At 41.5% G+C, this 260,940-nt stretch overlaps 3 protein-coding genes across 13 annotated transcripts; 2 read left to right on the top strand and 1 right to left on the bottom strand.

The window, feature by feature from the left end:
- The first annotated feature begins 7,807 nt into the window (after positions 1-7,807).
- Positions 7,808-20,558, top strand: LOC139542112 (large neutral amino acids transporter small subunit 1-like). Its single transcript, XM_071347163.1, has 12 exons — positions 7,808-8,224; positions 9,034-9,431; positions 9,575-9,746; positions 10,121-10,246; positions 12,627-12,732; positions 14,778-14,822; positions 15,204-15,327; positions 15,511-15,614; positions 15,773-15,869; positions 16,273-16,422; positions 17,800-17,974; positions 18,374-20,558. The coding sequence occupies exons 1-12, from the start codon at positions 8,146-8,148 to the stop codon at positions 18,481-18,483; spliced, it is 1,686 nt and encodes a 561-aa protein (XP_071203264.1). The 5' UTR covers positions 7,808-8,145; the 3' UTR covers positions 18,484-20,558.
- Positions 20,559-34,606: 14,048 nt separating this feature from the next.
- On the bottom strand, positions 34,607-158,706 carry LOC139542111 (TOX high mobility group box family member 2-like). 3 transcript variants are annotated; one of them, XM_071347160.1, is made up of 9 exons: positions 158,089-158,705; positions 105,814-105,909; positions 90,447-90,506; positions 76,289-76,549; positions 53,794-54,021; positions 46,527-46,607; positions 40,137-40,508; positions 39,808-39,944; positions 34,607-36,104 (listed from the first exon to the last, which is right to left on the bottom strand). In XM_071347160.1, exons 1-9 carry the CDS (start codon positions 158,176-158,178, stop codon positions 36,062-36,064), a joined length of 1,368 nt encoding a protein of 455 aa, XP_071203261.1. In that variant the 5' UTR covers positions 158,179-158,705; the 3' UTR covers positions 34,607-36,061. The 3 variants fall into 3 exon arrangements, with proteins under 3 accessions (XP_071203261.1, XP_071203262.1, XP_071203263.1); XM_071347161.1 differs by lacking the exon at positions 90,447-90,506 and having other exon boundaries at positions 158,089-158,706; XM_071347162.1 differs by lacking the exon at positions 105,814-105,909 and having other exon boundaries at positions 158,089-158,706.
- A 91,273-nt stretch (positions 158,707-249,979) lies between these two features.
- LOC139542109 (putative nuclease HARBI1) lies at positions 249,980-253,695 on the top strand. 9 transcript variants are annotated; one of them, XM_071347159.1, is made up of 11 exons: positions 249,980-250,362; positions 250,662-250,732; positions 250,820-250,996; positions 251,087-251,148; positions 251,231-251,317; positions 251,405-251,446; positions 251,515-251,688; positions 251,768-251,803; positions 251,909-252,456; positions 252,738-252,849; positions 252,944-253,695. In XM_071347159.1, exons 1-8 carry the CDS (start codon positions 250,205-250,207, stop codon positions 251,801-251,803), a joined length of 807 nt encoding a protein of 268 aa, XP_071203260.1. In that variant the 5' UTR covers positions 249,980-250,204; the 3' UTR covers positions 251,909-252,456; positions 252,738-252,849; positions 252,944-253,695. The 9 variants fall into 9 exon arrangements, with proteins under 9 accessions (XP_071203260.1, XP_071203259.1, XP_071203257.1 ...); XM_071347158.1 differs by having other exon boundaries at positions 251,902-252,456; XM_071347156.1 differs by having other exon boundaries at positions 251,515-251,803.
- The last annotated feature ends 7,245 nt before the right edge of the window (positions 253,696-260,940 follow it).

Here is a 260,940-nt window from a genome sequence, read left to right as displayed (position 1 = left end):
CAAATTATTAACTCTTTAGTCATATCCCAGTTTACCTATTTGCTTATGGCCTTGTCTACACCTAGTGACTTATTGTTTTTAATTATATGATCAAAAAATATTAAATTCTATTTGGAAGCATTAGTCCTCTCACTAAAGGCTTCAGTCATACAAAAGTTATACTTAAATCTGAACTGGTTCTCCAGCAGATTGGTAAGAATGTCTTACCCCATGTTCAAGAATGGCCTTTTCCCCCTTTATTCAGATTACAACCTCTCACTTTCGGTTATTTGAAAATGAAATAATCTCCAAAATATTGCTATTTTTAAAACAAGCAATAGAAAGTTGATGGCTAACTTAAATATACTAATATACTAAACGATATAATCTTTGTAAATGATATCATAAATAGGACTGGTGGAGTTATGTCACACATGCAGCCCACAAACATGTATGGAATTGTCTGTTTTACTCATAATTACAACCAACTAATTGCAGCATTATCGCAAAAATGGAAGAGGCAAGTGCAAGGGGAAGAAAGTAAGGAACTTGTATGTCGGTCCTGCATTAAAGACCAACAATTCAACTGGCAGCTTCAGTAAATAGTACCCGCAAAACACCAGTCTCAACGTCAACAGTGAAGAGGCGACTCCAGGATGCTGGCCTTCTCGGCAGAGTTCCTCTGTCCAGTGTCTGTGTTCTTTTGCACATCTTAATCTTTTCTTTTTATTGGCCAGTCTGAGATATGCCTTTTGCTTTGCAACTCTGCCTAGAAGGCCAGCATCCCGGAGTCGCCTCTTCACTGTTGACGTTGAGACTAGTGTTTTGCGGGTACTATTTAATGAAGCTGCCAGTTGAGGACTTGAGGCGTCGGTTTCTCAAACTAGACACTCTAATGTACTTGTCCTCTTGCTCAGTTGTGCACCGGGGCCCCCCACTCCTCTTTCTATTCTGTTTAGAGACAGTTTGCGCTGTTCTGTTAGAGCCAGTTTGAGCTGTTGTACGAGAGTTGGCTCAGGTCTGAACCCTGACTCTGCCAATCTCCCCCAAACAATTTTTTGGGGCTGCCTCTTGTTCCTGGCTCACTGCTCCAACTCCTCGTAACGTCGCCGTTCCGCCTTTGCTGCTTCAATCTCCTCCTTCGGACGGCGATACTCCCCGACCTGCGTCCAGGGTCCTTTTCCGTCCAGGATCTCCTCCCATGTCCACTCGTCCCCTTTTCCACGCTGCTTGGTCCTTTGGTAGTGGGTAGTTCTGTCACGGCTCTTGTCGGAATGAGTGGACCAAAACGCAGCGAGGTAAGTGTTCATGATAAATGTATTACTCAAAACACTCGAACAAAATAACAAAGAAGGAAAACCGAAACAGTCCTGTCAGGTGCAGACACTAAACAGAAAACAACTACCCACAAAACCCAAATGAAAAAGGACAACTTACATTTGATCCCCAATCAGAGAAAACGATTACACTTGCTCATTCTTGAATAAGGCTTTGGCTTTGATTACATTTCCAGTATCCTCGCCAATTTGGAAATTCTGTAAAAGTAATGTATATGCCAATTATTTGATGGTGCGACCGTATTCTGTCCCCTATCAACACTTTTTAAACTTTTGGTGCCAGCTAGAATGACAAAAGAAAGTAGTCAAGACAGCTAGCTTGACTGAGTCTCACTAAGTCAGGACAATTAAGCCTTCACGTCCACACTAGTTCCAATAGAGTCTTGTATTTCTTGTATGATTGATCAATTATTATATACATTTTCAAAGAAGTGAATCATTATTTTAGACCGTATAGATTCATGAGCCAAATCTGTTTATGGTCCAATAACATATTTAAAATAATCCATCAACATTGACTTCAATGAGTGCTGCTGATTTGTCATCCAACTTTGTCATTGTGTTCCATAACTCTTTGGTTTTCAGCATTTGGACTAGAACATTATTGATTTGAGTAACGTTCATCAAAACTGCTTGCATGTTATTAAATTGCGCCCTCTTGTTTGTAGATAACTTGACAGATTTATCTAGTTTGGAGTGGACTGCATCGTATTTAGTTTTGGCTAAATCGGGTTGATCCTGTAGAAAACGATTTTGTTGAAGAGTTTTGTTCATCGTCATAAGTATTTGCAATTACTTTTAATTGTTCCGTTTTCAAACGCAGTTCCTCGGCTAGCAGAATAGCTTTTGTCAATAGTTGCTCGGTTCTCTCCACCTGTCCCTTTATATCAGCCATGTCTTGCACGTGCTTCTGCTGAGCACTGTGGTACTGGACCGATGCCAATCTTTGATGGCGATACATAAGGCCTAAAGTGGAGAGAACAGTTACAAAGCCTGCGCCCGATGGTTGATGTTGGAGAGCGTTGTTCGCAATTTCTGCAGTTTTTCCGCCAATGGCATAATTAGGGTTTGTTTCGCTGCTGAGGTCAGTGATCAATCCTTTACCGGGTGATTAGTGAGGGACTGGGAACCACCCCTCTGATAGTTTGCACGTTATAATTGTATTAATTTTTTTCTCCAAAGTTTGGGTTTTGAGTCGGTGGAAGCCACAAAGACAATGTTAATCTATCTAAACACGTTAATGAACCACCAAGACTGGATCAGTAATGTGGGAGCTAGACGTGAATGAATTTGCAAAAGCAAATTTAATTGATTAATCAATGTCAATGATTAATCATACCTGTATGATTACCATTTGGTAATTCAACTTTAATTAACCTGAAAGCAATGCTGTAACTAGGTTTATGTGGAGCAGTTTAAATAGTCTCTTTGGTAGAAAGAAATGTGTTTGGACCTTATCCAAATGATCCACCTGAAAAGGTAAGTCTGAGAAGTTTAGCTTCTTAGTTAAATTGTAAATTGTATAACATAATCTGGGTGCATAATGTAATCTGCTTTTCAATTTTATTTAGGCTGAATTAAAAAATAAATGCCTCATTCTATCTTAGATTCCTCACACGAAAGCATCATATGTCGTAAAGTGACCATTCATTAATGTGAAGACTGTTGTATGATCAAATCAATTCTCTAGGTTTAATTATTACGTAAATTACGTAAACAGTAACTAGAAAGTCGGGGCACCACGGGAAAATATTGTTTAAAGAGTTACTATTTCCCAAATTTCCCTAACTCTTCAGATATTTTCATATCTTATCGATTACAGTCACTTACTAATGTATTATTACCTCATCAGTCATATTCTGAATGTCGCAAACCCTTGGATATCAGCACGAACCCTAGCATAAATGATGAATCAGCAATATACAAATTGGCTTAATTATTTATTTACTAACTAACTAAATAATCACACAGAATTACACAAACACACACACAGGATGGGTTATACATTGGTTACTACATAATGCAATGGAAAGTCCCTAGTGGAATAAGCCCGATATGACGGCTTGGTAGACAATGGAAAGGGGTAGGGGCAGATAATGAGCGGGAAATACAGAATGGATCCACTACACACAGTTGATAACTATACTCATGGAAATGCTAATTGTCACGATCGTCAAAGGGAGAGAGAGAGGACCAAGGTGCAGCGCGTGAAAAATACATCTTCTTTAATGAAGGAAAAAACAACCACTTACAAAATGAACAAAACAAACGATCGTGAAGCTAAACTGAACTAAGTGCACACATGCAACATAGAACATACATAGACAACTACCCACACAAGCCTACTGCCTATGGCTGCCTTAAATATGGCTCCCAATCAGAGACAATGAATGACAGCTGTCTCTGATTGAGAACCAATCCAGGCAGCCATAGACATAACTAGACAACTATACTCTACTCTACCCCATACACATACAACATCCCATAGACTAGACAAAACACACAAAAACAACCCACCCCAACTCACGCCCTGACCAACTAAATAAATAAAAGAAAAAGGAACAATAGGTCAGGAACGTGACACTAATACTTTACACATTTGCAGCCGCTCATTCGAAAATAAATTGCAATTTACATATTTACGAGTGTATGCCTTTGTTGTCCCTCTCTGTGATTGCCGTCTGCTGGAGAGTCAGTCGACAGAAAGTCTCTGGTTTGTCCACCAGAGATCAAAAGGTATTTTGTGGTTGTATCTTGTTCAGCGGACTCTGGATAGTGTCCAGAGTAGTTCGATCGGTAGTTCGATCGGTCGCGTTTACCAGACTAAAGTACTTAAACAGCTGCAGACTGAATGTGGAGTCTTTAGTTTTGTAGAGATTTTCTTCTTCTCTGTTGAAAGTAGAATTCTTAACCATTTGTAACGTATTCAGCTGGGGCTAAACTTTACTGGTCTAATTTAAATTTCCAACGATTTCAACATGTAGCTTCTGATCCATGCTCTCTGGTCTAATGTACATTTTGCTGGAGTTTTTTTTTATAGTGCAGTAGAAAAAGGGGTGTTTCATCATTCCCACCCAATGTGGTGGTCTGTGTACACTTGGGGCAGGGCCACTGACTGATCATAAGTTACTATGAAAACAATTCTCATTTAGAAGACTAAAATCACATTGTTAACTTTCCAGAAGTATTCGTATACTTAATCATTTATTTTATACAAAATTCCGATGCAAGCCCCATAATTGAGAAGTGTAAACAATCAAAGATACAGTAATGTGGTTCTACTATCTTTCATGATGTCACAAAATTAAACAAATTCGACATGGTCGTTCTTTAAATACCCACGGACCATTCCAAATGTTTGGAATACAGAAATACTGTTTAATTATTCAACCTTTTGATGTTAACGTTTGGCCAAGTGTTTCTCTGTGTCCCACAGTCACACATTCCAATCTCAATACTACAGACCCAAAAGGAGAGTATTTACGACCGTCATAAAACTGTGGAGGTGGAGAGAGGGGGGGGCACCTATGATCCCCCCCCTCAAGGGCACGTCATGACCCCCCCTTTTTGCTCTTGTGCTGTGGGGAGACCAATCTAAGTCTCTCCGAGTGCTCATTGACTCTGGGGCTGATTAATGTCTTATGGATGCCACGATAGCTTTGGAGCTTGGTATTCCCACTCAGCCTCTCTCTGTGCCCATTGAACGGGCACTGGACGGCCGCTCTTTAGGGGAAGTCACTCATAGTACCTTGCCCGTTCAATTACGGGTTTCTGGTAACCACAGTGAGACCATACAGTTCCTTCTCATTGCATCTCCCCAAGTTCCAGTTGTGTTGGGATTTTCCTGGCTACAAAAACACAATCCTGTGATTGACTGAACCACAAGCTCCATCCTGGGTTGTTGTCCTTTTTGCCATTCCCACTGCCTTCAAGCAGCACAGCCTTCCCCAAGTCATCCTCCTTAGGATGTAAGCAAGACGGTGGATGTCTCTGCTATTCCTACTGAATACCATGACCTCCTGGAAGTGTTCAGTAAGGCACGTGCTACTTCCCTTCCCCTGTACCGTCCTATGATTGTGCCATTGACCTTCTCCCAAGCACTACACCACCTCGGGGTTGGTTGTATTCTCTGTCCGGACCTGAAACCAAAGCTATGGAGGAGTAAATGGAGGAGTCTCTGGCCACTGGGGCCGTCCGTCATTCTGCATCTCCTGCCGGCGCAGGACCTCCTGGAGAACCAATTGTTTGTGAAAGCCGAGAAGTGTGAGTTCCACCGCTTGCTGAGGGGAATATTCAGATGGATCCTGGAAAGGTGAAAGCAGTGGTGGATTGGCCTCAACCAACGTCCAGGGTGCAGTTGCAAAGGTTTCTTGGGTTTGCAAACTTCTACCGCTGTTTCATTCGGGATTACAGCACCCTGGCGGCCCCCCTCTCGGCACTCACCTCCCCCAATGTACCGCTCAAATGGTCTCCAGCTGTCGACAAAGCCTTTGTGGACCTGAAGCATCGGTTCACAACAGCACCCATCCTCATCCACCCGGACCCGTCGCGTCAATTTGTGGTGGAAGTGGATGCTTCGGATGTTGGAGGGGGCCATCCTTTCCCAGCGATCTGCCCAGGACCAGAAGCTTCATCCCTGTGCCATCCTGCTGAGAGGAACTACAATGTTGGCAACCAAGAACTCCTGGCAGTGAAGATGGCATTGGAGGAGTGGAGGCACTGGCTAGAAGGAGCAGAACAGCCATTCCTGGTCTGGACCGACCATACTTACTTGGAATATCTCCATTCAGCCAAGCGCCTCAACTCAAGGCAGGCCCGGTGGGCCCTCCTGTTTACCAGATTCAACTTTACCATCTTCTACCATCCTGGGTCTAAAAATGTGAAGCGTGATGCACTCCCCCACCTATACAGTTCCTCTGCCACACCCTCTACTTCCTAACCCATTCTCCCTGCCTCATGCCTTGCTGCCACTGTGGATAGGGGTATTGAGAATCTCGTTCGTGAGGCGCAACGCTCCCAACCTGGACCTGAAGGGGGCCCGGCTAACCGGCTGTTTGTCCCTAACCCTGTCCGGTCCCGTGTCCTGGAATGGGCTCATTCCTACAGGCTGACCTGTCATCCAAGGTCCCGCCGTACACTAGCCTTCCTTCGACAACGTTTCTGGTGCCCCACAATGGTCCCTGACGTCTTTGCCTTTGTCACCGCATGCACTATGTGTGCTCAAAACAAGACTCCATGGCAAGCTCCTTCTGGCCTCCTGCTGCCACTACTGGTTCCTCATCGTCCCTGGTTTCATATCTCTGGACTTTGTCACTGGGCTCCCTCCGTCTGATGGCAACACTGTCATTCTAACGGTAGTCGACCGGTTCTCCAAGACTGCCCATTTCATCCCTCTCCCCAAACTACCTTCTGCCAAGGAGACGGCCTAGCTTATGGTGCAGCATGTCTTCCGGATCCATGGACTCCCGGTAGACATGGTCTCTGATCGGTATTCCCGTCTCAGTTCTGGAAGGCATTTTGCATCCTTATTGGGTCGTCGGCCAGCCTGTCATCCGGATTCCATCCCCAAACTAAAGGTCAGTCGGAGCAAGCAACCCAAGAGCTGGATACCACCTTGTGTCATCTACAGTAATTTCCTTATTTGAAATATATTGGTGTAATAGATTCATCCTTATCACCTTTTATATTATGCAACCTGTCCATGCATTACCATCTGTAGATGAGATGTTTCGTCATGGATCGGAGCTTGGTACTCACAAGTCACCTTTGGCAGTGTGAGAGGTATGCAAGTAATACTAGCGCATTAAAAGAACATGGCTCATTCTCCAATGCACTTTTATGAAAATGCACTACTGGTTTGTAAGAACACTTGTGCAGTCAGCTTAGAACAAATGTTCTGTATGTAGCTAACAGGAATGGGCAGCAAGAAATCCCAAGCCATAACCACTTTATCTCTCCCATATGCATATGTAAGACTGCCATCTAGTGGAGTTACGTCAGATACATCAGTTGATGACTTAGAATGACAGCCATGCAGGGTTTCAACTTCATATTCAATCACACATATCCAGATATGAGGGCTAAAAAGTTGTAGTTACTTCCATAGAATCGTTATTGGATAGTACGACTTGCAGTTGTTAATTAGGCCTACTGGTGGTCAAAGGGTATCCTCCTGGAAGGATTGTATCCCAAGGGAAATGCGGTACTCTCTGTATACATTTGGAGAGTGACATCCAAGATGGCTTTTTGGGGCTTTAGACTTCATCAAATTAGATTTGATGCGTTCTATATGACCCATTCTATTCCCCCAGTCATCTTTCAGCATGGGAGAGAGAACAAAGACAATGGACTTCCCTGTCATGGCCACTAGGTGGAGTGCAGGAGCTTTTTGCATTCTTTGTCCGTGTGTCACGCTCGCATCAAAGCACACAGCCACACACACATCGTTGCCTCACACACGGCACAAAAATATTTGTCACGTGGCTGCAGTCCCTCCAAAAGCTGACAATGACCTAGTTCCCCCCTCTCTTGCTGAGCTCTCCATCTCTCCCATCATTCACCAGAGGTAGGCTAGGTGGCAGCATCACCATCACCACATCAGGCACCACACTAGGTCTGCTGCTACCTCTCCTGCACTCACTATCACACTGGAGAGAGGGAGACAAGCGGGACGAGAGATAGAGAGAGTGTGCAGGAGAAAAAGAGGGAGGAGGAGAGAAACAGAGGGAGGGTGTGTGTGAGAAAGAGAGACAGTAAGGGAATCCTAGCTAGGAGGAAGAGAGCAAAAAAGGAAGGGTAAAAGAGATAAGGGGGCTAAACGAACAACAGGATGGCAGAGCCGGAGCTGAAACCATGGAGCAGCCAGGAGAGCTTGAAGACGGGAACCGAGGGCCAGGAGAAGATGGAGGGTAGGTACACCGCTCCAGCACAACACACACATAAACACACACACACATAATGTAGCCTAGCCTAGATACCACATGGTGCAGAGTTGCATCAGATGCTCAGGCTACTGCATAATCTGGTGCAGCAATGCATGCATTTATGCATGGATGTTCATGTACTATATATGTATTTGGTCATGCACAGCTTTCAGGCACAGCTATCTTTAGGTGGTATGGGGGTTAGCTAGGGTTTTCTAATGATGTGATTTGCTGCAGAGCTACTGAGAGGTTAAGAGTGGGGATATGTTTTGACTTGTGAAATTGATCTGTCTGAAAGGCCTATGACAGCGCTTATACACACACACACACACACACACATATATATATATATACATACATACATACACAGACACAGACACACACCCACACACATATACACACACAGACAAACACTCAACATTTCTGCGTTAATGCGTTAATGAGATCTATTCTGTCTTGGTAAACAGGTTCGAAGATGCACTGTAGTGGTATTAGTCAACTTGGCATTCATCTGATGGCATCTGTGTTATAAACCACAGATTTTCATTAGCATCCAATAGAAGTCATGGTGCTTGCATCACCCTACTTTCCCTTCATGGCGTAGCTTATCAATTCCTTCCCTGTCTGTTCAGTCTATTTACAATACAGGGCAATGTAAAGTCAATGTGCTGCTCAACTCCTGAACTATCATCGAGAGGAGAGTGCCAGCAATCCCTTTTCATGAACTCTACCCTGTCCCCCTCTTTCCCACCCTGTCACCCCCTCCTCCCTCAACCTTTCCCCTCCTCCTGCAGCTGAGGCGGCTCCGGACAACCCTGACCAGCCTCCGTCGCTAGACAAGCCTCCATTCAAGCCTGCCTCCCCATCCACCCCTACCCCTACGGCTGCCGACGCCATGGAAGCCACCACCCCTACTGCAGAGGCCTCCTCCCCAGCCAAGGCGGCAGGCAGCAAGATTGAACTGAAGCGCAGCATCACGCTCTTTAACGGTGTGGGCATGATCATTGGCACCATCATCGGCTCGGGCATCTTCATCACACCCACCGGGGTGGTTAAGGAGGCGGGCTCGGCCGGTCTTTCGCTAGTGGTGTGGGCCGTGTGTGGCGTGGTGTCCACCATGGGCGCCCTATGCTATGCCGAGCTGGGTACAACCATTACCAAGTCGGGCGGAGACTACACTTACATCCTGGAGGTGTGTGTGGGGGTGGGGTGGTTGTGTTGGGGGTTGTGTTTGTGTGTGTCTGTGTGTGTCTGTGTTCTATCTGCGGGGCTTGAGAAACAAGCAGAAGACAAAACTCTGTTGTTTGCAGCTGGACAAATAAAGTTGTATTGTAGGTGTACGGTGAGCTTGCCGCCTTCCTCAAGCTGTGGGTGGAGATGCTGATCATCAGGCCATCCTCCCAGTACGTGGTGTCGCTGGTGTTCGCCACCTACCTGCTCAAACCCCTCTACCCAAACTGCAGTGTGCCCGATAGTGCCGCCAAGCTCATCGCTTGTCTCTGCCTCAGTGAGTATAACCGTCTCTACCTCCAGAATCGGGGTGGCCTGTACATTGCAGAAATAATACTTTAAAAAATATTATTAGTGAACTATACAAATACTGACACGTACTGCAACACACATCAACCAAACAGGTGTTTCTTAGCCAGCTGCATGATTTAATATTTGTTTACCGCTACTACTTTTGTATTCACTCAATTACTATTTTGCTGGCCTCCCTTATGCCTTTTTTTAAAGGACTGTTTTCCCCCACTGATGTTCTCTCACTTCTGCTGTATATGTATTTTTAAATAACAAATTACCTTCATAAAATAATCAAAAACATAAACATATGCAATTTACATTCGAGGGTCAATCAAACCCTGTGTTTCCCTCGGTCAGCATCGTTGACCTTTGTGAACTGCATCAGCGTGCGAGCTGCCACCAAGGTCCAGGACTTGTTCACTGTGTCCAAGCTCCTGGCCCTGATCATCATCATCGTCTTCGGCTTCATTCAGATCGGAACCGGTAAGTTCACACACCCAGTGCACACATGTACCGGTGTCCGTGGGTATGTCAGACACACGTCTGACATGTCCTCTCATCCTGTCTATAGGTTCGTGCTTGTTATACATAATTCACCATGGCTTAGCTAGTCGTGTGTATTATCCAGTGTTTTTGCAACCATCTCTTTATAAAATACTAAAGTGAAGCTGAAAATTATTTTGAAATTTCATAGCCTACTGTCTGCGAAATAGCTAAACCATCTGCACTCTCATGAATTCCTAGCAAAATAGCTTTGTATTTAAAGACAACCCACCCATCGATGATACATTGTGCAGCCACCCTTTTCTCCCTACTACATCTGGTCCCGCTGCCACAAGACCACACCGGCTACCTTGGTGCTGCGCATAGGGTTGCCATGGAAACTAAAACAAATCAATCAAATCAAATCTTATTTGTCACATGCTTTGTAAACAACAGGTGTAGACTAACAGTGAAATGCTGTTCCCAAATCCATTCCCAACAATGCAGAGAAGAAAAAAAAATTATATCAAAAAACATAACTAGCCAATGAGCTTGTTCCTTGTGCTGTGCTCTTAAGATTCTTAAGACTAGAGTGGAGGACGGGGAAATATGAACGCTCTGCCATCTGAAAAGAAGGGGTGTGTAACGGCAGCCTTCCTCCTCTTCACGAGAAGAGAGCGTAGCCAGCCAGTGCTCAACATGTTTAATAAAACGAAACAGTGAACACTTACAACGATACAAAATAACAAATGTGGCAAACCGATACAGCCCTATCTAGTGCAGAGAAAACACAAAGACAGGAAACAACCACCCACAAACCCCAACACAAAACAAGCCACCTATATATGATTCCCAATCAGAGACAACACAAAACACCTGCCTCTGATTGAGAACCATATTAGGCCAAACATAGAAACAGACAAACTAGACACACAACATAGAATGCCCACCCAGCTCACGTCCTGACCAACACTAAAACAAGCAAAACACACAAGAACTATGGTCAGAACGTGACAGGGTGTCTGTTTCAGTTTTCTCTCTCTAGCATCTTCTACCTCTCATGTAGATTCTAGAGTAGGAGAGACTGGACAAGGTGAAGGCCAGACTCATAGCTTTACATTGTACAGATATATTGTGCACACAAGAGAGCAGTGATAGAGAGATCAGCAATCACCACTGCATACTACTCTAAAATGGGGTCCAGCTCCCCTCTTCACTTTTAATATGTCAATGTGTCATTGTACCCACATTTATCCTTTTAGGAGTCAAGGACATGTGGTTTCTGTTACAAAGCAAGTTAGTATATTTTACCCCACTTTTCTCCCAATATATGCTTGAAAATAAGCAAAGTAAATATTTGCCAAAGATAAATGATTTTACCGCATGGACAGATAATTTGGTATGTAGATTATCTTGTTGAGTTCAAAATCAACACAACTATTTAAAAAAAATCTTGATGAAATTGCCGTTTTGCAGTGTTGTAAAACCCTCTTTTCATCTTATCGCCACTGCACCTTTGATGTAGGCCTGGATGAGCACAAATAGCCACAACTCATAGGAGTCTCATTGTTTTCCTCTAGAGATTGCGTTCATTTATTCCAACATGGTCAATAAGGACTAAACTCTTCCAAGGTATGCACCCTTCTGCTTGTTCAGGGATGAGAGAGAGCGAGAAAGACAGAGGGGCAGAGAGAGAGAGAGAGGTACAGTATACTAAGCAGTGCTTCTATGGCAATCGTAGCAATGGAAGCGCTGTCATTTACAACTGAAATGGAAGCGCTGTCATTTACAACTAAAATGAACAGGTAGACAAGACAATGGATTAGAAAACAAACATTTTCCATTTTCCAATCCTGACAGCATGTTCCCTTTCTGATGTAGGCCTCTATGGTAGGCTTCTCACTGGCCTGGATATTATGTGAATAATTGAGTGGATAGACGTTTGTTATCATCAAAAAGGTCTCCCTCCGCATTTTCAAATGTCAACTCCCAGACATTATTATATTCTCAGCGCATCAATGGCAGATGGACTAACCCAGGGTTAGGTGTTTGGAGGGTGCAGCCTATGTCGAAAAAAGCTATTTTCTTTCATTTCTTTTTCATAATGTCATCTCTATCAGTCAAATGTAGTCATACATAACAAGTGTGCAAAGGCAAAACATATTGGGCCAAATCATCACAACAATTGTGACTTTATATGGCTTCATATTAAAACGCTCACTTGTGTGTGTGTGTGTGTACACGTGTGTCTACCATATTCCATGCAGCAAACATCCATGCATTTAATATACTGTTTATATTCTCAGTTCGTTGTTCGTTGGAGTCAGTTCCTTTTGCCAAGTAGTGACGTCTAATGCTGCTTTCTTGTCTGTCTAAACAGGTGATGTGCCATACCTGACACCAGAATTAGCATTTGAAGGCAGCAAATGGGGAGTCGACAACATTGTGTTGGCTCTATACAGTGGACTCTTTGCTTTTGGTGGCTGGTAAGGCCTTTGCAACACCACATAGGGCACATTTACACCTGAGTCGTATTAGGTTCCAGCATAACAAAATGTTTCAAAGCCATATGCAATGGAAAGTGTAAACAAGCACTTCTTATTGGACAATTTCAAATAGTTTGCTTCCATTTGCTTCTATTTTGTGCGTAGTGAATACGACCCTGGTATTATCATATGACTTTCGTTAATCAAGATGATCTGATCACAATTGATCCATGGTTCAATGCATCTACATATGGTATTAAAAACATGTCTATTACATTGTGACAACAGTGACAGCATGTGCTTTGACTGTCTACCTACACAATCAGAATGTGGACACAAACTGATCACAGGATGCTTGTTATATACTCTGGATTTAATTCCAGAAGAAGGTTGATTCTACTAATCTAAACGGATCTAATATTAGATGCTGTAATGTACCGTTGACGTCGGAAGTTTACATACACTTAGATTGGAGTCATTAAAACTAGTTTTTCAACCACCACAAATTTCTTGTTAACAAACTATAGCTTTGGCAAGTCGGTTAGGTTATCTACTTTGTGCATGACTGTATCACATTTCCAGTTGGTCAGAAGTTTACATACAATAAGTTGACTGTGCCTTTACAGCTTGGAAAATTCCAGAAAATGATGTCATGGCTTTAGAAGCTTCTGATAGGCTAATTGACATCATTTGAGTCAATTGGAGGTGTACCTGTGGATGTATTTCAAGGCCTACCTTCAAACTTGACATCATGGGAAAATCAAAAGAAATCAGCCAAGACCTCAGAAAAGAAATTGTAGACCTCCACAAGTCTGGTTCATCATTGGGAGCAATTTCCAAATGCCTGAAGGTACCACATTCATCTGTACAAACAATAGTACGCAAGTATAAACACCATGAGACCACGCAGCCGTCATACCGCTCAGGAAGGAGACGTCTCCTGCCCCATAGAGATTAACGTCCTTTGGTGCGAAAAGTGCAAATGAATCCCAGAACAACAGCAAAGGACCTTGTGAAGATGCTGGAGGAAGCAGGTACAAACGTATCTATATCCACAGTTAAACAAGTCCTATATCGACATAACCTGAAAGGCTGCTCAGCAAGGAAGAAGCCACTGCTCCAAAACCACCATAAAAAAGCCAAACTACGGTTTGCAACTGCACATGTGGACAAAGATCGTACTTTTTGGAGAAATGTCCTCTGGTCTGATGAAATAAAAATATAATTGTTTGGCCATAATGATCATCGTTATGTTTTGAGGAAAAAGGGGGAGGCTTGCAAGCTGAAGAACACCATCCCAACAGTGAAGCACAGGGGTGGCAGCATCATGTTGTGGGGGTGCTTTGCTGAAGGAGGGACTGGTGCACTTCACAAAATAGATGGCATCATGAGGTAGGACAATTGTGGATATATTGAAACAACGTCTCAAGACCTCAGTCAGGAAGTTAAAGCTTGGTCGCAAATGGGTCTTCCAAATGGACAATGACCCCAAGCATACTTCCAAAGTCGTGGCAAAATGGCTTAAGTACAACGAAGTCAAGGTACTGGAGTGGCCATCACAAAGCCTTGACCTCAATCCTATAGAAAATGTGTGGGCAGAACTGAAGAAGCATGTGCGAGCAAGGAGGCCTACAAACCTGCCTCAGTTTCACCAGCTCTGTCAGGAGGAATGGGCCAAAATTCACCCAACTTATTGTGGGAAGCTTTTGGAAGACTACCCAAAATGTTTGACCAAAGTTAAACAATTTAAAGGCAATGCTACCAAATACTAACTGAGTGTATGTAAACTTCTGACACACTGGGAATGTGATGAAAGAAATGAAAGCTGAAATAAATCATTCTCTCTACTATTATTCTGACATTTCATATTCTTAATATAAATTGGTGATCCTAACTGACTTAAGACAGGACATTTTTACTTTGATTAAATGTCAGGAATTGTGAAAAACTGAGTTTAAATGTATTTGGCTGAGGTGTATGTAAACTTCTGACTTCAACTGTATATGTTGGAATATAATGCATCATGTTCTGTTCCTCTCCTTTAGGAATTACCTGAATTACGTGACAGAGGAAATGATCAATCCAGAGAGGTGACTTATGTGTGATTAAGGTTTTGTTGAGGATTGTACAGAGTTAATAACTACCCTGTCAATATGTGTATGATTATCCTATTACATTTTGATTGGGTTTAATTGCACTTGATTGACTGTATGGAGGTGATGAATCATGGGATGAACCATGGGACATTTTAGATAGTAAGACACATCACAGTACTACTTATCTAATATACAGTATTTATCAAATATCACACTCATAATGTAATCACATTGAATACAGTCATAAAATTGCATGAATTTAAACACAAATATTAGATCACATCACACTGTTGACTCTGAACCTCAAATGTGATTGGCTGACACATTATGAGTGCCCCCAATGACATGATCTTTAATTGATGACTTTGTTTCCAGAAACCTGCCCCTGTCCATCATTATCTCCATGCCCATTGTGACCGTGGTGTACGTACTGACCAACCTGGCCTACTTCACCACTATCCCCCCGAGTGTGATGGTTGAGTCCGAGGCAGTAGCTGTGGTAAGGATGGCTTTATTAAAGATCACGTTTTGGAGCAGGAAAACAGTGAGCTCATAGTACCTTAGTTCCTGCTATTTATTTTGCTAACAAAAAGGTAACAGACAGCATAATAATGGTAAAGATAATACATTGAGATGTTGAATTGGAATGAGAGTATTCAATGGTAGTGCTTTCCCATTGCAGATCTTTGGGGAATACCATCTTGGTGTGATGTCCTGGCTCATCCCTGTCTTCGTGGGCCTGTCCTGCTTCGGAGCTGTCAACGGAAGCCTGTTCACCTCGGCACGGTCTGTATCTGATCAACACACAGATATCTTGACAAAGGGTGTTTGTATCTGTGTGTTTTTAATTCAGTCCTTTGATACTTTAATTAAAGAGATTTGATCAAAATGCTGCACAACTGCAGAACACTCAATCATCAGGGTTCGTCTGCCTCTTCTAATAGGCTGTTTTATGCTGGCGCTCGAGAGGGTCAGCTCCCTGCTGCACTGGGATTGGTCCACACTGACCTCTTCACCCCAGTGCCCTCCCTAATTTTCACAGTGAGTACTGCCATTGGTCCCTGAATTGATCTCAAATGTAATGCCATCCTTGGTTAGACAGAATTTTACATTTCAGAACCCAGAATTGGGCAACTACTCAAGTCAATCTGGCACAGATTATTAGTTTGTAGATACAGTACATCTAAACATCTTACATAGTAACTGAATAGTAGTTATTCCCATTGCAATAAAAAAATATCAATAAAGTGGTACATTTACTGCATTTTAATGGTAACCTTTCACTGAAAAAAAGTTGGGTGTGGAGTAAACGTGTAAAGTAAAGGCAAATGTATAGTCTACGTACTTATGCAGCTGGAGGACGCAATTAGCTATGACAAAATGAAATGAGGAATTCGGGTTAATACATGAGCCCAATGTCTATATATGATTCCTCTCCCTGCAGTGTTTCCTGTCCATGCTTTACGCCCTGTCCAAGGACATCTTCTCAGTCATCAACCTGTTCAGCTTCTTTACCTGGCTGTGTGTGGGCATGGCAATCGCCGGCTTGCTGTGGCTCCGCTGGACCAAGCCAGAGCTCAGGAGGCCCATCAAGGTACTGTTACTGTACACAGCTCTATGACCACAAGAAGTTGAAAATACATTTAAAAAACTTTGAAAATTCATAATTCAACCAATTTTGCTCATTGGGAGGCTCAGGTTATGGTTTGAATACTCTTCAAATGCATCCTTCCTTCATCCCTACCTTGAAGTAATCACTGATCTGACATGGCTGGATTGGTGTACACCAGATTTTCTATACATTTCTTTCACCAGTTATGTCATGTCAGATAAGTGCATTTCAAAAGTATTGAACAGAGCATATGTCTTATGGCCCTACTCATGGCCGGCCCCGTCATTAGGCAGGATTAGGCTGATCGACAGCTAAACTGAAGAAGATGCACCTCCAACCACAACACATAAAACCTCACATAATTCTGGCCAAAAACAATTACAATTTCTCTCAACCAGTGGCATATGGGCTTTTTGGGTAAACGCTGATGCCGCCCTTTGATAAGCAGTACCCACTTTGTCAAAGGAAGGGGCACAATATATTTTGCTTGTCCATTCCCAGCGTGCCTCTCCAGCGTGCTGTTGGAGAGACACATCTCTGCAGCGCTAACCAACGTTCCATCAAAAAAATGGATCTAACATAAGTCATGTAGCAGATATAGGATATAGTAGAAAGAGTATGTGGCCTTTTCTGCAGCAGGAGATCAAATGTATGACAATGTAATGAGATGGACACTTTTTACATCATGCAGGTTTCTCCGATCAAATAGCCTAACCTAAATTGCGCTCTATCAAATAAAAAATGTGCTGTCATGTTATCAAACAAAATATCATAAAAACAGGACAGGTCAAAGAGAAATTGACAATATATAATGGACAATCACAACTGTTGTCCAGGAGTTTCAACCCATTGTCAGTGGTTTCAAGTTTGAATCTGTCCGTTTTTGACAAGCTGATCATAGTGAAAAAGAAAATACTTCTGCATTTCACGCTGTGTAACCACATTGCAAATAGGCTCGCGATAACTCTTGATATAGTTGGGTAGCTGATACTTAAATAGCCAAATTGATTAGTCACAGGCATCAGGAATGCCAATACCTTTTGGACTTCTTTTTTTTGGTGTAGTTCTGGACTGGCCTTGGCCCACATCCACGGACATTGGTTTTTGTTCCAGTCCGGACCAAGTCTGAACCAATTATAAACGTCTTGATGTGGTCCAAACATAGACGTCTACAAATTCATGATTTTCAACTTTCATTCAGAACCAACAATTATCTTGATTTCAACGTCCAGGAAATACATATTTTCAATATTTTCAAACGATAGAACGTTTGAAGTGATATGAAGCTGAGCTCATTTTTGCTTCATCCAGTAACCATTGGGTTTCTGTACATGAATCTTATCTTATTTTCCCTGGCAGATTTGGTTGGTGGTCCCTGTGGTGTTTGTGCTGGGCTGTGTCTTCATGATCGTGGTGTCCTTCTGGGCAGCTCCCTTCGAATGCCTGATAGGCAGTGGGATCATCCTCACTGGTATCCCCGCCTATCTTCTGGGGTACAAGTGGAAGAAGCCCCACATTGTAAAGAAGATCTTAGGTGAGCTGGATATACATTTAACTCTTCTGTCTGTATGTACAGTACTGCAAAGTCAAGGCCGGAGACTTTGTTCCTGTTTTTTTGTTTTGTTTTGCAAATGGCGTTTTTGCACGTATAGTAACAAGCTGTTTTGTGTCTAAGGTTAATATCCAGTCAAATATATTTGTATGAAGTTTTTACTCAAATGCAAAGTTTGCATGTTTAAACCCAAATGAAATTGAACATACAAAGTAAATAAGGGTTTGAATGAAAAACAATCATACACATTAAGGTAATTTAAAATAGTCACATTTACACGTTTCTACATGCAATCTTTCCATTCCTGCAAATTAAATGTGGCCTTCAGTTTAAGACTACCAGAAAATAACTCATGTGAAATGTGTGTTTTTCTATTTTCAGAGATCTTTACTCTGTTCTGCCAGAAGATTTTTATGTCCGTTCCAGAAGAACGTGAAGAGAAGGAGTCAGCTGAAGTAGCTGAAGAAGTCGAAACAACAAAGGATGACTGAGTCAATCTTTTAGTTGGAACATTACATGTTTACACTCATTGTTGCTTTTGTTACAGAGTTCCATGACTCTTGGAAAAGTAGGGGTTTATGCGAATTGCTTCAGTGTACATATTTTGTATTTTACATGCATTTTCTTACTGTATTGTCTCTTTGTACTCTCTCCAGCAATTCAATTCCACTTTTCAGTCATATAGTTTACTTTCAAATTTTTCCTAAACTAACCTTTTTTACGTTTCATATGTTTTAACCTATTTTGCACAGTATTCAATAGGCCTGAATTAAGCTAAAAAGGAAAATGTATTTCTATTAACAAGAGTCATATGTGTTGGTATGTCCTCTAGACAATCATCCAGGCATCTTGAATGCGTACAATACCCTGCTTTGTCTTAAAACGGTCTTCATCTAACTAAAGATAATTACATATTTGACTTTTGAATTATATAACTATTAACCCCCACTTTAACTGACGGTATGTCTGTAACTCAGTGTAGTTGAAGGAACTAGCTACTGGTTACCTAAGTTGATTGAGCAATGGCCATCAATCTATGATAAACCCATGAATTTATTCAGGTAACTCATACCACACATTCTGTAAACTACCTTAATTTCCCTTTGACATGATTGCACTCATGATAAAAATGTACAATTAAAATTTTAACATCTATTTGTGCACTGTATTGCTACATTTTCAAATCATTAACTCATTTGTTCGACAGATTACTATTTGAAGCACCTTTGTGCAAAGTGGATTTCTGATATGATATCTGTTCTGATATGTTGCCTTACGATTGTAGTCACACAAGTCAGTTGCTTGTATTGATACCCAATGCCCTGTACACATAAAGGCATGTCGAACCATGGCTTTATGAAATCTTCGTAAATATTGTTTTATGTCATGGTTTTAAGCCAGCAGTTATGAATATGGCATTAAGTCTGTCAATTTTCTTTGTCTCAACTTGCTACCGGTTTCCATACATTTAAACCATTATATTCGGCGATTACATTTGATAAATGTTTTTTTTTATTGTTTGTACAGATACCATGCCAGAAATGTGATTATCAACATTCAGCTAACATGACAATTTTGCTACTGACGTATACTTTTGTCATGTTGTGAGCATCATTAGTAGATATTGAAGGGTCTTTTCTCTTTCGAATGAGCGATTACTGCACGTACAGATCTAAGATCAGCTTTCCCTACCCCAGTCCAAACCTTTTCTGACCCCAAGCCAGACCAGTTCAAGCCAAAAAACAAACAAAAAACAAAACACCTAAGGGCACTATACAATCCGTATCGCCGAAGCATTACAGATTTAGCATTAGAAATGTGAAGGTCATTTCTGATTGAGCCGACATATCCAGAGTTTACCATGAATGCCATCTCTGCCAACACGGGAACATTGCCTATACATTTTTGTTGGGCTTTAGCACTACATTTTCGCGATATGGGTGGAATAGAGCCTTAATGAAATTCTGGAGGCACAAAATATTAGCACAAACATGTACATGTTACTGAATTAGGAACACAATGCAGTATAGAATGTTAACTGCTCCTATTATTATTTTATTTTTTAAATCCTCATTGAATTCTTGAATCGCTAGGAAAGTAGGGGCAATACCACAATAGGTCACTGCACTTACAGAAAGCACAAACTGTGAAGTAACTTGACAGACACAGAGTTTACAGATAGAGTAAACAAGGAAGTATAGGGAATAGGGAGACGTTTAAAAAGATTACTGATATCTTTGTCTTGTAAGAGTATATTCATGACTGCCAGCGTGAAGGAGAAACCGTCGGGGTACCTTCATATTTTCGTGGCCCAAAATGCACCGCACAACATAGTTCAGGTGTGTACAAAGTCTTGCGTATCATGTACAGTAAAGTCTTTGAATGTATTGAATGTTATGGTAAAACACTTTTTATTATTTGAATCGGAAGAAACAATTGTACCTCTGTCAGCTATTGTGACTTAAATGTCAGTGACCATGGTGGGTATGTACATGTACCATTCAACTATTTTTGTTCAAAAGGTCTGTGTCTTTGTTGTGAAATTAATAAACACATTTTTCTTTCACATATTTCACACATTTTATTGTATTATCGTTCTAATTTTAAAACCCATCTTTGGAGTGATGCTGGAAATAATTGCAAGCTAACGCATGATGATGCAATGCTTTGAATGTGTCAACATCTTTATTGCATCTGTCTGTTTAAAATAACTAAGGATTTGTATTATTATGCACTTTCATGGGAAACAAATTGCAAAGCTCAGCAGACACTGGCTGAATACAGACAACAACCTATTCCCTGAGCGTAAGGGACCACACTAAAATCATTTTAAAAAGCATGGCACAACAAGATAACACATCTCCAAAGAACAAAATTGGCTATATGAGGGTCTCGGAATACAACCACTATACCCAGTACTCCATGATCATCATCTGATATGAAGTGTTTGGATAATATTAGTCTTGACTCTATGTAATACGCTCTCTTTTGCGATTGTTTCTGTGTTGATTTCCAAAGCTAGTATCTAAGGCATGGATTAATGAACTCTGTGTTCATTGATTCGCAAACTGTAATAAGATTGAGGCATGCTCTGGGAAAGGAGTTCATATCCGCTAGGAAAGGAAATGAGGATGCTGCCTCTGTGATTTGAAGCCAGTCGCGGATCCACTGGGGATCATATTAAAGATGGTAGATTGTCTTGGTTCATAGATTTAGATAGTGGGCCCACTTGTTATGAAGCCTGTTTTAGCATGGCCTGAGCCATTGAGGACTTTTACAATTTTGAATTAGTCAAATGGGTGGGACTTCCTATGGGCTAAGGAAGGATACCATAATTCCAACACTCCTGAGCAAACATTTGATAACTGCAGGTGGCAGTAAATCACCATAGCTTGGCTTCATGCCTGTTCAGACAACACACTCCAGGTGGTGGTATGCACCCTTGATTACTGACTGTCGATAAACATGTAGAAGTAGAAGAGGAAGAAATATACTGCTTTAAAATGGAGATTGCCCTCAGTGGCACTGCTCATGATGTCATGGATGCCATTATGGCAAAGATGCAAAGGTGTGGCCTCTATCCAACTCTATGGCCTAGAAATACAGCTATGCATGGCGTGATGCCTTTTGACTAAAAGTCTTCATCAGGCACCATTGAGATTGAAGGTTAATGTGTCACTAAAATCGAGGTGGAGCTCAGGTGGAATGTGAACATTAGATGATAGCAATAACAATATCTACACAATGTGTAATAAAGAGCAAAGAAAATAATGACAGGGTTGTCGAAATTGAGAGTGAATTTGTTCCATCAGTCATCATTACAGAGGGACTGTTTGTAACTTTCACTCTTAAAACCTCTCTAGGCTACGTGGGACGCTAACGTCCCACCTGACCAACATCCAGTGAAAGTGCAGGGCGCCAAATTCAAACAACAGAAATCTCATAATTAAAATTCCTTAAACATACATGTGTTATACACCATTTTAAAGATAAACTTGTTGTTAATCCCACCACAGTTTCCGATTTCAAAAAGGCTTTACGACAAAAGCATACCATGCGATTATGTTAGGTCAGTACCTAGTCACAAAAAAACACCGCCATTTTTCCAGCCAAAGAGAGGAGTCACAAAAAGCAGAAATAGAGATATAATTAATCACTAACCTTTGATGATCTTCATCAGATGGCACTCTTTGGAGTTCATGTTACACAATACATGTATGTTTTGTTCGATAAAGTTCATATTTATATCCAAAAATATCAGTTTACATTGGCGCGTTGTTATGTTTTGCCTCCAAAACATCCAGTGAAAGTGCAGAGAGCCACGTCAATTTACAGAAATACTCATCATAAATGTTGATGAAAATACAACTGTTATGAACTGTTATGCATGAAATTAAAGATATACTTCTCCTTAATGCAACCGCTGTGTCAGATTTCAAAAAAGCTTTACAGCGAAAGCACACCATGGAATAATCTGAGTACAGCGCTCAGAGACCAAAACAAGCCATACAGATACCCGCCATGTTGTGGAGTCAACAGAAGTCAGAAATAGCATTATAAATATTCACTTACCTTTGATGATCTTCATCAGAATGCACTCCCAGGATTCCCAGTTACACAATAAATGTTAATTTTGTTCGATAAAGTCCATCATTTATGTCCAAATACCTCCTTTTTGTTTGCTCGTTTAGTACAGTAATCCAAATGCGCAGGCACTAGGTCCAGACAAAGTCAAAAAAGTTATATTACAGTTCGTAGAAACATGTCAAACGATGTATTTAATCAATCTTTAGGATGTTTTAATCATAAATCTTCAATAATGTTTCAACCGGAGAATTCCTTTGTCTTTAGAAATTAAAGGGAACGCAGCTAACTCTCACGGGCGCGCGCCTGACTGAGCACATGGCCTATCTGGCAGACCCCTTACTCAATCAGCTCTCATTCTCTCCCCCTTCACAGTACAAGCCTCAAACAAGGTTCTAAAGACTGTTGACATCTAGTGGAAGCCTTAGGAAGTGCAATCGGACCAAATTTCCACTGTATCTTGGATAGGCAAAGAGTTGAAAAACTACAAACCTCAGATTTCCTACTTCCTGGTTGGATTTTTTCTCAGGTTCTTGCCAGCCATATGAGTTATGTTATACTCACAGACATCATTCAACCAGTTTTAGAAATTTCAGAGTGTTTTCTTTCCAAATATACTAATAATATGCATATCCTAGCATCTGGGCCTGAGTAGCAGGCAGTTTACTCTGGGCATGCTTTTCATCCGAACGTGAAAATACTGCCCCCTACCCCAAAGAAGTTTTAACATGATACACAACTGGAATTTGTCTCCTGACAAATATCAATAGACCAAACAATTACCAAGACATACTGTACCATCCAAACAGTAAATTCTAAGGGCAGCTGTTAAAAGTGAAAGTTCAAAGTTTACTGCCTGTAGTCTAGTTTCTGAGTGGTCTACGATGGCGACACCTGCTTCTGTCCCTGAGCTGTTGCTGGCCACTCTGGAAGGCTTGGTCTCAGATTACCTGAAGAGATTTCAGTGGCACCTGACTATGAACGTGTTAGATGGCTTGTCTCCCATTCCTAAGGGCTGTCTGGAGAATGCTGGCAGGCAAGATACTGTGGAGAAGATGATGAAGGAGCTGTGAAGATCTCACTGGAAATCCTGAGGAAGATCAACCAGAATGATCTCGCTATAAAGTTAGAGAGAGACACTCTAGGAGAGGTTCTGGCAATAAAAAAGACTGCATTTGATCAAAAAGAAGAACTGAAATCCAACAGAGAGTCTTTGAAAGAATCAAGAAAACGACTAAAGCATGGAGGTCCACATTAAGAAGCAATGTGCAGACATAGCGAGGCAGATGAGGGAGTAGTTTGAGAAGTTTCACCAGTTCCTTAGAGAGAAAGAGGAGGCCAGACTGGCTGGGCTGAGGCAGGAAGAACAGCAGAGGAGCAGAATATTGCCAGAGAGATGGAGAGAATTCAGGAGCAGATTTCTCTGAAACAAGACCTGTAGAAAGATGACCGTACATTCCTCATGAGCTACAAACACACCCAGAACAAAAAAATAGAAGGTGCAATGAAATCAACTGGAAGGTCAAATCAGTGAACCTTGGGAAATAGTACAGTAAGCACCATTGTGCCTTTTGGTTGTCTTCTATCACCTTTATATTAGCCAAAGAGTCAGAAATTCACAGATTCATTTGCATAATTTTTTGCCAATGCCTTACTTTATTATTTATTGGCATTATGGCATAATGTTATTGATTATAATGTGCTTGTGCACAACAAACAATGGTATTTTGAATTTCTGATCATTATTGTCTTCTTCATCTTGTTCCTTCTTGTTCTTCTTCTTCATCTTGTTCTTCAAATGTCAATCAAATGTATTCATAAAGCCCTTTTTACATCAGCAGTTGTCACAAAGTGCTTATACAGAAACCCAACTTAAAACCCCAAAGACCCCAAAGAGCAAGCAATGCAGATCTAGAAGCACGGTGGCTAGGAAAAACTCCCTAGAAAGGCAGGAACCTAGGAAGAAACCTAGAGAGGAACCAGGCTCTGAGGGGTGGACAGTCCTCTTCTGGCTGTGCCGCGTGGAGATTGTGTACATGTCTATTAAGGTCAGATCATAGATGACCAGCAGGGTCAAATAATAATCACAGTGGTTATAGAGGGTGCAACAGGTCAGAACCTCAGGAGTAAATAGCCGAGCATTCAGAGGTCGAGACGGCAGGTGCGGTAGAGAGACAGAGGATGACACAGGACACCACATAAGACAGGATAATTATACCAGATATAACAGACTGACCCTAGCCCCCTGGCACATAGACTATTGAAGCATAGACACTGGGGACTGAGAAAGTGGGAGTTAGGGGACACTTCTTCTTCTTCTTTACCACCATGATCATCATCATTATGAACATCATGTGAAGAAACACATAAGTTCATCAGAGGTGGTTCCCTGCTGATCATGGCACGTGTAACGTTTTCAAATGTGTTTTTCTTCCTGTAATGTAATAAATCAACCAATCACCTGAACTAGTTCCTCGACTCACCGCTTCTGTCAGACCCAACAACAACCTTGTAATGACTCGGTTTATCAGCCAGGTAACTAACTGATTGAGTATAAAAAGAAGAAATGTGTTCGCGGGCGCGTGTTTATTTATTTATTTATTTTATTTAACCTTTATTTAACCAGGTAGGCAAATTGAGAACACGTTCTCATTTACAATTGCGACCTGGCCAAGATAAAGCAAAGCAGTTCGACACATACAACAACACATAGTTACACATGGAGTAAAACAAACATATAGTCAATGATACAGTGAAAAAAAATAAGTCTATATACAATGTGAGCAAGTGAGGTGAGATAAGGGAGGTGAAGGCAAACAAATATATGTATAAATAAATAAAAATATAAAAAGGCCATGGTGGCGAAGTAAATACAACACAGCAAGTAAAATAAAAACTAAAAACACTGGAATGGTTGGTTTGCAGTGGAAGAAAGCGCAAAGTAGAGACAGAAATAATGGGGTGCAAAGGAGCAAAATAAATAAATAAATACAGTAGGTAAAGAGGTAGTTGTTTGGGCTAAATTATAGATGGGCTATGTACAGGTGCAGTAATCTATGAGCTGCTCTGACAGCTGGTGCTTAAAGCTAGTGAGGGAGATAAGTGTTTCCAGTTTCAGAGATTTTTGTAGTTCGTTCCAGTCATTGGCAGCAGAGAACTGGAAGGAGAGGCGGCCAAAGGAAGAATTGGTTTTGGGGGTGACCAGAGAGATAAACCTGCTGGAGCGCGTGCTACAGGTAGGTGTTGCTATGGTGACCAGCGAACTGAGATAAGGGGGGACTTTACCTAGCAGGGTCTTGTAGATGACCTGGAACCAGTGGGTTTGGCGACGAGTATGAAGCGAGGGCCAGCCAACGAGAGTGTACAGGTCGCAGTGGTGGGTAGTATATGGGGCTTTGGTGACAAAACGGATGGCACTGTGATAGACTGCATCCAATTTATTGAGTAGGGTTTTGGAGGCTATTTTGTAAATGACATCACCGAAGTCGAGGATTGGTAGGATGGTCAGTTTTACAAGGGTATGTTTGGCAGCATGAGTGAAGGATGCTTTGTTGCGGAATAGGAAGCCAATTCTAGATTTAACTTTGGATTGGAGATGTTTGATGTGAGTCTGGAAGGAGAGTTTACAGTCTAACCAGACACCTAGGTATTTGTAGTTGTCCACATATTCTAAGTCAGAGCCGTCCAGAGTAGTGATGTTGGACAGGCGGGCAGGTGCAGGCAGCGATCGGTTGAAGAGCATGCATTTAGTTTTACTTGTATTTAAGAGCAATTGGAGGCCACGGAAGGAGAGTTGTATGGCATTGAAGCTCGCCTGGAGGGTTGTTAACACAGTGTCAAAAGAAGGGCCAGAAGTATACAGAATAGTGTCGTCTGCGTAGAGGTGGATCAGAGAATCACCAGCAGCAAGAGCGACATCATTGATGTATACAGAGAAGAGAGTCGGTCCAAGAATTGAACCCTGTGGCACCCCCATGGAGACTGCCAGAGGCCCGGACAACAGACCCTCCGATTTGACACACTGAACTCGATCAGAGAAGTAGTTGGTGAACCAGGCGAGGCAATCATTAGAGAAACCAAGGCTGTCGAGTCTGCCGATGAGGATGTGGTGATTGACAGAGTCAAAAGCCTTGGCCAGGTCAATGAATACGGCTGCACAGTATTGTTTCCTATCGATGGCGGTTAAGATATCGTTTATGACCTTGAGCGTGGCTGAGGTGCACCCATGACCAGCTCTGAAACCAGATTGCATAGCGGAGAAGGTATGGTGGGATTCGAAATGGTCGGTAATCTGTTTGTTGACTTGGCTTTCGAAGACCTTAGAAAGGCAGGGTAGGATAGATATAGGTCTGTAGCTGTTAGGGTCAAGAGTGTCCCCCCCTTTGAAGAGGGGGATAACCCCAGCTGCTTTCCAATCTTTGGGAATCTCAGACGACACGAAAGAGAGGTTGAAAAGGCTAGTAATAGGGGTGGCAACAATTTCAGCAGATAGTTTTAGAAAGAAAGGGTCCAGATTATCTAGCCCGGCTGATTTGTAAGGGTCCAGATTTTGCAGCTCTTTTAGAACATCAGCTGACTGTATTTGGGAGAAAGAGAAATGGGGAAGGCTTGGGCGAGTAGCAGAGGGGAGGGCAGTGCTGTTGTCCGGGGTAGGGGTAGCCAGGTGGAAAGCATGGCCAGCCGTAGAAAAATGCTTATTGAAATTCTCAATTATAGTGGATTTGTCGGTGGTGACAGTGTTTCCTATCTTCAGAGCAGTTGGAAGCTGGGAGGAGGTGTTCTTATTCTCCATGGACTTTACAGTGTCCCAGAACTTTTTTGAATTTGTGTTGCAGGAAGCAAATTTCTGCTTGAAAAAGCTAGCCTTGGCTTTTCTAACTGCCTGTGTATACTGGTTTCTAGCTTCCCTGAAAAGTTGCATATCACGGGGGCTGTTCGATGCTAATGCAGAACGCCATAGGATGTTTTTCTGTTGGTTAAGGGCAGTCAGGTCAGGAGAGAACCAAGGGCTATATCTGTTCCTGGTTCTAAATTTCTTGAATGGGGCATGCTTATTCAAGATGGTGAGGAAGGCATTTTAAAAAAATGTCCAGGCATCCTCTACTGACGGGATGAGATCAATATCCTTCCAGGATACCTCGGCCAGGTCGATTAGAAAGGCCTGCTCGCTGAAGTGTTTCAGGGAGCGTTTGACAGTGATGAGTGGAGGTCGTTTGACCGCTGACCCATTACGGATGCAGGCAATGAGGCAGTGATCGCTGAGATCTTGGTTGAAAACAGCAGAGGTGTATTTGGAGGGCAAGTTTGTTAGGATGATATCTATGAGGGTACCCGTGTTTACGGAATTGGGGTGGTACCTGGTAGGTTCATTGATAATTTGTGTGAGATTGAGGGCATCAAGCTTAGATTGTAGGGTGGCTGGGGTGTTAAGCATGTTACAATTTAGGTCGCCTAGCAGCACGAGCTCTGAAGATAGATGGGGGGCAATCAGTTCACATATAGTGTCCAGAGCACAGCTGGGGGCAGAGGGTGGTCTATAGCAGGCGGCAACGGTGAGAGACTTGTTTTTAGAGAGGTGGATTTTTAAAAGTAGAAGTTCAAATTGTTTGGGAACAGACCTGGATAGTAAAACAGAACTCTGCAGGCAATCTTTGCAATAGATTGCAACACCGCCCCCTTTGGCCGTTCTATCTTGTCTGAAAATCTTGTAGTTGGGGATGAAAATGTCAGAATTTTTGGTGGTCTTCCTAAGCCAGGATTCAGACACGGCTAAAACATCCGGGTTGGCAGAGTGTGCTAAAGCAGTGAACAAAACAAACTTAGGGAGGAGGCTTCTAATGTTAACATGCATGAAGCCAAGGCTATTACGGTTACAGAAGTCATCAAAAGAGAGCGCCTGGGGAATAGGAGTGGAGCTAGGTACTGCAGGGCCTGGATTCACCTCTACATCACCAGAGGAACAGAGGAGGAGTAGGATAAGGGTACGGCTAAAAGCTATGAGAATTGGTCGTCTAGAACTTCTAGAGCAGAGAGTAAAAGGAAGTTTCTGGGGGCGATAAAATAGCTTAAAGGAATAATGTACAGACAAAGGTATGGTAGGATGTGAATACAGTGGAGGTAAACCTAGGTATTGAGTGATGATGAGAGAGATATTGTCTCTAGAAACATCATTGAAACCAGGTGATGTCATCGCATATGTGGGTGGTGGAACTGTGAGGTTGGATATGTGTGTGTGTGCGTGTGTTACGGGAATAGCTACCCAATAAACAAATCAGCATTAGTTAACTATTGTCAGAAGATTATTGTTGCTTCCTTGTGGCCAGGTGTATAAAAGATATCCTCTTTCTCCAGCTTAACAGAACATATAGCTGATTACCTGAAGATAACCTAGAAACTACCTGTGATTCACTCTGAAAGGTATATTATTCAACTACAGCTACACGTCTGAACTACTCACTGAATTTGTCTTTGCCCCCTGTCTCTGTTTCACTCGCTCTCTCTCTCTCTCTCTCTCTCTCTCTCTCTCTCTCTCTCTCTCTCTCTCTCTCTCTCTCTCTCTCTCTCTCTCTCTCTCTCTCTCTCAGGTGACTATTACCATGGCGATGCTGTTGACCATCCTTCTGCTTCACTTTACATGATTGATTCATTGTGTGTGCGTCAACATTTGTATTTGGGAAATGCTATCATTATTCTGATAAGACCTGTTGCTATTTCAGATCCCTTACTGGAGGCCAATGATGGGGAACAACTCCTTCATTTTGATACGTGGTATATCACCCCCTGCTGTAACAAGTCTGAATTGACCTCTTCACTGAATTCGCTAACACTCCATCATCATCATAATTGATCACATATGATATATCCCTGTTACAGAGCCCTTACTGCAGAGTAACCTTAAACAGATTCCTCCTATGGGTGAGTGTTTCATCTAACAGTAAGGCTGGGATTCAATCCAAGGCGTGTTATGGAGATTCGCACTGGACAACCGTCAACACGCCTTTTCAAAGTAATTTACGCTTGAACTGACATTCGCAGCATTTACAATGAATGCGATCTCTGTGAAGGTCGGCAGTCAGTGCGCTTCTCTGTAGTGGGCCTTGGATTGAATCCGAGCCTAAGAAGAAGTCTGTCCCAGCCAGGCTATGTAACCTATGATGAGGTGTGGTGTTTATAGACTGAGGAGGTGAAGACACAGAGCAGGTTATGTCCTTCCAGCTGGGCCAGATATGGATCCCGCTGCTTTATGTTTGTCAGTACGCAGAGGACATGGCTTGAGGCAGAGGTACACCGACATTTTAAAACACGTCTTCCATTCGGAAAGATTCCATTGTCTACTCTATATTGACTCTAAAGAATATACAGTTTTGTAACAAACTCACTTGTCGGTGCTGCCTCTCTCTCTCAGCCCTCCTATAGCGATACTGCGTGCACTTTGGGGCAAACCTTGCGTCTGTACACAGTTCAGCAGAGCATCACTTTGTGCAAGAGTTGGTGAGACGACATACGAATGGTTTAACCTATGCTTGGATCGTAGGATTTGACCATGTTCAGGTACAGTGCCCATGAATTACGCCACACATAACTATACAGTAGGTTTGGGAATACTTAGCACAGAGACACACACACGCAGGTTGTACAAATGATGTACAACACATTTGACACATTGGTTGTGATACAACATATGTACAGAAATTATTACACAACCATTATCTGGTGTCTTCACAAAGCTTGTGTAGTTTCCAAAAAACTATGAATTGTATCACAGCCATTGCCAAATGCATTGTACATCAGTTGTACAACTTGAGTGTGTACGGAGCCTAATTTTGTGGCTTTAAAGAGATTCCCATCTGCTCTGGTTGAATAAATTAAATGTTTCCTACAGAACTGGGTGTGGCTTTGCAGTGACGGGTCAAGATTGGATTACACTAGCTGGCACACAGGAGAACCCAACAATTACAATGGCAAGAGAGAGCCTTGCATGATGATGAACTCTGGAGGTACAGTAAACCTACTGTCATTTGATCCTAATCACTCACCTCACCTTAAAAATCAATCAATTTCAATTGGAGATGTGATATTTTTTATCCTTGTTTCCCCTATAGGTGAGAAACGTTGGAACAATGAAATATGTAGAAACAAATATTATGTTGTGTGTGTTAAAATAATCTGTTAATAAATCTGAGAAACTTCAACGGGAACGACAAATGAAACTTTATGCAGTCCATATACCTGATACTGTATAGTAAACATGTTTTCAGTAAACATGTTTTCATTCAGTGCTATTCAGAATCTTTGTACAGCATCACTGCTGTCGTCTGAACTACGTGATGATTCATGACTGAAATGAAATGTAAATATATATTTTTTCATTTTAATTTCCCTAATGCTGCCTTTAATGCTAAATGTTTTTTGATGTAGCTGCTAAGAAATGTATGATATTTCCTGCTTTCTATTTTATACAGACATTTTGTCAGACACGATTAAATGGATAGTTCAGCGATTTTCCATATTTAGATATTTGTTTCTTTACCTTGAAAGCAGTCTATAGACAAGGAGTGACTGCAATCCACACTTTAGTCTCTGAAAACAATTAACAACATTAGCATTTTGGGATCAATTCCTAGTGAAATCGAATTGTCCCTGTTAAGGATTCAGAAACATTCGTTTTACAGCAGTTATTGTTTAAAAACATGTTTCACGCTAACACTAGAGGGCACTATATTGTCATGTTTTGCAGTTACAAGCCATGTGAGTGAGTGAGAGAGTGAGAGAGAGAGAGAGAGAGAGAGAGAGAGAGAGAGAGAGAGAGAGAGAGAGAGAGAGAGAGAGAGAGAGAGAGAGAGAGAGAGAGAGAGAGAGAGAGAGAGAGAGAGAGAGAGAGAGAAAGAGAGAGAGAGAGAGAGAGAGAGAGAGAGAGAGAGAGCGAGAAGAGAAGAGGGATGATAGATTCAAAAAAGATTCTACCTCTAATCCAACTGTGAAATTCAGAAGTGTTTTTTTTCCTTCATTTTCAGGTAGGCCTAGCAGTACAGCGCACACTGCATTAACTCTCATAGTCTTCTTATCTTCATAGTCTAACCTGATGAAAATGAAAACATGCTGTGTGAACATTTCATTTCATTACAGTACAACAGTTTGATTTGTTTGATCTTAGCTGGCTACATAGCCGTCTTTGTATCCAAGATAATTGTGTAGTCTAGAGTAATTGTCGAGGTTACCTAGCCAGTTAGAGGTTACCTAGCCAGTTACACTTTCAAACAAAGTCAACAACGCAGCCACTGCTAGCTAGCCTATTTCACCAGCCAGCAGTACTATATCATTTTAGTCAATAAGATTTTTTGCAACGTAAGCTTAACTTTCTGAACATTCGAGACGTGTAGTCCACTTGTCATTCCAATCTCCTTTGCATTAGCGTAGCCTCTTCTGTAGCCTGTCAACTATGTGTCTGTCTATCCCTGTTCTCTCCTCTCTGCACAGACCATACAAACGCTTCACACCGCGTGGCCGCTGCTACTCTAACCTGGTGGTCCCAGCGCGCACGACCCACGTGGAGTTCCAGGTCTCAGGCAGCCTCTGGAACTGCCGATCTGCGGCCAACAAGGCAGAGTTCATCTCAGCCTATGCTTCCCTCCAGTCCCTCGACTTCTTGGCACTGACGGAAACATGGATTACCACTGATAACACTGCTACTCCTACTGCTCTCTCCTCGTCTGCCCACGTGTTCTCGCACACGTGTTCTTCACTCCCTCCTCTCTACATTCTCCTCTTCTGTCTCTGCTGCTAAAGCCAATTTCTACCACTCTAAATTCCAAGCATCTGCCTCTAACCCTAGGAAGCTCTTTGCCACCTTCTCCTCCCTCCTGAATCCTCCTCCCCCTCCTCCCCCCTCCTCCCTCTCTGCTGATGACTTCGTCAACCATTTTGAAAAGAAGGTCGACGACATCCGATCCTCGTTTGCTAAGTCAAACGACACCGCTGGTTCTGCTCACACTGCCCTACCCTGTGCTTTGACCTCTTTCTCCCCTCTCTCTCCAGATGAAATCTCGCGTCTTGTGATGGCCGGCCGCCCAACAACCTGCCCGCTTGACCCTATCCCCTCCTCTCTTCTCCAGACCATTTCCGGAGACCTTCTCCCTTACCTCACCTCGCTCATCAACTCATCCTTGACCGCTGGCTACGTCCCTTCCGTCTTCAAGAGAGCGAGAGTTGCACCCCTTCTGAAAAAACCTACACTCGATCCCTCCGATGTCAACAACTACAGACCAGTATCCCTTCTTTCTTTTCTCTCCAAAACTCTTGAACGTGCCGTCCTTGGCCAGCTCTCCTGCTATCTCTCTCAGAATGACCTTCTTGATCCAAATCAGTCAGGTTTCAAGACTAGTCATTCAACTGAGACTGCTCTTCTCTGTGTCACGGAGGCGCTCCGCACTGCTAAAGCTAACTCTCTCTCCTCTGCTCTCATCCTTCTAGACCTATCGGCTGCCTTTGATACTGTGAACCATCAGATCCTCCTCTCCACCCTCTCCGAGCTGGGCATCTCCGGCGCGGCCCACGCTTGGATTGCGTCCTACCTGACAGGTCGCTCCTACCAGGTGGCGTGGCGAGAATCTGTCTCCGCACCACGTGCTCTCACCACTGGTGTCCCCCAGGGCTCTGTTCTAGGCCCTCTCCTATTCTCGCTATACACCAAGTCACTTGGCTCTGTCATATCCTCACATGGTCTCTCCTATCATTGCTATGCAGACGACACACAATTAATCTTCTCCTTTCCCCCCTCTGATAACCAGGTGGTGAATCGCATCTCTGCATGTCTGGCAGACATATCAGTGTGGATGACGGATCACCACCTCAAGCTGAACCTCGGCAAGACGGAGCTGCTTTTCCTCCCGGGGAAGGACTGCCCGTTCCATGATCTCGCCATCACGGTTGACAACTCCATTGTGTCCTCCTCCCAGAGTGCTAAGAACCTTGGCGTGATCCTGGACAACACCCTGTCGTTCTCAACTAACATCAAGGCGGTGACCCGTTCCTGTAGGTTCATGCTCTACAACATTCGCAGAGTACGACCCTGCCTCACGCAGGAAGCGGCGCAGGTCCTAATCCAGGCACTTGTCATCTCCCGTCTGGATTACTGCAACTCGCTGTTGGCTGGGCTCCCTGCCTGTGCCATTAAACCCCTACAACTCATCCAGAACGCCGCAGCCCGTCTGGTGTTCAACTTTCCCAAGTTCTCTCACGTCACCCCGCTCCTCCGCTCTCTCCACTGGCTTCCAGTTGAAGCTCGCATCCGCTACAAGACCATGGTGCTTGCCTACGGAGCTGTGAGGGGAACGGCACCTCCGTACCTTCAGGCTCTGATCAGGCCCTACACCCAAACAAGGGCACTGCGTTCATCCACCTCTGGCCTGCTCGCCTCCCTACCTCTGAGGAAGTACAGTTCCCGCTCAGCCCAGTCAAAACTGTTCGCTGCTCTGGCACCCCAATGGTGGAACAAACTCCCTCACGACGCCAGGTCAGCGGAGTCAATCACCACCTTCCGGAGATACCTGAAACCCCACCTCTTTAAGGAATACCTAGGATAGGATAAAGTAATCCTTCTAACCCCCCCCCCCCCTTAAAAGAGTTAGATGCACTATTGTAAAGTGGTTGTTCCACTGGATATCATAAGGTGAATGCACCAATTTGTAAGTCGCTCTGGATAAGAGCGTCTGCTAAATGACTTAAATGTAAATGTAAACATATATGTCTACATTGGTTCAGCCAACTAGCAGCTAAATAACTGATATACAGTTTGCACATAAAACTGTACATGATTGGTATACTTTAAGAATTGGTTGTAAGAAGTTTCCACCATTGTAAAAATCTTGAGAGAAAGTGTGTAAATGGAGTTTTCAAGCAGGGTGAAGAATTTGGCTCAGCCTATTACGTGAGGCAGCCAAGCCTTGAGAGGAAGTAGCCGTCCACTCGCTAGCCTCACCATATAAACGTGATAAACCCCCTAAGAACAAGTCAAAATAAACAGAGACAGAGTTTATTTTCCACTTACATTTTATTACTGACAAAAGAAAACAAAAGAAGCATCGCCACACAAAATGAACCAAATGCTGGCAAAAAGCCAATGCACCAGCAACAAGTGATGTACAAATAATAATAATTCAAATTACCATGGAATAATAATAATAATAATAATTATGCACCCTGATGAAAACAAGCCAAAACGTTACTTCATATCATTCATAAATATGTGAAACCAGTCAATCGATTGAAATAGAATGACCATATTGCGTCCATAAACATGTTATTCAATAAAACTAAATGGGTTCTTTCATCGCTGGCTTTACAATTAAAAGTACATTTCGCAGGTTTGTACACAAATAAAATATCTACCAGTGACCATTCCTTATAAACTTAAATTGTGCTACAGTGAAAAACGTTTTTTTTTTTTAAATGACATTTTTTCACAAAAAAGTGTAAAGATGAATTCAACACAATTTCTAAAACACCTAATAAAACTAGTCAAAAACTTTAAAACCCACTGTTATGCTTTTATCTTTAGTAACATTTCACATTTAGCAACATTTTTTTTATTTCACCTATACAAGTGGTGCTGGGGTGTGTGGGGGGGGGGGGTGGTCCGCTGGACCAGGAGAGGTTTAAACTAAGGAAGAGGTTTCACCTTTGACCTCTTCAGTCCAGTCACATCCTGAGGACAGGCTAGAAAGTAGCAAGACCAGTGAACAGAGCTTTAACACAAGATTTAGTGTGTGTATTCCCTCACTGAATCCAGCTCGCACAAAAATCACATAACCAAACAAAATAATGTAAAAAAAATATAAGAAAAAAGCAAGGGACTGTGGCTAGATACACACATCTAGGCTTTGGGGGGCAGGTTCCATCTTGGTAGATATTTACAATCACTTTGAAAAAAAGGGGAAAGCTCTTAATTAGAGCTGGGTTGACGTAAGGATGTTGTCTTTTTCTAATTTCACTTTGTGTTTTTGCTTTATTTTAGGGGGTGTCTGTCTTTGCTGAAATAGATCCTCCCTTCGTGAGGTGACTAGGTTCTAGGGTCCTGTATGAGAATCTTAACATAGACCCCTACAATGAATATGCTTACAGCATTGTTTCTCCCAAAAGTGGGCAGTACATGGCAAAACTGAGTAAGACCAAAGGAAAAGCAAAAGAGGAGAAAAATTAAACACTTTGAAAATGTCAAAACAAAGCCAGAAGACATTTTTTAGTCTTCGTGTACAGTATGTTGACGTGCGCTTGAAGCATAACCACCCACAAAATGGAACATTCATGGCAAAAAGAAGCAAGGCTCCTGTCCAGTCTAAGTGCTTGGCAAATATGTGAAGTAGTAGCAGTCTTTGGGATTTTAAAAATCCTTCAGAAAAAAACAAGGAGGAGAAAGATACATTGACGTTGTTGTTAATGAACATTGGTAAACTCCCTGGAGTCTTGACTTTTGGAGGTCCTTAAGCTTCAAGTGAGGTAGAGAGGCTTGTCCCGAGCTCCCATGCCACTGCTGATGAAAAGAACACGGAGAAGATGGCGTCAAAATCCAATGAATTGAATGCCACTCAAAAAACATATATTTATTCTATTCAGTACTATTTATTTGGCAGAGAAGGAGAGCTGTGCATAGCAGTGGAAGCATAGCATAGCAGTTGAAGTGAATGAACATAGTGATGTTGCATGATCTTGTCCAAGGGAGGGAGGTAAATTGTGAAGAGGAGTGGAATCAATATTGACCCCTGAAGGACACCTTTTGTGACAGCCACACACCCAGTGGTTTTCAGTAGGACAAACTGTTGCCGGTCAGTGATGCAATTATTATATCAAATACGGAGCTACTTTTTTTTCAAAAGTATGTTGTGAATTTTCAAAGTAGTACAAAACTCCAAACTGGTAACACTTGTAACGCAGTCAGTCTTACATTTAAACCTTTCATTGTGCATTCATTTGTCTGTAGACATCTTTCACCACACAACCATTGATCCAAAATATGTTTACTATGAAATATAATGAATACATTGGTTTAATCACCAAAACACAACATAATGATATCTTCTCAATTGAGTTATTTTAACAACCAGTTAATCCAATAGCAAAAAATGTAATATGCATGATTCAAAATTGCCCTTTGAATGTGGTATGCTACAGTACCATAAACTACAGTACATTAAACTGTTTTCACATTAGGCAATACACTTGCACTCCCTATTTAAAAATGATTGAACATCACATTTTCATAATTTCTATCCCATGTGTGATCAAAGGTGTGATCATCGAAGACATCTTTCACAATATAATTAAATGAAAGAAATTAAAGGCACTAGCTTGCATCAAGCCTGTCTTTAGCATTTGGTCATAGGTTCTCATCAAAATCGCAGTAAATATCCTCATTGTTCACGCACCTGGGGAAAACCCTTTTTGCATGGTGAATCCAAGTCTGACATACACTACTGTTCAAAAGTTTGGGTCACTTAGAAATGTCCTTGTTTTTGAAAGAAAAGCACATTTTGTTGTCCATTAAAATAACATCAAATTGATCAGAAATACAGTGTAGACATTGTTAATGTTGTAAATGACTATAATAGCTGGAATATCTACATAGGTGTACAGAGGCCCATTATCGGAAACTATCACTCCTGTGTTCCAATGGCACATTGTGTTAGCTAATCCAAGTTTATCATTTTAAAAGGCTAATTAATCATTAAAAAACACTTCTGCAATTATGTTAGCACAGCTGAAAACTGTTGGTCTGAATAAAGAAGCAATACAACTGGCCTTCTTTAGACTAGTTGAGTATCTGGAGCATCAGCATTTGTGGGTTCGATTACAGGCTAAAAATGGCCAGAAACAAATACCTTTCTTCTGAAACTCGTCAGTCTATTCTTGTTCTGAGAAATGAAGGCTATTCCATGCGGGAAACTACCAAGAAACTGAAGATCTCGTACAACAGCGCAAACTGGCTCTAACAGAACAGCGCAAAGTGGCTCTAACCAGAAAAGAAAGTGGAGTGGGAGGCCCCGGTGCACAACTGAGCAAGAGGACAAGAACATTAGAGTGTCTAGTTTGAGAAACAGACGCCTCACTGTTACATTCCCCAGTTTCTGTGTTGTGGTTTGTGTATTTGCATGTATGTATTTCAGGAAATGGTTTCCTGAAATTCTCCCCAAGCAGCTGATTGGTTGGCCCCCATTGATAATTGGAGAGCTGACCCCGCCCCCTCGTCAGGACGCAGCTGTCTTCAATTACCAACTCCTTCTGAAGCTATATAAACCAGTGTTCTGTTGTGCAGAAGGGAGATGATTGCTGAGAGAGGAGGCTGATGGCTGAGGGTCATATCATGTTGGTTGTTGCTAACAGATTTGGTATGTACTTTGTGAGATGATTGCTGATGGTTATATCATATGTTGGTTGTTGCTGAGAGTGAGACAGTACATACCAAAACTGCCTATGTTAGTTGTTGCTCAGTCAGAGCTTATTTGATGTCCTGTTCTCAGTTTGTTTGTGAAATTGTTTTTAATATTCTGTTTCATTTGTTCCCAGGGGGGAAGGGGAAGGCACCTAGGGAGTGCTTAGGCAAGAGGCCCGCGGGCATACATATGCCCGTAGTATTCACTGTCTAGGCACACTAGGTAAGACCTGGGCGGACCACCCCCTGTATATTGGTTATTGCACCAGGTGGTGCTAGTTAGGTAAGTAGTGGGTAGGCAGGTTAGGTAGGAGAGGGGGCTTTGATATTTACTTTCTTTGCTTTGGTTCTGTCTAGCCCCTTTTCCCCCAAATTACGTGTGATGGAATAAATTCCTTGTAAACGGTACCACTCTCTGCCTTTGTCATCCTTACTCGCACCCACAGTCCCATACCTCTTTCACTTCATGGGGAGTTGAGTTGTAGCAGGGTGTTGCGTTCCCTCTTCCTAGAGGCGTACGTAACACTCACAAGTCCTCAACTGGCAGCTTCATTAAATAGTACCCGCAAAACACCAGTCTCAACGTCAACAGTGAAGAGGCGACTCCGGGATGCTGGCCTTCTAAAACAGTGTGAACCCCCCAACCCTCAAACTTCATTTTCAATTCATGTTTACTGTTTTGGACTTTATGGATTATTTGCATATTGTATTACTGCACTGTAGGAGCTAAAAATGAATTATTGCATGCCTCATCCATGGCCTGAAGGAGGGTGTTACGCTCATGGGGATGGCAATAATACATCTTCCATGTATTGTATTCTACATAAATATTGTAGTAGTACTGTACATGGCTCAGTTTATAAGCACATGGCACTAGCAACACCAGAGATTTGGGTTCGATTTCCACTGGGGTCACATTGGACAAGTGTCTGCTACGCAAATGGTGTATATTATGGTATTACAGTACTGTATTGGCCAATGCAATTTTAGTAAAGCAGTGTGAACCCCCCCAACCCATCAAGCAACTTCATTTTGGATTCATGTTTACTGTTTTGAACTTTATGGGTTATTTGCATATTGTATTACTGCACTGTAAAAGCTAAAATCACAAGCATTTAGCTGCACCTGTTAACATCTGCTAATATGTATACACAACCAATAAACTTTGAATTGATTTGTTACATACAATACATCTCTGATTTTGTAAAAATGTACTGAAGTAAAATCATAAGTCATCATCATAGTAGTACATAACTTTCTATGTTTCTACTTTACAGACAAATGTTCATTATGTAGTCCTCAAAAATCTGTAGTAGACAAACCAGTTTACATGTAAAATCTCTAGGTTTACCAAATGTTTAAGTGATCAATTAAGAGCAGTCAGATTTAGTATTAGTAAAATAACTTTTAACAAAAGATGAGAGAATCATAAGTACTGTGAGCATTGCATTGTGAAAGGCAATTACTTTATATATAAAAATGTATTGCAATGTGAAACACTTTGGTGAAAAAGTGGGTTTATGATGTTTTGGTGCTTAGAGTTTTGAAACAAATGCCTTTTTGATATGTTTTGTACTAAGAGTTACCATAAACTTGTGAAAATTGCACCAACGCGGTAAATCATACTGTTGATTTCATCAGAATAGCAACTGTGAGTCACACTTTCCCAGTGTAGGGAAAAGTGTTATTTCACTACTATGGCTTTTGAATAAACAGTGTCCAATTTAGGACACCCTCAGCTTCACTCTGGCAAAGGACTGTTGATAAGACTGTTACTCATTCCAGTAGGGTATCAGGGCATGCTCACCTGCAATGGTTGGGCCCACAGTCCCGGTTGCAGTACTCGCCGTCCCAGTCTGGGTTCTGTCCATGCCCTGGGTTGGGTGCCCCCGGGGACTGGGACCCCCCCACACTGTTCTGGTAATCCTGAATGTGAGAGAACCCCTGGAGCAGAAGAGAAAACAAAGGAGTGCTCTGTTAAAAAACGCTACCACTTCAAATGCTCGAATTTGGTTGGTGGGCTTCCCAGTAGCATGACGTTCACATCTACTGCATGGGGGCAATGCTCAACTTCTTTCCCCACAACTCTGAATGGCCAAGCAGGGCTGAATGCTGGAGAACAGAGATTGGACTAACCTGTTGGCTGAGAGGAGGTGAGTGCAGAGACCCCTGGAGCCCCATTGAGTGCGACTGGACCTGCTGCATGCGCAGGGAACTCTGGTGCAGGGCGAGCTGGGAGGGGTGGAGGGGCGGGCTGATCTGGAAGGGGGAGGGGGGTGAGGCACTCATGCTGGGCGACAGCATCTGGGATTGGCTGAGGGTCCGGGCCAGGGCGTGGTGGGGCGGCCCGGCGAAGCTCTGCAGGTCCGACAGGGGGAAGGAGCCCGGGCCCAGACCGTAGGGGGAGGAGGCCTGCGGGGGCACGCTGTACAGGGGCTGCTTGGGGGGCAGCATGTGGGAGGGCTGGCTGCTTTGGGAGCTTTTTGGTTCGACAGGGTCATTGTAGGGCTGGAGGGGAGAAACACAAAACAAAGAGGATGTAGGAAGTAGGAAGGTTAGGATATTTTGTAAAAGCTGTAAAGGTATAAAAACTCTCACATTTTTGTTGTGATTTCATATACTGTTGACCCCCCCCCCCCCCCAAAAAAAAAACGAATCTCTGATACATGAAAAAGGCCCTATAGCACCATTCAGTGTTATTCAGGGTCCTTTTCAGGGTCCAGGCGGTGTCAGAGGAAGGCACTAAAAATGGTCAAAGACCCCAGCCACCCCAGTCATAGACTGTTCTCTCTACTACCGCATGGCAAGCGGTACCGGAGTGCCAAGTCTAGGACAAAAAGGCTTCTCAACAGTGTTTACCCCCAAGCCATAACACTCCTGAACAGGTAATCAAATGGCTACCCGGACTATTTGCATTGTGTGCCCCCCCCAACCCTCTCCCCAACCCCTCTTTTACGCTACTGTTACTCTCTGTTCATCATATATCCATAGTCACTTTAACCATACTACCTCAATCAGCCTGACTAACCGGTGTCTGTATGTGGCCTCACTACTTTTATAGCCTCGCTACTGTATATAGCCTGTCTTTTTACTGTTGTTTTATTTCTTTACTTACCTATTGTTCACCTAATACCTTTTTTGCACTATTGGTTAGAGTCTGTAAGTAAGCATTTCACTGTAAGGTCTACACCTGTTGTATTCGGCGCACGTGACAAATAAACTTTGATTTGATTTATTCATAAGGACACACCATAGCAAATGTTTCAAAAGGTTGAACAAAAACAAATGTTTCTTTTTGGACAAGTTCAGATAGTCTCTCCCTATTATGACCCGTTTCCGTGTCGTGCCAAATGAATGCGACCAAGTAGTGCATGTGTGATGCACAGGGTTGCAAAGCTAAAGGTTTCCCATAGTTAAAGGAATCTTCAGTAATTTTAGTAATTAACAGAAAATCTATGGCAATCTATCGGAACTTTCATAATTTATGCTTGAATAACTTCATAAAAAGTAATTATATATATAGTATACATTTGTTATATCTGTGTCTATATTGTCCATTCATTTCTAGTAGATAGACCATATGGTTCAAGAGAAAATAGCCTAATTAATGAAAAGAGCATCTAATCAACAATGGCATTATTTTCAATTAACTCTGCAACTCTTCCAACTATTGACTTTTTTCACAACGGCTATCAGTTTAACGCCAAAACTTTGACAACAAATACATACTGACATAGTAAAATAAATGTGTCATTTTTATTTTATTTTTTAATTTCATGCTTACCTCCTCAGTAACACTTTACTTTACGGTCATAACCATGTCATAATATGTCATTACAGCTGGTATAACTTGTCATATCCTGTGATAATATGGTCATAACACTGTCATGACACATAGATTTGGACCTGTTGTGACATATATTGCATTATTTTATGGCTGGTTATGACACCTACAGTACATACAGTAAGAGTGTCAAAACCCACAAAACCTACCACACAAGGCAAAATATTCAATTAATCCATAGCCTACTATCAATAGTATGTGTATGTTATATAACATTTTCTGAAACTGACCATATTGAACATATGAAATGATCATTGTAATTGCACAGATATTGAATTCAGACATGCACCTACCCCAATGCTCTGTTGCTGATGACTGAGATGAACGCAGGAGCAGATGTCAGGAGCAGGACAAGACACCCTATTGACTGATGACTGACATAAGGCTATGTAAGTAATTGGCCTATCTGGTTTATATGATTATGGTGGTCATAATGCTTCTTGACAGTGTCATAAAGTGTATTTTCTGTAAGTTATTTAAAATATTACAAAAAAAACATGACTATAAAAATAATTTATTTGAGCTGTTCTTGCTATAATACGGAATTGGTATTTTACCAAATGGGGTTATCTTCTGTATACCACCCCTACCTTGTCACAACACAACTGTTTGGCTCAAATGCATTAAGAAGGAATGAAATTCCACAAAATGACTTTTAACAAGGCACACCTGTTAATTGATAGGATTAATGTTAATTAATAGGATAGGATAAAGTAATCCTTCTAACCCCCCCCCCCCTTAAAAGAGTTAGATGCACTATTGTAAAGTGGTTGTTCCACTGGATTACATAAGGTGAATGCACCAATTTGTAAGTCGCTCTGGATAAGAGCGTCTGCTAAATGACTTAAATGTAAATGTTAAATGTAAATTGAAATGCATTCAAGGTGACTACCTCATAAAGCTGGTTGAGAGAATGCCAAGAGTGTGCAAAGCTGTCATCAAGGCAAAGGGCGGCTACTTTGAAGAATCTCAAATCTAAAATATATTTTGATTTGTTTAACAGTTTTTTTGTTACTACATGATCCCATACGTGTTATTTCATAGTTTTGATGGCTTCACTACAATTGCTGGAATGAGTTGGTGTGTCCAAACTTTTGACTTGTACTGTGTGTGTGTGTGTGTGTGTGTGTGTGTGTGTGATATATATATATATATATATATATATATATATATATATATATATATATATATATATATATATATATATATATATATATATACACAGTTGAAGTCAGAAGTTTACATACACTTATGTTGGAGTTATTAAAACTCGTTTTTCAACCACTCCACAAAATTCTTGTTAACAAACTATAGTTTTGGCAAGTCGGTTAGGACATCCACTTTGGGCATGACACAAGTAATTTTTCCAACAATTGTTTACAGACAGATTATTTCACTTATAATTCACTGTATCACAATTCCAGAGGGTCAGAAGTTTACATACGCTAAGTTAACTGTGCCTTTAAACAGCTTGGAAAATTCCAGAAAAGGATGTCATGGCTTTAGAAGCTTCTGATAGGCTAACTGACAAAATTTGAGTAAATTGGAGGTGTACCTGTGGATGTATTTCAAGGCCTACCTTCAAACTCAGTGCCTCTTTGCTTGACATCATGGGAAAATCAAAAGAAATCACCCAAGACCTCAGAAAAGAAATTGTAGACCTCCACAAGTCTGGTTCATCCTTGGTAGCAATTTCCAAACGCCTGAAGGTACCACGTTCATCTGTACAAACAATAGTACGCAAGTATAAACACCATGGGACCACCCAGCTGTCATACCGCTCAGGAAGGAGACGCGTTCTGTCTCCTAGAGATGAACGTACTTTGGTGCGAAAAGTGCAAATCAATCCCAGAACAACAGCAAAGTACCTTGTGAAGATGCTGGAGGAAACAGGTACAAAAGTATCTATATCCACAGTAAAACAAGTCCTATATCAACATAATCTGAAAGGTTGCTCAGCAAGGAAGAAGCCACTGCTCCAAAATCGCCATAAAAAAGCCAGACTACGGTTTGCAACTGCACATGGGGACAAAGATTGTACTTTTTGGAGAAATGTCCTCTGATCTGATGAAACAAAAATAGAACTGTTTGGCCATAATGACCATTGTTATGTTTCGAGGAAAAAGGGGGAGGCTTGCCAGCCAAAGAACACCATCCCAACCGTGAAGCACGGGGGTGGCAGCATCATGTTGTGGGGTTGCTTTGCTGCAGGAGGGAATGGTGCACTTCACAAAATAGATGGCATCATGAGGAGGACAATTATGTGGATATATTGAAGTAACATCTCAAGACATCAGTCAGGAAGTTAAAGCTTGGGCACAAATGGGTCTTCCAAATAGACAACAACCCTAACCATACATCCAAAGTTGTGGCAAAATGGCTTAAGGACAACAAATGCAAGGTATTGGAGTGGCCATCACAAAGCCCTAACCTCAACCCTATAGAAAATTTGTGGGCAGACATTTCACATTCTTAAAATAAAGTAGTGATCCTAACTGACCTAAGACAGGGGATTTTTACTAGGATTAAATGTCTGGAATTGTGAAAAACTGAGTTGAAATGTATTTGGCTAAGGTGTATCTAAACTTCCGACTTCAACTGTACATATATATACTTAAGTATCAAAAGTAAATGTAAATGCTAAAATATACGTAAGTATCAAAAGTAAAAGTATAAATAATTTCAAATTCGTTATATTAAGCAAACCAGACAGCATTTTCTTGTTTTTTATTTATTTGCGGATAGCCAGGGGCACACACCAACGCACAGACATAATTTACAAACGAAGCATATGTGTTTAGTGAGTCCGCCAGTTCAGAGGCAGTAGGGATGACCAGGGATGTTCTCTTGATAAGTGTGTGCATTTGACAATTTTCCTTTCCTGCTAAGCATTCAAATTGTAACGAGTGCTTTTGGGTGTCAGGGAAAATGTATGGAGTAAAAATTACATTATTTTCATTTGGAATATAGTGAAGTAAAAGTAAAAGTTGGCAAAAATAAGAATAGTAAAGTGAAGTAGAGATAACCAAATAAAACTACTTAAGTAGTACTTTAAAGTATTTTTACTTAAGTACTTTACACCACTGAATATATGCCACGACAGGTGTAACGTGTTACGACCATATTATGACAGGTTATGACAAGTTATGTCATCTGTTTTGACATATTATGACATGGTTATGACCATGCCATAACATGTTATGATGCTTGGTGTCAAGTAAAATGTTACCAAACCCTCATATTAAACACCAAAAGGTATTCACTTAGTCAATGGTTTATTTTTAGGTTTTGTCAACAACAACAAAAATGTAATCATCTTATTTAATAATTTCATATATTTTGATAATAAGGCCACACAGAGGACCAGAGATAATTACAAACACCCAGAAGGGCCAAGTACTCAGAAGGGCCAATAGATGTCTTGTGACAGATTACATAAAATCCTTGAAAGATATCAAAAGACTTATTGACTCTTCATGTATATCATGGGTGCATCATTCAGAGCAGGTGCAGCCCTCGCCTTGCTCCCCCCTCCCCCCTCCCCCACCCAACCCCTATGATGAGCTGTCAGATTGCTTATCTGAACCTATCAGTGTTGATTACAGGGGCAACGGTGCCCATTTGTATGAATTGTTGCCGGGCCACCGGATAATGATCAATGGACACCTTGACAGATGGATGGGAATGGAGAGGGCACACACACACACGTACACACACACGTACACACACACACACACACACACACACACACACACACACACACACACACACACACACACACACACACACACACACACACACACACACACACACACACACACACACACACACACACACACACACACACACACACACACAGGGAAATGAGACTGTTTGCCAGAAGAACAAATGGAATGACAAAAGGAATCTCCCCGACGCTACATTGTGGGCTGTTAACGCGACCCGGCACTAAACAACACAATTCCACCATTTCTTCCTTCCTCTCCATGTTGCTGAGTAAGAAATAGGGTGCCATCACTCATAGGGAAAAAAGAGAATGCCATACATCTAAATTAGCAGCAAGGTGTCACACTGAGAAAATGCTACAAAACCCCAATTATGTGTAGCGTTGAATTGGATGTGCATTCCCAAGCAAATGCAACAGAAGACACAATGGTTGCATCAATAACAACAACAAACCAAGAGTTCCATGCACGTGTCTTGTATGAATAGCCATAGACAAGATATATCCTATGAAGACAGTTACAGATAATGTCCCAATGAAATATATATAAATAAAATAAAATAAAGTAGTATTTGTGACATGCCGCCGAATACAACAGGTGTTGACTTCACAGAGAAATCCTTAATATATTGTATGCAAATAGAGGGCATACATACAGGCCCTACAGCCAATAACATCCAAATATGCCCTTTCTAACCAAGCTTCTTTACTGAATAGCTCTTTTGGCATACAGGAGGGAATAGTATGACATTCCCTCTATCAGAACAACTGTCCCAACACCGACCCCAACCCCAACTCCAACTCCAACCCCCAACCTATGGAAATAAGGTATTGTATGCTATAGTCTTGTTGCATCACCCTACCTCCACTCTCCGTTAGCCCCTCCCCCACCATTAGCTGCGATTTTTCATCCAATCCATCATCACTTTAAGCAAGCCTGGCGTGTCATAAGCGTTACCTTGGAAACGAGACTGGCTCTGTACGTGGCAAGGGCTTTCAGGTACTCTTTCTTGGCCGCCTCGGTTTTCCTCTTGTACGCCTGGAAATCAAAGGAAAAAGAGAGTGAGATGAGGTCTACCCACATACAAACATAGAAATGTGCACATAAACACACTCTCAAAAAAGGTTCACTTTCCATTGGAGCCAATGGAACAGAACCCTTCCATTTCCACATCATACTACTTCCTTATTTCAAGAGGACTTCCTCCATTGTAGAAATACATAATTTCTATACTAGAGAAATTAACTGGCACTCAACATTTTAACACTGCAACATCCATTGCATCATACACTCATAAACTGACAAGGTAAAGGTCTGTCGTTCTGCCCCTGAACAAGGTAGTTAACCCACTGTTCCCCTGTAGGCCGTCATTGAAAATAAGAATTTGTTCTTAACTGACTTGCCTAGTTAAATAAAGGTAAAATAAAAAACTCAAAATGTTGGTGCAATTCTATAAAAATATATAAATGGTTTGTGAATGAGCGTGTGTTGTGTGTGTGCGCGCATGTTGGCATGTGTGTATGTCGAGGGGGGTTGTAAATAACAAGCACAGTAAGCCCCAAGAGACCAGGGTTGTGGGGTAAATAACACTTAAGCCCTGATGCACCATTGGTTGCTTCCAGTGAATACATCATAATGGCTTAAAATTCCAGAAGGACAGCATTGCAGCATTTTAATTGACAGTTGATTCTAAAATGGATATAAATACAAACAGTATTCAGACCCCTTGACTTTTCCACATTTTGTTACGTTACAGCTAGGAATGCATGATATATCGATGAACATATTGGAATCGGCCGATATTAGCTAAAAATGCCAACATCGGTATCGGCCCGACGTCTAGTTTAACGCCGATGTTAAAAACCGATATCAAAGCACCCGTGCATACATATATAACGTAGGTACATGACGTAATGACGCCACGTAAAATGTTGCGCTACACGCGCAACACAGCATTCCTAACCTAGCCCACAATGTCTGCTGTGTGGATGGAGCAGTCAACAAGTCGAGCAGTCATTTAAAAGAGTAAGAACATTTCAGCCAGACAACTCAAAGGTGAAATCCATTAAAGCCAAGATAATGGAATTCATTCCCCTTGACAATCAACCATTCTCTGTCGTGGGTGATGTTGGCTTTCGCCGACTGGTCGAGCACCGGTACACACTACCAAGTGCGCTATTTTTCAGATGTTGCCCTACCAGATTTACACAGTATTAGCGTCACTGCTATTAGCTTCACGACATACATACTATGGAACGCCGTTTGGGTCTTGGCGTGTCTAAAAAGATACAGTAGCACTGTCAAAGCTGTACAAAAGTCTGCAAACAAGCAAACACCGGCCACGAACGATGTGTTTACAATACCGCGTTGGTAATAAAGCATAATTTGTTTGACCGCAACTTCTGGGATAGCTAGCTTTAGCTTGGTACCTAGCTAGCACTAATACAACCAGCCAATGACCAGTAGAAACTGCCAACTAGAAAGTTTGGTGGAGGAGGAATAATGGTCTGGGGCTGATTTTATGGTTTGGGCTAGTCCCCTTAGTTCCAATGAAGGGAAATCTTAACGCTACAGCATACAATGACATTCTAGACAATTCTGTGCTTCCAACTTTGTGGCAACAGTCTGTGGAAGGCCATTTCCTGTTTCCGCATAACAATGCCCCGTGCACAAAGCGAGGTCCATACAGATGGTTTGTCGATGTGGAAGAACTTGACTGGCCTGCACAGAGCCCTGACCTCAACCCCATAGAACACCTGGGGGATGAAATGGAACACCGACTGCGAGCCAGGCCTAATCGCCCAACATCAGTGCCCAACCACACTAATGCTCTTGTGGCTGAATGGAAGCAAGTCCACGCAGCAATTTTCCAACATCTAGTAGAAAGCCTTCTCAGAAGAGTGGAGTCTGTTACAGCAGCATAGGGGAGATCAATCCATATTAATGCCCATAAAGCAAAGATGGCACCGGAAGAAATGGCAGCCGTTTTACGGGCGCCTAACCAATTGTGCTATTATGTGGGGGGTTTTCGGTTATTTGTAACTTATTTTGTACATAATGTTTCTGCCATCGTATCTTACGGCAAAAAAGAGCTTCTGGATATCAGGATAGCGATCACTCACCTCGGATTAGACAAAGCTTTTTTCTTCAACAAGCAGGATGTACTTCAGACACCCAACAAGGCCAAAATCCCCGTCATTGGCAAGAGAAAGCGACGCAGGCATAAAGGAAACAGGGTGGGGTGCCTTGTAAGGTTCCGCCAATGGCGAGTGGGAAATCTGCACTTACCATCAGTATTAATTACCAACGTACAATCATTGGACTGTAAATTAGACGAGGTATGACCACGAATATCCTACCAATGGGACATCAAAAACTGTAATATCTTATGTTTCACCGAATCGTGGCTGAATGACGACATGGTTAACATTCAGCTGGCGGGATATACGCTGCACCGGCTAGATAGAACAGCACACTCCGGTAAGACGAGGGGGGGCGGTCTGTGTATATTTGTAAACAACAGCTGGTGCACGAAATCGAAGGAAGTCTCTAGATTTTGCTCACCTGAAGTAGAGTATCTCATGATAAGCTGTAGACCACACTATTTGCCAAGAGAGGTTTCATCTATATTTTTCGTGGCTGTTTATTTATCACCACAGACGGATGCTGGCACTAAGACCGCACTCAGTCAGCTGTATAAGTAAATAAGCAAACAGGAAACCACTCACCCAGAGGAGGCCCTCCTAGTGGCCGGGGACTTTAATGCAGGGAAACTTAAATCAGTTTTACCTCATTTCTATCAGCATGTTAAATGTGCAACCAGAGGGAAAACAATTCTAGATCACCTTTACTCCACACACAGAGACCTCCCTCACCCTCCATTTGGCAAATCTGACCAAGTGCATCGAGGGCGTCGTCCCCACAGTGACTGTACATACCCCAACTAGAAGCCATGGATTACAGGCAACATTCGCACTGAGCTAAAGGTTAGAGCTGCCGCCTTCAAGGTGCGGGACCCGGAAGCTTACAAGAAATCCTGCTATGCCCTCCGACGAACCATCAAACAGGCAAAGTGCCAATACAGGACTAAGATTGAATCATACTACACCGGCTCCGATGCTCGTCAGATGTGGCAGGGCTTGCAAATCATTACAGACTACAAAGAGAAGCACAGCCGCAAGCTGCCCAGTGACACGAGCCTGCCAGATGGGATAAATCACTTCTATGCTCGCTTCGAGGCAAGCAATACTGAGTCATGTACGAGATCATCAGCTGTTCGGACGACTGTGCGATTATGCTCTCCGTAGCCAAAGTGAGTAAGACCTTTAAACAGGTCAACATTCACAAGGCCGCTGGGCCAGACGGATTAGCAGGACGTCGCACACACGTCCGTAGCCATGAAGTGCTTTGAAAGTCTGGTCATGGCTCACATTAACACCATTATCCCAGAAACCCTAGACCCACTCCAATTTACATACCACTCAAACAGATTCACAGATGATGCAATCTCTATTGCACTCCACACTGCCCTTTCCCACCTGGACAAAAGGAACACCTACGTGAGAATGCTATTCATTGACATCAACACCATAGTAACCTCAAAGCTCATCAATAAGCGAAGGATCCTGGGACTAAACACCTGTCTCTGCAACTAGATCCTGGACTTACTGATGGGCTGCCCCCAGGTGGTGAGGGTAGGTTAGCCACACATCTGCCACGCTGATCCTCAGGGGTGCATGCTCAGTCCCCTCCTGTACTCCCTGTTCACCCACGACTGCATGACCAGGCACGATTCCAACACCATCATTAAGTTTGCAGAGGACACAGTGGTAGGCCTGATCACCGACAACGACGAGACAGCCTATAGGGAGGAGGTCAGAGACCTGGTCGGGTGGTGCCAGAATAACAACCTCTCCCTCAACGTAATCAAGACAAAGGAGATGATTGTGGACTACAGGAAAAGGAGGACTGAGCACACCCCCATTCTCATCGACGGGGCTGTAGTGGAGCAGGTTGAAAGCTTCAAGTTCCTTGGTGTCCACATCACCAACAAACTAGAATGGTCCAAACACACCAAGACAGTCATGAAGAGGGCACAACAAAACCTATTCCCCCTCAGGAGACAGAAAATAATTGGTATGGGTCCTCAGTTCCTCAAAAGGTTCTACAGATGCAACATCGAGAGCATCCTGAATGGTTGCATCACTTCCTGGTACAGCAACTGCTCGGCCTCCGACCGCAGGGCACTACAGAGGGTAGTGTGTACGGCCCAGTACATCACTGGGGCTAAGCTGCCTGCCATCCAGGACCTCTACACCAGACGGTGTCAGAGGAAGGTTTTAAAAATGGTCAAAGACTGCTACCGCATGGCAAGGGGTACCAAGTCTAGGACCAAAAGCTTCTCAACGGCTTTTACCCCCGAGCCATAAGACTACTGAACAGATAATCAAATGGCTACCCGGAGTATTTGCATTGTGTGCCTCTTTGACGCTGGTGCTACTCTCTGTTTATCATCGATGCATAGTCACTTTTACGATACATTCATGTACATATTACCACAATTAGCCTGACTAACCGGTGCCCCAGCACATTGGCTACCCGGACTATTTGCGTTGTGTCCCGCCACCTCTCACCCGCCAACCCCTCTTTTACGCTGCTGCTACTCTCTGTTTATCATCTATGCATAGTCACTTTTACGATACATTCATGTACATATTACCACAATTAGCCCGACTGACCGGTGCCCCCGCACATTGACTCTATACCCGTACCACCTGTATATAGCCTCGCTACTGTTATTTTCACTGTCATTTTACAGTTAAAAAAAAAATAATCTTGACTTATCTATTGTTTACCTAATACCTATTTTTTACTTAAAAATTGCACTGTTGGTTAGGGCTTGTAAGTAAGCATTTCACTGTAAGGTCTACTACACCTGTTGTATTCGGCGCACGTGACAAATAAACTTTGATTTTATTTTATTTGATAATTTTGGAATGAGATGTTCATTGTAATGTATTTTAGATGGGTCTGATTGCAATGTGTTACTTAAAGGTATTCCAATTTGTGGCCTTTACATTCAAACTTGTAAGTAGCAATACATATGCAATGTTGTAGTGCGCAACTATTAAAAATACAATACAAACTTATTGTGCATGTTACAGCACACAACAGAAATGTCTTCTGCTTTACTGAGACAAGCACAGGGTTAAGCTACAGTGCAGCGCCCCTGGATGAAGAGCATGTTAAAGGCTTTGCTCAAGGGCCCAACGGTAAGGGAATGTCTTCAGGATGTGAACCTAGTAGCCCTCCAGTTGCCACATCAATTCCCGCCTTTTTTCCAGAGTCCGTCCTGGGATTCAAACCAGCCCCCTTTCGGTTACAGGTCCAACTCCTTAGCCGCTGGGCTACATACGGCCCGTAACCCTTCACTTGAGTATACGTAAATCATTCATGACACCATTCAGGACATGAGTGTTGCAGTTTCATCCATAACAATATTCATAACAACTGGTGCTCTGAAGATCTAGGATGGATACTTATGGATGGGATTACAATGGGCAATGGATAGCATCACTGGACGTTTATGGAAATTACTTTTGGTCAGAAATGTGGTCTTCAGTTCTACCTAGAATATTTGGCTATTGGTTAATTCGTCATACCTCCCTGATAGCTAGAATTATTTTTGTATTTTTACAAAATAACTATAATATTAAAGACAGACGAGACCAAATGCATGGTGAAAGGTCAAATCTTAATTTTGCAATTTGCTATTGAGACTGTTGGGTGGAGATGAAGATGAACAATACAGCTTATTGTCCTACAGAGACAGAGACAGAGACAGATAGATGTTGAGGCAAATCCAAGGACATATTTTTTATCATTCTGTATTCTGGGCAGTTTCAAAATGCCAGGCAACAGAAATAAATAAAAATGTCCGGAAATGAGAACGTCACATTCTCGGCTGTCAAAAGTGCAATTCATCACAGAAGAAGAGCTGAGAACATAGCGGCTCCAGTACAGTACAACAGACTGCCTGTGCTCATATACCTCATATATACTGTACTGTACACTGTAGACAAGACCAACATAATGTCTTATTCCTTACACTGTACTGTACACTGTAAACAAGAACACTGTACTGTCCTATACTTTACACAGTACTGTACACTGACTGAACACAAAACACTGTACGGCTGCCCTATACCTTAAACCGCAGGATTGGTGACAGGAGGAAGGGAATGCTTCCTTTCTTCCTCCTTTCCTTGGAGTAATCGTTGATCTAACGTGACTGGATTGGTGAAAACAAAGGTTCCACTATTTACCTTTCATCATCCAGACAGATCCCTGATCCATGTCAGATCAGTGATTACTTCAAGAAAGGGAGGGAAGAAGGAAGGATGCATTAAAGCAGTGGCCAAGATTTCACTTTCCCCTGCCTTTATCCAACCCCTCCCCCCATCCCTCTTTCTCTGATCTTTGTATCCTACTAAATCAAATTGAGCTCCAACTGCTTTCAATTGAAAATCCAGGTGACAACAACAGCTGTGGATGCCACTTCAGGTATTTTAGCGCCCTGCCCTAAAATACAGTACAATATAGGGGAAACATAATATTCCATTCTAGATTATAACAAGATTGACTCTGCTCTGTATCAGCTGTTATCAGGACTGTTTGAAGGGGGTACTCCATTGCTAAATAAACAGTGGGTGTTTATCGACATTGGCCAGGTTTTTCTGTCAAATGACTTTTCTACAGTTGCTGCTACACATGGAGGCTCTTCTCTTTGGCTCTAATTAAATGTAGAAAATAAAATAATTTTAATGAGAGCCAAGGGACTCTGGGGATGAACGGATAGATTATCTTTAGAAAGAGTAGAACTAGCTCATTAAGGTGAGTTCTATCTCTGTGCACTGTGCTCTGTGCTCTGGTAATTACTACGTATAATGGCTTGGAATGTCTGCTAGTGCACTTGCTCCATCTACTGGTAACTCAGCAATGTGTGTGTGTGTGTGTGTGTGTGTGTGTGTGTGTGTGTGTGTGTGTGTGTGTGTGTGTGTGTGTGTGTGTGTGTGTGTGTGTGTGTGTGTGTGTGTGTGTGTGTGTGTGTGTGTGTGTGTGTGTGTGTGTGTGTGTGTGTGTGTGTGTGTGTGTGTGTGATCGTGCGCGCGCATTTGTGCAGACACACCTGTGTATGAGTGTGTGTGTGTTTGTGTGTGTGCACCTGTTTTGCCTCCTCCCCCAGGCTGTCCCACATGGAGGCCACTAGCTTGGACACATCCCCGAACGTGGCGTTGGGGTTTGAGCCCTTGATGGCCGCCTGGGTGTCCCTGAAGAAGAGGGCGTAGGCCGACACGGGCTTCGACGGCTCGTTGGGGTCCTTTTTCTTCTTCTTCTTCTGCGGTTTGGGCTTGGGCTTCATCATCTCCGAGGATGGCCGCTTCTCCCCTATCTGGAAGGGAGAGAGAAAAGGAGTGATGGAGGGAAAGAAGGAGAGGAGGAAGGAAAGAGGGAGAAAGGGAGAGGGAGGATTGTAAGCAACAATGGACATATCATTTTCCCAACAAATAAGGATCTCAATGAAATCGGTTGTTGGTTCCACCTATTGTAATTCTATGGTTAGTCTGTGGAAGCTCGATTTATGTTGTTGTTGTCTATGTAGAAAGGGGGGGTGCTGTAAATGTGAAAGGTCAACACTACTGGAAGAAACTGAACTATAGAACCGACGTCCTCACAATGGTATCACCATCGAGACAGTGGAGAGACAGGTAAGATCACCTCTTGTAGGGAAAACCCTCGACAAGGAAAGAGAGCAACACTGTTTTATTATTGACAAATACGACATGGATGGAACAGGACTACTCGATTTCCTCCACAAACAAAAACACACGAGCGGACCAGAAAAGGAGGGTTCTGAGAAAAGCAACAGCCCCTTCTTCTGAGAAGAGAAAGAAAACAAATCAATTTGGCTGAGGATGAGGGAGAATGGAGGCTGACAGAAAGCTGCCGCCCGTACGGAGCACATTTTAGGACACGCTCACCCCAGCCCAGTATCTCTACCTCCCTAAAGTATGGTGAACATTTTAGGACACCCTCTGAGGGAGAGAAACTTGGCAGAGTACCGTGGTCTGGAGGAGGACACTAGGCAGTACCTTATCACAATGAAATGTTGTTTTATAATACTCATTCGCTCTACATGCTGTTTTATACTCGACTTTGTGTGTGTTTGTTGTTTTTAATGTATTTAATTTTTGGGAGAGGAGAGAGGATGAGCAAGGCAATTGAACGTTTGGGATGATTAGGTGGCTATGATACTATGTGGGCCAGATTGAGAATTGAATCAATAAAAATATATTCCCGGGATGAGATTATCTAAAGGATTTGAGTAGACACATTCCAAACTGCAGCTCTAAATAGTAATTTGTTGGATAAATAAAAGCACATCACAATTTATTTCAAGGACTATGTGCTGGGTTATTTAAGAATGATGATAAATGGCCATCATACTATATTTTCCACAGTAAAGTACAGCTTTTGTGCATATATTTGACATTGACGTGAATCAAATGCATATGAAAACATCTGTCATTTGGCACATAAAGCTTCGAAGAAGTCAAATCCAGGTCAACGTAGCCTCGGTGTGATTGTTTATGGAAATTGCATTCCTCCTGAAGTGAGTAGAGCCCATCAACCATTTGAGGAGAGGGAAGCAATTCAAACATTTAGTGGAAAGAGGCTGTAGCTAATGGAGGATGGAAGGGAGAAGTGACTGCGACTTGATGTGCCATTAAGATCACCGCAACCTGAGTCCTGGGGAACATAAAGAAAAATAATCACATTTGATAGCCTACATAATGACTGAATATATAATGATTAATTACAGTAGATGATTGAAAGACGGAATGAGGCCTCCCGAGTGGCGCAGTGGTCTAAGGCACTGCATCGTGGTACTAGAGGTGTCACTACAGACCTGGGTTGTATCATAACCGGAAGTGATCGGGATTCCCATAGGGCAGCGAACAACTGGCCATGTGTTGTCCGGGTTTGGCCGGGGAGGCTTTACTTGGCTCATCGCACTCTAGCAACACCTTGTGGTGGGCCGGGCGCTTGCAGGCTGACTTCGGTCGTCAGGTGAACGGTGTTTCCTCCGACACATTGGTGCGGCTGGCTTCCAGGTTAAGCTGGCGGGTGTTAAGAAGTGCGGTTTGGTGGGTCATATTTCGGAGGACGCATGACTCGACCTTTGCCTACTGAACCCATTGGGGAATTGCAGCCATGAGAAAAGATTGAAATTGGGGAGAAAAGACAAAGATGGAATGGAAGATGCATTCAGAATGTCTCATGACTCAATTGGGACCATTTTCAGGGCTTTTTTCAGGTGGCATGGTCACCGTCACATGATTAGTCTATACAATCCATTTATCTCCAAATGCCATGTTAATGTTAGATTTGACTAAATAAAAGTACTTTGAAAATGCTCCGTAAAAAAAAAACATTAATCCATACTGCTCTCATTTTAACAGGCAATCAGGGACACAAACCATGTGAAAGAGTTCTGAATGATCACTTGACTAGCAACGATCAAACGGCAACTCCAGGATGTTTAAAAGCATTCCAATTTCATACAATCATCATGCATACTTATCATGGGATTAAGAGCTGGGGTTGTCTTGCTTTTAACTTTGCTTTCTAAACAGAAATGATTGCCTTTGAAATGTCATTGTTTAAGAAACCATTTGAAGCCAAAACAACATCTTCCAAACAGCATGAAATTAGCTCATCAGAATCGGAGGCTCCCGAATGTTTGGGTATAAGAAAAGGGGTCACTTGAATATAACTTTGGATGTGATGTGGAATTGAAATGAAAGAAGATTCCCCTATTCAAAGTGAAAATGCACCCATTCTCTCTCTCTCTCTCTCTCTCTCTCTCTCTCTCTCTCTCTCTCTCTCTCTCTCTCTCTCTCTCTCTCTCTCTCTCTCTCTCTCTCTCTCTCTCTCTCTCTCTCTCTCTCTCTCTCTCTCTCTCTCTCTCTCTCTCTCTCACAGACTGGTTTGGATAGTTTAAAAAAACTCTCCATGAGTGTGTGGTTTCATAAAAAAACAATCATCTCTCACATTTATGCAATGAGGCAAAAAAAAGCGTTTGAAATGACATCTGTTCCCCTCTGCCTTTGATGTGAAGTGTGAATAAATTGGAGGAGAGCTAATGGAATGACAAACTGAAAAGCAAAATAATCTCCAGGAAAAATCATTTATATTTATAAATTGAAAGCGCGGCAAAACAAGCGAACTGCTAGAGAAAAAAAGGAAATTCTCTCATTTTACCTCTGTATTCAGAATGATAGTTGGCTACACTAGATAGACAAGAAATTACACTTCATTGGAACGTTGACTGAGATGGAATAGAATACTGATGAATTGGAACGGAGGAGTAGCATTTGTTAAGCTGGGTAGTCTATACATTCAAGTGTCAGTAGAGTAAAAGATGCTTACTGAAGGCATAAAGCAAGATGGTCTTTCAAATTAACTGAACCTGAAGATATATCCAGTCTTGTTTACAGATCTAAATAGTAATGGCCACACTCCAACCACTACACTGCACGGTCACCAATTGCTTATTGCACTTTACTATAAACATATAACAAAATGGTACATAGGCGGTAATAGATTTTCAGTTTGCAAGTCAAGAACTGGATTTGAAAGTGTCAGGCCCAGGCCCATACAATCAGCATGGCTGTTGTCAGAAATTTGAAGAGGGAGAGAGGAGAAGAGGGAGAGGGGGGTGGGGAAGAGGGGGGAGTGGTTGCAGTAATTCTGAATGGACAGCACTGCACAGAGAAGATGAGATTAGATTTGACAGCCTGATACCTGCATCACTATCAAAACAGGAGAGAGAGGGGTAAGAGAGAGGGGGGAGGGAGAGAGACAGATAGATAGAGCAAGTGAGAGAGAGAGAGCTGGGGAGGAAGGGAGGGGTTGTTTAATCAGAGGCTCCAGCACATACCTATATTTACACATAAAATGAAAAGCAAAATGAAACCCAAAAGGGTAAGGTTATCCCTGAAACAATTCCCAAGTGCTGCGTATCGATTTCAAATGGGTGGGAATGTATACACGCCACGGGCAGCGTACAGAGCTGACGAATAAGATCTATTGCTTTTTGGAGTGAGTGGAGTCAGTGAGGTACTTGATGCAAGTGGGAGCTATACGATGCAGCCGGCAAGACTGGTTGAGCGGTACAAGCATAGCGCAGCAAATTAAATACAAATCCTCGAACATCAACTAAAGATTGGGGAGGGGAAAACTAAAATCTGTGACCTGTTCTAGCAAGAAAAGTAAGAGCAGTAACCAAAGCCTTCAAGTCTATGGAAAATAGACCCGAACATAAGAGGAGTGCTTAATGCAGCTGTTGACCAAGCCTTTGTTGGTCCATGAATAGCCAAATGGGCATTGCTTTTCTGTGGTGACGGATCGCAATGTGTTTAAATTTACAGAGGAATATACACATCAAATCCAGATGCTCCCAAGGTGCGTTCTACAACTCTACATTATCTAGTTATTGCTGGTTATAGATAAGGTCCGGAGTTTTTCCTAGTCAAGTCACATGGTCACAAGGAAAACCTCCCAGCCCTACCTATACCAACAAGAGACTGACGTTTATGCTTAAACTATAAACCACACACATCTGGAAACCATTTCAACTCTTGTCACACTGTCCATCTGTAAGTAATACGTCTGACTGAGCATCATAACCCTGAGTATATCCAGGCATATGTCCAGAGAACCACACAAATCAAATGGAAATACTGTTCAGCCCACACAATTATGAAGAGGAAGTGTAAATGCACATGTTATGGTATTGGCTCAGGAAATTGCAACCAAGGCAGACATCCCGCAATTGAAAACCTCAGAACTCTTGATGATTTATGAAAAAATATTTACATTGTTTTTCCTCAAACATACAGTATACAGACTTAACTTGCAAACCGGACATAACATCGACCAGCAACCTCCCATGAAGATGATAATTGAACAGGTAAAAATGAACCAAATCTCAATTGATGAGTGATTGGTCCTGTGTGGCTCAGTTGGTAGGAGCATAGCACTAGCAAGGTGAACATTGTGGGTTCAATTCCCAATGGGGCCACCAATATGAAAATATATGCTGTCAATATAAGTCGCTATGGATAAAAGCATCTTCTAAATTTTTTAATTTTTTTATTTATTTCACCTTTATTTAACCAGGTAGGCTAGTTGAGAACAAGTTCTCATTTGCAACTGCGACCTGGCCAAGATAAAGCATAGCAGTGTGAACAGACAACACAGAGTTACACATGGAGTAAACAATAAACAAGTCAATAACATGGTAGAGAAAAAAAAGAGAATCTATATACAATGTGTGCAAAAGGCATGAGGTAGGCAATAAATCGAATAATTACAATTTAGCAGATTAACACTGGAGTGATAAATCATCAGATGATCATGTGCAAGAAGAGATACTGGTGTGCAAAAGAGCAGAAAAGTAAATAAATAAAAGCAGTATGGGGGGTGAGGTAGGTAAATTGGGTGGGTAGTTTACAGATGGACTATGTACAGCTGCAGCGATCGGTTAGCTGCTCGGATAGCAGATTTTTAAAGTTGTTGAGGGAGATAAAAGTCTCCAACTTCAGAGATTTTTGCAATTCGTTCCAGTCGCAGGCAGCAGAGAACTGGAAGGAAAGGCGTCCAAATGAGGTTTTAGCTTTAGGGATGATCAGTGAGATACACCTGCTGGAGCGCGTGTTGCGGGTGGGTGTAGCCATCGTGACCAGTGAACTGAGATAAGGCGGCACTTTACCTAGCATAGCCTTGTAAATGGCGTGCATATTATTATAGTATGCACAATGGCACTACTGTCAATATTAAGGAGACATGTGACCCGTTCCAGGAAGCTGGGCGTATGTCGCACTTCACAGGGGAGGCATTTGAACGTCTTAAAAAAAAAGATCTAAATGCATTTTTGGGCAGAAATGCCTTCTGGAACATGTGAACTCTCATGTGCCTCAATAACAAAAGTGTATTCCATCTGCAAATACGAATAAAATGTGCAAATTACGAGCCTAGTTGGATTAGCCACGGAAAAAGCCAGGAACCTTCCTGCTAGCCATGATTGTCTGACATAATGGATAGGCTGGACATAAGTATGGATTGGTCTACCATGTAGCGTGCTTCTGTCTATAACTTGAGCTGCTAAGTTTGTGTTAATAGTCCTTTCTACCGAAGTGTTTTTGAAAGATATAATGTTAGCCATCGAGAACTACAAAAGTTTGCTACTTTTCTCAACAACATTGATACCCTGAATTTAGCAGGCGCAATCGACACATTTGTTGGAATGAGTTGTGATGGGCTACTTTCTGCACACGCCACGGTCAGTGTGAACCGGAGTGACCTGACACAATGCTGGCCAAACATGTAGCTACAAACAAAACAGAGTTAAATGGATCCAGTCTGCCGTGAAGCGTTCATCCATGTACACGGGTAAGAGTCTAGCTATATTTTCAGATATTATACATTTCTAATTTTATCAGAAAGTCATTTTCATTGCAAGTTAAAGTGCACTGTTAGCTAGCAAGCGAACGTTAGCTTGCTGGCTCGCTAGCTAACATTACATGTACTATATGTGAAGTAATATTATTCTAATCAGAAATCAATTTGCCAGGATAATTGCTAGTTATAGCCTAATGTTAGCTAGATAACATTGAACCTAGTTGGTTAGCTTTAGCAACCGGCAGATTCATGCTGCAGCTATGACAATGTTTGTATTGGTAGTAGTATGAGTTGGGATTATCCTGGTTCATTGTTTAGCTAGCTAGCTACACACTTCGCCAGATGATTACATGACCTATCAAGTTACCCAGTTGTGTCTGGGGGTGGATCATAGCATTTCTTTCACATTGCCCATCAATTTAGACAAGTGTGTCTTGGTAAATATTTATTAAATATTTTTACCTGGAGACTTCCTGGTTTTGATATTGCTACTATGCAATTAACCATTTCACTGTACACATTCTGTATCCTGTGGATGTGACAAATACACTTTGATTGTATTTTATATAGTGTGTGTTTACCAGAGACGGTAATGTGAATAACAACATGACCTGCACCAAAGATTAGGATATAGGCCAAGGACTAGATAAAGTGTATTTTTACCTGGAGTTTTTCCATATTGTAGGCTACTACTTTTGTCACTCTTAGTCTTAAAATCTTTGGTTGTTTACTACACTACTCATTCTGTTTAGCACATGGCCTCACATATGAATCCTTAAAGAGATGGGTGGGGCTAAGACTTATGAGGGTGTGAACAATGCTGAATGGGTGCAGACAAAGAAGAGCTCTCCAGTAGGTGGACCAAAACATTCAAGGGATATTTTCTCAAAGTGGGGTTACAAGTTTATTAACTTTCAAACCAGAATTATTTTCCCATTGTTCCTCAGCTGCAGTGTACGACATACCGTTTTCTATCTCTGAGTCTCCACTTCTATCCAATGTAAAAAACACGATTTCAAATTTTGCTACATAGGACTGAATCCAGGTGGTGGGTCTCATATTTATAATGCCTCGCCCAGCGGTGGACCTAACTAATCAGCACAAATTGCTAAAGTTGAGGACTCGTATTTGGTAATGTGGCGAAAACAGTCCTAAGTGAAAACTAATTACGTTAACACTTCGCTAACGAGATGTTGGAGAGGCCCCTGCAGGTCGGCTCTTTATAAAGAGTGGCAAAGCATCTGCCACACACTTCCTGGCTTCGCTAGCGTTCTAATTGGCCCCAGTGGGTTGCTGTAGACGCAACCGTGCAATTTGAAGGGGGTGGGGGGAATAATTCTTGTTTTCAACTCAAAATGGTATTCAGTCCCCCCAACAACAAAAACAACCTGAGAAAAATATTATATTTATCTTTTCTTTGTTTTATCTGACATGGTCCTCTGAATGGGGCTTTGCAGACTGAGTGGCAATACAAGAAGAGAAAAACAATTAGTCAAACATGAATGGTCTACCACGGCTGGGTTATTTCCATAGCAACAGCCTGAGGGAACAATTCAAACCCTTTATTTGCCGTTTGCTATGTTTCTCTGTAAACATCAGACCAGCAGGAGAGATGGCCGGCAACGGAAAGTCAGGCAACAGAGTCATCACAGGGCCACAACCTGTTCATATATCAATCAACCCTTACAAAAAAAGATTGCCGTAAAAGTACAGTGACTGCAGTCAACTGTGGTATTTTGGATGCAGTAATTGCAGAATAACTGCAGTTATACTGCACTGTAACTGCAGTTATACTGCACTCTAACTGCAGTTATACTCGTAGGGGAACTTTTATGTTCTATTGGAGAGAGAAAAAGGAAAGTACTCCGCAGAGCATTCTACTGCATTTTGAGATTACATATCCGGAGAGTGCCTTACCACTTTAAAGGCACAATATGTAATTTCAACAGGCTAAACCTGCCACTTTGCTAAATGGGGATGGGTAACTACACTTACAGTACATACAGTGCATTCGGAAAGTATTCAGATCCCTTGACTTTTCCCACATTTTGTTACGTTACAGCCTTATTCTGAAACTGATTAAATTATATATTTTTCTCACAATACCCCATAATGACAAAGCTAAAACGGAATTTTTGAAATATTTGCAACTGTATTAAAAGGTTAAAAACAGAAATACTGTATTTACATAAGTATTCAGACCCTTTGCTATGAGACTTCGAAATTGAGCTGAGGTGCATACTGTTTCCATTGATCATCCTTGAGATGTTTCTACAACTTGGTTGGAGTCCACCTGTGGTAAATTAAATTGATTGGACATGATTTGGAAAGGCACACACCTGTCTATATAAAGTCCAACAGTTGACAGTGCATGTCAGAGCAAAAACCAAGTCATGAGGTCGAAGAATTGTCCATAGAGCTCCGAGACAGGATTGTGTTGAGGCACAGACTCTTCCTAGAGCTGGCTGCCCGGCCAAACTGAGCAATCGGGGGAGAAAGGCCTTTGTCAGGGAGATGACCAAGAACCCAATGGTCACTCTGACAGAGTTCCAGAGTTCCTCTGTGGAGATGGGAGAACCTTCCAGAAGGACAACCATCTCTGCAGCATGCCAGCAATCAGGCCTTTATCGAGTGGCCAGATGGAAGCCACTCCTCAGTAAAACACACATGACAGCTTGCTTGGAGTTTTCCAAACGGCACCTAAAGGACTCTCAGACCATGAGAAACTAAATGTTTTGGTCTGATGAAACCAAGATTGAACTATTTGGCCTGAATGCCAAGCGTCATGTCTGGAGTAAACCTGGCACCATCCCTACGGTGAAGCATGGTGGTGGCAGCATCATGCTGTGGGGATGTTTTTCAGCGGCAGCGGACTGGGAGACTAGTCACGATCGAGGGGAAGATGAACGGAGCAAAGTACAGAAAGATCCTTGATGAAAACCTGCTCCAGAGCACTCAGGACCTCAGACTGGGGCAAAGGTTCACCTTCCAATGACCCTTAACACACAGCCAAGACAACGCAGGAGTGGCTTCGGGACAAGTCTCTGAATGCCCTTGAGTGGCACAGCAAGACCCTGGTTGAACATCTCTGGAGGGACCTGAAAATAGCTGTGCAGCCACGCTCCCCATCCAACCTGACAGAGCTTGAGAGGATCTGCAGAGAACAATGGGGGAAACTCCCCAAATACAGGTGTACCAAGCTTGTAGCGTCATACGCAAGAAGACTCAAGACAAAAATCGCTGCCAAAGATGCTTCAACAAAGTATTGTGTAAATGGTCTGAATACTTAATTAAGTAAATGTGTTATTTCAGTTTTTTTTATTTTATACATTTGCAAAAATGTCTAAAAAAAACGTTTTTGCTTCATCATTATGGGGTATTGTGTGTAGATTGATGAGATTTTTTAAAATCCATTTTTTAACAAGACTGTAAAAATAAAAGACTGAAAAAGTCAAGGGGTCTGAATACTTTCCGAATGCACTGTACTGTAACTAGCCTTCAGTTAAAATGTAACTACTTTTAAATTGATAGACAATATATGTAAAGACTGAAGCTATGCATTGTGGTTTAGAAAGACTCAGGAGGTAATCAGGAGGTCCTTAGAAATCAGCAATGGTTTCCCTACTAAACAAGGCTTGACATATACCCATGTACAGTAGGAGCTAACTGCTTGCTACTCCCTGCTGATGCAGAAAGCCAAGCTGATTTGAGCTTCTGCCGTAACCCATTAATTCAAGTCAAGGGTTATGTTCAACAAAAAAAGCAGTATTTTCCTGAGAAGAGCATCAGTGAGCTTAGTCACAACCATAATCTCCTCCATGTGCACACCTTATGCAACATGCTCAGCCAGTAAGACCTAGCCTCTTTCGCTCTGCGTTTCCTGCTGAGCCATGAGATGGTACAGCGATGGTGCCCAAACATAACGAGACAGGCTATTATGATGGCAGCTGGTTGCCATAGGTACTATATGCTAATTGTGAGGAGGGGGTGGGGTATTGTCAGAGCAACAGGCTTTGTTTGGCCGCTGACGTGCATTGTCTCATACGAAAAGACTAGATGATAAAGGGGTGTCAAAGTCACTTCACTAGTGTAGCACCACACCAAACATTTGGATCCCTTTCAAACACGATTTCACAAAAGAAAGAGAAACACATAGCGAGATATAAATCAAATTATAATAAAAAAATATATTGTAAGACAGTGTATCTAAGAATAACATTTCAGTCTGTCTCAGTGTTCTTTGGTTAAAACAGGAAAATGAGCAACCGGTTCTGTGGCTCAGAGTTCAGGCCTGTTATTCTCTCTCGTTATTCTAGCTCTATAATCTTCACTTCTTCGCCCCAAAGGATGTGCAGGACAAGTGACGTTACTGAGACATAAGGTAAATATTAACTTGCGGTTGTTGGGATAAAGAAATGCTCATGTACTGCTAATGATAATGTTATGTATGGGTTATGAATGTGTTATGAAGTCCCTTCAAATAAAGTGTCACTGGTTGTATTGTAGGCATATGTGTGCTACACCCTCTCTTGCTTGCAGGCCTAAAGCAGCTGTGTTAAGCGAACGCTACTGCTGGTGAAAGTAGGTAGTAAGGGCCTAATCCTGAGAACTGACTCTTAGCCCGAACCACAGTCGCTCCCTGGGTGAGAGTAATGGCTTCCTCGTGCACGGGGCCGCGGCTGCTATTGTAGAATCACAAAGCATTTAATTGAAACAAACGACTCTGATAATGGGACATTATCCCCCACAGGTTCGCTGTGTGCTAGGTTTAATTTGCGTCGCCCTAGCGATCGAGGACGAGCTCGCCATGCTGATCCTTCAAAGGAAATAGCGAGCCCCTTTTAAGTGGGCAAATGGGCCATTTGTCCCACTGTCGATGTGTACTGTAAGCAGGTTCCCCTCTTCAGACTAGCGTAGAAAAGCAACATGTTTTGTCTGTCTGGAGTGTGTCCCAATCTGGTAAATCGATGCTTTCCCTCTGCCCTAGATTTCTGGATATTGGTATTAGAAACGTATGAGGTTTATGTTAGTTATACTAAATAGTAAGTACTCTTTTCCTTGTTGTGCGTCTTCTCTCCATGATAAAATATTAGTACTTTACTGTACTGGAACTATTATGCACTGCAACATGAAACAGCAGAACTTTTTTCATCATGATTAAAAGCAGTTCTCCAGATTAAATTGTTTACTCTTGTACATCTTAGAAAGTCAGCTAATGCAATGTTCAAAAACTCTATGACCATGCTGTTTTAAATATTCATTAGTCTTAACAGTTGCCTAAGGTTATTTGAATTAGCAGCATGGATATTCATGAGCTGCAATAATTGCTCATTTGTTTTTTATGTTCAACCCTTTAATACACTTCTTCATTACTTCACTCTCATCCATGAATAATAAGCCTCTCAAAGCAAAGATTTACTTTTATGAAACACTTTCTTTAATCAGATGTTTGTTTTTATTCAAAGCGAATCATAGTGCCCTGACATTTATTATTTTCAGGAAGACATATTGTCTAGAGAATACCATTGATGGACATCCATCTTTTTGTCAAATGAAACATCCACAACAAAAAACATTCCACCTGCAGCTAAGAAAGTGATTTATATAGAAAGCCAAACAAGATGTCACGTCTATTCCAGTTGAAGGCAACAGTGCAGGCAGATCGTATGAGATGTGTCTCAGGCCTGCACAGACTGTATGGTAGAGAGTTCATTGCTTACTTAACTTCAAACAGCAGAATTCATCAATTTTAGCCACAAATGTATTCAGTATATTCTTGAGGTTATGCTCTTTGAATATGACCATTCATGTTTTTATAATCACATACTGATTTGAAAAATATGTTGATTGGCTAATTCTGACCGTAAACATTTGATTCACCTTCCATATACTCACTATGATTCTGTCAATAATGGCAGCCAACAATAGGCTTTTTATGTTGCTGCTTTTAAAATGGTGGTGCTGTTTTATCCTGTCTGTCTGAAATGCCAAGTGACGCAAAATACATGTCTTTTTACATATTAAATGAAATAAAATTAAGTCAAGCTCCCAAAACGTTGTAACAGTCAGTGAGTCTGAAAAAAATGTATCCTGAAAACACAAACAAACAACCACAGACACTTTCAAAACGAACACTTCGTGTAGATCTAAAACGGGCTATAAAGAAAGCAATGAACTCTCTACCATACAATCTGTGCAGGCCTGAGACACATCTCATACAATCTGCCTGCACTGTTGCCTTCAACTGGAATAGACGTGACATCTTGTTTGGCTTTCTATATAAATCACTTTCTTAGCTGCAGGTGGAATGTTTTTTGTTGTGGATGTTTCATTTGACAAAAATATGGATGTCCATCAATGGTATTCTCTACTGTATAACATCCAACAGTAATAAAGTGATATTTCATCCAAATGTAAGAATTGCTTACCTGTTTTCTGACCCTGAAAGCAGTCTATAGAGAAGTAGAGACAGTTATCCATTACTTGGGCATGTGATTTGATACATTCTGAACATTGACTTCCATTGATATTTGCTAAGAAAAAGCTTATGTTAACTATTGGTTACAGTGGCTAGGTAAACACACCCAAAGCGTGGATTGCTGTTTCTCCTTGTCTCCTAGACTGCTTTCAGGGTTATGAGTCATTTTGTAATAAGAGTGAACTATACCTTTAATATGTTATTATTGCATAGGAGCATAGTCAACAGTTGTTTATATTGATTAAGCAAGTATGGCCTTCAACAGTCTGAAGATAACATTAGCTTTGCATCACAACAGTAATGCCAACTGGACACTATTCATATTCTTTATTTATTTGATTTATTTCGTATTTATTTATTTTCCCCATTTCGCTCCTCAATTTCAAGATATTCAATTGGTAGTTACGATCTTGTCTAATCGCTGCAACTCCCCAACAGGCTCGGGAGAGGTGACGGTCGGGACAATACTGCCTGGCCCGCCACAAGGAGACGCTAGAGCGTGATGAGCCAAGGAAAGCCCCTGGCCTATGGGGCACCCGGTCACGGGCCGGCTATAGTGACGTCTCAGCACTATGATGCAGTGCCTTAGACCGCTGCGGCACTCGGAAGCAAACTGGACACTATTCATACTGTATTCTAACAATAACCCACATTGACAGTATCTAGACAACAGGGAGAGTCTTGAATATGGCCAGCCTGTGGTCTAGTAACAGATGCACCCTGCCAAAAAAGAACTATGTAGCGCCACATGTTTAACAAGATTGAACAAATCTTGCTACATGAACTTGCAGATTTGGCTGAGCTTTTTTGGCGGTGGGCTTTTCCCCAAACCACCCTCATTACGCTTATAATGAGATATCGGCAGGCGTTCAGTTTCCAAATTTAAATGTGCCGGCGTTCTCCTCGGCAACGTGCTCGTGCCCCTCCTCGACCCTCATTACCACCTGCCAGGGAATTCCCTCCTCTTTTTCAAAGAGACAATTCTCACTCCCAACTCCCCTCTCGCAAAAATGAGCCAGACCAGCCAGGCTCGGGGATCTGGGGGCCTGTCAAACATGAAGCCCCCCCGCAGTAGCACACTGGGGGGAGCAGGCAACATTGACAGTGATGGCTAGCTGTGATAGGGTTTTTAAATGCAGGCATAATGAGCGCTCCATCCAACTTGGAGAAATTATGCATTGTTCAATGTCCCATCCAAACGATGTGTCTGTCTGGCCTTAGACAACAGAGGGCATGGGAGGGGGGGGGGGTATCACACTTGGCTAAACACCTAACCATCTTATAAAACATTATCTAGCCAGCAAGCACCTATTGGACCAATGATGTCTATGAGGCTATGAGCACACCACTATAAGCTGATATTGGACCCATGTCGATAGCCTATACTCTATAAGTAGTGTTGGCTACCGCCGTCTGAACCTCTGGAAAACCCATCAGCCAAATGAGTGGTGGGCCGCTGACTTTACCAATGGCAAGCCACTGTACGTTTCTAATCAAGGATAACATATCCAAACCATTCCCTCGTGTTATGGGAACTTATCTTGCTAGCTGTTTAACCACATTTATGATATGTCATTATTGTAATGAGCAATAAAGGCAGTTTGGTGTTAGCTACTACATGCAAATGCATTGTAGAAAGGCAGGCTTAGATTACAAGTCTCTCGATGAATTAAATATTCTGAATGAACATACAGTATCTTGAAGTAATATGAATTCCTTTGAACCATCATAAAACATACCACTACTTTTATATCTAAGTCCAAGCTACATATCATATGAACAATCACATCAACATAGCTTTTAAATACCTAAATATAAACTATTTCTCATCATTGCTTCAAGCCCATTTTTCCATCTACTGCACATGTCATCCTGTGATTTAGCAGCTAATACTTCTGCCTTCAGAGCAGTCAGAATGAACTGAGAGGGAGGAGGCTGTCAAAAATGAGATGAATTCTGAGGGAAAAAGAAGAGGGTTCTGATGGAGAGGGCAAGGTTATTACTATGATCATGTGCTCCACCAGTGATCAGAGATCTAAGATATTTGTGACATACTTGACTCTCGGTAAAAACAAGATGTGCTATTTGAGACAACTACAACAAAAACTGAACAAGTGGGCTAATATAGCAACCTGCATTTCTAAAAATGCTATTGATGGTCACGGTCAGATCTACTGCTCACAATACTGTAATGCCTTAAAGGGATAGATCAGGAAAAAACGACATATGTAGATATTTACAGTATATATACAGTATAGTGGCTAGTTAAACAAAAGAAAGGGGATTGCAGATCACTCCTTGTCCAAAAGAATGCTTTCAAGGTAAGACAACAAACATTAAGAGAATGTAATTTCTCTGAACAATCCCTTTAACCGTTTGCTGTATGATTGGATGCCATGAGATGCATGGTGGATAAGAGGATCCCTAAGCAGAAAGAAGTTTACTGAGCTTTAGCCTTAGGCTAAATGTTGTACTAAAACAAGTAACATCATCCCCGGAGATGAGCAATATCTATTGCTCCAGCTGAGCTTGTATTTGTAAGGGAGTTTACATACAGTGTAAGATAGTTATCATTACTGATATGAAATGTATCCTTGAGGCATTGTTGTTGAATAAAAAAGTACAGCTACAATGGAAGAAAACAATTGACACAAAATGATGTTCAGGATCATATTATGATCAGTGTATGCCTTCATACTAAGGGAACCTTAATTTTTTTACATTTCCCCACTTTGCAAAAACCTAACATTCTGCCTTATTTATACAGTACGTTCCTAAAACACAAATACTGTGCAGAGCCTATGACAGAAATATGAATTTAATCTGTCCATTATGCTTTTATTGGCATGAAATTAAGGTTAATTGACATCATAGGAAAAACGTCAAATGAAACATCCTTTCTTAATGGAATGAAATTGAAAATAACCTCATCTTCAATTCCTTTAAGATATTTCAGCTTACTTTTCTATGCCTCAGCCTGAGAAATAAGCTCCCCTTGTCCCCAAAGATAATAAATGAATTGAATTTTTTCCCTTATCGGTCATCTATTTTTCCAGCGTAAGCTATTACTTGCTCAGGTTGCTAGGCAACAGGAAATATTAATAGTCACTATTATTAGCCAGGCTCCAGTAGAGTAGTACTAAAATGAGGAAGTGGAAAACATGAATGTGTTACATAAATCTTTGGACCTTTCACGGTGTGTGCAAGTCTCTGTTTGCAGTGATTTATGGCAATGACGGTTCATTTATGAGAAAAGGGGGTGTGAAATAAGAAAATGGAACATTACCCTGAAGGACTATTTGAAAATAAATAATTGCAAAGGTGAATCGAAAGCTGTTTAATAACCAGGACTGTCTTTCTTACGGAAATGTTATTGGCATATTAAACCAAGAAGAAAAGGGAGCTGTTTTCTCCCATACATGTTTGTGCTCATAAGCACGTACGTATGGCATAAACATGAACACGCCCAAATGCACGCACACACACGCCTCCGTCACCAGCCTCACACCAATTGTATCAATTAAAGCTGTATTTTCTATGAAAAATAGTAGCCAGATAATTTTCTGAACACTGCCAAATGTATAACGAAATAAATAAACACATAAATACTCTTGCACATGATGTACTACATTACTGTACATCTCCATGGCACCAGCTATATTCAGCTCACTAGTATGTTCAACACAGTGACTTAATAATCTTTTCATATGTACCAACAAATGGGAGTGATCATTCTACAGTGGTCCCTGCAGCGTACGCTCAAACCCGTGTGATTAGAACGCTTATTTCGAACGTCCACACTGTTTTCTCACAGAAACATTTTGCACAAACACAGTCCTTACAAAGTAATGTCCTGAATGTGACCAGTTTATTTTGGGATGTGTGAGGAACGACGCTGGAGACGAGAAGCAAGTACAGGGAGTGAACATTTAATGAAACACAGACAGGAACAGAATACAAGACAGCGTCTGGACAGGGGAAAACAAAACAACAAAAATGCTGACACGGGGAACAAACTGAGGAACAGACAGATATAGAGGGTCAATCAACAAAGTAAAGGAGTCCAGGTGTGTCCAATGAGCACTGATGTGCATAATGAATGGTGACAAGTGTGCGTAACGAAGGGCAGCCTGGCGCCCTTGAGCTCCAGAGAAGGGAGGCGGGAGCAGGCGTGACAGGTTGCAATGTTCAGACATTCACAGAAGTAGAGACAGCATACACTATCATCCAAACCGGAAAATGTAGGCTACATTAGTCCTAGGGTCATATTTAGATAACTCCCGGCTGTCAGGAACCACAATATGAATTAGCTAATAGCAATTACTATTTATAATTCATCACATCACGGGTGAGCTCAGCATTGATCGAAATAATTGAGTAAAACACTTCCTAGAAATCGAAAGTAATCCGACGATGCTAGTTTGTGCGTGCTGCCATGTTTATTTTTTCACGTCAACCAAAGAGGAGACGAGGAGTTTGGTCTGTTTACAGTATGCATGTTGAAGGGGGTGTGTCGTCTACGATCATCCTCTTCCCTTCATTCACCTCTGGACATTTAACTGCATGTTGAAGAGGGTGTGTCATCTACGATCATTCACTTCCCTTCATTCACCTCTGGACGTTTAACTTTCTCCTCATTATAACATATTTTGTCTGACAGACATTTACGTGACAACCAGAATGCATTGTGTAATGTCAACAAACATGGCACCACACATTGCTGGCAAATAGCTTAGCATAAGCTCATTATAATCAGTGGAACATTCAAAAAAATTATAAGTGTCCATTATAACCTTTGCAACAATCAGATTGCATTATTTGTCACCAGGACTTGAAAACGTGAATAAAACTGTAAATACACTGTGCTCCATACATAGAGTACCAGTCAAAAGTTTGGACACACCTACTCATTCAAGGGTGAAAATAACATATATGGAATCACGTAGTAACCAAAAAAGTGTTAACTTCTCATGGCTTCAGGGGCAGTATTGAGTAGCTTGGCTGAAAGGTACACAGAGGTGCCCATAGTAAACTGCCTGCTCCTCAGTCCCAGTTGCTAATATATGCATATTATTATTCGTATTGGATAGAAAGCACTCTGAAGTTTCTAAAACTGTTTGAATTATGTCTGTGAGTATAACAGAACTCATATAGCAGGCAAAAACCTGAGAAGTTCCACTTCCTGTTTGGATATTTTCTGGGGGTGCCAGATTTTCAACCAAGCTCTCATTGAAAATACAGAGAGATATGGATGGGTTTTCACTTCCTACGGCTTCCACTAGATGTCAACAGTCAATAGAACTTTGTCTGATGACTCTAATGAGAAGGGGGGCCGAAGGAGACAGGAATTAGTCACCACTGCCACGAGCTGACCATGCTTTCACCATGCACGTTCACATGAGGAGGACCTCCGTTCCACCGCTCATCTGAAGTCAATCTAATTCTCCGGTTGGAACGTTATTCAAGATGTATGTTAACAACATTCTAAAGATTGATTCAGTACATCGTTTGACATGTTTCTACTGACTGTTACGGAACTTTTGGACATTTCGTCACGTTATAGTGTACGCGCTTTGTGACTTTGGAATTGTTTACCAAACGCGCTAACCAAAGTAGATAATTGGACATAAATAACGGACATTATCGAACAAATCAAGCATTTATTGTGGACCTGGGATTCCTAGGACTGCATTCTGATGAAGTTCATCAAAGGTAAGGAAACATTTATCATGTATTTTCTGGTTTCTGTTGACTCCAAAATGGCGGCTAATTTTATTATATTTCTGAGCGTCGTCTCAGATTATTGCATGGGTTGCTTTTTCCGTAAAGTTTTTTTGAAATCTGACACAGTGGTTGCATTAAGGAGAGGTATATCTATAATTCCATGTGTATAACTTGTATTATCATCTACATTTATGATGAGTATTTCTGTTGAAACGATGTGGCTATGCAAAATCACTTGATGTTTTTGGAACTAGTGAATGTAACGCGCCAATGTAAACTCAGATTTTTTTATATAAATATGAACTTTATCAAACAAAACATACATGTATTGTGTAACATGAAGTCCTATGAGTGTCATCTGATGAAGATAATCAAAGGTTAGTGATTCATTTTATCTCTATTTCTGCTTTTTGTGACTGCTATATTTCGCTGGAAAAATGGCTGTGCTTATTGTGGTTTGGTGGTGACCTAACATAATCGTTTGTAGTGCTTTCGCTGAAAAGCATATTTGAAATCGGACACTTTGGTGGGATTAACAACAAGATTACCTTTAAAATGATATAAGACACATGTATGTTTGAGGAATTTTAATTATGAGATTTCTGTTGTTTGAATTTGGCGCCCTGCACTTTCACTGGCTGTTGTCATATCGATCCCGGTAGCTGGATGCAGCCATAAGAAGTTAAACAAATCAAAATATATTTTAGATTTTAGATTCTTCAAAGTAGCTACCCTTTGCCTTGATGACAGCTTTGCACACTCTTGGCATTCTCTCAACCAGCTTCACCTGGAATGCTTTTCCAACAGTCTTGAAGGAGTTCCCACATATGCTGAGCACTTGTTGGTTGCTTTTCCTTTACTCTGCGGTACAACTCATCCCAAACCATCTCAATTGGGTTGAGGTTGGGTGATTGTGGAGGCCAGGTGATCTGATGAGGCGCTTCATCACTCTCCTTCTAGGTCAAATAGCCCTTACACATCCTGGAGGTGTGTTGGGTCATTGTCCTGTTGAAAAACAAATGATAGTCCCACTAAGCACATTCCAGGTGACAACCTCATGAAGCAGGTTGAGAGAATGCTAAGAGTGTGCAAAGCTGTCATCAAGGCAAAGGGTGGCTACTTTGAAGAATCTCAAATATAAAATACATTTTAATTTGTTTCACACTTTTTTGGTTACTACATGATTCCATATGTGTTATTTTATAGTTTTGATGTCTTCACTATTATTCTACAATGTAGAAAATAGTAAAAAAATTAAGAAAAACCCTGGAATGAGTAGGTGTGTCCAAACCTTAGACTGGTACTGTACATACATACATTTTTATTTTTTTAAAAATTTTATTTCACCTTTATTTAACCAGGTAGGCTAGTTGAGAACAAGTTCTCATTTGCAACTGCGACCTGGCCAAGATAAAGCATAGCAGTGTGAACAGACAACACAGAGTTACACATGGAGTAAACAATAAACAAGTCAATAACATGGTAGAAAAAAAGAGAATCTATATACAATGTGTGCAAAAGGCATGAGGTAGGCAATAAATCGAATAATTACAATTTAGCAGATTAACACTGGAGTGATAAATCATCAGATGATCATGTGCAAGAAGAGATACTGGTGTGCAAAAGAGCAGAAAAGTAAATAAATAAAAGCAGTATGGGGGGTGAGGTAGGTAAATTGGGTGGGTAGTTTACAGATGGACTATGTACAGCTGCAGCGATCGGTTAGCTGCTCGGATAGCAGATTTTTAAAGTTGTTGAGGGAGATAAAAGTCTCCAACTTCAGAGATTTTTGCAATTCGTTCCAGTCGCAGGCAGCAGAGAACTGGAAGGAAAGGCGTCCAAATGAGGTTTTAGCTTTAGGGATGATCAGTGAGATACACCTGCTGGAGCGCGTGCTGCGGGTGGGTGTAGCCATCGTGACCAGTGAACTGAGATAAGGCGGCACTTTACCTAGCATAGCCTTGTAGATGACCTGGAGTCAGTGGGTCTGACGACGAACATGTAGCGAGGGCCAGCCGACTAGGGCATACAGGTCGCAGTGGTGGGTCGTATAAGGTGCTTTAGTAACAAAACGAATGGCACTGTGATAAACTGCATCCAGTTTGCTGAGTAGAGTGTTGGAAGCTATTTTGTAGATGACATCGCCGAAGTCGAGGATCGGTAGGATAGTCAGTTTTACTAGGGTAAGTTTGGCGGCGTGAGTGAAGGAGGCTTTGTTGCGGAATAGAAAGCCGATTCTTGATTTGATTTTGGATTGGAGATGTTTGATATGAGTCTGGAAGGAGAGTTTGCAGTCTAGCCAGACACCTAGGTACTTATAGATGTCCACATATTCTAGGTCGGAACCGTCCAGGGTGGTGATGCTAGTCGGGCGTGCGGGTGCAGGCAGCGAACGGTTGAAAAGCATGCATTTGGTTTTACTAGCGTTTAAGAGCAGTTGGAGGCCACGGAAGGAGTGTTGTATGGCATTGAAGCTCGTTTGGAGGTTAGATAGCACAGTGTCCAAGGAAGGGCCGGAAGTATATAGAATGGTGTCGTCTGCGTAGAGGTGGATCAGGGAATCGCCCGCAGCAAGAGCAACATCATTGATGTATACAGAGAAAAGAGTCGGCCCGAGAATTGAACCCTGTGGTACCCCCATAGAGACTGCCAGAGGACCGGACAACATGCCCTCCGATTTGACACGCTGAACTCTGTCTGCAAAGTAGTTGGTGAACCAGGCAAGGCAGTCATACATACTGTATGTTACAGTGGAAACGACAACACGATATCACGAAAACAAGGCACTTACTTTGATATGAATGCACACATGTCCAAAGTAATTATTTGTAAGGAAACAACAAGGAAGGTAATGCGAGCGCCTGCCAGAAAATATGCCAATTTGTGCAAGACTGCGCTAATGTCTGCATACTTGATCTGCGGAAACATTGGTGGAAGTGCTTGAGCTCTCCTCGAAGAGAGAAGTTTGTCCGGCTCAGTAAAGCCTCAAACATAAATTGTCCGCAACACTGAAATGGGATACTTCTATGTGAATTCATGAGGAGGCGGAACACACCTCAATTCAAACTGTTAAATAAATAAAACTTGTTAGAAAATAATTAGAAATTGACAGGTTGAAACATAGCCTATAGATAATTAGCAGGCAGCGCGTGTTAACTGTCCTATTGCGTAATAATCACATTTTAGAACAGTGAGTGCATTCTGACATCACGTGCATAAAACAACTCACGTTGGGGGCGACCGTTAGAGATATTTGGAACTCACATGTGAAAAGGTTAAGCCCAAGTCTGACTTTAAATGGCACACTCTCTGCCACACACATAAAATGTACTTTGATTCCGAAATCACACAAGACCTGATTAACCAAGGATAAATGCCACGGATACTCACATTAAAGCATGAATATTTATGACCCAGAAGTTATATTTGTGTCAGATGAAAGTATATAACGCTGAATTATTCACACGCGGGCCATTTATAATTCATCTCGTTCGATTCTATGATTAAAGGACTTGAATGTGTACGCCAGGGGTGTTTGCTCAGTGTGAACCATGTTTAACACATGAAATAGTCGCTTACTGGGGTTGGAATGGAGGTCCTCTGCATCATTTTGAAAGATAAAAGTAGCTGATAAGGGAGAACCCTTCTCTTTTCTCCTCCAAGACCCCCTTTTTTGTTTTACCAATCAGAGAGCAAATTAAACGTGTACTGCACAGCTCCTTGCTCTCTCTCTGTGCACTTTGATGGAGTCAAATATGTTTGAGTGTGGTGATTGAATAGCTATGAAGGAGTCTGTCACAAAAAGCAGAAGGTGTAAAAGCATAAACGGTGCATGTGTCTGCTGGGGTCTCCTTAGCTTTTGTTCCACACTCCTGCTAATTAAAACAAGTGTGTATCCCTGTTCTAAGACAATAACATGTAAAGCCACGCTGAAAATAACAAAAACATTGAATTGAATCCTAGGAGAAGTACTGTAACTGGTGAATCTTACCGAGTGCATATTATGCCCCGAGAGAAGATGGCTATCCTGGCCCAGCATATTGGACATCATGAGGGCAGCAGGCAGCTCTGGGTAGGAATAGGGGTTGAGCAGGCCATTGTGGGGCAGTGAGTGGAAGGTGTAGCCCGACTCGGGGTCCATGAGGTGAAGCAGAGAGGGGTCAGCGTGGTTGGGGGGTGTGATGGGGGGGATCTCGTAGTCTTCATCCCCTCCTCCTCCGCTGTTGTTTCCTCGGCCTTGACTGGAGTAGTTCTGAGAATGGGGACAAGATGACAGGACAGGTTTCAAGTTCAAGATTCACATTTTTTCGTTTATTTACCATTTGTGACGAACACATTGGAAATCTTGCTCACTGAAGATAAAAAGGAGTGAGATGGTAAGTGTGTAGACCATAGGAGTTGAGATATTGAAATCAAACATATCAGCAAATGCCATCAGACATGAAGCCACTAATTATGGTCATCTATTAGGAGATTAAACTATAATGAATTAACCTGAAAAGCAAACTGCATATGCTTAACTATGTAGCTAAACAGTAATATAGTGATCCTGGTTTAATCACCAACCCTGATGTGCTCAATTAGCTTTTAAAATCAATCCGATAGCATGTTGTAATGCAGAATGTAAAACTCTCGCTGCCTTGGGTGCCTCCGTGTCAGTCCAGAAAGCGAGATCATGTACACAGAAAGAAATGTGTTTGTGATGAAGAAACTCATTTCTGTTAATGGCTTATTAATGAAGAACCCAAACAAAGCTTTATTCATAGAACACTGAAAAAGGTCTATTCCTTTTAACTCATTGAATTTTAAATAGAAAATCCTCACAACATTCCTAAATGTTATGATTCATATTGGGATTTCAATCATATTCCTGAACTGAATTGGGTTGAGATGGAATTGACCAAATCCCCCTGACATAGTCTCTATGTTATGAGCTGTATCTAAGGTCAATAAATGACCTCTTCTCTCCCGACATCAGAACAAGGTGAAATACTTTCCTATGATTCTGAAAATGCAAATCAGGTGGTACAGGAGGAAGCCTCACTGTGGTATCTCCAAGGGCTATCTTGACATAATATTGTGCTGAGAAATATGGTTTTGCACTCTCAAAAGCACACCGAGGGTATTCACCAGGGAATGAAAAGCAATTTTGTCAGAGGCAATCTGATGCTGACTCCCTTTATAATGACTGGGGAAAATTAATCATCACAAGTAATATTCCAGTGTCAGCCATTCAAGAGCTTTTTAATAGAATTTGTATGATTCATGTCTCACGGTACACATCAAGCAGTCCGTTCTGCAACATTTCAGAAATCAATTCAATATCATCTTCGTGTAGGCTGTCATCTCGCCTGTCAGAGCAGCCATTTATCTTGCAAACAAATACTTTTAGCAAACAAATGGCAAGAAATACTGAGGAAAATCAGGCATGCTCCAACCGGCTATGTTGGTGCATGGAACCAAGATAAAACTCTCATAAAATAGAACATTGTAAGCAAAGAAAAAGAGACATAAACCTATGTTTTCGTTTTCCTTTCAATGGGAAATTGAGTTAAAAATACTGTGGGGGGGGGGGGGGTTCTTTCTGTTTTCATAATAACATACACTTTACATGAAGATTATCTTGGTGTGGATGTTCTTACAACACTATCGCCACTATTACTATATCCAACGTCAGGGAGAGCTTGTTTTCGCACATAACAGGTTATTATTAACCTACATTTATTTTCTACTTAGTCCATTGGAGCTGCACTTCTCATAAAACTATCAAGGGCAGCTGTGGCTATGTCTAATAAGTGAGATAAATATTGTATGTTCTTTTAATATACATCTTAGGATTTCTTGACAAGAGACAAATATGTAACTTGGCAAGCATTTTCAAGGAAGTCATTTGGGCAGACCATACCCTCAAATAACTGTCTACAGAACACCCTATACTCTATTCAGTTCTATTGGCCTCTGATTGTGTCTTCCAGTAGGCCTAGTTGGTATTGGAGGAATAATGTATGGTTTGTCAAAGCTTACTGTATATTTATTAAGACATTTTTATGACCATTTTCTATTTTCCTCATAGCCTATAGCACCAATGAGATATTTGTGCTGTTGTGTTGGTAAGACACTATGAAAAATTATTCTTACATGGAGTCACCACTTTCAAATGCTCAACAAAACTAGCTTTCCATGCATTTCATCTAGCTTTGATCCGAACAACATCATGTATTTCAGACAATTCCTTCTCCAAGATAAAACGTAACTAATGTAGGATGCATGTTCGAACGATTTGAATGCTGCGCGAGGTCCTTTCATGCCCTTGGGGATAAAATCTGGAACAAGGACATAACAAGTTTAATATTTTCAAACGCAGATAAATAATTCATACATCTACTGTCTTTCAGGTCATGGCGGCATGTGGATAAAACAAAAGGGTCAAAACTAAAAGTCAAATGTTGATTCAGCCTCACTCCACCACCTTCGCCCTCCCATGAAATTTAAGCAAATCTTTCCTATTTATGGAAAGAAAATGCTTGTAAAGCTCCGAGGACACTACATATCGCCCTCCTCTCTACAGTTCCATTGTACATGGTGGCTGTCCACATGAGATAATCTAATACGAGTGCTTATATGGATTAATGTCTATGTTGAATACTATCGGATAAACACACTAACGATAGTATTTGACAGCATACATTTACAGTAAACGCTCTGATTTGATATACTTGAATACTGCATTCCATTTGCTTAATCAAGCACCCTCTATCTTTACTAAAAATAGCATCTATTGAAGGCAGGTCCAGTAGCCATATGCCATGTCGAGAAAACAACAGATCGGCCTTGTTCTGGCGATGTGCAGCAGCTTGTGATGCATAAACAGAGATGTCAGCCATCTCTAGATAAGAGATAGATATAGGAAGAAGACACTTGGGTTAGGATAGGTTACTCAAACACAACACAACATTCTAGAAGTGCCAAATGCCAAAAAGAGCCTCTTGAGCAGAGAGAGGACAAATAAGACACCCATCAACTAATGGCGAGGACAAATGGCTGAAGGGTATTTCAGAACGATCGTCAAATAGATGAAGGACAGTGTGTTGAAGCACTTGACCTATCCACCATGCTCTGAAATGACAAGAAACTCCATTGGGGTGATGCATCAGTAGAACTAGCCAGTGGAGTACAATAGATGGCGATGAATAGCCCTCGATTGAAAAAGAGCAGAAGATAGATTTCAGAGCTGGCTGACTGACAGCCAGGTAGAACTGGGATAAGTGGATTGAAAAAGGGGCGGTTTTCTCCGTCCAATCCCGTCAGGACAGGTGGACTTGGGGGGGATGGGGACTGAGCTATCCTCCATCCTGCTCCCCCCACTGGCAATTCCCTCAAATATCACATCAAATAGATCTAATTTAGTTGGGTAAAAGACCCACTCCATTACAGCTGTGTGTGGCCTATTTGAGTTGAGCTTGAAATCAGACCAAAAACAACCCCAAAAATGAAATGTGAGGAAGCTGAAAAAGAAGCACACCATTAACTCTTTGTTAGTTCAGTTACAAATCTGGACATATTTGTGGGGTTAGTATTGTGGTGCACCACACTTCCCTATTTCATCCAATCATTATTGCTGAAATCACATGAATAAATAAAAGATGTCAGCCTGTAGTCACTCATCCCCCCAAGGGAATGTGGAAGCCCCGGTAATCACATATGGCACAATAGCCTAGCCATAATCCCCCTTTATTTTTATTTTTGTGATGTCATTCTCTTTAAGCCATGGCAAACGGGGGGAGGGGGGAGGAGGGAGGAGAGAAAAACAAATGGTGTGGATCCCTCATTGTTCTCTCTCTATGCCCTCATTCCAGTCAGGGTAATAAGAGAACATTGTGATTTACTGTCACTGAACCGCGAGGAGTGCATCAGAGAGAATCCACTGTGGCAGGGCCATTAAAATAGATTTAACTTCCCACAGTATTAGACCAGATGTCTACACTTCTATTATATTTCAATCAGGCATGACCTTGGTCTCCATATGATGAGAAAGATCACTGGGGAGGAGAGAGAGAGAGAGAGAGAGAGAGAGAGAGAGAGAGAGAGAGAGAGAGAGAGAGAGAGAGAGAGAGAGAGAGAGAGAGAGAGAGAGAGAGAGAGAGAGAGAGAGAGAGAGAGAGAGAGAGAGAGAGAGAGAGAGAGAGAGAGAGAGAGAGAGAGAGAGAGAGAGAGAGAGAGAGAGAGAGAGAGAGAGAGAGAGAGAGAGAATAAATCCATGGAAAACCAATAGAAATATCAAACTACTTAGTCCTCTCTAAATCCCTCTGCAGCAGTAGTGCATATAAAGCGGAGCCCAAAATAGATCCATGGTTTCAAGTTCTCTTAAAAGAGCGCATGAATCATTCAGTGTACTCTCACTGCTGATAAGTTCTGTTTTGGGGTGGTTTTAAGGTTTCAGCATTATGTACATTAAGTTGAGGAGCACCAAGTGGCTCACAGCCATAAGAGGGCCTTCTCTGAATAATCTTCATGCACTGTTCTCCAGACCTGGGTTCAAAATGTACTATTTTAAATAGTTTGCTTTAGCCTGCCTGGATTGCCTGATATTTTGCAACTAAGCTATTGGTTCCTTTGTGCCCGGTAAGCTCAATCAAGCCCAGCAAAAATGTTTTAAAAAGTATTTCTTAACCAAGGTCTACTGTACCGATGACTATTTTGTGGTAGGCCGTTATTGTAAATACGAATTTGTTCTTAATTTACTTGTCTAAATAAATAAAGGTAAAAAAAACAATTGGGATAGTCTCGTATCGGTCATGTTGTTTAGTCTAGTAGAACCTGAAATATGAAGAGACATCGTGAATAAAACTGGAACTTACTCATAGAGGTAATGGAGACCCTAAGCTTTTTTATTCTTGTATTTCTTCTCTTTCAGAAGCTGATGATAATTGGATTTAGTGGCTGACATAGACTGACCAAGATAGGACGTCCATAACAAATCCTCTCAGCATGGGTGTGGGCATCCTATTCCCTCAATGTTGTTTCAATGTTGTCTCAATGTTGTTTCAATGTCGAAGAATAATGTTTCACTAAGAAACACCGTCAGAATGTATACAGTTAATTTTCAACCAATATAACTAGATGATTAGGTTTTAATCTCAAAACTGAAGAAGGCACTGTGTGCCAAAACGTTGGTTAGGTTTACCCATTCAATTGTTGGGAGCATGCAGTGCATTCGGAAAGGATTGAGACCCCTTGACTTTTTACACATTTTGTTACGTTACAGCCTTATTCTAAAATGGAATAAGTTGTTTCCCCCCCAATCAATCTACACACAATACCCCATAATGACAAAGTATAATACATGTTTTTAGAAATGCTTTACATAAGTATTCAGACCTTTTACTCAGTACTTTACTTTGTTGAAGCACCTTTGGCAGCAATTCCTTTGGCAGCCTCGAGTCTTCTTGGGTATGACGCTACAAGCTTGGCACACATGTATTTGGGGAGTTTTCCCATTCTTCTCTACAAATCCCCTCAAGCTCTGTCAGGTTGGATGGGGAGCGTTGCTGCACAGCTATTTTCAGGTATCTCCAGAGATGTTCGATGGAGTTCAAGTCCAGGCTCTGGCTGGGCCACTCAAGGACATTCAGAGACTTGTCCCGAAGCCCCTGCTGCATTGTCTTGGTTGTGTGCTTAGGGTCGTTGTCCTGTTAGAAGGTGAACCTTTGCCCCAGTCTGAGCTCCTGAGATTTTCATCAAGGATCTCTCTGTACTTTGCTCCGTTCATCTTTCCCTTGATACTGACTACTCTCCCAGTCCTTGCCGCTGAAAAACATCCCCACAGCATGATGCTGCCACCATGCTTTACTGTAGGGATGGTGCCAGGTTTCCTCCAGATGTGACGCTTGGCATTCAGGCCAAATAGTTCAATCTTGGTTTCATCAGCAGAGAATCTTGTTTCTCATGGTCTGTGAGTCCTTTAGGTGCCTTTTGGCAAACTCCAAGCGGGCTGCCGTGTGCCTTTTACTGAGGAGTGGCTTCTGTCTGGCTACTCCACCATAAAGGCCTGATTGGTGGAGTGATGCAGAGATGGCTGTCCTTCTGGAAGGTTCTCCCATCTCCACAGAGGAACTCTGGAGCTCTGTCAGAGTGATCATTGGGTTCTGGGTCACCTCCCTGACCAAGGCCCTTCTTCCCCGTTTGGCCAGGCAGCCAGCTCTAGGAAGAGTCTTGGTGGTTCCAAACTTCATCAGTCTTAAATAGAAGGAGGCCACTGTGTACTTAGGGACCTTCAATGCTGCAGAAATGTTTTGGTACCCTTCCCCAGATCTGTGCCCCGACATAATCCTGTCTCAGAGCTCTACGGACAATTCTTCGACCTCATGGCTTGGTTTTTGCTCTGACATGCACTGTCAACTGTGGGACCTTATATAGACAGAGATGTGCCTTTCCAATCAATTTAATTTACCACAGGTGGACTCCAATCAAGTTGTAGAAACATCTCAAGGATGATCAATGGAAACAGGATACACCTCAGCTCAATTTTAGCAAAAATTTAGAAAAACCTGTTTTCGCTTTGACAATATGGGGTATTGTGTGTAGATTAATGAGGAAAAAAGCCCTTTAATCAGTTTTAGAATAAGGCTGTAACATAACAAAATGTGGAGAAAGGGAAGGGGTCTGAATAATTTCCGAATGCACTGTACATAGAGTGTTCGATTTTCCATAGAGTGTTCGATTTTCTTTCGCAACTATAACACATTTTTCTATGCATCGCACAGAGTTTTCTAGTTGGGCTTGAGAAAGAGATGTGCATCATGCTTTCCATGTAGAGTACATGGTTAGTAATCTACTCTGGCAACTTTTCGCATGACCAAAAAGGAATAATGATGAGAAGAGAACTATCCACTGAAAATGGAAGGGGAGTGTGTGTGTGTGCACTCGTGCATGTGCGTGTGTAAGTATCCCTGCGCACATACGGTATGTGTTTCTGTCTGTTGTACTCAGAGTATAATGGTACACCATTAAGTAACTTTGCCATCGCCCACATGTGTTGAGTGTGGTACCAGTGTGTTCTGAGGTGTCTTAGCTCTCTGATATCATTTTTAAAATATTATTCTAATGAAATGGCAGAGAGCAGGCCTCGAACCTTCGACCATCTAGCCCAAAGTCCAGTGCACTATCGACTGTGCCCGAAAAGCATGCTCGAGCTATTCCAGAGTCAATATCCATGCTTACAAACCCAGGGTCATTACATAATATCTTGTTATGGATAGGGGGCAGCATTTTCACATTTGGATGAAAAGCGTGCCCAGAGTAAACTGCCTGTTACTCAGTCCCAGTTGCGAATATATGCATATTATTTAGATTTGGATGGAAAACACTCTGACGTTTCTAAAACTCTTTGAATGATGCCTGTGAGTATAACAGAACTCATATGGCAGGCAAAAACCTGAGAAAAAATCCAACCAGGAAGTGGGAAATTTGAGGTTGGTAGTTTTTCAACTTATTCCCTATTGAAGATACAGTGGGATATGGGTCATGTTGCACTTCCTAAGGCTTCCACTAGATGTCAACAGTCTATTGAACCTTGTTTGATGCTTCTACTGTGAAGTGGGGCCGAATGAGAGGGGAATGAGTCAGAGGTCTGGCAGAATGCGTCAGAGGTCTGGCAGAATGCTTTGAGCTTGTGACGCTCGTTCATGTGAGAGCGAGCTCTGTTCCATTGCTTTTCTGAAGACAAAGGAATTCTCCGGTTGGAACATTATTGAAGATTTATGTTAAAAACATCCTAAAGATTGATTCTATACTTCGTTTGACATGTTTCTACGGACTGTAATATGACTTTTCGTCTGAACTTTCGCCTGGACCTGCCCGCGCGTCGTGAGTTTAGATTGTGTACTAAACGCGTGAACCAAAAGGAGTAATTTGGACATAAATTATGGACTTTATGGAACAAATCAAACATTTATTGTGGAACTGGGATTCCTGGGAGTGCATTCTGACGAAGATCATCAAAGGTAAGTGAATACTTATAATGCTATTTCTGACTTATGTTGACTCCAACATGCCGGATATCTTCTTGGGTTGTGTTGGTCTCTGAGCGCCGTACTCAGATTATTGCATGGTTTGCTTTTTCCGTAAAGTTTTTTTGAAATCTGACACAACGGTTGCATTAAGAAGAAATATATCTTTAAATCTGTGAATAACACTTGTATCTTTTATCAATGTCTATTATGAGTATTTCTGTGATTTGATGTGGCTCTGCGCAAATTCACGGGATGTTTTGGAGGCAAAGCCAAATGTAAACTGAGGATTTTTGATATAAATATGAACTTGATCGAACAAAACATACATGTATTGTGTAACATGTTGTCCCGGGAGTGTCATCTGATGAAGAATATCAAAGGTTAGTGATTCATTTTATCAATATTTCTGCTTTTTGTGACTCCTCTCTTTGGTTGGAAAATCGCTGTATGCTTTCTGTGACTAGTTGCTGACCTAACATAATGATATGTTCTGCTTTCGCCTAAAAGCTTTTTTTGAAATCGGACACTATGGTTGGATTAACGATAACTTTATCTTTAAAATGGTGTCTAATACTTGTTTGAGAAAATTGAATTATGAGATTTCTGTTGATTGAATTTGGCACCCTGCAATTTCATTGGCGAGGGGTTCCGCCAGTCCTAGACAGGATATATGAATTCATTTAAAAAAAAGTTATTCAAGTATAAATTACCAGTTACCATAGATTGCCATAGCTGACCTGTTAATTACCAAAATGACTGAAGATTCTAGCAACTTGTATGGGTCTACCTGGAGTGTAATGTGTGTGTGTTAGTATGAGAGAGAGAGAGAGAGAGAGAGAGAGAGAGAGAGAGAGAGAGAGAGAGAGAGAGAGAGAGAGAGAGAGAGAGAGAGAGAGAGAGACTTTAACCAACAGGTGAAGTTTCTATTCTAATCTAGACCATCAGCAACTGCTCCCCTGTGGTTGTGACTAAATCAATAGAGGCCCACGTTGTCTCCTCACATTCTCAACAACAAAAGAACCAAAGGCAGAAACACAAAGAAGCTAAAACTATCTAGTTCTTGAAGACCCTGGGTTTATTTCTACAGCAAGGCAGGGTCGGAACAAAAGTAAAAAAAACACGAGGTAACAGAGAGAAAAGTATTTCACTCTTGTTCTTTCTCTCCTTCTGCCTCTGGCTCTGCACACCAGACCTGGGTTCCAATACTATTTTAAATCATTTCAAATACTCATCTCTAAATACTCTAAAGTATAAAGGCTAAAGCAAATGTTCAAAGTATTTGAATGATTTCAAATAGTATTTGAACCCAGGTCTGCTCTCTGTTCAGTGACTGATAACAACATAGGGAGGAAGTTGTAAATCTCATCAGTTAAAACTCTATTGTAAATTAAACCCCAGTGGGATAAGGACTGTAAAAACAGAGAGGAGGGCGATGGCCACATAAACACACACCGGCTCCAGTCTGTAATGAACCAAACATATCACCCTCACTGCTGATTGACAGACCAATCCCAATCAAAGCATTTCCTGTCCGTCAAATTGGCCTGATCCCCAATCAGCCTGGTTATTTGGGGCACCACTAGACACTCAATGCGCTGAGCTTGAAAGAGGAAACTACACTACCCACAATCCCACAAGATAATTTCCTTTCCGTCACACTTGCCTGATGCCCAATCAGCCTGATTATTCGGGGTACCACCGGACTCATAACGCGCTGGATGGACGCAGGCTAGATAAAGACTTGAATGGGACACTACACTACTACACTACCCATGATGCCACACAGAATATGGTGGCCATGTTTGTTGATGTTAACACACAATGCATACTAAATTTTCTTTACATGTATGTATAGCAATGAACATTCTTGCACTTGGAGATGAGTGCTTGTGAACAATGTGCATTCAATGACAGATTGAAAACATCAAATGATAGATGTTATGCTTTGTGGTAAGGAATATATAAATCAGCATAATTGAAAGAGCTTATAAAACTCTTATAAAGGCTATATTTCAGATAAATCCCAGATTCAAATGAAACGCGGGACACAAATCAAAGTCCATAGGGTGAATTATTGATATTATTAGTTATATTTGTATGCAGTAGAAAAACACATTCAACACTGATCAAAGTAGGTCACCCACAAGAATTTCAGACAAACAAAATATTTCCTTTCCGTGTACTGTTACAACAAACAAATGAATACCTTTTGGAAGAAGCCACTGAGTGACTAGACCTGTTTGCTAGCTTAGAATCAATGAAAGCTGTTTCTATTTCGTCTTTTTCTCTTGAAAGGGCCTGAGATTACATGTGTAATGTAATCTCCTGACTATGTGCTGAAGTGTGCTAGCTAGACACAAGAAGCTCTGGACACTCACAAAGGCAACTCTATAATATACTTTACATTTTTTTCCACAGACATACAACATTGATGGGCCGGTGGGACATCAAAAGTATATTGGCATGAGTGCAATTGAAGTTATACATTTTGCAACCCACAGATGTCATGTTACGACAAAAAAAACATGACATCATCCCCAAGACATCACCTAGAGATCGCACCTAGAGATCTAATCAACAACAAAGGGGGTGGGGGAGTCTTCCTGGGGTCTTCCTGCATGGGGGGCGTTGGATGGTGTCTTCCTGGGGCATGCGTACAGTGCCTTCAGAAAGTATTCACACCACTTGACTTTTTCCACATTTTGTTGTACTACAAGGTGGGATTAAAATGGATTTAATTGTCATTTTTTCCCCCCAACGATCTACACAAAATACTCTGTAATGTCAAAGTGGAAGAACAATTATAGCATTTGTAAAAAAATATACAGGATATAAAAAAATAACACTATCTTGATTAAATAAATATTCAACCCCCTCAGTCAATACATGTTAGAATCACCTTTGGCAACAAATACAGCTGTGACTCTTTCTGGGTAAATCTCTAAGAGTTTTGCACACCTGGATTGGACAATATTTGCACATTATTATTTAAAAATTCTTCAAGCTCTGTCAAGTTGGTTGTTGATCATTGCTAGACAGCCATTTTCAAGTCTTGCGATTTAAGTCAAAACTTTAACTAGGTCACTCAGGAATATTCAATGTCATCTTGGTAAGTGACTCAAGTGTATATTTGGCCTTGTGTTTTAGGTTATTGTTCTGCTGAAAGGGGAATTTGTCTCCCAGTGTCTGCTGGAAAGCAGACTGCACCAGATTTTCTTCTAGGATTTTGTCTTTGCTTTGCTCTATTCAGTTTCTTTTTATCCTAAAACTCCCTAGTCCTTACCGATGACTAGCATACCCAGCACATGATGCAGCCACCACCATGCTTGAAAATATGAAGAGTGCTGCTCAGTTATGTATTGTGCTGGATTTGCCCCAAACATAACACTTTGTATTCAGGACATGAAGTTAATTTCTTTGCCACATTTGTTGCAGTTTTACTTTAGTGCCCTATTGCAAACAGGATGCATGTTCTGGAATATTTTTATTCTGTACATGCTTCCTTCTTTTCACGCTGTTATTTAGGTTAGTATTATGGAGGTGTCACGTTCGTTGACGGAAGAATCAGACCAAGGTGCAGCGTGGTAAGCGTACTACATTTTATTTGATGAACACGAAAAAAACTATAAACCACAACCGAACGTGAAGCTACATGCAGTGCAGAACGCAGCTACACACAAACAAAATCCCACAAACTAAAGGTGAAAAAAAGGCTGCCTAAGTATGATCCCCAATCAGAGACAGCGATAGACAGCTGCATCTGATTGGGAACCATACCCGGCCAACAAAGAAATAGAAAAACTAGAATGCCCACCCTAATCACACCCCGACCTAACCAAATAAAGAAATTAAAAGGCTCTCTAAGGTCAGGGCGTGACAGGAGTAACTACAATGTTGTTGATCTATCCTCAGTTTTCTCCGATCGCAGCCATTAAACTCTGTAAATGTGTTAAAGTCACCATTGGCCTCATGGTGAAATCCCTGAGCGGTTTCCTTCCTTTCCGGCAACTGAGTTAAGAAGGACGCCTGTATCTTTGTAGTGACTGGGTGTATTGACCATCCAAAGTGTAATTAATAACTTCACCATGCTCAAAGGGATATTCAATATCTGTTTTTTATTTTTTTATTACCAATCTACCTATACTTCTTTGCGAGGCACTGGAAAAACTCTCTGGTCTTTGTGGTTGAATCTGTGTTTGTAATTCACTGCTTGACTTAGAGACTTACAGATAATTGTATGTTTGGGGTACAGAGATGAGGTAGTCATTAATAAATAATGTGAAACACTATTATTGCATACAGAGTAAGCCCATGCAACATATTACTTGACTTGTTAAGCACATTTTAGCTCCTTAACTTATTTAGACTTACCATAACTAAGTGGTTGAATGCTTGTTGACTCAAGACCTTTCAGCTTTTAATTTTGTATTAATTTGTAAAAATGTCTAAAAACATAATTCCACTTTGACATTATGGGGTATTGTTTGTAGGCCAGTGACACAAAATCTCAATTTTATCAATTTTAAATGCAGGCGGTAACACAACAAAATGTGAAAAAATTCAAGATGTGTGAATACATTCTGAAGGCACTGTACATCTATACATCTACATTATATTAAAACAAAATATAGAAAAACAATTGGGCGGTGCACCGCTGCTAAATGCATATAGGGGAAACACTAACATCAATGGCTATTCACCATCACAGAAATGAACGCAGCGAAGATCCAGTACAAGAAGCCCCAGTTTGTCTCATTCATCTTCAAAGGCCATGATTATATACAGCAAGTAAATGCACATCTAATGTACGTAATTAGATGTCAATTACGCAATAATTGCCTCATCTTCCAAGCACATGCATTTAGTATCTGTAATGATTTCTGTGTGGAACGGAGGGAAAATACAGATGTCATAAGCATGTGGAATCTTTGAATTATTTTCAGATGAGAGGTAGGCTAGGCCTCGAGGCAGTATGCTCTGAAGAGTATTGGGAATGGGCAACTTTCATAAACTCAGCTCTAGATTCCATGTTTGGGAAAGCCACGAAGTCTTAAGTTCAAAGAGATGTCAGTTGAGACCTTTGATCACGTAAAGTAGGTGTTGATTGACATATCACCAGCCTGATGGACGACAGTGCTTGACAGTTTGCCCAATTAAAGCAACCAATGTGTGTCCAGTGATGTCGTCAGAGAAGCCAACACGGTAGACCTTGTGATTCTGCAATGAGCCATGAGCAGCCAATAAACTGCTAAATCTATCGCTCGACCCCTCATTATATGGAGTCAATCCAGACATCAAAGACAATACAATCTTATTAGGAAAGGTTTAGGGGAGCTCTACTCAGCCTTTTGACTTCTGCACTTTGCACTCATGCTCCCTCGTTCTCTCTCCCTCTTCCTCTCCCTGCCTCCCTCCCTCCCCCTTCTCTCTCCCCCTCCCTCTCTGTTGGCAAGTGCTAATTGATGAGGAGCTGTAACCTTGTCATGTTTTGTTAAAGCATCAAGGTTTGCCGCTGTATCAACAAATCCTCCCATGTGTTCCAACTCTAGCAGTGAGTACTCTGCTCCCCTCCCTCCAGTCCACTGGAGTGAGTGCCGGGTCAGCTCCTATCTTAGCTACACTCCGAAGCTCCCAACAGGCTAGTTAGACACAAATCAAACAACACCTTATAACACCTTTTAACACTGTAAAACCTCAAAACACCAAGTCTGGAGGAAGTTTGTGGATGGCCTATGCTCTCAATGGAACAAAAGGGTTTGAGACAAGTAAGTCAGTGAAAACTGTTTTGGTAAAAACAAATCCACACCTTACCTTGCCTGGACTAGGTAACACAGCTGTGGGTTTTGGGAACTCCATAATAACTAGTCAATAAATAAGCATGGGAAGTTACTCTCCATGTTAGGAATAGTTTACTGTCAAACGTATAGAAGAAGAGAAAACTACAACATGTGGATGGCCAGAAGGGTCGTAGCTCTGAAGCAACATTGTTCAATTGTTTTTGCTTTTCATTCTTTGCTATTAGACATTGAAATACTTCAGTTTATCTGATGCAGCCGCCACAGATAGAATGGCATTTGACCATAAGGTAGAACCTGTTTGTTCAAACTTCAATATTAGTTGGTGAACCGGCCTACTCACCTGGCTTGGTGACCGAAACTCCTGGTTATTGTCATTCATGTACATGTTGTCACCATCAAACTGTAAACAGAAATAGAAAGAAAACAAATATTATGTGAATAAGAGTTCTAAATACAGAGAGGGAGAGGGAGAGAGAGTGAGTGAGAAAGAGAGAGAGAGAGAGAGAGAGAGAGAAAGAGAGAGAGAGAGAGAGACAGACAGACAGAGAGAGACAGAGAGAGAGAGAGAGACAGAGACAGAGACAGAGACAGAGACAGAGACAGAGACAGAGAGAGAGAGAGAGAGAGAGAGAGAGAGAGAGAGAGAGAGAAGGAAAGCCAGAGAAAGAACGAGAGAAGTAGTGATGGCTCTACGGGTGGCCTGAAGCGTGAGTCTAATTACTTTGTCACATTCTCTAAACCTCGTTGTGGCAGTGTCGGTAATTACAGTTCATCAGTGGGCGGTAATTAGGCTAGTTGAGCCAAGTGACGAGCGATGGGCTTTCCCCTGTGGGGTCGAGAATACCCTGTGTGTGTGTGTGTGTGTGTGTGTGTGTGTGTGTGTGTGTGTGTGTGTGTGTGTGTGTGTGTGTGTGTGTGTGTGTGTGTGTGTGTGTGTGTGTGTGTGTGTGTGTGTGTGTGTGTGTGTGTGTGTGTGTGTGTGTGTGAGTATTTGGCTGTTGAAGGGAAGGGATGCCATGTCTCTCACATGAGGTATAAGCAATGAGGAGTATGCTAAGAGAAGAGAAGACTTGATGCTAACCCTAATGCTAAACACGAATAAATGAGGGGGCGTGCCTTTACTGTGGTTTTAGCATGGCTGTGCTCCAATCAGATTGTTTGGCTGAACTGTTTTATGACATGGCCCTGAAACTAGACAAACTACAGTGCTATGCTGTTTTAGCTACATTGCTATGGTTAGCTTGACTTACAGATGGGCCACTATTTAGGAAAGATTCCTACTCAGACAGAGGCCCCTTTGAGGACTCAGGGGCCATATCAAGTGTCCCAGTACTGATTTAAGACCAGTTAAAAAGGTTACATGGACTGGTGGGACCTGATCCTAGATCAGCAATCCTACTCTTAAATGCTTTATGAATCAGGCCCAGATTTGAAGCAACACAGAAATTCATGAGGAGTACCACTTTTCAGTTGGAATCTTCTTGCCTGATAGTCATCTAACATCTTAAAACTAATTTCTTAAGAATGAGGAAAATTCACAAAGCCCAAACTGAAGATACTACAAGAGAATTTCATGAAGCCATTGTGATGGAGAAAAAAATGTTATGGCCCAACAGAAAGCAATATATTGCCATACAACCTTGGACTCTCCGTAGCACTCAGATCTGTCATGAAGCAGTTTATACGGCAAATGGGATTAACCTTGACAGTGCCCTCACCGTGCATCGGGTAATACAGAACATTCATTGACATATATCAATACCAGCTCTCAAACCGCTATGGAATTATTTAAAGGCATGAAGGAGAGACAATGTTTTCTTGTTTGTTGACAAAAGTAATTATCTGCATAGCGTGGGCCACATCACCTAGCTCTGTGGGTTTAGGAAGGGGAACAGACAGACGGCAATGAAAACATGATCAAACAGCATTCTATTTCAAATTCCACAGATGGGGAGATACAGGGGGATTTAATGGGTGGTCTTTTCCGATCCAGAAGAAATGGATTGAAGGTTTTTTATCTAGATAAACACAGGTAGAATATCAGTGAACACAGATGGGCCACTGTGATTGGCTAAGAAATTATAACCCGAGAGGTCTAATGGATACAATCCCTGAGGGTGAAAGAAAATATCCACAATGGAAGACATTAAAAAGAGGGAGAGAGAGAGAGAGAGAGATATAAAGAGAGATAAAGAGAGGCAGAGAAAGAGAGAGATTCACAAATTACCCCAGATTATTAGTATTAGCTAGTAATGACTGGGGAATGAGCAGTGACCCGAGGCAATGGTTGGTTAATGATGCATTCAAAGGAAACCTTGTGAGGATCTACTTGCTTATTCTAACGAATGCTTTACTATTCCTAACTATAGATTCACCACCCAGACACATAAATAAGCCGTCTCAATGACACCTCAGTTTCAGAGGGGTTGGGTTAAATGCAGAAGACACATTTCAGTTGGAGGCATTCAGTTGTACAACTGTCTCCAAGAATATATTCAACACGTTTTACCACCGCAAAACACACTTACAATATTTTTTTGGGGGGGACAACTATGCTACTTAAAGATAACTATTCTGAACAAAAATATAAATGCAACATGCAACAATTTCAAAGATTTTAATGAGTTACAGTTCATATAAGGGAATCAGTCAATTTAAATATATTCATTAGGCCCTAATCTATGGATTTCACATGAATGGGAATACAGATATGCATATTTTGGTCACAGATACCTTAAAAAAATGTCCCTCACGATCTTGTCAATGTACTTCTGTGCATTCAAATTGCCGTCGATAAAATGCAATTGTGTTCATTGTCCATAGCTTATGCCTGCCCATAACATAACATAACCCCACTACCACCACGGGGCACTTGGTTCACAACGTTGACATCAGCAAACCCCTTACCCACACAATGCCATACACTTGGTCTACGGTTGTAAAGCCGGTTGGATGCATTGCCCAATTCTCTAAAATGACGTTGGAGGCGGCTTATGGTAGAGAAATTAACATTAAATTCTCTGGTAAAAGCTCTGGTGGACATTCCTAGAGTCACCATGCCAATTGCACGCTCCCTCAAAACTTGAGACATCTGTGGCATTTTGTTGTGTGACAAAACTGCATATTTTAGAGTAGCACAAGGTGCACCTGGGTAATGATCATGCTGTTTAATCAGCTTCTTAATATGCTTTACCTGTCAGGTGGATGGCTTATCTTGGAAAATGAGACATGCTCACAAACAGGGATGTAAACAAAATTGTGCACAAAATTTGAGAGAAATAAGATTTTTGTGTATATGGAATATTTCAGAGATTTCGTTTATTTCAGCTCATGAAACATGGGACCAACACTTTACATGTTGCGTTTATGTTTTTGTTCAGTTTATATACGCATAGTTTAAATGCTGAGCATCAACATTCTGTTTGCTTTGAATTAGTAATATATTGTCAGACATTTAGCTTTGTGAGATCATAGGCATATCACCACATTTGTGAACAACAACTTGATCAATGAGTGGTACAGGGTGATATAATTGTTTCATATGAAAGCCTCTACAGCACGTCCACATTCTGTATTTGGACTACTGTATTTAATTTAATGTATCAAAAACCACTGTCATGTCAGCATTTAGATAAAGTAAGATAAAGAGGTAAGGTTGGAACAGACTCTCTTCTGGGTCTCATTGTACAGTCAACAAATACACAATTTTTTTTATATTATATCCTCTTGTTTTAAAGCTATGCCATTAAACAAAATGGATAAAGAATTAAAGTGTTTATTTCATGTCACAGTCTTGTCTTTTCAACACTGAGGTGGGATGAAAATCTGACGTTCAAATTGAAACCATCCAAATACCAATCAACCCCCAAGACAACAGATAAAGGTCAGACATTTTGTAATTCAACATGGCTGCTCATATATTCCAATGTAAGCCTTTTCCTATGCTCTGCTATAGCTCTCCTTGCACTGGCTCTCCCATTTAAAATGCCAATTTATCCTCGGCTGAATGCTATCAGTGCAGCCATTACTCCACATTCACTGCAGAAACCATCCTCTTTGCCTCTCCCTCCATTCTCTCTCTCTCTCTCTTTGCCTGTCTCTCTCCCTGCCTCTCTCTACCTACCTCGGTCTCTGCCTCTCTCTATCTTTCTCTCTGTCTCTCTCTCTCCAGTGGGCACTGGCAGTGCTTCCCCATTGCCGGTCTAATTGTGCATTCTGACTAGACAAGGGAGTCATTAAGCAGTAATTACACACATGTTGTTTTCGGCAAACATCTCTATTTGGATTGCTTTGCATGGTAATTGTTCAGCAGGGACCACCTCTCGCAATGTTTCACAGTGTGAAACGCGGTGGAGAGAAAGAGAGACAGGGAGAAAGAGGGAGAGTGTGAGAGACAGAGAGAGAGAGAGAGTGTGTGAGGGAGAGGGGGGGGGGGGGGTGATGGCCCAGAACTAGGTCAGGCCTTGCCATCATCGACGAACATGGCTCTTCAAAAATAATGAACCCACAAGGTGGAAGTAATGCTAACTAGCGTATCTAGGGAATACATGTAATATTTACAGAGTGCTAATGGTAGAATACAATGTTGCTGTCTTTTCATCTTGGCTTGCCGGATTGTTCAATGCTGGATTTGAAAATTACAGGCTGCATTGAAGAAACCCTTTGATGGATGGGGTAATATGACTACCATAATGCTACCATGCTACTATGGAACATCTGGGGAGCTGTATGTCCTTATTTCCTCTTGCACATCAATACAACTATCCCACACACCTGGGTTCAAATACTATTTTAAATTATTTCAAATACTTTATAAGGGTTTGATTGAGCTGGCCTGGCGCAATGGAACCAAACGTGTAGCTGTAAAAGTACTAACAAAGATCGTGGATAAATTAAGATATCCCACTATGTTTAAAAAGCTTTTAACCATTTAAAAAAATGGTCAGTTCCGGTCTGCTTAATGGGGTGGTTCTCCCATAGGCAACAATGCATTAGCAGTTGGGTCTGGTCTGCTTAGTTCATTGACTGTAACGTAACCAGAACCTGAGGGTAACCTGAGGGTAGGTAACAACATCTCCACCCCGCTGATCCTCAACACTGGGGCCCCACAAGGGTGCGTTCTGAGCCCTCTCCTGTACTCCCTGTTCACCCACGACTGCGTGGCCATGCACGCCTCCAACTCAATCATCAAGTTTGTGGACGACACTACAGTGGTAGGCTTGATTACCAACAACGACGAGACGGCCTACAGGGAGGAGGTGAGGGCCCTCGGAGTGTGGTGTCAGGAAAATAACCTCACACTCAACGTCAACAAAACAAAGGAGATGATTGTGGACTTCAGGAAACAGCAGAGGGAGCACCCCCCTATCCACATCGACGGGACAGTAGTGGAGATAGTAGTAAGTTTTAAGTTCCTCGGTGTACACATCACGGACAAACTGAATTGGTCCACCCACACAGACAGCGTTGTGAAGAAGGCGCAGCAGCGCCTCTTCAACCTCAGGAGGCTGAAGAAATTCGGCTTGTCACCAAAAGCACTCACAAACTTCTACAGATGCACAATCAAGAGCATCCTGTCGGGCTGTATCACCGCCTGGTACGGCAACTGCTCCGCCCACAACCGTAAGGCTCTCCAGAGGGTAGTGAGGTCTGCACAACACATCACCGGGGGCAAACTACCTGCCCTCCAGGACACCTACACCACCCGATGTCACAGGAAGGCCATAAAGATCATCAATTACAATAACCACCCGAGCCACTGTCTGTTCACCCCGCTATCATCCAGAAGGCGAGGTCAGTACAGGTGCATCAAAGCAGGGACCGAGAGACTGAAAAACAGCTTCTATCTCAAGGCCATCAGACTGTTAAACAGCCACCACTAACATTTAGTGGCCGCTGCCAACATACTGACTCAACTCCAGCCACTTTAATAATGGGAATTGATGGAAATGTATGTATAAATGTACCACTAGCCACTTTAAACAATGCCACTTAATATAATGTTTACCCATACCCTACATTACTCATCTCATATGTATATACTGTACTCTATATCATCTACTGCATCTTGCCATCTTTATGTAATACATCTATCACTAGCCACTTTAAACTATGCCACTTTATGTTTATATACCCAACATTACTCATCTCATATGTATATACTGTACTCTATACCATCTACTGCATCTTGCCTATGCCGTTCTGTACCATCACTCATTCATATATCTTTATGTACATATTCTTTATCCCTTTACACTTGTGTGTATAAGGTAGTAGTTGTTATGTTAGATTACTCGTTGGTTATTACTGCATTGTCGGAACTAGAAGCACAAGCATTTCGCTACACTCGCATTAACATCTGCTAACCATGTGTATGTGACAAATAACATTTGATTTGATTTGAAATAAATTAGGGAGTGGGATGTCTCGCTTCCTCTTCCATCTCTGGTGCTAACCTTGGTACTCTGGTACCCCTGGTAGGTTACAGCAAACACTCAAAGTATTTGAAGATTTCAAATGTGTACCCATGTCTGCTATCCCACCATTATACTAAAGAATCCATTCCCCTTGGTGGGCTAGCCAAAGTTAAAACACTTCAAACACCTTACATAGGCCTGACTTCACATTTTAGCTTGCAGCATAGGCCTACTGCTGGACGGCAGTAAGAAAACAAACAGGCTGATCAATTAGACCACTCCATTGGGTTCTATTCACTAGGCACCAAATGGGACTGAAGAACTGAAGGAAAAAATGTGAAGGTCCAATGCAGCTGTTTTTATCTCAATATCAAATCATTTCTGGGTAACAATTAAGTACCTTACTGTGATTGTGTTTCAATTAAAATGGTCAAAAAGAAACAACAATAGCTTCTTAGCAAAGAGCAAGAGTATTTCTAACAGTTTTTTAATTAAATGTTTTATGTTGACGCAGAAAGTAAGCAACATACTGGCTCAATAGAGTAACTGTGTGAGAGCGAAGTCTTGCATCTCGCTCATTTCAATATCCTAGCCTATTCATTGATGATACTGTAGGCCCTGCTTTACTGAAGTCGCAAGACATTGCAAGCCAAGAAATTGTGAAATACAGCATTCCATTTGCGTGATACAGCTTTTGATTGCCGATAGATAGGCCTAGTGCACGGTTCTGACTGTCTGCCTGGTGGCCGACCTGCCTATACTGCGCCTATACTGAAAGATGCAAGTGTTTGTGTTCTAGGAAGTACAGCAACTAATCAGTCTCCTCCATTCCAAAAATACTGAATCTTTGGAGTCTTGACACTCACAAATGGGAGTCGACACCGGGAGTCGACATGCAAGGAGTCGAGGAATCAATAATTTTGGAGTCGACTCTCCACCAATACGTCATCGTTGTTAACAATTGGAAAAATGGCAGAGAAAGGCAAGCGACAGCAGCTGTCCTGTATGGTAATACTTTGAAAAGTTAAATGAATCAAAAATGCTAACTTTGCGAGGTGGAATTGAGTGTGCAAAGCTGTCATTAACGCAAAGGGTGGCTTCTTTGAAGAATCTAAAATATAAATATATTTTGATTTGTTTAACACTTTTTTGGTTACTACATGATTCCATTTGCGTTATTTCATAGTGTTGATATCTTCACTATTATTATACAATGTAGAATATAGTCAAAATAAAGATAAACCCTTGAATGAGTAGGTGTATCCAAACTCTTGACTATATACTTGACGAATATTTGACTAGTACTGTATGTTAAAATAAATAATTTAGATACAGTAGTAAAACCAGATAAACAGTTCTACAACTGAACATCAAGATTCAACAAAGTGCTTGCCTTGCCATAAAAGGCTTAGTGATATGGCGTATCTATTATTATAAACTGGGTGGTTTGAGCCCTGAATGCTGATTGGCTGAAAGCCGTGATATATCAGACCGTATGCAACGGATATGGCAAAAAAGTACTTTTTACTCTTCTAATTATGTTGGTAACCAGTTTAACATAGCAATAACGCACCTCTGGGGTGTGTGGTATATGGCCAATATGCTTTACCACGGCAAAGGGCTGTATCTCCAGCACTCTGCATTGCGTCGTGCAGAGAACAGCTCTTAGCTGTATATTAGCTTATATTGGCCGTATACCATGGTACCATGGTAGAAAGAAAAACTTTTGACAGCGATTTATTTTTTGTCAATTTATAAGAGAATCTATGAAGAGAAAGTGTATGATACTTGTGACTTTAAAAGCTTTCGCCAGTACAGTACACTAACTCTCACTAAAAATAATTATCTCACCAAGCGGAATTAACAAGCACTGCTCAGACATTCTGTGAAGAAAGGGGTGCAGTAGAGGGACTCATGCAATATGCATGTCTGTTTGAGCACCCTACTTCTCCATCTCCCCGTTCTCCCTTTTTCTTTCTGTGCAATTAACTGAACAAGGTCCTCGCCAACCTCAACCTCAACAATTCCTGAAACAATGTGTGACTGAATTTTGTGAGGGCCCAACCTGTCACAAAGAAAGAAAGAAATAATTTAATTTAGAAAGAAAGAAAGAAAATGGAGAAAGAAGAGAATGAGAACAAGAAAAATGTATCTCAGAGTTATAATGGCGACAAGGAGAGAAAAGTGTGTCTACTACAGTGACAATCCTGATGTTTTAACACACCCGGAGCAAACAATGGACATGGAACACACACACACACACACACACACACACACACACACACACACACACACACACACACACACACACACACACACACACACACACACACACACACACACACACACACACACACACACACACACACACACACACACACACAAGCCCATAAAGAGAGCAGCCTGTGGCCATGGCAACATGTGCTCTGTTGTCGTTAGATAAGGGGAAACAGGGCCTCTTCCTGGTTCTGACTGCTTGATCCCAACTACACAGACAGAGCTGCTGCAGCAGTGCTAGTTAACATCCACCACTAGTGCCTCACATCCACCTTTTGTTTTCTCCCTCTCTACCACATAATTCATCTGCAGATGCAAATATGTCTTTATCTATACATAGTACACAGCTCTATATTACAGATATGATCATCTCTACAGCTAGCAGTCCACACGAGCTAGACGGGTGAGTGTCAAACTCTGTGGCATTACACCTGAATGAATCCCACTATAAATGTTCATGAAATACTCCCTGTTTGCCAGTCTCATTAGCTTACCTTAGGGCCTAACTTCTACCATTAAGCAAGGTAGGCCTAATGCTACAAAACACTTAAAGACAACAAGATTCAACTCTATAACAATAAATACAGCGAGTCAGAGAGAATATGTTCCATTGGTATTGTTATTTGGTTCAGGAATCAATGTAGTCCTAATTCATAGTAGAGTGCTATTATTATAATATATAGATATATATATATATTCTAATATGAAGAGCAAAAGAAGGATGGATTCAACTTTGACAATCTATGGAGGCCTGTTTTCACTGCAAATATGTATGGGTGGTAAAAAAAAGAAAATGGCAGCCAGCTGAGATGATTTTCATCCCTCCACTTTCTGTTGCAGTCAAACCACTAGAACACAGCCGAATTTGAACAACAGAGATATTGAAAGAGAGATTGAAGACAAAGGCACTGTGGAATGAGGTTAGGTGGGGTGGTGCTTAATAAGGTCTTGTTTTCACTGCGAGAGCGTACAATAGAATAAAAATCTGGACGTCGATGCGATGCACAATCTCCCAATCAAGCAATGCTAACAGGTCAATAGTTGAAAGAAAGGTTGAATCAGTTTTTAGCAGGGTCGTCATGCACCCCAAAAATCAGATGCGGCACAAAGTACGTGAGGATGACTGGGGGGTGGTCCGAAGTGGGGCTCAGCCCCCCGTCCAGAGAATTTATCATTTTTCAAACACCTGAAACAGCTTTTTACTGCAATCTAGAGTCATAATCATGATGATTAATTTGGTGTAAAGAAATATGTCTATTTTCCTCCATATCTAAGCATACTTCTTGAGCTGTCCTCCTGACTTGTGGTTCTTTTTTAAAATAAAATATATACGCTTCTCTGCATCGCTGCTAAAATCTGGGTAAATTGAAAGGAATGTGATTCTTATTCAGTACATTTAATTATTGCTTGCTTTTCTAAAGTCTACCAAACTTGCCAGCAGGCATGCCAGCTTAGATAGTTAGACAAGCTACCTACTATAATTTGATTGATAGCCTGAAATGGCTTCTTGGTACATGTAGCTAGTTATGAGGATGGGAGATTGGGAACCTACAGTGCATTCAGAAAGTATTCAGACCCCTTGAGTTTTTACAAATTTTGTTACGTTACAGCCTTATTTTAAAATGGAATAAATATTTTTTTCCCTCATCAATCTACACACAACATCCCATAATGACAAAGCACATTTATCGAAAAAAAAGTATTCTGACTTTTTACTCAGTGCTTTGTTGAAGCAACTTTGGCAGCAATTACAGCCTCAAGTTTTCTTGGATATGGCGCTAAAAGCTTGGCACACTTGTATTTGGGGAGTTTCTCCCACTCTTCTCTGCAGATCCTCTCAGATCCTCTGTCAGGTTTCTAGACTGGGCTCTGGCTGGGCCACTCAAGGATATTCAGAGACTTGTCCCAAAGTCACTCCTGCGTTATCTTGGGTGTGTGCTTAGGGTCGTTGTCCTGTTGTAAGGTGAACCTTCGCCCCAGTCTGAGCTCCTGAGAGCTCTGGAGTAGGTTTTCATCAAGGATCTCTCTGTACTTTGCTCCATTCATCTTTCCCTCAATCCTGACTAGTCTCCCAGTAAAACATCCCCACAGCATGATGCTGCCACCACCATGCTTCACAGTAGGGATGGTGCCAGGTTTCCTCCAGACGTGACGCTTGGCATTCAGGCTAAAGAGTTGAATCTTGGTTTCATCAGACCAGAGAATCTTGTTTCTCATGGTGTGAGAGTCTTCAGGTGCCTTTTGGCAAACTCCAAGTGGGCTGTCATGTTCCTTTTACTGAGGAGTGGCTTCCGTCTGCCCACTCTACCATAAAGGCCTGATTGGTGGAGTGCTGCAGAGATGGTTGTCCTTCTGGAAGATTCTCCCATCTCCACAGAAGAACTCTGGAGCTCTGTCAGTGACCATCAGGTTCTTGGTCACCTCCCTGACCAAGTCCATTCTCTCCCGATTGCTCAGTGTGGCCCGGCAGCCAGCTCTAGGAAGAGTCTTGGTGGTTCCAAACTACTTCCATTTAAGAATGATGGAGGCCACTGTGTTCTTGGGCTACTTCAATCCTGCAGAAATATTTTGGTATCCTTCCCCAGATCTGTGCCTCGACACAATCCTGTCTCGGAGCTCTACAGACAATTCCTTCGACCTCATGGCTTGGTTTTTGCTCTGACACGCACAGTCAACTGTGGAACCTTATATAGACAGGCGTGCGCCTTTCCAAATCATGTCCAATCAATTGAATTTACCACAGGTGGACTCCAATCAAGTTGTAGAAACATCTCAAGGATGATCAATGGAAACAGGATGGACCTGAGCTCAATTTTGAGTCTTGTAGCAAAGGGGCTGAATACTTATGTAAATAAGATATTTCTGTTTTTTATAACATTTATCAATGCGTGTTTTGCTTTGTCATTATGGGGTATCATGTGTAGATTGATGAGTAAATCCATTTTAGAATAAGGCTGTAATGTAATTTTTTTGTGAAAAAGTTAAGGGGTCTGAATACTTTCCGAATGCACTGTTTCTGGGCAAGCATGTCTTTATTTTTAACAGGACTAATCTGAGAGGGCACGTGCCCCTGTTCCCCCTATAGGCATGACGCCTTTTTAGACATTAGTCGCAATTTGATTTGGCCACTATGACCAATCTTAACCTTAACTTTCAACTCACTTGCAATGTAAAAATAATAATTTCACAATACTTACAGATAGAGTTTGGAGTTAACTCAACATGGCCTTTATTTTACAACCAATGCCAAGACGATAGTAGAGCAACATACAGTATGCTCTAGAAAAGATTGAGGCATATATAGGAATCAAATTTTAAAATACTGCCATAGTATAACAAAAGTGTCATTGACCTGGTCTTTTGTATAACATGGTCTAGTCAGCCCACAATAGGGGATAGGAAATGTAAAATAGCGTCATAATAAATACTGTTTATACGCAGTGAGTCTTGGCCTATATGTTTATGTTTGCAAGTATCTTACGTGTGTGAGGGTGCATGCATCTGTGTGTGTGCCTCTTCATGAACTTGAGTATCTGTTGGTTTGACAGTGTGACGAAGATGTGTGTGTACATCAGAGAAAGTGTGTGAGCATGTGAGTAAAAGAGCCCACATGTGTGTGTGCATGGGTACATGTATATAAAACTTGCTCACACCCCTGGAAAATGTGTACCACCCACACCGTCTTCCCTCATCCTCTCACTGTGGCCTCTGACAGCCCACCTATTAACCCGTGTCTGAGGAAACACTTCCTTAGAAATGAACAGCATCGTATCAAATTAATGAGCAAACTACAATTAGCCAGTCACTTTAGAGGGGATATTAGGTGAAACTGTAAGCTCATATGATTTGGTTAAAACGATTTCAAGTGGGCTTCTTTTTTTAGAAACAGGTCTTGCCTCTCCCTAAATAGCAGGAAACAGCAGATTGTACAGTCAAATTTCCTGCCAGTTCTTGACATTTGTAACACCACTTATCGGAATACAGCAGCCACTACTCTTAAACCTTTGGATGCGGTCTACCATAGAGCCCTTCGCTTTATCACTGGTGACAGTTTAAATACACATCACTGCATCCTGTATCAAAAGGTTAGTCCTGTTGGTAACTTCATTACTTCCTCTTTGTTTACAACTTCTGCACAAGCTTCCAACATACCTCACGTCGTTGTTGAAGTATAAAGACACGAGTCACAAAACACTTTCGCAGGGTTGTTTAACTCTTGAGGTTCATCAGGACTTCCCCGAATTGGGTAGATGCGCTTTAAGTTTTGATGTGCCCCACTGCTGGAACAATCTGTACAACTCGTTGAAATGGGATGTTCTGGTGCCGTTTAGGCAGTTTAGGGTATTGACTGAAGACCTGGTAGCTGAGATATGTTGATGTTTTCCTTGATTTCATTTTTTTATTTATTTTTATTTTTGTGTATTTTAACTGTTGCTTGTATTCTAAAAATGTTTAAAGTGTAAAATGCAGGGCTCCCTTGTAAAAGCGACTGCGGTCTCAATGGGACTTCCTGTTGAAATAAAGGTAAAATAAAAATGCTATATATTGTAGTGTAGGCTAACCTGTGCACTGGCAGAAACCTAAACATGAGCATACATAGGGTAACAAGTGGAGAGGTAGACAAGAACAGAACACAGGCACAGAGACACGCGCACATACTTGCGCACGCACAGACACACGTGTGTGCGCACACACACACACACAAACACACGAACAAACAAAAGTTACACTACATGACCAAAAGTCTGTGGACACTTGCACGTCGAACATCTCATTCCAAAATCATGGAAATTAATATGGAGTTGGTCCCTCCTTTGCTGGTATAACAGACTCCACTCTTCTGAAGTGTCTTTCCACTAGATGTTGTAACATTTCTGCGGGGACATGCTTCCATTCAGCCACAAGAGCATTAGTGAGGTCGGGCACTGATGTTGGACGATTAGTCCTGGCTCGCAGTCGGCGTTCCAATTCATCCCAAAGGTGTTCGTTGGGGTTGAGGTCAGGGCTCTGATCAGGCCAATCAAGTTCTTCCACAATGATTTCGACAAACCATTTCTGTATGGACCTCGCTTTGTGCACAGGGGCATTGTCATGCTGAAACAAGAAAGGGCCTTCCCCAAACTGTTGCCACAAAGTTGGAAGCACAGAATCGTCTAGAATGTCATTGTATACTGTAGCATTAAGGTTTCCCTTCACTAGTACTAAGGGGCCTAGCCTGAACCATGAAAAACAGCCCCAGACCCTTTTTCCTCCTCCACCAAACTTTACAGTTGGAACTATTCATTGGAGCAGGTAGTGTTCTCCAGGCATCCTCCAAACTCAGATTCATCCGTCAGATTGACAGCTGGTGAAGCGTGATTCATCAGTCCAGAGAACGCATTTCCACTGCTTCAGAGCCCAAGGGCGGTGAGCTTTACACAACTCCAGCCGATGCTTGGCATTGTGCTTTGTGATCTTAGGGTGCTCGGCCATAGAAACCCATATCATATCCAGATGAACAGTTCTTGTGCTGACGTTGCTTCCAGAGTCAGTTTGGAACTCGGTAGTGAGTGTTGAAACCAAGGACAGATGATTTTTACGCACTACGCTCTTCAGCACACAGCAGTCCCGTTCTGTGAGCTTGTGTGGCCTACCACTTAACGGTTGAGCCGCTGTTGGTCCTAGACATTTCCACTTCACAATAACAGCACTTACAGTTGACCGGGGCAGCTCTAGCAGTGCAGAAATGTGACGAACTGACTTGTTGGAAAGGTGGCATCCTATGATGGTGCTACGTTGAAAGTCACAGAGCTCTTCAGTAAGGCCCTTCTACTGCCAATGTCTGTCTATGGAGATTTCATGGCTGTGTGCTCGATTTTATACACCTGTCAGCAATGGGTGTGGCTGAAATAGCCAAATCCACTAATTTGAAGGGATGTCCACATACTTTTGTATATATAGTTTATGTCTACCTCACCCATCCACCCACAAACTACACCAAAGAGTATACTGTACTGTAGACACACACAAAGCCACACACACATTAAAATGTAATGGCAAGGTGCAGCCGTGGAGCGGGGAGGGGAAGGAGTTTGTGTGTGTGTGTGTCTGTGTGTGCGTGAGTGTGTGTGTGCGCGTGCGTCTGCACGTGTGTGTGGGTGTGTATGTGGGGTTTCTCTGGCGGGGGAGAGGATGCAGAGCAGAACCCACTTTTAACTGAATCTGGTAAACAGCGATGGGGAGATAAAGGGCAGAGTGAATGTCACATTACCCCAGCCCTTTGCCTCTGCTCACCACAACATCAGATAACGGCAGTGGAAGAAAAAAAAGTCTGGTTTCCTCTAGCATATAATTGGTTATCTTAATGCAATCTACTGCTCTCTTGCCTCCCTGCACCATATGAATGTATAAAAGAGAAAAGGAAAATAAAAAAATGTTTTCAAAAAGTGCGGCTGAAGTTTTGACTGTTCTGGCAGTGACAAAAATAAATCATTACAAGCAAAGGAAACGTATCAGTCTATTTACATCTCTGGCTGTTTTTTCCCCCCCTGCATGGTTCCGTGTCAAAAGGTAGACTGTTGTGTTGCTGCCTTGTGTGACTTATTGAAGAGAGCAGTGTTGTTGATGTGTATTATGTGGGATTGGACGTTTGGAGAGACAGACAACCATGGAGGAAACACAAGGGATGGTTTCATTAACTACTAGACTATAGTCGCGCCTATTTAGAGACTCGTCGATGTGTGTGTGTGTGTGTGTGTGTGTGTGTGTGTGTGTGTGTGTGTGTGTGTGTGTGTGTGTGTGTGTGTGTGTGTGTGTGTGTGTGTGTTTGTGTGTGTGTGTGTACCTTCCCTTCATACAAGTGCCTCTGGGTTTTCTTGTTGGCATGTCGGAGGACCACTAATGCGCTAATTCTAGACTCTAGAGAGCGTTAATTCGTGGATCACAACCTTCAAGGGGCTCAGCACCGACCCATGGGGAACACCCTCTGGGGCTTTAGTATAGAGGAAGGTTAGGGGGGCCTTAGCCATATCTCACCCCAGCAGTGGGCAATCTTTTCCCAGCTGGGTTGGAGCCTGGGGGTGGGGTACCGTGGAGGAGCCGAATTCCTCGTTCACCCACACCGTACCGGGCCTGTGGTGAGAGAGACAGGGGGGAGAGAGAAAGAAAGAGTGAGAGAGACAGGAGAGAGAGAAGAGCAGAAGGGGAGAAAAGAAGAGGGAGGCCCTTTAGGAGTTACAAGCAGGGCATTTTCAAAAGGAACATATCAATCCGTGTAATACCCTCCCCTCTCCACCCTTCCCTCCACATGCGTGCAGGGGGAGGGGTAATGACATGGGTCTCAAACAGTGGTTCCATACAGTGCAACGCTGCACGAGGAAGAATGGAGGTTAATGAGCTGACATTACCGGCCACTCCCCATGCCCCTCAACCCCCAACAGAGAGTGGGGCTGAACACTGGCACAGAGCCAAGGCTCTGGAGACTAGTGGAGAACCATAGAGCTCTCAAGCCTCATAGTAGTGGCTGGCTGGCCTAAACTAGAGCAATCTATACGGCGCTGGAGGCTGCTGAGGGGAGAACGGCTCATAATAATGGCCGGAACGGAACAAATGGAATGGCATCAAACACCTGGTAACCATGTGTTTGATGTATTTGATACAATTCCACCTATTCCACTCCAGTCATTAACACAAGCCCATTCTCCCCAATTAAGGTGTCACCAACCTCCTGTGCTATTCGGGCTAGGATGTATAACAGGAAAGAGAGGTCACTGTGAATTGTAACCATTGAGGATTCAAAATCAAATGTATACACACACACACAAAAACACATACATAAGAACACACACTACACACTCACAGATGCACACAAAGTATTCAGACTCCTTGACTTTTTCCACATTTTGTTACATTACAGCCTTATTCTAAAATGGATTACATAAAAAAAAAAAAATCCTCAGTAATCTACACACAATACCCCATAATGACAAAGCAAAAACATTTTGCAAATGCATTAAAAATGAAAAACAGAAATACCTTATTTATACAAGTATTCAGATCCTTTAATATGAGACTCGAAATTGAGTTCAGGTGCATCCTGTTTCCATTGATCGTTCTTGATATGTTTCGACAACCTGATTGGAGTCCACCTGTGATAAATTCAATAGATTGGACATGATTTGGAAAGGCACACACCTGTTTATATAAGGTCCCACTATATATGAACCCAATGGTCACTCTGACTAAGCTCCAGAGTTCCTCTATGGAGATGGGAGAACCTTCCAGAAGCACAACCATCCCTGTAGCACTCCACTGATCAGGCATTTATGGTGGAGTGGCCAGACAGAAGACACTCCTCAGCAAAAGGCACGACAGCCCGCTTGGAGTTTGCCAAAATGCACCTAAAGTCTCTTAGACCATGAGAAACAAGATTCTCTGGTCTGATGAAACCAAGATTCAACTCTTTGGCCTGAATGCCAAGCGTCACATCTGGAGGAAACCTGGTACCATCCCTACAGTGAAGCATGGTGGTAGCATCATGCTGTGGGGGTGTTTTTCAGTGGCAAGGACTGGGGGACTAGTCAGGCTTGAGGGAAAGATAAACGGAGCAAAGTATCCTTGAGATCCTTGATGAAAACCTGCTCCAGAGCACTCAGGACCTGGAGTGAAGGTTCACCTTCCAACATTACAACAACCTTAAGCACACAGCCAAGAAAATGTAGGAGTGGCTTCGGGACATGTCCTTGAGTGGCCCAACCAGAGCCCGGACTTGAACTCAATCGAACATCTCTGGAGAGACCTAAAATTAGCTTTGCATCAACACTCCCCATCCAACCTGACAGAGCTTGAGAGGATCTGAAGAGAAGAATGGGACAAACTCCCCAAATACAGGTGTGCCATGCTTGTAGCATCATACCCGAAAAGAGTTGAGGCTGTAATTGCTGCCAAAGGTGCTTCAACAAAGTATTGAGTAAAGTGTATTTTTTTTTATTGTTAATAAATAAGCAAAAATTACTAAAAAACTATTTTTGCTTTGTCATTGTGGTGTATTGTGTATAGATTGATGAGGGGAAAAAACAATTTTAGAATAAGGCTGTAACCTAACAAAATGTCAAGGGATCTGAATACTTTCCGAAGGCACTGTACAAGCACCACATTCACACATGCACACGTTTCAGAATGTATGCACACCTCTGAGCACCACGCTTAAAAACATCTACCAAGCCACACTGCCTTGCTGTACAGCAGTTAGGAACACAGCATGTGCAGCCAAGGTACACACACCGAAACCAGGGCCTCAAAGCGTTGTGGTGTGGCTGTGGCCTATCACCTTAAAGGACATGACGAAATAACCAATCAGGCCATTGACAGCTCCCCTATTTCTCGTTTGTCACATGGTTTGTGGGTGAATAAAAAGTTAAATAAAGCCTCAGCAGCCTTTTATGTTGCATCACCAGAAGCCAGTATGAAGATGCCTCCCACACATGGGTAGCGGAGAGTTGCAAAAGGTGTAAGTTGATCAAGCCTTGTTTCTAGGAAACCATACACAAAATGTCAAATTTGACCAAATATTTAGGAAGAGGACATTATTTCATGGAGTCTGTGAAGGAATAAACCACATAGAAAAAGTGGTAAGCAAGTCAGCGGCAAAAAACGTAGTCGAATTTATCCAGGGGTACGTGCAATGCCGTCAGGGGTACGCAAAATAAAAATGTGATTCACATTTAGATTTTCCAATGGGCTATACATTTGGGTGATGTTTTTTCTCTCGCCTCAGTAGCCTCGTTTCACTGCCAAAAATAAAATTAAACCATCTAGTGTTCAGCGAAACAACAACACAATGTCAAATACAGGTAGCCTAGTCAAATAATTAACATCCAATCACATTAACCGTTACTCTCTCGCGGAAATTCCACAAACGGTCCATATGTAGCCAGACGTAGCTGCTGCTCATTCTGTTTGCTTGAAAATTGATATATGGTTAAAAAATGTAAAGCCCGCATCCATAGAGACACATACCAGCTCCAGCTCCACATACCAGCCTACACCTGCACCTGTCGATGACACAAGTTGCTCTGCTTCCACGAGCACATCCAATGCTAGCAGCCGAAGAACTACTGCCCCATTACCTGGGAAAGCACCGAACAACAGACAGGGACGTTGGACCATCGAAGAGGCGCAAATATGATGAGAACTACATTGATTTGGGGTTCAATTATATTGAGAGTAGTGCCTTTCCTCAGCCACAGTATGTTATACGTGCAAAAGTATGATCTCACAACTCGATAAAACCTTCACTCTTGCGCAGACATTTAGAAACGAAACATGCCAATTTGAAAAATAAGCCACAGGAGTTTTTTGAGCGAGAATTAAGACGACTTACGAGTAGTAAGTCGCAAATTCTATGCGTTACAGCAATTTGAGTGGCACAGCTCCTGGAAAATGTCCATTACGTTTATGGGGGGTCAATTAAGGAAGACATCCTCTTCTGAAAACCATTGGAAACCAGGACAACAGGAGATGATATCAAATGGACTTTGGTGGTCAAGATGTGTTGGTATCTGTACTGATGGCGCAAAAGCCATCAATCTCTTGTGTATTTTCTGCATTATGCAATGATATGGGCAGTGACCATGTAACGCTTTTACAACATACAGAAGTGTGCTGGTTTTCAAGGGGCAAAGTATTGACACATTTTTTTGAATTGAGAGACAAGCTTAAAGTTTTCTTTACTGACCATACTTTTCACTTGTCTGACCACTTGCATGACGACGAGTTTCTCACACGACTGGCCTATCTGGGTGATGTTTTTTCTCGCCTGAAAGATCTGAATCTAGGATTACAGGGACTCTCCGCAACTATATTCAATCTGCGGGACAAAATTGAGGCTATGATTAAGAAGTTGGAGCTCTTCTCTGTCTGCATTTCCATCATTGTCTGATTTTTTTGTGTGCAAATGAACTCAAGCTTACGGACAATGTCAAATGTGATATAGCGAAGCACCTGAGTGAGCTGGGTGCGCAATTACGCATGTACACACACAACTGGATTCGTTATCCCTTTCATGCCCTGCCTCCAGTCCACTTACCAATATCTGAACAAGAGAGCCTCATCGAAATTGCAACGAGCGGTTCTGTGAAATTTGAATTTAATCAGAAGCCACTGCCAGATTTCTGGATAGGGCTGCGAGTATCCTGCCTTGGCAAATCGCACTGTTAAGACATTCATGCCCTTTGCAACCACGTACCTATGTGAGAGTGGATTCTCAGCCCTCACTAGCATGAAAACTAAATACAGGCGCAGACTGTGTGTGGAAAATTATTTAAGACTGAGACTCTCTCCAATACAACCCAACATTGCAGAGTTATGTGCATCCTTTCAAGCACACCCTTCTCATTAACCTGTGGGGAGTTATTCACCATTTTTGATGAACAAATAATGTTTTATATGTAAGATGGCTAAACAAAGAGCAAAATTATTGATTATTATTTGTGCACTGGACCTATAAGAGCTTTTTGTCTCTTCCCACGAGCTGGGTTGTGACAAAAACTCACACTCATTCCTTTGTTTAATCAATTTTGCGTAGAGTGTGTGTGTGTGGCAGGCTTACAATGATGACAAAAAACAACATTTGAGAGTGCGCTGACCCTGGTGCTAGAGGGGGTTGAATGTTTGAAGGGGTACGGGACTATAAAAAGTTTGGGAACCACTGTTAGAGGTTTCATGATGCTTGTATCTAAACCAAAGTAGATCATTTTAAGATTGTTCTATACATCAGTTGGGGTTTCAATAAGCTTCGATATGAAGTCCTAAAACTAGCATGAAAGTTCATCCTTGTAGATGTGTGGGCTAATATAATAAAAATGTTAGCCTTGGTGTAAGTTGAGCAAATGGCTGAGCCAATGACAAGTTGAGCAAATTGTTGAGTATTCTTCCCAGACATTGGGTAACAACAGAGCATATGTGATTATTTTTTTTTTAAGTGCAAAGTGTTTGTTAGGTTTTAAGCCATGCTTTTAAAACATGCTTAAAATAATTAAAATACAAAAAAGCTCAAGTGATTGTATTCAATTGTGTTTTGGATATAAAGATATACATGGATTGAAAAAGGTAGCAGTAATATTTAAATCAGTACAGAAATGTGTAGGTGGCTTAACATACCCTGTCCCAAGGCTCAACGTACCCCATACCCGGGGTAAGTTGTGCCAAGAGACCACTATTATCGGACAAGCTATGTTTTCAAAACTGTAATGTTAACATGAATTCTGATTATTTCCAGGGATGCACAACATCCTGTAATATATAGAAAGAATACTATTGTTGTAAAGAATACTATTGTTGTAAAGAATACTATTGAAAGAATACAATTGTTGTAAAGAATACTATTGAAAGAATACTATTGTTGTAAAGAATACTATTGAAATAAAAATATGGTTCCCTTGATGGAGTGATGCTGAATGTAAAAATGTCTCAACTTACCCCTCTCCCCAAAGTACAGTGGTGAGAGAAAGAGAGAATGAGAGTGAATGAGAGAGAAAGACAGAAAAAGAACAAGAGGTAAAGCCCGGTTAAACCATCATAAAACTTAAATGGGTTCGCAAAGAGATGAGAAATGAGCCTAGTGCTAGCTACTGTAAGCAAACTACATTTCAAGACCCTACCTACGTTAAAAAAAGAACAGAAAAAAGACCCTGCTTCCCTCAGCGTTGGCACAGGGCAGATGTGTTTGTTTGCCAGTGAGACTTCCCCTAGGAGAGCTGGCGCATGTAAGCCCTGGCTACTCATCTACCAGCCTGTCGCCAGTCTGGCTCAATGAGGAGCTCCATTACCCCCCTATTGGGAGAACAAGTGGATCCATCCAACCCCACTGATATGGAGATATGTTTAAGGCTCGGTGGTCACAACCACAAGATGCTACTCACTTGGGGATGTGCGGTGGGCATGGTTCTGTATTTCCTCATGATTGTTTCTCAATCTAATGCTACTGTGTGTGTTTGTTGGTCGACAGGCAGCTTTTATTTTGACCTGTAGGTAATGTCAACTTCATGGCAGACATGTTGATGATTCAAAACTAGAAAGAATGGAAAAGTTAAGAAATTGAGGACAAAGGATTAGGTAGGTAGTTCACAAAGCGTTCTCGTGCACAAATAACAAGACAGTTGTGCTCAATGTGTTTTCCTTCAGACATTCTCCTCGCCACAGCCTATGGCCTCAAATGGAAATGACATTTTTAAGAACCTCTGCAAATACAATTCTTTGAACATTTGAAGAAGGTTTTACTTGCAACGTTTGTGTCATACGGTTATTTGAAAATGATTCTGTGTAATTAGAAATGTAAAAAGCAGAGAAGATAAAGGATATACCAAGCTATCTGCCGTACGGGAAAACACGTGACAGAGGGAAACATCTAATTTGATCAATTTGAAACAATGTGGAGCTGAATGGTTAGTTATTAAGGCCAATAGCAAATCTGTCAAGTGAATAATTTGTCAGAGGGTTGTACATTTTTAATAGTCCTAACTGGAAAGCCCTAGGAACACTAACTCTATAAAATAATAAAAGGCTAATTTCACCTTGGTGCTACACTATCCAAGCAGTTATATTATTTACAGGTAAGGAATATTGCCTCGGGCCACATTTGTTTTTTAAATATCAAAGATCCCAATGAGACAGTGAATTATCTCTGTAAAATACCCGCTGTAGCAAATATAACTAACATGAGGAGATGTTCGATTTCCTCTCATTTCTTTTCTATACCAGACCTGGCTACATATACTATTGGAAATCGTTTAAAATATGTTATCTGTGTGTGATTGAGCTTGCCTGGCTTAATTGACCAACAGAACAATCCCAATGACCATAACAACTTGAACTAGAGAGGAATCCAGCTCATGGACCAATGAAGTGAATGTCTTACAGGATACTTGCCTTTGGGGACTCTGCTGCTCTCTTCACCAACATTTTTGTAATATGTCTGCAATGTGACATACTGTATATTTAACATGGCATAATAGTGAGTGACAAAGTTTGTTGGGGCATGGACTCTACAAGGTGTCGAAAGCGTTTCACATGGATGCTGGCCCATGTTGACTCCAATGCTTCCCACAGTTGTGTGAAGTCGGCTGGATGTCCTTTGGGTGGTGGACCATTCTTGATACACACGGTAAACTGTTGAGTGTAAACGCTCAGGCAGGACAGAATTATAGTCCAATTCACACACCTACCAATATAACGCCTTGTCATACCTACTGCCTCTGATCTGGTGGACTCACTACACACAAATAATGTCTGTAAATTATTTCTCAGTGTTGGAGTGTGCCCCCGTCTGTCCGTAAATACAAAAATATCTTAAAAATAGTGCCGTCTGGTTTGCTTAATATAAGGAATTTGATGTATAGCATTTACTTTAACTTTGTACTTTTTCAACCACTTAAGTACATTTAAAACCAGATACTTTTACTATTTTACTGGCTGACTTTTACTTTTACTTGAGTAATTTTCTATTAAGGTATGACAAGTATGACAATTCCGTACTTATTCCAACACTGGTTTTCTTTGCTCTATGTCATTCTAAATCACATATAATTAATAATTAGATTGTACTTGACAGTGTTGATGAAATAAAAACATTAATTTGTTGTGACCATTACTTGTTTAGACTGCACTGCTCTTGGTTGTATCTCTTCCATATTTGGTGTTGGGAGGTGGTACCATCTGAAGATGTTTCCATGGATTGGACCAATAAAAATCAACTTGATACCATCTTCATTTTCATCTCCAGATCCTTGGCTTTCATTGGCTATATTGGCAATCAATCTACGTTGTTAAGAGCCGTTTCTGGTGATTTAAAGGGAAAGAATCAAAAAGAAACAATGAAAACAGGAATATATTCTCTTCGTGGAGGGTGGGATATTGAAATTCAGTCTGTTAGCTTGTAAATAGTTCCCATTTTTTGTTGTTGTATTTAGCGGATTTCATTTCGAAAAAGCCCATGTTTTCACTCACGAACCTGCAGCCACTGGTTAGCTTGTCAGTTGACGTTCAAAGCTGCTTATTTATAAAACCCTCTTAGGCCTCACTCCCCCCTATCTGAGATATCTACTGCAGCCCTCATCCTCCACCTGTTCTGCCAGTCACATTCTGTTCAAGGTCCCCAAAGCACACACATCCCTGGGTCGCTCCTCTTTTCAGTTCGCTGCAGCTAGCGACTGGAACGAGCTGCAACAAACACTCAAACTGGACAGTTTTATCTCAATCTCTTCATTCAAAGACTCAATCATGGACACTCTTACTGACAGTTGTGGCTGCTTTGTGTGATGTATTGTTGTCTCTACCTTCTTGACCTTTGTGCTGTTGACTGTGCCCAATAATGTTTGTACCATGTTTTGTGCTGCTACCATGTTGTGTTGCTACCATGTTGTTGTTATGTTGTCTTGCTACCATGCTGTGTTGTCATGTGTTGCTGCCTTGCTATGTTGTTGTCTTAGGTCTCTCTTTTTATAGTGTGTGTTTTGTCCTATATTTATATTGTATATATTTTTTTTTTTATGTATCCCAGGCACCCGTCCCCGCAGGAGGCCTTTTGCCTTTTGGTAGGCCGTCATTGTAAATAAGAATTTGTTCTTAACTGACTTGCTTAATTAAATAAAGGTTAAATACAAAAAAAATACAAAAAAATTGCGTTATGCCGTTCTGCCACGGTGAGCACTTTTTGATAATGTCTGTGATGAGACATACGTTTTGGACTATTTTTCTGACTCAATTCTCTATTGAACGGACCTATAAACCTTGAATCAATTACTAATTGTATCGGTGAACATCCTATATCGTATTGTGAGGTCCCTGGCAATACCCACCCTACAATAATCCCTTATAACTGTATCAAATGTCCGTGGGGCTATATCCTGATAAGTCGCATACAATATTACAAACACAAACACATTGAATGCAACGGACCAGTAAGGCCTTGTTCATTGAAAAACAGGGATAGTGTTTAAGTGCAGGTCCATGTCGTGTCCACTTATGTACTATATAAGACTACAGAATGATACTATATCCAGTATATAATTTGAGTAAGTGCAAAGAGCTTTTCCCATATGTTGCCTTGGAGTCTATAGGGGATAACTGACACAAGTGACTGACGGCACGTGTGGGCATCCTTTTTTACATTTAGAATTAAAAGATATTAAATACAGATACATAGATGCAGAAAATGTTCTACAATTATCATCATCACTGTCAAATAACATTTAAAAAGGAGCATTCATTTGTCTAGGATATGTGGGTATCCTTTTTATACCCTGTTTGAATTAAAAGTAGTAACATTTAATGTAGCTACGAAAGTTCAATCATTAAGGCCGGACTGAATGGATCGTCACTTAATTTATCTAGTAAATTCTGTAATTCACACTGCTTCCTATCTCACTCATCAGCATAGCAGGTATTTATAAGGTAGTGTCTATAATGTTACCTCATTAGCCAAGCAGATATCCGTGGTAGAGGTTATAATGGGACCTCATAAGCATAGCAGGTATTGATATGGGAGTGGCCACGTTACACCATCAGCATAGCAGGTATTTACACTGAGTATACAAAACATTAAGAACACCTGCTCTTTCCATGACATAGACTGACCAGCTGAATCCAGTTGAAAGCTGTGATTCCTTATTGACGGCACTTGTTAAATTCACTTCAATTAGTGTAGATGAAGGGGAGGAGACAGGTTAAAGAAGGATTTCTAAGCCTTGAGACAATTGAGACATTGATTGTGTATGTGTGCCATTCAGAGGGTGAATGGGCAAGTGCCTTTGAACGGGGTATGGTAGTAAAGAATTGCAATGATGCTGGGTTTTTCACACTCAACAGTTTCCCGTGTGTATCAAGAATGGTCCACCACCCAAAGGACATACAGCTAACTTAACACAACCGTGGGAAGCATTAGAGTCAACATGGGTCAGCATCCCTGCTTTCGAAAACTTGTAGAGTCCATGCCGCGACGAATTTAGTCTGTTCTGACGGCAAAATGGTGGGGTGCAACTCAATATTTGGAAGGTGTTCCTTATGTTTGGTATATTCAGTGTACTGTATATGGTAGTGTTAATAAGGGTACTTCATCAGCATAGCGTCACATCTCGCCTCCTCTTTACCGTTAACAAGTGTGCGGAATGTCATTCACCTCTTAACTTCAGCCAATGAGCACGGCACACTAAGGCAATTCCGCCACGCTTGCTGATTAACCTATTGGCTCACTCGTGCAATAATCACTTCCCCTTCTGTTAACCAATGGGCATCAATCTATGGGAGTATTTATGTCAACTCACCCCTTGTCTCTGACTTAATGTTTTTCCACCTCCCCACCAGCATAATAACCTAAATGCCCATCATTAGAACTCTGTTCTCCAAGCGATACCAGCTGCTCAGCATAGGGCAACCTGTCATCAGCATCTGGCTCTGAGGAGCATTCCTCAGAGACGAGGCCTACCTCAAACTATTCAATTAAATTCTCTGTTGTCATTCAGTTAAGCCTGTACTCGATTGAACTATACATTGATTCCACAGTGTTATCACGATCATCATTATCATCACTGTCAAATAACATTTGAAAAGGAGTATTAATTTATCCATACATAACATGTATGGTTTTGAAAAACACCCTCAGACCATTATTCCTCCTCCACCAAAATGTACAGTTGGCACTATGCATTCGGGCAGGTAGCGTTCTCCAGGCATCCACCAAACCCAAATTCGTCCATCGGACTGCCAGCTGGTGAAGCGTGATTCACCACTCCAGCCCACGCTTGGCATTGTACATGGTGATCTAAGGCTTGTGTGCGGCTGCTCGGCCATGGAAGCCCATTTCATGAAGCTCCCAATGAACAGTTCTTGTGCTGACGTTGCTTCCAGAGGCAGTTTGGAACTTGGAAGTGAGTGTTGCAACTGAGGACAGACGATGTTTACGTGTACGCGCTTCATCACTCGGTTGTCTCATTCTGTGAGTTTGTGTGACCTACCACTTCGCAGCTGAGCCGCTGTTGCTCCTAGACATTTCCACTTCACAATAACAGCCCTTACAGTTGACCGGGGCAGCTCTAGCAGTGCAGAAATGTGACGAACTGACTTGTTGGAAAGGTGGCATCCGAAGACGGTGCCACGTTGAAAGTCCCTGAGCTCTTCAGTAAGGCCCTTCTACTGCCAATGTTTGTCTATGGAGAATGCATGGCTGTGTGCTCAATTTTATACACCTGTCAGCAACGGATGTGGCTGAAATAGCCGAATCCACTAATTTGAAGGGGTGTCCACATACTTTTGTATATATAGTGTATGTCCATTCCATGTTACTTTGCAGTATAACTGCGCCACAGTGGAATTAAAGTGCATAGGATCACATTCCTAGACAGCTGGTAGTTGTAAATTCCTATCAGGAAAAAGGGGGGAGGGGGTTACTTTGAAACCTTTCAAACTGCTTTAGGGATTAGAGATTCAGCACTAGAAAAAAATTCATTAAAATAATCCACAATTTGCATGTTTTATCTTCACACAAAGGGAGCCCAAAACGCTAAGTCCCACACCCTCCCTCCTCCTCCGCTCACCCCCTCCCCCAATAACACACAGACATGCATGTTCCATCCTCAAACACATACACACACACACACGCACACGCTGTGTAAAATCCTAGCAGAATACATTATTCACCACAATACTGTACATCACTTCACAGAGATGCAGTCTCTCTGTATAGTGGGAGAGAAGATTAAAGCTTGTTTGATTTGGTTTTGGGTGAAACCATTTCGTCAGAGAGGGGTCCACCTGTTATAGCTAGTGGGCAAGATGGAAAAAACAAGAAATGAACAATGGATGACAATGGGTAATGACAATATGTAACAATGGCTCAAAAATGTTTACCTGGAGCAGGAGTGTGTTTGTGTGTGTGTGTGTGTGTGTGCATGCATTTTAATTTGTTTGTGGTAGTGTAGCAAGGGGACGAAAAGCTGCCTCACCCATACTTTACATTATTGACCTGTTTTGTATCCATCCACCTGTTAGTGAGCTGATCCAAATATTTTCCACTGGTTGCGTGTAGCGCTCCTGCCCTCCAATTAACCTCAGAGCAAGGCAAGCATTTGTAAATCTGGTGTGTCAGGTACAACATTCAAACCCTCAGTCGTCCTCTGCACTGAACCACACTGTACCCTTTCACCAAAGGGTTCCCAAAGGTTTCTTTCAGGATTCTTCATTGGGTGAAAAGGTTCTATCTGGAACCAGAAACAGCCCAAGAACCTGTACTTGGTGCAGTGAATTTCTATCCAAAGTAATATGATCAACCAATCGTAAACATGTTATTCTGCCGCCCCACATCGAAATCCACTGCACTGGTATGAGATTGATTTATAAAAGCTTCACGTAGGACATACAGTACTTGTCAAAAGTTTGGACATACCTACTCATTCAAGGGTTTTTCTTAATTTTTTATATTTTCTACATGTAGAATAATATTGAAAACATCATAACTATGAAATAACACATATGGAATCATGTAGTAACCAAAGAAGTGTTAAACAAATCAAAATACATTTTATATTTGAGATTCTTCAAAGTAGCCACCCTTTGCCTCGATGACAGCTTTGCACACTCTTGGTATTCTCTCAATCAGCTTCATGAGGTAGTCACCTGGAACGCATTTCAATTAACAGGTGTGCCTTGTTAAAAGTTAATTTGTGGAATTTATTTCCCTCATAATGCGTTTGAGCCAATCAGTTGTGTTGTGACAAGGTAGGGGTGGTATACAGAAGATAGCCCTATTTGGTAAAAGACCAAGTCCATATTATGACAAGGATAGCTCAAATAAGCAAAGAGAAACGACAATCCATCATTACTTTAAGACATGAAGGTCAGTCAATGCGGAGAATTTCAAGAACTTTGAAAGTTTCTTCAAGTGCAGTTGAAAAAACCAGCACTATGATGAAACTGGCTCTCATGAGGACTAACACAGGAAAGGAGGGGTTGCTTTGCTGGTGACACTGTCAGTGATGTATTTAGAATTCAAGGCACACTTAACCAGCATGGCTACCACAGCATTATGTTTTTCAACAGGACAATGACCCAACACACCTCCAGGCTGTGTAAGGGCTATTTGACCAAGAAAATCAGCCAACAAGTGCTCAGCATATGTGGGAACTCCTTCAAGACTGTTGGAAAAGCATTTCAGCTGATGTTGGTTGAGAGAATGCCAAGAGTGTACAAAGCTGTCATCAAGGCAAAGTGTGGCTATTCGAATAATCTCAAATCTAAAATATATTGTGATTTGTTTAACCCTTTTTTGGTTACTACCAGATTCCATATGTGTGATTTCATAGTTTTGATATATTCACTATTATTCTACAATTCTACAACAAAAAAGAAAGAAAAACCCTTGAATTAGTGGTTGTGTCCAAACTTTTGACTTGTACTGTATATGGCATTCTTTGCATAGTAGGTAATAAGCCACAGGAGTCCATTGAAGGAGTCATTTGACTGTCTAAATAACTATTTGAATTGGAGAGTTGCTGCGTCAGGATGTTCGCTTACTTGGTCCTCCCCGCCCTCCTCTCCTTTCCTCTCTTCTTTCCTGCCTATCATTTTTTCCCACCCTGCCTCCTTTTTTCCCAGATGCTCTCCCAGCACTGGCTCGTGTTTGGGTTGTGACTGTGAGGGGTCACCGGCTAACTTGTTCTCACACGTGGAGCGTGTGTGTGTGTGTCTGTGCATGTGTGTGACTGTGTCTGTCGGGGAGTCTGCTAGCTCAGTGCCAGCTCTCTCTAATGAGTCTGTCAGGCACTGTTAGCGACGGCGTGCTCCCCTGGCTCACCGTGCTCCTACAGACAGACTATGATTAGCCAGGCCAAAGGCACGCCACTGGGCCAGATTAAACAGTCACTGTGCACACACACACACACGGCTATCATCTCCCATTAGCCTCCTTTGATATAATAACTCACACTTGCCCGCCAGAGTAAGGAAAGGTGATGATGTCACTAGAGTTATGGTTGGATGTAATAAATGCAGGGTAAGGCAGGCAGTGCACTGAAGCTACTGGGCCTAGCTTACATTTCATGGAAAATCTGCACTGAAGGACAGGTTAGGTGTCTACTTAGAACAGAATACAGAATATGTCTATGGAGATCAATGGTCTGTATTGTCAGCATGTCAATTGCTGATTGAGTGCTGATTTAGGATCAGTTTTGCCTTTTAGATCACAATTAATAAGATTACATGGACAGGGAAGACCTGATGCTAGATCAGCACTCCTACTTTGAGATACTTGATACATATGATGTGCATGCAAAACAAGTGGCCCACACAGGCTTCATTTAATTTGAGTCGTGCACCGTCTTGCACATCATTCCAAACCTGGACTGCTCCTTCTGGCAGCTCTTACCATCCTCATTAACATGACATGATTCACTAATTATAGGTAATTACCCATTAATGAGGAGCGCAGATGAATGGGAAGATCTGTGGATGAGGATGCATCGTTTGTCATCACTTCTATCTGGGCCAAGTGATTACTTTCCCTGGGGGCTACCTGTTTGACCATTATTACATGTTCAGTAATGACCGGACCGTTACCAGTCCGTTACCGGAACGTGACCTCCGTGAAACAGTACTCAGATAGGAGAGCGTTCATAGCCTGGTTCCAGATCTGTTTGTGCTGTATGGCCAACTGCTATGGTCATTGGTGGTAGTAGCAAATATTAAAACGAGAACTTTGAAGGCCGAAGTGGAGAAGGGTTCCATGTGAACAGCAGTTGAACATGGGTCAGTCAGTCCTAAGAGATGGGCGAACGCCGTTCGGAAGGGAGGGCGATGGCCTCCGTCAGTCGGGTTCAGATCCACGAATTCGGAGCGGCAGAGAGGCGTCCAGTGCGATAACGCAATCAATCCCAGAGAGGCTGGCGGGAGCCCCAGGGAGAGTTCTCGTTGGTCTCAACGCCACTGTTGACGTTGAGACTGGTGTTTTGCGGGTACTATTTAATGAAGCTGCCAGTTGAGGACTTGTGAGGCGTCTGTTTCTCAAACTAAACACTCTAATGTAATTGTTCTCTTGCTCAGTTGTGCCCCCGGGGCCTCCCACTCCTCTTTCTATTCTGGTTTGAGCCAGTTTGCGCTGTTCTGTGAAGGGAGTACAGCGTTGTACGAGATCTTCAGTTTCTTGTCAATTTCTCGCATGGAATAGCCTTCATTTCTCAGAACAAGAATGGACAGACGAGTTTCAGAAGAAAGTCTTTGTTTCTAGCCATTTTCAGCCTGTAATCGAACCCACAAATGCTGAGGCTCCAACTAGTCTAAAGAAGGCCAGTTTTATTGCTTCTTTAATCAGAACACCAGTTTTTAGATGTGCTAACATAATTGCAAAAGTGTTTTCTAATGATCAATTATCCTTTTAAAATGATAAACTTGGATTAGCTAACTCAACGTGCCATTGGAACACAGGAGTGAATGGTTGCTGATAATGGGCCTCTGTACGCCTATGTAAATATTCCATAAAAAATCTGCCGTTTCCAGCTACAATACTCATTTACAACATTAACAATGTCTACACTGTATTTCTGATCAATTTGAAGTTATTTTAATGGACAAAAAAGTGATTTTCTTTCAAAAACAAGGACATTTCTAAGTCACCCTGAACTTTTGAACGGTAGTGTATATAACCGTAAAAAATGGTTGCAGGTCGGAGGTCCATCTAACAACTGTAATCGGAGGGCCATCAAGCGAAACAGACCAATGAAGCGCGGGTAAATGGAGGGAGTACCTATGACTCTCTGAGGACTTCCCTCAGGGCGCGGGGTTCTTGGCCGGGAGGGTGGCTTCGGACTTCGCCCGTGCTCGGTTCCCCGCATCTCCATGTCGCCTCGGACGTGCACCACCGGCTCCATCCCCCCTTTCCCTGTTAGGCACGGCGTCCGAGGGGGATCAGGGGTTGCCGGTGAACCGGGTCTTCCCACCTCGGTCTCCAACATCAAGCGCTTGAGTCTCGGCCAGGACCCTATCGCACGGCTCCGGGTACCTAGTCCCCCTATCGCAAGCGGGGGTTCAATGTCTCCCCTCACGGCGGTGTTGGAGCACCCGGATGCTTTCGTTTCAACCTCAAACCTTTTTGTGAACTATGGCCTCTCGCTCTGGGGAAGGGCGGACGTGGGAAAGGAGGGCAACCTCCCCAACCCCGCCTAGCCACTAGCCTCACCATATAAACATACTGTCTACGGACGTGTTCCATGTTCCCAGGGATTCTGGGGGTAATAATTACCCTCATGGTGACTAGAGCGGATAAGAATGCAGGCAGAAGGGTGTAGGCCAAGAGGATAAAAGGTGGTCGTCAGAGTACGAAGGCACTCTGACAACGATGCAGGCCAAGGGAGTAAACAAAGGATGGCAAGGCAATGAAAGCAACTTCCGCTCACAACACACATCCAAACACAGGGGCGGAATGGTAACAAGTATCACTCACACCGGCAAAGCTTACACATAGTGATACAGTTCCATACAATGCAGAGGGCGCTACCATCCGATTCACGACCGAATAATCCCTCTCTTTTGTTGCCCTCAGGTCTCTCGGAGTGCCAGATGAAATCAAGCAGTAGGAAACGGATGCCCAGCCTAGCTGGAGGACCCTAGATAGCAGCGTCTGCCTTGCCTCTTCTCCAGGTAAGTAGTGCGTAGCACATCGATGACTAGTAGGTTGACTGACAGACAGTCTCTAAGCCGGAAAAGAGTCTACTCCGCCATGCGGCTCAATGGCTGACATTCAAAGGAGACGAGCCCTGTTTCACCGGTGCTCCTCATGTCAAAGTGAAGAAAATCTACGAAGCGTGGGTAAACGGCCGGAATAACTATGACTCTCGAATGGGTCCAGCAAAAACATCTGAGACCAGGCTAAGAGAGTTGCTTTTCCAAAAATGGCAACTCCCACACAAGATTGTACAGTACGCCACCTTTTTCAAAACAGGGGTTATGACTGACACTAGGCCTTGATTAACCGAACAACATTCTTGAGAAATGTAGAAGACAATAACACAGATGAAAGATTGAACTGAAAGCCCACACAGACACCAAAGGGTTAAGTTTCTTTGCTCCCCAGAAGAAAGTCCACAAGTAGAAGCCACTGTCCACTAACTTCCTGCTCCTCTTGCCAAGTGCCCTATTTTTACTCTCTGCTCTACTGTGTGCTACTGACAGGGTTTTCCTTCTCACCGACAAGTTTCCTGTCATTTCAGTTGGCTCACGGTACAGTAGATGCACGAACCCAATTCAGTCTCGACCACTGACCACGCATTTGGTAGCTATACCTCTCCATATACATTATGTTGTACCTGCAGCAAGTTCATTTGTTAATCATCTAACAATAACCCATTGGAGGAAATGTATTTTGAAAATATGCCCCTGATGGTGCAGTTACATGCACCTATAGTTACATCCACTTTGAAGGACGTTTTTACTTGCACTGCGATACAGGCAAAGTTATGAATGCCCCCAACAGTACTATCAGCAGCAGACAGTACATTGTGGACTAGATAGTTTGAGTTTCTGGATTGAGGCATAATAGCACTCCTTACGCACTAATAATAGCACTCCTTACGCACTGCCAGATAGTATGTTAGGATCCCTGTTTGGAATTGCTGTTGAAATACTGTATCTATCTACTGCATATCAGCACTCCCAAATGGACTCAATAATGATCAAATCAATCCTCGGCTGGCATTTTGTATATCGCAAATATTATTTTTATACAGTTCACTCCCATTTAATATAGAAACACTAACTGGAGTATCCCCCCAAAAATAACCCATTGTTTACAATATGCTAATCCAATCCCCACACTATAGTTCGTTCAATTTATGCCCTGACAGTGAACCACCACCCCCCTCTTCCTCTCAACCATATTTATCATGATGCCATATGCCACAAACAACAGCGTCTCTGTTCCTGGACTGAAATGTGCAGAATGTGATATACTGCTCGGCACAATGGAGTAATTGTGTTTTTTTTCCTTTGAGGGAAAATGTGTATGTGTGTGTTGAGGGGAGTGGGGGGGTACAACGACGACGACATAACTGTTAAGTATGTTTGTATTGCAGCCTCATGGCTACTTTATGTGAGTGTGGAAACTCGTTGTGGAAATACATTATAAACTACTTCATTTCTGCATTAAATTATATTGTGCTGTCAACAATAGATATTCTTGAGGTCCATGGGCTGCTTCTAATATCAAATGGGACATCAAGCAATCTTAGATACGTATGCCAGATTACTACTATGACTCTTAATAGACAGTTTGCTGTAAGGCAAAACTTAAGTCTATATTGCCACCTCTGAATCTGCTTAAAAGTTTGTCAGTGAAATGTTGTCATTACCGTACACGGTTTGTAGTGAAGAGTCTATTTAGAACACATTTCTCCTCACAATGTAGTGATATGCTAAGGGTAAACTCATCCTTGCACATATTTATTGCACCTGCTGCTGTAGATCACTAATGTCACACAGCTCAATCTCACACTTTCCATTTCAACACAATGTGCTGACGCGCATCGCCACACATTTGATCCTTTGATATCAATCTTACGTTGCCAACACCAAGTTCCACTTAGTGAAATGTTCACTGAGAGCTGAGGACAGGTTACATTGGTCACTCAGTCCTAAAGTCATCCCATAACAGAAAAATTACTACATCTGTTATATTGAGGGTCTTTGCTTACAATAAGAGGACACAAATTATCCCTCTCATTTGCCTCGAAACAAAACATGGCCTATGTCCTTATATAGGAACATGAGTCAAAGCTACTCTTTTTGTAAAATAGACACATGCACGTCTGGCATCAGGTTCATATCAATCAAGTTGACAGACAACTATCAATGCCAGCACAGAAAATGTATCTTTATTGTGGAAAACAATGACCAGATCTAACTGGTTTAAAAAAATAAAACTGTTCCAAAACAGCAATGAGGCGAGAAAGGTCATAAAACATGTTAATATGTCAATACAACGATACGGCAGAAAAATACATGAATAAGACAACAAACAATGAGAGCTGCCCACCAGTCTTGAACAAACAAAGCGGCAAAAATCCATTTCCTTCCCGACAGGATGTCCACCTCATGCTAGAATTCTTAATGACCACAGCAGCTGAAAGGTGTAAAAACCTACCATGTTTCAACTGAGAAACTATTAATCTATTTAACAAATATACCTTATCTAAGTGTGGTCCTGTGTGGCTCAGTTGGTAGAGCATGGCATTAGAAACTCCAGGGTCATGGATACGATTCCAGCTGTGGTCACCAATTCAAAAATGTGCACTCAATGTTAGTCACTTTAAATAACAGCATCTGCTGAATGGCATATATTATCATTCTATTATAACAAGCCATCTGGTATGACTTGGTACATAATGAGTGTGGAGTCATGACGAAATTCTGTTGGCAATATGTCATCAGACCTACATTTGGAAAATTAGCTCAGTTATTTGAAATGTCTGAGATGCAACTAATTGTTTAGAATATGTGTTGGATGCTAGGAAGAAAATCAGGGTAAGACTTTACTTGACACACAGCGTCATAACACGGTCATAACATGCCATAGCAGCTGACATAACTGTCATGAAACATATATTTAGACCTGTTGTGACATATACTGCGTTATTTTATGGCTGGTTATGACACCTACATAAGAGTTTCAAAACCTACCACACAAGGCAAAACATTCCATTACACCATAGCCTACGTGTCAACAGTATGTTCATGTTCTATTTTTACATTTTTATTGACCATATAAAATTGTCATTATAATTTCACACGCATTGATGTCAGACATGCACCTACCCCAATGCTCTGTTTCTGATGACTGGGATGCATGCAGGAGCAGATTTCAGGAGCAGGACAAAGCAACCTATTTTTGACCGATGACTGATATAAGGACATGTACGTGATAGACTTATCTGGCTCATAGTATTATGATGGTCATAATGCTTCTTGACAGTGTCATTAAGTGTATTTTCTTAGTCCAAGTAAAGTGACACAGGATGGTCATAATGCTTCATGATAGTGTCATAAAGTGTATTTTCTATAAGTTATTTAAAATATGATTTAAAAAAACATGACTGTAAAGAATTCATAACAACGACAACAAAGGAATTAAGAAACAAACTTTCAAACGAAAGGAACCTTCTTGGAAAGGAAAAACTAATTTGAATGAATGTAGGTATCATAACCTGCCATAAAATAACGCAATATATGTTACACAGACACACACGCACACACACCTGCAAGAAACATCTCATGCATCGGATGGCCGCATCATGACGAGCAAAATCAAGTTAAAAAAACGTGAGTTTCCTGCAAGTGAAGCCCTCTTAAAAAATGTCACCCTTCTTAGTTCTTATAAAACCATGCCATCATTTCCTCGAGAGGAATAATCTCATTACCTTGTCTTCTTGGCAAGAGGGAAAACATATTAATTTGAGTGTGGCAATCGGCAGAGGGAAAAATTCAATCACACGTCCCTGTTTAATTTTCTGTGTAATTTAATCAGTTAAACGTTATAAAAACATGTAAACTCGTCAATGACTTAAAGCCATTTGCATTTTTAATCAGGCCAGATTAATTTTAATAAGCGAGTCAGTATATGGCAGTGACAAAGCAGCCTATTGTCTGTCTGTCACAGGCTTTTAATTCTGCCATTATAATCCCTATCCTATTAGGCTAATTGGCCCCTCTTTATTATGGTTTATTTCCCAATCAACAACCAGCCGAGGCTATTAAATAACCATCTCGGTGTATTGCACTTTTCACCTTCAGCACCTTTGACTTCACGTCGTTTCAAAAGGAAAACAGGATGTGAGAGTGAGTCAGTTTGTGTTAATTTAAGACAAGAATGCAACAGGAAATGCTTTAAAGTCCAGATAGTCCACCCTGTTTTAGTCACTTTTCTTACGTTTGCCGCCTAATGAATATACCACCTAGATCTACATAGCACTCCTGTTCCACCATCTTCCCTTCATAAACTACATGAAATAAACTACATTGTGAGATAAACAATGCAAAAGCACCAAAACATGAAAACACCAAAACACCAAAACCTAGTTTTGAATAACAACCGATCACAAGTGATACGTGAAATAGACATAACCAACGCCCCTAGAATGCTAAGTGGCCATGGAAGTTCTAATATGTCTAATGTGTTCAGACTCCTCCTTGGAGTCATTCAACAGTTCCATCTCAGACATTTTGATTCTTATCAGACATGAAAATGGGGGAACTGGAAGTGTCTACAGATTACAGTACACCAGACATACTGTGTAGACTTTCCAGTTCAATGAACACAGCGGAATACTGTTGTAAATTCAGCATCATGAGGAGAACGTTTAGCAAAACTAATTTTGCATATAACCATCCTAACATGACCAGGCTTGACTAATATAGGCTAATGTACACTCACACTGTACAAAGCCTGTGGCATGTTAAATTCTAATGTGCCTATATTTTATCTATATTTAACTAGGCAAGTCAGTTAAGAACAAATTCTTATTTTCAATGAAGGCCTAGGCACAGTGGGTTAACTGCCTTGTTCAGGGGCAGAATGACAGATTACAGATTTTACCTTGTCAGCTCGGGGATTCGATCTCGCAACCTTTCGGTTACTAGTCCAACGCTCTAACCACTAGGCTACCTGCCGGTTATAAATGTGCAATGTGAAGCATGGCTAGCTTCTTTTGCATATTTTACCACAATAATGACACCACAGTCCAACGTTTTGAGGATTTAGATATTATGAAACATATCTCTTGACTTTGAAGAATATGACAATGACACCTTACTGAGATAAGTAGAAAGACAAAGACCAGGCGCTTAATTTATATTTATAAACGCGGTGTACATACAAAATAAACCCTAAAACATGCGTGCGCCAGTTTCCACGTAAAAGTTGGCATTTATAAAAATGTTACATGAAGTGAGAATGTGCTTAACTTCCCTCAAACTTTAGACTAAGCGTGTGCACAATTTCTGGTGGTTGAAGTATTGGTTTGCAAGTAGGCAACTAGTATTTTGTGCAAATGGGGGATATGATGACACATTTATTCATAAAAAACTAAAAAAAGGGAAAATATAACTACAAGATGCAATCAATTTGCCGTTAGTGAAAACAGCAAAAATGTATTTATTTTATCATTGGAATCTAAATAATTTTTTTTATAGGAATCTAGTTCCTTATTATTTTATTTCAATGATAATTTCAGAATAAATTCCTTATGTTTTCTGACTGTGATTGTTTCATACTCCTGAAGTGGCCTATACAACAAATTAGGATTGGAGAGGTGGGGTTAGATATGAATAGGGTTAAGGTGACTAGGCATCAGGATATATGTTATAACACAGAGTAGCAGCAGCGGATATGATGATTGTACGTGTGTGTGGTTAGAGTCAGTATGAATGTGTGTGTAAGCAAATTAAGTGTGTGTGTGTGTTGGAGTGTCAATGTGAGAGTGTGTAGAATGTGCATAGAGACCGTGAAAAAATAAAAAATAAAATAGAAGGGTCAATGCCGATAGTCTGTGGAGCCATTTTGTGAGCCTTACTTTCACACCGCCTGATATAGAGGTCCTGGATGTAAGGGTGCTCGGCCCAGTGATGCACTGGGCTGTCTGCACCACCCTCTGTAACGCCACGCGATCGAGGGCGACGCAGTTGCCATACCGAGCAGTGGTGCTGCCAGTCAAGAAGAAGTCACTTGAGGGTTTTGAAAGGGAAATAACCAGAATTTTCAGACACATAAAAACCACCCCCCATTGATGGCAAGACAAATATGACAGCAAACTCTGCATGACCACTATAATCTCTACACATACATATTGCATTGACAATCTCTCAACTCCGAAACATATGAGTATGTTTTCACTCTTCTTTCAACTCCTGTATAGTGCACTACAGTCACTTAGCTAGTACAGTCATTCATGGAAACAATTTAAAACCTGTACTTACAAAGACCTCTTTTTGTGGCCTGTAGATAGCCTAACCACTTACATATCACAGTATCTATCTCTGTTAACCTCAGTTATAAGTTCTCCTGGGTGTAGAGTACCATTTTAACCATTATTTAACTGCCTTGTTCAGAACAACAGCTTTTTACCTTGTCAGCTCAGGGATTTGATCCAGCAACCTTCCAGTTGCTGACCCAGCACTCTAACCACTAGGCTACCTGCCGTCCCTGTGGGAATTGTTCCCTCTTCTCTTTGGCACAGTGAGGCTGTTCAGTTGTGGCAAGAGAAAGAGAGAGAAAGAACGAGAGAGAGAGAGGGAAGCTGTCTTTACCTTTGGCAGGCAAACAGGCTCATTAAGGGCATCCATGTTTGTTTTTGTGCCTGATACCTAGCCCTGAGCAAACATTGCCCTATCTCCTCTCTGCAGCCCTCACGGTCTCAACATTTCCTTTCCTATTGTGTGAGGCACTGGCAGTTCAGAACCAACCACATGTTCCCCTGCAAGTTTCTTGCCAAGCAGGCAAAGCCTTTCAAAGAATGTATGGTTAATTGAGAAATGTGTTGAGGCAGACGATCACTGATGATTGCTTTGCAGAGTGGACTGTTGTGTAGGCTTTATATGGAATGTCAGAAAGTAGATTACGGTATGCGATATCAATGCAACCTTTGCGTGATGTATAGTTAGTAGAGGTGTCTGTATGCCTTTCCTTTGTTTGCTTGTGTTTTCAGATGACATCAGACATCATATCTTAGGATTGATTCACATGTTTCAGCTTCCCTGCACTGCCAACGCTTTTACAAACAATTTTGGTTATATTCACAACGCTACAGTAGAAATGGTCACACCAAAGACATTGACTTGAAATTATTTGACACAAATGCATGATGCACTTCTGACTTGTATAAACCCCCAAGAAAGCACAAGCCCCCTTTTTCTATCATGTCCATGTCTTAGGAATATATTTTCAGCCATTTTCCAGAGTATTTCTCTAAAACGAATCCACCCCACTTATTTGATTTGGTCTCTCTACCTTGTTCGTCAAGCAGCCGAGTCACAATCCAATCCGAAATGAGTCCTTAATGTGGAATAATGAGGATATCATGGCGGAGCAATCTCTGCTTGTTTGAGTTTGAGTCATGTTGTAGATTCAATTAAATCAGCAGAAGTCAACGTGGCCTCAGGCCAAATCGGTAATGGATGACCTCATTCAAACAATGCCTCTGACATATTGAAACAATAAGAGGAAGGGCCTTGAGCCAGTTGCAAAAACTTGACTCAAGAGCACACAGTAAATGACAGTACATTCACTAGTCCTTGTGGAAGAATTAATTTGGTGGGGCAAAACTATCGGCGTGTTTGGCTTCATGAAGAAATATAACACACAGTATAGGCCGAGTCAATCCTTTAAATTGCCTGTCCCTGGTCTATACAATTCAAAAGCTCTGGACAGCATGGAAAAATTAAACAAAAAAAACATGGCTCTGTTCCCTGCCTCAAACACACACTGTTCATCAGTATCTTCATTCATAATTTGACAATGAATATAGGCTATTAATAATATTGTCACACATCAGACTATTCTTAATTTAATATTTTAAGTTTACGACTATATCCTTTTTGGGATAGGAGGCAGCAATTTCACTTTTGGATGAAATGCGTGCCCAGAGTAAACTGCCTGCTACTCTGTCCCAGATGCTAATATATGCATATTATTAGTAGTATTGGATAGAAAACACTCTGAAGTTTCTAAAACTGTTTAAATGATGTCTGTGAGTATAACAGAACTCATATGGCAGGCAAAAACCTGAGAAAAATCCAACCAGGAAGTGGGAAATCTGAGGTTTGGAGTTTTTCAAAGCTTGGCATTACCGAATACACAGTGTCTATGGGGTCAAGTTGCACTTCCTAAGGCTTCCACTAGATGTCAACCGTCTTTAGAAACTGGTTTCAGGCTTCTGCTATAAAGGAGGGGGGAATGGGAGCTGAATGAGTCATGGGTCTGGCAGAGTGTCTCAGGCTCGTGACGCGCGCCCCCGACAGAGTTAGTTCTCGTTCCAGTGCTTTTCTACAGACAATGAAATTCTCCGGTTGGAACGTTATTGAAGTTTTATGTTAAAAACATCCTAAAGATTGATTCCATACATCGTTTGACATGTTTCTACGACCTGTAACGGAACTTTTTGAGTTTTTGTCTGGACGTAGTGCTCATGAAGATGGATTACTGGGCAGAACACGCTAATTTCCCGCGCTGCCTTTTCAGCGGAATGTTGTCGAGGGGTTCCGCTAGCGGAACGCCTGCGCTAGAAAGGATATACTGTATGTGTACACTGATATCCTGGATGGGATCCAGTAAAACTGAGAGGCTGCTGACCCTATTGTGAACTGTGCAATGTCATGCATGGCATTATGATCTAGTTCTATCCTTTACTTTATTGTGTATTGTGTAGACTCACAGCCTACATAGGAGCCATGAATTGACATTGTAAATAAATTATTGTTTGATACATAGCACAGTAGTAAGGTGGCCTATACGCTTTTAATGATCATGTAATAATGGCAGTAATAAAACCTCTCTTGAAAAAGCCAAACCTTGACCCAGAAAATATATGAAAATATAAAAAACTATCGGCCTATATCGAATCTCCCATTCCTCTCAAAAATTTTACAAAAAGCTGTTGCGCAGCAACTCACTGCCTTCCTGAAGACAAACAATGTATACGAAACGCTTCAGTCTGGTTTTAGACCCCATCATAGCACTGAGACTGCACTTGTGAAGGTGGTAAATTACCTTTTAATGGCGTCAGACCGAGGCTCTGCATCTGTCCTCGTGCTCCTAGACCTTAGTGCTGCTTTTGATACCATCGATCACCACTTTCTTTTGGAGAGATTGGAAACCCAAATTGGTCTACACGGACAAGTTCTGGGTTGGTTTAGAACTTATCTGTCGGAAGGATATCAGTTTGTCTCTGTGGATGGTTTGTCCTCTGACAAATCAACTGTACATTTTGGAGTTCCTCAAGGCTCTGTTCTAGGACCACTATTGTTTTCACTATATATTTTACCTCTTGGTGATGTCATTCGGAAACATAATGTTAACGTTCACTGCTATGCGGATGACACACAGCTGTACATTTCGATGAAACATGGTGATGCCCCAAATTGCCCTCCCTGGAAGCCTGTGTTTCAGACATAAGGAAGTGGATGGCGGCAAATGTTCAACTTTTAAACTCGGACAAAACAGAGATGCTTGTTCTAGGTCTCAAGAAACAAAGAGATCTTCTGTTGAATCTGACAATTAATCTTGATGGTTGTACAGTCGTCTCAAATAAAACTGTGAAGGACCTCGGGCATTACTCTGGACCCTGATCTCTCTTTTGACGAACATATCAAGACTGTTTCAAGGACAGCTTTTTTCCATCTACGTAATATTAAAAATAAATATGAAACTTTCTGTCCAAAAATGATGCAGAAAAATGTATCCATGCTTTTGCCACTTCTAGGTTAGACTACTGCAATGCTCTACTTTCCAGCTACCCGGATAAAGCACTAAATACATTTCAGTTAGTGCTAAACACGGCTGCTCGAATCTTGACTAGAACCCCAAAATTTGATCATATTACTCCAGAACTAGCCTCTTTACACTGGCTTCCTGTTAACCTTTCTGGGATATGTGGGACGCTAGCGTCCCGCATGGCCAACATCCAGTGAAAATGCAGAGCGCCAAATTCAAATAAATTACTATAAAAAATTAAACTTTCATGAAATCACACATGCAATACACCAAATTAAAGCTACACTTGTTGTGAATTCAGCCAACATGTCAGATTTCAAAAAGGCTTTACGACGAAAGCACACCAAACGATTATGTTAGGTCAGTACATAGCCACATAAAAACACAGCCATTTTTCCAGCCTAAGAGAGGAGTCACAAAAAGCAGAAATAGAGATAAAATTCATCACTAACCTTTGATGATCTTCATCAGATGACACTCATAGGACTTCATGTTACACAATACATGTATGTTTTGTTCGATAAAGTTCATATTTATATCCAAAAATCTCAGTTTACATTGGCGCGTTACGTTCAGTAATGTTTTGCTTCCAAAACATTCGGTGATTTTGCAGAGAGCCACATCAATTTACAGAAATACTCATCATAAATGTTGATGAAAATACATGTGTTATGCATGAAACTTTAGATAAAGTTCTCCTTAATGCAACCGCTGTGTCAGATTTCAAAAAAGCTTTACCGAAAAAGCACACCATGCAATAATCTGAGTACAGCGCTCAGAGCCCAAACAAGCCAAAAAGATACCCTCCATGTTGTGGAGTCAACAAAGTCAGAAATAGCATAATAAATATTCACTTACCTTTGATGATCTTCATCAGAATGCACTCCCAGGAATCCCAGTTCCACAATAAATGTTTGATTTGTTCGATAAAGTCCATCATTTATGTGCAAATACCTCCTTTTGTTTGTCATTTGTTAGGAATTCTAGGGACAGTAAGGAGGCCTGCGTCTTGTGACCGTAGCATACGTGTAGGTATGTACGGCAGGACATACCTAGCATCCCACATATCCCAGAAAGGTTAACAGGAAGCCAGTGTAAAGAGGCTAGCACTGGAGTAATATGATCAAATTTTGGTGTTCTAGTCAAGATTCGAGCAGCCTTGTTTAGCACTAACTGAAGTTTATTTAGTGCTTTATCCGGGTAGCCGGAAAGTAGAGCATTGCAGTAGTCTAACCTAGAAGTGGCAAAAGCATGGATACATTTTTCTGCATCATTTTTGGACAGAAAGTTTCATATTTATTTTTAATATTACGTAGATGGAAAAAAGCTGTCCTTGAAACAGTCTTGATATGTTCGTCAAAAGAGAGATCAGGGTCCAGAGTAATGCCGAGGTCCTTCACAGTTTTATTTGAGATGAATGTACAACCATCAAGATTAATTGTCAGATTCAACAGTGATCTCTTTGTTTCTTGAGACCTAGAACAAGCATCTCTGTTTTGTCCGAGTTTAAAAGTTGAATATTTCCCGCCATCCACTTCCTTATGTCTGAAACACAGGCTTCCAGGGAGGGCAATTTGGGGCATCACCATGTTTCATCGAAATGTACAGCTGTGTGTCATCCGCATAGCAGTGAACGTTAACATTATGTTTCCGAATGACATCACCAAGAGGTAAAATATATAGCGTTTAGTACACAATCCAAACTGATGACGCGCTGGCAGGTCCAGGCGAAAGTTCAGACGAAAAGTCATATTACAGTTCGTAGAAACATGTCAAACTAAGTATAGAATCAATCTTTAGGATGTTTTTATCATAAATCTTCAATAATGTTCCAACCGGAGAATTCCTTTGTCTTCAGAAATGCAATGGAACGCAAGCTACCTCTCATGTGAATGCGCTCGTGGCACTCTGCCAGACCTCTGACTCAATCCCCTCTCATTCCCCCCTCCCTTATAGTAGAAGCATCAAACAAGGTTCTAAAGACTGTTGACATCTAGTGGAAGCCGTAGGAAGTGCAATATGACCCCATTTCCACTGTATCTTGGATAGGCAAAGAGTTAAAAACTACAAACCTCACATTTCCCACTTCCTGGTTGCATTTTCTCACAGGTTTTTGCCTGCCATATGAGTTCTGTTATACTCACAGACATCATTCAAACAGTTTTAGAAACTTCAGAGTGTTTTCTATCCACATATACTAATAATATGCATATTCTAGCTTTTAGGACTGAGTAGCAGGCAGTTTACTCTGGGCACCTTTTTATCCAAGCTAATCAATACTGCCCCCTGTCCCAAAGAAGTTAAGGCAAGGGCTGATTTCAAGGTTTTACTGCTAACCTACAAAGCATTACATGGGCTTTCTCCTACCTATCTTTCCGATTTGGTCCTGCCGTACATACCTACACGTATGCTACGGTCACAAGACGCAAGCCTCCTTACTGTCCCTAGAATTCCTAAGCAAACAGCTGGAGGCAGGGCTTTCTCCTATAGAGCTCCATTTTTATGGAATGGTCTGCCTATCCATGTGAGAGACGCAGACTCGGTCTCAACCTTTAAGTCTTTATTGAAGACTCATCTCTTCAGTTAGTCCAATGATTGAGTTTAGTCTCGCCCAGGAGTGTGAAGGTGAACGGAAAGACACTGGCGCAACGAACCGCCCTTGCTGTCTCTGCCTGGCCGGTTCCCCTCTCTCCACTGGGATTCTCTACCTCTAACCCTATTACAGGGGCTGAGTCACTGGCTTACTGGTGCGCTTCCATGCCGTCCCTAAGAGGGGTGCTTCACTTGAGTGGGTTGAGTCACTGACGTGATCTTCCTGTCGGGGTTGGCACCCCCCTTGGGTTGTGCCGTGGCGGAGATCTTTGTGGGCTATACTCGGCCTTGTCTCAGGATGGTAAGTTGGTGGTTGAAGATATCCCTCTAGTGGTTTGGGTGCTGTGCTTTGGCAAAGTGGGTGGGGTTATATCCTGCCTGTTTGGCCCTGTTCGGGGGTATCGTCGGACGGTGCCACAGTGTCTCCCGACCCCTCCTGTCTCAGCCTCCAGTATTTATGCTGCAGTTGTGTATGCGTCTGGGGGCTACGGTCAGTCTGTTATATCTGGAGTATTTCTCCTGTCTTATCCGGTGTCCTGTGTGAATGTAAGTATGCTCTCTCTAATTCTTTCTTTCTTTCTTTCTTTCTTTCTTTCTTTCTTTCTTTCTTTCTTTCTTTCTTTCTTTCTTTCTTTCTTTCTTTCTTTCTCTCTCTCTCTCTCTCTCGGAGGACCTGAGCCCTAGGACCATGCCTCAGGACTACCTGGCCTGATGACTCCTTGCTGTCCCCAGTCCACCTGGCCGTGCTGCTGCTCCAGTTTCAACTGTTCTGCCCTCGGCTATGGAACCCTGACCTGTTCACCGGATGTGCTACCTGTCCCAGACCTGCTGTGTTCAACTCTCTAGAGACAGCAGGAGCGGTAGAGATACTGTTAATGATCGGCTATGAAAAGCCAACTGACATTTACTCCTGAGGTGCTGACTTGCTGCACCCTCGACAACTACTGTGATTATTATTATTTGACCATGTTGGTCATTTATGAACATTTGAACATCTTGGCCATGTTCTGTTATAATCTCCACCCGGCACAGCCAGAAGAGGACTGGCCACCCCTCATAGCCTGGTTCCTCTCTAGGTTTCTTCCTAGGGAGTTTTTCCTAGCCACCGTGCTTCTACATCTGCATTGCTTACTGTTTGGGGTTTTAGGCTGGGTTTCTGTACAGCACTTTGAGACATCAGCTCATGTAAGAAGGGCTATATAAATACATTTGATTTGATTTGACTAGTCCAACGCTCTAACCACCTGCCTTACATTGCACTCCACGAGGAGCCTGCGTGGCAGGCTGACTACCTGTTACTCGAGGGCAGCAAGAAGCCAAGGTAAGTTGCTAGCTAGCATTAAACTTATCTTATAAAAAACAATCAATCTTAACATAATCACTAGTTAACTACACATGGTTGATGATATTACTAGTTTATCTAGCGTGTCCTGCGTTTTTCATTGAATGACAGCCTGATTTAACAAGCGCATTTGGGAAAAAAACACTGTCGGTGCACCAATGTACCTAACCATAAACATCAATGCCTTTCTTTAAAATCAATACACAAGTATATATTTTTAAACCTGCATATTTAGTTAATATTTCCTGCTAACATGAATTTCTTATAACTAGGCAAATTGTGTCACTTCTCTTGCGTTCTGTGCAAGCAGTCAAGGTATATGCAGCAGTTTGGGCCGCCTGGCTCATTGCGAACTGTGTGAAGTCCATTTATTCCTAACAAAGGCCGTAATTAATTTGCCAGAATTGTACATAACTATGACATAACATTGAAGGTTGTACAATGTAACAGCAATATTTAGACTTAGGGATGCCAACCGTTAGATAAAATACGGAACGGTTCCGTATTTCACTGAAAGAATTTAAAAAATCTTTTCGAAATGATAGTTTCCAGATTCGACCATTTTAATGACCAAAGGCTCGTATTTCTGTGTGTTATTATGTTATAATTAAGTCTATGATTTGATAGAGCAGTCTGACTGAGCGATGGTAGGCACCAGCAGGCTCGTAAGCATTCATTCAAACAGCACTTTCGTGCGTTTGCCAGCAGCTCTTCGCAATGCTTTAAGCATTGCGCTGTTTATGACTTCAAGCCTATGAACTCCCGAGATTAGGCTGGTGTAACCGATGTGAAATGGCTAGCTAGTTAGCGGGGTGCGCGCTAATAGCGTTTCAAACGTCACTCGCTCTGAGAGTTGGAGTAGTTGTTCCCCTTGCTCTGCATGGGTAATGCTGCTTCGAGGGTGGCTGTTGTCGATGTGTTCCTGGTTCGAGCCCAGGTAGGAGCGAGGAGAGGGATGGAAGCTATACTGTTACACTGGCAATACTAAAGTGCCTATAAGAACATCCAATAGTCAAAGGTATATGAAATACAAATCGTATAGAGAGAAATAGTCCTATAATTCCTATAATAACTACAACCTAAAACTTCTTACATGGGAATATTGAAGACTCATGTTAAAAGGAACCACCAGCTTTCATATGTTCTCATGTTCTGAGCAAGGAACTTAAACTTTAGCTTTCTTACATGGCACATATTGCACTTTTACTTTCTTCTCCAACACTTTGTTTTTGCATTATTTAAACCAAATTTAACATGTTTCATTATATATTTGAGGCTAAATTGATTTTATTGATGTATTATATTAAGTTAAAATAAGTGTTCATTAAGTATTGTTGTAATTTTCATTATTACAAATAAATAAATAAAAATCGTCCGATTAATCGGTATCGGCCTTTTTTGGTCCTCCAATAATCGGTATCGGTATCGGCGTTGAAAAATCATAATCGGTCGACCTCTAGCTTCTACACCTGCATTGCTTGCTGTTTGGGGTTTTAGGCTGGGTTTCTGTACAGCACTTTGTGACATCAGCTGATGTAAGAAGGGCTTTATAAATACATTTGATTGATTGATTGAATAATGATTTGAGTGCTTCAATTCCGTTCCACCCAAATTTCGGCAGGTCCATACACCAACACATTTCTGACTACGTTACTGTGTGATAGAGAATCATCTACTAGACTCTTGACTTTTACAATTGTTCCCATTTGTAAGCTGAAACTTTAACATTAAACAGTTTTTTATTTATTTGTGAAATACTCTTCATAACTTTAACTTTAACTTCTCTTATTGCTATTGACAGGCTATTTTAATTGGCATTATTTTGCTTTTGGCCATTAAGTTCGCAACGGCAAGGAAGAAGGACGCTTGTATCATTTATTTTATAAAAGACTAAACTTTGCTCAACTGTAAGGTTTGTTCAAACTACCCGTTAGATTTTTATAGCTTGCTATTGTTTGTTCTACCTCTCTCATTATTACCTTACGAAAACTGAAGTCATATTCATATCAAATGGAGAGAAAATACAACATTTGGCTTTTTAAATTATTACAAACTGGAGTGTCCGCTTAATAAAGAAATAAAATAGGCTTCGGTTATGGCCCAGATCATCCAACATTGCACTTTTGACTTTTAAAGTGTTTCCCCTGCCATTCAATTACCAAGGTGGGGCAGGCCACCTTCCTTACCCTGTACCCTCGTTCCTACTGTAGCAAATGAAATTATTCAACACAGATGAAAAGCACAACAACTAAGACAACTAAGAAATTAGCTTTGGAACAACTAAAAAGCATTATATTGAAAGGAACACCGTTACTATCAGTCTATCACTGATAATGGAATACAAGTTCTTGAACACAACAAATCCACCTATGTAAAAGAATTCAGAAGTCTAATAAAATCCTCCGTTTTTTTTTGTGTGGAATTAAGACAGATGATGAAGTAGTAATGAAAGTAAACGCCTTAAAGTGATATGGAGTCAGTCGATCTTAAGCTCTGGAGCAGCTGAACAGATAAGAACACAGAAGAGTGAAATAAAGACACACAAACGCAGACTGCACTTCATTAAGCTCTGTTCCCTCTGGTCCTTATTCCATTATAAATTAAAACTCAAGACAATTAGCACCAGATTGGTCTCAGCTCGGTGCACGACTCGTGTGCTCGAGGATCTGAGATGACTTAATTACAGTCTCATGTGGAAATCACACAGTCAGTGGCACTGCACTGGGTCACAATGAGAATACCTGGCGACGCTGCATCATCAATGGAACCACATCGGGTCACACTGAGAATACTTGGCGACGCTGCATCGTCAAGTGTCCATTCACAGTTTGGGAATGGGGAACAACAAGGTTAGCTAGCAAGCCCAGCAAACATTGAAGGTTCCTACAATGTTAGATAACATTAGGTATTATTATTTTGCCTAGTTTATGTAATACTTGACTAATCTTATCTTCAAGCAAGCAATAGAGGCACATAGCCTAGTAGCCATGAGTGGTCACATGACTCCATCACATCCCATTATATATTCCTATGTTGTCAGAGCAGGGGAGAGGAAATGGAGTGCCTTGCAGCACTATGGAGTGTGTGTGTGTGTGTGTGTATTAGCACCATAAATTGTCTGAAATGTACAGTTCTAATTGGGCAACCTGGGAATCATATCAACTCTATTGTAACACCTGCTCTAATAGAATAGCCCCCTGTGGTCCTTAACATGACCAGTTTCTAATAACTTTCTACAGATTTGACAAGGAGAAAAAAGAGATAGCTAGGCCCAAGTACTCGTGAATATATAATGCATTAGGAATACTGTGTGTTGGTAATTATTTTAGGTGAGCGTTTTGAGAATTTCCCTAGTGTGCTTTGTACTATAAATGACAAGTCAGCATTTTGGTAAGAAAGCAACAGTGGTCTGATGTCCTATGTGAAAACCAAGGGCACACTGTATCAAGTGCCATTGTTTGGGTAAGAGTGAACGCATTAGTCATTCATCTAACAAGTTACACAAAACAAACCGCAGGGGTTTACGGCAACTTCCTCGAGTTGAATTTTGTGCACGTAGGCAAATGTACAAATCTTCTTGCAATTGACTCATACTGTACACTGTACAGCCACTACTTTTGAAGCACCTACAGGTAGGTACATGGTTGTTTGTTTGTTTTTGGTCTCAGATGGTGCCAGTTTATGGGATGCATGCCGTTCAATGAAAAGCGGAGGGAGGTGGATGAGAGAGAAGGGGGAACGAGATTAGGGAGGAGAGGGGTGTCATTTTTCAGCGAGCTAGGCGTACAACATGATCTCTAATTACCCACAAAGCACTGGGTAACCTGAGCCAGAGATTAGCCCGCGTTACCTCATTTAATAAAACATGACGACGATGTCTCTGTTGGCTCTGTTGGCTTCATTCAGTTTCACTTGATATCACATGACCTTTGGGACCACAAACATTTGCTCCTGTTTACGACAAGAGCCACTTGGGCCCATATTCAAACAGTGTCTTACTATAGGAGTGCTGATCTAGGATCAGTTTTCCCTTTTAGATCATAGTGATTTAAATTATATTAATAGGGGAGACCTGGGCCCGTATCTACAAGGCATCTCAGAGAAAGATTGCTGATCTAGGATCAGTTTTGTCTTTTAGATCGCAATGAATAATATTATATAGAGAGATCCTAGATCACCAATCCTACTCTGAGACACTTTATGCACTCGGACCCTGGTGCTTTATTTTCAATGAGCGCCTAACTACAACATTGGAGAGAAAAGGCCAATCAGTAAACAAAGTGTCTTCCTATTTTCTGACAATATTACCATTATTGACTTGTTATTTCAGATAAAATGCCAAAATCAAACATTCTTATTTCATGGGCCTTCCGATTATCTTGGCTCTTCATTCAATCATTGATACTCAACGAGCCAAAGTATGACAGTTATTATGTTTATATAACCTCTATATGGGGCTTTTAGAAAATGATAATCTACAGTAAGAGTGAAGAGGTCCAATTCATCAGCAGCCTATTTTCTTCTATAGTACGCTAGACTTGACAGAGCCAGTCTTCTGTGTATTTTCAGACCTGTGCAGTCTAGCAAATCCCACCAAAGATCATATTGACTTCAGGCATCATGGTTACACTGTTTATGAAGGAAAGGAATCAAGAAAGTAAGACGCATGTTTGCCATATGATTACTGGGTACCATACAGTTCAGTAAATTAAATTGAGAGAGTTGGACCCTAAACCCCTTTAAAAGTGTTATCCTCAACATATTATGACCCCCCCCCCACCACACACACACACACACACACACACACACACACACACACACACACACACACACACACACACACACACACACACACACACACACACACACACACACACACACACACACACACACACGCAACTGGGCCCTGTTCACGTGAGTTATGCCAGTAAGTGCAGCTCCAGACAGTGTTTATTCACTACTGTCTACTGTTCTATAAAAGAAAGATGCTTGATGTTCTCTTTCCTGTGTTTGCAGTGTTAACAACCTTACTAAGTTGTCCTGCTGTTGTTCAGATAAAACAGAGTCAGCTAAGCACAGCACGGTTGCCTCTAATAGCATTTCCAAAATCATACTTTATTTCCTCTGTTTGTTTTTCTTACCACTCAACAGGATGGCTTGTGGCCAACCTGAAACTAAATAGCCGGACAAAACAAAGACAAAGAGGGCCTCTCTCTCTCTCTCTCTCTCTCTCTCTCTCTCTCTTTCTTCCATTCTCTTTCATTCTCTCTCTCTCTCTCTCCGTCTCCATCTCTCTCCCTGTCGCTCTCTGTGTGTGTCTCTCTCCTCTCCTCTCTCTCTCTCTCTCCTGCCACACCACTTCATTATAGCAATGCAGTGAGAAAAAGATGGCTTCAGCTTAGCTCTGCCATACACTGTAATGTTTCTCTCTGCCCATTGTGAATGAATCTCATCATTAAGTCTCAATGAGGAAGAATGAGACTCAGATTTGATCTCGCTGTCGCGCTGCCGGCGCCCATCTCCAGTGACTTCATTGGACGCGGGCTATCATCACCTCGCACAGGCAATTATATCTGCTAGCTAAATATAGTACACACAATACTCAGGCATTCCTGACAGACCAGGAACAAGGCAAGAGACACAGACCCGTATAAGAGGGAGGCACAACAGTCTATCTGGTCCATCTCCTACCTACCAACCAACGGGATCGATAAACTCAATGGATTTCCGAAAGAGACTGATACTAAATATAACACACATCCCAGTTAGCACATAATGTTCTGAGAACCATATGTTTCTTAGAGCTTGGTGAGAGTGTGGTTGCCCTATGGTTATTTTGCAACCTTCCCACAACTTTCTGGGAATGGTGCAGGATAGTTTCTTGGCTTTGCAACATTCTCAGCACATTTATGGAACTTGACAAAAAATATATATTTTCAGAGTATTTCATTACTTTACTGGATGTTTCCTAAAAGTTCAAACATGGTTACATTTAATTTACATGTTGGTAATGTTCTAGGAAAGTTCTCCAAATGGTTTACATTGATAATGTTCTCAAATAGTTCAGAGAATGTTAAGAAACAAAGTTCTTCTGTGGGAATTTCAGTATTTCAGCATAACGTTTCCTACAGGTTTCATGTTCTTAAATTGTTCCAAGAACGTTAACAAACAACGTTTAACTGTGGGAATTTCAGTACTTCAACATAACGTCTCCTACAATTTTTTATCATGGTTCTATTGAAGTTATGTTCTCAAATTGTTCCGAGAACCTTAAGAACTTTCCATTTAAACCACAAGAAAACTTTTGTAAAGTTTGGAGAACGTTCTAATAATGTTATTTAAAAACATATACTCCATTCTCAGAACGTTAAGAAAATCTTCCATAAAAAACACAAGAAAACTTTAGTGACGCTCAGAGAACATTCTAAGAATGTTATTTAAAAACATATACATTCCGTTTTCAGCATCAACAAAACTCTCTCTATCCTCTATTTTGTTAAGTGTGTTCAGGTGTGTTGCCTCGCCCACTAATTAGCCACACCTGATCTTAACGAGTGCTGAAATGAGTTCTGTTGGAATAGACTAAAATTAACAGCTTCGTATACTTAAAAAAAACATTGTATGTGAGCTCCATCCTGGTGTGGCAGTGGACTAATTCCATGGATAGAGAACAGATGATTTTACGTTGAAATCTCACTGATGCTGTGTCACAATAAATATTGTAATGTGTTATCATGAGTAATGCCTAAGGAAAATAATTTCCATGTGCCCTATCTGTTCTTGGAGTTCAAAAAAGTGAAGCCAAAATAAGCTAGCAGTGTTATTAAAAGACTTATTGAAAGAAGTTTTAAGGAAGTTATTCAAAAACCATTTCCTTTCTCAGAGCGTTAATAATACCTCCTAGGAAAACGTTCAAGGAACCCGAGTAAAATGTTCTCAGAACCTCCCTGCAACCTAAAAATAAACATTCACAGAACAGGCTAAATGTTCCGGTCAGGACACTTATGGCTTCGTTCCCAGATCAATGGGAAACCAAAAACGTACATTCCCACAACTTCCAAGGAACCAAATGTGCTAGCTGGGATTATAAGGCATTGTGATTCATTGCATGTACAGTATCGTGGGCACCATTTATTAGTAGGCTTGAAATACCCAAGCTGACAAGGCAAAAAATCTGTCGATGTGCCCTTGACCAAGGCACTTAGACCTAATTTGCTCCAGGGATGCCGTACTACTAAAACATTCCACTCTTACTGGAACAAGCCGACTGGTCCTAATTATGTCAACAACATTTTTTTTTTTTTTACACTTAGATAAATTACTGAACTGGCTCCTCTTCCAATCTCTAGCTGTTTGTTGGTTTGCATTTGGACCTAGATCATTAATTAATCAAACCATTTTTTGTTGATAACATCCCTCCAGGTCATAGTGCAAACACGGCATTGATACCCACCTGATAATGTTCGGAAAGGATATTATGAAAAAACAAGTGGGGGGGGGGGGCTTTTAAGCCAAATGAAGAGCTTGCCATCACTGATACTATTTGCACATGACATACTGTACCTCAGGAGGCTGATACAAAAGTGTGGATGTTTGTCCAGCTCACAGACTCTTCCATACATACAGCCCAAGCCCAGCTTGCAGTCCTCCCCATTCATTCATTTCATCCCTCGTATTATCTGCCTCGTTGGTTGATCACCTCAAATATGAGAAAAGGAAGGTCTAAAAGGGCAAACCTCGCTGAAAGTTCATACACTGGTACATATGCTTATTTGACTTTGAAATGAACTACATTGAAATCGGACTGTGCAGAATCACTGATCTACACAACACCTAGCCTCGGAAGCCCAGGCTTCCCTCACGAAATAGCTCACTTTTCCAAATGTCAAGTCAATGAGACACAATTTGGAAGATTGGCTTCATGAGACTACAAAACACCGTGGCTGCATTTACACAGGCAGTGTTGGTATTTTGACCAATCAGATTAGCTCTGAAAAATATCTGATATGAAAAGATTTGATGGGATTGGTCAAAAGACCCCAAAAAGATCCGAATTAGGCTACATGTGTAAATGAAGCCCTTGCATCCCTAATACCTACTTATTATGTGATCAGGAAAATCACATAGAACAACAGGATCACATTGGTTCATCACATCGACCATGCATCTGTCCTCCTGCAGCAAGAAGTTGAACCAATGTGATGGATGTACATCGTTATTAGCGCATCCATTTTAACAACCCCAGCTTTTGACTTCTTGGCACTCGCAACCATTAACAAACATAATCAACGCTTAATAGAACACCCAGGGGCCTACTCCACAGCAGGCGTTGGCACGGTGTTCTTTCTTTTCTGCAGGTAAAATTAGAGTGCAGTGGAGTTGCCCCATGGGAGGCTTGTTCTGACTAACGCAGTCTTACTGGAACAAGCCGACAGGTCCTAATTATGCCAACAGCCTCTCAGAGGAACAGAGTACTACTCTCTCTCTCTAATTAGTGCACAGGCATCCCTTTTTCTCTCCCTCTCTCCAAGTCTCCCCTCTCTCTCTCTCTCTCTCTGAATCTCTCACTCCCTCTCCCACTATCCAACACAAAGAAAGAGAGGCACTCAACAACAAATACTACATGCACAGTACTGATTGAGGAGGCCTCCATAAGGATTATTCCATTAGTTGACTGTTATTTCTTGGCTTCATTCACTCTTAAATAGGAACAATCCCTGTTCTCAGATGAGTTGGATGGAGACCTTCTATGCAATGATTACACAGCCCTACATTTTTTCATCTGTCAGTCTTACATTCAAATGGATGTCACACCAAGCATTTCTCCTTTGCCAAGAAAATCCATACACCTGCCAGGTGTGGCATATCAAGAAGCTGATTCAACAGCATGATCATTACACAGGCGCACCTTGTGCTGGGGACAATAAAAGGCCACTCTAAAATGTGCAGTTTTGTCACATAACACAATGCCACAGATGTCTCAAGTTTTGAGGGAGCGTGCATGTTGGCATGTTGACTGCAGGAATGTCCACCGGAGCTATTGCCAGAGAACTGAATGTTAATTTCTCTACCATAAGCTGCCTCCAATGTCATTTTAGAGAATTTGGCAGTACGTCCAACTGGCCTCACAACCGCAAACCACTTGTAACCTCCCTAGCCCAGGACCTCCACATCCAGCTTCTTCACCTACGGGATCTTCTGAGACCAGCCAAATGGACAGCAGAAGAAACGGAGGAGTATTTCTGTCTTTAAGAAAGCCCTTTGTGGGGAAAAACTCATTCTGATTGGCTGGGCCTGGCTCCCAAGTGGGTGGGCCTATGCCCTCCCAGGCCCACCCATGGCTGCGCCCCTGCCCAGTCATGTGAAATCCATAAATTAGGGCCAAATTAATGTATTTCAATTAACTGATTTCCTTGTATGAACTGTAACTCAGTAAAATCGTTGAAAATGTTGCATGTTGCGTTTATAATTTTGTTCAGTGTATCAAAGTCTTAAAACGATCTACATTGGTTTAGATGCAAACATCATGAAACCTATAAGACACATTCATTTGACTGTGTGAAAATCAGTTTTTTGGACCTAACTTGCTAACCACTTCTTCCATGTGGTTTCGTCCTTCAGAGATGCCATGAAATGATGACCTCTTCCTAAATATTTGGTCACATGATACATTTTGTGTATGGTTAACTAGAAACAAAGTGTAGCTCAACCAGTGTGTAAGTCGCTCTGGATAAGAGCGTCTGCTAAATGACTTAAATGTCAAATGTAAATGTGTGTAGTGGTGCCTGGAGAAGTGGGTGTACTCTAATTTGAAAACATTTCCCCCAAAAAAGGCGCTGCGGGAAAAATAACATGACAAACAGTAACATACACTCTGAATGACCTAAAATGATGAATCCCATATTGGTCTTTCGCAGTCAGGCCAACCTAAGCTGTACTGTGCAAGTAGGCTAATAGTAGGCCTATTCTTGAAAGATGAATTAAGCTGCCAACTGAGTCTTCTTCAGGTTTTTGCTTGAAAGTCAAACTTTTTAAATAGAAAAACAAGAAAATTGGATGTTCTAACTTCAAAATAATACGTAAACCATATCAGAAGACCACTTTTAAGGTCTGGGGAAAATCAAAGAAGTTTTGTGTAGTTACCCTTTAATTCAAGTTTGCAGGCATCTACAGTTGAAGTCGGAAGTTTACATACATTTAAGTTAGTCATTAAAACACATTTTTCAACCACTCCACAAATTTCTTGTTAACAAACTATAGTTCTGGCAAGTCGGTTAGGACATCTACTTTGTGCATGACACAAGTCATTTCTCCAAGAATTGTTTCCAGACAGATTATTTCACTTATAATTCACTGTATCACAATTCCAGTGGATCAGAAGATTACATACACTCAGTTGACTGTGCCCTTAAACAGCTTGGAAAATTATGTCATGGCTTTAGAAGCTTCTGATAGGCTAATTGACATCATTTCAGTCAATTGGAGGTGTACCTGTGGATGTATTTCAAGGCCTACCTTCAAACTCAGTGCCTCTTTGCTTGACATCATGCGAAAATCAAAATAAATCAGCCAAGACCTCAGAAAAAAGAATGTAGACCTCCACAAGTCTGGTTCATCCTTGCGAGCAATTTCCAAATGCCTGAAGGTACCTCATTCATCTGTACAAACAGTAATACGCAAGTATAAACACCATGGGACCGCGCAGATGTCATTCCGCTCAGGAAGGAGAAGCGTTCTGTCTCCTAGAGATGAACGTACTTTGGTGCGAAAAGTGCCAAATCAATCCCAGAACAACAGCAAAGGACCTTGTGAAGATGCTTGAGGAAACAGGTACAAACGTATCTATATCCACAGTAAAATGAGTCCTATATCAACATAACCTGAAAGGCCGCTCAGCAAGGAAGAAGCCAGTGCTCCAAAACCGCCATAAAAAAGCCAGACTACGGTTTGCAACTGCACATGGGGACAAATATCGTACTTTTTGGAGAAATGTCCTCTGGTCTAATGAAACAAAAATAGAACTGTTTGGCCATAATGACCATCATTATGTTTGCAGGAGAAAGGGGGAGGCTTGCAAGCCGAAGAACACCATCCCAACCGTGAAGCGGTTGCAGCATCACAACATGATGCTGCCACGGGGGTGGCAGCATCATGTTGTGGGGGTGCTTTGCTGCAGGAGGGGCTGGTGCACTTCACAAAACAGATGGCATCATGAGGGAGGGAAATTAATGTGGATATATTTAAGCAACTTCTCAAGACATCAGTCAGGAAGTTAAAGCTTGGGTCTTCCAAATGGACAATGACCCCAAGCATACTTCCAAAGTTGTGGCAAAATGGCTTAAGGACAACAAAGTCAAGCTATTGGAGTGGCCATCACGAAGCCCTGACCTCAATCCTATAGAAAATGTGTGGGCAGAACTAAAAAAGCATGTGCGAGCAAGGAGGCCTACAAACCTGACTCAGTTACACCAGCTTTGTCAGGAGGAATGGGCCAAAATTCACCCAACTTATTGTGGGAAGCTTGTGGAAGGCTACCCGAAATGTTTGACCAAAGTTAAACAATTTAAAGGCAATGCTACCAAATACTAATTGAGTGTATGTAAACTTCTGACCCAAAGGGAATGTGATGAAAGAAATGAAAGCTGAAATAAATAATTCCCTCTACTATTATTCTGACATTTCACATTCTTAAAATAAAGTGGTGATCCTAACTGACCTAAAACAGGGAATTTTTACTAGGATTAAATGTCAGGAATTGTGAAAAACGAAGTTTAAATGTATTTAGCTAAGGTACAGGTAAACTTCCGATTTCAACTGTAGCACTATTGTTAGTTTTTTTGTGTGTTTCTGTAGCATATAACAGGGAGTTAGCAAATAAAATGGCCACTTGATTGATGCAAATAATTATGATATCATTCTGCCAGATAGACATAGGCTACATTTAACAGAAGACTGTTAGGCCTATCATTAGCATCACAACATTTTTCCTGATCGTTATTTGTTTGAAAGCTGGATGTTTTACTTCATATTATCAGGCATGTCTTACCTTGCTTCAAAGTACCCTATAGACAAAATCCCACCTTAGAAACATGGAGGCAATTATTTTATAAAGACTTCCTCATTATGCGTTATATTGTTCTATTGTTTTTCTTCTAACTTTCTTTCATTGTCCAGCAGCCAAAGGTCATATTAGCAACTCATGATAGTTTTTGCATCTTAAGATCTCCCCTCTTTCTAAATTTCTAACTTTTATTTTTAAATCTCTGTCTATGAACCCACTCACAAATGAGGAGTGCTTTTAAGAAGATTTTTTCTTGATAATTGCATTTTGGAACATTCAGGGCCTACCGCCGTGTGCACATTGCTGCACTTAAAATGTGAAGAAAATAATAGTTTATCAACATTTTAAGCTAAACATTTTGATCTGTTCCATCAGCCTTATTAATGGATACGTTGTATACCTCCACTACACTACTTTGATACGCATCGTGGGGATTAAGAAGTGAGTATACATTTACATTTAAGTCATTTAGCAGACGCTCTTATCCAGAGCGACTTACACACAATGCCTACTGAAAAACAAGTGTGTATACGGTGTATACCTCCGTATACCCTCCACTACACCACTTGGCTCAACTAACCCTTGGCATGACTTACCCCACTCTCCTCCACTGTATTGTATTGTACTGACCTATATTCCCAAGCTCTCGGGCTCCCGAGTGGTGCAGCGGTCTAAGGCACTGCATCTCAGTGCTAGAGGTGTCATTGCATACACCCTGGTTTGAATCCAGGCTGTATCACAATCGGCTGTGATTGGGAGTCCCATAGGGCGGCGCACAATTGGCCCAGCGTTGTCCGGGTTTGGCCAGAGTAGGCCATCATTGTAAATAAGATTTTTTTCTTAACTGACTTACCTAGTTAAATAAAGGTTAAATAAAATAAAATCTCTCTTCCTTGTTTTTTATGCGAACACGTTTAACAAAAAATCTTAAATATCTGCTCAGAATTAAGATTCAAAGGTGCTGAAAGAATGGGGTGTCAGCTATGACAAGACACCTTGAGTTTGAACATTTTTAATTTGGTTATTGAACCACAGTAGGTGAAGTGGAATTGCTTCCGGTAACGGAATTAGAGTGACGGAATTACATCATGGGTCCCTGATCTGTACTATACAGAAATGGAAAATTATGGATATGAATATCATTATCATCAAGGTGATGTATCCTGAATAGGTACACAAAGGAACAAATATGCAATTTCCTTTTTCATATTTGGATATTGTTCTACACGCTGGCTGTTGTTGTAATGAGTTGCGCCCCCAAACAAGACTATATTTGGTTGGTCTGGACCTGACCAGATCTGAAAAAAACATAGATGTCCACATTACAAGTTGGGCATCACAGTACATCACAGTAAAGCACAGTAGAGTTCAGTACAGTACAGTAAAGTAAATATGTTCAGTAGAGTACAGTACAATAAAGTACATTTGAGTAATTTATACTGTACTCTACTTTAGTGTGCTCTACTGTACTGTACTGTACTGAACTCTACTCTACTGACGTGGATGTCGATTATGGCAGCCCCCCAACCTCTCTGATTCAGAGGGTTTGGCTTAAATGTAGAAGACGCATTTCAGTTGAATGCATTCAGTTGTACAACTGACTAGGTATCCCCCTTTCCCTTTTCCCTTTACTGTTCTCTACTGTGCTCTACTATACTGTCCAAACTTGTGAAACATACACGGCTATGATTTGTTCAGATTTGGTCCGGCCAGTTCAGCCTGACCAAATGTCAACAAATTTTCAAAGTTCATGGACGTCCGGTGTCGGTCAGTTCTCAGTGGTTGAGGATGCTTATTAGTGTCAATAGGTGGTAGGTGTCATAGAAGGTGTCAGTAATAGCCGGGAGAGGTGACATTAACTGGGGAAAGAGAGGAGTGAGAGAGGAGTGAGAGAGACCTGCAGAGAGAGAGAAAGGGAGAGTGAGGGGCTTTCCAGACTGTTTTCACAGTCTTACTTTGAACACCTGATGATACAGTTATGAGCTGAACATAACAGTATGTCAGTGGAAGGGAGGACAGTAACAGGAGACACTATGAGCTGAACATAACAGTATGCCAGTGGAAGGGAGGACAGTAACAGGAGACACTATGAGCTGAACATAACAGTATGTCAGTGGAAGGGAGGACAGTAACAGGAGACACTATGAGCTGAACATAACAGTATGTCAGTGGAAGGGAGGACAGTAACAGGTGACACTATGAGCTGAACATAACAGTACGTCAGTGGAAGGGAGGACAGTAACAGGAGACACTATGAGCTGAACATAACAGTATGTCAGTGGAAGGGAGGACAGTAGCAGGAGACACTATGAGCTGAACATAACAGTATGCCAGTGGAAGGGAGGACAGTAACAGGAGACACTATGAGCTGAACATAACAGTACGTCAGTGGAAGGGAGGACAGTAACAGGAGACACTATGAGCTGAACATAACAGTATGTCAGTGGAAGGGAGGACAGTAGCAGGAGACACTATGAGCTGAACATAACAGTATGTCAGTGGAAGGGAGGACAGTAGCAGGAGACACTATGAGCTGAACATAACAGTATGCCAGTGGAAGGGAGGACAGTAACAGGAGACACTATGAGCTGAACATAACAGTATGTCAGTGGAAGGGAGGACAGTAACAGGAGACACTATGAGCTGAACATAACAGTATGTCAGTGGAAGGGAGGACAGTAACAGGAGACACTATGAGCTGAACATAACAGTATGTCAGTGGAAGGGAGGACAGTAACAGGAGACACTATGAGCTGAACATAACAGTATGTCAGTGGAAGGGAGGACAGTAGCAGGAGACACTATGAGCTGAACATAACAGTATGTCAGTGGAAGAGAGGACAGTAGCAGGAGACACTATGAGCTGAACATAACAGTATGCCAGTGGAAGGGAGGACAGTAACAGGAGACACTATGAGCTGAACATAACAGTATGTCAGTGGAAGGGAGGACAGTAACAGGAGACCCTATGAGCTGAACATAACAGTATGTCAGTGGAAGGGAGGACAGTAACAGGAGACACTATGAGCTGAACATAACAGTATGTCAGTGGAAGGGAGGACAGTAACAGGAGACACTATGAGCTGAACATAACAGTATGCCAGTGGAAGGGAGGACAGTAACAGGAGACACTATGAGCTGAACATAACAGTATGTCAGTGGAAGGGAGGACAGTAACAGGAGACCCTATGAGCTGAACATAACAGTATGTCAGTGGAAGGGAGGACAGTAACAGGAGACACTATGAGCTGAACATAACAGTATGTCAGTGGAAGGGAGGACAGTAACAGGAGACCCTATGAGCTGAACATAACAGTATGTCAGTGGAAGGGAGGGCAGTAACAGGAGACACTATGAGCTGAACATAACAGTATGTCAGTGGAAGGGAGGACAGTAACAGGAGACACTATGAGCTGAACATAACAGTATGCCAGTGGAAGGGAGGACAGTAACAGGAGACACTATGAGTTGAACATAACAGTATGTCAGTGGAAGGGAGGACAGTAACAGGAGACCCAACTGTGGTTTGTGACTACTATGATTTCCCATTGTAGCCAATTCAATTGCCGTTACAGATTTTTCAGTAATTCCGTTAGCGATTTGGTAACATAATTATGAGTTCTAATCACTTTAAAAAAAAAAATGATATCAGTAAAAACACCATAACTAATTGGTAGGTCTACCTTTACTTGTTACTACTTCTTTGAACTTTCATTATCCTCCCTCCTCATGAGGGAGAGAAATTAGAAAAATAAGAGAGCTTGGGTCTATAAGGTAAGGTTCTAGCTATCTGCAGACAGATGATTGTGTGAGAGTTGGTTTGAATGGTGTTTTTTGCTGTGTGTGCTGTCATTCTGTGACCAAACTTTGCATCTGCACTGTTCTTCAAGTAAATGTGTTTTTGTAAAAATGTCTGTGGATATTCTTAAAAGTAGTCCTTGTGCATAGAGTTGTATGGTTTGTTTAACTTTGCAATCATTGGTTTTTGTTTGACATACATTTTACATGTAAAAACCAGTTCACTCTGTGTGGAATTGCCCTCTATTAACAGTAACAGGTTCATAATGGCATGGGGGACTAAAGATATTCTTGCACATCAAAAACAATCCAGTGGCTCCAGTGTGCAAAATATCTGGCCCATTGATGATTTCAAATGGTGTGTGATTTACTGCATGTTGTTCCTACTGTGCTCTCTGTGTCCACACTGTGGTATGTATGTATGGCCTTCCCCTTCACAGGCTAGAAAATCAATTGTGATTGTGATGCCGTAGTCAGCAAAACCAGTAAATGGCTGAAGTCGGAGTGAGCACACACTGGCTGGGTCCCAAATGGCACCCTATTCCCTACAAAGTGCAATCCTTTTGACCAGAGCCATATGGGCCCTGGTCAAAAGTAGCACACTCTTTAGGGCATAGGGTGCCATTTGGGATGCATTCGCTGTCCATGTGCTGTGTGGCACTGATTACTTCAACCCATTCTGCTCACTCTCCCTCCACCACATAACACAGAGCTTGTCATTAGCTAATAGCTATAATACTCTGTTGCCCTAGGATATAAAATTGTACCATAGCTTGTATTATTTCAAGGATCTCCTTCAAGGACTAACATCTAATGGAATTGACAATATTGCAAATGCTTCTGATCAACAAGTTTAGGTTTCATGTATACAGCATATTATGGAATATATATACTTTGCTAAAGAAAAATATATATCATATAAGCCATCCAGTTTTAAAATAAACAGCTTACTATGGGACTTTGAAAGCCAGAAACAGCTCCACTTGAAGCATTCGACATACTGTAGTACTGAACTGAACTGAAAGACAACTGCACAGGTTTGATTTAGGTATACAAGCATACCTTATTTCCCAGAGCATGACAGAATAGACAGCCATACATAATGACATCTGTAGAAAAACGTCTAGAAGTGGCAGTAGAGGACAATAGAAAAATACAGTTCAATTCCATATTAAAACGTGATACTGTTTCATATTTCCAAAGCAGCACAAAGATTGCAGTAATTACAAAGTTTGATGTTATTTCTAGGCTGTGGTAGCACCACAGAGTAAGGGAGCGTATTATCACAGACATGTCTGAGTTATTCATGGGCACGTGCGAGTCGATTGAGGAGCTTGAGCTTCTCTGCACTTGTACAGTATCTCAACTCTTTTGCAATTCCCCTTTTCATCCTCCAACAGCCCCTTTTGTGATTATTTCACAGAATTCCATTTGCCCTCAAATGTGGAAAGTTTAGCTCCACCAAGTCAAATGGCTACCTTAGGATGTAAGAGACATTATGGAGAAAGTGACATGCAATACTACGGGGCTATATTCAAACAAAATCTGAAAAAAATAATTTTCTTCACATTTTCTCTTATCAAGACATTTCAACCAATAATGGAGAGTGCCATGGTCAATTGAACTGAATAGCAAGGTTATTGATTAACCTTTTAGGGTAATTAATTACCTTTAAATACCTTTCAAAAGAGCATTCTCACTAAAACGAATAATTGTATGCTGAAATAGAACCATGCCATTCTTGTTCCTATGGATGTCTTGTAAGCATACTAATTAGTTACCATAACAAGGTTTGTAACCCTTTGTGGGTTTACCTTTTTGACTATACCCCCCCCAACTTTCAGAGATATGATTCGGCTTGAGGATGAACATTACAGGCACAATCTGCAGACAGCAAACTATCTTGCCGGGACCTCTTTTTATTCAAATCACCTCACCATTCTAAGGTTTGACCAGGGATCACAATGTCTATTTCTAAAAATTTCACACACTCACAGGAAGTGTGCAACAAAAAAGTAAGACGGCACCAGTGAACCTGTGTGGCTTAGTAAAGCATGGCGCTTACAACGTCAAGACAGTGGGTTAAATTCCCGCTGGGGACACCCATATAAAAACGCATACATGCACTACTGGAAGTAGCTTTGGATAAAACGTCTACTAATGGCATATATTACTGTTTAATGGAAATATGAGCATGCATGAGACTCATTTGCCTCCTTTCCATCTCTAAAAGGGTCCGTAGCAACATTTCTGAGGAACACAGCAGCAGAGTCTGCATAAGACTATCGCCACTGAGGGATTAGATATACATTCGAGGCCTACATTAGAGAGGCTGATGCAACTCTTAAAATCTGCAATATGTAACTTTTTGGGTGACCCAACCAAATTCATAATTCTCATTGAAAGCAAGTCTAAGAAGCAGGTAGATATTTTTCATATTGCTCTATTTCTATGCTTCCCGTTCTTAAGTTTAGTTTTTGCGTCTTTTACTTTCGGTTTTATACACCAGCTTCAAACTGTTGTCTGTGAAGGTAGTTAGTGTTACCTGTGAGATGATTGTAATCTCACTTTGTTATTTGACAAAGTTTTAATATTTCAAATAATTACCTGAGATTCAAGGAACTAAAGACACATTTGGGAGCATTCCAATATAGCCTAGCCAACTTCATGTGTGCTTTCTTTCTGAGATACTCAGCTTCACACCACTGTGTTCGTTAGTCTAGTAGTCTACATTCAGGCATAGCTTTATGTCACGATCGTCTTGATAAGAGAGAGTGGACCAAGGCGCAGCATGATATGAATACATCTTCTTTTTTATTACACGAAGACGGAACACGAAACACTTATACAAACTAACAAAACAACAAACGACCGTGAAGCTACAAACGCAAGTGCACACACAAACTACTTACGTTCAACATAGACATAGACAATTACCCACAAATACATGATGCCTATGGCTGCCTTAAATATGGCTCCCAATCAGAGACAAATGAAAAACATCTGTCTCTGATTGAGAACCACTCAGGCAACCATAGACATACCTAGACACATTCACTCAACCATAGACATACCTAGACACATTCACTCAACACAAACCCATACACTACACCCAACACCCCCTTTACCATATAACCACCCAAACTAGACAAAACACAAACATTCCCCATGTCACACCCTGACCTAACTAAACTAATCAAGAAAATATATCTAACAAAGGCCAGGGTGTGACACTTTATCAGTACATTCTTATAAACTCAGCAAAAAAAGAAACGTCCATTTTTCAGGACCCTGTCTTTCAAAGATAATTCGTAAAAATCAAAATAGCTTCACAGATCTTCATTGTAAAGGGGCTTCACTGTTTCGCATGCTTGTTCAATTAACCATAAACAATTAATGAACATGCACCTGTGGAACGGTCGCTAAGACACTAACAGCTTACAGACGGTAGGCAATTAAGGTCACAGTTATGAAAACTTAGGACACTAAAGAGGCCTTTCCACTGACTCTGAAAAACACCTAAAAAAAGATGCCCAGGGTCCCTGCTCATCTGTGTGAACGTGCCTTAGGCATGCTGCATGGAAGCATGAGGACTGCAGATGTGGCCAGGGCAATAAATTGCAATGTCTGTACTGTGAGACGCCTAAGACAGCGCTACAGGGAGACAGGACGGACAGCTGATTGTCCTCGCAGTGGCAGAGCATGTGTAACAACACCTGCACAGGATCGATACATCCGGACATCACACCTGCGGGACAGGTACAAGATGGCAACAACAACTGCCCGAGTTACACCAGGAACGCACAATCCCTCCATCAGTGCTCAGACTGTCCGCAATAGGCTGAGAGAGGCTGGGCTGAGGGCTTGTAGGCCTGTTATAAGGCAGGTCCTCACCAGACATCACCGGCAACAACGTCACCTATGGGCACAAACCCACCGTTGCTGGACCAGACAGGACAGGCAAAAAGTGCTCTTCACTGACGAGTCACGGTTTTGTCTCACCAGGGTTGATGGTCGGATTCACGTTTATCGTCGAAGGAATGAGCGTTAAACCGAGGCCTGTACTCTGGAGCGGGATCGATTTGGATGCGGAGGGTCAGTTATGGTCTGGGGCGGTGTGTAACAGCATCATCGGACTGAGCTTGTCATTGCAGGCAATCTCAGCAATGTGCGTTACAGGGAAGACAATTTTAATTGAACAACACATCTAGAGACTAAGTAATTCCACAGGTTTTCATCTGTGAACTGCCTTTCAATGTGACTGGATTGAATTCTTAGTAGTGTGAAATTCCACAGTAACGGAATTATGCTGTGACTTTTCACTTTAAAATGTATGCCAAACAAAATCCTTTGATTTCCAAGTTTAACAAACCATACAACTATACAAAAACCCATTTACTTGAAGAACAGTGCAAATGCAAAGTTTGGTAACATAATGACGGCACCAACAGCACAAACCGCAAATCTGTTACCAAGATTTTCATCTGCACTCGTCTTCAAGTAAATGTTTTTGTCAAATTTGTGTGTACATTTTTAAAAGTAGTCCTTGTGCATAGAGTTGTATGGTTTGTGAAACTTTGAAATCACCCTCAGTGTAATTCCTTTACCATGGAATTGCCCTAGTGCAATTCCCAAATGCTTTTCCAAAGTTTCAACCACCTAATCTGTATTTAATGGATATGATGACTCAATCCAGATATCGGAATGATTGCGTTCACTTCCTCTTTCTCTTGTTTGCAGGAGTATTGCGGGCTACAATGGCCCATCTCAGGGTAACCTATTAGGCAAACTGACGAAGACAGTATTTATTTTAGATGCACAAATATTTGTTGTTTCCATCAGCCATAGTAGGCTTTAGGCTACCACTACGTTGCCATTGTGGATGTGATGAAAATCTGACAGATTAGACCTTTTCCCAGCATTATCACCCACAGGACCAGACCTCAACCGATCAGATTTTCTGAAAATGGAAGCTATAGTAGGCCTGTAATGTGAGCAGTATAGTCAAAACCAAAAAGTATATCAACGAACTGTTTAATTGTACATTTGACACAGGCTTTTTATTATTTTTGATCATGAATGACCACAAGTTGCCATAATATGCATATTCATTGAACATAGGCTGTGTGCAGTGAGTCTGTGAGTGTGTGAGTGTGTCTGTGAGTCTGTGAGTGTGAAATCAGAGTAGCGCAGTTCGAGAACTGAAGCAGTGGGATGTAAAAATATGCTTCTAAAGATTTGGCTCTAAAACCATTTTAGTATTCATTTCACAGTGGGACATCATGTTTGTGACTCAGAATCATCAAAGATATGGGCAATATTGACTAATAGCCTATTTAAATCCAACATGCTCATTCAACTGACGGGATAGCCTCTCAGAACGAGAGCAATAGCCCTACTCTACCAGCTGATTAAAAAAAGATGGTTAGACCTCTAAGAAGGTTAGAACAAGAAAAGTTTCAAACGTAGGGTAAATTCAAAGTGCATGGATATGCGCAAGAGCAAAGTATTAAGATTCCAGCAACATGGTTTATCAAATGCCGCGTAGACTGGCCAATGTAGACTAACAGCAATCAAGTAGGCTAACGTTACATGGTAGCAGTATATCGTCGCAGGTATCCAAATTGTAGCAGGTATGCAAAGTGTGTTACATTATAGCCTAAACGTAAGCAAAATAGTTATGTTATAGCCTAGAATACTTATATTATATGCCCAATATGTTGACTGAAAAAGAGATAGAGAAGAAAGTAGAAGTAGAAGAAGAAAAAGAACCAGGTTCAGGCTATGTGGAGGTGTGGGTTGTCAGAGAACCCCATCGCAAAACGTGTAATTGTTGTAATAAGGAATGGAAACACATACAGTTTCAGTTAAGCACCACATGTCATGCATGTCTATTGCACAAATGTTGCAGGCTGCTGATCAAGAAGCAGAGGCAGGTGAGAAAATGTGTAGACTTCAACCTCTAGGCAGTAACGCACTAGGAGGACTGCACTTTGTATTTACCTTGTTCGCGTGGTAAAAGTCCAACGAGCTTAGACAACTTGGATCAGAACCCACACTTGACGGGTGCGCAGGATAAAATCTCACGTCCATATCAGGTTCTGCGAGACTGACGGCATGAAATCCGTTTCAGTGTCTTTGACTCACTCTATTGTTTAGCCAAACAAAATAAGAAAGAAGTAAAGAAAGAAAAAGGGGTTGAGTTTTCTGTGCACTCTGTGCACTCTTCCCTCACATCCGTTTGCGGTCGAACTTCTGCACCAACTCGCGTCCTAGTGATGAACAGTCCTTTTTTCGCTTACTAGAGCGCGTCCACTTTGGAGAACCAAAACAGTTATCACTTAACGGTAGAACAAAAATAACAGCACATATGCAGATTAGTTATACTATTAAGTTAGGCATACTCCAGAACAAATGAAATAAAATATTCCCTCTTGGTATATTTAAAAAAGCATAAGATGAGCCCTCTGAATATGTTTGTTTTTTCCCGTTGTTCTCATACTCCATAGGCTTTGTGACGGAGGTGCATATTCATGCATTGATTCCAGGCAATGGTTCGAGGACAGAGAAGTGGTTGGACTGTTCTTCACCATATGCCATGCGACCTCTGCTGATAATAAATGGGAAAGAGGAATGGAGGGAAAGGGGGAGGGGAGGTTGGTGGCTGCCTTGGCAACCGCGCTCCTTTCTGCAACTGCGCGTTTCAGATTAGCAATGTAGTAGTGTGCAGGGCTCTGCATTATAAAGCACACACAGATTAGCCTATACAGTATATTGCGTTCCAAAGGTTCCATTTGCTTTATTTAGTGTGCCAAGCCGAAAGGCATGAGGATCCACAGTCTGCATTCAATGCATGGTTTCGTCAACATACATGTTCACTTAAACACAAACCTCTGTATAGAAATATAGAACTATGAACCTATAGAATTCCAAACAGTACACAAACATAAAGGTTTGAGTATAAACAGCAGCTATTACACATCGACCGAGGACACGAACAGCTGAAATGAAATGTTACTGCAAAAAGCTGATTGACCTCTTGGCATTGTTTTATTATGTAAAAGATAAAACAATGTTGCCTTAAAACACCCAATGTTATTTCAGACAAAGAAAGCAGAGGAGGGTTTGCATTATTTCCCATTTTAGCAATGATTATGAAGTTAACAATTGTTATATGGTATATAGAGGCTTTGTCTAAATGCATCACAACAAAAAGGCATCATGGGAAATGACTTTGGAATGTTAAAAGTGTTATAAAAGTAGGCTAATGGGAATGGCTATTGGCTATTATTATGCGTTGTGTAAGATCACCATTATTTTTATATGTTTTGCCAATTCTGCTTGCATTTATATAGATAATATAATGCTATAGCAATTGGCACCACTTTTATCAAAACAATAACAGATAGGCGTATGTTTAATGACTAGCATTTATGAATATAAATACATTGATTATTAGGTCTCGTTACTGATTACTGCCATGAGTTGTGATAAACATTTTACATTCTCAAAGGAGTGCAACATATGCAAATGAGCTCTATATTACATGGCCAATTGAGTGCAAATGTATAGGGAAAGGTTGAGAGAGCTAGCTCCCTTTGACAGCTCACTGAATTTGATGGATAGCACTCCCTTGTCCTGTGATGTGCATGCACATTTGATGTTGAAATTGCCTATCCATGGGACCATTGTCTTTCAATCATGTCAAGGCAAAGTACAGATTACACTTTGCAGTGTTGTGTTATTATCATACCACTGTAGATCCCATGCACCATGCACAAAATGGTTTATATGTTCATATAAAGTAGGTCAATATTTCAGGTGCCTATTGTCAATGTATTGTTGGTTGCAGCATTAAAAAACAATCCTTCCCCACTAGTCCTTAGAATTATTATGATTTGCATTTACTGATAGTAAAAACATGAAAAGAGTATGGATCTGAATAAACATTTCATTTGTAGTAGGCCATATGTCATAATGTTATATTGACAGGATGATTATGATTGGTTGTGGACCTGTTCCGTTCTGGACCCAATAGTGCATGCCCGTTGTTTAGTATGGACCTGACTGTGTAGATGTGCTTTACCACTGTCAGCACACACAGGGTTAACCCCGTGGCCCAGTGCCATAACTTCATGGGAATGGAATGTGGAGTGCTGTATGTATAGAGCTCCCTTCCCAGAAGCCTTCACTGCCCACCGAATGCTAATGATCAGTATTATTGAAGCACAATTGATGGGCTAGCAACCAAACAAGAGAAACGAATTTCTGCAAAAGATTTATTGTTCTTTAATTACTGAATGCTCAATGGCAATTAATGGAACAAACAACACTAGCCACTTTCATGCTAAACAAAATAAGATGTGAATGAAAGAAAACAATAGTAAAGATGAAAGCTGGATAACGTATTTTCGCTCGCAGTACTGCTTCTGCCGAATAATGCAAAAAATATTCATCAAGTTGACATCTTCACTGAGACAGGTTATTATAATACTACAATTGATTCATTAAGCAGACAGTCTTATCCAGAGGGGTTAAGTGCCTTGGTCAAGGTCACATCGACAGATTTGTCACTTAGTTGCTCGGGATTCAAACCAGCAACCTTTCGGTTACTGGCCCAACGCTCTTACCGGGTACTCTACACCCCATACTATGCCGCCCCATACTATGCCCCATTATCTCACACCACTGTCTGTATAATGATTTGGTAACTCGGACATTTTATATATATATATTTAACCTTTATTTAACTAGGCAAGTCAGTTAAGAACAAATTCTGATTTACCATGGCGGCCTACCCTGGCCAAACCCTAACCCTGACGACGCTGGGCCAATTGTGCGCTGTCCTATGGGACTCCCAATCACGGCCAGTTGTGATACAGCCTGAAATCGAACCAGGGTCTGTAGTGACGCCTCTAGCACTGAGATGCAGTGCCTTAGACCACTGTGCCACCCGGGAGCCCTGAATGCAAGTATCTTGCAAACTGCTGCTTCATTGCAAACTCTTGCTTCACCATTTTGTTTTTCAGTTACACTTTACACAAACTACAACTTATAATAGATTTATAGGATATTTCTAAAGTATTAATTAGCTAGATCTGCATAAAGGATGCATAGCCTATGTAGTGTCTACTTTAGATCTGCTTAAAGGATGCATAGCCTATGTAGTGTCTACTTTAGATCTGCTTAAAGGATGCATAGCCTATGTAGTGTGTACTTTAGATCTGCAAAAAGGATTAATGGACAGTGTGAAAAGAGAGGCACATGTTGTGAGTGATATAACACTGTATGGACATTTCAGCACATTTCAGTGATGCCCTGAAAATGTTATTACACTTAATGTTCTGGATAAGCACAGCGCACGTTGGACAATTACATTTAATTGTTTGTTTTCTGTCTGTGTCTATAGCTTGCACAAGAACATCAGGACTCGTGATTTCACTTCTCACAGAGCAATTAGTTGATGGCAACATCAAGCTGCCCTTGACGTCTTTTCAAGGTACTGAACAGAACAGCACATTCCTAGAACATGTCTTCTATTTAATTTCCCACTGAGTTCTATACTGAGTATGGTTTGTCACCTAAACGCTTTGGAGTAACACATATTTCATCAAATCCATCAAAAACCTCTGGAACTAGGAAGCTGTTCCAGGAAGCAGGATCAATTACTTAGCGAGCTAATTTGATTTAGATCCCAAATAAACTCAAAATGTCCTGCTCCTGTTCAAAGTATATAAACTACTTACAGTATATACACTTTACAAACCCTTTATAAGGGGTGCCTTAAAAAGCTAGACTTAGCTATACGAAATTAGCATTAGCAGTGGAACAAAAGTGTACCAAACGCGTTTCAGCCCAGCTTGAACAACAAGGGAACAAGGTGCTCGACTAAGCAGTATTGGGCTGACTACCGCCACAACAAAGAGCACAAAGCGAGAGGCTAATCTTCTCTGATTGCACATGCACAGATACTTTTAAACAGTATGTGTGGGTGCTAATGAGTGAAGCCTTTTGACTCAAACTCTACCTACAATATCATTATCCAAAACCTCTGGCCACACTGATGCCCGTTTAATGCAAAGTGTTATGAGGATGTCATTGTTGTGGGTGCATGGTGCCAGGAAATATTACAACACATCTATCTCTACAAACTGTCAAATCTCTCCATTAAAAGTTTAAAAAAATTGCACTTTAGCCAACCCTAACCTAACCCTTTTTTTATAACCTTAACCTAATTATCCTACCCTGCTACGTTAATTCTCCTAACATGCTGCGTAAGTTAATTTGATAAAAGCTGGATCCCTTCTAGCCATGACCGGAGTCCTGGGAAGAGCAGAGTAACTGACCTTTGACCCCAGTGTAGAAGGTCACGGGTTACCCTGTGTGTTCTACAGGGGCATGGGAACCAATCTGAAGTCTTCAGTGAGTCAACATTCTGGTCACATAGTATAAACAAAGGCTGAAATAACTCATAACTCTGCAGTTAGATGTCCATGGAAGGAGAGGAGGAGCATTAGTGTCTCTCCAGTCAACTTTGGATATTGTGTTTCCTACACAGGTTGATATTTGTATCAATCTGTCCCCTCCTCTGTCTGCTTTCTATCGGACCCCGTCATACACCAGTGGAGGCTAGTGAAGGGAAGACGGCACATTACAATGAGTCAATACAACGAGCCAGTCCTCCGATTTAAAGTGACACTAGCCACCACTGCCTTACCACTGCCATATACCCAGGCAGCTCTAGTTTGGGCTCCATTCACAAGGTCACGCAACTGCTCCCATCCTCCTTTGCAGGAGATGTAGGTTTAGGACTTAATGCCACTGACATCTGAACCACCAAGATATTCAAACCAGTAGGGGTTTTACCCCTGATACATTGCGTAATTTTACATGAAAAGGAGAAGTAGGTTAAACATCCATGAACATTACAGAGATGATGTAATTCCTCTGATCTCATGTCTTCATTATGTCATCCTCATCCACCTTGAAAACGACCTTCAATACAGGCAAATTTAGGCAAATCTTTATTTGATAACGTAGGGATGCAATATCTGCCTCTGCATGCAGGAGAGACTGAAGAAAGACAGAGGAGCTCCTTTTAAAAATGACCCAGTTTGTCAGTCCAACCACGTTTCATTTACCACTTCATTTGAAGGAAATTGAAGAGACTACGTTAATTGCTTAGCTTTTCAGCTCTCGTTGTGGAGTGTGTATTACCAGTCTGAATGTTTTCACATATTAAAATGCCAACTTGTAAAAAATAGTATGGTCGTATAGTATGGTAAAAAAATTGTATGGTCGTTTTTTTAATCTACTACACCAGATCTCCAGAAAAGAACCTAAGTCACAACACAAATTTATGACATTAGCTTGTAAAAATTATGACAACAATCACACTTAACCGTGGATTTGTTACAGTAATGCCAGAACCCTGAATTGGTTAAGTTGACGATAAATTATAAGATAACATCTGAACATGTTTTCTATATGACCCAGCCTTTTACCGTCAGTACCTTGTAAAGCACTTGGGATTTTTCACATGAGAACACAGCATCATTTCAGCAGTGGAATGATGATTCATTTTTATATAAAGAAAGCCGAACATCTATATAATCATGCCCCTTTCAAGCGAGCAATTAAGAGCACTTTTGAGGGGCCAGAATCAAATATGTTTCCATCCAGAGAAAAAACCACTAAGGTAACTTGGATGAACATGTTAATACCTAAAAGCATTGTGTTATAGATGTGAAGATTTTGATATAGGAATACACTTTCTGCTATTACTCTAACAAAATGCTAATAGTTTAGAGTGTAAGTACTTCATGTATGTCAGTGATTTATGTTGACAAATGATTGTGAACAGATACATACAGCCCAAATACAAAAACTATCAATTGTTAAACCATCTTATGTCATTCCTGGCTTCCATCCAGTTTCATTGGGCAAAAACAGGAGAAATGAATAGGGACATGTAAATGGGGAGCGATTCTTTGTGCAGTGTTTTAAAGATGTACTGTATTTAATCCAAAAATCCTGGATATTAACCTGAGGGGCAGCATGTGGCACATCTGGTCTTTGGTCATGTCCTGGGCTTAATTCAATCCCCTCTGCCCTGGTTAACTCCCCCTTGCAGACTTGCTAGGGCTGAATAGTTAAAATAAATACAGAACAAAACACAAATTGTTTATCAATTCATCTAATGAGCATGTTGTCAGTGTGACTTTTACAAAGATCCAAAAAATGGAAATGTTCTACAGGGTTTAACCTATCATGTTTTACCTAAAATGTTCACAAGTACAAAGGTTGTGGTCAGTGTGAAGAAATAGGGCAGGGAGGGAGTGTTTTACATACAGTATATCAGGGGTGAGTGGTTTTGGAGGGAGTTTCTATTTGATTTTAGGACATGTTTAGCCATAGGATCTTTTTAAATTGTTACACCAAGGGTTTCCACATTCTGGCACATACTGTAATACCTTGGTTGACATAAAAGCCTGTAAATTTGAATCATTTAACCCAATGAGTCCAACTGCAATGGCGGGGCATTTTAGACTTCTAATCCCTTTTACACATTGTGTGTTTGAGCTACAGATTGGATTATACCGTATGATTTTTCTATTTCTTCTGCGTCCGTCAGTACCAACCAGTAGTCTGTGTGATTAACGGGGGCTGCTCTAGAGTGGTGTTTGTGAGACAAGGGTGGATTCCAAAGAGGCCCGGGCCGGGTCTTGTATACAAACATGTCTGTAGAGTCTGAATGGTTTGAGGTACAAACTATTAAAAGTTATCACGAACATGCAAATGTAACCTGTTTTGCTCTATGATGCTCACAAGCTACACAGGAATCGTTAGAAGGTACGGGGTTCTTCAACATAGAAAATCATAGGAAATCCCAGAAAATATTATACTGTAATAACATAGTTGCTGTCACAAACTCAAGTCAGATAAATGAAAAGCCGATTTTTGCTGGGATCTCGGGACTGATAGGGTTAAAAGCCTGTAAAGCGAAATAATTTAATTAATCTATTTGAAGGACAATCCATTGGATTCAGAGTTTCAGGATAAAACCTGTGAACGTGCATGGTTGTAGAATGGAATGTTAACCTTGTATCCATTAAGTATTGCTCTCATGCTAATATGACTGAAACTAAATATTTTCCTGTGATATCATAATGTACAATCACATGTACAATCACATTCTAATCCAAGTCCATCAGTGTATTAAAATGGCCAGCACTTACAGTGAGAGAATAGCGGCTAATAGCGGCCAATGAAGCACATCAATGGCCATGGTCAAGCATTGAATGCTAAATACAAGCCCATTCCTGTGGAATCCTATCACAGTCCATTAGTGCAAATTCTTGTGATTCCTTTCCAGTGTTGTTCATCCATGGAAGGCGATTACATCAAAAGCATTGACTAGTCCAAGTTCTGCACCTAGTCCAGGGTTCACACGTGGAATAGCAGCCATTCTCTTAATTTGTCATGTTTATAAAGGTTTGTAATGTGCAAAATTGTGAAATAAATGTTTCATCAGTTGTATGATGATTTTGTAACATTTATTGACTAAGTGGATAAACGTGTTGACATTGTACCGGTGCTTACAGTAGCTACTGTAGCTAGCTAGCTACATTAGTGAAAAATAGGGAAATGCTAGCTAGCTAGCAAGCTTTACCAACCTGTGTTAGTATGTTTTACTAACTAAAATAGTTATTGCTTTGAGTCTGGAATGTGAAATTGAATTTGAATAGTTTTAATATAAATCTTTGTCAAATCCATGAAAGAAAATTCAAACTGAAACATTTTCTCGTCTCGTTATTTCTCCTGACCAGCCTAGTGTCTGCAAAAAAAGTACATTCACTATACATTACGTTGCATTGTAAATACATGTATATCCCTTGTAACAACATTGTAATTACAATGTAACTCAAATCTAAAAAGGTTATACTTAATGTTCTCCTGTCTCCTAATTTCTGCTGGCCAGCCTATTTTCTGCTAAGGTTGTTACACTGTAACTATATAGTAATCATAAAGGTTATAGCCTACTGGGTTTCACGTCACAATAAGTTGCTTCCTCTTGAATAGGTACATGATAATTACAAGTATATCCTATGCAGCTGCATTGTACTTGTATCGGAATAGCCTTTGAGCCATGTCATAACATAGAAGTAAACCAATTGAACATTACCGGTAGTTAATGACAGGGTGTACCCAACATCATTGCCTTGTTACAATTGTTGTTACCAGGCCCTAGCCTATTTATCAAACCTGCTAATACATGTGTATTCAATAGTAGAGGCACCTTGTAGTTACATGTAGCAAGGTCAGATTTTGTTCAAGTTATTGTTCAAGTTATTATTTAACAGGTGACTTTTAAATGTGTAATTACAAGACATTAGTTACATAGTAAAACAAGAAAATGTGTAGTAACATCGTTAATTACACATATGGAATAACCATCAGCAAGTGGATGTGTAATTATACGTTCCTTGTTACAATTGTGTAATAACTACAACCGTGTAATTACATAGTAACACCTATGTAATAATAATAATTTAGTAGTTCTTATATGTGTCCTATTTGACACATGTACACATGTTTGAATTGGAAATGCGTTTTTTTTGCATATCTCCCTGAGACACCCTCGGAGAATGGAGTCCCAGCCAGAGTCTGCCATTATGAATGGCAACCCTGGAGTAATTAGGGTTAAGTGCAGTGCTTAATTTGTCACCTTGTCGGCTAGGGGATTCGACTAGCAACCTTTCGGTTGCTGGCCCAACGCTCTAACCGCTAGGCTACCTGCTTTCCCACTACTATTTAACTACTATGTTGTTACTACATTTATTACTGTCTTAATTACATAGTAATAGGGGCAACTTAATGTAAAGTATTTCCTTTTTTTTGGCAAACTAATAAAGCTACTGTAGATAAGGTATATGCGTTTGAAATATCACATTGATATGAATCGCCATTACATGCTAGGTGTTGAATCATGTTAATCATAGCATTTTGCTTGCAATATGATGCATACATACAGTGCCTTGCACACCCTTGGTGTTTTTCCTTTTTTTTTGCATTACAACCTGTAATTTAAATAGATTTTTATTTGGATTTTTATTATGGACAAACACAAAATAGTGCAAATTGGTGAAGTGAAATTTTAAAAATTACTTATTTCAAAAAATAAATGAAAAGTGGTGCATGCATATGTATTCACCTCATTTGCTATGAAGCCCCTAAATAAGTTCTGGTGCAACCAATTACCTTCAGAAGTCACATACAATTGAAGTCAGAAGTTTACATACACTCAGGTTGGAGTCATTTTTCAATCACTCCACAAATTTCTTGTTAATAACAAACTATCGTTTTGGCAAGTTGGTTAGGACATCTACTTTCTGCATGACACAAGTAATTTTTCCAACAATTGTTTAATGACAGATTATTTCACTTATAATTCACTGTATCCCAATTCCAGTGGGTCAGAAGTTTACATACACTAAGTTGACTGTGCCTTTAAACAGCTTAGAAAAATCCAGAAAATTATCTCATTGCTTTAGAAGCTTCTGATAGGCTAATTGACATCATTTGAGTCAATTAGAGGTGTACCTGTGGATGTATTTCAAGGCCTACCTTCAAACTCAGTGCCTCTTTGCTTGACATCATGGGAAAATCAAAGAAAATCAGCCAAGACCTCAGAAAAACATGTGTAGACCTCCACAAGTCTGATTCATCCTTGGGAGCAATTTCCAAATGCCTGAAGGTACCACGTTCATCTGTACAAACAATAGTACGCAAGCATAAAAATGATTGGACCACGCAGCAGTCATACCACTCAGGAAGGAGACGTGTTCTGTCTCCTAGAGATGAACGTACTTTGGTGTGAAAAGTGCAAATCAAGCTTGTGAAGATGCTGGAGGAAACAGGTACAGAATTATCTATATCCACAGTAAAACGAGTCCTATATCGACATAACCTGAAAGGCGACTCAGCAAGGAAGAAGCCACTGTTCCAAAACCGCTATAAAAAAGCCAGACTACGGTTTGCAACTGCACAGGGGGAGAAAGATCATACTTTTTGGAGAAATGTCCTCTGGTCTGATGAAACAAAATAGATGGCATCATGAGGGAGGGAAATGATGTGGATATATTGAAGCAACATCTCAAGACATCAGTCAGGAAGTTAAAGCTTTGTCGCAAATGGGTCTTCCAAATGGACAATGACCCCAAGCATACTTCCAAAGTTGTGTCAAAATGGCTTAAGGACAACAAAGTCAAGGGATTGGAGTGGCCATCACAAAGCCCTGACCTCAATCCCATAGAAAATGTGTGGGCAAAACTGAAAAAGCGTGTGCGAGCAAGGAGACCTACAAACCTGCCTCAGTTACACCAGCTCTGTCAGGAGGAATGGGACAAAATTCACCCAACTTATTGTGGGAAGCTTGTGGAAGGCTACCCAAAACGTTTGACCCAAGTTAAACAATTAAAGGCAATGCTACCAAATGCTAATTGAGTGTATATAAACTTCTGACCCACTGGGAATGTGATGAAAGAAATAAAAGCTGCAATAAATCATTCGCTCTACTATTATTCTGACATTTCACATTCTTAAAATGAAGTGGTGATCCTAACTGACCTAAAACAGTGAATTGTTACTTGGATTAAATGTCAGGAATTGTGAAAAACTGACTTTAAATGTATTTGACTAAGGTGTATGTAAACTTCTGACTTCAACTGTAATTTGTTAAATAAAGTCCAACTGTGTGCAATCTAAGTGTCACATGATCTGTCACATGATCTTAGTATTTATACACCTGTTCTGAAAGGCCGCAGATTCTGCAACACCACTAAGCAAGGGGCCCCACCAAGCAAGCGGCAAGGAGCTCTCCAAACAGGTCAGGTACAAAGTTGTGGAGAAGTACAGATCAGGCTTGGGTTATAAAAAATGATCCTAAACTTTGAACATCCCAAGGAGCACCATTAAATCCATTATTAAAAAACGAAAAGAATATGGTAACACAACAAACCTGCCAAGAGAAGGACACACCAAAACTCACGGACCCAGGCAAGGAGGGCATTAATCATAGAGGCAACAAAAAGACCAAAGATAACCCTGAAGGAGCTGCAAAACGCCATAGCGGAGATTGGAGTATCTGTCCATAGGAACACTTTAAGCCGTATACTCTACAGAACTGGGCTTTACGGAAGAGTGGCCAGAAGAAAATAAGCAAACATGTTTGTTGTTTGCCAAAAGGCACGTGGGAGACTCCCCAAACATATGGAAGAAGGTTCTCTGGTCAGATGAGACTAAAATTTAGCTTTTTGGCCATTAAGGAAAACGCTATGTCTGGCGCAAACCCAACACCTCTCATCACCCCGAGAATACCATCCCCACAGTGAATCCCCCCGAGAACACCATCCCCACAGTGAAGCGTGGTGGTGGCAGAATCATGCTTGGGGATGTTTTTCATTGGCAGGGACTGGGAAACTGGTCTGAATTGAAGGAATGATGGATGGCGCTAAATACAGGAAAATTCTTGAGGGAAACCTGTTTCAGTCTTCCAGAGATTTGAGACTGGGATGGAGGTTCACCTTCCAGCAGGACAATGACCCTAAGCATACTGCTAAAACAACACTCCAGTGGTTTAAGGGGAAACATTTAAATGTCTTGGAATGGCCTAGTCAAAGCCCAGACCTCATTCCAATTGAGAATCTGTGGTATGACTTTAAGATTGCTGTACACCAGCGGAACCCATCCAACGTGAAGGAGCTGGAGCAGTTTTGCCTTGAAGAATGGGCAAAAATCCCAGTGGCTAAGCTTATAGAGACATACCCCAAGAGACTTGCAGCTGTAATTTCTGCAAAAGGTGGCTCTACAAAGTATTGACTTTGGGGGGGGTGAATAGTTATGCACGCTCAAGTTTTCAGTTTTTTTGTCTTATTTCTTGTTTGTTTCACAATAACAAATATTTTGCATCTTCAAAGTGGTAGGCATGTTGTGTAAATCAAATGATACAACCCCCCCAAAAAATCAATTTCAGTTCCAGGTTGTGAGGCAACAACATAGAAAAAATGCCAAGGGGGGTGAATACTTTCGCAAACCACTGTACGGTATTGTAGATCCATGAATTCGGTTTAGTTTCAGTTCATTTTCAGACTTGATTTACTCATTTTTTATTCCATTTCAGTTTGATAAAAACATTTCTATTTTGTTTTTATATTATTTAGTTTCAGTTTTCCAGACAGAAAGTAGCCTTATGCAAGGGAGGCTCAGAGACATTTATGTGTTATAGGCCTATAACAGGGGTACTCAAGTGCTATTTGGTCACATACATTTGTAGGTGGGAAAGGTCGGAATGGATATTGTCATTTATTGGCGTAGTAAGAAACTACCACTTCGCAACCCATGTGACCCCAAACTGTTTAAACTGGTCAAACACTTCTTGTTGGCAGAGATAAATCCACAGTTTTAAAACAAAATTTCCATAATTCTATACATTATTCCATTGAGCGAAGAGAACATTGTGCGGTTTTAAAGCTAATTCAATCAATCAATCAATCAAATGTATTTATAAAGCCCTTTTTACATTATCAGATGTCACAAAGTGCTATACAGAAACCCAGCCTAAAACCCCAAACAGCAAGCAATGCTAATTTCCTGCAATTCTACACATTTTTCAAGTCTTATGGTTGTTCATATGATACCAGGAGTAGAATCCTGACCGAATTCCAAAAATAAAATAAAAGGTGTCTCACCTTCTCTTTATCCTGAAAGTCATTGTGGGTGCTATTCAGATGAACTTTGAGGTTGGTAGAGTTTTCCCTTTTATCTCTGTTCCACACACACTGCCATCTTCTGGCACTACAATACATTTTATTTTGTCCTTTCCAGCAATGTACTCAAAATAATCCCATACGGGGCTTTGCCTTTTGCGACCGACCTTTGCTGATGTTGGATTTGCTGTCGCCATTGTTCACAGCTATTGTTCACGTTCATGCTTCGCGCTCGCCCTCATATTTCTTCCCTGTTAGCTACTGATAGCGTGTGATAGTGAAGCACAAGTTAGGCCTATTTGAAACATTGCCATCTACTGGTAGCATTTATCTGCCCGATTCGGAGGCTCGAAAACCCTATTAGAAAAAATTGCTTGAAAACGCCATTCGATTTTTTTCACCTTCCCTCATTCACTCAGTACCTTCCTGTCATGAAATGGCTGTTATGAAATTTGCCTATTAAAGGGAAGGTAACATGAAGCTTGAGTGCATTATATAAGCTCACTTAATGTTAAAAACATACAGTATTGCTATTCATAGAATGGATATTGGACGGGAAAGGGTTTCATTGCACAATGTTAAAACCGGATGGAGAAAATAGTTTTCCGTTGGATCAAGTTGCCTTGAGTGTAAAAATGTAAGCTTTCTCCATGCTTCTTGAACTGTGAGGCTATGCCATGAATTGTCTCATTGTAAAAAACAGGGCGGACAGAGTACGTGTATGCTGAACATCACTGCGAGAACAATGAATACAGAGTGCGAATTATACCGTGACATTTGGGGTGGTGTCTATTTTTATCATGGGACCTCACTTCTTTTTTTTCCTTCTTTTTTTTTACGGTAAAAATGTATTACCTTTTAATGTGGCATGAACAAAACCAGTCATGATGTTTCCATCTGATTGTCAAACAAATCACTTCAAAAAGTAGGCTACCTGCTCACATTTGTCCACTCTTAAATAATTACAGCATCCAAACAGTGCACAGTGCTCCCGCCAATAAATGGTTCAAACCATGACATAGAGGTGGGGTGTTTAATTTGGAACACGTCTTTATTTTCATACCACTGTAGCAGCACAAACTTGCATTTTAAACAAAAAGGAGAATGGTTAAATTAGCAATATTTAGATCTCACCCCCCAAAAAAGTATAATAATGTGCACACTGAATTAATAGATTAATAAAATATGGCAATGAGAGGTGGGAACAACAATATCCTTTTAAAAGTAATTTCACTCTCTCTCTCTCTCTCTCTCTCTCTCTCTCTCTCTCTCTCTCTCTCTCTCTCTCTCTCTCTCTCTCTCTCTCTCTCTCTCTCTCTCTCTCTCTCTCTCTCTCTCTCTCTCTCTCTCTCTCTCTCTCTCTCTCTCTCTCTCTCTCTCTCTCTCTCTCTCTCTCTCTCTCTCTCTCTCTCTCTCTCACACACACATATATACACATACACAAACACACAAACATTTTCAAGGGTGAGAGTGTTACAATGCCATTACCACTGAACACAGAATCTGGGGGAGGGAGGGGGGTAAATCCATCAGATTTGATGGCATGGTGATGTAATGTTCTCTCCCACCACAGCTTAGAGAAAAGAGACCACATCAACACTATTCACCATTCTCTACACACAACGACCACGGTATTCACTTGCCTAACATTTCTCTTCACGTACATAACACCGAATCAAATTAGTTTAATCATGAAACCCCTCTCTTTGACATTCATATCGGGTTGATTGCTAAACAAATACACATTACTAACACACAGCCCCATTCACATTATTTTACTATTTTAGATCTGTTTGCTCAAATATCACACAAAACCATTGAATGCCACGGTAATGCACTGCACAGAAAGGTATGAAAACAAATTATTCCCATACAGGAAATATGCATGGATTTAAGGTCTGAAAGCCACAGCTGCTTGGCAAGCGCAAGCCAGCTCCTTTTGTCTTTTATCTTCTTCTGTAATGTGCACAGGTGCTGCTTAATTCAATTGGAGAATGTTGCCATGGTTTTACATTAATATATTTCCATGTTACCATTACGACTGTTGTCATGGAGATCATATGACCTATTTGAACCAAAAAAAGACATGGTTTGTATGGGGGTATTGCATTCATTCCTGTCTTCATGTCAAGTTACATGTTTATATTTTAATCATATTAAAATATAAAATCATTTTGTTCCTCCATCAAATCATGCAGAAATATGTTCGTACATCATTAAAAACACAATTATATGACAATGTTTACCATCTCAATGTTCACTCTCCCTCCATTGTTATTGGAATCACCAATGACAGTGAAAACTTTCCCAAATTTCCCATATTGTTAAATATTACCCTACTAATAAATACTTTACTGGATTTTCAGTATGAACATGACTGAATGCATTTGACTCAGCACTGAATAAGCGACCTCAGCAAGAAAAGAAAAAGCTAATCATGTAAAAAGGTTTTTCTAAAATGAAATCGAGGCTTCATGAAATGAAGATCTTCATCTTTTTTTAACATACCTACTGTATCACTACTCACAATAAAGACAGACATTGTTTAGACAAATAAAGTAATATTATTACCTCTCCACATACCATTACTGGTTCTTTCAATCAATTTAACAACGTTATGTAGGAGGATATTTTTAAAAATCCAGCCATTATGGAGGTTGATGAAATGCATTTTGTGGTTATTAAGGCATTGGATGTTTTTTTCTCTTTGTGTACGCTCATGGAATATCACCCTTGCTAGATTCAAAGTCACCTTGTTATCTCTTTCTGCTTTGTTCACCATGCACTGTAACTCATTATATTTGTATAGAAGATAAAACAGAAGTATATTTACTTTTTATATATTTCAAGTTTTGTAATTCAGAATGACTTACAGTCAGAATACAGTACTGCTTGCTCAGTTGAACGATTGCATAGGAATCTCAGTAACTGTATATTTGAACATATTGTTAGTGAGTGGAAACGTGGCAAGCGTTATACAGTAAGTATAACAGCAAGTGGCAGCATGTTGGTAGCTAGGTTGGGGGTAAAATAGGACCAGGGTTCAAACAGTGTAGCATAAACTTGTAGCACAGGAATTCAGTAATACTGTTGTGCAGGTCCCAAGGCTGGGACTGGGGCTCAGTCCCATCTACAACAGCGCAAACGAGGCATCCAGCAATTCCACTGTAGGGTTACAGGGCTGACTGTGTCCTCTAGAGTCTAAGCCTCTAGATAGTGATATCTACTGTACTAAGCTAACATACTGTATGGAATTGTTTTAAGATGGTCATACCATGCACAATTTAGCTATTTGATTTAGAATTTTAGGACCCCTGTAGGTTTAAAAAAAAACATAGTTTTTTTTTTTCTCATGAAACTTTGAATTTGGCCTTACTACTATTAGCCTATAGAAACATAATTAATAACACAGTCATACATAGCAAAACTGATAGTAAAAAAGTCAATCAAAAGGAAGTATGTTTTGAAGTGTGTTTCCTATATCTGAGAGATATAAGAAAGCTCAGGACGCGGAATGACCCATACCTTTATAATGTGGAAAGATCCTATTCACTTCCAGTCATTTTTATCACACAATCACCTGATGACCTTCTGAGGATTCTTGTGAAGCTTGTGGGAGTCGTAGAGCAAAACTAGCTCGAACCGTTCGGACTTTACAGATGTTTTCGTGAGAAGACCTGTCTCCTGGGGCTGGTTGCACCAGTTGGGTGTAAAAAAAGTTGGTCTTAAATGCTAGGGATCAGAATTTACACCTGTTGCACCAACCAAAAATAAAAGCCGATCCGCCTTCTGCAGTAGCTGTACAGCATTTATAGTGATGCGGACACTGCAGAAGCATTCATGCTTCTTGAGCTTCGGGGTGCTGTCATGCGCTTCCAATAAATTGGTCTGCACCACACTGCTCGTAGTGATAGCCATCCAGCTAATTACGAGCAACTGGCTAAACAAAAAGACCTTACCTCTTCTGAGATGTTGGAGTCCGTTTCCCGGTGCTGAACATAGGAGCTCAGCCAAGATGAAGTAAAAAGGTTCCACCGTTTTCCCACCTGCATCTCCATCCCGAATCTCCTCCTTGCCCCCCCAGCAAAATTAGCCTACATTTAGGCTATTGTTAATATGTGTATTTCACACTATGTTGAGGTAAAAATTGGAGTATAATGATTGTATAGATGTCAACCCCAATACACGACTATCAACACCGATTTCTGTATGCTAGCTATGCTACCAGCATATACAAACAGGAGTTAACATTTAACAGTCACTTCTTCTCAACCTGAAAAGCTACAACTTCTAAAGCAGCGAAAACAGCCAAATATATACAAATCGGATTTTAGTAACCACAGTGACGGATTTGACAAATATCCACTTTCTTAGATCAGATATGTTGAATGTGCGCCAATCCAGCATCCTTCGATCCCCAATGGTCTGCATTCCATTGAACTCTTTACCGCATCTGTCCCCAATGCCTCCCTAATCTTTTTCCAGGAGTTCAAACTCATTTTCGGGTCTTTGAAATCCCTACACAAGGTATCATAAAGATGTATTTTATTTGTGAACTTGTTCTGATAGACTTTCGTCAAAGTTTTCTATGTTTAATGTCAAGGAAGTGAGTTTGTGTTTATACAGGATGTACCACCCCCACCTACCATCAACCAATCATGTCAATGCAGAGCTATACGGAGCCCTCCGCATTGTTCCAAAATGTGCAAGTTTGCATGGCATCACCGTACAGAGCAAGATTTGGCCTCTAGACTTGGTCTCCGCAAGCCTACGGAGGCACCGCAATTGCACCACACAGCACCTCCAGACCGCATTTCCTGGATCAAACATAAATCGGCTTTAAGACTCGTCATAGCTAAGTCCGGGGTAAGCCATGGGCGTTCATGAGATTTGATGCTTCATAATGATGGTTAATAGGCAGTGCCCGTTACTAGGCTGTTACCATCCTCGTGGCAGTTCTAAACATTGCGAGGCATGTCAGTTTGCCCATCACTTCACAAAGCCCACCACTATGCATGCACATTTTCTTAACCACAACTGGATGGATCATTCAATAATTACTGTGGGAATGAATATCACTGAATGACGAATAAAGTAGGCTAATGCTATTGAAGGCATTTATCATATTGTTGTTTACTGAAACTCCCAAAGTCATCCAACGTTTTAAATACTTTAAAGCAATAGCCATGTGACGTGTGCTGTCAACCATCATTCCAGCACCATTATGATTGGGACAGCGTTATCACGCTGCTTTGAGACAAGAGTGGGGCCTTGTCATGATAAATCAATCAATGTCCCATTTTTGTTTTCACAGAATTAGGCTGGGAAATTGAGTGTTCATGATGATAATTTTTTGTCTAGCTTGCGCATCTGGAGCCGAAAGAAACGCACACCTGTTTAGGCGAGGGGCTGGCTAGCGGAGTAGAACACTTGAAAAAGAAAAGGAGAGCCGCACACTCTAGGAGCTCAGATGCAATAATTCAATAACCTATTAACCAACATTTCAACAGAAAAGCTGTCTTCATCAGGGTATTAAAATTAGGCTGGGAAATTGAGTGTTCATGATGATAATTTTTTGTCTTATTTGCTCATCTAACAGTGTTGTCAGAACAAAAAAAGGATCAAATAAAATCACCAAACAGTACAATGTACAAAAGTTCCTTGTTGTATAAAGTGTTGTTTGAAGGCCCCGTTATACGTTAGCCTAGTATAACAGGTGGATTATTTTGCTCTTCGCTTATCTGATAATCAATCAATGTGATTTTGTTTCATTGAATCTCCATCTGTATATTTGGCTATTTGATCTCTGTCTGGGCAAATAAGTGGAGGTGGCAGTTCATCTATTTGTTTGCTAATATCTGATCAGACACATTTAGCATGCTATGTAGCATAAATCAAGTTTATTATCGACTCACACATAGGCAACTCAAAAAGCCAGAGGAGGTTATGAAATAGCTCATAGAAGGGCTATGCCCAGGTGGTGCAATAGGTAAAAATGTTGGTCCGGCATCGAGCGTATTTTACGTCGGACGAGCGTATTTTGCGTCGAGCGTATTTTACAACCAACCGGCCCCTGGTCTCACAAACACTGTTGTAGCTCTGCCGTCTTCCACCGCAGAGATGAACATTATTATGCTAATTTGATTTCAGCGCAGTGTTTGTGTGTGTGTGTGGAGGTGGGGTCTTGTGCGTCTGTGGTGAATCCTTTTACCTCCCAAGTAGGAGGAGAATTCTGGAGGCACAAACTAGGGCCTATTGTCTGTATTGATGCTGTTAGGATAACCCCAGTGGGCCAAGGGAGTCCATTAAAGCCCTGGTTGTGAGTCCACTTGGGCTGTCTATGGGCTTTAGTATCGGCTAGCTAGACTTACTACAACCTGCTTCCAGTTAGGTGATGAAACAAATTTGATCTCCTTTTCCAGACACTCCTGACCAAGTTATGCAGTGCAGTGCAGTATCAATGTTTCACACTTTGCAGTTGCAGTTTGCATTGCAGTCTTTCCATCCTAAGCCGCCAAACATTTTGAATAAGTTCGAAAACTCTTGGTCTCTTTCCCTCTGTTACACTTTTGTACAAACACACACACATTCACACACATGCACACTCCAAGAGGCAGACATACCCAAGTGTTTCAGACTGATATTTTTCTCTCTTTCCATCATTTTGCTGATAATGAAAAATCTCTGAAATGAAACTTGAGACTCTCTGAAACAGAACACACAGCATTCTGCTATTCTTATACAAACACAATGTGACAAGATGGTTACTCCCCCTCTGCAGTGACAGTTCATTCCGGACTAGGGAAAATGTCAAAAATGTTTAGTCACGCTTGAATGGAGTTAATTACAGTCCTCTAGGCTGCCTCCAACTCTGCCACTAATGGTACGGAGCTACAGATACAGTTCCATTTACAAGAATGTTTTAGATACATATCTAATTTGCGCAATATTAAATATTTATGCTGATGTAATTACAGTGACAATTTATCTTCCAAAAGAACAGCAATTCTGCTGTAGTTTAGATCACCATTCTCTTCAAATGTATAGTATTGTTGTGACTGGTGTTGCTGTTGCAACGGTGGTAGTTGCATCTAAAGGTATAGTTCTTAGCAGTGGTTAATTGGTCAGCCAGTGGTCAGGGAGGAGTTGATGAGGGAAGGGAGGAATGGGAGAAGGTCTCCAGAGATGGTCTGGAGAAGAGAGGAGGGGATGGGGTCAAGCGGGCAGTTTTCCCTACTGAGGACAACCTCTATCTTGAGCATTTCTGTTTCATGCTCTTCAAGCATTTGTCATTTGAACATTAGTGGAATGCTACATGCATCACTGGTAACACAATGGTAGAGGAGAAGCAAATAAGGCATTAATGAAAATGTTTGCCATTAAAAACTTGTCTGAACATGGAGTGAGTGGAAGCAGCATTATTTATTTATAGAGTGTTTTAAAGTGACAAACTGTTGATGGTGGAGCTATTTTTAAACTGTTTCTCTTCAGTTCTCCGTTCAAGGCAATTTTGCTACCACTTCACAGTTGCTATGCTTTTTATATTGCTTGAGAACAAATCAACTGCATCCTTGAGGGCGATATGTTGTAGAAATAGGGATGTTACACATGCTGGTGTATAATCATGAGTATAAAAGTATATCTCTTCACAATGTCATGATTATGAAGCCTTTACAAATTGCACTTTTATGGTGATTCCATTGTTTACTTTATACTCAACATTTGAAAAATGTTATAACAGATTTTAGTCAAAATAAAACACTTTTTAGGAGTGGCGGACTGACCTAGAAGAGACAATAGTGTCACGCCTGCCCCCGCTCCCCATCTCTGGCGCTCGAGAGTGCCAGGCGGCCCATCATTACGCACACCTGTCTCCATCGTTACGCACATCAGCGCTTCATGGGACTCACCTGGACTCTATTACCTTATTGATTGCCTCCCCTATATTTGTCACTTCCTCAATTTCTTCCCCGTGTCTACATTAATGCCGTTGTGTTTCCCCTGTCTAGACGCTGTCCTTGTTTTGTTTCATGTCTGTTATTTTTTTTATATTTACTCCCTGTACTTGCTTACCTGTACCATCATCTGTCCTCACAAATAGATACAGTACATTGGTCTGGCAACATGTGAACTAAAAGCAAACAGGTTTAACAAGTCTATAACGTAGATAAACATAGTTCCATACGTTGCCAATGGGTGATATTAATGTGTTTAGGGAAACACTCTGTGTTTGGGACAAAGCATGGGAGCATGGGACATAAAAAATAGTATTACTTCTCCTTCCATATAATGTATTTATAATTGAAAAGCACTACAGTGTAATTACATTTAATTCAAAGTTATAATTTGTACTTGTTTCTGGCATGAATCTGCTTCCATAATTCTCAGTCCTACCTTTACCAACCCTAGCTGGTACTATACCAGTACATGGCTCTATAGAGGCCTCAATGGGAATACCACACGAACACCCTATTGTGCATTGTCTCCAGAACTTCTCCTCTCTCTGTCTCATAACCTACATTCACTAGCGCAGTGGTCTAATCGATCATGGGGAGTAATTTTTTTCATTCCGGCAATTTTCTTCTGAGCACAGAGGGGATAATGTGAGCTAACAATGTGGAAAATTAATGCTCCACTGGCATAGAATAATTTAGTAGTCTCCCTGGCAGACCACAGGCTACATGAGGCAAGTTGGGGAGACAAAGCCACCCAGCATCTCATTTTGTCTGATAGAGGCTCCCAGCCAGACTTGTCTCTCAATAGCAGCTTAACAGCTTTTTAATCCACATATCCTCACTTCATGAGATGTACTATACACTGATGAACATGGGGACAGTGTGCTGTGTGTGTGTGTTTGTGCATATATATATATATATATATATATATATATATATATATATATATATATATATATATATATATACATATATGTACGCTGCTGACACCCCCAACCACCCACCTCTCACAGCATCATTAGTGTAATGTATGTCCTTATTGTTGTCTTCATTTATGAGTCTAGCAGGACTTTCAGCAGAGTCATCTACACACTGTGCAACCTCAACACTGCACAAGGCATTGACTGTTTGAAACCATGTTATGATAAATTATTATTGTGGTTGACACTTACCGGAAAATGGTAAAGTATGTGTGTGTGTGTGTGTGTGTGTGTGTTTTTTATTGCCGGTTCTTGTCACCCTCTCTTTCACCACCCACGTTGACCCAAAGCTAGCCCCAAACTTGCTGGTATTACTCACAGTGAGTAATATCAAGAAACACATTGACAGAAATACATTGGGTTCGTCTCTGTGTGAGTGAGAGTGCTGAAAGAAGCAGCCTCCTCAACAGTTTCCTCTGTCCTAACAGTCTATTTAGTTACAGATAAATGTGCTTTTGTTAAAGGTTGTTTGCTAAAACAAAACAGAAACCTAAATAAAATGGTGTCAACTTATTGGCCAATGCTAGAAACATCATTGATCATTATTGACTTAAAGGGAAATTTCACCCTGGCTCTGCCATGGCTAGGGCTGTGGTGGTCACGAAATTTCGTCAGCCGGTAATTGTCAAGCAAATAACTGTCGGTCTCAAGGTAATTGACCGTTAATTAACATAAACACTTTTAGCATCTCCTGGCCTCCACACACATGCTGCAGACCTTTGGAAAATCTACATTTTACAAAGTCTGGTAAGTAAAAGTTCAATCAGGAGAAACGACAGGGATTATCCAGTCGCTGTACATTTCAATGACCTGAAGCATGACATTTCCACCTTTAGATTTTGTGGCATGAGAAAGTTAAGATATCAGACAGGGGAGGAGATATTAATAATACTCTGAGTAAAAGAGAATGTTTTGGGATTTTTCACCCTCCAGACATTATTTCCTAAAGGACTTAATGATGAAATGCCTATGTATGTTATGTTGTGAATTTGAACATTATTTTTGAAGATTATTCTGACGTTTTTCGTACGATGTACCCAATGATTAATGAAAACTTGCTATGTCCTCATTGAGATTTTACAGACATGTTCAATACGCCTTATTTATACACTTTTGTAATATTTATGAAATGCATATTGTTATATTTGGTAGCACTTATTTGTTTTTCCTTTGCCTCCAACCCCCTTCGATGTGTAGAACGGATGTGGGTGGGGCCAGGTCTAAATAAGGGTGCAAATTTCAAAAAATCACAAAAGCTCTGACGAAGGCCGTGTGGCCGATACGTAAGCTTATTAAATATCGGTGATACTATCAAGAGCAGTGTACGGTTTCCTTTTTCCTTCACAAAGTCTAGTAAGTCCATGTAATATAGCTGAGCTGTCCTTGTAACGGTCGTCTTGTGGTGAATGAGCGGACCAAGGCGCAGCGGGTGATGAATACATAATGAATATTTATTTAATAGACCAGACGAACACTGACACGAAAATATACTTGAAAATACAAAACAACAAAACGAACTAAACAGACCTGAACATGAGAACTTACAAATACACGAAGAACGCACGAACAGGTACAGACTACAAACAAACGCTACAGTCCCGTGTGGTACGAACATACATACAGACACGGAAGACAATCACCCACAAACAAACAGGGTGAAACAGCCTACCTATATATGATTCTCAATCAGAGGAAATGAATAACACCTGTCCCTGATTGAGAACCATATAAGGCTAACAGATAATGAACCTAAACATAGAAACACATAACATAGAATGCCCACCCCAACTCACGCCCTGACCAACTAAACACATACAAAAACAAGAGAAAACAGGTCAGGAACGTGACATAACCCCCCCCCTCAAGGTGCGAACTCCGGGCGCACCAGCATAAAGTCTAGGGGAGGGTCTGGGTGGGCATCTGTCCACGGTGGCGGCTCAGGCTCTGGGCGTGGTCCCCACCCCACCATAGTCAATCCCCGCTTTTGTAGCCTCCTCCCAATGACCACCCTCCAATTTAACCCCACTGGATTAAGGGGCAGCACCGGACTAAGGGGCAGCACCGGAATGAGGGGTAGCTCCGGACTAAGGGGCAGCTCCGGACTGAGGGACGGCAGCTCCGGACTGAGGGACGGCAGCTCCGGACTGAGGGACGGATCTGGCTGCTCATGGCTGGCTGACGGATCTGGCTGCTCATGGCTGGCTGACGGCTCTGGCTGCTCATGGCTGGCTGACGGCTCTGGCTGCTCATGGCTGGCTGACGGCTCTGGCGGCTCCTGTCTGGCGGACGGCTCTAGCGGCTCCTGACTGACGGGCGGCTCTGAAGGCTCGGGACAGACGGGCGGCTCTGACGGCTCGGGACAGACGGGCAGCTCTGACGGCTCGGGACAGACGGGCAGCTCTGACGGCTCGGGACAGACGGGCAGCTCTGACGGCTCGGGACAGACGGGCAGCTCTGACGGCTCGGGACAGACGGGCAGCTCTGACGGCTCGGGACAGACGGGCAGCTCTGACGGTGCTTGGCAGACGGGCAGCTCTGACGGTGCTTGGCAGAAGGGCAGCTCAGACGGTGTTGGGCAGACGGCAGACTCTGGCCGGCTGAGGCGCACTGTATGCCTGGTGCGTGGTGCCAGAACTGGAGGTACCGGGCTAAGGACACGCACCTTCAGGCTAGTGCGGGGAGCAGCAACAGGACGCACATGACTCTGGAGACGCACAGGAGGCTTGGTGCGTGGTGTAGGCACTGGTGGTAATGGGCTGGGGCGCATCTCAGGGCTAGTGCGGGGAGCAGCAACAGGACGCACAGGAAGCCTGGTGCGTGGTGTAGGCACTGGTGGTACTGGGTTGGGGCGGGGAGGTGGCGCCGGAAATACCGGACCGTGCAGGCGTACTGGCTCCCTTGAGCACTGAGCCTGCCCAACCTTACCTGGTTGTATGCTCCCCGTCGCCCGACCAGTGCGGGGAGGTGGAATAACCCGCACCGGGCTATGTAGGCGAACCGGGGACACCATGCGTAAGGCTGGTGCAATGTAAGCCGGCCCGAGGAGACGCACTGGAGACCAGACGCGTTGAGCCGGCTTCATGGCACCTGGCTCAATACTCAATTTAGCCCGGCCGATACGAGGAGCTGGTATGTACCGCACCGGGCTATGCACACGTACAGGAGACACCATGCGCTCTACTGCGTAACACGGTGTCTGCCCGTACTCTCGCTCTCCACGGTAAGTACAGGGAGTAGGCGCAGGTCTCCTACCTGACTTCGCCACACTCCCTCTTAGCCCCCCCCCAATAATTTTTTGGGGCTGACTCACAGGCTTCCTACCGCGTCATCGTGCTGCCTCCATTCGCCGGTATCCCTCCTCACACTACGCCAGAGAATCCCAGGCGGGCTCCGGCATTCGCCCTGGGTCGATCGCCCACCTGTCGATCTCCTCCCACGTAGTGTAGCCCAGATCCTGCTCCCATTGCCATAAATCCTGTGTAGGTGGGTCCTGTTGCTGTTTCACACGCTGCTTGGTCCTTTTGTGGTGGGTGATTCTGTAACGGTTGTCTTGTGGTGAATGAGCGGACCAAGGCGCAGCGGGTGATGAATACATAATGAATATTTATTTAATAGACCAGACGAACACTGACACGAAAATATACTTGAAAATACAAAACAACAAAACGAACTAAACAGACCTGAACATGAGAACTTACAAATACACGAAGAACGCACGAACAGGTACAGACTACAAACAAACACTACAGTCCCGTGTGGTACGAACATACATACATGCAGACACGGAAGACAATCACCCACAAACAAACAGGGTGAAACAGCCTACCTATATATGATTCTCAATCAGAGGAAATGAATAACACCTGTCCCTGATTGAGAACCATATAAGGCTAACAGATAATGAACCTAAACATAGAAACACATAACATAGAATGCCCACCCCAACTCACGCCCTGACCAACTAAACACATACAAAAACAAGAGAAAACAGGTCAGGAACGTGACAGTCCTTCTGTTAGGTCCTGGTTTGGCTATTCCAAATGGCTGTGGGCTACACTAGTTCATTTAGCAGACAAGATTTGCTTAGAATTCTGTGGCATTATTTTATATTATTTTATTGTATGAAGAATACAATTGAACAATGCTGAATAAAAGAGAAAGGATATTTTCTCCAAACGATTTGAGGGAGTGCGCACATGCGGCTATTCTGTGTTGAGCGGTTAACAAAGAAATAGGTTATCCTATATGCTTAATTTAAAGTTATTAATGTAACTTTAGTTGTTCTACAAACATTGGGTTATATGTTTTGATTTTTAATACATTGTAAGGCTGCATGATGCGACTCTAATGATGATTTGAAAAAAGTCGCTTAAAAGGCATGAGTTCTGCATAGTTTTTTTGCGCAGGCTTTAGGCAATTCATTAGTCTCTCATTCACAATTTGAGAAGCACTTGATAATGCCTTCGCAGCGGCATGCTGTTTGTGTGGCCATAATGCACCCTAAAAAAATCCATGCCTTTTGCAGCCCTTCTTCCTGAGTGCTGCCTTCTCTGAAGCTTCTCTCATCTCACTCACATGGCTCTCCATCCTGTCTTTCTCACAGGCTACAAGTGAAGACAGACACATCGGGGACGCAACTGCGCGCGTCCGTATCCAGTTCCGAGGTGCATGTTGAAGATATTGGAAGAACTGTCCACATTTACTTTTCTTCAGCCAACAAGATGAGTAGGCCTAACGAACAGCAAAAGCTATACAAAAGTTGGCATATTCTATTCTGTGCGAGAAACATATGTTCCAAACATAGTCTGAGACAGTTGTGGGATGCGATAGATCCCAAATTAATACAACCACTAGCATCCAAAAACTTTTTTACACAATGAGGCTGACGCAACAGATCAGAACATTTAGCTTAAAATGTTTATAAAATATTAGGCTATTTCTTCACATTATAAGCACAGCAATGCGCACACGGCAGTAGGCTATAAGCACAAATGTTCCATTAGCAGAAAACACCATTATCAAAAGTGACCGCAAATGCGACTATGCATTTAATGCTTTTATTATAAAGGTGCATTTTTATGGTGAAAATGATCTTCCCCAAACTTGAAACTCACGCGCTGCTTATGTATACCAGTTAGGCTATACACCCCTTGTAAAGCAGATTAATGTGCTTAATTTTAAGATATTTGGCCACTTTAGTGATACAAACCTTACCGAAACATATAGGCCTATGGGCTAGGCTACATGAGTTGTGCGACTATGATACAAATAAGTCACACAAAAAAAGGCATTGTTTCTTGCTTTAAACTGGGCATCATTCAAATCAAATCAAATCAAGTTTATTTTATATAGCCCTTCGTACATCAGCTAATATCTCGAAGTGCTGTACAGACACCCAGCCTAAAACCCCAAACAGCAAGCAATGCAGGTGTAGAAGCACGGTGGCTAGGAAAAACTCCCTAGAAAGGCCAAAACCTAGGAAGAAACCTAGAGAGGAACCAGGCTATGAGGGGTGGCCAGTCCTCTTCTGGCTGTGCCGGGTGGAGATTATAACAGAACTATGCCAAGATGTTCAAAATATTCATATGTGACAAGCATGGTCAAATAATAATCATGAATAATTTTGATTAATGGGAGGCTATTCTCAACAAGTGTTCTTTTGACCTAATGCTACTTCTAATAGAAGATTCTAAAAAGGACAGACAGGTAGTCCAAACAGAAATTGAAGAATTAAAAATGAAAATTTCAGAACACAGTGATATTTCTAACAAAGCACAATGTGATGAGATCTTGAAAGAGAAAGTAGACACATTCACTCTGACATTGAAGCAAGACAAGCTAAGAAAATTTAGAAGAGATGAAGTAGATTATAGAGATGGCAAGGTCTTTGCCTGGAGAAGACCAACACGCAAGAATTCAGAATCACATCTGCAGAGAAGGAAGCCTAGATCTGTTTCTTTCAACTTTACAAGCAGTGACGATGAGGATCACCCCAGACGCTCAGAGGCCAGCTCCTCCCAAGATTTTTTAGATCAGGAAGAGGAGCCACGCAGGTTCCTCAACAAGAGAGGGAGAGGACGCGGAAGAGGCCAACACGGAGGGGGAGGAAGAATTCAAGACTATCCAACCACACGGAGCAGGACCAGAACAAGGCTGTGATCAACATTTCTGGAGAACCCCTTTCTGATGATTGCATAAGGGTCCTGTCTAAAGGACTGTCCTTTGCCCCCACATATTCAACTAATGAATTTAATACAAAGATTGACCTATTTCGTTTCTACAGGAATCTACATCTGAAGGCCTGGTACAAGCAAAACATCTCTCCAACTACAGACGCCAGTGTCTCAGGTCAGGCAGTTTCTGTTCCCTCAAAAACACCTTTTAAGCCCAAGTCCACTTTTTGTCCCATAGTCCAGAATGCCACACTAAATACATTTGCCAAGATAGTTAATTTTGATGTGGAGAATCTGTTTAAGGGTAAAATTGATTCCAACAAAACACGACGTAATCTTTCTAAGACAGAGAGGGATGCAGTTGAATCATTGTCCAAAAATGAACGGATTGTAATTAAAAAAGCAGACAAAGGTGGTGCTACAGTAGTGTGGTGTAAAGACAAATATGTGACAGAACTCTACCGTCAATTAGACAATGACGAATTCTACCAATCTCTTACCTTCAACCCTACAGAGGACCTAAAAACTGAATTGAAAGGGATCCTAACAGAAGCTAAGGAAAATGGTTACATTTCAGACAATGAGTTCAAATTTCTTTTCAATGGCAGTCCGCGTATTGGCTTCTTTTTACCTTCTTCCAAAAATCCTCAAAAATCTTGAAAACCCCCCAGGCAGACCAGTCATTAGTGGTAATGAAAGTCTGACAGAACCCATCTCTAAGTACATTGATTACTTTATTAAGCCTTTTCTGTTGTCACTTCCAGCCTATCTTCAAGATACCACAGATGTGTTGAACAAAATTAAGGAATTGAAGAATATAGGTACAGCTTCCTTTTTAGTCACCATGGATGTGGAGTCTCTATACACCACCATTGAGCATCAACAAGGTTTGGCAGCGATGCACCATTTCTTGAGTACCCGGCCTGAAACTGAGATGCCTCCTACAGAATTCATTGTATCACTGACTGAATGGACTCTTAATCATAACATCTTTATCTTCCAGGACCGTATTTTCAAACAGGTCAAAGGATGTGCCATGGGAGCTTGCTACAGCCCTTCCTACGCTGGTTTGTACTTGGGTAAATGGGAAAATGACTTCATTTTGGATCCTTCTAATAACCATTTCTTTGACCGGATTATATGGTGGGGACGCTATATTGATGATGTTTGCCTGTTTTGGTCCGGCTCAGAAGATGAACTTATTTCCTTCCACCAATACCTTAACAGCATTAACCCTAACATCAAACTAACTATGGAATACAGCAAGGATAACATTCATTTTTTGGACCTCGACATTAGTAAAAATGACAAAGGTTATTTGCACACATCAATCTTTAGGAAGCCTACAGATGGGAATACCATTCTGAGGGCAGACAGCTTTCACCCCAAAAGGCTAAAAGAGAATATTCCATATGGCCAATTCCAAAGAGTCCGTAGAATTTGCGATCAGGAAACAGACTACAGTGTCAAATCTGCTGAATTGGAGAATCGCTTTTTGGATCGGGGCTACAGCGTTCAGGTCCTGAAAGATGCAGGTACAAGGGCTGGATTACTTGACAGAGAGAACTTGTTACGAAGAGGAGTGCCTCGTGATACATCAGAGAGAGTGTATTTTGTTACAAAATACAGCACTGAAGCAGAGAACATTAAAAGAATCATTAAAAATAATTGGGGAATCATCCAAAGTGATACGCTACTACGCCAAGTCTTTCCTGAACCACCAGTCATAAGCTTTAAGAGATGTCCTACCCTAAATGACAAATTAGTCCACAGTTATCTTCCGGGTGACTCTCAAAAAACTTGGCTTGACCACAAACCCAAGGGCTCTTTTAAATGTTACCAGTGCAACCATTGCAGTAATATTGCACAGAAAAAGTATTTTGTTGACACAGCTTCTAAAATGGAGTATTACCTCAAGCATTTTATTAACTGCAAAACCACTCATGTCATCTACTTCCGGTTTGGAGCGTGCAGTCGCAATTCCGCTTCGCTCCACAGGTAGTTTTACCATTTTCATTTTCATTACAACGGTTTGTACAACGGTTTGATTTGTTTGATCTTAGCTAGCTAGCTACATAGCCGTCTTTATATCAAAGATAATTGTGTAGTTATTGTGTAGTTATTGAGGTTCGCTAGCCAGCTATTTTCGTCCGAACGTAACGTAACGTAGTCAACACTGCTAGCTAGCCAGCTAGCCACCGAATAGCAGCATAGCAGCATAGCAGCACTGGAGAAACGATTACATTACAACGGAACGACTTGATTAGTGTAGTGTTAGCTGGCTACATAGTTGTCTTTGCTATCTTTGTATCTAAGATAATTGTGTAGCTTAGAGTTGGTTAGAGTAATTAGTCGGTTAACTAGCCAGCTATTTTCGTAACGTAACGTAGTCAACACTGCTAGCTAGCCAGCTAGCCACCGAATAGCAGCATAGCAGCATAGCAGCACTGGAGAAACGATTACATTACAACGGAACGACTTGATTAGTGTAGTGTTAGCTGGCTACATAGTTGTCTTTGCTATCTTTGTATCTAAGATAATTGTGTAGCTTAGAGTTGGTTAGAGTAATTATTCGGTTAACTAGCCAGCTATTTTCGTCCGCCGCGCTGCGCTGCCGTCTCCTACCTAGTCAACACTGCTAGCTAACACTGCTAGCTAGCCAACTTCTACCGAATAGCAGCACTGTAGAAACTCACATTACACATTGTAGCTAGCTACATAGTTGTCTTTGCTGTCCTTGTATCCAAGATAATTGTTTAGTTTTGAGAAATTGTCGAGGTTACCTAGACAGTTAGAGGTTACCTAGCCAGCTACACGTTCAAACAAAGTCAACAACGCAGCCACTGCTAGCCAGCCTACTTCACCGCCAGCAGTACTATATCATTTTAGTCAATAAGATTTTATTTTATTTTTGCAACGTAAGCTTAACTTCCTGAACATTCGAGACGTGTAGTCCACTTGTCATTCTAATCTCCTTTGCATTAGCGTAGCCTCTTCTGTAGCCTGTCAACTATGTGTCTGTCTATCCCTCTTCTCTCCTCTCTGCACAGACCATACAAACGCTTCACACCGCGTGGCCGCTGCCATTCTAACCTGGTGGTTCCAGCGCGCACGACCCACGTGGAGTTCCAGGTCTCCGGCAGCCTCTGGAACTGCCGATCTGCGGCCAACAAGGCAGAGTTCATCTCAGCCTATGCGTCCCTCCAGTCCCTCGACTTCTTGGCACTGACGGAAACATGGATTACCACTGACAACACTGCTACTCCTACTGCTCTCGCCTCGTCTGCCCACGTGTTCTCGCACACCCCGAGAGCTTCTGGTCAGCGGGGCGGTGGCACTGGGATCCTCATCTCTCCCAAGTGGACATTCTCTCTTTCTCCCCTGACCCATCTGTCTATCGCCTCCTTTGAATTCCATGCTGTCACAGTTACCAGCCCTTTCAAGCTTAACATCCTTATCATTTATCGCCCTCCAGGTTCCCTTGGAGAGTTCATCAATGAGCTTGACGCCCTGATAAGTTCCTTTCCTGAGGATGGCTCACCTCTCACAGTTCTGGGTGACTTTAACCTCCCCACGTCTACCTTTGACTCATTCCTCTCTGCCTCCTTCTTTCCACTCCTCTCCTCTTTTGACCTCACCCTCTCACCTTCCCCCCCTACTCACAAGGCAGGCAATACGCTTGACCTCATCTTTACTAGATGCTGTTCTTCCACTAATCTCACTGCAACTCCCCTCCAAGTCTCCGACCACTACCTTGTATCCTTTTCCCTCTCGCTCTCATCTAACACTTCCCACACTGCCCCTACTCGGATGGTATCGCGCCGTCCCAACCTTCGCTCTCTCTCCCCCGCTACTCTCTCCTCTTCCATCCTATCATCTCTTCCCTCTGCTCAAACCTTCTCCAACCTATCTCCTGATTCTGCCTCCTCAACCCTCCTCTCCTCCCTTTCTGCATCCTTTGACTCTCTATGTCCCCTATCCTCCAGGCCGGCTCGGTCCTCCCCTCCTGCTCCGTGGCTCGACGACTCACTGGGAGCTCACAGAACAGGGCTCCGGGCAGCCGAGCGGAAATGGAGGAAAACTCGCCTCCCTGCGGACCTGGCATCCTTTCACTCCCTCCTCTCTACATTCTCCTCTTCTGTCTCTGCTGCTAAAGCCACTTTCTACCACTCTAAATTCCAAGCATCTGCCTCTAACCCTAGGAAGCTCTTTGCCACCTTCTCCTCCCTCCTGAATCCTCCTCCCCCTCCTCCCCCCTCCTCCCTCTCTGCGGATGACTTCGTCAACCATTTTGAAAAGAAGGTCGACGACATCCGATCCTCGTTTGCTAAGTCAAACGACACCGCTGGTTCTGCTCACACTGCCCTACCCTGTGCTTTGACCTCTTTCTCCCCTCTCTCTCCAGATGAAATCTCGCGTCTTGTGACGGCCGGCCGCCCAACAACCTGCCCGCTTGACCCTATCCTCTCTTCTCCAGACCATTTCCGGAGACCTTCTCCCTTACCTCACCTCGCTCATCAACTCATCCTTGACCGCTGGCTACGTCCCTTCCGTCTTCAAGAGAGCGAGTTTTGCACCCCTTCTGAAAAAACCTACACTCGATCCCTCCGATGTCAACAACTACAGACCAGTATCCCTTCTTTCTTTTCTCTCCAAAACTCTTGAACGTGCCGTCCTTGGCCAGCTCTCCTGCTATCTCTCTCAGAATGACCTTCTTGATCCAAATCAGTCAGGTTTCAAGACTAGTCATTCAACTGAGACTGCTCTTCTCTGTGTCACGGAGGCGCTCCGCACTGCTAAAGCTAACTCTCTCTCCTCTGCTCTCATCCTTCTAGACCTATCGGCTGCCTTTGATACTGTGAACCATCAGATCCTCCTCTCCACCCTCTCCGAGCTGGGCATCTCCGGCGCGGCCCACGCTTGGATTGCGTCCTACCTGACAGGTCGCTCCTACCAGGTGGCGTGGCGAGAATCTGTCTCCGCACCACGTGCTCTCACCACTGGTGTCCCCCAGGGCTCTGTTCTAGGCCCTCTCCTATTCTCGCTATACACCAAGTCACTTGGCTCTGTCATATCCTCACATGGCCTCTCCTATCATTGCTATGCAGACGACACACAATTAATCTTCTCCTTTCCCCCCTCTGATAACCAGGTGGCGAATCGCATCTCTGCATGTCTGGCAGACATATCAGTGTGGATGACGGATCACCACCTCAAGCTGAACCTCGGCAAGACGGAGCTGCTCTTCCTCCCGGGGAAGGACTGCCCGTTCCATGATCTCGCCATCACGGTTGACAACTCCATTGTGTCCTCCTCCCAGAGCGCTAAGAACCTTGGCGTGATCCTGGACAACACCCTGTCGTTCTCAACTCACATCAAGGCGGTGACCCGTTCCTGTAGGTTCATGCTCTACAACATTCGCAGAGTACGACCCTGCCTCACACAGGAAGTGGCGCAGGTCCTAATCCAGGCACTTGTCATCTCCCGTCTGGATTACTGCAACTCGCTGCTGGCTGGGCTCCCTGCCTGTGCCATTAAACCCCTACAACTCATCCAGAACGCCGCAGCCCGTCTGGTGTTCAACCTTCCCAAGTTCTCTCACGTCACCCCGCTCCTCCGCTCTCTCCACTGGCTTCCAGTTGAAGCTCGCATCCGCTACAAGACCATGGTGCTTGCCTACGGAGCTGTGAGGGGAACGGCACCTCCGTACCTTCAGGCTCTGATCAGGCCCTACACCCAAACAAGGGCACTGCGTTCATCCACCTCTGGCCTGCTCGCCTCCCTACCTCTGAGGAAGTACAGTTCCCGCTCAGCCCAGTCAAAACTGTTCGCTGCTCTGGCACCCCAATGGTGGAACAAACTCCCTCACGACGCCAGGTCAGCGGAGTCAATCACCACCTTCCGGAGACACCTGAAACCCCACCTCTTTAAGGAATACCTAGGATAGGATAAAGTAATCCTCCTAACCCCGCCCTCCCCCTTAAAAGAGTTAGATGCACTATTGTAAAGTGGTTGTTCCACTGGATATCATAAGGTGAATGCACCAATTTGTAAGTCGCTCTGGATAAGAGCGTCTGCTAAATGACTTAAATGTAAAATGTAAAATCTATAGACTGGAATGTCCACAGTGCAAGGTGTTCTACATTGGACGGACAAAGAGACGCCTTCAAGATCGCTTGGCGGAACACAAGTACGCCATACGGGTAGGCAATGAAGACTACCCCATGGCAAGGCACTACAAGTCCTTACACCATAGTAACCCTGCCTCCCTACAAGCTATGGGTATTGATCATGTTCCGGCCTCTATTAGAAAAGGGGACAGTCTTAAACAGTTAAACCAAAGGGAAAGTTTTTGGATTTACAAACTACAGGCCACTAAGTACCCTGGTTTAAATGAAGATATGGATTTCTCACCCTTCCTGTAGGGTCGTGATGGGTCCATTTGCTGTCATCTAGTGGACATTTTGCTCAATTGCCCTCTAGCTATGTTTGGACTGTTGTTCATGTTTTGCTGTGGTCTGGAGTACTGTGGAATATATTGCTTTCTTGTTCTGGACACTTCTCCCAGTCATGGTTAGGGTTGGAACTGCCTCTCTGGGTGTTCTGATGCTTCTAGCTTGGAGTTGTATGCCCATGATAACATAGCTACAGTATTTCACCTTTTCATGTGTATATTATTGCTTACTAGGTGTGTCCAATTTGGTAACCACTCCCTCTTCTAATTAGGGCTAATTGGAAAAGCCTTTCAAAAGAGGACATTGTATTCTCCTTTTTCTGTACTCCCTGACGAAGGCCATGCAGCCGAAACGCGTCGGTTTTTAAACAACTTTGTTTCTATTGAACATGCCATACTAATAAAGGCATTTTAATTAATTATATGAAGAGTGCCTTGGTCCTCCTTTCTTTTTGATGACCAATTTACACCTTTTACCAAAGAGCACCTTCTATCTACCAAAATATACTATAGTGTACCTTAGTAGCGCTTCCCTTCCTCCTCTTTCTATGAATAATTTTCAGTTGGCTTTTCATAGCCGATCATTAAGAGTTGAAAATAGCAGGTCTGGGACAGGTGGCGGTTCCATAACCGCAGGCAGAACAGTTGAAACTGGAATAGCAGCAAGGCCAGGTGGACTGGGGACAGCAAGGAGTCATCATGCCCGGTAGTCCTGACGTATGGTCCTAGGGCTCAGGTCCTCCGAGAGAGAGAAAGAAAGAGAGAATTAGAGAGAGCCAAGATTTTCTAAATGTTCATAAATGACAAGCATGGTCAAATAATAATCAGGAATAAATATCAGTTGGCTTTTCATAGCCGATCATTAAGAGTTGAAAACAGCAGGTCTGGGACAGGTAGGGGTTCCATAACCGCAGGCAGAACAGCTGAAACTGGAATAGCAGCAAGGCCAGGCGGACTGGGGACAGCAAGGAGTCATCATGCCCGGTTTGCCGTGACGTATGGTCCTAGGGCTCAGGTCCTCCGAGAGAGAGAAAGAAAGAGAGAAGGAGAGAATTAGAGAGAGCCAAGATTTTCAAAATGTTCATAAATGACAAGCATGGTCAAATAATAATCAGGAATAAATATCAGTTGGCTTTTCATAGCCGATCATTAAGAGTTGAAAACAGCAGGTCTGGGACAGGTAGGGGTTCCATAACCGCAGGCAGAACAGCTGAAACTGGAATAGCAGCAAGGCCAGGCGGACTGGGGACAGCAAGGAGTCATCATGCCCGGTTTGCTGTGACGTATGGTCCTAGGGCTCAGGTTCTCCGAGAGAGAGAAAGAAAGAGAGAATGAGAGAATTAGAGAGAGCATACTTAAATTCACACAGGACACTGGATAAGATGGGAGAAGTACTCCAGGTATAACCAACTGACCCTAGCCCCCCGACACATAAACTACTGCAGCATAAATACTGGAGGCTGAGACAGGAGGGGTCAGGAGACACTGTGGCCCCATCAGAAGAAACCCCCGGACAGGGCCAAACAGGAAGGATATAACCCCACCCACTTTGCCAAAGCACAGCCCCCACACCACTAGAGGGATATCTTCAACCACCAACTTACAATCCTGAGACAAGGCCGAGTATAGCCCACAAAGATCTCCACCACAGCACAAACCAAGGGGGGGCGCCAACCCAGACAGGAAGATCACGTCAGTAACTCAACCCACTCAAGTGACGCACCCCTCCCAGGGACGGCATGAAAGAGCACCAGTAAGCCAGTGACTCAGCCCCTGTAATAGGGTTAGAGGCAGAGAATCCCAGTGGAGAGTGGGGAACCGGCCAGGCAGAGACAGCAAGGGCGGTTCGTTGCTCCAGAGCCTTTCCGTTCACCTTCACACTCCTGGGCCAGACTACACTCAATCATATGACCTACTGAAGAGATAAGTCTTCAGTAAAGACTTAAAGGTTGAGACCGAGTCTGCGTCTCTCACATGGGTAGGCAGACCGTTCCATAAAAATTGAGATCTATAGGAGAAAGCCCTGCCTCCCGCTGTTTGCTTAGAAATTCTAGGGACAATTAGGAGGCCTGCGTCTTGTGACCGTAGCGTACGTATAGGTATGTACGGCAGGACCAACTCGGAAAGATAGGTAGGAGCAAGCCCATGTAACGCTTTATAGGTTAACAGTAAAACCTTGAAATCAGCCCTTGCCTTAACAGGAAGCCAGTGTAGGGAAGCTAGCACTGGAGTAATATGATCAAATTTCTTGGTTCTAGTCAGGATTCTAGCAGCCGTATTTAGCACTAACTGAAGTTTATTTAGTGCTTTATCCGGGTAGCCGGAAAGTAGAGCATTGCAGTAGTCTAACCTAGAAGTAACAAATGCATGGATTAATTTTTCTGCATCATTTTTGGACAGAAAATTTCTGATTTTTGCAATGTTACGTAGATGGAAAAAAGCTGTCCTTGAAACAGTCTTGATATGTTCGTCAAAAGAGAGATCAGGGTCAAGAGTAACGCCGAGGTCCTTCACAGTTTTATTTGAGACGACTTTACAACCATCAAGATTAATTGTCAGATTTAACAGAAGATCTCTTTGTTTCTTGGGACCTAGAACAAGCATCTCTGTTTTGTCCGAGTTTAAAAGTAGAACATTTGCAGCCATCCACTTCCTTATGTCTGAAACACAGGCTTCTAGCGAGGGCAATTTTGGGGCTTCACCATGTTTCATTGAAATGTACAGCTGTGTGTCATCCGCATAGCAGTGAAAGTTAACATTATGTTTTCGAATAACATCCCCAAGAGGTAAAATATATAGTGAAAACAATAGTGGTCCTAAAACGGAACCTTGTGGAACACCGAAATGTACAGTTGATTTGTCAGAGGACAAACCATTCACAGAGACAAACTGATATCTTTCCGACAGGTAAGATCTAAACCAGGCCAGAACTTGTCCGTGTAGACCAATTTGGGTTTCCAGTCTCTCCAAAAGAATGTGGTGATCGATGGTGTCAAAAGCAGCACTAAGGTCTAGTAGCACGAGGACAGATGCAGAGCCTCGGTCTGACGCCATTAAAAGGTCATTTACCACCTTCACAAGTGCAGTCTCAGTGCTATGATGGGGTCTAAAACCAGACTGAAGCATTTCGTATACATTGTTTGTCTTCAGGAAGGCAGTGAGTTGCTGCGCAACAGCTTTTTCAATTTTTTTTGAGAGGAATGGAAGATTCGATATAGGCCGATAGTTTTTTATATTTTCCGGGTCAAGGTTTGGCTTTTTCAAGAGAGGCTTTATTACTGCCACTTTTAGTGAGTTTGGTACACATCCGGTGGATAGAGAGCCGTTTATTATGTTCAACATAGGAGGGCCAAGCACAGGAAGCAGCTCTTTCAGTAGTTTAGTAGGAATAGGATCCAGTATGCAGCTTGAAGGTTTAGAGGCCATGATTATTTTCATCATTGTGTCAAGAGATATAGTACTAAAACACTTAAGTGTCTCTCCCGATCCCAGGCCCTGGCAGAGCTGTGCAGATCCAGGACAGCTAAGCCCTGGAGGAATATGCAGATTTAAAGAGGAGTCCGTAATTTGCTTTCTAATGATCATGATTTTTTCCTCAAAGAAGTTCATGAATTTATTACTGCTGAAGTGAAAGCGATCCTCTCTTGGGGAATGCTGCTTTTTAGTTAGCTTTGCAACAGTATCAAAAATAAATTTTGGATTGTTCTTATTTTCCTCAAGCGCCATTTCCGTTCCAATTTTCTGGAAGCTTGCTTCAAAGCTCGGGTATTTTCTGTATACCAGGGAGCTAGTTTCTTATGACAAATGTTTTTCGTTTTTAGGGGTGCAACTGCATCTAGGGTATTGCGCAAGGTTAAATTGAGTTCCTCAGTTAGGTGGTTAACTGATTTTTGTCCTCTGACGTCCTTGGGTAGGCAGAAGGAGTCTGGAAGGGCGTCAAGGAATTTTTGTGTTGTCTGAGAATTTATAGCACGACTTTTGATGCTCCTTGGTTGGGGTCTGAGCAGATTATTTGTTGCGATTGCAAACGTAATAAAATGGTGGTCCGACAGTCCAGGATTATGAGGAAAAACATTAAGATCTACAACATTTATTCCATGGGACAAAACTAGGTCCAGAGTATGACTGTGGCAGTGAGTAGGTCCAGAGACATGTTGGACAAAACCCACTGAGTCGATGATGGCTCCGAAAGACTTTTGGAGTGGGTCTGTGGACTTCTCCATATGAATATTAAAATCACCAAAAATTAAAATATGATCTGCTATGACTACAAGGTCTGATAGGAATTCAGGGAACTCAGAGAGGAACGCTGTATATGGCCCAGGAGGCCTATAAACAGTAGCTATAAAAAGTGATTGAGTAGGCTGCATAGATTTCATGACTTGAAATTTGCTATCGTAAATGTTAGCAACACCTCCGCCTTTGCGGGATGCACGGGGGATATGGTCACTAGTGTAACCAGGAGGTGAGGCCTCATTTAACACAGTAAATTCATCAGGCTTAAGCCATGTTTCAGTCAGGCCAATCACATCAAGATTATGATCAGTGATTAGTTCATTGACTATAACTGCCTTTGAAGTGAGGGATCTAACATTAAGTAACCCTATTTTGAGATGTGAGGTATCACGATCTCTTTCAATAATGGCAGGAATGGAGGAGGTCTTTATCCTAGTGAGATTGCTAAGGCGAACACCGCCATGTTTAGTTTTGCCCAACCTAGGTCGAGGCACAGACACAGTCTCAATGGGGATGGCTGAGCTGACTACACTGACTGTGCTATTGGCAGACTCCACTAAGCTGGCAGGTTGGCTAACAGCCTGCTGCCTGGCCTGCACCCTATTTCATTGTGGAGCTAGAGGAGTTAGAGCCCTATCTATGTTAGTAGATAAGATGAGAGCACCCCTCCAGCTAGGATGGAGTCCGTCACTCCTCAGCAGGTCAGGCTTGGTCCTGTTTGTGGGTGAGTCCCAGAAAGAGGGCCAATTATCTACAAATTATATATTTTGGGAGGGGCAGAAAACAGTTTTCAACCAGCGATTGAGTTGTGAGACTCTGCTGTAGAGCTCGTCACTCCCCCTAACTGGGAGGGGGCCAGAGACAATTACTCGATGCCGACACATCTTTCTAGCTGATTTACAGGCTGAAGCTATGTTGTGCTTGGTGACCTCTGACTGTTTCATCCTAACATCGTTGGTGCCGACGTGGATAACAATATCTCTATACTCTCTACACTCACCAGTTTTAGCTTTAGCCAGCACCATCTTCAGATTAGCCTTAACGTCGGTAGCCCTGCCCCCTGGTAAACAGTGTATGATCGCTGGATGATTCGTTTTAAGTCTAAAACTGCGGGTAATGGAGTCGCCAATGACTAGGGTTTTCAATTTGTCAGAGCTAATGGTGGGAGCCTTCGGCGTCTCAGACCCCGTAACGGGAGGAGTAGAGACAAGAGAAGACTCGGCCTCAGACTCCGACTCGCTACTCAATGGGGAAAACCGGTTGAAAGTTTCTGTCGGCTGAATGAGCGACACCGGTTGAGCATTCCAACAGCATTTCCCTCCAGAAGCCATGAGAAAATTGTCCGGCTGCGGGGACAGTGCGGGGGGATTTATACTAACGTTACTATCTGTACTTACTGGTGGCACAGACGCTGTTTCTTCCTTTCCTACACTGAAATTACCCTTGCCTAACGATTGCGTCTGAAGCTGGGCTTGCAGCACAGCTATCCTCGCCGTAAGGCGATCATTCTCCTGTATATTATGAGTACAGCGAATGCAATTAGAAGACATCATGTTAATGTTACTACTTAGCTTCGGCTGTTGAAGGTGCTGACGAACCATGTCCAGATAAAGCGTCCGGAGTGAAAAAGTTGAATGAGGGAAAAAAGTTGTGATGGAAAAACTAAAAATATAAAAAGAAAAAAAAAACGTCAAGTTGTCAGCTAGCAAAGCAAAGCTAGCAAAGTAAAGTTGGCAACAAAACGCACAGCAACACGTCTGCAAATTCAAGAGGAAGTGACGTTATTCACAAGTGATAATATATAATTGTCACCCATCAGAATATTCTTGAGTTAATCTTGTCTTTACATACACTAAATAATATGTATGAAATTCATTTTGATTTAGAATGGACCATTATCATGCACCTGTTTCGAAACAGGTGGAAAAAATACATCTCTGCACTTAAATAGCGAAAGGAGGACGCTTTTCCTGTGGTTCATTTTCATGCCAGCCAGGTGGGCTATTTCCTATTGTAAAGATAAGCAATATGCTTAATATTTGCTTAATATTAGGAAAGTTGAGAAATAAATATAGTAGGCCTAGCTTATAGAAAGCTGATGGGATCCTCCTCTTTTTATAAGAGGCCATCACTCTGTTTCCTCACACAATTGCATAGCCTATAGAAATGTTGTGCAACATTAGTGCTCATGAAATGTTTGATTCGATTTTTCAATTACATTTGCATTGATGTCAGAGTGATTCAGGGAACAATAGAGTGCTGCGTACCAGGCAGTTATCAAATGGTCACATTAAATTTGACTGCCTTCATGACTTGGCTGTGGCGGTAATACGGTCACCGCAACAGCCCTAGCCATGGCATACAGCCAGTATTATATTAACAACATTATATTTTTGCCATAAACATAAAAATGATCCAAACCACAAGCTAGACCGAGCGCATTTTCATTTCACTGGTAGAATCAGGTCTCGACTTCCTATGCGTTTGTCTGCTCATAGTGAACCACAAAGTCTGGCATTCATAGCGAATGCAGATACTGCCCCACTAGGTAGATGGGGTGTGCCCACAAACTTGGATGATGCCGTTGTTTAGTTCGAATGAACAACACACAGTAATCCCAATATTTATCTAGGCAAGATTATTCTTTTTTTTACATTTGTATTCATAAATGTTTCCCATCATGCTGTGTAACGTTCTGTGTCCTGCTGTACTAATTACAAACAAGCTCGAAAATGAGTTATCTTTCACCGTTCTACCTACCAGAGATTTACCCCAATGCTGCCAGTGGCTTGCGGGTAACAAGAATGATGCTTACGGTGACCAAAGATTATCAGAGGGATTTTCAGGCTGAACTGATGGGGAATCCATTTCAATGACAGCCAGTTTAATGCTATTTTTTCCATCACAACAAAACAGAAGATTCTTGATTCGAGGTAACCTAGCTAACGTTACAGTCCTGTATTGAACTCTGAAAGCCATCAGCTAAATCATACAGCTATCTTTTGGATAAAAACTGTCAATCAATTTCACCTATGCCATGGTAGTCACTGCTACACTGGTACCTACCTTCAGGAGAGTAAACATGTTTGTTTGTTCATTCCATCTTTGACTAACGTTAGCTAACGTAAGCTAGCTAATGTTGGCAAATAAGAGTAGCTCAATCTGGTAGCCATCTATTACACACTTATCGGGAAAACACTCAGTTTCTAAAAATAGAATTGTCGCTATAGCGAACTCACTCTCTGTTTGTGCGTTAGTAGCAATGATGAATTTGTATGAATTGTCTTTGGTTGGTTAGTTGGTCCTCAGCTGGCTAGCCATCTTTCTGCCAGTTAAGTGATGCTAGCTAGCTAACAGCAAGCTGATAATATTGAAATGTCCATGTTAGATGTGCTAAGCTAGCCAGTGTAATAGAGATCAATACAATTAGTTGGGTGGTAAAATTGTGTAATGTTGTGTATTTTGTTGTAGATGATACAGAACCTGATTCCACCAACATGCGCTTCCAACCCACAAGGTGAAGGTAAATTCTCAACATCTAAAATAGCTCAATTTACAGTAAGCATGGCATAAACATGAATTGGGTAGTGTTTGCGTTTCAGGTGGTTAGAGGTAGCCTGAGGACCACAGAGTACCTTCCAGACCATGTAATCAATTTAGACTGCCCCAGTTCTAAATTGATCTTTTAAATTTACCCTTTGTAAAAATTTGTAAAAATTCTGGTTAGTTGGGGTCCTTCCACAGTGCCCTGCTATAAAATACTCCAAAGCGGCTGCAGTTTGGGTACACAAGCATGAGGGAGCGGACACACCTTGCGGTTATGGAGCACAACAAGATTGTGGGACAGAAGCCAGCAAAGGACACTGAAAGGTATAAAATCAAGACTACAACAATAATGACACAACCACCTCATTCTTCTCTTTACAGATTCTCAAAACACAATACAAAGATGTCTACAAAAATCCTCTGATTTGTCAAAATCAACAGGCTGGGGGAGGTTTATAGACAGGTCTTTGAAATGAGGAAGGAGCGTTTGGTTGTGTAGCGTTGTGCTTAGAGACAGCAAATGTAAAGTTGTGTAGGAGAGTGATTGAGAGGTGCCATTTCTCCTCAATATCCCATACTGAACAATACAGACTATGTAATAACTGCCCTCCTAAGAGTTTTCACATCATCTGCAGCCCCCAGCCCATTCATTTTGTTGATTGATCTTTCCTCTCAAAATTTCCAACAATGTGTACACAGCCATCTTGTCTATTTCAAGTCTTCTCTCATTGATCGAGATGTGGGTGGCCACCCCTAAGTGCTGCATGTCATGAAGACAGACACCAGTCTCGATCAATGAGAGAAGACTTGAAATAGACAAGATGGCGTGGTACAAATTGTTGGATTACTTTATGGAGCAAAAAAAGTATTTGGCGCCCTGATAGTGCAGGGCGCCAAATTCAAACAACAGAAATCTCATAATTAAAATTCCTCAGACATTCATGTGTCTTATATCATTTTAAAGGTAATTTGTTGTTAATCCCACCAAAGTGTCCGATTTCAAATATGCTTTTCAGCGAAAGCACTACAAACGATTATGTTAGGTCACCACAAAACCACAATAAGCACAGCCATTTTTCCAGCGAAAGATAGCTTTCACAAAACCAGAAATAGAGATAAAATTAATCACTAACCTTTGATTATCTTCATCAGATGACACTCATAGGACTTCATGTTACATAATACATGCATGTTTTGTTTGATAAAGTTCATATTTATATAAAAAAAATCAGAGTTTACATTGGCGCGTTAGATTCACTAGTTGCAAAAACATCAAGTGATTTTGCCTAGCCACATCATTTCAACAGAAATACTCATCATAAATGTAGATGATAATACAAGTTATACACATGGAATTATAGATATACCTCTCCTTAATGCAACCGCTGTGTCAGATTTCAAAAAAACTTTAAGGAAAAATAAACCATGCAATAATCTGAGACGGATAGCCAAATAGCCAAATTAGCCGCTATGTTGGACTCAACAAAAACCAGAAAATACATGATAAATGTTTCCTTACCTTTGATGAACTTCATCAGAATGCAGTCCTAGGAATCCCAGGTCCACAATAAATGCTACTCAATACTGCCCCTTCAGCCATAAGAAGTTAACCCTCGCAAAGCTGCCGGCCCAGACGGTATCCCTAGCCACGTCCTCAGAGCATGCGCAGACCAGCTGGCTGGTGTGTTTACGAACATTTTCAATCAATCCCTATCCCAGTCGGCTGTTCCCACATGCTTCAAGAGGGCCACCATTGTTCCTGTTCCCAAGAAAGCTGAGGTAACTGAGCTAAACGACTATCGCCCCATAGCACTCACTTCCGTCATCATGAAGTGCTTTGAGAGACTCGTCAAGGATCATATCAACTCCACCCTTCCTAACACCCTAGACCCTACACCCTCCAATTTGCTTACCGCCCCAATAGGTCCACAGACAACGCAATCGCAATCACACTGCACACTACCCTAACCCATCTGGACAAGAGGAATACCTATGTAAGAATGCTGTTCATCGATTACAGCTCAGCATTTAACACCATAGTACCCTCCAAACTCATCATTAAGCTCGAGACCCTGGGTCTCGACCCCGCCCTGTGCATCTGGGTCTTGGACTTTCTGACAGGCCGCCACCAGGTGGTGAGGTTAGGAAACAACCTCTCCACCCCGCTGATCCTCAACACTGGGGCCCCACAAGGGTGCGTTCTCAGCCCTCTCCTGTACTCCCTGTTCACCCATGACTGCGTGGACATGCACGCCTCCAACACAATCATCAAGTTTGCAGATGACACAACAGTGGTAGGCTTGATTACCAACAACAACGAGACGGCCTACAGGGAGGATGTGAGGGCCCTCGGAGTGTGGTGTCAGGAAAATAACCTCACACTCAACGTCAACAAAACAAAGGAGATGATCGTGGACTTCAGGAAACAGCAGAGGGAGCACCCCCCTATCCACATCAAAGGGACAGTAGTGGAGAAGGTGGAAAGTTTTAAATTCCTCGGCGTACATATCATGGACAAACTGAAATGGTCCACTCACTCAGACAGCGTGGGCAAGAAGGCGGTTGAAGGCTAGAGAAATTTGGCTTGTCACCGAAAACACTCACAAACTTTTAAAGATGCACAATCGAGAGCATCCTGTCAGGCTGTATCACCGCCTGGTACGGCAACTGCTCCACCCACAACTCATTGCTAAATATACAAAGTGACACATTTTTTTCCAGTCTCTGAAAGACTACAACTCGTGTGGGTCGGTGCTCTGTGCTTTGGCCCTGTCCCTCCCCAAGGCTGGATTTTTTGAAAGGGAGGGGGACTCTAACAAAACAAAATATTTTGGGCAAAACTTAAAGAACTGACCAGACCTCAACGGCTTCAAGTGATTCCACTCATCAACGCAAATTCGACGATGGATAATTGTTTTAGCCTTTTGGTAATATTCAACCATACATAGAAATATAGCGAAGAGGATTTGAAAAAAAGAGTTGGAGTTAGCTAGAAACTCAGCTATAGCCTATGTCAGCACCAAGAAGGCAGCTGACAAATACGGTGGCTAGCTAAGTAAGTTATTTTTTATGCAAGCCACCTAGCTAGCTAGCTAAATTTAGTTTATCTACTGAAACCCATATTGTGTATTGCTGGCTAATATACTATTGTGTTACAGAGGGGGGAAATCTAATCATATTTATGTTTGTTCACTTAGTACAGTAGCTAGCTAGCTAAGTTAGTTAAACAACTACTGGTAGCCGTATGTATAACAAAAAAATAATAGGTTTTACATTCAGAGATCTGTTGTACCTCGATTGTAAAACCTCTTCTCTTTTTAGTCGTAGATATGGCTACTAAACAGCAAGCTACAATGTTACAACCAGCCATCTAAAGCTTGGTTTACCAGCAAACGTTAGCACATGACTGTAGTTGGCTAGCTACTTAGCCTGATGCCTGCTAACTTGCTATGCGCCACACCTCGTGTTTGTAACTTGTTAGCAGATATGTGTAACATCAGCAACTGTAAATAATTGCACTAGCTAGTGATATAACATAATTGGTAGACATTGGTTATGATGATGACAGTTGATGCATTTCAATCTCAGAAAAGTAAAGGCATGACGCAACATAGGATTCCAAAGAGTTTTGGCAAGCTAGCTAGCTACATTTACTTACAGTGAGAAACAATACTACATAAATTTACTGTTGTAAATCTCTAAAACTGATAAACTGGTTTTACTAGAAAAATATTTGCCTAAGCATGCCTGATCGACATGGCTGTAGCTAGATACTGTCTGCTTACCTACCTAGGCACATTTGTAAATCTGGTCACTATGCAAAAGTTAAGGGTTATGCCATATTTCTTTCTTTTAAGCTAGATATTGTTCTAATTGTTAACTCTGTGCCTGTGCACATGTATGCATGTTCAACTAGCCTACCCTAATGCTGATGTTATGCTGGCACAGTTCAACTGTAGTTTAAACTGTACAATAGAGTGTAATTTATTATATTCTTTGGTCTTACAGACAATATTGTGTGGTGCCCGGGCCTCTTCCTGGAGTGGATTCTATATCTAGAGAAAAAGGATTCCTTTGCCTGCATGTGTCATTGTAGCAGAAGTGTATTCCTCTTGATGGATTGGACATTATGCTGGATTTCAAGCAGTAGATGACTCAAGAGGAGCTGAATGGCAGTTTGATCATGACAACATAATTTGCTGATCAACAGATGTCTGCACTTTATACCTCAGACATACTCACACACAACCCAGAATCTGCTATGTCACACAAGTACTCTCTGAACTTTACTACACTGATTGTACAGTATTTTTCTTTGTGAATGACAGTTTCATCATGACCACCTCTCCCATCATCTGTCGATCAACAGTTCTTTTAGCTACAGATTGTTACACCAAATAATGTTATTTAACCATAGACTTGTGGTATCTATAACTGGGAGTTACAGGATACACTACCGGTCAAAAGTTTTAGAACACCTACTCATTCAAGGTTTTTTCTATATTTTAATATTTTCTACATTGAAGAATAATAGTGAAAACTATGAAATAACACATATGGAATCATGTAGTAACCCAAAAAGTGTTAAACAAATCAAAATATATTTTATATTTGAGATTATTCAAATAGCCACCCTTTGCCTTGATGACAGCTTTGCACACTCTTGGTATTCTCTCAACCAGCTTCACCTGGAATGCTTTTCCAACAGTCTTGAAGGAGTACCCACATATGCTGAGCACTTTTGGCTGCTTTTCCTTCACTCTGTGGTCCGACTCATCCCAAACCATCTCAATTTGGTTGAGATCAGGGGGATTGTGGAGGCCAAGTCATCTGATGCAGCACTCCATCACTCTTCTTCTTGGTAAAATAGCCCTTACACAGCCTGGAGGTGTGTTCATAGTCCTGTTGAAAAACAAATGATAGCTCCACTAAGCCCAAACCAGATGGAATGGCGTATCACTGCAGAATGCTGTGGTAGCCATGCTGATTAAGTGTGCCTTGAATTCTAAATAAATCACAGACAGTGTCACCAGCAAAGCACCCCCAGACCATAACACCTCCTTCTCCATGCTTTATGGTGGGAAATACACATGCAGAGATCATCCGTTCACCCACACCGTGTCTCACAAAGACACATCGGTTGGAACCAAAAATCTCCAGTTTGGACTCCAGACCAAAGGACACATTTCCACCGGTTTAACACGTTTAAATGTTTTACTCACTTTGAAGGAGAGCTCGCAGGTTTTGGTAGCGGCGGGCTGTGTCAGTGGCACTGTATTGTCCTCAAAGCGAGCAAAGAAGTTGTTTAGTTTGTCTGGGAGCAAGACGTCGGTGTCCGCTGTCACATCTGCTCCTGCTACGCCCTCTTGTATTCATCCGGTGTCTTCTTGACCTGCAGCCACCCCAGTACACACTCGCTCTCTCCCCCTCCCTCTCTTTGTGATTGTTTGGTTGGAGACAGGTGTGCTGGAGTCAGAACAGATCCCCACCAGCTGCAACCCATTCCATAATCAAGACCTCTACAAATACTCAGTCCTGCCACTTCCACTCTGCCAGATCGTAATCTCTGCTCATTTTGCCGCTCTGACTCTGGTACCTGTCTCCTGTTCCACATCTCACCACCCTGCTACCCTGTTCTGGATTCAGCTCACCATCACTCCCGTGGATTTCCCTCCAGACCTGTTTTCCCTGTCTCAACCCAGCTCACTCCAACCTCAGCCTCCACATCTGGTTTCCTACAACCCACCCGAGCTTCCTCTGGCCTGCACTCAATCTCTCCCTGTTTGGCAATAAATATTTTGGTTTATTCATCCATTTTACTCGTCTGAGTCTGCTCTTGGGTTCCCCTGTGCCGCTCCACCTAACAGTCCGCGACAGGGCTGGTTTTCTTTTTGTAATCCGCGATTGACTGTAGACCCTGCCACATACGTCTTGTGTCTGAGCCGTTGAATTGCGACTCTACTTTGTCTCTATACTGATGCTTAGCTTGTTTGATTGCCTTGGAGGGAATAGCTATGTTTCCGGTCGCCTTGCCATGATTAAAGGCAGTGGTTCGCGTTTTCAGTTTTGCGCGAATGCTGTCATCAATCCACAGTTTCTGGTTGGGGAAGGTTTTAATAGTCACCGTGGGTACAACATCACCGATACACTTGCTAATAAACTCGCTCACTGCATCAGCGTATACATCAATGTTTTTGTCTGATACTATCTGGAACATATCCCAGTCCACGTGATCGAAGCAATCTTGAAGTGTGGAATCAGATTGGTCGGACCAGCGTTGAATAGACCTGAGCATGGGCATTTCCTGTTTTAGTTTCTGTCTATAGGCTGGGAGAAACAAAATGGAGTTGTGGTCAGATTTGCCGAAAGGAGGGCGAGGGAGGGCTTTGTATGTGTCGCGGAAGTTCCGAGTAGCAATGATCCAGAATGCTGCCAGCCCGGGTCGCGCATTCAATATGCTGATAAAATTTAGGGAGCCTTGTTTTCAGATTAGCTTTGTTAAAATCCCAAGATACAATAAATGCAGCCTCAGGATATGTGGTTTCCAGTTTACATAGTCCAATGAAGTTCCTTCAGGGCCGTCGAGGTGTATGCTTGGGGGGGATATACACGGCTGTTATTATAATCGAAGAGAATTCTCTTGGTAGATAATGCGGTCGGCATTTGATTGTAAGGAATTCTAGGTCAGGCGAACAAAAGGACTTGAGTTCCTGTATGTTGTTATGATCACACCATGACTCGTTAATCATAAGGCATACACCCCCTCCCTTCTTCTTACCAGAGAGATGTTTGTTTCTGTCGGCGCGATGCGTGAAGAAACCAGGTGGCTGTACCGACTCTGATAACGTATCCCAAGTGAGCCATGTTTCCGTGAAACAGAGAATGTTACAATCTCTGATGTCTCTCTGGAAGGCAACCCTTGCTCAAATTTCATCTACCTTGTTGTCAAGAGACTGGACATTGGCAAGTAGTATAATCGGGAGCGGTGAGCAATGTGCCCGTCTACGGAGCCTGACCAGAAGACCGCTCCGTCTGCCCCTTCTGTGGCGCCGTTGTTTTGGGTCGCCTACTGGGATCCGATCCATTGTCCTGGGTGGTGGTCCAAACAGAGGATCCGCTTCGGGAAAGTCGTATTCCTGGTCGTAATGTTGGTAAGTTGACATTGCTCTTATATCCAATAGTTCCTCCCGGCTGTATGTAATAAGACTTAAGATTTCCTGGGGTAACAGTGTAAGAAATAATACATAAAAAAACGAAATACTGCATAGTTTCCTAAGAACGCGAAGCGAGGTGACCATCTCTGTCGGCACCATCCTGTACAGTGCAATCAGTATAACATAGATGCTTCGCAAAATACCACAAAGCAGGACTACATTTATTTTCAGATCTCGCACCACTCTCAATAGACCAATGGTCATCAAAGGGTATATCGTCCAGTGTGCGAAGGCCAGTCCCGCCCTCTTCGTGTACAATTATGTGTGAAACACATCTCATTAACCTAGGAATCACCCGGACATGATAAAAACAAACCATGGGGTTCCCCAGGGTGAAATTCCCCTTTAAATCAATTACATTATTATGTAAAACCAGTTGTAATATGCTGACAACAGCTGTCATGATGGCAGCATTAACCAGGCCTTGACAGAAGTTGCAATTTAAGTATTAACCCACTGGGCACAGACGTCAGTTCAATGACTAGTTTTGATTTACATTTGGTTGAGTTGTCAACTAACGTGAATCCGACGTGAAATCCCACAAAAAATCACCATGTCATTGGAATTAGTTTAAAAGTTGGGTAAAAAAATATAATATTTCAAATCGAATCAGTTTTCCACGTTGATTCAACGTCATCGCATAGCTTTTTTTTAGGTTTAAATGACGTGGAAACAACATTGATTCAACCATTTTGTGCCCAGTGGGAAGCCTTCATGGATGATGCTGTTTCATTACAAGTCAATCTGAAGCAGTGTTAGATGAAAGTATTGAACACAATGTCATCAAACCAGCAGCACCAGTGACTGACTCCTCTCTTCATTTAAAAGTTAATGTGGAAACAAAACCAAGTTTTGATCCGAAAGGGAAACACCAGTAGTTCTCTTTCATATCCCTGCTTGCCAATTACAGATTGCATGATTCTTCCCCTAAATTAGGAATTAGCTGAGATTTAAAAAAAATTCTTGGCATGTTGAGAGAATTAATTAGACAGCAAACAAAATAAAATATGATCCATGTGCGTTTTAATCCACTGCTATCCAGAGAGGAATAAAGCATGCTGACGGACATTATTTGGCCTTTGAGATATGTCAACAGGAATCATGGAGGAAATGGTGTCATAATAGTGTCATAAGCATTGCATATCAATGCTGGGTTCATAACAGCATTCACAGAACATTCATAACATATTCATGAAGGTGTAAGTAACATTCATAGAGAACTGCATCGTGCATAATGCTGCTCATAAGTGAAATGAGTGTTGAATAGTATGTCACATGAGAGGAGAACATAACTCGTTTATTCCCTTATGTTACAGCATTCGTTCACTGAAATGCATTTTCTTTGTACTTTTCCCAAAAGCCATACAGTCTTTCACTAAAATCTATAATCATGAATATTGTGTAACTGTCATTACTTTTATTACATATTACTGTATAGTTTCTAGTAAATATGAGGCAGCTGAAACAGAGCTGTAAAATAAAGCAGTACTGTTTAAACTAGCAATTGCAGAAATGTAACCTTAAACCAAACAACTATCGTCAACTTTCTTTAAATGCATCACTTGATATGCATGAATGCACAACACAATCAGATAAAAAATATATATTTTTAAAGATAACTTAGATATGTATGCATCCTCAAATTTGAGTTTTTTGAATACCAGTGAAATAACATTACCATAAGCTTGGTGCAATGCATGCATAATAAATTGTTGTTTTCACTGTGCATATGGTAGGAGCTGGATTCGCTTCAAAGTGCACCAAATTTGCATGATTCGATGTGAGGGATTCTGGGATTACGGAAAACACCATTTCCACCCCCCGTTCACTGTGCTACAGAAAGGTATCACATCCCCACAGATGGTGGAGAGCACTGTGGAAATATTGCCATTATGATACAAAAGAGTAAACACGTGAAATAAAAACATACATTTTAACCACATTTGTCATTTGTTCTGAGATCTCAAAAGGGTAAAGCACATTTTTGAACCAAATATTAAAATCCCCTTTGGTTGTAGGTATCTGAAAGGTATTGCCAATTTTATCAACATTTTGATTTGAGTTAATATGTATTAGAGAAAAGTGGCACAGGGATAATGATCAATGCTTTTGGACACTTAGACTTAAAATAAATTGAGGGCAGAATACTAGCTTGAGATACGCATACTTAACTTGACTATCAATGATAGACTTCCGTGAAAACTCAGGTTACGCCAACTGATCTTAGGTCCTTAGAGAACCCCTCGCATCCAATGTATTTATGGCAGTCATTTTGCTTCTCAGTGTGATGACACCTGAAATGTCATTTAAAGCAAGCTGCTGCACCTTTATTTCGATTGGTTCCAAATGACTGAATGACTGTAGCATTGCCCCCAATAGATCTCGTTCATTGTCCCTCTCGCTCACATTCTATGTTGATAAGGTATCTAACAAGTCTGATGACCGTACTGTTCTAATAAGTCACAAAAATATGGATAAATTACAAAGTGATCCACCCCCCAAAAAATGGCACAAATTAATCTCGATCACATTTTCATGAATGCAGAAGGTTTGTTGCTTTCCGCGTGACTATTGTCACCCTCCTCTTGGTTCCATTGTGGTGATCTAGACATAGGTTCATGCAAATTTCATGCCTGTCAATTTGGAGCTGTCCCTCTTCTCATTGGATAACCAGATTATAATTTAGATCAGGTCTTCCATCTGTTTGCACACTCCCACACGAAGTGTTGTGTATGGAGGAATAGTGCCACCTCATCATTTGCCCGAAATCCACTCCAAACAATGTGAGAGAATGGCAGTCAAAAGGTTTATTATGCCTGCCTCTCATGGTTATGCTTTTCATTGATGTTCATTTGTGTTTTTTCTTTCCAATATGAATGGATTTTTCACTGAAATGACACCTTTGAAAATGACACAGGCCCGCAAAACAATATTTAAAAAAAAAACATAAAACCTCAAATCCATTTTAATCCATTTTTTATTTAATGTTGAAAGAGATCTTTCGACATGGATGGTGTGCATCTGTGTGCAGTGTTTGACTGAAAATGTTCAAAATGTGTCAAAATCAACAAAGGACCATAGAAAGGACAATAGAAATATAAGGGATTACATAATGTATGCTGTCATACGTTAAGGCCAAGACATACAGTGCTTACAGTGCTAGTGTGCTAGTGTGAAATTGATCCTGTTAAAAAACAGAGCCCATCTAGCCTGGCGAGCGTTCAACCTCTTGGCTTCTTGAATGGAGACCAAGTGCTTATGGTCCGTCCAGATCACGAAAGGATGGGGTGCCCCCTCCAACCAGTGTCTCCAACCCTCAAGGGCCCACTTAACTGCCAAGAGCCCCCAGTTTGCTTACATCGTAGTTGCGTCCCTTGGCGAGAACCGCTTGGAGAGAAAGGGTCATAGGTGCAGTTTCTTATCCTCCTTGTTACGCTGTGAAAGGACCTCCTCTGCTCCGGTGTACGAGGAGTCCACCTACACCACAAAGGGACGAGTTCGATCAGGATGAACGAGGATAGGTCCAGAGGTGAAACATCCCTTGAGCTCCATGAATGCCCTGTCAGCCTCGGGGATCCAGCAAAAACGGGTCTGGGACTTGCGGGTTAGGACCGTGAGATGCGCTGCCACCACACCAAAGTTGCGTATAAAACGCTTGTAAAAATTGGCAGACCCGAGGAACCGCTGGACCTCCTTGAGTGAGGTGGGAGAGGTCCAGTCGGCGACTGCCTCAATCTTAACGGGGTCCATTTGGATGCCTGTGGTAGAGATAATGTGACCCAGGAAGGAAACTTGGATACGTGGAACTCACACTTCTCTGTCTTGACATATAGTTGACTGTGCAGGAGGCATCTCAGAACTTGGCGGACATGCAGAATGTTTTCCGGAAGGGTCTTGGAGAAGATCAGGATTTCATCGAGGTAAACAAAGATGAACCGATTCAACATATCCCTCAGGGATATGCTTGAAAGACTGCCGGTGAGTTCGATAATCCGAAGGGCATGACTAAATACTCAGTGTGGACACTAGGGGTGTTAAAGGCTGTCTTCCACTTATCTCCCTCCCTGATTCTCACCAGATTGTAAGCATTGCAGAGGTCCAGTTTGGTAAAGAATTGGGCCCATTGGACCAGCACCAGCAGGGGATGTAGAGGGGCGAATGAAACCTTCATCGAATCCCGGATATACTGTAATTGTCCATGACGGCTGCTTCAGGTGTCGAAAGGGAGTACAGATGACCCTGGGGAAGTGTGGCGCCGGGTAGGAGTTCTATGGCACAGTCGGAAGGACGATGAGGGGGAAGGGTGGCGGCTTGCCTCTTACTGAAGGTCTCCCGAAGGTCGAAGTATTCGGGAGGAGGAGAGGAAAAGTCGGCAAGGCTCTTGGTGGGGGTCTTAGACATTTCGTCTGGCGGTCCTTACCCCAGTCTAGTAGGCGTTCCTGGACCAGGAAACTGGTGGGTTATGTAGCGCTAGCCAGGGGTACCCTAAGATAAGGCGGTTCTCGGGAGCAGTGATCAACAGGAAACTAAGAGTCTCAGAGTGGTTCACCCCAACCTGCAGTAGAGTGGGCTTGGAATGATATCCCACCTGACCGGAGCCAATGGGGCATCCATTAAGGGCTTGAATCTGCAGAGGGATGGGACATTTTACGTAGAGGATTTGTAACTCTCTGGTGAAGTCTTGGTCAATGAAATTACCTGCGGCCCTGGAGTCCACAAAGGCTTGAATCTGGTGCTGACGGCTGTCCCAGTGGAGGATTGCGGGTAGCGACAGACAGTGACTGGGTAGCCGGGGCTTAACTGCACAGCTCGCCAGGGTCTCCTCCTGTCCTGGAAAACCCTGGTGTCCCATCAGCTCTGGGCATGTAGCACGAAGATGCCCGAGACCTCTGCAGTAGAGGCAGCAGCCTTTGCGCATGCGCCTGTCCTACTCCTGTAAGCTTAGACGTGTGCAACCCAGCTGCATGGGACCCTCCATGCTGGGATCGGTGGGCTTGGGGTGCTCAGGAAACCGGAATGCTGGAGGGGTGTCAAAATTGTGGTGTCAAAAGGGCGCTGTCTCACCCGTTCTCGGATGCGGTTGTCAAGCCTGATTGCCAGCGTTATCAGGGACTCAAGGTCCTTTCACAGTCCTTACTACAGGATGCAGTGAGGAGGATACAGGATGCAGTGAGGAGTATCAAAACTGTCACCTGTAACAAAACAAAGGGTAGTATGGTAGATGGCATCCAAAGGTTTAAAAGTAGTAGCAGCTACACTTTGATAAATAATATCACCATAATTAAGAACAGATAAAAAAGGCTAATGAATAATCTTCTTCCTACTGCTTAGTGAAAGGCACGATCTGTTTCTGTAGAAAAAGCTAACTTTCAATCTCTTCTTAACCAGCTCATCTACAGTATATGTTTTTAAATGTCAAATCCATATCAATCCAAATCCCTAAGTATTTATATGCGGGAACACGTTTGATTGGAGAACCATCTAATGAGTGAACATGTAGTTAATCTGAAACATTTTGAGTTTTGCCCATATTAAGCACATGTTTTAAATCAGCAAGGGATTCCTGCATAGCAATAAAATCTGACTGTAGTTTTGACACAGCCAGATCAACAGTCAGGGCAATAGCATACATAATAGTATCATCTGCATATAGATGAAGTTAACCATTTTTAACAGATTGACCAATGGTGTTTATATAAATAGTGAAGAGAAGAGGTCCCAAAATCGACCCCTGTGGTACACCTTTATGTACTTCAAGAAATTCAGACTTAACTCCATCAATCACGATGGTCTGAGTTCTGTCACTAAGATAATCATGAAACCATGAACAGGTGTCAGAGCTCAGGTCTATCAAGGACAACTTATTCAATGAAATAGCATGATAAACAGTATCAAAAGCTTTTGACAGGTCCACAAACCAGGCAGCACATTTTATTTTTGTGTCTAAAGCACTAACAAGATCATGAACAACTAAAGTGGTTGCTGTAATAGTGCTACGCCCAGGCCTGATTGGTTTACATTTAAAATACATTTCTCAGATAGCAAAGAGCAAAGTTGTACATTTACCAAGGATTCAAGAATACTAGCTAGACAAGAAAGCCTTCAAATGGGGCGATCATTTTTAAGATCACTACTATCCCCGCCCTTATGGAGTGGCAGCTGATTTCCATACTTTGTGAATATTTCGTGATAACAATGTTAAATAAAGAATGTGGGTTATTGAGGCAAGAATGATGGGCGCTGCACACAGAAGCAGCCCAGGATCCAATTGGTCAGCCCCTGTCGATTTCTTGTTGTCTATTCCTAGCAAAGCATCCAGGACTTATTCTTCTGTATATAGTCCATAAGAAAGGCTTTGACTATCATTTCTCTGATCATTCAGCAAGTTTTCCCTATCAGAATCCAGCTCAATATAATTGTGAATAGGCTAAGAATTTATTTCAAAGAGATAGCCCCCTGAAATAAAATAGTGATTAAATGCATCAATGATGGCATTTTTATCTGTAATGAGGCCAGTGTCTGAATGAATTTGTTATGGCAGAGAAGAGGAAGTAGAACCCTTCAGGGATTTGACAGTTTTCCAGAATGTAGCCTGGTTCCCATTACAATCCGAAAGAGCAGTTACATAATAATCACATTTAGCCTTTCTGATTTGTCTGACACAATGATTCCTTTTTTCTTCTTTTTTTAAATTAACCCATCCACACCCTTCGGAGGACAAAAATAGCTTTTTTTGTTTTACAGCTTTTTTGTTACATATACATACATTTTGCATATTACATTTTACATATGACTTTTTACATATACATTTTACATACTACAAACATGCTATTTTTATAAACAGCATTCACATACATACGCACATACATATATACATTATATATGCAAAAGTAGGTGCACACAACTTCAAATTAGTAGATTTGGCTATTTCAGCCACACCCGTTGCTGACAGGTGTATAAAATTGAGCACACAGCCATTCACTCTCAATAGACAAACATTGGCAGTAGAATGGCCCGTTCTGAAAAGCTCAGTGACTTTCAACGTGGCACCGTCATAGGATGCCACCTTTCCAACAAGTCAGTTCATAAAATTTCTGCCCTGCGATGCTTCCCTGGTCAACTGTAAGTGCTGGTACTGTGAAGTAGAAACGTCTAGGAGCAACAACGGCTCAGCCGTGAAGTGGTATGCCACACCAGCTCACAGAACGGGACTGCCAAGTGATGAAGCACATGGCACGTAAAAATAGTCTGTTCTCGGTAGTGAGACTCACTACCGAGTTCCAAACTGCCTCTGGAAGCAACGTCAGCACAATAACTGTCCGTCGGGAGCTTCATGAAATGGGGTCCATGGCCAAGCAGCTGCACACAAGTCTAAGATCACCATGTAAAATGCCAAGCGTCGGCTGGAATGTTGTAAAGCTCGCTGCAATTGAACTCTGGAGCAGTGGAAACGTGTTCTCTGGAGTGATGAATCACGCTTCACCATCTGGCAGCCCGAATGACAAATCTGCGTTTGGCGGATGCCAGGAAAACACTACCTGCCCCAATGCATAGTGCCAATTTTAAAGTATGGTGGAGGAGGAATAATGGTCTGGGACTGTTTTTCATGGTTCGGGCTAGATCCCTTAGTTCTATTGAAGGGAAATCTTAACGCTACAGCATATAATTACATTCTAGACAATTCTGTGTCGTTCCAACTGATGTGGCAACAGTTTGGGGAAGACCCTTTCCTGTTTCAGCATGACAATGCCAATGGTTTGTCGAGATCGTTGTGGAAGAACTTGACTGGCCTGCACAGTGCTCTGACCTCCTTCCCATCTGACCCGTCTGTGGTTGAGTTCCTCTGTCCGGTGTCTGTGTTCTTTTGCCCATCTTAATCTTTTAGTTTTAGAAAAGCCTAGAAGGCCAGCATCCCAGAGTCGCCTCTTCACTGTTTACGTTGAGATTGGTGTTTTGCGTCTACTATTTAATGAAGCTGCCAGTTGAGGACTTGTGAGGCATCTGTTTCTCAAACTAGACACTCTAATGTACTTGGCCTCCCACTCCTCTTTCTATTCTGGTTAGGGCCAGTTTGTGCTGTTCTGTGAAGGGAGTAGTACTCAGCGTTGTACGAGATCTTCAGTTTCTTGGCAATTTCTTGCATGGAATACCCTTCATTTCTCAGAACAAGAATAGACTGACGACTTTCAGAAGAAAGTGATTTGTTTCTGGCCATTTTGAGCCTGTAATCAAACCCACATATGCTGAGGCTCCAGATACTCAACTTGTCTAAAGAAGGCCATTCTTTTTGCTTCTTTAATGAGCACAACACTTTTGAGCTGTGCTAACATAATTACAAAAGGGTTTTCTAATGATCAATTAGCGTTTTAAAATGATAAACTTGGATTAGCTAACACAACGTGCCATTGGAACACAGGAGTGATGGTTGCTGATAATGGGCCTCTGTATGCCTATGTAGGTATTCCATAAAAAATCAGCCGTTTCCAGCTACAATAGTCATTTACAGCATTAACAATGTCTACACTGTATTTCCGATCAATATGATGTTATTTTAATGGACAACAATTTGCTTTTTTTTTTAAAACAAGGACATTTCTAAGTGACCCCAAACTTTTGAACGGTAGTGTATACATACACACATGCATACATACAGTATACATACACACATACATGATTCGATTTTAATCCGGTATAGGTCCACAGATGATTCAATCACCATCACACTGCACACTGCCCTATCCCAAGAGGAAAACCTATGTAAGTATGCTGTTCATTGACTATAGCTCAGCATTCAACACCATAGTACCCTCAAGCTCATCATTAAGCTTGAGGCCCTGGGTCTCAACCCCGCCCTGTGCAATTGGGTCCTGGACTTCCTGACGGGCCGCCCCCAGGTGGTGAAAGTAGGAAAGAACATCTCCACTTCGCTGATCCTCAACACCCATGACTGCGTGGCCATGCACGCCTCCAACTCAATCATCAAGTTTGCAGATGACTCAACAGTTGTAGGCTTGATTACCAACAATGACGAGACAGCCTACAGGGAGGAGGTAAAGGCACTCTGAGTGTGTTGTCAGGAAAACAACCTCTCACTCCACGTCAACAAAACAAAGGAGATGATCGTGGACTTCAGGAAACAGCACCCCCCTATCCACATCGACGGGACAGCAGTGGAGAAGGTAGAAAGTTTTAAGTTCCTTGGCGTACACATCAACTGAAATGGTCCACCCACACAGACAGTGTGGTGAATAAGGCTCAACAGGAGGCTGAAGAAATGTGGCTTGTCACCGAAAACCCTCACAAACTTGTACAGATGCACAATTGAGAGCATCCTGTCGGGCTGTATCACCGCCTGGTACGGCAACTGCACCACCCACAATTGCAGGCTCTCCAGAGGGTGATGCGCTCTGCACAACGCATCACCGGGGGCAAACTACCTGCCCTCCAGGACAACTACACCACGCGATGTCACAGGAAGGCCAAAAAGATCATCAAGGACAACAACCACCCGAGCCACTGCCTGTTCACCCCGTACCATCCAGAAGGCGAGGTCAGTGCAGGTGCATCAAAGCTGGGACCGAGAGACTGAAAAATAGCTTCTATCTCCAGGCCATCAGACTGTTAAACAGCCATCACTGACACAGAGAGGCTGCTGCCTACATACAGACTTGAAATCATTGGACCACTTTAATAAATGGATCACGAGTCACTATAATAATGCCACTTTAATAATGTTTACATATCTTGGATTACTCATCTCATATGTATATACTGTATTTTATACCATCTATTGCATCTTGCCTATGCCGCTCTGCCATTGCTCATCCATATATTTATATGTATATATTATTTTTCCATTCCTTTACTTAGATTAATGTGTATTAGGTAGTTGTTGTGGAATTGTTAGATTGCATGTTAGATATTGCTGTACTGTTGGAACTAGAAGCACAAGCATTTCGCTACACTCGCAATAACATCTGCTAACCATGTGTGTGACCAATAAAATTTGATTTATACATTATATTATATATAGTGTTTTCAATAATACCATTACCGATCATGAGGTCTTTAATCCCACCCCTCAGCTACCATCAGCCCATCCCACCTATCACCATAGACCACCCTCGTTTGGTTTCCATGTGCCATACATTTTTCAACTGCTGTGATGTTTAAAATGAATTTTGAACCTTTCTGATCGCATAGTATCCACAGATTGTCAGCTAAAGATTAAAGTCTTTCCGATGAGTATAATTATGTTGTTGATTGACTGACTATGGCTTTCCAAATCAACCAACACTGCTAATTTTGTATGGTTAATTTTAAATGAATGTTGATTTTTTTTTGCCATTCCTGAACCTGTGACCAGAAACAAACTACATAGGGGTAGGACCAGAATGAATGATCTAATGATTCTGTCTCTTCGCACCAACATATGAAGAGCTGAGATTGTTGTATAGCCCATATGTATATATATATATATTTACAGTTGAAGTCGGAAGTTTACAAACACCTTAGCCAAATACATTTAACCTCAGTTTTTCACAATTCCTGACATTTAATCCCAGTAAAAATGCCCTGTTTTAGGTCAGTTAGGATTACCACTTTATTTTAAGAATGTGAATTGTCAGAATAATAGTAGAGAGAATGATTTATTTCAGCTTTTATTTCTTTCATCACATTCCCAGTGGGTCAGAAGTTTACATACACTCAATTAGTATTTGGTAGCATTGCCTTTAAATTGTTTAACTTGGGTCAAACGTTTCAGGTAGCCTTCCACAAGCTTCCCACAATAAGATGGGTGAATTTTGGACCATTCCCCCTGACAGAGCTGGTGTAACTGAGTCAGGTTTGTAGGCCTCCTTGCTCGCACACATTTTTTCAGTGCTGCCCACAAATGTTCTATAGGATTGAGGTCAGAGCTTTGTGATGGCCACTCCAATAGCTTGACTTTGTTGTCCTTAAGCCATTTTGCCACAACTTTGGAAGTATGCTTGGGGTCATTGTCCATTTGCGATCAAGCTTTAACTTCCTGGCTGATGTCTTGAGATGTTGCTTCAATATATCCACATAATTTTCCTACCTCATGATGAGATCTATTTTGTGAAGTGCACCAGTCCCTCCTCTAGCAAAGCACCCCCACAACATGATGCTGCCACCCCCGTGCTTCACGGTTGGGATGGTGTTCTTCGGCTTGCAAGCCTCCACCTTTTTCCTCCAAACATAATGATGGTCATTATGGCCAAACAGTTCTATATTTGCACTTTTCGCACAAAAGTACGTTCATCTCTAGGAGACCGAATGCGTCTCCTTCCTGAGCGGTATGACGGCTGTGTGGTCCTATGGTGCTTATACTTGCGTACTATTGTTTGTACAGATGAACGCGGTACCTTCAGGTGTTTGTAAATTGCTCCCAATGATGAACCAGACTTGTGGAGTTCTACAATTTTTTTTCTGAGGTCTTGGCTGATTTATTTTGATTTCCCCATGATGTCAAGCAAAAAGGAACTGAGTTTGAAGGTAGGCCTTGAAATACGTCCACAGGTACACCTCCAATAGCCTATCAGAAGCTTCTAAAGCCATGACATAATTTTCTGGAATTTTCCAAGCTGTTTAACCTCTAACGAGTCACAACCCCGGATCCGGGATCCCCCCCATCAAAAAAGCTGACTAGCATAGCCCTAGCCTAAAGCCACAGGGATATCATATAATCAAATGTTCATGAAATCACAAGTCCAAGACACCAAATGAAAGATACAGATCTTGTGAATCCAGCCATCATTTCCGATTTTTTAAATGTTTTACAGGGAAGACACAATATGTAAATCTATTAGCTAACCACGATAGCAAAAGACACAACTTTTTTTTCTCCACCATTTTTTTCCTGCATGGGCAGCTATCACAATTTCGACTAAATAAAGATATATATAGCCACTAACCAAGAAACAACTTCATAAGATGACAGTCTGATAACATATTTATGGTATAGCATATGTTTTTTTAGAAAAATGTGCATATTTCAGGTATAAATCACAGTTCTACATTGCAGCTGCAATCTGAAATAGCGTTGGAAGCAGCCGGAATAATTACAGAGACCGACGTCAATTACCAAAATACTCATCCTAAAACATTTCTGAAAAATACACAGCATACAGCAAATGAAAGCCCAACATCTTGTGAATCCAGCCATCATTTCTGATTTTTTAAATGTTTTACAGGGAAGACACAATATGTAAATCTATTAGCTAACCACGTTAGCAAAAGACACCACTTTTTTTACTCCACCAGTTTTTTACTCCATCAGTAGCTATCACTAATTCGACTAAATAAAGATATATATAGCCACTAACCAAGAAACAACTTCATAAGATGACAGTCTGATAACATATTTATGGTATAGCATATGTTTTTTTAGAAAAATGTGCATTTTTCAGGTATAAATCACAGTTTACCATTGCAGCCACTATCACAAAACTCACCCAAAGCGACTAGAATAACTACAGAGAGCAACGTGTATTACCTAATTACTCATCTTAAAACATTTCTGAAAAATACACAGCGTACAGCAAATGAAAGCCCAACATCTTGTGAATCCAGACAATATTTCAGATTTTCTAAGTGTTAAACAGCGAAAACACAATATATCGTTATATTAGCATACCACATGAGCTAACATCACCCCAGCATTGATTCAAGGCAAAAAGCGCGATAACGTTATCACCACCAAAATATATTAATTTTTTCACTAACCTTCTCAGAATTCTTCAGATGACAGTCCTGTAACATCATATTACACAATGCATATAGAGTTTGTTCGAAAATGTGCATATTTAGCATCACAAATCGTGGTTATCTTTTACTGCCTCAGAAACCCGGATCCGGGATCACCCCCCCACCACCCCCCACTGACTAGCATAGCTAGCATAGCGTCACAAGTAAATTGTAGCATCTAAATATCATTAAATCACAAGTCCAAGACACCAGATGAAAGATAAACTTCTTGTGAATCTAGCCACCATTTCTGATTTTTAAAATGTTTTACAGGGAAGACACAATATGTAAATCTATTAGCTAACCACGTTAGCAAAAGACACCATTTTCTTTAATCCACTATTTTTCCACTCCATCACTAGCTATCACCAATTCGACCAAATAAATAAATAAATAGCCACTAACCAAGAAAAAACCTCATCAGGTGACAGTCTGATAACATATTTATTGTATAGCATAGGTTTTGTTAGAAAAATGTGCATATTTCAGGTATAAATCATAGTTTGCCATTGCAGCCACCATCACAAATCTCCCCAAAGCGACTAGAATTACTACAGAGAGCAACGTGTATTACCAATTTACTCATCATAAAACATTTCATAAAAATAGACAAAGCATAGCAATGGAAAGACACAGTTCTTGTGAATTCAGACAATATTTCACATTTTCTAAGCGTTTTACAGCGAAAACACAATAAATCGTTATATTAGCATACCACATGTGCAAACGTTACCCGAGCATTGATACAAGCCAAAGAGAGGGATAACGTAATCATCGCCAAAATGTATTAATTTTTTCACTAACCTTCTCAGAATTCTTCCGATGACACTCCTGTAACATCATTTTACAACATACATATACAGTTTGTTCGAAAATGTGCATATTTAGCCACAAACAAACGTGGTTATAACATGACAATACTAGCAAAACTAGCCTGAAAATGTCGGGGGCCATTTTGGACAGTGATCTGGCGTAATGAATAACTAATCGTAAACTTGACTAAAAAATATAGGGTGGACAGCAATCGAAAGACAAATTAGTTCTTAATGCAATCGCTGAATAACATTTCTAAAATTATCCTTACTGTGCAATACAGGGTTCGCCAAGCGAAGCTATACCAAACAAAATGGCGGAATATGCGTATTAAATTTTTCGACAGAACAACGATTTATCATCATAAATAGTTCTTACTGTGAGCTGTTCTTCCATCAGTATCTTGGGCAATGTATCCTTTCTTGGGTCTAATCTTCTTTTGGTCGAAAGCTGTCCTCTTGTCCGTCGAAATGACCACTAACGTTCGACCGGGACCCCGAAACGTGCCCGGTGCTTCAATATGCATCACAAAGCAATGCCTCAAAATCGCACTAAACGGATATAAATTGCTATAAAACGGTTTAAATTAACTACCTTATGATGTTTTTAACACCTATAACGAGTAAAAACATGACCGGCGATATATAAGTGGCTAAACCAACGCTTGGAAAGAGAGCAAATCCGACGTCCATCGCGCGCAAGACGCAGCAGGAAAAGACAGCTCCTTCCGGTCTTTTCTGTTTTATACTGGCCCTGATTGAGCAATCGACTCCATTCAAATTGTCACCTCTTACTGACATCTAGAGGAAGGCATGGGCAGTGTTTGTATCCTCATAGGAATTACAGGGACTTTAAAACTGACCTGGGACCAGAGGCCAAAATTTCTGAAATCTGACTCCATATCAGGAAAAGTGCTGTAGAATGAGTTCTGTTTCACTCAGAGACATAATTCAAACGTCTATAGAAACTAGAGAGTGTTTTCTATCCAATAATAACAATAATATGCATATTGTACGAGCAAGAATTGAGTACTAGGCAGTTTAATTTGGCAATGTCAAAAAAAAAAAAGTGCTAACAGCTCCCCCTATTGACAAAAGGATATATATGCAATGTAATCTGTCAAAACATGGCATGCATTCTGGCCGGCGCCATCTTGGAAAGGCACCTAAGTTTACGATTATTTATCGATTAGATTGACTAAAAAAATACAGGTTGGACAGCTAATGAAAGATGCATTAGTTATTAATGCAACCGCTGAGTTAGATTTTTAAAATTAACGTTACTAGACATACAGTGTGCGTTGCAGCCAGACTAGTGCCGCAACAATGGCCGAAAAATGCGTTTACATTTTTCCACATAAATACGGAATAAAATCATAAATAGCTCTTACTTTTGGACGAGCTTCCATCAGAATCTTGGGCAAGGTGTCCTTTTGTCCAAAAGAATCGTTGCTTTGTTGTAAAACGTCCACTTCAACTTCGGAACTAGCAGCTAACATTAGCTACCTGGCACACACATGTCCAAATCCTCAAACGCAATACTACGAAAATTCCGAAAATAGCAATATACTCGCATAAACTGATATAAATCGGTTTCAAATAACTTCGTTATGATGTTTCTAACACCTACAGTGGGGAGAACAAGTATTTGATACACTGCCGATTTTGCAGGTTTTCCTACTTACAAAGCATGTAGAGGTCTGTAATTTTTATCATAGGTACACTTCAACTATGAGAGACGGAATCTAAAACAAAAATCCAGAAAATCACATTGTATGATTTTTAAGTAATTAATTTGCATTTTATTGCATGACATAAGTATTTGATACATCAGAAAAGCAGAACTTAATATTTGGTACAGAAACCTTTGTTTGCAATTACAGAGATCATACGTTTCCTGTAGTTCTTGACTAGGTTTGCACACACTGCAGCAGGGATTTTGGCCCACTCCTCCCTACAGATCTTCTCCAGATCCTTCAGGTTTCGGGGCTGTCGCTGGGCAATACGGACTTTCAGCTCCCTCCAAAGATTTTCTATTGGGTTCAGGTCTGGAGACTGGCTAGGCCACTCCAGGACCTTGAGATGCTTCTTACGGAGCCACTCCTTAGTTGCCATGGCTGTGTGCTTCATGTCGTTGTCATGCTGGAAGACCCAGCCACGACCCATCTTCAATGCTCTTACTGAGGGAAGGAGGTTGTTGGCCAAGATCTCGCGATACATGGCCCCATCCATCCTCCCCTCAATACGGTGCAGTCGTCCTGTCCCCTTTGCAGAAAAGCATCCCCAAAGAATGATGTTTCCACCTCCATGCTTCACGGTTGGGATGGTGTTCTTGGGGTTGTACTCATACTTCTTCTTCCTCCAAACACGGCGAGTGGAGTTAGACCAAAAAGCTCTATTTTTGTCTCATCAGACCACATGACCTTCTCCCATTCCTCCTCTGGATCATCCAGATGGTCATTGGCAAACTTCAGACGGGCCTGGACATGCGCTGGCTTGAGCAGGGGGACCTTGCGTGCGCTGCAGGATTTTCATCCATGACGGCGTAGTGTGTTACTAATGGTTTTCTTTGAGACTGTGGTCCCAGCTCTCTTCAGGTCATTGACCAGGTCCTGCCGTGTAGTTCTGGGCTGATCCCTCACCTTCCTCATGATCATTGATGCCCCACGAGGTGAAATCTTGCATGGAGCCCCAGACCGAGGGTGATTGACCGTCATCTTGAACTTCTTCCATTTTCTAATAATTGCGCCAACAGTTGTTGCCTTCTCACCAAGCTGCTTGCCTATTGTCCTGTAGCCCATCCCAGCCTTGTGCAGGTCTACAATTTTATCCCTGAAGTCCTTACACAGCTCTCTGGTCTTGGCCATTGTGGAGAGGTTGGAATCTGTTTGATTGTGTGTGGACAGGTGTCTTTTATACAGGTAACGAGTTCAAACAGGTGCAGTTAATACAGGTAATGAGTGGAGAACAGGAGGGCTTCTTAAAGAAAAACTAACAGGTCTGTGAGAGCCGGAATTCTTACTGGTTGGTAGGTGATCAAATACTTATGTCATGCAATAAAATGCAAATTAATTATTTAAAAATCATACAATGTGATTTTCTGGATTTTTGTTTTAGATTCCGTCTCTCACAGTTGAAGTGTACCTATGATAAAAATTACAGACCTCTACATGCTTTGTAAGTAGGAAAACCTGCAAAATCGGCAGTGTATCAAATACTTGTTCTCCCCACTGTATACCGAATGAAATTACAGACGGACATATCTAAGGCCGATAACTGAGCGTTTCAAAATGCTATCCTGGGGTCTTGCGTTGCGTAATGGCGGAAGTCGAAAAGAGAGCGCACCTCGTTCCTTGCCCTTTTATAAGCTCTGAGAAATACGTAGAAACACCATTCCACTTCTCATTGGTTACTGACATCCAGGGGAAGGCGGGTGCAGTTCATTTCGATCCATAGGGCACACACAGAGCTTTAAACTGATCCGAGATCAGAGCCTAGTTTTCAGACCTTCGCATGTCCTGTCATGATTTTCGCTGTAGAAAGAGTTCTGGTTCACCCACAGACATAATTCAAACGGTTTTAGAAACTAGAGATTGTTTTCTATCCAATAGCAATAATAATATGCATATTGTACAAGCAAGAATTGAGTACGAGGCAGTTTAATTTGGAGACGCAAAATGTCGAAGTTGAAACAGCACCCCCTGTAGTGACAAGAATTAAAGGCATACTCATTTTAGTGTATGTAAACTTCTTACCCACTGGAATTGTGATACAGTGAATTATAAGTGAAATAATCTGTCCTTAAACAATTGTTGGAAAAATTACGTGTCATGCACAAAGTAGATGTCCTAACCGACTTGCCAAAACTATAGTTTGTTAACAAGAAATTTGTGGAGTGGTTGAAAATGAGTTTAAATTACTCCAACCTAAGTGTATGTAAACTTCCGACTTCAACTGTACAGTATATAGATATACAGTATATTTAGCATTTAGCTGGTGGCAAGAATTTTTTACAAGAATTTAAATTGAAAAACTCGAAGTGTTGAATCAAGTGTTGTTGTTTTTTTGTATCAGTTAATTTACAAGGTGCCATGGAATTGGGACATCGAAAATCTCTTCCCAGCTATTTTGCAACCTGGATGGCGCAGGTGTTAACATTTTTGTCCTCAAATGAAACTGGTATATTTTTATATTTATACCAATCCTTTTCAGCCAATTTTTATCTTTAATATATGGCAGACAGACAAGTTCCCTACATTCTCTCTCTTCCACGTGCCTTCTCTATTTTTGCGGTAATGCTACAATCAGTTGGCTGTACATTTGGATTGAGCAAACATTCCCATATATTTTCGATAGCTGCAAATGTGACAGAACTTCATCATTCCTATTCAGAATTTCATTATTAAATCAAATAATAAAAATAAAAAGATCAGTGTTTTGAGTTTAACCATAATATTTGTTGTAATATTTGTTCTGTTTTTTTATGGAGGATAATATTTAAATTGTAACCAGCTTTCTATTGCTGTTTTAAGAAAGGGTGATACTTTGAACAAAGTTTCATTTTCAATTATTCGGAAATGAGAAGTTGTAATCTGTATAAAGGAAAAGAGGCCATTTTTGAACAAAGGATGAGCTTTTCTTCTCTTGAGAACCAGTTTGAGTTTAAGTATAACTTATGTATGAGTGAAGCTTTTAGTTAGAGTTTAATACTTTAATATTTTATAATTTCAGCCCCCCAAACTCATATTCATTATATAAATAGGCACATTTAATTTTGTCAGGCTTAGCGTTCCAAATAGTGTAATATTTTTTGCTCACATGATTTAAAAAAATGAGTCATCTAGAGTAGTCAGCGTCATAAGTAAGTAAGTAAACTTGGATATGAACAAAGAGTTAATCAATGTGCTTTGTCCATAAATACACAGGTATTTACCTCTCCATGGTTGCAGAATCTTGTCTATTTTTGCTAACTTTCTATTAAAATTGTCTGTGTTAAGTTAATTTATATCTTTAAAGATATGAATACCAAGTATGTCTACTTCACCATCAGCCTATTTTATTGGTAAACTACACAGTAGTGTAAACATTGTGTCTTTTAACGATCCAATATGTAATATGGTACACTTATCATAATTGGGTTTTAGTCCATAGAGGCTAGAAAAGTGATCAAGATCTTCAATGAGACTGTGCAGGGAAGAAGAAGAAGAAACTTGAGTCACCGGCATACAATGACACTTTTGTTTTTAACCCTTGGATTTCTAACCCCTTGATGTTCTTGGTTGGATCAGTTTTAATAACTAGCATTTCGAATGGCCATAACAGCTCAATACTTTCTTTTTTTTTACCCCTTTTTCTCCCCAATTTCATGGTATCCAATTGGTAGTTACAGTCTTGTCTCATTGCTGCACCTCCCGTACGAACCTGGGAGATGCGAAGGTCAAGAGCCGTGCGTCCTCCGAAACACAACCAAACCAAGCCGCACTGCTTCTTGACACAATTCCCACTTAACCCGGAAGCCAGCCGCACCAATGTGTCAGAGGAAACACTGTACACCTGGCGACCGTGTCAGCGTGCACTGCGCCCGGCCCGCCACAGGAGTTGCTAGTGCGCGATGGGACAAAGCGATCCCTGCCAACCAAACCCTCCCCTACCTGGACGACGCTGTACCATAATATCTGTTAAGCATACTGTAGCTGCAACTGTGTAAAACCTCCAATTGTCCTCTGATATTCAACCAATTAAACCTCCCCCCTATCTATGAGGTCTGTTGTCCTTTTAAGACCATCAGACCACCTTCCTGACTCATGACTCACCTTTGCGTCCTAAGCAAACCTTTGGGCATCAACTGGCGTGGGCCCGATGGAAATATGGGCAGTCCCATGATAACCTAATTCGATACTGCCACCCTTCACTCACACATTCAAAGCTCCATAGGTCTATGACATGTCTATGAGGGTGCTTCTTAAGAATAATAACCTAATAGCCTAATAACATGGAAAACAGTCAGAAAAATAAAAGAATAACAAAAATAATTGATAATAATAGAAATAGAAAATAGAAATGATAACAACAGCACAATGTTATAGATGTATGCTTATATTAAGAACATCCTAGCAACGGCTATAAGCATGTCAGCCTAGCCTGCTCAGTTCATTGGATTCGATTGAAAAAATTAGAAAAAATAAGTAATTGAAGAAAGAAAAAAGGTCCTTCTATATAATATCGCAAAACCAGTTCTTAATGTCAGTTACATGCATGCTGCCTATGATTCCTCAGTTGCTTAAAAGCTTGCCAGTCCAGGCCTAAGCCTGTGTTCCTGGCCTTGAACCAAGTGTCATCTCTTTTATGAATGACTTCTGATAATTCCGGAGTGTACCAGTCATTCAATCTACTTTTAACCCCTCATTTTTTGGAAGGGAGCATGATTATCCACAGTAGTATTGAATACATCTGCAAAAAGTCTTAAAACTAAATAATGTACAGGGATAGCTGAAATACAATCAAGGTCACTAAAATAAAGTTCATGTGAAAAAGCCTATTGACTGAAGTTTCTAAAGTTCCTCTTTGTGATGACACAAGGCTTAGATTACTGTACTCTCACATCTTTAACACAAACAACTGGACAATGATCACTAATGTCTTGGGCGAAGACACCAGTAGAAACATTTCTGTGGTGTGTTCGATAAAATGAGACAAATCAAAGTTGACAAAGTTTAGGATTGGGCCGTGTAGGCTTAGTCACCAGCTGGGTTAGGTTTAGAGTGACAAAGAGATCTTATAAGACCAGGGCACAAATAATATAATAATAATAATAATCAATAATTTTGCTCTTTATTTAACCATCGTACATATAAAACCTAATTTGTTAATTGAAAAGTGTGAATAACTCACCACAGGTTAATGAGAAGGGTGTGCTTGAAAGGATGCACATAACTCTGCAATGTTGGGTTTTATTGGAGTCTTAATCATTTTCCACACACAGTCTGTGCCTGTATTTAGTTTTCATGCTAGTGAGGGTATCCACTCTCACATGGGTACATGGTTGCAAAGGGCATCAGTGTCTTAACAGCGCGATTTACCAAGGCAGGATACTCTGAGCGCAGCACTATCCAGAAATCTGTCAATGGCTTCTGATTAAATTCAATTTTCACAGAACCGCTCGTTGCAATTTCGATGAGGCTCTCTTGTTCAGATATCGGTAAGTGGACTGGAGGCAGGGCATGAAAGGGATAATGAATCCAGTAGTTTGTGTCATCGGTTTCGGGAAAGTACCTGCGTAATTGCGCACCCAACTCACTCAGGTGCTTCGCTATATCTCATTTGACATTGTCCGTATGCTTGAGTTCATTTGCAGACAAAACATCATACAATGATGGAAAGACCTGTGTGTTGTTAATGCAAAAACGTGTCAATACGTTGCCCCTTGATAACCAGCACACTTCTGTATGTTGTAAAAGCGTTACATGGTCGCTGCCCATATTGCATAGTGCAGAAATACACAAAGTTCAGGGGCCTTGCTTTAACAAAGTTAACCATTTTCACCGTAGTGTCCAAAATGTATTTCAAGCTGTCAGGCATTCCCTTGGTAGCAAGAGCCTCTCGGTTGATGCTGCAGTGTACCCAAGTGGCGTTGGGAGCAACTGCTTGCACATGTGTTTAAAAAAAAGAATAATAATGTGAATCACGTTTATATTTGGCTTACCCCCGACGGCATTGCGCGTACGTTTGGGAATACCTGGTTCTGATCATTGCATATGTCTTTTCGATTGTCTGAAGCCTGCATTTCCTAATCATAATTCAGGTCGCCCTGGAAAATAACTTCTGATTTTGTAAAAGAAGACAACAAACTAGTAACTCCTCAATGGTACAAAGGTTAGCCGACCTTTGTACCCCTGTCGTGTCTTTGGCTATGCCGGATGAAGTGATATGACATGCTATTCTATAAAATAATTTCTCTGTAATTAATATTACCTGATAAAGCTACTCAGGTAAATAATTAACTAGAAAGTCGGGGCACCACGAAATAATGTTTATAGAGCTGTTATCTTCCGAATAAACTCTTAAAGACCTGGTAATCTTTTACGTCATTAGCAGTCAATATTTAATCCTCACTTTATCTAGTGTCATCTGAAAGTTGTAAATTGTTGGTTCTTCACAAACCCTGGCTAACAAGTTGAATCAGCAATGCAAAATTTTGATCAAATATTTATTTACTAAATACCTAACTAATCACACAGAATTACATATACACAGAATGAATCATACATTGATGGACTTGGTGAACGGAGCCAATATAGCGGCTGGTTACACAAAGAAAAGGGGGGGGGGGTTTGAGTGAAAGAGCGGGAAGACTGAGGAACAAAGGGAGAAGCTATGCTATCGTAAATGCAGTATCTTATGCATTCTAAATTAACACCCATTTGAAAAAGGAGAATGCAATAAATATTTACTCTGAGCTGTGCTTCGGTAGATTGGTCGTCGATGGAAGGCCGGTTTGTCCTTTGAAGAATGTCTCTTGGTGAACTGGAGCGTGGTAGAATGGATACTCTGTGCGTCCTCTCCTAGCCCACGTCTAAAGTTGCTACGCAAACGCAACGGCTAGGAGGTATCACTTCTTTAGTGAATAAGGGTTCAAAGTTCATACCAAGTTGCCATGCTATATGCTTATGCTATATTTTGGCTGGTATAGTCGAAATTCATCCTTCCGGCGTGTAGGTCGTCACCTTCACATTGAAATTCGATGCTAATTTCGTTAGATTCTTGCTGAGGTTGGCTTAGTTCTGTAGGTGGTCTTTGTCCTTTCTGCCAGTCCGCACGTCCTTGGAACAGGTTATTATCTGAGCCTTTTTAATGTAGGACCGTCGCCCTAACGTCCTCGGAACAGGAAGTTACATTTTCATCAAGGGGCTTATATAGGATTGGGAGACAGGGCCGTGTTTAATAGTTTACAACCACTGTCTGTTCACATGGGCGGGGCCACTGAGTTGGCAGAGTTTAATCTATGACAAACCGTTCTCTCATTAAGAAGCTAAATTACATTTAATCTTTTCACAAATAGTTTCATATTTAAACATTTAAATTGCACAACAATTCCATGTGAATCTGATAACTATAATGTGTAGACTTTCCAAGATACAGTTTATGTCGTCCTATCATCAGTAATCATGTCTCAGACACCAACTGAACCAACTGATGTCCCAACGCATATTTTCAACTGGTTGGATTACCGAAATATGGTTCCGTTTGCCATCTTTTGATGTCACCAGAATCTCTATGTTAACAAAGGGCTTTTTCAAGAGTCCACTCTATAGAGTAGGGAGAGAGAAATGGGGGGGGGAGGTATTTATGGGGGTCATAAACCACCCCCCATCAAGCCAACGTCATGACACCCCTATAACAAAGGTTTAAAGATAGAAGCTCAAAATAATTGGCAAGGGAAATGGATATCAGTAAAGAGAGATGTTTAATTTTTTATAAACCTGGCCACTCCACCACCTCTACCCTGTTTGTCAGCTCTGAACACATTAGAACCCTCAACATTAATATCCAAGTCCAGAATGTCCCCAGAGATCCAAGTTTCAGTCAATACCAGAATGTCCGGATTTGTCTGCATAGCCGAGATCTTGATGTATTCCAGTTTATGAAGTAAGCTCCTAATGTTCAGCTGCATCAACCCAAGTCCTTTACAATTTTTTAAGTCACATGAAAACTATGTTCAATAGTCGGTTGCAGGCCCTGTCTGATGGTTGATATTGATGTAGTTAGTATGGCTATACGATTGCACAGAACTGCACAATTTGTTCTATCCCTATTAGTATAAGAGGGAGGAGTAGACATTGGAATTACTTTTCCAAGGTTAGCACCATAGGGCCTGAGGCCGCAGCCAATGTCAATATGAGGAACTCTCAGAGTAACCAATGATGGAATGTTATAAACTGACTTGCATGGGCTTTGGTTGCTATTGTGCAACAGCCCAAGCCCTCTACACGATTTGAAAACTGAGGGGGTATTCAAGTTTATGGAGTTCACATTTGAACTAAAAGCACTGTGAGAGCAGACCACAGTGGGCTTCCCCTTTGAGCTAACAACACATCAATGGTGTGCAACTGTATGCAGTGTTTGACTGAAAAGGAGCATATGTTCAAAATGTGTCAAAATCAACGAAGGACCATAGAAAGGACACTAGAAATATAAGGGATTACATAATGCATGCTTGAATTAACTACCAGCGTGCAAAAGTGATGCTAACCTCTTGAGTTTGTCATTGGTAGCGCAGCCTATTAAAACAGTGTAAGCCTTATCCTTACTTGAGCTATGAAAGCAACTCCTAGCAATGGAGTCGACAGAGGTTCCGAGTTGTGTGCATAATGGATCAATCAGAACAAGTCCAGAGCCATACATTTCCAAGCAGAGCTGAAATGTCAGTATACGACCAGTAGCTGCAGATTCAGATTGATTATTTTGATAAACAAGATATTCTTAGAACCCTTTTGTTTTCTCCCTCGGTTTGCTTTTCTCCAACTTTCATTCAGATGAAATGTAATCTCTCTTAAAATTGTGTCTGGCCTTATAGAGACTGATGAAATAGAAATGAGTCAAAACTGGCAAGCCAATGGGGTTTACAGACCTGAAGAAATACTCATCAGTGGTAGTTATCGTGGTTGAATATTGTGAGTGTGCTTATGGCACACAGGCCTTGTGATGCTCCAGTCCAAATATGCCCGGAGTCTTTTAAATCAGCTGATGATCAGGTGCTTGGAACTTCTTGAAGGATAAGGGTTTCCTGCTCTGACAGGGGCCTTCATCTTCCTACCTTGGAGAGAGTTTCTCTCTCTCTTCCTTCTCCCTTTTTATTTATATTGGATCTTTGTCCAGCAATTGTGAAAAGTTTGGATTTGGGTAAAACCCTCTATAGTCTGCATTGTTTTATTATTAGATGCCCACGGGGAGAAATGATGGTGCCTGTAAGTGTTACATAGCCTATTTAAAACAAGTTGTTTTTTAGTTTTGATTAGAATTATTTGTTCTCTTTTTAGGCCTTATCAATAATTCATGTAATCTTGTTTATTGACAACATCTGGCATGTCAATGCTCAGCCATAATGCAATTTACAGTAGGCCTAGCCCCTACATCAGTGCGAATTCTATGTATATATTTTCACATTGAAGCCATGCAATTACTTAGAACAATGTGGACTGCAAATGGGTTCAAGTTAACATATTTAGCAAAGATAGGTCTACATTTTGTTATTTTGTTTCTGTAAGCCCTTTAACAAACTATAACGGACTTACATTGGAGTTGATTCCAAGGCAATACATAAAAGTCCATAAATACACAACATGAAGCAACCACATATTTCGCCATGGAGCTTGTTCTGATTGGCCAGTGAGCATCGACACATCCACAACTTGTTTATTCATCAAAACCCAACCCTTTCGCGCCAACGCCAGCAAGTGCGCCAATAATTGTGATAGTGAAAATATTTCTGACACACCCCTGAACCTATAGCGCTACCGCCTGCACTTAGATTTACCATTGCGTTAAGTTTGTTAAAATAGAGCCCATATTGTCAGACCTGGCTTCTCAAGCCATAATTGAATGTATTCTACAGACTGCTGGCCATACCTGAACTAATACATTGCTGAAATTCCAAACAGAACAATTTCCATGATAAATTATTCCCTTAATGAAACGCAAGCAATTAATAATAAAAGCCCTATCAAATAGTGCCTGACTGTCAGTCAACATAGTGACATGTAATTGAAAATGTCCCCTTTCTCTGCTCTCGGTTCGCTCTGTAATAGGAATCCATTTAAAAACAGATCAGGTTGCCAGAGCCCACGGGATGTAGATGAACTTAATCAACTAATTGACACAGCAAAGACCTTTTCTAATGTGTGTGTTCAATTAACGCTTATGCAAAATTTAATCATGTCTGGGCATCTTGTGTTAATGCTGAATTATTCAAGAGGAAGACTTGTATGTCCAACTAGCCAGCATTTGGCATTTGAGTGCTGTTGATATTTGGTTTCGCTGAAAGCTAAAGACTGTTATGGGGGCAAGGGTAAAGGCAACTAATTTCCATAATGACCTATTGTACAATAAAATATATATGTAATTATGTGTTGAAATTAGTTTACGCACATTGACTGACAAATCAAAACATGACTGGAAATCACTTTATTTGGATAGTAGTCTACAGATGATCTCTAGACGCTCAAATTAACAAACAAACATGTCACGCCCCGATCTGTTTCACCTGTCCTTGTGATTGTCTCCACCCCCCCCAGGTGTGGCTTATTTTCCCCAGTGTATTTATCCCTGTGTTTCCTGTCTCTCTGTGCCAGTTCGTCTTGTATGTTTCCAAGTCAACCAGCGGTTTTCCCGTTCTCCTGCTTTTTGCATTCACCTTTTTCTAGACCTCCCGGTTTTGACCCTTGCCTGTTTCTGGACTTTGTACCCGCCTGCCTGACCATTCTGCCTGCCTTGACCACGAGCCTGTCTGCCACTCTGTACCTCCTGGACTCTGATCTGGTTTTGACCTTTTTGCCTGTCCACGACCATTCTCTTGCCTCCCCCTTTGGATTAATAAACATTGTAAGACTCCAACCATCTGCCTCCTGTGTCTGCATTTGGGTCTCGCCTTGTGCCTTGATAAAACATGTTTCTTTACAGTCAACTTAAAGGGACATTACACTCCAAAGTAAAAGTTTGTCAGACAGTTTCAGACCTCAAATGTAGTCTAATATCAAGATGAATCCACATCCCATGCCATCGACTGTGTAGATTCAGCTATGTGCCACAGACCCCAAATGAATGGAAAGGATAAGCACCATATAATGTACTTACTTATCTTTTCCATTCATTGTGCTTATCTTTTCCATTACTTTAGACTTGTTGCATACAGCTGGATCAACAAAATACACTCAGACATGGATTTATTTTGACATGAGACCACATTTGAGATTTGAGTGTAAATGTCCATTTAAGCTAATTATATATATTTTTTGCATGGGCTGCGTCTCAATCCACTGAATCCGTCTATGTCGGCCTTCCGCATCTGCGGTAAAAGGTGGCTGAGCTACAGCGCTGTTTGTCAGACCATGAGATTCCCCCAAAAATTATTCTCACGAAAAAAGTAGCATCCGAACGGTTTGGCCTAAAAACGAATATGACCACTCTATTGAAAGATGTGACTCTCACGAACTTGTTGTTTTGCTCTAGGATGCCCACAAGCCTTACAAGACTTGTCTGAAGGTAGCCTGGTACCAGTTTATAAAATGTATACATAACATGAATGTCTTTCCATCACATAGACTGACCAGCTGAATCCAGGTAAAAGATATGATTCCTTATTGATGTCACTTGTTAAATCCACTTCAATCAGTGTAGATGAAGGGGAGGAGACAGGTTAAAGAAGGATTTTTAAGCCTTGAGACAATTGAGACATGGATTGTGTATGTGTGCCAATCAGAGGGTGAATGGGCAAGACAAAAGATTGAAGTGCCTTTGACCAAGGTATGGTAGTAGGGTCCAGGCGCACCGGGAAGCATTGGAGTCAACATGGGCCAGCATCCCTGTGGAACGCTTTCGACACCTTGCCCCGACGAACTGAGGCTGTTCTGAGGGTAAAGGGGGAAGGGGGTGTGCAACTCAAGGTAAAGGGGGAAGGGGGTGTGCAACTCAAGGCAACTCAAGGAAGGTGTTCCTAATGTTTGGTACAGTATACTCAGTGTGTATAGAAGTAGTTTAGTGTCCAAAATAATTTGTTAAATATGGGTAAAAACATTTTTTTAAATGATATCGCTCAGATACAGTATAGGACAGACACTTTTCTGTTTTTCCATGTGTGAATCTGTTATTCAATGCATTTCGATGGGCTAATAACAATAAGGCCAAATTCTCTACATCTGATACACCCGGGGTACCCAACCTTTTTCTTTTACTTTTGTAGATCTGTTTGAAGACAATTCTATTTAGTTCCTTTTTATATGTTAAGGCAGCAAAATGTGACAACTGTGCAAGCGATGTGTAGACATTCACAAGGTATTGTATATATTTTTATTCCAAGGCCAGGCGGCCTGGTACTAAACTATCCGTGGCCCGGTGGTTGGGAAACCCTGTGATAGACTAATAGTCACGCCATGGGGTAAACAGTCACTGTAATTGTAAAGGTTGATGATGAATATAATTTCCTGTACAGAGGCTGCCTGGACAGCTCATCTTGAAAAGCCCATTATAAACAGGTTGAAGGGCATTTGGAGTTGTTGACATTCAACTGTTAGGTATTGATTCACATTAAGATTTAGAAAAAGAGAAGCATGATGAAAGTACCAAAGGTTCTATCGGCTCTTGTCCTTCATATGACAAACAACTTCACAGAAAATAGTTTAATTGTGCTGAGATAAAAGTGGCCACAATTATGTTTTACCACAATGACACAGATGCATCCATTTCAAAGAGAGGCTGCACCTTCAGATGAAGTTTACTTGATTCATCGTGAGTGGAGCAAGCGTTCAGAAGTGTGGAGCGTGTGCATTTGGGTATGGGTGTGTGTGTGCAAATAATAGCTTACATTTCTCTTTGTTATATATCAGGGCCTTCAGATTAAATCAGGATGCCATTGGTATATTCCTCTTAGCTGAATTGAAATAGATTGTGAAGCCCACCCTATGGTTCACTATACAATTCAACTGTTTCTGCATGATTTCTGAGCGAGGTGAATTTTATTGTTGACATCAACCATATTCCGTTTGTATATGGGTGTTATGTGTAGTCAGTGAGTCACGTTCTCACTGTATGAATGCTGTTCCTCCTGCCATCGGGTTAGGGGAAGGGAAAAGGGCTAGAGCAATCAGAGACTGAATCATACACTAAGTCATTCAATGAGCATTTACTTGTCATTGTCAAGGATTGTGATTCTCCCTGTCAAATTTTTAACTACAGACCTTGTGCTCCCAGGTGACGGCACATCTGTTCGATATTATAAGGACGCCTGCACCATAGGAAAGAGTCCCAGTTTTAGTACATGGAGTCGCATGCCGCCACAAAGATAAGGCATGCCAAGGATTCAATATTTCAACATATGAATAGTTTCTGTCGTTGTGGGTGTCTGACTAGGAGCCCAGTGTTGGTAATCTAATGATTTTGCATCACTTTTGAATTTTGAATTTTTTCGAAATGAGAACAGACCATGAAATGATTACAGCGGATTTTGGGGTTAAGAGTATATTTGGTCGTCAGCTAGGAGGAGCTTGACATTGGCAAGTGTGCCGAAGGAAACAGAAAACATGGTAAATGTGCATTTTAGTAAAATATTGTGTTGTGAAACCAGGCAGCTAAAGGGGTGCTGTATCAATGGATATCAAATGAAACGCTGAAAACATGTTCTTGCCTTTAGTTCTCGCTAATACTTAACTGTGTCTTATATGCCTTTTAATTAGGATTACATCACATGTATTTACCTGTTCAAGTTGTATCATTTCAGAAAGAACAGAACAGCACACATGGGTATTAACATCTTGTGATTCTGTTATGGTTAGCTGAAACAGAAGTTACCACGGTGTTGGCAGTACCAAACCAAAAAAAGTGTCGAATTAATTCAGTGTACTTAAAATACACATTTCTTGTACAGCTAATACCATTCAACCAGTTCAACACTTGGCCTGTGTTCTTGTGTTTTCTATAATGGGCAGTGCATTATGGGAAAGGATGGGGCAATGTACTAATTACTTGTTATGGTAAGCGTTTCTATTGTTCACTGGAATCCAATTATAGGACAAAGGCATGTCTATTGAAAGCATTTGAGCTCAGGAAATAGTACAACGCAAGGAAGCAGCACAATGTTAATGTGAGCTGCACTTTCAATTGTATATGACCTGCACACACACACACACCTTACATTATATAATATGCGAGTGCATACTGTGTATGTTTGCACTTTTGAAATACCTTTGGGAAAATGAATTTTCTGGGTCACTGCAAGGGAAAATGCATAGCTTTAGATAAATAAATAATGTGTTTTAGTCTCCAAATAGTGACTGCAATCCACACTTTGGTTTTGTTCAACTACCACTGCCAACAAATGCTAATATTAGCATTTTGAGACCAACCCCCCATTTAATCCAATCTCCCCCATTTAGTATGTTTGAAATGTCATGCTCAAATCATCCCAAAATAATTTAAAACCAAGTCATTGAGAAACAAAATCCATTTAAAAGATTATCCTAGTTCAGCACTCCTACTCTGAGACACTTTGCGAATACGGGCTCTGGCATAGACGTTTGGTGTCCTGCCACTGAATTTAAGAAACACTTGATCATTTGCCTGAGGTTGATCATTTGTAGTGCACCCAATGAATATCTATATACTGTATCTATGCAATGTGAATACAGACATAGCTACAGTGCCTTCAGAAAGTATTCACACCCCTTGAATTTTTCCTTATTTTGTTGTGTTACAGCCTGAATTTCAAATGGATTACATTTAGATTTTGGGTCAGTGATCTACACACAATACTCCATAATATCAAAGTGGAATTATGTTTTTATAAAACATTCTAAGCTGAAATGTCTTCAGTCAATAATCATTCAACCCCTTTGTTATGACAAGACTAAATAACTAAATGCCAAGAGTGAAGAATCTAAAATCGAAAATCTGTTTTGATTTGTTTTACACTTTTTTGCTTACTACATGATTTCATGTGTTATTTCATAGTTTGAATATCTTCTCTATTATTCCACAATGTAGAAAATAGTCAAAATAAAGAAAAACCCTTGAATGAGTAGCTGCTTCCAAACTTTTGACTGGTACTGTATATATATATTTATACTCCGGACTCCGACAATGCTCGTCCTAATATTTCTATATTTCTTAATTCCATTATTTTACTTTTTTAAATGTGTGTATTGTTGTGTATTGTTAGATATTACTGCACTGTTGGAGCTATGAATGCAAGCATTTCGCTACACCTGCTAAATATTTGTTGTTACAGATTTTTGTTTTCCGATTTATATTTAAAGGTAGCACGTTAGCACGTAGGCCCACTGATTGGTGTCACCTCGTTAGTAAGTATGTGTTACACCTGTGCTGGCTTGTCCATCTCGTTAGTCAGAAGGTGTTTCACCTGTGCTAGCCCAGGTGATATTTAAGAGTGGCTGGCTCAGTGCTCCAGTTGAGCTTCAGAGATGTTGGGAGAGCTACACTTCACAGCAGCTGAGGTATGATTTCGAGCTCAACCTTTTAAGTTTGAAAGAAGCCACATTTTTGTTGCTCCATATCTTTTTTATGCCCTAAGTTGTTGGTTTTTCTTTTAGTTTGTCTTTTTGGAGGCAAACCTAGTGGGCATCCACGGTGGGTGTCTTTTAGAACCCCTTACTAGTGGCTTTGCCAACTTTCAGTGGGCAACCATATGGGTGCCTTTCCAAACCCATTTTGAACCCCTTTCTGTCTTGTTTTGGTTGTCAAATTGATTTTCTTTGTTAGTTGTCTTTGTTGTGAGCCACATACAATGAGTTTGTCTTGTGGGAATGTAACAGTCAGTGAAACTGCAGGGCGCCAAATTCAAAACAACAGAAATCCCATAATTAAAATTCCTCAAACATACATGTATTTTACACCATTTTAAAGATACACTTGTTGTAAATCCAGCCACAGTGTCCAATTTCAAAAAGGCTTTACGACGAAAGCAAACCAAACTATTATGTTAGGTGAGTGCCTATTCACAGAATAACACAGCCATTTTTCCAGCCAAAGAGAGGATTCACAAAAAGCAGAAATATAGATACAATTAATCACTAACCTTTGGTGATGTTCATCAGATGACACTCATAGGACTTCATGTTACACAATACATGTATGTTTTGTTCGGTGAAGTTCATATTTATATCCAAAAATCTGAGTTTACATTGGCGCGTTACGTTCAGTAGTTCCAAACATCTGGTGATTTTGCAGAGAGCCACATCAATTTACAGAAATACTCAATATAAATGTTGATGAAAATACAAGTGTTATGTATGGAATTTTAGATGCACTTCTCCTTAATGCAAACGCTGTATCATATTTCAAAAAAGCTTTACGGAAAAAGCAAACCGTGGAATAATGTGAGGTCGGCGCTCAGAGCCCAATCAAGACAAAAATATATCCACCATATTGTGCAGTCAACACAAGTCAGAAATAACATTAAACATTCACTTACCTTTGATCTTCATCAGAATGCACTCCCAGGAATCCCAGTTCCACAATAAATGTTTGTTTTGTTCGATAATGTCCATCATTTATGTTCAAATTCCTCCTTGTTGTTCTAGCGTTCAGTACACTTTCCAAACTCACGACGCGTGGGCAAGTCCAGCGGAAAATTAAGGACGAAAAGTTAAAAAAGTTATATTACAGTCCGTAAAAACATGACAAACGAAGTATTGAATCAATCTCTAGGATGTTTTTAACATAATTCTTCAATAATGTTCCAACCGGAGAATTCCTGTCTTCAGAAGTGCGATGGAGGCGCATGTTCAGGTCATGGTAGACCTTACTCAATCCCCTCTCATTCAGCCCCACTTCACAGTAGAAGCATCAGACAAGGTTCTAAAGACTGTTGACATCTAGTGGAAGCCGTAGGATGTGCAACATTACCAATATCCCATTGTATCTTCAATAGGAGCTGAGTTGAAAATCGACCAACCTCAGATTTCCCACTTCCTGGTTTGATTTTTCTCTCAGGTTTTTCCCTGCCATATGAGTTCTGTTATACTCACAGACATCATTCAAACAGTTTTAGAAACTTCAGAGTGTTTTCTATCCAAATATCAGCTTTTATGGCTGAGTAGCAGGCCGTTTACTCTGGGCACGCTTTTCATCCGGACGTGAAAATACTGCCCCCTACCCCAAAGAAGTTAAAGAGTTAAATGGCTGTGATAGAAGAAAACTGAGGATGGATCAACAACATTGTAGTTACTCCACAATACTAACCTAAAACACTGAGTGAAAATAAGGAAGCATGTACAGAATAAAAATATTCCAAAACATGCAATAAGGCACTAAAGTAATACTGTAAAAAATGTGTCAGAGAAATGAACTTTTTATCCTGAATACAAGGCATTATGTTTAGGGCAAATCCCAACACAACACATCACAGAGTACCACTCTTCATATTTTCAAGCATGGTGATGGCTGCATCATGTTTTGGGTATACTTGTCATCGGCAAGTACTAGGGAGTTTGTTTTGTTGATAAAAATAAAAGGAATAGAGCTAAGCAGAGGCGAAGTTCTAGAGGAAAACCTGGTTTGTAAGGCCAAATATACACTGGAGTTGCTTATCGAGACAACATTGTATGTTCCTGAGTGGCATAGTTACAGTTTTGACTTAAAATCGGCTTGAAGATCTATGGCAAAACTTGAAAATGTCTGTTGATCATTGCTAGACAATCACCTTGACAGAGCTTGAAGAATTTTTTAAAGAATAATGGGCAAATATTGTACAATCCAGATTTGCGAATTACAATTAAACCTCCTGCTGTGTTCTGGTCGAATTGGACTGATTTACAAGTTTTCTCTCTGAAAAATGTAGTTAGTTTAATCTGATTGTCACAAGGTTCCATGACTTTGTCCACACAGGGCATCTGAACACACAAAATACATTTTGATGATTTTCATGAAATTTTGGGTGTTTTATTTAACTTTTGTACACCTATGGTGTTCCAGGTCAAAAATGACCGGTCATTAGAAATGAATGGGTGAGACTACAGTTAGTGTATAAAATTGAGTTCAGGCACATGCCCATTCATCAGATGGACACACTTCCTCTCCCAGACCCCCGCATGTGTGTTTGAGCACACACACACAACTCCCAAGCCTTCTAGGCTTCCATGGCAACCCCCACGGGAACCTTTCCCCAATATAATCTTTCCGCCACGGGAACCACACCTGTTGGCATTCTCACAAACAATCGCAACATTTCATCAGCCAGCAGCATACCACCCTGCATACCACTGTTGGCTTGCTTCTGAAGCTAAGCAGGGTCGGTCCTGGTCAGTCCCTGGATGGGAGACCAGATGCTGCTGGAAGTGGTGTTGGAGGGCCAGTAGGAGGCACTCTTTCCTCTGGTCTAAAAAATATCCCAATGCCCCAGGGCAGTGATTGGGGACACTGCCCTGTGTAGGGTGCCGTCTTTCGGATGGGACGTTAAACGGGTGTCCTGACTCTCCGAGGTCATTAAAGATCCCATGGCACTTATCGTAAGAGTAGGGGTGTTAACCCCGGTGTCCTGGCTAAATTCCCAATCTGGCCCTCAAACCATCTTGGTCACCTAATAATCCCCAGTTTATAATTGGCTCATTCATCCCCCTCCTCTCCCCTGTAACTATTCCCCAGGTCGTTGCTGCAAATGAGAACGTGTTCTCAGTCAACTTACCTGGTAAAATAACGGTAAAATAAAAATAAAAAAATAAAAAATGTGATGAGGATGGTAAATTATGAATGAAGAACCACTTGGAGGATGAGTGATTGAGGATTACCCACAAGTGATGAGTAAGTAGTAGATTATAGTTACAGGCAGGGACTATTATCTCTGGCAAGATTATAATTCTGATGATGATGGAGTGTATCGCCCATTTTGGAGATGACAGGAATCCATTTAGCACTAGAACAACATTATTGAGTATGTTTACATGCACAGTTATAATTCGATAATAAACTGATTATGGCACTAGGCAGATTATGCAATAGTCATGTAAACACCTTACTCTGTTTAGCCGGCGTAAGGTCAAAATCTAAGTAAACATACAGAGATTAAAACACTTTGTTTTCTGAGCAATCTTATTAGGGCATGTCAACACCTTAATCGGCGTTTCAGCTGTGTATTTGATCTGTGCATGCGCTAGCACCAGCAGGGCAAGCATCCCTCTTAAGCGAGACTGAAGTGAGTTCGGAACAACTGAATGTATGCGTCTTATAAATAGTTTTCACATACAAACTTAATATGTCCGAACTCGGAATCAAATATCCATCCCAAAATAACATGGACACTGTGGTAGAACAAGTATTTTGAATGCAGATTGTCTGCATTCATCAGTGCCATCAGATGTGTTCATGTAAACAGGATTATTAGGGAAATCGTTCTTCTTGCAAAGCATGTAAACGTTTGAAATCAAACGACTTATTAATCTGACTATTCACAATAAATCACATTATTGTGTGCATGTAACCATACCCATTATTGTCGTACCGAAATGGGAAGTATGTTGTGAATTCTAAGATGGCAGTTTTACCGCAACCATGATAAGATGACAAGTATACAGAAAATAGCCTCCTATTGGAATGTTTTTGTTTCCTTTTTGAGTGGCAGCTTAATGTGAGTGAGGCTGGAATTCAATCATACCCATCGTAGCAATATTTACAATGTGTCTTTGGTTGAATTGCAGGTTTCATTGAACTGAGCCCTCAGTAGTAAACACCCCTTCAACGTGGCCAAAGATGAATCATATAAGAAGAAAAAACTTTTTCTTGAATGTTTTGGTATCAAAACAAAGCACAATCCAACCATGGCCAGGTCTTACTCAGATGACCTAATGACCACATTGAACTGATATCTCAGTCATCAAAAACTAGTTTCGGAGGCTTTTCGTGTCTTCCCTAATCTTTTCAGAGCACATGATTGAGAAAGTGTGTCAGGGATCGGGGAGCTTAGAGGGCTGAATATGAAACAAGTCACTGATGGATCTTCAAGTCACTGCAGAATCTCCCTCTCTCAGCCTCTGATCCGTCTCTGAATAGTTTCTACTGGCTGGCTGGCTGGCTGGCTGGCTGGCTGGCTGGCAGGACTGGGTAGAGGAGGGAGGGGTAGAGAGAAAGGGTTCTGAAACGGTCTAAATTCTAGCATAAAAGTAAATTCCATTGAATAATTTATGTCTCTCCATGTCAAAATATCATTTACTTGTGCTGTTGACTCATGGCTCGTAAAATGAGAGGGGACATGAAAAGGGTGACAAAAATAAACAACTTGGGAGCTCTGTCTTTTCCTGGCCTGGAAAGGGCTGTGGCACGCTCCCTAGACTTATTTGGTATCAACTATTTATTGGGCGTATACTGTTTACTATTCTTTATCTGTGTAATAAGGAGGCCCCTGTCAGGGAGTCAGTTGCTTTGAATGGCATTGAATGGGTTTTGTAACCACCAGGTATGACTACTACAGTAGACTACTACAGTAGATGTACTATTAGAGAGAGAAAAGAAACCAGCTCTAGTTAGTGTTGATTAATTCTACACTGCCTGATTCACATCTGTAAAAAATGTGCCCTTATTTCTAACTCCTCAGTTTCCTTCCTTATGTGTGATAGACATTGTTGTTGTTGTTTAATATGAAACATTTATTTTATATGAATTATTGTATGTTAAACAGACATTTCCCCTCTGATATTGTTCAAAACTACTGGCATTATATGTAACTCTGTTTTTTGGAGGGCTTGTCTCATTATGGTACAATTACACAACAGTGGCCCTTAGAGGACCGTTGAGGTACTGTACTAGTAAAAGTGAGCTTGTTGTTCTCTCTCTGTTATACATCTTGGTTGTATTAATTAAGCACCAAATGGAAGAAAACGGACTGAAACCTTTTAGTTTCCTGATGCACTATCACATTTTGCTATTTATCACCCTCTCTCTCTCTCAATTAATTTAAATTCAATTCAAATTAAAGGGCTATATTGGCATGGGAAACATAACTCTCTCTCTCTCGATATTAAAATCTATAATGCCACTTTTCTTTATTGGATCCATCTCACAGTGCAGTAGTATTTAGATGTTGAGGTTCTATGAAACATTCAGGGAAGGGCAAACACACAATTTACAGGGAGAACGATGTACTTACGTCATCTATTTGTGAGACAACAGACAAATGTACAGTACATATAATAGTCTCTCTCGGTCTCTCTCTTGAATAGTGGGGGAAGATAACTAAACAGATAAATATTGGTGGTATTTACAATGTTATTTGTGCTCCACTGGTTGCCTTTTTCTCATGACAGCGGGCCACACATCTTGTTGCTGTGATTGGACATTGCAGTATTTTGCCCCAACAGATATGGGAGTTCATCATTGTTTGATTTGTTTTCAAATTCTTTGTGATCTGTGGGAAATGTGTGTATCTAGTGTGGTTATACATTTGGCAGCAGGTTAGTAAGTGCAGCTCAGTTTCCACCTCATTTTGTGGACAATGGGCACATATCCTGTCTTCTCTTGAGAGCTAGGTCTGCCTATGGAAAGGATTTTCTTAATTTTGGGTCAGTCACAGTGGTCAGGTATTCTGCCACTGTATATTCTCTGTTTAGGGCCAAATAGAATTCCAATTTGCTCTTGTTTTTGGTTAATTCTTTCCCGTGTGTCAAATAGTTATCTTTTTGCTTTCTTGTAATTTTTGATGGTTCTAATTGTGTTATTTTTGTGAACAGAACCCCAGAACCACCCCAGAACCAGCTGGCTGAGGGGACTCTTCTCTAGGTTCACCTCTCTGTAGGTGAGGGCTTTGTGATGGAATATGTGGACATCTTTTCTGGATTTTGATAACTAGCGGGTGTAGTCCTAATTGTATTGTTTGGGGTTTTGCTTGAATACAAAGTATATTTTTGCAGAATTCTGCACGCAATTTATATATATATATATATATATATTTAACCTTTATTTAACTAGGCAAGTCAGTTAAGAACAAACTCTTATTTACAATGATGGCCTATACCAGACAAACCTGGGTCTACAGTGATGCCTCTAGCACTGAGATGCAGTGCTTTAGACCGCTGAGCCACTCGGGAGCCCATTATATAACACACCATCATGCCAAATTTACTCAAAAGCTTTTTTGAAGTCAACAAAGCAAGACTTTGCTTTTCTTTAGATTTTTTTGTGTTTGTCAAAAATGGTGTGCAGGGTGTATACGTGGTTTGTCGTGCGATATTTTGGTGAGAAGCCAATTTGACATTTGCTCAGGACATTGTTTTCACTGAGGAAATGGTGGAGTCTGCTGTTGGTGATGGTGCAGAGGATTATGTCCAAGATTGCTGTTGACGCACATTCCACAGTAATTATTGTGGTCAAATTTGCCTCCACTTTTGTGCATTGGGGGTGACTAGACCGTGGGTCCAAATATTGGGGAAGATACCATAGTTTACGTATAGCCCATTTGAATTGGGATCTGTATATTTTATCATCATTTCGTTAAGTATAGCATCAACCCAACAGGGCTTTTTTCAATGTCATTTGAGTGGGTTCAATCCAGTGGGTTATGGGAGTCTTTCATAACTGATTCAAAGTTTTGTAAATGATCATGTTCTTGGTTCTTTGTTATATGTCCGAAAAGGAGGGAGAAGTGGTTTATCCATACATCTCCATTTTTGGATAGGTAGCTCTTCATGTTGTTGTTTGATTAGTGTGTTCCAATTTTCCCAGAAGTTTTTGATTCTATGGATTCTTCAATCACATTGAGCTGTTTTATGACATGCTGATCCTTCTTTGTTTTCTTTGTGTATTTCTGTACTGTTTTAGTGTTTCCCCCATAGTGAAGGCCTAAGCTAAGTTTTTCTGGGTCAGTGTGCTTTTGGTTGGATAGGTTTCTCAATCTCTTACCAAGGTTTTTGCATTCTTTATAAAACCATTTCTCATTGTTTTTAGTTTTCTTAGGTTTTCTGCTTGAATTTAGATGTGACCTTCCATCTATTGCATTTCTTAATAGCATGCAGTTTGTTCGGCTTTGATGCTTCATGGTTGAGTATTGTTTTGTTCAAAATGTCATATTGTTCATATTGTGTGTTCATATTTTTCTGTGGTCTGATAAAGGTGTCAGTTGGCTGTCTGTGAACGTGCTGACAGACTCTGGGTTGAGGTCGATGATAAAGTAGTCTACAGTACTACTGACAAGAGATGAGCTATAGGTGTACTTACGGTAGGAGTCCCCTCTAAGCTTACCATTGACTATGTACAGACCCAGCATGCAACAGAGCTGCAGGAATTGTGACCCATTTTTGTTGCTGTTTTGTCGTAGTTGTATCTAGGGAGGCATATTGGGGAGAGATGCTGTCACCTTCAGGTAGGTGTTTGTCCCCCTGTGTGCTGAGAGTGTCAGGTTCTTGTCCAGTTCAGGCATTTAGGTCGCCAGAGACTAGTACATGTCCCTGGGCCTTGAAGTTGTTGATTTCCCCCTCTAGGGTGGAGAAGCTGTCGTATGGGGACTATATTGGCGGGATATAGGTAGTAGCACACAGGAGGAAATGTCTCTTTTATTTCCCTATCCATTTCTAACCATATGTGTTTTGATTAATTTAATAGAATGAGTTGTCTGAACTATACCAAATTAGAATACCCCAGAGTTCCCTGTTTTACTCCTGGTAGTTTGATGGAAGGAACTACCAGCTCCCTGTAACCTAGGACAACCAATGGGTCCATCTCCTCTATAGCATGTTTCTTGTAGGATAACAATGTCTGTATTTCATTGGTGAAGTCTGGGTTCCTGCTCTTTAGGGCAAGGGCAGTTGACCTCACACCTTGTATATTCCAGCATGAGATGGTAAACGCATTGTGTTCCATAGTGTCCAGTTTTGTTATTTGTTGTGGTTTAGTTTTGGACGATTAGGTTTGATCAGAGCATGCTAAGCATCTGGTGAATGCCTCTTAGGTCGATGGATGGGGCTTGGTTGGGTGTAGGAGTTGGGCCTGTTGCTCTGCTCACAACCTGGACATATATGTGGCTGTCATATTGAGGTCCTTGCTGCTCTCTCTCTCTCTCACTAGATAATATTCCCACTGGTGTTGTAGTTGGGGGAGATAGGATCAACTTCAGGCCCCTTCTGTCTTATATGCACCCCATATCTGTATGCATGCGGGAGGCGGAGGCGGCCAATATGACCTGCTCCACTTTTATTTTGATTTATAGGGGTGGTGGAGAGCATCATCACGGAATCGCTTCATCTTCTCGGCTTTATTACACCACATTTGTTTTCATTTTACTCCCAAGGCTTGTGCTGAATACATTAGAGATTTCCCAAGGGATCTTGGGGTCCTCGTACATATATAAGATTATGGGAAGAATTTCAAAAAAGCATTGTTATTATCACCATCGTTATTATTATCATCAGTATTACTACTGAATATGTATAATTATTAGTAGTGGTTGTTGTAATTGTAGTAGTAGAAGTAGAGTAGTAATCGTAGAAGTAGTATTAGTTGTCATAGTATAAGTATACACAATAAATAGTTGTAGTGGCAGTAGTGGTAGAACAGTACTAGTCATTGCATTTGAAATGCACTCTATTCAAGGTTTCTAACTGACAAAGGGCTCTACTCGCCATACGACATGAACGGTATAAGGCTCTCTCTCACCTCCCAACAATGGGAATAATGTTTCCTCCTAAACCTATCACAGCCAATCCCTTACACACCCTGCATGCTCTATATCCCTGAATTCCCAATCGGCTTGTCAGATTGATATGACAAGCCCTTTACCCTTCATGTGCCTAACAGTCATTTGAAGATGCCTCAGGGCATTCTAGGCACTAAATTTGATTCTCTCTCTGCGATATGACTAGGATGAGAGGAACATTAGAGTGCAGATAATGTGGCAATTGGGTTTAGCATGGGGGTCAAATCCAGGGCATGTACAGTGCTATACAGAATATTATAGTGTGTGTGTGGGGGGGGGGGGCATTCTCAAAGGTCAAATTCAGACATGTTTGGGTCTGTCGAAAGACAATGGATAACAAGAAATAACAAGAAGCATTGTCATTCTCTCAACCAGCTTCCTGAGGTAGTAACCTGGAATGCATTTAACAGGTGTGCCTTGTTAAAAGTTAATTTGTGTTATATATTTCATTCTTAATGCGTTTGAGCCAATCAGTTGTGTTGTGACAAGGTAGGGGTGGTATATAGAAGACAGCCCTATTTGGTAAAAGTCTAAATCCATATTATGGAAAGAACAGCTCAAATAAGCAAAGAGAAACGACAGTCCATCATTACTTTAAGACATGAAGGTTAGTCAATACGTAAAATTTCAATAACTTTTCTTCAAGTGAAGTTCGCAAAAACCATCAAGCGCTATGATGAAACTGGCTCTCATGAAAACCGCCACAGGAAAGGAAGACCCAGAGTTACCTCTGCTGCAGAGGATACGTTCATTAGAGTTACCAGCCTCAGAAATTATAGCCCAAATAAATGCTTCACAGAGTTCAAGTAACAGACACATCTCAACATCAACTGTTCAGAGGAGACTGCGTGAATCAGGCCTTCATGGTTGAATTGCTGCAAAGAAACCACTACTAAAGTACACCAATAAGAAGAAGAAACATGCTTGGGCCAAGAAACACGAGCAATGGACATTAGACCGGTGGAAATCTGTCCTTTGTTCTGAATCGTCCAAATTTGAGATTTTTGGTTCCAACCGCCGTGTCTTAGTGAGACGCAGAGTAGATAAACGGATGATCTCCAAATGTGTGGTTCCCACCGTGAAGCATAGAGGAGGTGTGGGGGTGCTTTGCTGGTGACACTGTCTGTGATTTATTTAGAATTCAAGGCACACTTAATCAGCATGGCTACAACAGCATTCTGCAGCGATACGCCATCACATCTGGTTTGCGCTTAGTGGGGCTATCATTTGTTTTTCAACAGGAGAATGATCCAACACACCTCCAGGCTGTGTAAGGGCTATTTATCAAGGAGAGTGATGGAGCGCTGCATCAGATGACCTGGCCTACATAATCACCCGACCTCAACCCAAATGAGACGGTTTGAGATGAGTTGGACTACAGAGTGTAGGAAAAGCAGCCAACAAGTGTCCAGAGTATGTGGGAACTTCACTACTATTCTACAATGTAGAAAATAGTAGAACTAAAAAACCTTGAATGAGTTGGTGTGTCCAAACTTTTGACTGGTATATATTCACATTGCAGTTGGTGGAGTATTGATTTAAGATCAGTTTACTGAATGGTACCATACTCTACTTCGTTGCATAGATATCATTCACATAAATTGAAATCTCAATCTTTTCATGGTCTTACTTTCCCGTTTCATTAATTACAATTACCAAAATAGTCAAATATGCATGAAAAGGCTTACAGTCCTTTTAGCTATGCAACAATACATTTTTCCAGTCACAGACAGTATACTCAACATCCAAAATGACAAATGAAGAGTTTGATCACAAAACGCTATATATCCATTTTCAGAAATGTTTGTAAATTAGCTTTACTGTTTGAAGAACTGACATGAAAGAGATTGCTGTGTTTTTTCCTCTAATCATGGCATGGGGTAGTTAAATGACAGACATTTCAGAGAGACAAATAGTTTTGTTGCAAACTGCTATATATCTGCTTCACTATCAGATAAATAAGTAGTACTGCTAGGTTTTAAACAGTTAAATGCGACAAATAACTACATGTGATGCAGATGCTTTTATACAAAGTGACTTATCTTAAGATAGCTAGGTGAGTCAACCACATATCACAGTCAAATATACAGGATACGAACATTCTATTCCAGCTAAAGAATGTATATATAGCATCTTGCAACAAACCCCATTTTAATACACATCTAAAATCTATTAATAAAAAAAATCTGAGAACAGTACTATTTTACACACACACGAAGGTACCCATGAGCAATCATTTCTGATGAAAAAATACAAACGTGAAACATTTGTGAATGTAGCGTTTCATAATGAAGCTCAAAGTGAAAACGATATTGTCGAGTGAATCGGACGTATGGTTCATGAACAGAATATGATTGCAGATGATTTTGAGCATTACATATGCAAAACATTTGTTAATACCCAGTGGTCAGATGTCAGTTCAACGTCTATTTTTGATTTATATTTGGTTGAGTTGTCAAGCTAACGTGAATTCAACATGAAATCAACAACAACAACAAATCACCATGTCATTGGATTTAGGTTAAAAGTTGGATGGAAAAAAAGACCCACGTTGATGACGTTGTAATGAACACGATGGGAGACAGAGAGCTGGGGCCTGTTGCACAAAAGTAGAATTAAGACATCCGGGATAAATGACTCAGCTGAGCTCAATGAAGCCAAAACATGTGCGTCCAGGCTTAATTGGTTGCACAAAGACCAAGCCAGGATGAGCAGACACGGATTCATTAAGCCAGGTGAAACCAATCCTGGATAGGTGCGCGCTCACGGCTCACTCAAATAGACCCCGCCACAGATCACAGATTAACTGATTTACCATGGCAACTAGAGCCGCGTACTTTTCCCCGTCGGAAGCACAAATCCTCATGGAGGCATACGAGGAGGTAAAAGATATAATTAAGAAGAAAGGCAACACCGCCACAGTGATAAAGCAAAGAGAAAAAGCGTGGCAAAGTATTGCAGACCGCCTGAATGCGTAAGTAGTGCACAATTACACACTCACCGCTCCGCTGAAACATCACAATTACAATTCAAATATTTAATTCACATCTCCAAAAATGCAGTTGTACTGTAATTATGAAACGGTTAAATTTTTAATTGAAATGCACTGCAGATATGAGTGAAATTGTGTAAAGTAACTCCATCACACTGTATAAAGCTATGATAAATTTTTTGATATTTTTACTGAAAACAAGACAAAAATACCAAGTAATTTTTTGCAGTGTGACTCCATTAAATGTGTGTGTGTGTGTGTGTGTGTGTGTGTGTGTGTAGATTAAACATGAACGGGCCAAAACGGACATGGCAGCAGGTCAAAATCAAATACAAGAACATTCTGCAGAATGGTATGGTCCCTGACTAATATTTAACAAAGCACAAGCATATATTGTACCCAGAAGGTGCCTGCTCACACATTGTCTGTACTGTTTTAGCAGTGAAAAAGAATACCCACAGACAAGGCACGGGTGGTGGGTCACCAAAGGCTGACCTTACCCCAGCAGAGGACATGGCCTTGGAGCTAAATAAAGGCAGGCCCGTCTTAGAGGGGATCCCTGGGGGGAAAGAGACGAGCATAGGTTCCTCCCAAGATGCCACCCGCTTCATTCAAGGTATGTCCTTCCATCTCTACATGGGATACAACCACATTCATATTGAATCAATTTGGACTGTCTGACTTTGGTTTACCTATTGCCTTGCAGTGTCTGGCAGCACTGTGTTCCTGTTAGAGCCACCAGCACAAGCACCAGACGATGCTGATCCAGTGAGTACTCCATCAAAGGCATACTGTAGGCCTGGCATGTCTTGTCTACTAGCTTCAATATGAATCCGATTAAATGTGATAGGGTGAAGGCCCCAGTGCAGCAGCAACAGCACATGATGGAGACGATGATGAGGAGGAGACCATCTCTCTGGATTCCAGAAGGCATGAGGTATCATGTTAAGACTGTGAAAGTACTATTTACTCTACAATGGTGAGGAGTCCTCATCAAAATCAAAAAATCTAATTTCTTTTACAGGACCCAGATGCTATACAGTGGGAAAACCAGCCTGGCAACATAGTGCGTATTAATAAAAGGACACCACATCCTGCCAAATTCCAGCTGCGCTAATTGTATTGTGTTCACAGAGCTCACAAGCTATCAGAAAGTTGTATGGCAACCACCTCCGGCGCCAAATAGAACTGGCAGACATAGACATTCAGTACAAGAAGAAAAAGATGGAAAATCTTGCACTGGAGTCCGAAATAAAAAAGAGGACAATTAGGAAACTGGACCTTGAAATAAAAAAACTTGAGAGGGAGGTGAGATATGCCTTCAATGTACACTGTATGCTAACTGTAACACAAATGTATTAATCATTATTTTTCTTTCCTCCCCCAGCTCCAAGAAGATGACACAGCTCAAAATAAAAATTAGGTATATTCTCGTAAAGTCAAGTGAGCCATGACATATGAGCTCTTATTGTGAGCACACAGGACGGTGGCATCTTTCTAAGGTTTTTTTTATTTTCCCAGCAATCAGTACAACCAAGTCATCGTTATAAGGCATCGCCCTCTTTTGCCCACCCCCCCAGCACCAGGTGTGGCCACTAGCCTATATGAAGGCCCAAAATTGTGTGTTCCTTTCTGCTCTGACAATGGCATGCCCATTCGTGCGAGATGTGGTGGATGAAGAAGCACTTGTGCTGAGGAGAGCCTTCAGGCGAGAAAGGGTCTTCAGGGACCGGTTGGACCCACTGGCCTTCCCTGATGACCATCTATATGAAAGATACAGGTTTTCTGCAGATGGCATCAGGTATCTATGCAGACTACTGGGTCCCAGGATTAAGCACCACACTGCACGGAGCCATGCACTGAGTGTGGAGCAAATGGTTTGTGTGGCCTTGCGCTTTTTTGCTAGTGGAGCCTTCCTGTACTCAGTGGGGGATGCAGAACAGCTGAACAAGGCCACAATTTGCCGCACAATAAGGAGTGTGTGTCTGGCTATCAAAGCATTAGCAGATGTCTTCATCTCCTTCCCTGGCCACAGAAGACTCTGTGACATCAAAGAGGAGTTCTATAGGATTGCAGGTAAGAGGATCTACAAATTACAGGACAACTGTTAACACATAGTAGGATACTCATTACTTTGTGTGACAGGTTTCCCCAATGTCATTGGTGCAGTGGACTGCACACACATAAGGATAAAAGCCCCCTCAGGTGCCCATGAGGCCGATTTTGTGAATAGGAAATCCTTTCACAGCATTAATGTTCAGGTGAACATAACTTTTTGATATTGTCCATTGACGAACACTCTGCATTGCCAGTGATGTGCATTGATTGGTGTAATATTCCTCATCTTATGATTTCAGATGGTCTGCAATGCTGACTGTGTGATCAGCAATGTTGTGGCAAAATGGCCTGGCTCAGTCCATGACTCCAGAATCTTTCGGGCCTCTGAAATCTATCAGTGCCTATCACAAGGTAAGCCACACAACCCCTATTTATAACCATCATGGCTGTGTCAAGAATATCACTGTGTTTATGAGGTAGTAATGATGAGATTTTGTGTTGACAGGTGAATTCTCTGGTGTGTTGCTGGGAGACAGGGGGTATGGCTGCCAGCCTTTTCTCCTGACACCTTTCACAGACCCCCAGGAAGCACAGCAGGCCTACAACCATGCCCATGCCAGGACCAGGGCCAGAGTTGAAATGACCTTTGGCCTCCTGAAGGCACGCTTTCACTGCCTTCACAAATTAAGGGTCAGCCCTGTTAGGGCATGTGATATTACTGTGGCTTGTGCTGTCCTCCACAATGTGGCCTGCCTGAGGAAGGAGAGGGCCCCCAGAGTGCCACCAGCCATGGACTGGGACAATCCGGCAATCTTCCCTGATGACGACAGTGGTCGGCTGCTGAGGGACCAATATGTGTTGAATTATTTTAGTTAGTATGTGTGCTTTCAATTTTGGTTAAATATGTCCTGCGGTGGCAGAGGAATTTGGTTTTTTTTGGGTTCGTTTTTTGACGAATTTGGCCTCTTATGATGTTTGTGCGGTATACTGTGTGTAATACAAGGCTGCAGGGAGGCTACTGCATCCATTCATTTGTCTGTTCAGTTGATGTGTATGGATTTGTCCTGCATTTATTTTAGTGTGCAGACATGCAGGGTGTGTTATATACAGACCTTTGAATGTGTATGTATCATTTTGTATAATATGCTTGGATTCTGTGCTTTCCATCTTGTAGAGTCACTGTGACTTCAGTTTCGAAAGGAGCTGATGGTTTACCTGCTTTGTTTTGTCCTTATTCAATAAAGGAACATAATGTTACACATTGTGTTTTTATATTCATATGGAATGTGTATTTGTTTATATGACAGAGTACTAGGGCCACACTGAAGAAAAAGGATAAAGTCATAAATTTATGAGGCTGGTTCTTTCTGCAGAAAAGCTACATATTGTTTTTACAGTTTTGATACTTATGACAATGTGATACTTAATATTCTGGCACATCAGCATGTCTTTGTTTATGAAACCATACTGAAGTACAATTTCACGAAATGCCCCACATCTGTCATTTTAACAACTGTCCTCCTTTAAAACAACTGGTTACAATATTATGACTTGTGTTTTTTTCCCCTCTGTGGCCCTAATATTCTATCATTTTATATATAGCCTTATAGTCTATGGGAAACTGTAAATTATCTAATGATAGCAACATCATCTAAAAATCATTTTTTATCCAAAATCATTGAAATTAATGATCACAAACGTTTAAATAATAACAGTGGGTCTAGTTATATGTGATAACAATGTATAGTGAGCAGTGAAATAACTATTGGTTTCCATTTGTGGTGACTGCTGACTGACATTAGGGATGAGATTAAATAGATCCTGGAATTTAGCCTGGTCTGGAGCAGGCTAGCTCCACAGAATAAATCTCCATGGTAATTTATACCATAACATATCCTCCTGCCCCCTATCCATCTTTAGTGCAACCGGATTACGGATCAATTGAGCCAGGATCACCAAGATATCCTGGCTTAATCCCTTATCCTAGTTTTGTGCAACAGGCCCCTGGTTTCAAGCGCAGGGCACAGCAGGTGTTTAATGTAAAGGAACACAGGAGGAGGCAGGTAGCTGGGTCCAGGGGCAGGCAGAAGGTCATACACAGGGGGTCCAAAAAGGCAACAGTACAGGCAGGGAAAAGGCTAGTAACGTCGTCCGGGAGATCAGGCTGATAACAGGAAATCCGATAGTCTAAAGTACAGAAGTGTGTCACAAAACAAACAATACCTCACAATGATGGGGTACAAAGAACTGAACTAAATAGTGAGTGATAATGACATACAGGTGTGTGAACAGGTGATCAGAATTCATGTGACTGGGATCTGGAGAGTGAGCTGCGTTCAGGGGATCTAAACTCAGCAAAAAAATAAACATCCTCTCACTGTCAACTGCGTTTATTGTCAGCAAACTTAACATAACAAGATTCAACAACAGACAAACTGAACAAGTTCCACAGACATGTGACTAACAGAAATTGAATAATGTGTCCCTGAACAAAGGGGGGGTGAAAATCAAAAGTTAAAGTCAGTATTTTTCTTTATAACCTTTTTTAACTAGGCAAGTCAGTTAAGAACACATTCTTATTTTTAATGACAGCCTAGGAACAGTGGGTTAACTGCCTTGTTCAGGGGCAGAACTACAGATTTGTACCTTGTCAGCTCGGGGATTCGATCTTGCAACCTTTCGGTTCCTAGTCCAACGCTCTAACCACTAGGCTACGCTGCCACCCCATATCTGGTGTGGCCACCAGCTGCATTAAGTACTGCAGTACATCTCCTCGTCATGGACTGCACCAGATTTGCCAGTTCTTGCTGTGAGATTTTACCCCACTCTTCCACCAAGGCACCTGCAAGTTCCTGGACATTTCTGGGGGGAATGGCCCTAGCCCTCACCCTCTGATCCAACAGGTCCCAGACGTGCTCAATGCGATTGAGTACGGGCTCTTCGCTGGCCATGGCAGAACACTGGCATTCCTGTCTTGCAGGAAATCACGACCAGTATGGCTGGTGGCATTGTCATTCTGGAGGGTCATGTTAGGATGAGCCTGCAGGAATGGTACCACATGAGGGAGGAGGATGTCTTCCCTGTAACACACAGCATTGAGATTGCCTGCAATGACAACAAGCTCAGTCCGATGATGCTGTGACACACCGCTCCAGACCATGACGGACCCTCCACCTCCAAATCGATCCTGCTCCAGAGTACAGGCCTCGGTGTAACGCTCATTCCTTCAACGCAATTTATTGCCCTGGCCACATCTGCAGTCCTCATGCCCCCTCATCTACCATTCTAGTGTTTAATTGCTATATTGTAATTACTTCGCCACCATGGCCTATTTATTGTCTTAACTCCCTTATCTTACCTCATTTGCACTCACTGTATATAGACTTTTAGTTTTCTTTTTTTCTACTGAATTATTTTTTGTTTATTCCATGTGTAACTCTGTGTTGTTGTATGTGTCAAACTGCTATGCTTTATCTTGGCCAGGTCGCAGTTGCAAATGAGAACTTGTTCTCAACTAGCCTACCTGGTTAAATAAAGGTGAAACAAAAAAATAAATAAAAAAACGATAAATGCGAATCCGACCATCACCCCTTGTGAGACAAAACCGCGACTTGTCAGTGAAGAGCACTTTTTGCCAGTCCTGTCTGGTCCAGCGACGGTGGGTTTGTGCCCATAGGTGACGTTGTTGCCGGTGATGTCTGGTGAGGACCTGCCTTGCAACAGGCCTACAAGCCCTCAGTCCAGCCTCTCTCAGCATATTGCGGACAGTCTGAGCACTGATGGAGGGATTGTGCGTTCCTGGTGTAACTCGGGCAGTTGTTGTTGCCATCCTGTACCTGTCCAGCAGGTGTGATGTTCGGATGTACCGATCCTGTGCAGGTGTTGTTATACATGCTCTGCCACTGCGAGAACGATTAGCTGTCCGTCCTGTCTCCCCGTCACACAGCACGGACATTGCAATTTATTGCCCTGGCCACATCTGCAGTCCTCATGCCTTCTTGCAGCATGACTAAGGCACATTCACACAGATGAGCAGGGACCTTGCGCATCTTTCTTTTGGTGTTTTTCAGAGTCAGTGGAAAGGCCTCTTTAGTGTCCTACATTTCCATAACTGTGACCTTAATTGCCTACCGTCTGTAAGCTGTTAGTGTCTTAACGACCGTTTCACAGGTGCATGTTCATTAATTGTTTATGGTTCATTCAACAAGCATGGGAAACCGTGTTTAAACCCTTCACAATGAAGATCTGGGAAGGTATTTGGATTTTTACGAATTCTCTTTGAAAGACAGGGTCCTGAAAAAGGGACGTTCCTTTTTTTGTTGAGTTTACGTACTATACACACACACATACACATGGATTTTGTGTTGTAGATATGTGGTAGTAGAGTAGGGGCCTGAGGGCACACATACTTAATGTTTAACTGCCTTCATTTTGCTGGACTCCAGGAAGAGTAGCTGCTGCCTTGGCAGCAGTTAATGGGGATACATAATAAGTACAAATACAACTGTGTGTAGACAAACAATATGGAGGAAATCGGCAATACCGTAAGTTAGTGTATATGGCAGATACTGTTGCCTACATACAAAATGAAATATGAAGTGCTATGGTATGTGGCTAAGAAGATGATGCTCTTACAGAAGACACTAAGAGAGAATGTCTTGAACAGACTACAGCAAAAATTCCATTGGTTACTGACTGTGCACTCTAGCACTGCAGTCCTGCATTTTCTTGGGTCTGTAAATTGCATGGGCTTTCCTTTCTTGGAGAGAAATTACTCCTCACTGCACCCTGTATAATAACACTCTGGATTCTGTCTGTGTCTGAGGGATCTGGGGATAGCTGTCAATCCAAATGAACACAGAGAGCAGCATTCATTGACACAGAAGACAAATTGCAGCCACTGACTGGCTTATTATGTCTTTTCATATTTCACAATAGAATGGGGCCTTTAAATAAATGTTGCATAAAAACTTTCAAATACTGTAAGTTGATGTTTTAGGCATTTCATTTTTTGTCGACGTGACTAAATTTGTGGGATTTTCAGAATAGGTAATTATTAGATACAGAAAAATCTGTAGAAGACTTTAAGCAACCACAATGCAGCACCATCTTCAAGCAAAGACACCCATCTAAAGAAAAATGGTGGTACTGCAGGGAAATCACTACAATGGCTATTTCTCAATTCCTCTTCCTTCGAATTCCCTCTCCTAGCTTCCTTCATTAAAACACATTGGAGAAGGGACCTTGGATGTTCTCCTCCAATATGGTTGAGGTGAGGTGGCAAGGAAAGGATGCAAGGAATCGCAGAAAGAGTAATTGAGAAAGCCAGTCATCAAGTGCACTCAAGCATGTCTATCAAAATGGAGATGCCCTATTTAATACAGGCCATGAAAAAAAAAATCAGCTTTGACTGACTGTACTGACTAATTATTGTTCGTATTCATGCCCTCAGTCTTGAAGTGCCAATACAGTTGAAGTCAGAAGTTTACATACACCTTAGCCAAATACATTTAAACTCAATTTTTCACAATTCCTGACATTTAATCCCAATAAAAATTCCCTGTCTTAGGTCAGTTAAGATCACCACTGTATTTAAAGAATGTGAAATATCAGAATAATAGTACAGAGAATAATTTATTTCAGCTTTTATTTATTTCATCACATTCCCAGTGGGTCAGAAGTTTACATGCACTCAATTAGTATTTGGTAGCATTGCCTTTAAATTGTTTAATTTAGGTCAAACGTTTTGCGTAGCCTTCCATAAGCTTCCCACAATAAGTTGGGTGCATTTTGGCCCATTCCTCCTGACAGAGCTGGTGTAACTGAGTCAGGTTTGTAGGCCTCCTTGCTCGCACACGCTTTTTCAGTTCTGCCCACAAATGTTCTATAGGATTGAGGTCAGGGCTTTGTGATGGCCACTCCAATAGCTTGAATTTGTTGTCCTTAGGCCATTTGCCACAACTTTGGAAGTATGCTTAGGGTCATTGTCCATTTGGAAGACCCATTTGCGACCAAGCTTTAACTTCCTGACTGATGTTGCTTCCATATATACACATCATTTTCCTACCTCATAATGGCATCTATTTTGTGAAGTGCACCAGTCCCTCCTGCAGCAAAGCATCCCCCACAACATGATGCTGCCACCCCCGTGCTTCACGGTTGGGATGGTGTTCTTCGGCTTGCAAGCGTCCCCCTTTTTCCTCCAAACATAACAATGGTCATTATGGCCGAACAGTTCTATTTTTGTTTCATCAGACCAGAGGACATTTCTCCAAAAAGTACGATCTTTGTCCCCATGTGCAGTTGCAAACCGTAGTCTGGCTTTTTTTATGGCGGTTTTGGAGCAGTGGCTTCTTCTTTGCTGAGTGGCCCTTCAGGTTATGTCGATATAGGACTCGTTTTACTGTGGATATAGATACTTTTGTACCTGTTTCCTCCAGCATCTTCACAAGGTCCTTTGCTGTTGTTCTGGAATTGATTTGCCCCTTTTGCACCAAAGTACATTCATCTCTAGGAGACAGAACGCGTCTCCTTCCTGAGCGGTATGACGGCTGCATGGTCCCATGGTGTTTATACTTGCGTACTATTGTTTGTACAGATGAACGCGATATCTTCAGCCGTTTGGAAATTGCTCCCAAGGATGAACCAGACTTGTGGAGATCTACAATTTTTTTCTGAGGTCTTGGCTGATTTCTTTTGATTTTCCCATGAGTTTGAAGGTAGGACTTGAAAAACATCCACAGGTACACCTCCAATTGACTAAAATGATGTCAATTAGCCTATCAGAAGCTTCTAAAGCCATGACATTTTCTGGAATTTTCCAAGCTGTATAAAGGCACAGTAAACTTAGTGGACAGGCACAGTAAACTTACTGGAATTGTGATACAGTGAATTTTAACTGAAATAATCTGCCTGTAAACAATTGTTGGAAAAATTACTTGTTTCATGCACAAAGTAGATTTGACTTGCCAAAACTATAGTATAACAAGAAATATGTGGAGTGGTTGAAAAATTTGTTTTAATGACTCCAACCTAAGTGTATGTAAACTTCCGACTTCAACTGTACATGTAGCCCTACTCTCCAGAACAGACAACCACATACGTACAATTACCTTACAAGTATCATTACAAATACCTTGCACATTTCCACTGTCATTTTCATGACTCTACTAATAATTGAGCAGATACAGTATTGTGTAATTATGTACTTTCTATCTCCAGTGGCAGTTTTCACTGTAACATAACCATGTAATGCTAACGTAGGGGTTCTCTGCTTCTGGTGTGATGTGACAGAGTGCACTATATTGCTTGAGCAGGCAGACACTACTTTAGATCAAGATCAAGGAGCTGAATCAGAGAGACAGGGCAATCTCAGAATGGGGAGTCCAAATGGTACCATATTCCCAATTTAGTGCACTTCTTTTGACCAGAATACTTTTGACCAGGGCCCATAGGACTCTGGTCAAAAGTAGTGCACCATACAATTTAGTGCACTTCTTTTGACCAGAATACTTTTGACCAGGGCCCATAGGACTCTGGTCAAAAGTAGTGCACTATATAAGGAATAGGGTGCCATTTGGGATACACATCTAGCCTGGCTCTCATCTGAAATCCAATATCATGTAAACCTTCTGTAATCTCTCAGAGAGAAGTCCTAGAAGCCGGTATCTCATGTTTGGTGGAAACAGGGGGCAAAAATGTAGGATTTATCTTAAATTCTTTCAGAATTTTATGGTGGGGGATGACAATACTCTAATAGGCTACAAGATAGCATAACTTTGCCTTCAGATTAATCTTGGGAGCTTTATTGGACATTATTTTAAGAAATTCTATATTATTGCATGTATAATTATGTCTATGACATGTAAACATGTCATTTATGTTTATGAGAGCTTTATGGAAACTGGACAGTATGTACGGTATATCAAACAAGTGACAAACGACTGCATGTGGAATAAAACACGGTTTTTAACACCAATACTTGGTTTGTTTGAGAATTTAATTCTACATGCATATAACATCCGGTGTTTCAGACCATCATGGGGTTAGTGAAATATTTATTTTCAGTATTGGGCCTATCTCCATGTAATGCTGGCAGGGTGATGAGTATGGACTGGAAAATTGGACCCTGCTATGAATTGGTTCCTGGCTGACCTTAGAAGTCTTGGTGGCCCTTGACAAACACAACAATGCTCTGTAGCATATGTTGCTACCCATCTAAAGTCTCAGCCTGATTTGACCAAATTCCCTTCCCCTGATACATGCATTTTCCATCACTATCAACCATAACATGTTATATATTTTCCTATTATTAAGCAATAGGCTCCTCTTAAACATTTGCTCATGCAGCCTGTGTTAAACCTAAGTGGAGTTTTATTTAGTCATATAGAATATGACGTGTTTAGTCCTAAAAATCTTTGAGGCAAGTTGAAATACAGTAGCAGTATTACTATGTTCATAGAGGTTTACGTTGTAAAAGTGATTAGGGAAGAAATCCAATGT

Source organism: Salvelinus alpinus, chromosome 17 (assembly GCF_045679555.1).
Source record: "Salvelinus alpinus chromosome 17, SLU_Salpinus.1, whole genome shotgun sequence".
Taxonomy (NCBI): domain Eukaryota; kingdom Metazoa; phylum Chordata; class Actinopteri; order Salmoniformes; family Salmonidae; genus Salvelinus; species Salvelinus alpinus.
Note: the sequence above shows the minus strand (reverse complement) of the source record. Positions and strands in the feature narration are given on the sequence as shown.

Coding starts and splice junctions, on each gene's coding strand:
- LOC139542112 (XM_071347163.1), top strand. CDS start 8,146: ATGGCAGAGCCGGAGCTGAAACCATGGAGCAGCCAGGAGAGCTTGAAG. Junction 10,247..12,626: donor CTTCATTCAGATCGGAACCG/GTAAGTTCACAC, acceptor CTGTCTAAACAG/GTGATGTGCCATACCTGACA. Junction 16,423..17,799: donor AGCTCAGGAGGCCCATCAAG/GTACTGTTACTG, acceptor TTTCCCTGGCAG/ATTTGGTTGGTGGTCCCTGT.
- LOC139542111 (XM_071347160.1), bottom strand. CDS start 158,178: ATGGACGTGAGATTTTATCCTGCGCACCCGTCAAGTGTGGGTTCTGAT. Junction 105,910..158,088: donor ACTTTTACCACGCGAACAAG/GTAAATACAAAG, acceptor CTCTCACCACAG/GCCCGGTACGGTGTGGGTGA. Junction 90,507..105,813: donor AAAGATTGCCCACTGCTGGG/GTGAGATATGGC, acceptor TTCTGTTTACAG/TTTGATGGTGACAACATGTA.
- LOC139542109 (XM_071347150.1), top strand. CDS start 251,985: ATGAAGGCCCAAAATTGTGTGTTCCTTTCTGCTCTGACAATGGCATGC. Junction 252,457..252,525: donor GGAGTTCTATAGGATTGCAG/GTAAGAGGATCT, acceptor TTTGTGTGACAG/GTTTCCCCAATGTCATTGGT. Junction 252,850..252,943: donor CTATCAGTGCCTATCACAAG/GTAAGCCACACA, acceptor TTGTGTTGACAG/GTGAATTCTCTGGTGTGTTG.